This window comes from Lonchura striata, chromosome 22, assembly GCF_050655825.1.
Source record: "Lonchura striata isolate lonStrDom1 chromosome 22, ASM5065582v1, whole genome shotgun sequence".
Taxonomy (NCBI): domain Eukaryota; kingdom Metazoa; phylum Chordata; class Aves; order Passeriformes; family Estrildidae; genus Lonchura; species Lonchura striata.
In genome coordinates, this window is record NC_140724.1 from 2463630 (window position 1) to 2746691 (window position 283062).

Genomic DNA, 283062 nt, shown 5'->3' on the forward strand with positions numbered 1-283062 from the left:
GTTGATTTCTTTCCAGTGGGCAGAGGGGGAGAGGAGAGGGGCAAAGCCATGGGGAGTCCGGTGTGTCAGAGCTGTGTGGGACACAAACCCCGCAGAAACGGGCCAGGGGAAGGCACAAAATGAGATTTGATGCTCAGGAGTGGAGATTCCCTCAGCACAGGGCAGAAACAGCCAGGCTCTGTTTGCATCCTGGGGCCTGCAAGGAATTCTGGCTGTGGAAGGGGAGCAGGCAGAATTCCTGGCCCAGATGTTGCAGTTTTGCATCCATTCTCCTTTTATTTTGGAAATCTACTCCATTTCCACAGGTGTTGAGCAGAGCTCAGGGCTCATCCCTTTTCTTTTGGAAATCCACTCCATTTCCATCCCCCATTTGGAAATCAACTCCATTTCCACAGTGTTGAGCAGAGTTCAGGGCTAATCCCTTTTCGTTTGGAAATCAACTCCATTTCCATTCTCCTATAGGAAATAAATTCCATTTCTATCCACCTTTTGGAAATGAACCCCATTTCCACCCCCTTTTGGAGATGAACTCCATTTCCACAGGTGTTGAGCAGAGCTCAGGGCTAATCCCATTTCTTTTGGAAATCAACTCCATTTCCATCCCCCTTTTGGAAATAAACTTTGTTTCCACTGGGGCCCAGAGCAGAACTCAGGGTTCATCCCATTTTTGGAAATCAACTCCATTTCCACTCCTTTTTGGAAATCCACTCCATTTCCATCCCCCTTTTGGAAATCCACTCCATTTCCATCCCCTTTTGGAAATCAGCTCCATTTCCATGTGGCCCAGAGCAGAGCTGGGGCTACTCCCCATCTGTGCTCGAGCAGCTGCACTGAGCTCGCCCCACCCCAGCCTCCCCAGCCCCAAACCCCGCTTGTTTACCAAGTTTTGGGGGAAAATGACAAAATGTTTTGCAATTCCATCTCCTGAAGAACAGGGCTCAGCCTCTGGTCCTCCCGCAGGCTGCCTTTGTGCTGCCTTCAGGAGGAAACACAAAATTAAAGCAAAAGGAATTTGTAAACAGAATTTGAAGAGAGAAGGAAGGCAAGAAAATCAATATCTGAGCACATCACATCAGAAAATTCCTTATTCCCTCGCCAACGTGCCTTGCCAGGCTCCAGCTCACAACGAGGAGCGGCGCTGCAAAGGCATGGAGCAAATATATGAAAAATACATTTCCTTCAACAGCCTTTTAGGTCGTTTCCCTGTGTCTGGTGCTGCCAAGGAAATAAATAAAAAAAAATAATAAAAACCAAACCCAACAAAAACCCCACGGAGGGGCAGAGCTGGGCAGCTCCACGGGAAAGTTTTCACGTGGCAGAGCATCCTCCCGAGCCTGCCCACGTCAGTGCAGCCACTTCTGCCTCGAGCCCCACTAATTATGGATTTTTGCCTACGCCACGGAGTCTGTGTTTGGTGCTTCAGATAAAAATACCGAGTCCTCAGTTTATAATGCAGCTCTGGCGGGGAAGGAGAGAGCAAAAGTAGAAATAAGGGCAGCAGCTGTGGCTTCAATCAGCGCACTTGGAAATGGAAATAAGCAGAATATTCCACAAAAATAAAATCTCGGGGTGAGGCAGCTTCTTCTGAGCGGGTGGAGTGCAGCTCAAGCTGAAGTTATCTGTCCTTTCAGCGCTGCTGCAGAACAAATAATAATGCAGAATAAATACAGAAATGGAGCTCTGTGCACACCAGGGCACTTCAGGGATTCCAGGAATGGAGGCCTGGTCCACGTTCCACATCTGGAGCCTGCATTTCCTGGAAGCTCCGAGCCACAAGTTTGAGGCAGCTGCACCAAAACCCCTCCAAAAAAAAACAAAACCCAAAAAGGAGATAGTTACTTTGGTTTGGCCTTTCCTGAACACCTTGACCCAGCAGCCACCTCCCAGCTGGAGAACGCCCCTGGGAGGGGCAGAGAGGATCCAGAATCAAAAATCTCCACCCCACAGCAACTTCTGGGCTCCATTTCCCCATCTCAGGGTTGTTCTTGTGCCACCAGGCACTGAGGAGATTCTGGCAATCCCCCTTGACTCGCTGACCTCACGGCACTCCCCAGCTGCAGAGGAAATCTTAGTGGAGAGGAGATGCCAATACCATAATAATAATAATAATAATAATAATAATAATAATAATAATAATAATCTGGAGAGCTGCAGGCTGAAACAGAAATAAAATAAAAGAAAAGCTAAATCCTGGAGGCTCAGCAGGACGCTCCAGCTGAGCTCGCAGAGGCGCTCGGGGTCTGCTCAGAGCCCTGCAGCCAGGTGAGGCTGCTCGATGGATGCCGAGTGGAAATGCAGGTGAATCTGGTGGGAAGGAATGACCAGGTCTGACTCCAGAAGGCTGAATGATTTCTTTGTTATAACTATACTATAATACATTAATATACTATTTAAAGGAGACACTAAAACTACAAACCCACTTTCTCTAACTCCCATATCTAACTCCCAACTCGTGCCCCTCTCTGAGAGCCCAGCCCCAGGTGGGTTGGATTGGATTGGGTTGGATTGGATTGGGTTGGGTTGGGTTGGATTGGATTGGGTTGGATTGGATTGGGTTGGGTTGGGTTGGATTGGATTGGCCATCAGGCTCAAGCAATCCTCACCAGAACCCAACCAAGCACTCACCCCAGGTAAACAATTCTCCACACACATTCCACATGGGAAAACAAGGAGCAGAAACAGAAATTGTTTTCTCTCTCTTCCCTCTGTGCTCCTCTATGGAAAGTCCTGAGAGAGAGCAGGCCGTGCCTGCACAGATGCCCTCGGAGTTCCCCACCTGTGCCGTGCCAGAAATCGGGATTTCCATCACCTGTGTGTCAGAGGAGGGCTGGGGACGCAGATGAAAGGCAGCTGCCTCCTCTGCCTCCTTCTGCTGCTCTGGCAATGAAAACATCCCCGCGGTGCCCCGGAGCCGCTGCTGTGAGCGGCAGCGAGGAGAAAAGAGAATAAACGCACCCGACAATTGATGCTCGAGGCAGGGAGCAGCTGCAAGCGCTCACACCTGGGCGCCAGGTAAATAACTCAGGGCGAGCAGAACATCCCCGGCAGGAACAAATCACGGGAATTCCGTCCGAGCCCGCCCGGCCTCAGGAGCCCTTCTCGATCGGGAGATGAAAGTGTCGGGTTCCTCAGGACACCGGGAATACCCGAAACGGCGGAAATTCAGCTTTTCCCTCCTCTACCCTGGCGTTTGGGACACTCTCCAAGTGCCCCCGCTGTCCCAAACTCACAGATGTGGAGGAGTTCAGGATCCCCTGGTGTTTATAGAGCACATTCCCTCATCCCTGCCTGGCCAGGCTGGGAATAAAAACAGGAATTGGGGATTAATTCTGAACATTCCCTCATCCCTGCCCGGCCAGGCTGGGAATAAAAACAGGAATTGGGGATTAGTTCTGAACATTCCCTCATCCCTGCCCTGCTCTGCCAGGCTGGGAATAAAAACAGGAATTGGGGATTAGTTCTGAACATTCCCTCATCCCTGCCCGGCCAGGCTGGGAATAAAAACAGGAATTGGGATCACTTCTGAACATTCCCTCATCCCTGCCTTGCCAGGCTGGGAATAAAAACAGGAATTGGGGATTAATTCTGAACATTCCTTCATCCCTGCCCTGCCCTGCCAGGCTCGGAATAAAACACAGATTGGATTTTTGGATATTTGGATATTCTGTGCAACTCTTTCTCCATCCCTGCCTCTGGAATTCCCTCCTCAGCCCGGGATCCCCCCAGCCCAGGGGTTCTGTGCACCCACAGCCTCCTCGCGGGACATTCTATCCCAGGTGAGGCCTCTGCACCCGCACAGCTCATGCTGCAGAATTCCAGAATCCTCAATTCCCATCTCACGCTGCAGGATTCCAGAATCCTCAATTCCCATCTCACGCTGCAGGATTCCAGAATCCTCCATTCCCATCTCACGCTGCAGGATTCCAGAATCCTCCATTCCCATCTCACGCTGCAGAATTCCAGAATTCTCCATTCCCATCTCACGCTGCAGAATTCCAGAATCCTCCATTCCCATCTCACGATGCAGGATTCCTGAATCCTCAACTCCCATCTCACGCTGCAGGATTCCAGAATCCTCAATTCCCATCTCACGATGCAGGATTCCTGAATCCTCAACTCCCATCTCACGCTGCAGGATTCCTGAATCCTCAATTCCCATCTCACGATGCAGGATTCCTGAATCCTCAATTCCCATCTCCCGCTGCAGGATTTCCAAACTCACAACACAGAATCTCCAAAATTCACGGCACCAAAGAGCAGCTCTGTCCTTTTCTCCTCCTCTCCTCGCCGCTGGGCATTCCAGGAGGCGTTTCGTGGCTCTGCTCTCTGTTCCCAAATCTCACAAAATAAGGAATGAGTGCCCCGAGCAGCAGGACACAAACTGGATCCCGTCCCCAGAGCAGCCCTGGCACAGGGAATTGCCACAGGATTTCACCAGAACTCCTCTGGTGGCCTTTAGGCAGGGAGCCCAGGCTGCAGCCCCTGGGAGCAGCTCCCTTTGCGTTTTGCAGTCCCCTCAAGTTTTGTGTTCTTTTGTTTCCATATAAATAATTTAAAATATATATAAACCCTTTTATTTCAAAGGATAAACTTCATCCTCCTCCGAGATGAGGAAAAACCTCTTTAAAAACCCTAATGATTTTTCTCTAAACAATTCCCAGCCACTTGCTTTCCAGTGAAGTCCCCATTTGATTCATCACAATCCAGCAGCTCTGATGAGCTGGAAATCTGTCTTATTTTTTAATTCATTAATCTGAGATGAAATACAATGCAATTATTTGCATTTCCCTGTGTTTGCTTGTTCCAAAGAGAGACAGAGAGCACAGGGCAGAGTGGGTCTGATAAAAAGCAAAATGCTGGAGTGGTTGGCTGAGCTCAGGATGGGGAGAATGCCACATCTGAATTTCACCCATTGATTTTAAAAATCAAGTGACCCAGGCTTTTAGAAAGTGTCATCATCTTCATACCTGATTTGCTCTTGGATTTGTGATTTGGAGAAATCAGCCACACTTGAAATTTCACCTGCAGCATTTCCTCCAACTGGGCGAGGAAGAATCCTGACTTCAGCATACATTATTATTATCTATTATTATAATATTATATTATGTTATGTTGTGTTATGTTGTATTATATTATATTATATTATATTATATTATATTATATTATATTATATTATATTATATTATATTATATTATATTATATTATATTATATTAATTATATTATATTATATTATATTCCAGGCCCGCTTTAGGTTTGTCCAGGTAAATCCATGCCTTGGTCCCAGCTCCACGGACACATCCCGGGGGTGTGGATGGTTCGAAGCTGAGGAAGGCCTGGAGGTGGCCAGGAGAGCTCCGGGCTGGGACCAGGTGGACGTGGTGACCCTGGGGCTTTTCCACCCCCGGAGACCCTGGGATGGTGGGGGAGGTCCATGACAAATTCTCACTTTCCTCTGGACGTTGCCCTGCGCGGCCCCGGGAGCCGGGGAAGGCGACAGAGACCATTTAAAGAAATTAAACTGCAAAGTGTTCGCGTGGGTCAGGGACGCTCCCCCTGCCGGGATGGCCCCGGGCTGCTCCCACAGCTCCGCCTCCCTCTGGAAATCCTCGGATTTTCCCCGATGGACGCAGGGCTGGCAGCAGCCAGGGGTGGACAGGGAGAAGCTCCTGTGCTCCTGCAGTGGCCACCTCATGGTGACCTCCCAGGAGCGGCAGGAAAAGGGGCCGTGAACCCTTCCCTCCAACATTCCCATTTAATCTGTAATTAGCCCCAAATTAGAACCCTTCCCTCCAACATTCCCATTTAACCCACAATTAGCCCCAAATTGGAACCCTTCCCTCCAACATTCCCATTTAATCTGTAATTAGCCCCAGATTAGAACCCTTCCCTCCAACATTCCCACTTAATCTGTAATTAGCCCCAAATTAGAACCCTTCCCTCCAACATTCCCACTTAATCTGTAATTAGCCCCAAATTAGAACCCTTCCCTCCAACATTCCCATTTAACCTGCAGTGCCCAGGGCTCGGAATTGCCCCTAATTAATCCCAAATTAGAACCTTTTATTTCATCATTCCCATTTAATCCGCAGTGCCCAGGGCTCAGAATTACCCATAATTGATCCCAAATTAGAACCCTTTCTTTCATCATTCCCATTTAATTCGCAATTAGCCCCAGATTAAAACCCTTCCCTCCAACATTCCCATTTAATCTGCAATTAGTCCCAAATTAGAACCCTTCCCTCCATAATTCCCATTTAATCTGCAATTAGCCCCAAATTAGAACTCTTCCCTCCATCATTCCCATTTAATCTGTAATTAGCCCCAAATTAGAACCCTTCCCTCCAACATTCCCATTTAATCTCCAATTAGTCCCAAATTGGATCCCTTCCCTCCATCATTCCCATTTAACCTGCAGTGCCCAGGGCTCATATTTACCCCTAATTAGTCCCAAATTAGAAACCTTTCTTCCAACATTCCAATTTAATCCACAGTGCCCAGGGCTCGGAATTACCCCCAATTAGTCCCAAATTAGAACCCTTCCCTCCATCATTCCCATTTAATCTGCAATTAGCCCCAAATTAGAACCCTTCCCTCCAACATTCCAATTTAATCCACAGTGCCCAGGGCTCGGAATTACCCCCAGTTAGTCCCAGATTAGAACCCTTTCCTCCACCATTCCCATTTAATCCACAATTAGTCCCAAATTAGAACCCTTTCCTTCCTCATTCCCATTTAATCTGAAATTAATCCCAAATCAGAACCTTTTATTTCATCATTCCCATTTAGCCCGCAGTGCCCGGGGCTCGGAATTACCCCAAATTAATCCCAAATCAGAACCTTTTATTTCATCATTCCCATTTAGCCCGCAGTGCCTGGGGCTCGGAATTACCCCAAATTAATCCCAAATCAGAACCTTTTATTTCATCATTCCCATTTAACCCACACTGCCTGGGGCTCAGAATTACCCCAAATTAATCCCAAATCAGAACCTTTTCTTTCATCATTCCCATTTAGCCCGCAGTGGGGGTCGGAATTACCCCAAATTAATCCCAAATCAGAACCTTTTCTTTCATCATTCCCATTTAACCCGCCGTGCCCGGGGCTCGGAATTACCCCAAATTAATCCCAAATCAGAACCTTTTCTTTCATCATTCCCATTTAACCCGTACTGCCTGGGGCTCAGAATTACCCCAAATTAATCCCAAATCAGAACCTTTTATTTCATCATTCCCATTTAGCCCGCAGTGCCTGGGGCTCAGAATTACCCCTAATTAATCCCAAATCAGAACCTTTTATTTCATCATTCCCATTTAACCCACACTGCCTGGGGCTCAGAATTACCCCAAATTAATCCCAAATCAGAACCTTTTCTTTCATCATTCCCATTTAGCCCGCAGTGGGGGTCGGAATTACCCCAAATTAATCCCAAATCAGAACCTTTTCTTTCATCATTCCCATTTAGCCCGCAGTGGGGGTCGGAATTACCCCAATTAGCCCAAATTGGGGAGGGCGGCAGGGTGCCCCGGTGGGAGGCGAGGAGGGGCTGGGATGTTCCTGCAGCCCCCGAAGGTCGCAGCCGGGACGATCCGAAGCACACCCTCTGTTTGCAGAAGGCCTCAAACCCTTTTTATTGCAGCATGTGTGCGTTTTATACATCCTTACCAAGCTCATGAATTTACATTCCTCAAGGTGCTCACTGGAACAGGCAGTGCCACGTTTGCTTTCATTTCTCCTTCTTTCTCTCTTGGTGTCTGTGTCAACGACCTTGGTAAGAAATCCTGTCAGGGGTGGACACGGATCCTCGGATCAAATTCTCTCCGGCTCGCAGAAGTCGCTGTAAAACCTCCCTGTGAAAAACGCCAATCACTTGTTTGTTAAAATCTTAAAAGTTTATTAGGAATAAAATAGTTATTAAAAATAGTAATAAAATTAGAGTAAAAAAAATTGGACAATGGGGATTAGCACACTGCGAGACAATAAAAAGCAAAGAATGTCTGGATGTTTTTGGGCACTGAGCTGCCAAAACCACTCCTTGTGAATAAAGGAATAACCCTTAAAAGCCACAGCCTGTTGCATATTCATGTATGTCACGCATGGTGCATAAATTCCTTGCAAATTGAGAATTTTTCTGGTTTTTGTCAACTTCTTCCCCTGAATCCTGGTGGTTCCATAAGGCCAGAGAGGAGGTGGAAGGATGTTTGTCTGTTCTGATAAGGAGCTGTGACTCTTTAGGTGTCCTGTCGCTGTTATCTCTGTGCAAAGAGTTTCTTGATTATCTCATCCCTTTCTTGAGCTAGTAAAAAATATCTTACATCACAGTTTCTATTTTAACATTATGTTGTAACCTAAAACTACATTTAACACACCGCTTAAAAAGGATTAATACAGTATTACAAAATAACCCTCTGTAATACATACAGTATCCAATTGAATATTTGCGAGGAGCCGATGACAAAATCCGCGTTTTTCACACTCTCTTTTCTGGCTCCGGGCGGCGGAGGGGAGCGCCGGCCCCGAGCCGGGAACTGAACATCCCCGTCACCCCGGGGCACGGAACAGCGCACAGGGCCTGGCTGGGAGTCAAGGGGAAAGAAAAAGAACCGAAAAAATCAACTTTATTTTCTGACTCCACAGAATATATGCGCAATAGCAAAAAAAAAAATATACTATATAAAAATAGCAAAAAAAATATATATTTGCTATTTAATATATATACTGTATATACAATAGTAAAAGTGACAGTGGATTGGAGGGTAAAACTGTGACTTCTCCAAACTAAAAAAAATCAACTTTATTTTCTGACTCTACAGAATATATACGCAATAGCAAAAATATATAAACTATATAAAAATAGCAAATATATATATATATATATATATATATATATGTGCTATTTAATATCTATACTATATATATAATAGTAAAAATGACAGTGATTGGAGGGTGAAACTCTGACCTGTCCAACCGAAAAAAGCCAACTTTATTTTCTGACTCCACAGAATACATACACAATAGCAAAAATATATAAACTATATAAAAATAGCAAATATATATATATATATATATATATATATATATATATATGTGCTATTTAATATCTATACTATATATATAATAGTAAAAATGACAGTGATTGGAGGGTGAAACTCTGACCTGTCCAACCGAAAAAAGCCAACTTTATTTTCTGACTCCAGAGAATACATACACAATAGCAAAAATATATAAACTATATAAAAATAGCAAATATATATATATATATATATATATATATATATGTGCTATTTAATATCTATACTATATATATAATAGTAAAAATGACAGTGATTGGAGGGTGAAACTCTGACCTGTCCAACCGAAAAAAGCCAACTTTATTTTCTGACTCCACAGAATATATACACAATAGCAAAAATATATAAACTATATAAAAATAGCAAATATATATATATATATATATATTTTCTATTTAATATCTATACTATATATACAATAGCAAAAGTGACAGTGGATTGGAGGGTGAAACTGCCACCTCTCCAAAGTAAAAAAATCAACTTTATTTTCTGACTCCACAGAATATATACCCAATAGCAAAAAATATATATACTATATAAAAATAGCAAATATATATATTTGCTATTTAATATATATACAGTATATATACAATAGCAAAAGTGACCGTGGATTGGAGGGTGAAACTGCCGCCTGTCCAACCTAAAAAATCAACTTTATTTTCTGACTCCACAAAATATACATACAATAGCAAAAATATATATACTATATAAAAATAGTGAATATATATATTTGCTATTTAATGTCTATACTATATATACAATAGCAAAATTGACAGTGGATTGGAGGGTGAAACTGCCACCTCTCCGAAGTAAAAAAATCAAATTTATTTTCTGTCTCCACAGAATATATACACAATAGCAAAAATATATATACTATATAAAAATAGCAAATATATATATACTTGCTATTTAATGTTTATACTATATATACAATAGCAAAGTGACCGTGGATTGGAGGGTGAAACTGTGACCTCTCCAACCTAAAAAAGCCAACTGTATTTTCTGACTGCACTGTATATGCAATAGCCTTTCTTATCTCTTATCTTTCAGTGTAGAAATGTGCATTCTTTCTCCTTAGCTGGGGTGGTTTGCTAAGGCTGCAGTTAATAGATTAAACAGCATATTTAGCAAGCTCAAAGTGGCACATTTCACCTCAATCCAAATGGATTTCTGCCCTGTTAAATTTTCACTCTGTCTCAAATTCTCTCCTCCTGCAAAGAACGCAAAACAATCATTATTTACACGCACAGTGTGAGAAAGCTCAGTTGAAATACATAAATATCAGAAGGCAAAGGAACTTTTAGAAGAACTTTGCAACTCTCAGAAGAGCAGATTTCCTTTGGCTCAGCCCGCGCCCGGGGAGCTCTGGGCTGGATTTTTGGGTGAAAACCACGCGGAATTTCCTCTTCTTTAGGGAAAACGCCCCGAGCTCGGGAGAAGGAGCCCAGCAAATGCAGGTTCTGCTCTGCTTGTCCAGGCCTGAATTGTAAACTTTAAGGAATTTAGAGATTTTAGAGGAGCTAAGATTTTAGTTAGAAATAAGCCTTACTAGAGTTAATTAAAATAATAAAAATAAATGCATAGGCCTTGAGGAAGTTAAGAGTTAGTAGTTAACTAATAATTGATTACTGGTCAGCACAATGTTGAGTTAGCTGGGTTTATAATGAAGAATATAAATTGATAAATAGCTTTTAGGAACATAAGACAATTGTGGGCCTCTGTTCTGAAACCAACTGAAGACAAGGAATGGGAGTTCTACCAAGAGTTCATTTGTCATATTTGCATTGAAAAGGTAGAAAGGTTAGAACGAGGAAGACTTAATTTACTTTGTCATTTTGGGACCCCTCCCATGAAAGGGACACCGACCCATTTCAAAGAACAAACCACACATGCTGAATGGCTTTTGAAATTATTAGCATACGAAGCAGGGAATGGGATGTACCAAAATGATGAATATGTATTTGTATTTTGGGTATTCAACACTTGGATGGATAAAAGGGCTCTGTAATCACCTGGAAGGCTCAGTGTGGATTTGGGAGCGATCCCACACACAATAAACACACACTTTCTAACTTTAAACTGTTAGAGAGGTTTTGTCCCTCACAGTTGGATATTGATACTAGATCAATATCCATATTTTTAATAAATGAGATCTGGCTTTGGGTGTTGGTGTTCCACCAGAAAAACTTACTGCAAACACAGAAACTGCATCAAATCTTGAGAGTCTCTTAAGGATTAACAACAAATCTGCTTTTCCAAGTGGAATCCATCCCCAGCTCCAACTGCTGGCAGGTAAAGGAGGGGAAGTTTTGCCTACAAGAGATTTGAGGTATTTAAAGTTCAACATTTTATGTTTTGGTGTGATATACCTTGACACAGGAAGCAAACATTGCGGAAAACTCACTTTGGACCCTTTTCTCCCATGGTTCTGGTGTTTGTCATCCCAAAAAATCTGAGGAATTAAATGCATTTCATCACACCCAGTTCGCCCTTATAGGAGGCACCAGAGCCCCAGAGGTGTTTTGGGAATTGCAATTCCCAGGCAGGTCAGGGGCGGCTCTGACACTGACATTGGATTTCATCCTGGACAAAAGGCCAGGATTTTCCTGCTCTGCTCCCACCCCACCTCTCCAGGAAGGTTTCAAGGCCAAACATTCCTCAAAATTCCCAGGTGAAGCATCCAGGGCCATCACTGATGCATTTTAAATTAAATTTCTATTTTATAATTTAATTATAATTTTATTTTATAATTATAATTTTATAATTACTAAATAATTTTATTATTTATTTATTATTATTTTATTTAAAATTTAATTTAAAATTTAATTTAATTTCCGAAAGATGTAACACAACAAACCCCAGAGCATGGACTGAAGTGCACACATTTGGGAATTTCAGGGTTGTCCAGGGAGTTTTCCCTTCGGCTTCGAGCCAGGGCCCCCCTTTCTGCCTCGAGTCCCCTTTAATGCCTCCATTCCCCTTCCTGCCCTGTGCCCAGGAAGCTGAAGGAGACAATTCCTTGATCCTGCTGTAAAGAAGATTTGTGGGAAGGGAGGCAGAAGGAGACAGCCCAGGTAGGAATAATTATGAAGCTGTTAAAAGCCCAGATCATGTGATAAAACCATAAGACTAAATTGCTTTGAAATACAGATTTCTTCCTTTCCTCAACACTTAAGGTAAAATAATATTAAATAACTGCTGTCTGGGGTTAGAACTGAAGGTTAAAGGCTGGTAATTACTGATTATTTAAAGGGTGGCTGTAATGAGCTAAGACAAAGAGACTCACATTTCTAAACCGGGACTATATTTTAAGGTGGGAATGTGACTGCCAGGAAATTGCTCCTGGGTTTGGAGCCAAGCTGAGATCTGCAATAAAATTCTCCCAGTCCCAGGAAATGTGCAGGGCTCCAGTTCAGGGCACTGCTGCTTTCAGATCAAAATGCAGATATTTTTTTAGTAGGAAGTTTGTATTTCCCATGCTGGCAGACACCCCCATTTTAATAAATCTGGGGGTTTTGCAGGGTAGGACACAAACCCAATTCTCCCAGCGTGGCGTCAGGGAAATCTGCACTGCAAGTGACACGACCTTGATGGGAAACAAAGAAATTAAAGCCAATCCCATCACTGCGTGCTCCGTTATGTCAGCAAGGCAGAGATCACACCAGGCTTTTCCTGATCCCATCAATTCTCAGGCACACAGAAATTTCCTTTAACCTCTCATTTCAGAGCCAGTCATGACAGGACACAAAGCATTACATTTAGCTTTTAAAAGATACAAAATACATGCAAAAGAACACAACAAAGCAAGAAAAATGCCAAGATTAATCAGGAAAAAAACTTCTCTGAGGAGGTTTCTATCGGGCAACTCGGTGCTTCAAAAATATTAACTTCAGCTTTGCTGAGTAAAAGTAATTATTTTCCCTGAAGTCAGCTGATTCCTGGAGCCTTTTCATCCCTTGTCATCTCCTGTTCTTTGGGATATTTGCAGTGATTGCGTTGTGGAGGTTACAGAACAAAATCCCAATTTAGAAGATGCTTAGTGCTGGAAAAGTTTGGGCACTGGCTGGGGGGCAGCTCCTGCTTTGAAGCGTTTCCCCCGCACCTTCAAAGGCTGGAAAGGGCCCCCCAAAAAGTGGGAAACGATTCCTGAGCCTCACCTGGAGCTCCCTGCCTGCCGGAGCTCACCCTGGGTCAGGGGTGGCTCCCTGTGCTGGAAAAGTCTCTCCTCCAACCCGAGCTCCCAAAGAAAGGCTCAGCAGTCTCTGTTGTTGGTCTCAAGGCAGTTTATTGCAAGTTATCTAAAAGATTTTCTTCTCGAGCTCTGTGGTTTGCTCCCAGCTCAGGCAGAGGCACACACACACCCTGACATCCTCTCTGACTCCTTCTCCTCTTCTTCTTCTTCTTCTTCTTCTTCTTCTTCTTCTTCTTCTTCTTCTTTCTTCTTCTCCTCCTTCTCCTTCTCCTTCTCCTTCTCCTTCTCCTTCTCCTTCTCCTTCTCCTTCTCCTTCTTCCTCTTCTTCCTCTTTTCCTCCTCCTCCTCCTCTCCCCACCCAGGGCTGCTGCTCTCTTTTACATGGTACATTACATGTTACATGGTTACAGTTTTTCCCGATTCCTATTACCCATATTAAATGGTGATTTTCTATCTTTTATATGGTACATTACATGTTACATGTTCACAGTTTTCCCCAATGCCTATTACCTATATTAAATGGTGATTTTCTATCTTTTATATGGTACATTACGTGTTACATGTTCACAGTTTTCCCCAATGCCTATTCCCTATATTAAATGGTGTTTTTCTACTCTAAACCAATCTGTGAGTGCCAACATCACCAAGAACATGGAGGTGAGGAAGGAGAAAGAGGGAGGACAGGGCAGGCCCAAATCCCAAATCCATCTTAAACCCTCTGACCCCCATGTACAAAACCAAAACCCCCTGTACAGCACTCAAAAATTCTTCCCTCTACTTTGTGACCACTTCTACTCTAATATCTAAAATTTGTGACTTCTTGTTCTTCCTGCAAGGTTGGTAAATCGTTCCATGGCTCAAACCCAAAATCACAGCTGTTTGCAGCTGCCTGCCAGGGCCTCAAATGCTTCTGACCTGGGCCTGGAACATCCAAAAATGTCTGAGGGACATTGTGAGTTCCCACACCTCCCTCCTTGGAGAGCTGCACAGCCCCATCCCAGAGGGAATCCTGGGGAGGAAACTCAGGGAATCCCACAGAATCCCGGGGTGAAGGAGGCTGGAACGGATCTTTGGGATCATCGAGCCCAGCCTGTGACCTCACACCTCCTCATCCAGTGCCCAGTCTGGTTTTGAGCCCACCACCATCCTCCTCCCCACCTCGCTGCTCCCCAACAGCAAAGGAGGCACAGCGGGCTCTGCTCAGCGGGAATTTGGGGAGCAGGAGCAGGGAGGGCAGAGCTCTGGGGGTGGGGAGAGGATGGGAGCTGGAATTTTTGATAAGCAGCCTCCCCCGTGCTGCTGATAAGGCCGGGCTCGCCCTCCCCACCCTGGTTTCCCCGGCAGCAGCGAGATGAGCAGCCTTCCCCTGGGTTTGTGCATTCCCAGGTGGGAACCCAAACGTGCCAAAGGAGATTTGGGGCAGGGAGGAGGTCAGGGACCCCTCCTGAGCCCCAGCACCGCAGGGCTGGCCCCAGCTGCCTCAATGGGCAGTGCCCAGCACATCCCTCGTCTCCTGCTGTTTTCTCCAGTCCAGCCTTTCCTCATCCCCAGTCAGCGATCTGCCCATCGGTGAGTCAGGAATGGCCCAGTTTGTTTCCCAAAGCAGCCCTGGGAATGCTGCATCCAGCCCCAGCTCCTGCAGGGAGCGGCGGCCAGCCCTGAGCCAGCCCGGCCCGGACACGGGGGATGTGTGCTCCAAAATCCTGCAGACACGGAGGATGCGTGCTCCAAAATCCTGCAGACATGGAGGATGCGTGCTCCAAAATCCTGCAGACATGGAGGATGAGTGCTCCAAAATCCTGCAGACACGGAGGATGCGTGCTCCAAAATCCAGCAGACACGGAGGATGCGTGCTCCAAAATCCTGCAGACATGGAGGATGAGTGCTCCAAAATCCTGCAGACACGGAGGATGCGTGCTCCAAAATCCAGCAGACACGGAGGATGCGTGCTCCAAAATCCTGCAGACACGGGGGATGCGTGCTCCAAAATCCTGCAAGACAGGGAGGATGCGTGCTCCAAAATCCTGCAGACACGGAGGATGCGTGCTCCAAAATCTGGCAGACACGGAGGATGCGTGCTCCAAAATCCTGCAGACACGGGGGATGCGTGCTCCAAAATCCTGCAGACATGGAGGATGAGTGCTCCTAAATCCTGTGTTCTCCATCACAGAGCCTGGCGTGCCCATCACCGACGGCCAAAAGCAGCGGTGCAAACCGTGCCAGCTCAGTTCTGGCCTCCCATTTCGTTTCAGCTCCAGGTTTTAGGGTTTTTGGGCTCCACCAGCAGAATCCAGGGGTTCCACACACCTTCCCTTCCCGTACAACTTCCAAACCAAGTTCCATCCAGCAACAGCTGATTAATGTCTTGGCAAAACTTCTCTGCCTTCTCCCTCTAGCAGATAAAAGCCATTTATTACCCTGTCCCTCTCCAGGCTGATCCTGCCGAGATGCCAGCCGGGGAATCTCACCCCCGCTGTCCCATATTGTCATTTTAATTAAAGCCACATCCTGGAGATGGCCGTGCTGCCGAAGCCCTGATAGAGATCCCTTATCAGAAAGCAGCCGATTTGTGATGCTATCTGGGCCAGCCCATGATTACCTGCCAGAACAAAGGGGATGTTATTAAACAAACCCCGCTGGGTTCCTGTGGGGGCAGAGGATGAAAACCACACTCGGATCTTTCCTCTCCCTGGGGTCACACCGAGAAAAGGAGGAGCTGCTGCCGCTGCCGCACTGAGGAAAGTTTCACTCTGCTGCAATTTGTTACAGGAGAAACACCAACTTTAATATCAACTTACTCCTGGGAGATGATGGCTCCTGAGGGCTTGCCTGGGTGTTTGCTTTCGCAAACCCAGCTCTGCCTCCCCATCCCAAACCCAGCTCTGCTTCCTCTTCCCAAAACAAACCCAGCTCTGCCTCCCCTTCCCAAACCCAGCTCTAATTCCCATCCCAAACCCAGCTCTGCTTCCCCCAAACCCAGCTCTTCTTCCCTTTCCCAAACCCAGCTCTGCCTCCCCATCCCAAAAAATCCAGCTCTGCCTCCGCATCCCAAACCCAGCTCTGCCTCCCCATCCCAAATCCAGCTCTAATTCCCCTTCCCAAACAAACCCAGCTGTGCCTCCCCATCCCAAATCCAGCTCTACTTCCCCCAAACCCAGCTCTTCTTCCCTTTCCCAAACCCAGCTCTGCCTCCCCATCCCAAACCCAACTCTGCCTCCCCATCCCAAACAAACCCAGCTCTGCCTCCCCATCCCAAACAAACCCAGCTCTGCCTCCCCATCCCAAACAAACCCAGCTCTGCCCCCCCATCCCAAACCCAGCTCTGCCTCCCCCAAACCCAGCTCTGCCTCCCCAGGGAAGGCTCCATCCTCTCCCAGTTTTGTTTAATGATCTCCCATGGAACAGAAGCTGTGGGAGGGAATTTCCAGGGAAAACCACAGCGAGGTTTCCTTGCCTCGATCCCATCCTGGATCCGAGGCTTCTCCCATTTCAGTGTTTTTTCACCAAAAACCCCTTCTATTTCTCGGTAACCAGGCCCTGCTGTGGCTCTGGCCAGCCCGGAGCTGCTGTTCCTGTCCTGCCCCAAAAACCACCTCAGCTCCTGGCACCTCACAGCCACCAACCCTCCCACCCCTGCTCACACCAACATTTATGAGAATTCAGCCCTTCCAAATGAATTTACAATGTTTCAGACCTGTAAAAGTGGTAAAATTCGTAATGAAAAGTGGAATTTTACAAGGAGGAATTGAGACCCCCAAATAAAGTTTCAAACTGCAGCTGTAAGAAAGAAGAGTTTCTGGGCAAATGTCAGAGTCATCAGTAGCTTCTCTAAAATGCATTGTTTTATCTCGAAAAAACAAAAACAAAAACAAAAACAAACCCCAAACAAAACTCCAAAAACATGAAAGAAAAGTCACCAAAGGGAGTTGGCAGCGGATAAAAACATTACTCCAAATAAACTCAAGCACTGTAGCAGGTATATGATGGAAATTCATCAGAATTTAATGTATTAGTCCTTAAAAACCCTTAAAAAAATCCTTATCTTCCTCATCCATGTGTATTTTGACGGGATAACAATCCCAGGTCCGTTTAAGAGGTGCCAGCTGTGTTAGATGTGCTCCCCTCTCATCCCGGGGCAGCAGGAGCTCCTGAGGAACCTCTCCCAGGGATTCGTGTGCTTCCAGCTCCATCTATTGATGGAGAGCAGGGACACGGAGGGGGCCCGAGGGCTCCGTGCCCCGGAGCCGGGGTCCCCAGGGAACCGGGGGCTCGGATTTTGTTTTGCACTGAGAAACTGGGGGTGTGGGTCTGCATTACACTGAGGAATCGGGGTGCTGTGGGTTTGTTTTACACTGAGGAATCGGGGTGCTGTGGGTTTGTTTTACATTCGGGAATTGGGGTGCTGTGGGTTTGTTTTAAATTCGGGAATTGGGGTGCTGTGAGGTTTGTTTTAAATTCGGGAATTGGGGTGCTGTGAGGTTTGTTTTATGCAAAGGAATTGGGGTGCTGTGGGTTTGTTTTACACTGAGGAATCGGGGTGCTGTGGGTTTGTTTTACATTCGGGAATTGGGGTGCTGTGGGTTTGTTTTACACTGAGAAATTGGGGTGCTGTGGGTTTGTTTTACACTGAGAAATTGGGGTACTGTGAGTCTGTTTTAAACAGAGAAATTGGGGTGCTGTGGGTTTGTTTTACACTGAGGAATCGGGGTGCTGTGGGTTTGTTTTAAACAGAGAAATTGGGGTGCTGTGGGTTTGTTTTATACACAGGATTTGGGGTGCTGTGAGGTTTGTTTTACACTGAGAAATTGGGGTGCTGTGGGTTTGTTTTATACACAGGATTTGGGGTGCTGTGAGGTTTGTTTTACACTGAGAAATTGGGGTGCTGTGGGTTTGTTTTATACACAGGATTTGGGATGCTGTGAGGTTTGTTTTACACTGAGAAATTGGGGTGCTGTGGGTTTGTTTTAGCTGAAGAATTGAGGTGCTGTGAAGTTTGTTTTAAACTCAGGAATTGGGGTGCTGTGGGTTTGTTTTACACTGAGGAATTGTGGTGCTGTGGGTTTATTTTAAATTGAGGAACTGGGATGCTGTGAGGTTTTTTATTAGGGAATTGAGGTGCTGTGGGTTTGTTTTACACTCAGGAATTGGGGTGCTGTAGGTTTGTTTTAAACCGAAGAATTGAGGTGCTGTGAGGTTTTTTATTAGGGAATTGAGGTGCTGTGGGTCTGTTTTACACTGAAGAATTGAGGTACTGTGGGTTTATTTTAAACTGAGGAACTGGGGTGCTGTGAGGTTTTTTATTAGGGAATTGAGGTGCTGTGGGTTTGTTTTAAACTGAGGAATTGAGGTTTTGTGGGTTTTTTTTAAACTGAAGAATTGAGATGCTGTCGGTTTGTTTTAGCTGAGGAATTTGAGATGATTTGGTTTTTTTTTTTTTTCAAACTGAAGAATTGAGGTGCTGTGAGTTTATTTTGCATTGAGAAACTGGGGTGCTGTAGGGTTTTTTTCCTTTTTTTTTTTTTTTTTTTTTTTTGAGGGAATTGAGGTGCTGTGCGTTTGTTTTAGCTGAGGGAATTGAGGTGCTGTGGGGTTTGCTGAGGTGCTGTGGGTTTGTTCTCCTTCCACAGGAGTATTTCCCTACAATATTTGCCTCCAAATCCCAAATTCACCAGCCCAGTTGGTTCGTTTTGGCATCCCAGCTCCTGTCAGTATCAGCATTATCTCCCAAGTGATCACGTAGGAGAGAGAATGAAAAATCCCCTTAAGATGAACTCGCAACCCTTGTATTTTCCAGACACTTTGCTTCCAAATCATCTCAAAATATGTGTGATATTGCAAGACAGGGCAGCGGAGTTCGCAGGGATTGGCTCGTGCCTGGGAAGGATTTCCTTTTCCGCAGCTGCAGCGCAGAAAGGTGTGAACGTCCCTGGCTCACACATCCTTTGTTGTTTCCACCCATTTCCTTTGGTTTCTTTTGCCCTCACCCCTAAATCTGCATTGCACAGGCAATACAACAAAGAATATTTCCTAATTTTCACAGCCAATACAACAAAGAATATTTCCTAATTTTCACAGCAAATGCAACAAAGAATATTTCCTAATTTTCTCTCAGGCTGTCCCTGAGTAATATCTAATTTTACTTAACACAAATAAAGAAACCTCTACATTTCGACCATGCTTTTTTTTGGTCAAAAACCTTCAGCCAAAGCTGAACATCTCCCCAAGCTCCCGACACTTCTGCTGCCAAGCTCGAGTTGCTATGGGAAGGAGAGAATTCTGTTCGTGCTCCAAAACAAAACAAGTCACCTTCAGCTTGGGAGATTTGACAAAACACGCGGCTTCCTCTGGCAGATAAACGCAATTCCCACAGGATAATTAGCGTGAGAAACACCAACCACTTGTTTGTTAAATCTTAAAAGTTTATTAATAATAAAAGAGTTATTAAAAATAGTAATAAAATTAGAATAATAAGAATTTGGACAATGAGGATTAGGACACTGCGAGACAATAAAAAGCAAAGAATTTCGGATGTCCGGATGGTTTTGGGCACTGAGCTGCCAAAACCACGCCTTGTGAATAAATGAATAACCTTAAAATCATCAGCCTGTTGCATATTCATATATCTCACACATGGTGCATAAATTCTTTGCAAATTGAGATTTTTTCTTGTTTTTGTCAACTTCTTCCCCTGAATCCTGGTGGTTCCACAAAGACAGAGAGGAGGTGGAAGGATGTTTGTCTGTTCTGATAAGGAGCTGTGACTCTTTAGGTGCCCTGTCGCTGTTATCTCTGTGCAAAGAGTTTCTTGATTATCTCATCCCTTTCTTGAGCTAGTAAAAAATATCTTACATCACAGAGTTTCTATTTTAACATTATGTTGTAACCTAAAACTATATTTAACACACCGCTTAAAAAGGATTAATACAGTATTACAAAATAACCCTCCATCACACGTACAGTATCCAATTTAATATTTGCGAAGAGCCAATCATAAAATATGCATTTTTCACAATTTGACAGGATGCAATTCAAAGTAATTTCTCCTCTTCCCAAAATTCCCAGGGGACCTCAGCAGCTCCCACCATCTGCTCCCGTGGCTGCAGTCGGATCCTGCACCTGGAGCTGGGATTTCCAGGGATACCTGCCAGGGAGAAGTGCCCAAAACACAAAATTCAGGAGTGAGGGGCAGGGAAAGGCAGGGCCTCGGGGTTCTGTGGGCAAGGTGACCCCGAGATCGTAGAAAGTCTTTTCCTCCCAGCACTGCAGCCGAAGTGTCAGCGTTCAGGAGCACACAGAATCACAGAATATCATTATCTGCAGGTGCTTTATTTATTGAGAGCTCTGCGAATCGGGTCCAGACCCAAATCTGACTCCCACACGGCTTTCGAGCTGAACGTATTTTATATTCTATCATTATGTAACATACATATTAATTATTAAACTTACATTGTTCTATTGTATACATTGACCTTATTCAACCAGGAGTTTCTCGTCATATTTCTCAGGCCCCTGACCACAGTTTCTCATTATTATTCTTACGATTAAACAGTAATTATATTTAATTACTAAACAATCATCACATCTAACAATTATATAATTTATCATGTACTGGCTACACAGGTGCAGTTCTAGCAAGGTGCAAGGGTGTCAGAATCTGAGCTATTGATGATTCTGAGATTGTAGAAAGTCTCTGTCTGTCAGCCCCGCTGCCAAAGCAGAAGCCAGAATTGGTCTGTGCTGGTTTCCAGGTTGTTTATTCTGTTGATCTCTCACATGTTCTGCTGCCCTGCCCAGCTCTGTCCTGCAGGGCAGCGTGTGGGGCTCTGCCCTCAGTGGGATGTGACAAACATTCAATACCAGAAACTCCCTGGGCTGCATTTACAAGAACGTGCCAATATCTGTCACCTACGTTGGACAGTGTGTCCCCAGCCTGAACCAACAGAAAAATGCCAACACCACAGTGAGACATGGAGGGCATGAAGAAGGAGAAAAAGGACAAGGCACACCCAATTTCCTCCAGCTTGTCCCCTTTGGATCCCTCATCTAGAATCCTAAAATTTTACTTTTGCACCCGTGCCACACTTATTTATTACTGATATCAAACACTCAGAGCTGGTAATTGATCCTGTAAGATTGAAAACTCTTTTCCATGGACAGAGATCACAGCCAGTGTCTCTGGGGCTCTGTCCAGGGGGGTTCCTGAGCCCTGCCAGGGTCCCAGGGCAGCCAGAGGGAAGCCCTGGACTCCCACAGAAGGTCTTCATCTACTTAGGGTATTTATTTTTATTTTCAGAGCCTACTAAGCTTAATTTTCCCTTTAACCCTAAATCCCCATGATTTAAAAACCCTTTTACTATCACAGGTGTGTCGGTTTTGCTTCTCAAGGCTGTTCATTTTCCCTTAGCCATAACATTCTTCCTCTGACCTGCTGAGCTCTGTCCAGCTCAGAGCATCTGAGGAACAGGAGAAGCCCAGGCCTGGAAGGACGATTCAGCCTTCAGGATTCCAGAGTCCATTCAGCTCCAGCTGAAGGGCAGGACAGAGGACAGCACTAGAATGTCACTGAGGAGAGGGACAGGAAATGACGAGTTCAGAGCTTCGGGAATTTCAGTTTTAGGATCTGTGTCTATATTGGATGCATGATGTAACATATATATATATCTATATATATTGCAAAATCTTCTGTTTGATGCCTCAGCACTCAGGGCTTTGCTCACCCAACGCTGCCTTCAGCACCAGCGCATTTTGTGCCAGAAAAATGTGGTTTGTGTTTTAATTTTCCATGGAGCGCAGATGTGAGTCTGCAAAAGGAATAAACCCAAAGGGGCCAGAGCAGCTCCCCCTGCCCATTTCCCAGTGCCCTCCCCTCCCACTCCCTTTCTCCAAGAAGATTTGATTTCTGATTGTTCCATTTTGCTCTTATGAGAACAAAAGAATTAAAAATTACTCCGAGAATTAGCCCATTATCTCAGGCAATAATTCAATTGAAGTTGCCAACACCAGGCCAGGTACCCCAAGGATCTGCAGTGCTCACAGGAATTTTGGGTCATTCCTGCTGCAGCAAGGAACATTTTCTTTTTCCCTTTTCCACATGAATGCCTGAAACCCCCTTGGGGAATGTTCGACCCTGTCAAAACAAAGGCACGGAGATTTTTAAGAAACAGTTCTATGAACAAGTAGGACAAAATCATGAAGAGTGAGCAGGAGAGAGAGAAATTCTGTTTGAGCTCCAGAAAGGAGCCAGAAAAGCCCTGGATTCAGGAATGTGTGGGCACGGATGCACACCCCTATTTACCTGTGTGCCAGAATTCCCACTCTGCCTCCTGCCCTCCCCACTGCTCTCACTGCTCTGGGATTCCCTGGATGTGCTGATTCTCCCCCCCTCAAAACACCAGGAATGAATAAACACCTCCCAAAACAACCCAAAACAACCCAAAACAACCCAAGCCAGCAGCACAGCATCACCAGGGCACTGTAAAGTGCTTTTTTTGGGCAGAAATAAGAGCTAAAAGCAGAGAGACTTCACCCAGAGCCTGGGAATGTTTCCCTGCCACCACCAAGCTCCGTGAGGCAGCAGAAAATGCTCCTCCGTGAATCTTCCGTGAGGCAGCAGAAAAAGCTCCTCCATGAATCTTCCAGTGGCTCTGGCTGAAATGAAAAGCCGGTTCAGGCACTGCAGGGAGGCAGGGGAGCCTGTTGTGGATATTCTCAGTTCAGTCAGAGAGAAAAAGAGATGCAGACAATCTATTATCTTGCTTTCATTCACATTGTTTATAGATATGTTCTACCACACTGACCTAAGTCCAGTGCACCAATCAGGTGAAATGCTTTTACTTTAAGACCAATGGAATTATGTGGCAGGCATGTTCTTCTCTCTCAGGATTTTTTAATAGAGGAGCGCCCAAGAATGAAAGAGAAAACAATTTCTGTTTCTGCTCCTTGTTTTTCCCATGTGGAATGTGTGTGGAGAATTGTTTCCCTGGGGTGAGTGCTTGGTTGGATTCTGGTGAGGATTGTTTGAGCCTGGTGGCCAATCCAATCCAATCCAATCCAATCCAATCCAATCCAATCCAATCCAATCCAATCCAATCCAACCCAATCCAATCCAACCCAACCCAACCCAATCCAATCCAATCCAATCCAATCCAATCCAATCCAATCCAATCCAATCCAATCCAATCCAATCCAATCCAATCCAATCCAGTCCAACTCAATCCAATCCAATCCAATCCAATCCAATCCAATCCAATCCAATCCAATCCAATCCAATCCAATCCAATCCAGTCCAATCCAATCCAACCCAACCCAACCCAATCCAATCCAATCCAATCCAACCCAATCCAATCCAACCCACCTGGGGCTGGACTCTCAGAGAGGGTCACAAGTTGTGAATTGGTTACATATCGGAGTTAAAAAAAGTAGGCTTGTAGTTTTAGTATCTCCTTTAAACAGTAGATTAATGTATTATAGTATAGTTATAATAAAGAAATCATTCAGCCTTCTGGAGTCAGACATCAGCATTTCTTCCCCCCGGGCTCACCTGCATTTACAATAGAATTAATGTTCACAATGTTCTCTGTAAAAGAGAGAAGTGCTTTTGCATAAACACTCTAAAATTAATACCTTCTAAAACCATGCGAGTCGTTTCACAGTCCCTGGCTCAACAGCATCAGCCTGTGACATTTCTCCTTTTTCCTGCTCCGAGCAGCAGTGCCACGGGAGCTCTGCAGCCACAATTCCAGCTGCGGCGGGCACAGGCGTGAAACGGGAATGCTGCTGCCCAACAGCCTGCAAAGGATTCTCTCCCCAGGCTTTGCCACCTCAGGATTGTAAATAAACCCATCCCGCAGCCTCTAAACGCCCGGAGACATTGATGTGCCATTTGCAGCCAGGCATGGCCAAGGACTCGTTTCTCAGCAGTTTCTTCCACCAAATCCTTCTCAGAAAGCAGAAAACCTGTCTCTTTTTTGGACACTCTGCCCGTTACATGTCACTATTGGACACGAAATGAGCACACAGAAGTTTGGTAAGTTCAAAAAAGAACCAATTTTATTTCTCACCTCACAATATACAGAATTCTAAAAGTGACCATGGATTGGAGGATGGAGTTGCCACCTTTCCAACCACACTGGTCAAACCAACAGCCCATCAATTCTCTCCTCCCACAAAGAAGAATGCAAAACAATCATTATTTACATCAACAGTGCCTGAGAACTCCAGTAGAAATATGTAGATGTCAGAAGGCATAAAAAAATTTAAAGAACTTTAAAACTTTCAAAAGAACTATAAAAGAAAACCTAACACTTTTAAAAATCAGGGCAAAATTACAGAATGCAGAAATCTGGTAGTTAAATTCCTCTTGCCTTGTGCTGCTTTGCCTCTATAACTTTTAAAGCCCTGAAAGAACATAAAGTTAAAATTTTAATGGCATTTCAGCAGAACCTCTTTGAATTTTGTATTAGATCTCAATTTAGCCTCCGGTAAAGCCTTTAGAAAAAAAAAAAAATTCCAATGCTTAAAAATGTAATAATCATACAGGAACCTTCCAAAGCCAGCATCAAATAGAATAAAATATATTTTATTAATGATACAATTCATAAAATTACCAGCCCTGCCACTCTGTGCCCGCAGGAGAGACTTCCTGGGCTGAGTTTTATTGCACATCCAGGAGCTGCTGGGTTTGTTCTGGATGGTTCCACCCTGACTGCTGGGAGTGCTCCGTGGGATCCGAGGGGAATTGGCCATTTCAGGGATGCTTTGTCAGGAAATTCCAGCTGCAAGAGTAATAAAAAAATAAAAGTATTTTAGGAGTGCTTGAGTGGGGTTTTCCTTTTGTAGGGAAAGGTGTGGAACCATCAAAAACTTCACTGGAAATCCCTGAATTCCCAATAAAACCCTGGGAAATCACTCCTTGCTTGGAGAAATGACTGATCAAAACCTGAATTCCCAATAAAACTCTGGGAATTCACTCCTTGCTGAGGAAATGGCTGAGAAGAGCCCTGAATTCCCAATAAAACTGGGAATTCACTCCTGGCTGAAGGAAATGATTGAGCAGACCCCTGAATTCCCAATAAAACCCTAGGAATTCACTCCTTGCTGAGGAAATGGCTGAGAACAGCCCTGAATTCCCAATAAAACTGGGAACTGACTCTTTGCTTGGGGAAATGACTGAGGAGAACCCTAAATTCCCAAAAACACCCTGGGAATGCACTCCTCGCTCAAGGAAATGACTGAGCAGAACCCTGAATTCCCAATAAAACTGGGAATTCACTCCTGGCTGAGGGAAATGGCTGAGCAGAACCCTGAATTCCCAATAAAAAAACCTCCTCAATGGATTCACCTTGGGCAGCACAAGAGCTCAGCCAGGGTCGCACCCAGAATGAACCAAAATGGTCCCAAAATGCACGACCACTCACTTGGTCTCTCACTTTTATCAGTTCTGCCCCATTTTCATATTGGAGTTAATTGTCCAGTTACAGCTTTAGGTTATCAAGTCCCATCCTGCTTGTTTTTCCCTCTTCAATTCACCATTGTTTATACTTTTTGGGCCTGAAATTTGGGCTGGTTGTCCTTGGTGCCCAGCTGGAGAAGGAATTGTTTTGTCTCCCTGCTCTGTGCAGAGAGCTCGCCATCCCATAATACGAAGCCCAGTCGCACACACTAAAGCATCACAGAATGTGAAAAACACCAAAGCTCAAACCTGAGCATCAGAAGGGCTGAGAGCAACACTGATTATTGCTCCTTCCTGCCCTGCAAACCCCACCAGCACAGGCGGGAATTGCGTTTTCCATTCGGAATTCCCGTCAGAGCTGGGACAGGAGCACCAACCTCACCTGAGGGCAGAGGCAGCTCCAGCCTGGCGATTCCGAGGGTTGAGCCCAGCAAAAGCACAGCTGAGCTCTAGAAAAGCACCAACAGAGCTCCAAAAAGCACAAAAGCATCGCCTGCCCCACAGGCTGGAGCATCCCGAGCTCTCCCCACAAGTCTGGAAGAGCCAGAGCTGCAAGGGGAGGGAATTTCTGAGCCGTTCTCACCCTGCAAACCTTCCCAGTGCAAACAAACAGACAAACAACAAATAATTAGGGAAGGAAGAGGCAGATTTGTAAATATTTACACTCTGAATGTCAAACCTGAAAGAGAGGGAGGCTCTTCTCTCCCCCATGGACACTTCCAGGCAGCAATTACACACAACTGCAGTTCACAAGATCCCTTTCGTTGTCTATTTGCTCAGGCATCACGTCCCGGGGTTTGTAAACAGTGCTGCAAACCCGAATTTAAGGAGCTGTAAAGTTGGAGAATAATTTATCAGTGAAAATCTGCCAAAAAAACCAATTAGGAGAATTTGTTCTTCATTTAAAGCATGGCTGCAGCCCGCTCAACAGGAGAGGCTGGAGGGAGTTTCATCCCTGATTTCCAGCGCTCCCACAGGGCTGGGAAGGCTCTGCTGGACCAAAATCAGGATTCACCCAGCAGTTCTTCTGGAGATGCCCTGGTTCCAGTCCCTGCTGGAAGGGCAGAGGGCAGGGCTTGACCTCCAGGCACAAAAATTTGGGCACTTTTGCGTCCCTCGAGCTCCTGATGGACGGATTCGTGGTTCAAAGCTTTGAGCGGCGCTTCCAAGAGCTGCAGGGAGGAGCAGCAGAAATTCTGCATTTCCCTCCGCACAAAGGCAGAAGGGCAGTGGGAGAGCAGGACCAGGGCAGGGCATGGAAATGATTTCAATCCTCCGGCGGAACGCGGCAGCTCCTTCCTGCGGCCACAGCAGAGGGAACGCTGCACAGACCGAGGGGTTTTGTCGTCACGGACGTGACTCCAGCGCTGGAAGAGCTGTTGGAAGCCTGGCAGTAAGTAGGGAGATGGGGATAATAATTAAAATAATACAATTATTAATATTATTATTAATAACAATTATAATAATAGTTGTCATCGTAATCATTGTCATCATCATTAAAATAATAGTAGTAGTAATATATATTAATAGTAATACATAGTAATAATACTAATAGTAATAAAATAGTAATAGTAAAATAATTAGAATAGAATAGAATAGAATAGAATAGAATGGAATGGAATGGAATGGAATGGAATAGAATAGAATAGAATAGAATAGAATAGAATAGAATAGAATAGAATAGAATAGAATAGAATAGTAGTGATACAATAATTATAATAGTAATATGATAATAATACCAATAATACTATAATAATAATAATAATAGTAAAATAACACTATACTATACTATACCAAAATAATAGTGATCCATTAATTATAATAATAGTAATGTGAGAATTATTATTATTATTATTATTATTATTATTATTATTATTATTATTATTATTATTGCAGTAGTAATAGAATAATAATAGTAATGGCAAAACAATAATTTAGTATATTATACTATAATATAATAAAATAATAGTGATCCAATAATAATTATAATAATAGTAGTGATATGATAATAATAATACCAATGGTATTAGAATAATAATAGTAATAGTAAAATTATATAAATGAAAATGATGATGATCATCATCATAATAATAGTAATAATAGTAATAGCACTAGTAATAGCACTAATAGTACTAATAGCACTAATGGCACTAATAGCACTAATAGCACTAATAGTACTAATAGCACTAATAGCACTAATAGTACTAATAGCACTAATAGCACTAATAATACTAATACTAATACTAATACTAATACTAATACTAATACTAACAATAGCAATAGCAATACTAATACTAATACTAATACTAATACTAATACTAATACTAATACTTCATCCGCAGAGTTCCTTCCGTCAGTGCACTCTGTTCTCAGCTGGCTGGCAGCACCTCCTGGGCAGGCCGGCCCCGGGCACTGGGATCTTCCCTTTGCTCAGGTAAAGCTTTTCCCCCTCTGGAGAAGAGACGAGTCCCCGCAGGGAGAGCAGAGAGCCCCTCACATCCAGGGATTTCCCTCCCGGCCAGGGCCACGGGGCGCTCCGACCCAGGAAAACCCCCCCGGCTCCCCAGGCAGGCCAGGGCACGGCTCCAGCGCCGGAATTCCGCAGCTCTGAGCAGCGGCTCCGGGCAGAGCCGGGCACGGCCAGGGGCACCGCCGCAATGGGAATGCTGATGATCATTCCAGCAAACAGATGGGGAGGTCTGAGCCAGAGCAGGGCCACTTGTCAAACATCCGGGACCGCAGGGATGCGGCGCCACTCCGCGTGGAGGAGCGCAGGGAGCCGAGAGGAAATGTTCCTCCTCGTGCAGGTTGTTAAATCACAGAGGCAATTAGTATGAAATTGTCTTGGTTTGAAAAGACAGGAGTCTGTGAAGGAAGGCAAGAGCCTCCTGTGAAATGGAAAAGGTAAACCCCCTCCCTCTGAATTAACACAATTTCAAAATTAAAAGGCTCTCAGGCAAAGATATGGGAATGGGAATAACAGTTCTTTACTAGGACAAAAACTAAAAAAAAAAAAAAAGTAATTATTACAAACAAAACGTAGTGCTGGGGTCAGAGCCCTGCCACCCTGAGCAGTCAGGGTGTTGGGAACAGTCCAGTGAAATGGTGGCTGCTCCTCTGGAGGGGCAGATGGAATGCTGCTGGAGCGGGGATCTGGAGAAGGGTGGAGTTTTCTCTGCAGTCTGGGGATGGAGGAGCTGGGCCTGGTCTTCCTCTGGGGATCCAGCAGGAAGAAGCTGCTCCTCTGGGGATCCAGCCAAGGGCTGCCCTGGTGTCCCAAAAATGCTGATTTTCTGCAGGTAGGAATGCTTGGCTCCTCCCTCTGGGCGGAGCATCTCCCCATGGGCTGATGGAACTTTCCCAGCCATGCAGGGAGTCATTAATGGCCATGGACAGAAGATCTCTCCCCAGGGAGACATTGTTCTTGGGAGAGACAAGGAACCTGCCCCACCTCCAGCAGATGGGAAATGGAATCCATGCTGATCTCACAGACAGGACAGAAATAATGCCGATTGTTCTGGAAGGAAGCGCCATTTGCAAGGAATTACAAGCTCCTCAGCTTGACATCAGTGACCCAGGGGCTCTGCCCTGTGCCCATAATTAATTTAAAAAGGTAAAACTTTAATAGTAATAAAATAGTTATTAAAAACCAGTAATAAAAATTAGAATAATAAGAATTTGGATAATCAGAGTTCGGACCAATAAAGGACAACAAAAATCCAAAAATTACACACGCATTGCTCACTAACAAAGGATTAACTCTTAAAAGCAATAGCCTGTTGCATATTCATATATCTCATACATGATGCAAATATTCCTTTCAATCTAGGAATTTTTCTGTTTATTTTCAGCTTCTCCCCTCATCTTATAAATCACTCTTTTTGGCTCTGGGGTGTTTGGAAGAAGTCTGTATAGTCTGATAAAGAGGTAATAAATTTTGTCTTAAGAATTTTGGGTGTTTTGTTGTTATTTCTATGTGAAGAATTTCTTGGTTATCTTATCCATTCCTTGTGCTGGTCATATAAAGGTATCTTACATCATACAGCTTCTATTTTAATATTATGCTATCGCCTAAAACTTTATTTAATACACTACTTAAAAAAAAGATTAATATAGTTAATTAAGTTACGAAATAACTTTCTAACATAACACATACAGTATTTAATTTAATATTTGCGAAGAGCTAATCATTTAATCTGCATTTTAAATTTAAATTGTTTTAAATAATCCACCACCCCTCCCAAGGAGTGTGACAATATTCACTCCTCCCAGTTCCCACACTGCATTCAGCGCTCACGGGGCGGATTTAACGCCCAGGAAATGTCAATTTGTGCCTCTCTAGCACGGCACTGACAGCTCTGACTGTTTGTGAGCTGGCACGAGGCACCCCGGGCACAATGTGGCTGGAACTGAGTTATTGCTGCTCTTCCCTTTAGAGGAGAGCAAAAGCCATCGGATCGGGATGGATTGAAGCAATTCCATGCTGGGGAATAATTCCGCTCCGGTCTAAGTGCAGGTGTGGAATTTTAAGTGGGAAATTGAGATCTCCCGTAAATTTCCCTCCATACTCAAAGTCTGTCTGGGCAATTAAGACCCTGAATTTACTGTTTGCTGTCCAAGGGCACAGAAATGTTACACCCTGGAGCTGTGGAACACCTTGGAGCTGAAATTAAGTTGAAACCTCCACATAATGTAAAGATAGTTCAGACTGACAGATCTTGGATATCAACTCATGTTCCGAGCCACCCCCCCCCTTTTTTTTTTTTGAGTATTTACCACCATCCCTTTGAAAAGGTGCTAAATTCAGCTGCTTGTAGCAGATCTGGAGAGTTTTGCACTTTCAAGCCCTTTCCCATCCCATATCGATTATCAGAGAGCATTTTCACATTATCATTCTGCCAAGTTTTCATCCAGCGGAATCATAAATCCCTCCATCGATCCCTGGAATGATTAAATCACGAGTCTGGACCCCCAGGCCTGGAGCAGAACTCACAGAGAGCAACAAAGGGCTTTAATTAGGCCTGATTGGGCCTGGAGCCCAATCAAAAACCAGACATGGGCTTTGTTCCTCTTCCCAGCTTCCTCCCATTAAAACCGCTGGTAAACCTGAGGGGGATTCTGGTTGAAGTAACGAAATCAATTTTTTGGGGACCCCTGTGCCTTATCCTGGGGGATGGAGGGGCTGCTCAGGACATTCCAGGGGTGGCTGTGCACAGCAGATCCCCTGATCTCCTCCGTTGTTTCATTATTTCACCCCCTGAGAACCTTGGCAGTAATTTCAGCCTGAGGAGGAGCCCAGAGGTGCCCGGCTTTGCAAAGCCTGGCCCAGCAGCAGCCCTCTGTCTCCGTGAAGGACAGAGCTTTCCTCCCATTCTTCTACTTCCCGAGACACCAAACGAAGTCTCCTTCGCTGCTCAGCTAATCCTTCCTCTGTCTTGGAGAAGAGATATGTTTTTGTCACTTCCTCCTGCTGATAAGACTTGTATCAGAGTTGGGGGGGAGTGAATTGCAATTTTTCAATTTAAAAGCCTGCTGGTATCAGCCGGAGCCTTGGTTAAACAAATCCCTTGTGAGACGAGAGATAAGAGGCAACATTTTTGTGTATTAAATACGAGATGTTTCCCGTGCTATAGGCAGCAAGTAAATGTCTGAAAATTCCTTCTCGTGCTCATTGATAAATACTGGTTAAATAGTGCAATTAATGAGATCCCAGCCAATTAGCTGCGCTCTGCTTTGGCTGCTCTCAGGGCTGGGGGGGAGTTGACAAAGACATCTCCAGCAGGATCCAGCACCTCCCTGCTCTGTAGCGCTCAGCTGTCGGTGCCTGGCAGGTCCTGGACAGATGGACACACACAGAAGCAGTGCAGCTGTTGGGGAAGATGAAACAGGAAAGCCTTATAAACGTGATTGCCTGGCTAAAGATTTTGAGAATATAGAAAATATAAGTGAGATCGGAATGAAAGCAAGCTTTGAGATGCCAAGCCTTGGTTACTGAACGACTGGAAAACAATGGCTGGAGGTGATCCCCTTTTGATGAAACAACACCCTGTGCTCACAGACAGCTCCAAGGGGCAGAGCAGACCCTGCTAGCTTGGCAAAAGGAATCAAAAGAGTAGTTTTTAGGGTTTAAAATGTACCACAGTATGGTAATGTCATGATTCTTATGGGCTGTATAGAAATGCTGTAGGATTTGTATCTTGTACCGGATTGGTTAGTGAAAATTAGAAAATTCAGCACAGAAGATTTATTGTATTGCAACGGGAACTTTGTTCTTTTACTCTTACTCTTGAAGCGATACACAGAATAAATAACTAAACTCCACACCTGGGGTAGCTGTGAAGTGGGTGTGTATTGTCAGCGCCTGGCACAAGTGAGATCGCTCTCCACAAACCTGTGCCCCAGCCTCGGTCTGACCCACACTTTTATTCCCAAATTTGTTTTATGTGCAATATATCACACAGCTCTGCCCGAGGATTTCCATGATTTCCATTTCCATGAGATCCATCCCGGGTCGTTCACGCGGTGATCAGCGCCTGGGGTCCCGAATCTCTCCAGCCATGGCCCATCCCCATCTCCTGCCCAGCCACATCCTTTTACTCGTAAATCGGGTTCCAACACACACCAGGTTTCACCTGCGAGGGTGGGGGGACTCCTAATACAAACGTGTATACTCCAAATATTCAATATCACATCTATCATACTAGAGATGGCGCGAATTCTATCTACTGCACATACCAGTGCTGAGTAAGAACAATTCAGTGTCAGGAGTTGGTGAATCCCTTGATGAAGTTTACAGAACGCTGCATTCACACGGATCTGCCCGAGGATTTCCATGAGATCCATCCCGGGTCGTTCACGCGGTGATCAGCGCCTGGGGTCCCGAATCTCCCCAGCCATGGCCCATCCCCATCTCCTGCCCAGCCACATCCTTTTACTCGTAAATCGGGTTCCAACACACACCAGGTTTCACCTGCAAGGGTGGGGGGACTCCTGATACAAACGAGCACAACCTAACAGGTATCCAATATTACACATTTCATACAAGGAATGGCGTGAATTACGTTTCCTACACGTAACACCTGCCTTGGGGAACGGGATCCCTCTGGTGCCCAGCAGAGCTGGGCTCTCCCACTCGGGGTGAAGCAGTGCAGGATGTCAGGAAAGGGCCGGAGGCATGGAGCAGTGTGGCAGCAGCTCTCTGCCCACAGAGAACATCACACAACTTTCCCAGGCATTAAAAGGCTGTGAGAAGATCAGAGAAAAGGACGAGAAACAATTCTTGCTGCATCTGGTATTGTGCACGTGTGCAATGTGTTCCTGAGACCTGTTTACCAAAGGGTGGTTTCCTAATTAAACAATGGTGATGGTGTTTTAATTAAAGGACCAATCAAGCGCATCTGTATCGTAACTGTCTATAAAAGAACGAGATTTCTTAATGAAGATTATTATTGATCAACCTTCTGCAATACATGGAGTCTATACCAATGATTACCTGGCTGGGGCCATCTACAGCGATAGGGCAGCACAGCCCAGGAGCCTCCTGAGGGCAGCAGGGCAGGATGAGCACATTCCCAAACCATTCCAGGCAGGATGAGCACATTCCCAAACCATTCCAGGCAGGATGAGAACATTCCCAAACCATTCCGGGCAGGATGAAAACATTCCCAAACCATTCCAGGCAGGATGAGCACATTCCACATTATTCCAGGCAGGATGAGCACATTCCCACACCATTCCAGGCAGGATGAGCACATTCCCACATCATTCCAGGCAGGATGAGCACATTCCCAAACCATTCCGGGCAGGATGAGCACATTCCCACACCATTCCAGGCAGGATGAGCACATTCCCACATCATTCCAGGCAGGATGAGAACATTTCCACATCATTCCAGGCAGGATGAGCACATTCCACATCATTCTCCTGGAATTGCACAGCCCAGGAGCCTCCTGAAGGCACAGCCAGTCAGGATGAGCATATCCCCACACATTTCCACATCATTCCAGGCAGGATGAACACATTCCCACACCATTCCCCTGGAATTGCTCATGGACAATTTAATTTTAACCCTCTGGTGAAGGGTCCCTGCACCCAGCCCTGGCCAGGGGCTTTTTTGGGGTCAGCATTAGAGCCCTGCAGCTGGGAGTGGCCCCCAGCCGGCACCTCGGGGCTCTCCCTGATCAATAATCAAACAGCCATCCATTAGTAATCAAAGCCAGCCACTGATCAGTAATCAAACAGCCATTGATCAGTAATCAAAGCCAGCCACTGATCAGTAATCAAACAGCCATTGATCAGTAATCAAAGCCAGCCACTGATCAGTAATCAAAGCCAGCCACTGATCAGTAATCAAAGCCAGCCATTGATCAGTAATCAAACAGCCATTGATCAGTAACCAATTCCCAAAGGGGAATTGGGAGCCCTGAGCTCGCCGCTCCTGGGGTTTGCCTTCTCACAGTCCAGAAATTCCAGGGAAACACGGATTAGGATCCGTCCCCGTGCCCTTTCTAAGTGAGACCCTGACCATTTTCATGGCTGTTATCACTCTGCTCCCGTTCCCTCTCAGCTGAGTGGCAATTCTGGGAATGTTCCCAGCCCAGAGCTGCCCCAGCTCCCCTCCTGTCCCATAAACCTGGAGGAGTTTGTTGTTATTTTTATGGAGTTATTCTGCTGTGCCTGGATTTATTCATTTCAATGACTGCTGGCTTCTTGAAGGGCCGGATTATTTTGTGGAGACTTCCACTTTATGTTCTTTACAAATGAAATCTTTCACAGTTACACGGTGTTATTTTTATTTATATTTTATTCTCTCTTCCTGGCTATTTAAAATAAACTGCTTGCCACAGCCCCAGGAGAAAAATCCTTCAAAGCTAATGACCTTGTTAAAGGTTCACTCATCACAGTAAAATGTCAAACAAGGTACTTTAAGGTAGCAGAACTGGATGGCAAATGTAGCTTTACATTATTATTTAGGGGGAAAAAAGCTCCTGCAAACCCACACCTAGAGGTAGGGCTGTCGATTCCATGCATTTAAATGTCATTCTTGGCCATTCCTTGGCATTTTGTGTCAGGTTGAATATAACAAGGGCTCCACCAACATAAGTTAACAGAGCTGCTTCTGCCACTAAGCATTGCTTTGCCCTGGAAAAAGGCACAAGTGAGGATTTTGCAGGGGAAAAGGGCCGCAGGATTAAGGGTTTAATTTATTTTTGGGTAAGCGCTGCTGTCCCAGGGGAGGCAGCTCAGCCAGCTGCTGCAATTCTGAGCGTTCCCACCTCGCCAGCCAGGAGAAGCAGCCCCACAACCCCGGATCCCAAAACCTTCACCAGGTGCCTGGCAGGAACTGCCTGGTGCTCACTCTCCCTGCAGCTCTGGGAAAAGGGGCTGGAAAAGGGGCTGGAAAAGGGGCTGGAGCCCCCAAACCCTGCCACACCTCCAGGGGTTTTATGCCAATCCTCATAAAGGCTGAATTTTAACCACAAAGAGACTAAAATGGTGGCTCAGCCAAAGGGGGAACACCAAGCAAGGGCTTGGAGGACACACAGAGGGTGAGGCTTGAGGGCACCTTGGCATGGAGGGAAGGACAAAAATCCCTCTTTGGCCTGGCAAAACTCCAAATGTGTGGCTGCCACCATGGTGCCAGCAGGGATTTCTGTGTGAGGCACTCAGAAATTCCATATTTCACATTTCTGTGCTGATGCACCCAGAATTTTCCAGATTTCACACAGGGATTTCTGTGCTGGTGGCACTCAGAAATTTCCAGATTTCAAATTTCTGTGCTGATGCACTTAAAAATTTCCAGATTTCACATTTCTGTGCTGATGCACTCAGAAATTTCCAGATTCCACACAGGGATTTCTGTGGTGATGCACCCAGAAATTTCCAAATTTCGCATTTCCATGGTGATAGCACTCAGAAATTCCCAAATTTCACATTTCCATGGTAATGGCACTCAGAAATTCCCAAATTTCACATTTCCATGGTGATGGCACTCAGAAATTTCCAGATTTCACATTTCTGTGCTGATGCACCCAGAAATTTCCAGATTTCACATTTCTGTGCTGATGCACCCAGAAATTTCCAGATTTCACACCAATTTTCAGTTTCACTCCATGAGTGCAGAGCCTTATTCCCAGCCTCATGCCCAGCCTTTATTCCAAGTTCCCGGTGCTGCCAGAGCTGCTCTCCTGGGGGAGATGAGATTCCAAACCCTTTTCCACCTGAACCCTGCCACAGCACAGAACTGGAGTTGGGCAGTAATTAAATTCCTGGGCATTGCAGGCCAGTGTAATGTGTTAATAAAAAAGTAATTGCACCTCCATTGTTTCTGCAGGTTTGGGTAATTCCGTGGCACTTCCAATCCTCTGAGCTCACTCCCAGCAAGGGCTCTCGTCACCATCTGCTGATATTTAATTAATATATGCTAAATGTCCTGCTATATTATGAAATCTCATTTAGAAGTGTCCTTAGCTCAGTACAGGGCTGCCCATATTGCAGCAGGACGAGCAGGGACCTGGCCTCACGTTTCAATAATTCAGATTAAAAAAGGCTCATTAATGAGAGAGAGGTGTTATCTTCCCCCCTAGAAATGAGCAAAAGGGGAGGACAATTATTCCAGAAATGCAGTGAAATACCTGGAGATTTCCCAGAGGTAAAATTTATCTCGAAATCCTTAAGCAGCACCAGGCCTGGCAGTCCTGGCTGAGGAGAGGCAACGCCAGGAGCCGCAGATTCACTTTGGGGCTGGCAATAAAACAGGGAGAAGCCTCCTGCTCCCAAATCCCCGAAGATTTGCCCTGGGCCATGTAGTAAAAAAATGTGGTGAACCCCGACTCAGGGAAGAAATGATGAGGTCTGGCTCCAGATCAGAAGGCTGAAGGATAGCTTTATTAAAACTGTAATATATTGCATTAATATACTATTTAAAGAGATACTATCCTATTCTACATACTTATTTCTTACTTACCCAAGTAACTCAAACTCGTGACTCTCTGCTGAGAGTCCAGCACAGCTGGATCCGATTGGTCCTGGCTGTGAGATCAGCATGGATTCCATTTGCCCTCTGCTGGAGGTGGGGCAGGTTCCTTGTCTCTCCCAAGAACAATGTCTCCCTGGGGAGAGATCTTCTGTTCATGGCCATTAATGACTCCCTGCATGGCTGGGAAAGTTCCATCAGCCCATGGGGAGATGCTCCGCCCAGAGGGAGGAGCCAAGCATTCCTACCTGCAGAAAATCAGCATTTTTGGGACACCAGGGCAGCCCTTGGCTGGATCCCCAGAGGAGCAGCTTCTTCCTGCTGGATCCCCAGAGGAAGACCAGGCCCAGCTCCTCCATCCCCAGACTCCAGAGAAAACTCCACCCTTCTCCAGATCCCCGCTCCAGCAGCATTCCATCTGCCCCTCCAGAGGAGCAGCCACCATTTCACTGGACTGTTCCCAACACCCTGACTCCTCAGGGTGGCAGGGCTCTGACTCCAGCACTAGTTTTGTTTGTAATAATTACATTTTTTTTTTAAATTTCATTTTTCTCCTAGTAAAGAACTATTATTCCCATTCCCATATCTTTGCCTGAGAGCCTTTTAATTTTGAAATTGTGTTAATTCGGTGGGAGGCAGTTTACCTTTTCCATTTCACAGGAGGCTCTTGCCTTCCTTCACAGACTCCTGTCTTTTCCACCCAAGACAGTCACTGACCCAAATCACCCTTCTGTCGCACTACAACATGAAATGACTCACACACACATGTAAGATGGAAAAGAGGGAGGAAAAGAACCGAGAGAGTTTTATTTTCTGACTCTGCAATATATAGAATTCTGAAAGTGACAGTGGACTGGAGGATGAAATTGCACCTCTCTAACTCCACTAGCTAAACAGTGTCCAGGTGCTCACATCCCCCAGGGATCCCAGGGGTCCCAGGGAGTGCAGAAATGAAAAGATAATTTGCTTTATAATCCCTGGGCAGTGCCTGGGTGCCCCCAGCCCCCAGGGGTCCCAGGGTGCGCAGAAAAGAAAAGATAATTTGTTTTCTGAGGATTTTGGGCAGTGTCCAGGTGCTCCCAGCCCCCAGGAGTCACTGAAAAATGTAGAAATTAGAATATAATTTGTTTTCTGAGCCCTGGGCAGTTCCTGGGTGCCCCCAGGGGTCCCAGGGAGTGCAGAAATGAAAAGATAATTTGCTTTCTAAGGATTTTGGGCAATACCTGGATGCCCACAGCCCCCAGAGGTCCCAGGGAGTGCAGAAATTAAAGGATAATTTGTTTTCTGAGCCCTGGGCAGTGCCTGGGTGCCCCCAGGGGTGCCAGGGGGACCCTGATGGAGCAGGACAAACACCCCAAAACCTCTCTGGGGCTGCAGGAGGCGAATCCCCCCGAGAGGATTCACCTCTCTGCTGTGACACAACCCGCGGGGAGGGAGAAGAGGAACAAAACCACAATTATTTCTAACAAGCTTTCCCAGCCACGTCTGTGGGGACTCCATGCAGATTGAACCCTGCTTGTGTAATTTGTTTATTGCTGTTTTTGGCGAGCGACTTCATTTCTCACAAAGATCTGCTTAAAAGCTGCAGGGGGTGATCTGCTGCTACCACCAAAGGAATTAATTTTATTATCTGTCTCTATGAATAAAAACAAGAACACACAACTGGCTCCTTGTACAACATGAAGACAGAGGGTGTTTCCTAAGCTGCCACAGGAATGTTAAATAAAAGCCACCAAAATCTCCCAAAAGAACAGGATCCTGTCCAGGACATGGCACAGACATCCTCACCCATTTCCACAAAAATCATGGGCTTTGAGGGAACACTTAAAAATAATAACTTGATTTAATTAGCTAATGTGAAGGAAGAGATGAGGATTAGCAGCTGATTAAAATGCTTGCAGAAAACAGTTATGATTAAGTGAATTAATCCTCCAAGAAAGCCAAGGCTGCAGCAGATAAATCCTGCTTTGGAGCCCAGGCTCCTCATGCTCTGAGGAGGCTCCTCAAGAGCCCAGATTTATTCAGAAATCCAGAGGGACCTGACCTGCACTCACACAAAATCACAGCCCGAGCAGAATCCATTCCCCAGCCCTTTATTCCAGTGTTTAAATTCAGAGTGTGGATGTTAAGGAGCTTTTCCAGCTGCAATTGCAGTGCAGGAACTGCCATGAGATATTTCGTGAATTAATCTGATTTCCTGTCTCTCTGAGCACCTGCCCTGCAGCCTGTTCCTCTCTGGCAGCTTCACAGAATTATCAGAAATTAAACATTTCCTCGTGCCCTTTGCCTGGTGCTGCAGGAGCGGAATGTTGCCCTGCACTTCCCTATTCAGTTCAGCAGGATTTCAGCAGGATTTCAGCCTGATTTCAGCCTGATTTCAGCAGGATTACACCCTGATTTCAGCCTGATTTCAGCCTGATTTCAGCAGGATTACACCCTGATTTCAGCCTGATTTTAGCCTGATTTCAGCCTGATTTCAGCCTGATTTCAGCAGGATTACACCCTGATTTCAGCCTGATTTTAGCCTGATTTCAGCAGGATTTCAGCAGGATTACACCCTGATTTCAGCCTGATTTTAGCCTGATTTCAGCAGGATTTCAGCCTGATTTCAGCAGAGGAGGCTCTGCCAGGCTGTTCCTAAGGCAGGGACAACGGCCTCAGCCCTGCCTGTGACTGATTTTGTGATTGATTCTGTGATTTATTCTGTGATTAATTCTGTGATTGATTCTGTGATTGATTCTGTGATTGATTCTGTGACTGATTCTGTGATTGATTCTGTGATTTTCACAGAAATTTGCTCTCAGTGCAGTTTCTGTGGTTCTAGCACCAGCAGGGTAAGATGTTGCCCTGATTCTTAAGATCTCCTAAAGCCTTCTGAGCTTACGTTCTTGTAGATAATTTCTCACCCAACTTTCTGTAAACAACCTATTGTTTTGCGTTCCCTCATAGAGGCAGAGAAATTTGATGTACTGGTGGTTTGTCCAATGTCGTTGGAGAGGTGGCACATTCACCCTCCAATCAATACACTGTCACCTTTGTAAAAGTATAAATGCTGGAGTCAGAAAATAAACTCTCTCTTTTTCACCTTGCAATAGCAGCGGCTCGCGTTGTGCTTTCACGTGTCCTACAGTGACAATGAGGGAATGGCAAAACACCAAAATCCACAGCAGGGAACGACAGCAGAGCTGCTCCTGCGAGCAGCAGGATAAAGGAGTGCCAAAACACCAAAATCCACAGCAGGGAATGGCAGCAGAGCTGCTCCAAGGAATGGCAGCAGGATAAAGGAGTGCCAAAGCACCAAAATCCACAGCAGGGAATGGCAGCAGGATAAAGGAGTGCCAAAGCACCAAAATCCACAGCAGGGAATGGCAGCAGGATAAAGGAGTGCCAAAGCACCAAAATCCACTCCAAGGAATGGCAGCAGGATAAAGGAGTGCCAAAGCACCAAAATCCACTCCAAGGAATGGCAGCAGAGCTGCTCCTGCGAGCAGCAGGATAAAGGAGTGCCAAAGCACCAAAATCCACAGCAGGGAATGACAGCAGAGCTGCTCTTGTGAGCAGCACGATAAAGGAGTGCCAAAGCACCAAAATCCACAGCAGGGAATGGCAGCAGGATAAAGGAGTGCCAAAGCACCAAAATCCACTCCAAGGAATGGCAGCAGAGCTGATAAAGGAGTGCCAAAGCACCAAAATCCACAGCAGGGAATGGCAGCAGAGCTGCTCCTGCGAGCAGCAGGATAAAGGAGTGCCAAAGCACCAAAATCCACTCCAAGGAATGGCAGCAGGATAAAGGAGTGCCAAAGCACCAAAATCCACAGCAGGGAATGGCAGCAGGATAAAGGAGTGCCAAAGCACCAAAATCCACTCCAAGGAATGGCAGCAGGATAAAGGAGTGCCAAAGCACCAAAATCCACAGCAGGGAATGGCAGCAGAGCTGCTCCCGGATCACAGCTGATTTGGGACGTGCAGCATTCCCGCATAAAGCGACGTGGGATGGCGCAGGTGGAGGCACTGAGCTCTGAGGGCTCCAGGAGGTTTGTCCCAGCCCTGCCCCATGTCAGAGCCCAGCAAATCCCTTCCCCTGGAGCGGCAGGCTGCAGGCACGCGGGGACACAAAGGGACACGGCGGGTCCTGCGGCCACCGCTCAGGCTGGCTCTGGAGAGCAGCCACGAGGCTCCTCAAGGCTGCTGAGCACCAGCTCACAAATCAGCAGATGAAAGTGGCCTGGCCTCTGTCACATCACAGCCCCGGGAGGCCAGGGTCTCAGAGCAGATAGCTGAGAAAACGTGGGATCAAAAGGAATGAACCAGCTGAAAGCCAGGGTCTGCTCAAGGCAGGGAGAGCAGTGCTCAGCTGAGAAAATACAGCGATGCCTTGGGTTGTAGCTGTTGTATTTCTCAGATTCTCTGCTGCCTGGTGTGTAACTCTCAATATTGGGTGTTAGGAGGTCTCTCCACAGCGTAGTTGGACAAAACAATCCCCTCACAGCTGGAGAAACAAGGACAACCTCACCCAAAAAGCACAAACGACAGCAAAGGGACAAGCTGAGACTTCATCACCTGGAGCTGTAACTGGACAATTGACCCCAACTGTAGATGAACCAAAACTTATAAAAGTGTAAAAACTCGTGACCAGGACCCATCATGGGTTCAGCCTGGGTGTAGCCCTGGCTCTTGCCCAGCCCAAGGTGTGTCCTTTCTATAAATGCCCGTTTTGTCCATTTAGCTCTGACTGGAGTTACCAATATCGAGGGTGGGACATGCCCTGGCTTCCCTGGCCCTGCTGCTGAGCCAATGGTGGCCACGGTGCTGTTCCACCCCAGAGCCACCCTTGGCCAGCTGGATGTCACAGCTGGGTGCGTGGGGACAGGTCCAGGCCAGCCGGAGCTCCGGAGGTGGTGGGATGGAGCTGCCCTGGCAGGGGGCTCGCTCCAAAGCCGGGGACTCGTAAGACGGGAAAACTGGGCAGGACAAAGGCAGATGGAGCCAATGTGGTTAAAGCTTCGTTCTCCGTTTATTAGAGAGAGGATGGCAGCTTATGTACACTTCAATATCGTTTACAGTTTACAAAGGCACTCTCATTGGCAAGCCAACATCGTTTGTCTTTGTCTCAAGGTGGGCTAAACTCCACACTATAAACCTGCACTAATTCACACCCAGAACACCCAGTGCTTCACACCACGCCTTAATCTAATTTCTAACTGCGCCACAAGCTCTTTTTCTGTCTGCGTCACAGGCTTGGAAGGCCTCACAAGGCCTAGGCTGGGGTGGCTCAAATCTCATTCCAGACATAAACCATGGCCTCTGTCTCTCAGGAATTCTGCAACGCCGCTCCTCAGGGTTTCCTCTGCCGGAGAAGCCTCAAGGCGGTGGTGAAGGAAAGGAGTCGGTTCTGATGGGGGTTCAGTCCAGAGCTTTTATTGTGGCCCGCAGGTTCTGAATGTGGCAGCAGCTCCAAGCAGAACTCAGAACCCAATCCCTGCTCCATCAGAACCCTGAATCCAATCCCTGCTCCATCAGAACTGTGAATCCAATCCCTGCTCCATCAGAACCCTGAATCCAATCCCGACTCCATCAGAACTGTGAATCCAATCCCGGCTCCATCAGAACTCCCAATCCAATCCCAGCTCCATCAGAACTCCCAATCCAATCCCGGCTCCATCAGAACCCTGAATCCAATCCCTGCTCCATTGGAACTGCCAATCCAATCCCGGCTCCATCAGAACTGTGAATCCAATCCCTGCTCCATCAGAACCCTGAATCCAATCCCGGCTCCATCAGAACTGTGAATCCAATCCCGGCTCCATCAGAACTCCCAATCCAATCCCTGCTCCATCAGAACTCCCAGTCCAATCCCTGCTCCATCAGATCCCTGAATCCAATCCCGGCTCCATCAGAACTCCAAATCCAACCCCTGCTCCATCAGAAGTCCAAATCCAATCCCTGCTCCATCAGAAGTCCAAATCCAATCCCTACTCCATCAGAACTGTGAATCCAATCCCTGCTCCATCAGAACTCCCAATCCAACCCCTGCTCCATCAGAGCTCCGAATCCAACCCCTGTTCCATCGGAACTCCCAATCCAACCCCTGCTCCATCAGAACTGTGAATCCAATCCCTGCTCCATCAGAACTGTGAATCCAATCCCTGCTCCATCAGAGCTCCCAATCCAATCCCTGCTCCATCAGAACTCCCAATCCAACCCCTGCTCCATCAGAGCTCCCAGGGCGCGTGGTTCCTTCTCCTGTACCTGGGGGAAGGGGTGGGAGCCACCAGGCAGGTGTGGGAGAGGAGGTCTCAGGGGACAAGGACACCGGGATGTCCCAGTGCCCCCGGGGGTGGAGGGCATCCTTTGAACCTGCCCAACCACGTCTGGAACGCCAGGAGGGACAGCCAGTGCTGGGAAAGGAGTGATGGGCACGCCGGGGAGGGAATCTTCAGGGCAGGAACCCGGGGCTTGGGTAAACCAGGAAATCACTCCTCGACAGCCTCTGTTCCAGACCAGGTGTCTTGGACTGGTATCAGCTGTGGCTTCGGAGCCTGGAGCTGCAGGCAGTGCATCACGGAGCTGCCCAGGGGCTGGCACCGCTCGATCCATCACGCACCTCCCTGCAGAAAGAGTTCTCAAGGAAGACAATTATGGATGGGCACGAGCAGCTGGTAATTGGGGTTAAGGATCGGGCAGGTGATTTGTTACCTCAGCCTCTCTGATTAGAACAGACGGATGGGGAATGCTCTTGCCTGCTGGATTTGTTGGCTCCTTATTTTGGGTTCGGAGTGGGTTTAATCTGGGGTGTGCACACAGACACGAAGGTGGGGCTGCGTTTACCTGGGGAAGATCTTCCCTGACTGAAATCCCCAAGATCTTCCCTGAGTGAAATCCCAGAGTTCTTCCCTGAGTGAAATCCCAGAGTTCTACCCTGAATGAGATCGCAAAGTTCTTCCCTGAGTGAAATCCCAGAATTCTTTCCTGACTGAAATCCCAGAGTTCTTCCCTGAATGAAATCCCAAAGTTCTTCCCTGAATTAAACCCCAAAGTTCTTTTCCAAGGGAAATCCCAGAGTTCATTCCTGGAAATCCCAAAGTTCTTTCCTGAGCAAAATCCCTGAGGTCTTCCCTGACTGAAATCTCAAAGTTCTTTCCTGGAAATTCCAGAATTCTCCCCTGAGTGAAATCCCAGATTTTTCTCCTAACTGAAATCCCATAGTTCTTCCCTGACTGAAATCCCAGTTTTTTCCTGAGTGAAATCCCAGAGCTCTTCCCTGAATTAAATCCCAAAGCTCTTCCCTGAGTGAAATCCCAGAGCTTTTTCCTAAGGGAAATCCCAGAACTCTTCCCTGAGGGAAATCCCTCCTCAGACATTTCCTGTGCTCTTGTTTGGCTGCTGCCTCTCCTCTCGCACGGAGAGCTCGGAACAATTAATCCAGACAAGAGGGATTAATTGGACAAGCTCCGTGTCCTGCCAGCAGCTCGGGAATTGGCGAGCCCTTATCTGCTCAGATCCTGTCTTTGAGCACATGAATCACCCTGCCCTGAGCATCGCTCTGGATAAAGCGGCCGTGGAGAGGCTGCAGAGCACCTCTCCTCTTTATCTATCGGGAGAACGCCTCAAAATGTGAATCCACTTCATTATTTTTCCCCTTCCAGCCCAATTACTGCGTGGCCTCACAGCTGATTTTTCTTCGTAATTCACTTGTTTTTAATTGCTGTGGAGTCCTGAGCTGCAGCAGTCCTGCAGACACAAAATATCTGAGGAGCAGCTGAGCTGTGGCTCTTTCTGCCTCCGTAATTTCCCTCACTTCAGGAGGGGGAAAAAACCCAAACCCAACCAGGGCTGGATGCCAGAGAGAGGAGGAACACCTCGGAACTGCTGGGACAAACCTGAGTGCAGCCAACCCAAGGGGCCAAATCTTCATTTTTGCACCCTGGAAATCTGGCAAGAGGCCAGTTCAACACTCTGGCTGCAGAGCTCCCAGCTTTGGGGGCGTAATCCAGAATATTCCCGAGTATCCAGAGAATTTCTGGTCTTTGTTTAGGAGCCCCTGGTGCAGATTCTGTGGCCACACCCTGCTGGAAAGGCTATTTCAACTTTTCCCTCTGATATCACCAACATGGGAACTTCCCTCCTTTCACCTCCTCACTTCTGTTCATCCCAAATTTTCCTGTCTGAGGTTCAGCACAAAGAGCCCCGCTCTGAGCAGCCCCTCTGAGTGAGGAAATCTCCCCTGGGACACCTGAGCAGCCCAAAATCCCCCCTGGCACACCTGAGCAGCCCAAAATCCCCCCTGGGACACCTGAGCAGCTCAAAATCCCCCCTGGGACACCTGAACAGCCCAAAATCCCCCCTGGGACACCTGAGCAGCTTCTGGGCAGGGAAATTTCCCCTGGAACACCTGAATGGATCCTTTGGGTGAGGAAATCTCACTTTTGACACCTGAAGACCCAAAAATCTCCCCTAGGACACCTGAGCAGCTCAAAATCCCCCCTGGGACACCTGAACAGCCCAAAATCCCCCCTGGGACACCTGAACAGCCCAAAATTGCCCCTGGGACACCTGAACAGCCCAAAATCCCCCTTGGGACACCTGAGCAGCCCAAAATCCCCCCTGGGACACCTGAGCAGCTTCTGGGCAGGGAAATTTCCCCTGGAACACCTGAATGGATCCTTTGGGTAAGGGAAGATTCCCCTGGCACACCTGAGCAGCCCAAAATCCCCCCTGGGACACCTAAAGAGCCCAAAATTGCCCCCGGCACACCTGAGCAGCCCCAAATCCCCCCGGCACACCTGAGGGTTTGTCCTTTGCTGCTGTCACCTGTTAAACCCCAGCTCCCTCTGCTGTGATTTCCTCTATTTATGGCCCTTCCTGCCCGCCAGGGATCAATTCTGGCCTCACAACAAAAAGGCAACAATGGTTTAATAATAAAAAAATAAAATAAAATAGAAAGGAAGAAGGGAGACAGGAGAGATTGATTTTGCCAATGAAGAGAGGCAGAAACAGCAGGCGAGCAAACAAGACAGAATAATATCAATAAAAGAGCCCAGGGTGGCTGTTCCAGCCACAGGCACATCCCCAGCACAGCCAGCTGCGTTTCCTCAATATCCTGGGCTCCCTCTGAGTTCGGCAGCTCATCTCAGGTAAAGGTGGGCACCAAAAACGCTCCGGAGCTTCTCCCACTTGGCAGGAAATGACTGCAGGGAAGGAAGATGGGCCTGCAGGGCCTGGGAGTGTCCAGGTGGAAACCGGAATTCCTTCTGTGTGGCACGCACATTCTTCTCCCTCTCAGGATTTTTTCATAGAGGGGCACAGAGAGAAGAAAGAGAAAACAATTTCTATTTCTGCTCCTTGTTTTTCCCATGTGGAATGTGTTTGGAGAATTGTTTACCTGGAGTGAGTGCTTTGTTGGGTTCTGGTGAGGATTGTTTGAGCCTGATGGCCAATCCAACTGTTATAAATGAAAATTTATAAATTAAATTGAAATTAAAATGAAAAAATAAAATATTTATTTGCAATCCAATTCTATCTAGCCAGCCGCAAGGAAAGAACAGAGCCGAGCCCGGGGTTGGCACCAGGAGTCAGCCTCAGCAGAGGATTTCCTCCATGCCCACACCTCCATCCTGGCACCAGCGGTTTTTACAGGGAAAATTCCACCTGAGGCCAAGATTTCGGCAGTCAGGCTTTTCTTCCATCCAGAGTCCATAGGCTAATGAGATTTTCTTTTTGGTGATGAAGAAGAACAATTCAGTGTCAGGAGCTGGTGAATCCCTTGATGGAGTTTACGGAACGCTGCATTCACACGGATCTGCCCGAGGATTTCCATGAGATCCATCCCGGGTCGTTCACGCGGTGATCAGCGCCTGGGGTCCCGAATCTCTCCAGCCATGGCCCATCCCCATCTCCTGCCCAGCCACATCCTTTTACTCGTAAATCGGGTTCCAACACACACCAGGTTTGGGTCACTCCTAATACAAACGTGTACACTCCAAATATTCAAACTCACATCTATCATACTGGAAATTGTGAGAATCATATCTCCTACACATAACACAACCCACCTGTGGCTGGGCTCTCAGAGAGGGTCATGAGTTGTGAGGAGTTAGATACAGTAGTTAGGAAAAGTAGGTTTGCAGTTTTAGTATCTCCTTTAAATAGTATATTAATGTATTACAGTATAGTTATAATACAGAAATCATTCAGCCTTCTGGAGTCAGATGTTGTCATTTCTTCCCACCGGGCTCTCCTGCATTTCCGATACTTCTGTGCCCTCACGGGCGGGTTTGGGGTTCAGCACAAAGGCACAAGCAGCCCCGGGGCGGAGGGGAAAGGGAAGAGCTCAGAGCAGCTGCAGGACCCCAGCAAGGTTCGGCTCCGAGCTTTCCACCCAAAGCCACAGTTTGTCCTGCATGGTGAGACAGAGTGAAAATTTAACAGGGTCCAAATCCATTTGGATTGAGGTGGAATGTGCCGCTCTGAGCTTGCTGGCACAGGTAAAATATGCTGTTTAGTCTGGTAACTCTGCAGCACCGTAAAACTGCCCCAGCTGAGGAGAAATAATGCGAATTTCCAAGCTGAAGAGATCAGAGATAAGAAAGATTCCTCGGACCTTGAACCAGACAGGGCAGGGTGACCCAGGAGTTCTTTCTGGACTTTCTGACAAAGACTGGGTACAAGCGTAACTAGCTGTAAGCTAACCAGAAATCAGCAGAATGAATATGCATGAACCTATTGTGAATCTCTATGCATATGTAAATTAGTGAGGGGTAATAAAAAAGGATCGGGAACCCTCAGGAGCGTGCCTGTCCTTTGAAGGGGAACGATCCCCACATGTGTCCAGCACTGCAATAAACATACCGTCCCTACAAATCTTTATAGGAATTGTGAGGTTTTGGTTTTTCATCTGGAACACCAGCTCAGAAAAGAAAGGTATTTTTTTCAGTTTCACGATGGAATTTGCAGCCTTTTATTCCCCAAAAGTGAAGGGAATGGAGGGGCAGCAGTTTGTTCGTGGGGTGGAGTTTGGAGCTGTGAGCAGGGACAGCCCCAGACCCTGCCCGTCCTGCTGAGGGGATGGAAATCCCTAAATCCTTTATCTGCACTGCCAGGACCTGCTCCAACTCCAGGGGATTCCCGAGGAACATCCCAGATCGATGAGCTCAAAGGGATCTGTGGGCTTGTCCCACTGCAGCAGATCCCAGTCTGATGTGGGATTAATTCCCTCAGGAATGCTCTGGGTGTTCCCAAACCAGGCTGGGGAAGGGGAGCAGCTTCCCGGGGAGATTTGGGATTAATTCCCCCTGGACATTCCCAAATTGAACAACCCTGGGTAAGATTTGGGATTAATTCCAGCCCAGTATAGGACAGGGGAGCAGTTTCCCAGGGGAGATTTGGGATTAATTCCCTCTGGACATTCCCAAACAAAGCCAAGGAGGAGAAGCAGATTCCCAGGGAAGGTTCGGGATTAACTCCAGGCCAGGATAGGATGGGGAAGCAGCTTCCTGGATGAAATTTGGGATTGATTCCCTTGGACATTCCCAAACTGAACAACCCTGGGTAAAATTTGGGATTCATTCCAAACCAGGATAGGAAGGGGGAGCAGTTTCCCAGGTGAAATTTGGGATTAATTCCCTCTGGACATTCCCAAATTAAACAACCCTCGGTAAGATTTGGGATTAATTCCAAACCAGGCCAGGAGTGGAAGGCAGTTTCCCAGATGAAATTTGGAATTAATTGCCTTGGACATTCCCAAATTGAACAACCCAGTGTAGTATGGGCGAGCAGTTTCTCGGGTGAAATTTGGGATTAATTCCCTCTGGACATTCCCAAACCAGGCCAGGGTGAGGGAGCATCTTCCCAGGTAAAATTCAGGGATTCATTGGACATTCCCAAATTGAACAACCCTGGGTAAAATTTGGGATTAATTCCAAGCCAGGCCAGGAGTGGAAAGCAGTTTCCCAGATGAAATTTGGGATATAATTCCCTGTGGACATTCCCAAATTGAACAACCCAGGATAGGAAGGGGGAACAGTTTCCCAGGTGAAATTTGGGATTAATTCCCTCTGAACATTCCCAAATTAAACAACCCTCGGTAAGATTTGGGATTAATTCCAAGCCAGGCCAGGAGTGGAAAGCAGTTTCCCAGGTGAAATTTAGGGACTAATTCCCTCTGGACATTCCCAAACTGAACAGCCCTGGGTAAAATTTGGGATTCATTCCAACCCAGGATAGGAAGGGGGAGCAGTTTCTCAGGTGAAATTTGGGATTAATTCCCTCTGGACATTCCCAAACCAGGCCAGGGATGGGAAGCAGCTTCCCAGGGGAGGTTTGGGATCCATTTGGGATCCGTTCGGGATCCGTCTGGGATCAGTTTGGGATCTGTTTGGGATCCATTTGGGATCCATTTGGGATCAGTTTGGGGTCCGTCTGGGATCCGTCTGGGATCCGTTTGGGATCAGTTTGGGGTCCGTCTGGGATCCGTCTGGGGTCCGTCTGGGATCCATCTGGGATCCGTTCGGGATCAGTTTGGGGTCCATTTGGGATCCATTTGGGGTCAGTTTGGGGTCCATTTGGGATCAGTTTGGGATCAGTTTGGGATCCGTTTGGGATCAGTTTGGGATCCGTTTGGGATCCATTTGGGATCAGTTTGGGGTCCGTTTGGGATCAGTTTGGGATCCGTTTGGGATCCATTTGGGATCAGTTTGGGGTCCGTTTGGGATCAGTTTGGGATCAGTTTGGGATCAGTTTGGGATCAGTTTGGGGTCCATTTGGGATCAGTTTGGGATCCGTTTGGGATCGGGTGCAGCCCCCAGGGAAACACCACGGGGGAGATCCTCCCCAGCTCTCCCACATCCCGTCCCCAGTGACAGAGCAGAAGGACTCAGAGCCTCTGGAGAAATCCACTTTGTGCAAAGTGAGGCAGAAAAGCTTTAAAAACCCCAATTTTCTATTCAGGGCATGAAGGGCCCCTCAGCCCGGGAGCTGCATTGAATTTCCAGCAGCTCCTGGAGGACGTGGGGGTCACTCCTGGCTCTGGGGGTGAAGGCTGCTCCCAGCTATTGATCTCAGCGCAGCCAGCGGGAATCGGAGCGGCCGAAATTTGATTTTTGGCTGATGGCAACGTGCTGAATCATGGCTTACTGCTGCACCCAGAAGCAGGGGCTGCAGGTGGGGGCAGCTAAATCAAATCACGCTCGGTGCCTGCAGGAGAAATGTCTTTAGAAGACATTGAAGGGTCATCAAAAACCCCTCTGTGGAGAAAGGGCCCCTGAAATGAAATTAAAAAACAGTGGGAGTAGCAGAAAGGGATGAAATCATGGAAATGAAAGCCTAATTTTTAATTAAAGTCTCTAAGAACACTCGTGGAGGTATAAATGCATATGCAAATGATATTATCTCAAGGAGACGTAATTACCTGGTGGAGTGGCAGTTGTTTACATCGCTGAATTTGGGTTATTTTAAGTCTCATTCTGGAAAAGCTCAGCTCTCCCTGCTGTACAGGAGAGTCGGAGGTGTTGGGCACTCTGCAAATCGAGGGCAAAAAGAGAATAATTGTGGCAAAATTTGGCACAGAAAGCGCAGGAGGGCAGGGCTGGCAGAGTGAAAACCCCGCAGCAGCACGGGGGGGAGCAAAGCTTTGCTCTCCCTTTAAAGAGTTAAAAATTCACCCAGGTTTGAAAATGAAAAAGCACAAATCTGATTCTTCATTATTTACTCATTGCTTTTGTTTTCTTCCCAGAGCTGGCTTCGGCTGCATAAATACTTCATGAGAACCTTATTTATATAGTCTCAAATAAAGTGAGGCTTCAAACCCAAAAATATTAACTCTGGGCTCCTCTGGTGCAGTAATTGCTTGCCTGTAAGTATAAAAGTTAGTTTAAAACTATATAAATACATCATAAACCACAATTCGAGTTAAAATGAAAAATTTACATCTTAAAAGTGGGAGACAGGCACGGTAAGAAAAGCAGTAGAGAAATAAAATTTAAAAAGTAACTTTGGCTGCAGATGGGATCAGCTGGGACGGGGCTGGGGGAGGGAAGGTGTGGGGTGTTCCTCTGTGCTAATGAACTTGTGTTAATTGGCTGGTGCCAATTAACCAGGGATGGCCCCAGCTCAGAAATTCCCAAAGCATTTAATGCCAGCAGAGCAAATCCCACGCGGAGCTGGAGATTCCAGGGGAAAGGGAAATCCCTGCAGGCCGGGGGGCACAGCCCAGCGGGGCTCGGCCAGCTCTGGGAGCAGCCCGCACCTTCCAGCGTGGCCCATTTTGAATTTTTTGGGGTTGTTTTTGTCAGAATAGGCAGCTCTGAACATCCCAGGATTGCTGTTCACATCAACATTGCATGGGCACAGCGCCCACTGAACTCTGAGGGGAAAATCCAAATAAAATGGATATTTCTGTTCCAGGATTGCTCCAGCACTGGGAACAGCCTGCACCTTCCAGAAAGAGCCACTTTGTACTTTTGGTTTTAGTTGTTTTTGTCAGAATAGGCAGCTCTGAACACCTCAGGATTGCTGTTCACATCAACATTGCATGGGCACAGCACCCACTGAACTCTGAGGGGGAAAATCCAAATAAAATGGGGATTTCTGTTCCAGGATTGCTCCAGAAATAGTCCTGGAAGACCAGGACCTTCCAGAAAGAGCCATTTTGCATTGTTGGGGTTGTTTTTGTCAGAATAGGCAGCTCTGAACATCCCAGGATTGCTGTTCCCACCAGCAGCACCCACTGAACTCTGAGGGGAAAATCCAAATAAAATCAGGATTTCTGTTCCAGGATTGCTCCAGCACTGGGAGCAGCCCGCACCTTCCAGAAAGAGCCACTTTGTACTTTTGTTTTTAGTTGTTTTTGTCAGAATACACAGCTTCGAACACCGCAGGATTGCTGTTCCCACCAACCAGCAGCACTCACTGAACTCTGAGGGGAAAATCCAAATAAAATCAGGATTTCTGTTCCAGGATTGCTCCAAAACTAGTCCTGGACAACCAGGACCTTCCAGAAAGATCAGTTTTGCATTTTTGTAGGTTGCTTTTACAGAATAGGAAGCTCTGAACACCCCAGAATTGCTGTTCCCACCAACCAGCAGCACCCACTGAACTCTGAGAGGAAAAATCCAAATAAAATGGGGATTTCTGTTCCAGGATTGCTCCAGAAATAGTCCTGGAAGACCAGGACCTTCCAGTGAGAGCCATTTTGCATTTTTGGGGTTGTTTTTGTTAGAATAGGCAGCTCTCAACATCCTGGGATTGCTGTTCCCACCAGCAGCACCCACTGAACTCTGAGGGGAAAATCCAAATTAAATTCTGGCGATTTCTGCCCCAGGGCTCTGCCAGCACTGGGAACAGCCAGGACCTTCCAGCACGGCCCATTTTGAATTTTTTGGGGTTGTTTTTGTCAGGCTGAGCACCCCAGGATTGCTGTTCCCACCAACATTCCAGGGGCACAGAACCCACTGAACTCTGAGCCACCAAATACAATTATAAAAAAAAAAAAAAAAGAAAAAAATCAGAATAAAATGGAGATTTCTGCCCCAGGACACTCTCAGGTGCCCAACAAACTGAGAAGGCGTTTGCCCAGATTGCCAGCCAGTTCTGCAGGATTTCCTCCTCGGTTTGTTCCTTTGGGGACGGAAGCAGCTCTGCTGGGCTCCCCAGCATCTCAGCTCCCACTAATGGAAATTAAAAAGGCAAATGTTTGTTGTTTCGCTGCCTTCCAGGAAAATAAAAAGCAGGAAAAAGGGACTCGTTCTGGGGTGTTTCTCTGGGGAATTCGGGGAAGGAGGCTCGGGTGAATCTGCCAGGATTTATTTCGCTGTTGTGCCTCTTCCTGCAGCTGCGCTGAGGGGAAAACACAGCAAGAATCTCTGAGGGAAAGGAAAGAAAAGGTGATTTTTAAAATATCTGTGGCCCTGAAATAATTTTCCACTCAATATCATGACACTCCTTGGTGTTGGCTCCTGGTTTCCTGCTAAACACAAAAACTGGGCAGGCAATGGAAGGGTGGGAGCACCGTGGTGGTCAGCAGGAATTATTTCACCTCAGCAACTGGGGAAAAGGGGAATTTTTATTTTTAACTGGAAAGGCTGGGGAACAGCCAGGTCTGAAGAGTTTCCCTGCAATGCCCGGGTGGCACCGGGTGGAAAAGCAGAACCATCAGGGGAAGAGCTCCTGGAAGTGCTGGGGGAGCTCTTCAGGTGCTGAAATTCCCAGCAGGAATTTCCATTTTCACCCCGGGATCCTCATCCCTTGGCGGAATTTCTCTCCAGGCTGGATTTCACAGGGCTAAGCACGGCCCTGGGTTTCTCCTCAGACACTTGTGAGATCACACAAGCTCTGGAATCAACTGCAAGCCCTTAATTCAATTATCTCTGCTGCAGCTGCTTTCCTTTAAACATGAACTCGCTGGGAGTCGCGCACTGAGCAGCTGTAAATGATTGAATTCCTGCTTTAATTTGTTTTCTTACCTTTGTAGCTCTCTCCTCCACCCTCCCAACACCTCTTTATATAAAAAAAAAAAAAACAAAAAACAAACCGGAGACACAACAACAACAAGCCCCAAGCAGGTATCAGGCTGTTAATAATTGATGAAGCATTTGTAAACCCTTAGCAATGAACAGGAGAGTGACACATGAATAAAACATGGGCAGAGGCTCAGGCTGACAGCATAAAACACCCGGGCTCGGCTTTAAAGCAGCTTTTGTGCAACAGGAGAACAAAGCCGGGCTTTGGTTTGTGTGGGAGAGGGGAGGGGAAGGTGCTGGGGGGCAGAACTCACCTGGGCAGGTGTCTCAGACCTCCAGCAACAGCCCTGGGATGCTCCTGGAGCTCTATTTAAAAATAAAAATAAAATAAAAAATATCTCTATTATTATTGTTGTTTTGTTCTTGTTAGTACTATTATGATTATTACTATTTATTATTAATATTACTACTACTATTATAAGTTATTATTATTATTATTGTTATTGTTATTATGCTATTATTATTATTGTGATTTAATACTGCTATTTATTATTACTATTCCTGTTCCTGTTATTCCTCCTCCAAGAGTATTTCTTTGTTATTTTCACTGTTATTTCACCCAATTCTTTGCCCACCACAGCAAGTGTGAAAGACAAAACAGATTCATAGTTATGAAGTGCAGAATTCAGTCACTCCTTAATAGGGAGTTAATTAATTAATTCCTTAATAAATCTGGAATTGACACCCCAAATTTCACTGGACCCTCCCCAGTCCCTCTCCCTCCCCCTCCTGCCCTTCCATTTCTGAGCATTCCCAGTCTGGATTTCCAGTATTCCCAATCTGGATTTCCAACACCCAGTCTGGATTTACAGTCCCCCCAATCTGGATTGTCAGTCCCCCCTGTCTGGATTTCCAGTATTCCCAATCTGGATTTCCATCACTCCCAATCGGGATTTCCAGTATTCCCAATCTGGATTTCCATCACGCCCAATCGGGATTTCCAAACCCCCAATCTGGATTTCCAGTATTCCCAATCTGGATTTCCATCACTCCGAATCTGGATTTTCACACCCCCAATCTGGATTTCCATCACTCCCAATCTGGATTTCCATCACTCCCAATCTGGATTTCCAAACCCCCAATCGGGATTTCCAGTATTCCCAGTCTGGATTTCCATCACTCCCAATCTGGATTTCCAAACCCCCAATCTGGATTTCTAGTATTCCCAATCTGGATTTCCAGTATTCCCAGTCTGGATTTCCAAACCCTCAGTCTGGATTTCCAAACCCCCAGTCTGGATTTCCAGTACTCCCAATCTGGATTTCCGGTACTCCCAATCTGGATTTCCAGCATTCCCAGTCTGGATTCCCAAACCCCTCCACTCCCTGCCCTTCCCTGCTGGGTAACCCCAGTTTAGCAGAAACAGCAGCTAGAATAATAATAACAATAAATAGAAAATAATAACAAACAATAAATAATAACTAACAATCCATTCTAATAAACAACTCTGGAATAAATAATAATAAATAGAACAATACATTGTAATTAATAGCCCTGGAATAAATAATAATAAAAAGAACAATATATTTTATTAAATATCTCTGGAGCTGTAATAACAGCTCTGGAAGGGGGATTCCCTCTGCAGGGCCCCAAATGTGACATTTCCTGGGCAGCACTGTCCTGGTGCCTGCTCAGCTGGAAATCCAGACTGGAAATCCAGACTGGAAATCCAGACTGGAAATTCAGACTGGAAATCCAGACTGGAAATCCAGACTGGAAATTCAGACTGGAAATCCAGACTGGAAATCCAGACTGGAAATCCAGACTGCAAATTCAGACTGGAAATCCAGACTGGAGATTCAGACTGGAAATTTAGACTGGAAATTTAGTCTGGAAATCCAGACTGGAAATCCAGACTGGAAATCCAGACTGGAAATCTAGACTGTAAATCCAGACTGGAAATCCAGACTGGAAATCCACACTGGAAATCCAGACTGCAAATTCAGACTGGAAATCCAGACTGGAAATTCAGACTGGAAATTCAGACTGGAAATTCAGACTGGAAATTTAGACTGGAGATTCAGACTGGAAATTTAGACTGGAAATCCTGACTGGAAAATCCAGACTGGAAATTCAGACTGGAAATCCAGACTGGAAATTCAGACTGGAAATTTAGACTGGAAATCCAGACTGGAAATCCAGACTGGAAATCTGGACTGGAAATCCAGACTGGAAATTTGGACTGGAAATCCAGACTGGAAATCCAGACTGGAAATCCAGGCTGAAAATCCAGACTGGAAATCCTGACTGGAAATCCAGACTGGAAATCCAGACTGGAAATCCAGACTGGAAATCCAGGCTGAAAATCCAGACTGGAAATCCAGACTGGAAATTTAGACTGGAAATTCAGACTGGAAATTCAGACTGGAAATCCAGACTGGAAATTCAGACTGGAAATTTGGACTGGAAATCCAGACTGGAAATTTGGACTGGAAATCCAGACTGGAAATTTAGACTGGAAATCCAGACTGGAAATCTAGACTGGAAATCCAGACTGGAAATACAGACTGGAAATCCAGACTGGAAATTCAGACTGGAAATCCAGACTGGAAGTCCAGACTGGAAGTCCAGACTGGAAATCAGGTGGAGATCCCTGCCTCCGCCTCCATCGACATTTCCCGTCTCTTTAATTGCTATTGACTGCAGGAGGCGTTTTTGGCGTGGGCAGGAGGCAAAGTGGTATTGATCCCCGTAAATGAACTTTTCTGCGGCTCCAGTCGATGGGAAGGGATTCCAGAGAGGGACCTGCAGCAGTGCCTCGCCACCCAAACTCCTGTGAGGAAATGTCACATTTCTGCTCTTGAATGCCAAAAACCAGCCAAGCTCAGATGAAAACCAGCCCCGTTTGTTCGTGGTATTGAAGCGGGAGAGCAGGAAATTAGAACAAAAGCAGATTTAACTTTTAATCCCTCACATAAGGAGCTTTTGCCATGTTGGGTTTTTTCACTACTGCGCGCCCCGTTCTGGGGAAAGGATGGCGAGAGAACAAATCAGTAAAATCTTTGATTTTATGCATTTGTGGGGCCCTGGTGCCACGCTCAGCTCCGCCAGGGGCTGAAGGGCTGGGAGGCGCCTGGCACAGCCCAGCCCTGCCTGTGGAATATTCGGGATTCAGGGAATGTTGGTCCCCCTCTCATTTCCTCGGGGTCTGTGGCCCCACGGCCGCCCCCACAACTGCACAAGAACCTCATTAATTGAAGCTTTAATAAATTAAATTAATGCACAGCACTGCATGGATCAAAAGCCAGGAAATAGGGATTTATCCTGTGAGTTTCCTGTGGTAAGCACACTTTAAACAAAATCAGGAATTCTCAAGGCTCCCCAGCTCTCCCTCCCATCCCTCTTTCTTTGGATTTTGGCTTTTTTTCCAACCTCTCAACTCCTATTTCCTCAAATTTGCAGGGAGAAAAAGCAGAGAGGAAAACAGGGCAAACGCCCCTCATTCTCCAACAGGGCATTCAGGCACCTGAGCAAAATTTAAATTACCACAAAGCAAGTCCCTTCCCCAAGGCATCACAGCCACCTTTATGGGCTCCTGTATTTACATTCAGCAACAAATTCCCCTTCCAGAGTCTCTGTGGAGATTTCCTCTTTTTTTTATGGGAACATCAATAGTTTCCACCTCTGCCTGGACTCATTCAGGTGTCAGGAGCTGAGTTTGCACCTGAACTGCATTTGAAAATGCATGAAAATGCACCTGAGCTGCATGTCCTGACGTTTCATTATTGTCCCTTAAATCCCTCGTCCAAAGGAAAAGTGCAACTTCTTTAAAAATGATAAAGATTTTTAAAATATCTGTGGCCCTGCAATAATTTTCCACTCAATATCATGACACTCCTTGGTGTTGGCTCCTGGTTTCCTGCTAAACACAAAAACTGGGCAGGCAATGGAAGGGTGGGAGCACCGTGGTGGTCAGCAGGAATTATTTCACCTCAGCAACTGGGGAAAAGGGGAATTTTTATTTTTAACTGGAAAGGCTGGAGAACAGCCAGGTCTGAAGAGTTTCCCTGATGGAAAAGCAGAACCATCAGGGGAGGAGCTGCTCAGAGCTGCTGGGGGGGAGTTCAGGAATCAAAGCCCAGCATCAGGAGCTGGGGTTTTCTCCCCCCCATCCTCCCTGCACTCACCAAGGGCTGCAGCCTGAAAAGAATTTCCAGTCTGAATTTCCAGCCTTGAGGGCATCATTACCCAAGGCAAATCAAACATTAGCAAGAGCAGCTTGCGGGACTTTTTTATTTGAGTATCGTTAGGGGGAGTGGGAGATGTAACTAAGCTGGCTGATCTCTAACAGGAGGAGAAGCCAGGCTGGGGGAAGGCTCCTCTGAGCGAGTGTCCCAGCGTGGTGTTGAATTCTGGTTTGGGTCTGATGTGGGGTATCTCGGGCTGGGGGCTGTGCACAAATCCCAACGGGACGGGGCTGCTGAGGAACGCGTCTCGAGCTCTTTATTTCCCAGCACCAGTCTCATTCCATAGTTGTGACAATGGGAAGGTGCCAGCAGCTCACATCCCAGGCAGCAGACCAAGAACTTAATGTTACAACTTACTTTATAAACTTTTTGACCAGTCACACAAAGCAAAAGCATATTGACAGTAGTTCTATCCAATCACTATAAGCACACGTACCTTTGGTTAAAACAATGCTCGTTTATTTTGAATACAATACTTGCTTATCAGCCTCAAGATACAATGCACAGAGCTCCGTTATTAAGCTTAGACCTTCCTAATATCTCACCAGATATACTTTGCTGCAACTTAAAGAGTTATTCTATCCAAGCATTAATACACAGACCATTGTTCTATTTGTCCTTTTCTTCTTCTTGTATAATTTTTCTGCTGGTAAGTCTTATAGCTACTGCTTAGCTGTAATCACCATCCTGCTGCCTCTGAGGCCTTTTGCAGCGTGCCCAAAACCCTCTGATTTTATGGAATCCCACATGGGGCTTTGATGATTCCTGGAAGGGCAGAGGGATGAGCAGGCTGGCAAACATGAAATTCCCCCTGCATGGACAGAGATCCTGCGGCTGAGATCTGGGGTGGGGAAACTCCATTCCCCCAAATCCTGCGCTGCAGAGGGGATTTGCTCTTTGGGTTCTCCCGTCTGAGACCTGGGGTGCTCCTGAACGAACCCCAGAGTGTCCCTGGAGGGAGCCAGGGCAGTCTGGCCCTCCCGTCCTGCAGCTCTGGGAGGTTTGGTGCAGCCCCAGACCCCAGCCCGGCCGCCCCAGGGTGGCTTCTGTGAGCAGAACGTCCCTGAGCGTTCCCAGGAATGGTTTTTGCGGGGTTCTGTTGGGATCAGCTGGGACTGATGCTCCCAGCCCGGAGTCTTGGCAGCTTTTCCAGGCCGGCTCTGTGCCGTGTGAAGGGTTTGGGGCTGCAGGAAGGGTTTGGGGGCCCAGGGAAGTCCTTCCCTCTGGCAGCAGATCAGATTTTCCCTGCAAATCACAGCTGCCATTTCCCTCTGCTGAGCCTTACATGGGCAGGGAAAGGCTGGGCTGGATCCACAGCTCCTAAAATCCACGGAAAAATCCATTTAGAAAGGCAAAGTGCCCAGACAGAACAGATCCACACACGGACGCCGCTCTGAACTGCAGAAAGAGCCACCAGAGTTCACATCCCTGAGCTTTTATCTTCTCTGCTTCATCTTTTTTACCAGCCAAGGTCTGGGTGATGTAGGGCAGAGCACAGGGCACAGCTCTGCATCTCCCTCCAGCTTCTAAAGCTGCCACTCATTTATTTCCCAAGGCTCCCGTGGCGCTTCTGGAAAGGGAATTTACAGTCAGGCTGTGCAAACCGAGCCCGGCTGGGCTGGTGAAACCCCCCAGCCTCCCTGAGCCCTCCCTCCCCCTTCCCGGGTTTTTATGGACATTTCTGTACGTGTGGAAGCCCCTTTGGCCAAAACCCAGCCCTGCAGTGAACACAAAATCAAACAAAGGCAGAGCAGGGCTTCACAAACCTTCCCCAACATCCCCAAAACTCTGCCCAGACTTTTCTCCCCCAGGTCAGCAACTCTTTCCTGCCAAACTCTGCAATGTGACTGCGACTGCACAGTAACAATTCCCCCTGATCTGCTGGAATTAGTGCAACATGTTGTACATGCAAATCTGCCTTTCAAAGGTTTACTTTTTCCTTTAATCACCAGCATTAAAAGGACCTGGTGTTTCCCTTTCATCTGGCAGCAAATTAATTATAAAAGCTATATGGTAATATTAATATTGTCTTACTGGAGATCAATGGGTTTATTACCTTTGATTCTAACACTGCTCACTCAGTGAAAAAAACCCTATATTTGTATCTCCCCAAACTTTGGGATGGTAAATTCAGGTAAAGATTTAAATAGAAATGTTTTATCTTTTTAAAATGTTGACTCAGTTTAAAGTTGGAAAAGACAATTGACTTTGGTTCAGTGTTGGGGAAAGAATGTCAGAGAATCCTAAATATCCATTTATGGGATTTTTTTTCCTTGCTTTCAGCACCAAGGGAAGGAGAAGATTCTGAGGAGGGGCCAGAAACGTCTCAGAAACCAACTCAGAATAATTCCTGAGTCTGAATTCTGTGCCCGTTTGGAGCAATATTTGCCATAATTCAAGCTGAGGCTGAACTTAGAGGCTTTGCTTTATTTAGTCCCCTGAATGGACTGAATACAGAGCTTTTTCCACTCCACAGCATCCCAGAATATCCTGAGTTGAAAGGGATGCAGGAGGATCATCCCAGCCTCGGTAATGGCCCCTGCTCCTGGGCTTTGTTGCACTACAAAGCCACTGAAGAGATTTGGAGCCTGCAGCTCCAGACACGACTCCTCTCTCTCTCAATTTGTTCTATCCCAGGTTTCAGACTCCTCTCTCTGTTCTATCCCAGGTTTCAGACTCCTCTCTCTGTTTTATCCCAGGTTTCAGGCTCCTCTCTCTGTTTGTTTTATCCCAGGTTTCAGACTCCTCTCTCTGTTTTATCCCAGGTTTCAGGCTCCTCTCTCTCTGTTTGTTTTATCCCAGGTTTCAGGCTCCTCTCTCTGTTCTATCCCAGGTTTCAGGCTCCTCTCTCTCTGTTTGTTTTATCCCAGGTTTCAGGCTCCTCTCTCTCTGTTTGTTTTATCCCAGGTTTCAGGCTCCTCTCTCTGTGTTCTATCCCAGGTTTCAGACTCCTCTCTCTGTTTGTTTTATCCCAGGTTTCAGACTCCTCTCTCTGTTGTCTCCCAGGTTTCAGGCTCCTCTCTCTGTTCTATCCCAGGTTTCAGGCTCCTCTCTCTGTTCTATCCCAGGTTTCAGGCTCCTCTCTCTGTTCTATCCCAGGTTTCAGGCTCCTCTCTCTGTTGTCTCCCAGGTTTCAGGCTCCTCTCTCTCAGTTTGGTGCATCCCAGTTTTCATGCAAGCTCTGTGGGTTTCCCATTTGGCACTGACACGGAGCGGCCTCGTCTCCATCCACAGCTGAGCCACAAACCCAGGAGTGCCCCTGGAACCGCCCCGGGGTGAGGATCACAGGGAGCAGGGACTCATTTCCCTCCTCAGGAGGAGTCCCTTTATCTGAAATTGGATCCGTGACGCTGGGATTGTCGGGAGAGACTCCTCAGTGTCATTATTGGTCACAAAATGATACACAGAAATGTGGTAAGCTCAAAAGAGAAAAAGACCCCATTTTATTCTAACATCTGGTCCTTATAGAATTCCAGAGGTGACCGTGGATTGGAGGATGGAATTACCACCTCTCCAACCACACTGGTCCAAAGACCAATCAATCAATCAATCAATCAAGCAATCATTTCTCTCCACCCACAAAGAATTATGTACACTATTATATTTATCCATGAAATGGTGTGGGATCTGTGACTCTCAAATATGCAAACATGATCAGAAGGCTGAAGAAGTTTTATGAGAACTTTAAAACTTTCAAAAGAGCTATATAAATAAAACACTTTTTAAAATCAGGGCAGCAAGTGTTCCCCTGAGGATCAGGAGGTCTCAGGACAGGCAGGGGAACATTCCCTGTGCTCTGGGCTCCAGCACTTCTCCGGGATTGAGCCGAGATCCCTTGAGGGTCACTGGAGGACATCTCTGAAGAGATGCTCAGTGGTGCACAGACAGATGACATTTTTGAGTGGGGGAAGGTCTATTAATCTATTATTAATTAATATTCCATATGCTGCCTGGGAGGCAGAGGGGATCTTTTGAAGCCATCTGGCTCCTCACTGCTCTGGAGGAAAGCCATTGTATGTTGTCTGCTCTCAAGTTCTCTCTGGAAAATGGAGATGTGACAGTCTGGGCCAGCTGCCCCGCTGTCCCCCTGGCTGTGGGAGTCCAGGGCTTCCCTCTGGCTGCCCTGGGACCCTGGCAGGGGTCAGGAACCCCCTGGGCAGAGCCCCCAGAGACACTGGCTGTGATCTCTGGCCATGGAAAAGAGTTTTCAATTACCAGCTCTGAGGGTTTGATATCAGTAATAATTAAGTGTGGCATGGGTGCAAAAGTAAAATTTTAGGATTCTAGATGAGGGGTGCAAAGGGGACAAGCTGGAGGAAATTGGGTGTGCCTTGTCCTTTTTCTCCTCCTTCATGCCCTCCATGTCTCACTGTGGTGTTGGCATTTTTCTGTTGGTTCAGGCTGGGGACACACTGTCCAACGTAGGTGACAGATATTGGCACGTTCTTGTAAATGCAGCCCAGGGAGTTTCTGGTATTGAATGTTTGTCACATCCCACTGAGGGCAGAGCCCCACACGCTGCCCTGCAGGACAGAGCTGGGCAGGGCAGCAGAACATGTGAGAGATAAACAGAATAAACAACCTGGAAACCAGCACAGACCAATTCTGGCTTCTGCTTTGGCAGGGGCTGACAGACAGAGACTTTCTACAATCTCAGAATCATCAATAGCTCAGATTCCAACACCGGGTGACCCAAAGCAGCCACAGCCCCCTGAGGATGTGGGGGCTGCACTCAAAGACCCCTTTCAGCCAAAACTGCAGGTTTTTAGGGGATCTCTGCCCCTCTTTTTGTCCTGCCCAGACAAGGGCACTGCAGGGAGGAGCTCATCCCTGAGCGCTGCAGGAAGGGATGCTGGAGTGTGACACCCTGCGCAGGGCTGTGCCAGTGGCAAACAGAGCCAGGATTTGCTCTGGAACACGAACTAACTCAGATGAGTAAATATACATATATATACACATATAGATCCTAATGTAAATAAGAAATAAATCCTTGAGCTAAGGTTATTTATGCTGAAAAGCTGAGATTATGCCCAGAATGAACACAGGGTCAGCAGCTCAAGTGCCTTTTAGCTCAGATGTATTCTGTGGTGAGCAGTGCAGGCTTTGTGAGCCTGGGCCCAACTCTAAATGCTCTCCCAGCTGCTTAAAACCAGTGTTACTCTATCCCACAGGAGAGATACTGGCTGTATTTTAACAGTTTGTGTAATATTGTCTTCAGGCAAGAATGGATTGAGTAAGCTCTCCCCACTCACTACTTCCCTTTTATGTGGGTTTCACACTTAAAACATTTAAAACATTTTATTTTTTTTCATTTTCCTGCTTCTTTTTTTTGTTTGTTTGTTTCTTTTTTGTTTTTACCTGTGTGGCTTTGAAGTGTTTTGATTTTAGTGATGCTTTGACAGAGCCTCAGCGCAGCCGAGGGACCCTTGGGGACCCTTGGGGATGCTCCGAGGGCAGCCTGGGTGTCCCCAGTCACCCAGTGGGGTTGTTCTCCCTGCTGGATGTTCCTCTGGACGTGGAACCCTGTTGCCCTGATTTTTAAAAGTGTTAAATTTTCTTTTATAGTCCTTTTGAAAGTTTTAAAGTTCTCATTAAATTTCTTTAGTCTTATGATAATGTTTACATATTTATACTGGAATTCTCACACACTGTTCCTGTAAATAATGATTGTTTTGCATTCTTCTTTGTGGGAGAATTGATGGGCTGTTGGTTTGCCCAGTGTGGTTGGAGAGGTGGCAACTCCATCCTCCAACCCCCTGTCACTTTTGGAATTCTATATATTGCGAGGTCAGAAATAAAATTGTGTCTTTTTCTCTTTCGAATTTACCAAGCTTCTGTGTGCTCATTTCATGTCCAATAATGACAGAACCCAAAGTGTGGAGTTATTTCCACCTCCTCTCCTGGGCTTTGCCTCCAGAAGCACCACCCAGCTCCCAGCTGGGGGCTCAGGGCAAATCCTTCACCCCAAACTGCCCCTGGGGGGAGGAGGAGGCTGGAGGAGCCATCGGGATTTTTGTGGAAGCAGGAGCTGAGTCCAGGAGTCTGGAATTCCTCCCAGCTCTGCTGCCTGGTTTCCAATTCCAGCTTTGCTCTCAATTTCCAGCACTTCCAGCCCAGGGATTTCACCCCCTGATTCACTTTCTCTCCCTAATTCACTTTCTCCCCCTAATTCACTTTTTCCCCCTAAATCACCAGGCCGGGCTGCAGCAGAATCCCAAACCCAGCACCAGGCAAAGCCACGCTGCTCCCAGTGGGATTTACATAAACTGAGCACTAAAAACCCCTAATATTTAAAGTGTTGTAACAAAGCAGAAAAAAACTCCTCCTTCAAGCTCTGTGACAACCCCATGAATATGCAAATTAGAATGCAAAGACAATTTTCGACTGGCTCCCAGTAAATATTGAGGCTGAGCTGTGGAGCATTAAGTGGCAGATTTAGGTCCAGGTTCATTCCTTTTTTATTTATTTTTTTAAAATACCACACTTAGAGACCAATTTGATTGTAATGCACCAAATCTGTCGAGGATTGCAGCCAGCTGATGGCATTGTTAAATCATACTTATTTTGGCATTTCTTATTGAAAGCAATAGAAGAGCAACCAGTGGTGATAAATTTGTTTGTGGAGAGCAGCGTTGCTTGTCAGAGTTGTACACTGTTGTAACTAGGACAAAATTACACTATAAATTTGCAGGTTTATTGTCCCTTTTTTTCTATTTTTTTTTTTTTTTTTTTTGTTGGTGGTGTTGTTACTGACCTGCTTTTCATATTCTATGTGCAAGGGTGCTCTGGCAAGAGAGAATTGTAAAATCCGGGGTTGCTGTGCAGCAGGGTGGGATCTCACGGGTGCCCTTATTGAATTCACCTTCTTCTGCCCCAAAAATGAGATCTTCCAGAGGAAGAGGTTTATAAATTCACCTTCTTCTGCCCCAAAAATAGGATCTGCCAGGGAAAAAGGGTGATGAATTCACCTTATTCTGCCCCAAAAAATGGGATCTCCCAGGTGCCTTTATTGAATTCACCTTCTGCCCCCAGAAAATGGGATCTTCCAGGGGAAAAGATTAATGAATTCATCTTATTCTGCCCCAAAAAATGGGATCTTCCAGAGGAAAAGATTAATGAATTCACCTTATTCTGCCCCAAAAATGAGATCTTCCAGAGGAAGAGGTTTATAAATTCACCTTCTTCTGCCCCAAAAAACAGGATCTGCCAGGGGAAAAGGGTGATGAATTCACCTTCTTCTGCCCCAGAAAATGGGATCTGCCAGGGAAAATGGTTTATTGAATTCACTTTCTTCTGCCCCAAAAAATGGGATCTTCCAGTGGAAAAGATTAATGAATTCACCTTCTTCTGCCCCAGAAAATGGGATCTGCCAGGGAAAATGGTTTATTGAATTCACTTTCTTCTGCCCCAAAAAATGGGATCTTCCAGGTGCCTTTACTGAATTCACCTTCTGCCCCAGAAAATGGGATCTTCCAGGGGAAAAGGGTAATGAATTCACCTCCTTCTGCCCCAAAAATGGGATCTCCCAGGTGCCTTTATTGAATTCACCTTTTTCTGCCCCAAAACACGGGCCCTCCGGGAGCTCAGGTTCCCAGGGGGGTTTCAGGTGGAGCAATGGAATTCTCAGACTGACCCGAACCTCCCCAGGTCAGCTGGAGCTTCCCGGGAATGGCCAGTGCTGCTTCCCTGGATGTGCAGCCCATGGATCAGCCAGAGCTCGAAAAGCCAAAATTCAGAAGTGCTTTGAGCTGGAACCTCGGAGGATTTGCTGCATACGAGGCAATAAACGACTCCTCCAATTGACTAAATGCCACAGCACAGCAGTTTGTTTTAATTATGCTACAAAGGGAGAGATATTATTGTTCTTATGGCACAACATAACAAGGAAAGGAGAAGAGAAAATTGTGTCCCGCTCTCCTCCCGAGAAGGTTTAACAGCAGCATCTTGTTTATCATGGAGGGCTCAGGACAGCAGGATCCACAAATAAAACATGAGGAGGAACCAGTTCAGAGAGGAGATTTAAAAAAAAAATCAAAACAACAAACCAAACTAGAAAAAAAACATCCTAAAACCCAGAAATGAAATCAAATTCCATTGCCTCTCTCATCCTGAGTGGTGACTGGTTCTGCTTTCATTTGCTGCAAAAGGAAATATTGGAACACCTGGAAGTTTTTAGGGCAGGAAGGTCTTGGATGGGAGATGTGGTGGATGAAGGGAGGGAGTTCCTCCTGCTGCCTCCCAGACCATCCAAAATCTGTGCTGGGACACTCAGGGGATTTAAAAAGTTTTGCCTGTTACCCACAGAACTCACCAGCTTTCAGCTGATGCTGGGAAAGAAAATTGAGGAAGTGGAGAAAGTTCTCAATTCCCAGTTAACGTGGGAATTTCCTCCCTGTGCAGTTTCCCCCTGCATTCCCAGTTTGTCCTTGGTCCCGCTGGGTTTCCTCTGGCATTCCTGGTGCCCAGGGCTCCCTGAGCCTGGCACAGCCCCAGCTGCTCCCTGGACAGTTCTGTGCACAATTTACACTGCCCAGAAATGAGGTGTGGAGAGCAAACCCCCGGGCCAAAGGAAAACGTCCGGAGTGCCGGAGCGTGTCCCAGCAGGTCTCCCTGCCCCTGGCTCACACCCCCGTAAATCCATGGCAATTCCAGCACAAGGAACAGCAGATCTCTTGGGATCTGGGTGTTTGGGTGACCCCAGGAGTGTAAAAGTCCTCATTCCCAGCCCCGCAGCCAAAGGAGGAGTCTGGGTGTGCAGGGTCGGCTTCCCAAGGCTGTTTATTGTCCCTTCTCCAGAACATTCTTTCTCTGCCCTGCTGAGCTCTGGCCAGCAGCTCGGCCATGGCATTCTGTCTGCCCCCAGGGGGTGTTTGCATTTTATACCAAAAACTGCCTGTGCCACGTTTACAGTAACGTGCCAATATCTGTCATTGCTGTTGGGCAGTGTGTCTGTCCTTAAACCAACAGAAAAGTGTCACCAGCACAGCAAGGCAGGGAGGGCAAGGAGGAGGAGAAGAAGGTCAGGACACGCCCAAATCCTCCATTTGAACCCCATTCTACAAACCCCAAAATTCTACTTTTCCACCCTGTGTTAACTCACCTACCACACTGCTCAAACCCTTGTGGTTTGTAATTCCTCACACAGAGTTGGCAGCTTTTTCCACGGGCTAAAATGGAGCCCACAGGTGTTTGTGACTTGGTGCCAAGGTCTGCGAGCCCTGCCAGGGTTGGAGCCAGCCGGGGGGATGTGCTGGGCTTTCCATGTGGCCACTTGGCAGGTTCAGAGAGGAGGGTGGGACCCCCAGCCCGAGCGGAGCAGGGGCTGGATTCGTGTGAGGAGCACAGCTGGGATGTGTGCAATGCCCAGCAAAAGCAGAATCCGAACCTGTTCTTTTTTATTTAATGGTATTTCTGCCCCACCGGGGTTCCTAATCCCCGCTCCTGTCACTGCTCCCTCACCTCCCTCTCCCCTGGGATCTCACCTCCTCATGACGAGCCAGGATAAGCAGCTTTAATTCAGTGTCAGCCTCATCTAGGGAATTAAGCCAGGCCCAGAAAAATCCTATTACTCTTGTGAGGGAAGGTGAATAAATGTGTATCTTGACTGAGCGTGGATTAATCCCGGGATCCACTTAGGGCTGACAGGAGCTGTTGCCTAGCAATGTAATTGAATGTAAGGCTGAGCGTGCTGAAAAAAGGGTCAATTGCTAAATAAGCCCCCAGAACCTCATTTTCAGCCTTTCTTCCCCTTCCCCTCAAGCTTTATGTCTTCCGAACACAAAACCAGTAACTACCAGCAAGGAGATTATGGGATAGAGCAGTGAGAGCTCGTGGCTTGTGCCAGGTCCGGCTCAGCTCTCAGGGTCTGAGGCACGGAAGGAGAATCAGCAGAGGGAGAGGAGAGCTCGCCAAGGTCCACGGATGTGATCCCAGGCAGGGTCAGCCACCAGAACCAGCCCTCGCACCCATTTCCTCTGTCAGACCTGCACCAGCCGGGACCTGGCCCAGGTTACCTGGACAGGCTCCCTAATTCCTGCTTTTTTCCCGAATTTTCACAGTGACACTGCACAAATGGCTTCCCTAATTCCTGGGGTTTTTTCCCCAAAATCCACAGTGTCACTGCACAAATGGCTTCCCTATTTACTTTCTTTTTTTTCCCAAATTCCACAGTGTCACTGCACAAATGGCTTCCCTATTTACTTTTTTTCCCCCCCAAATTCCCACAATGTCACTGCATTAAATGACTTCCCTAATTCCTGGGGTTTTTTTTTTCCCAAATTTTCACAGTGACACCGCACAAATGACTTCCCTAATTCCTGGGTTTTTTTTCCCAAATTCCCACAATGTCACTGCACAAATGGCTTCCCTAATTCCTGGGGTTTTTCCCCCAAATTCCAAAGTGTCACTGCACAAATGGCTTCCCTATTTACTTTTTTTTTTTTTCCCAAATTCCCACAATGTCACTGCACAAATGGCTTCCCTAATTCCTGGGGTTTTTCCCCAAATTCCCACAATGTCCCTGCACAAATGGCTTCCCTAATTCCTGGGGTTTTTCCCCCAAATTCCAAAGTGTCACTGCACAAATGGCTTCCCTATTTACTTTTTTTTTTTTTTCCCAAATTCCCACAATGTCACTGCACAAATGGCTTCCCTAATTCCTGGGGTTTTTCCCCAAATTCCCACAATGTCCCTGCACAAATGGCTCCCCTAATTCCTGGGGTTTTTTTCCCAAATTCCCACAGTGTCACTGCACAAATGGCTTCCCTATTTACTTTTTTTTTTTTTTCCCAAATTCCCACAATGTCACTGCACAAATGGTTTCCCTAATTCCTGGGGTTTTTTTCCCCCAAATTTTCACAGTGACACTGCACAAATGGCTTCCCTAATTCCTGGGGTTTTTCCCCAAATTCCCACAATGTCCCTGCACAAATGGCTTCCCTAATTCCTGGGTTTTTTTTCCCAAATTCCCACAGTGTCACTGCACAAATGGCTTCCCTAATTCCTGGGGTTTTTCCCCAAATTCCCACAATGTCCCTGCACAAATGGCTCCCCTAATTCCTGGGGTTTTTTTCCCAAATTCCCACAGTGTCACTGCACAAATGGCTTCCCTAATTCCTGGGGTTTTTTCCCCAAATTCCAAAGTGTCACTGCACAAATGGCTTCCCTATTTACTTTTTTTTTTTTTCCCAAATTCCCACAATGTCACTGCACAAATGGCTTCCCTAATTCCTGGGGTTTTTTCCCCAAATTCCACAGTGACACTGCACAAATGGCTTCCAGGCTACTGAGTCATTGCCCTTGGGAGGAGCAATAATTCCTTTTTCTGGGGAGAGCAGAGCTGTGCTGCTAAATGTCAAGTGTTCTGCTCGCCAGCTGGAGAGACGAGGCACAGAAATGCTGTTTGGAACCCTCTCCAGTGCTGGGCTGGGCTGGGCTCAGCCTCCACCCTCGGCACGTTCATCACTTCTGGGGGTGGGCTGAGGCCATTTCACAACGTTTTGTGTGGCAAGAGAGGCAGACAGAACCCCTGGGATCCACTGAGGGAGGTTTTTGTGTTTGGGAATGCAGACAGAAACCCTGGGATCCATTGAGGGATGTTTTTGCATTTGGGAATGCAGACAGAACCCCTGGGATCCATTGAAGGTGGTTTTTGTGTTTGGCAATGTCATTTCACAATATTTTGTCTGGCAAAAGTGGCAGATAGAACCCCTGGGATCCACTGAGGGAGGTTTTTGTGCTTGGCAATGTCATTTTACAACATTTTGTGTGGCAAAAGGGCAGACAGCACCCCTGGGATCCACTGAAGGAGGTTTTTGTCTTTGGGAATGCAGACAGAGCTCCTGGGATCCATTGAGGGAGGTTTTTGTCTTTGGGAATGCAGACAGAGCTCCTGGGATCCATTGTGGAGGTGTTCATGTTTGGAAATGTAATTTCACAAAGTTTTGTGTGGCAAAAGTGGCAGACAGAACCCCTGGGATCCACTGAGGGAGGTTTTTGCATTTGGGAATGCAGACACAGCTCCTGGGATCCACTGAGGGAGGTTTTTGTGCTTGAGGTGTTTCCTCCCTCCCTGAGGATTCGCCCCGAACAGGGCAAACACCAGAGTGCAGAGGAAAGGCCTTCAGGCCCTTCCTTCCACGGATATTGGAGAAACAAATCCCTCAGAGCAGGGATTCCTATGGATCCATCCCCTCCTGACCACTGCCAAACAGAACCGTGGTTTGGGATCGTGGGTTGGGGTACGGACAGGAGTGATGTGCCAGAACCATATCCCAAAACTCCCCACATCCCAGAACTTCCCACATCCCAGAACTTCCCATATCCCAAAACTCCCCACATCCCGAAACTCCCCACATCCCAAAACTTCCCACATCCCAAAACTCCCCACATCCCCAAACTCCCCACATCCCAGAACTTCCCATATCCCAAAACTCCCCACATCCCGAAACTCCCCACATCCCAAAACTTCCCACATCCCAAAACTTCCCACATCCCCAAACTCCCCACATCCCCAAACTCCTCACATCCCAGAACTTCCCATATCCCAAAACTCCCCACATCCCCAAACTCCCCACATCCCAAACTCCCCACATCCCAGAACTCCCCACATCCCAAACTCCCCCCTTCAGCAGCTCCGTGGCAGAAAAGGAGGGCAAGGAGTCTGAGTGTCAGGATTTACCACGGAGGGAAATCCCGGCTTTATTCCATCCCGAGGCTTTCATCACCCCCAGCTCCCTCATTCCCTTTTATTTCTCCCTGTTCAGGACTCCTGAGGAGGAGCCCATGGCCCAGGGTCTGACGTTTCTGTCACCACCACATGATCCCTGTGCGGGCATTCCAGAACCTCTCCCCACCCCACTCCTTCTCCCCACACATTCCCGTGGATCTGTATTTACATTTAATGGAAAACAGGTCCAGAAATGGGAAAAAAAAAAAAAAAAAAAAAAACAACACAAATAACCCAGGAAATCTGTCCAAGTAAACACCCAATTAGTAAAAAATAAACCCCCAAGGGCTGCAACAAGAACCATCCTAAAAACGTGGCACCAGCCTGCAGCACTGGGAGGATTTTAGGAAATCTCTCCCTTGTTGTACAAAGGAGAGAGAAAAACACGTTAAAATATGAAGGATTTGATGAGGTTTTTTTCCCCTCTCCTCTGTTGATTGCTGTTGCTTGGAGTTACCTGGGCAGGAAACATCTGCTTTTTCCCCATTAAAGAGCAAAGATTAGCAGGTTTTAGTTAAACCTGGCATTCTGCAGTTATTTACTGGGACTTGAGGAGGGGAAAAAAAAAAAGAAGAAGTTGGAACCTAATTACAGAGCAGATGCTGAGAGTGGTATTTATTCGCCAAAACCACACAGGTCATTCATTAAAATCTCAGTTTTAATTAGCAAACACCTGTTTTGTGTTTGATTTTACACTGATCTGGACTGGCTGCAATTTGCTTTCTTCAGGAGGAGCAGTGCCAGGGTCTGACAGGGCCGGGGAGGGGCAGGGCTGGCCCCAGCTGCCCCGAACCCCCCGGATTTGGGGTTCCACTGAGCCCAGGCCCTCTAGGAATAAAACCTGAGCTTGGCTCAGGTCTAATCCTAACAAAGGTGAGCAGCACTCCGTGCAGGCCTCGCTTAATCTGAGGATTAAACAAGTCAAACAAAATTGATGGAGCCCAGGCAGCATCTTCTTCTGGGGCTTTGCTATCCCAAGTCCTTGGGAAGTGCATTTAACACAACACTGAGCGCTGAAAATGCCTTTTGATGACAATGCTGAGCTGAGCTGTGTTTTTGTGGATGCAAATTAGCCCCGATAATGAATTCCTCTTTGAAATGGATGGATTTGAAGCTCGTGTTCTCTATCACAACCACACGTTGCTCATTGTCCTCAAAGCACTTGATTTTCAAAAACATTCTGGCATCCACACAATCGCTGTTCTGGAATTTTTCAAAGCCCCTGAATCAATACCTGCCTCGTCCTTTAAATAAAGATGAAATAATTCTCTAATTCAGAGAACGATGAGGCAATAAACCAATTACAGTAATTAAAGCATTGCTGTAATAAGGGTCACCCAGACAGGCGAGTGATACAAGTGATACCTGTGATTATAAAATTATTATAATTTCGGGGATGTTTTCTGTTTTCTGCCCTGAATTCTTGCCACTTCCTGTGATTATAAAATTATTATAATTTAGGATATGTTTTCTGTTTTCTGTCCTGAATTCTTTCCATTCCTCACAGCCAGCTGCCCTGCCCAGCTACCACAGAAATCCACTGCAAAAGGGGCAAAAAAAGATTTCCCTGGGGAAGGTGGAGAGATTTGGAAATTAAGGGAGCCACTAACTCAGTGTAACTGTGTCACCCTGAGGAGGTTGAACTCTGGTTAATTAATCTGGTTAATTAATCCAGGCCCCTGCCTGTCCTGCAGGGTGTGAGGAACGCTCAGGGTGGAATCTCTTGGAGGAGATCTGGGGCAGCTCCAGCCCTGCTGCTGCAGGGGATGGGGACACGTCGATGTCTCGGGGCTCTGAGGGTCGAGGTGACCCCAAGATCATAAAAAGGATTTTATTTCCAGCCCCGCAGCCAAAGGAGGAGTCTGGGTGTGCAGGGTCGGCTTCCCAAGGCTGTTTATTTTCCCTTCTCCAGAACATTCTTTCTCTGCCCTGCTGAGCTCTGGCCAGCAGCTCGGCCATGGCATTCTGTCTGCCCCCAGGGGGTGTTTGCATTTTATACCAAAAACTGCCTGTGCCACGTTTACAATAACGTGCCAATATCTGTCATTGCTGTTGGGCAGTGGGTCTGTCCTTCAACCAACAGAAAAGTGTCACCAGCACAGCAAGGCAGGGAGGGCAAGGAGAAGGAGAAGAAGGTCAGGACACGCCCAAATCCTCCATTTGAACCCCATTCTACAAACCCCAAAATTCTACTTTTCCACCCTGTGTTAACTCACCTACCACACTGCTCAAACCCTTGTGGTTTGTAATTCCTCACACAGAGTTGGCAGCTTTTCCCACGGGCTAAAATGGAGCCCACAGGTGTTTGTGACTTGGTGCCAAGGTCTGCGAGCCCTGCCAGGGTTGGAGCCAGCCGGGGCAGCCAGGGGGATGTGCTGGGCTCTGACATGGACACAGAATTTGGGACTCTGGACCCTGGGGTGTCCTAAACATCGCCTTTTCTGATCCTCCTCACGAGGAATGGCTGGGTTTCTAGAGGCAGCCTTTTCTCTCTCACCCCTCGGTGGATGTGTTAACTGGCCACAGACAGATCTGAGGGCGATGGCTCAGAGCCCTCGCTGCTCCTCACTCGGCTCCTGCTGCTCCGTCCCTCTGCCGTGAGCGGAGGCACGAACCTGGAGGCACAAAGTCACAAACCCGGAGGTATTGGAAATGCAGGTGAGCCCGGGGGGAAGGAATGCTGAGTCTGACTCCAGAAGGCTGAAGGATTTCTTTATTATAACTATACTATAATACATTAATATACTATTTAAAGCAGATACTGAACCTGCAAATCTACTTTTCCTAACTACTGTATCTAACTCTTCACAACTCGTGACCCTCTCTGAGAGCCCAGCCCCAGGTGGGTTGGATTGGATTGGATTGGATTGGATTGGATTGGGTTGGATTGGATTGGGTTGGATTGGATTGGATTGGATTGGATTGGATTGGATTGGATTGGATTGGGTTGGGTTGGATTGGATTGGATTGGATTGGATTGGATTGGATTGGATTGGATTGGATTGGATTGGATTGGGTTGGATTGGATTGGATTGGATTGAGTTGGGTTGGATTGGGTTGGATTGGGTTGGGTTGGGTTGGATTGGATTGGATTGGATTGGATTGGATTGGATTGGATTGGATTGGATTGGATTGGATTGGATTGGATTGGATTGGATTGGGTTGGGTTGGATTGGATTGGGTTGGGTTGGATTGGGTTGGATTGGGTTGGGTTGGGTTGGATTGGGTTGGGTTGGGTTGGGTTGGATTGGATTGGATTGGATTGGATTGGGTTGGATTGGATTGGATTGGATTGGATTGGATTGGATTGGATTGGATTGACCACCAGGCTCAAACAATCCTCACCAGAATCCAACCAAGCAACCACCCCAGGTAAACAATTCTCCAAGCACATTCCACATGGGAAAAACAAGGAGCAGAAATAAAAATTGTTTTCTTTTTTTTCCTTCTGTGTTCCTCTATGAAAAAATCCTGAGACAGAGAAGAATGTAGCTGCTCCATGGAGGCACAAAGTCACAAACCCAGAGAGGCTTTTCCCAGCCCTGAGCCCGTGTTTGGCCCGGAAGCCAGGCCTGGAGAAGGAATTCGGAGGTTCAGGAGCAGCCGTGCAGCCCAACCCCCCTGAGCCAGGCTGGGGATGGGATTTAGCAGAGTTTGTCCCCGCAGGATCCTCTGCTGGCTCTCCGCATCCCGACTGCCGAGCTCCACTGCTCCAGGGACTCACTCCGTGGTCAGGAGGAAGAAAGAGCTCAGGGTTACCCGCAGTAATTGGAACTGCACGACCCCAAAGCTTCTCACACAAAAGGCTCAGGCTGCTCCCTGCAAATCCTCCCAGAGCCGCTTCAGAATTCAGAAATTCTGCAGGAACAGCCCCAGCACAGAGCCCTGCCTCGCCTTTCATCCTCACATGCTCCCGTGCCTTCCAAAGGAGATAAAATGGAATTAAAAACTGCCCCGGCAGAACCTCCTCAGGTGAGTATTACCCCGGCAATGCCCTCCTCAACAGCCCTGTCACTTCAAAGCACTCGGGGTCACAGCAATTCCTCCCCCAAGAATCAAACAGCCTCACAAAGGCACGAACTCCTCCAAACCAGCTCTGCTTCTAATCAGCTTTAATATCACAGCAGCAGCAGCAACCTCCCCGCTCAGGCCACAAATGACAGGTTTATTATCCTTTCTTTTGAAACTGAGAAATTGGTTCAGACTTTGGGATGGATTTCAGCCACCACCAAGAGGAAAAAAAAAAAAAAACCCAAACAAATAAATGAGGGGGAAAAAAAAAGCCAAAAAGAAAAAAAAAAAAGGATGATAAGAAGGGAAAGAATAAAGGAAGTGGGTATCTTGTGAGATTTTTAAAGCTTTGTAGAAAATACAGACAGACAGACCAGTCGTGCTGCTGTCATCTTGCTTCCACCAAACTTTGGGCAACTTCAAAAGCAAATTCTGGGGGGTTTTAACCCTCTCCGTTCCTGGTGGATAGATCTGTCCAGCAGGTGATCTCCCTTTGCAAAGGGAGAAATAGATCCTGTGGATCAGGAGTGGTTTATTGCAAAATTCAGGATTATGTTAGATTTATTCCTAAGTATTTAACAATCAATTTGTGTTGAGGTAAGGGGAATTAACAGTGGTGAAAAAACACTTAAAAGACACCTAAAAGCAGTGACAATGTTCCTGAATTAACTTTAAGCCTGACATTAGTCCCACTAAGGACAGCAGGATTATTCCAGGGCTGATTTTCTCAGCTGATGAAGTGTTTAATTGGACTGAACCCACTGGATAAACATCTACACTTGGAGAGCACAAAGGAAGACAAACGAGCAGGGGAAGCAGGCTCCTTTCAGCAGAATTTGGATGTTCAGGAGTGATCCCTCCTCTTCCATAAACAACGGGCAATCGAAGTCATGGCAATTAAAAAATTGGCACTTTGGTGGCGTCAGGGAGGAGCATTCTTGCCCTGAGAGGCAGAAAACTACATTTTGTAGACAAAGGAACCCCTTTCTGTTTTTCCAGGAGTAATTTCAGCCTCCTGACACCCACGAGAAGGGGTGGCTGCCCACGGGAGGGGACTCAGCAGAGGGAAAACCAGAGGGGAGGAAGCAGCAGCTCCTGCCAAAAAGCAAATATTTGCCTGGCGAGGCTCTGCAATAATCTGCTCTTGGATATCACAAAGAACTCCAAAAGCCCGGCGCTGTTTAATCAACGTGTTTGAGCACAAGCAGGGAACATTCCTGCACAAACCTGAGAGAAGCAAGCCGAGTTTATGGACATAACCCTAATTAATTTGGTGTGTTTGGATTGCCGGCGGCCCCGCTGCAGCTGCAGCTGTGCTGTGACAGGAGCCAGCCGTGCCCAGCTCTGGGTGTGCTCCAGTTTGCAAATATTTGAGGCTCCTGCGTGGGCAGGTTGACACAGCAGTGCAATCAATTAAACAAACAAGCTACGAGGGACGATTGACTGGGAGCACGGCCGGCCGTGGGGGAAACGGGAATAAAAATGTGAATTTTGTTCTGTTTTTTCTGCACCGAGGAACCCATGGTTCTGCTCCGCTCCAGAACAGCAAAACCCTGATTTATTCATGGCAAAGCGCAGCACGCATAACAAATGGCGGAGAAATTAAAGGATGTGCTGATTTGGAAATGACTCCGGCTGCCCCGGGAGCTGGTGGGGCCAGCTGGAGAGGAGCTGAGGCGAGGATGAGCCAAAATTCCGTGTGTTCCTGAAGCAGCATCCACAGCACTGAGCGCCAAACATTTTCCACTCCAACTGTCCGCCAGCACGGGGCTGTGCTGGCCGCAGCGCTCGCCGAGCTCCATCCCTGGCGCCGACGGGAGCTCAGGGCTGGACACGGCTCGAGGCCGGGTGTCGGCCCCCGGAGCTCCCCGGGCCGCGATCCCGGAGCTCCCCGGGCTCCGGCTCCTTCGGGAATGAACAGGGACAGCTGGGACAGCGCGGGGAGGGGAGAGGGGGCAGAGGCTCTGCGGGGAGGGATGGAGGGATGGAGGGATGGAGGGATGGAGGGATGGACATCAGTGAGGGATGGACATCACTGAGGGATGGACATCAGTGAGGGATGGATGGACATCACTGAGGGATGGACATCACTGAGGGATGGACATCACTGAGGGATGGATGGACATCACTGAGGGATGGACATCACTGAGGGATGGACATCACTGAGGGATGGATGGACATCACTGAGGGATGGATGGACATCACTGAGGGATGGATGGACATCACTGAGGGATGGACATCACTGAGGGATGGAGGGATGGAGGGATGGACATCAGTGAGGGAGGGTCATCAGTGAGGGATGGACATCAGTGAGGGAGGGATGGACATCAGTGAGGGAGGGATGGACATCACTGAGGGAATATGGGCATCACTGAGGGATGGAGGGATGGAGGGATGGAGGGATGGACATCCCTGAGGGATGGAGGGATGGAGGGATGGAGGGATGGAGGGATGGACATCACTGAGGGATGGATGGACATCAGTGAGGGATGGACATAAATGAGGGATGGATGGACATCACTGAGGGAGGGATGGACATCACTGAGGGATGGACATCAGTGAGGGAGGATGGACATCACTGAGGGATGGACATCAGTGAGGGATGGACATCCCTGAGGGATGGACATCACTGAGGGAGGGATGGACATCCCTGAGGGATGGACATCAGTGAGGGATGGACATCACTGAGGGATGGACATCCCTGAGGGATGGACATCACTGAGGGATGGACATCACTGAGGGATGGATGGCCAGGGTTGGGGAAAGAATGGTCAGGGATGGCTGAAGAATGAAGGGATGGTCAGTTCTGAGGGAAGGATGGACATTTATGAGGGAAGGACGGACATCAGTGAGGGAAGAATGGATATTTGTGAGGCAAGGATGGACATCAGTGAGGGAAGGGGAAAGGATGGCCAAGGATGGGTGAAGAACAAAGGGATGGACATTAAAGAGGAAAAGATGGACATTTCTGAGGGAAGGATGGCCAGGGATGGGGAAAGGATGGAGTCATGGACATCTCTGAGGGAAGGATGGCCACTGCTGAGGGAAGAATGGCCAGGGGTGTGGAAAGGACGGAGTCATGGGCATCTCTGAGGGAAGGATGGCCACTGCTGAGGGAAGGATGGCCACCACAGTGTCCCTGGCTCCAGCCCTGGCTGCTGCAGGAAGCACAAGCCCCTGACAGCCCCGGGGGAGAAGAGCCAACTGTTTGCAGAGCAGAAGCAGCTGGAGCTGCTCTCCCTGGCAGCAGCAGCAGCAGCTGACCTGGCCTGAGAGATGCGAGGAGTTTGAATCACGTGTGTGCAGCCCCGTGGCTGCAGGGTTTGCTGGCTGGATTCCCCCCTGGAACGGCTGCAGGAGGAACCCTGCCAGCAGAAACGGGATATTTCTGTGGGTCTGGGCTCCTGCTCTGCCAGCACGGCCTTTATTCCACCAGAGAAGGGAGAAATCCTCAGAAGAGAACGGAGATCACACTGGTTCTCAGATAAAGCCCTCCAGTGGGAATCCAGGGCTTCCCTCTGGCTGCCCTGGGACCCTGGCAGGGCTCAGGAACCCCCTGGACAGAGCCCCAGAGACACTGGCTGTGATCTCTGTCCATGGAAAAGAGTTTTCAATCTCACAGGATCAATTACCAGCTCTGAGGGTTTGATATAAGCAATAATTAAATGTGGCACAGGTTCAAAAGTAAAATTTTAGGTTTCTAGATGAGGGGTCCAAAGGGGACAAGCTGGAGGAAATTGGGTGTGCCTTGTCCTTTTTCTCCTTCTTCATGCCCTCCATGTCTCACTGTGGTGTTGGCATTTTTCTGTTGGTTCAGGCTGGGGACACACTGTCCAACACAGGTGACAGATATTGGCACGTTCTTGTAAATGCAGCCCAGGGAGTTTCTGGTATTTAATGTTTGTCACATCCCACTGAGGGCAGAGCCCCACACGCTGCCCTGCAGGACAGAGCTGGGCAGGGCAGCAGAACATGTGAGAGATAAACAGAATAAACAACCTGGAAACCAGCACAGACCAATGATGGCTTCTGCTTTGGCAGCAGGGTGACAGACAGAGACTTTCTACAATCTCGGGATCATCAATAGCACAGATTCCAACACCCTCCCATTTTGATAAAAATCCACTCAAGTCATGGAAGAATCCCACAGAACCCAAATTCAGCTGAGCGGGTTCCCAGGGTGGGGCTCAAACCGAGGGAATGCTGCTGTGATGAAACCTCCCGGCTCCCTGGCACAGGGGTTAAATATCCCTGAACCATCCTGGAGAAAGGAGTTTCTCCCTGTGGGAGACTGGGAAAGCCAAGCTTTGCGCTCTGCCATCGCCTCGGCCCTGTCAGGGTTTGGTAAATCAGGGGTGAGAGGCAGATCCCAGATTTCCTTTTGGAGAGGAGCAGATCAGTGCCTGCTCAGCTCCTGCTCTCATCCCTGCAGATCACAGCGGACACTCCCCGGCCGGCTGCAGATTGATGGCTCAGGTCATTCCGGCCCTTCCCCAGGAACACACAAAAATACAATCAAATCCATTTATGGGTAATAATAATAATAATAATAATAATAATAATAACAGTAATGGACAAGGACTTGGGGCCTCGTTACCCACCCAGCCCATGTGGTTTTAACCTGGCCTTTTGGGATTGCTGAGCTTTGCAACGTCCCTTTGGGCTAAAACAGCTGAAAAGTGGGGCCAACACAGACCACTAAAACTCCATTTTCCATTTCCATTCTGGCTAAGAACCACCAGCACTGCGGACAGTACAGACACTCAGCATCATCACTTATAATTTGTGATTTCTTGAGTAATTCCAAAGGGTTGAAGTTGTTTTTAAAGGGTGTTATGAAGTTTATCATATGAAATATCTGTGTATGTGGGGTGGAGAATTTTATGGAGTGAAATTCAGGCCTGTCCCAGGATCCATGGGGTGAAAATGATGCATTTCCACCCCCCAGCAGTCACAACTCCCTATCAGCTTCTGCCTGGAGCCTCACAGGCCGGGAGATGCTGTGTCCTTATGGACATCTGCTCCAGGCAGAGCTTCCCTGGCTGGTTTTCCATGGTTTTTTTGTGGATCTGGTTTCAAAAGTTCCATCCCAGGGATGAAAGTTCCCAGCCTGATGCCAGGAAATCGGATCCTTGGGCACAAAGGCTGTTTGCTCTGGTTCAAGGCCGACTGAAGAGAAGAATTTGGGCATTTCAAAGCTTTTTTTTTTTTTAATTTGACACTTCAGAGGAGCCCAGCAAGCTCCAGGAATTTGGGAAAGCTTGGACTCAGCATCCAGGGCTGCAAGAACAGCCATGTCAGGCTTTCCCTGGCCCTGTGCCAGGCAGGCAGGAAATATTCATCACTCCCATCCTGTTTTGTCACCCTTTTTGTTCCCTGTAGCTGCATTTATGCGAAGTGTGCGGCAGGGATGTTTGTATTTGTATTTACATGACTGTTATTAGAGAAAGAGCTGCCAGTTTGACACTGCATTTATGTGGGAGCCATCTCCCAATTTCTAATGCAGACTTGGCTTTTTTTTTCTTTTTCCCCATTTTCTTTTCATCCTGGCTGAGGATGTGTCCTACTTTCTTGTTTAGAAGATGATATGCTTGCATTATGCATTCTAAATATAGGTTTATATTTTTTCTTTTCTTGTGCAAAGCAGGTTGACGTGGTCGTCAAAAGAAATGAATTCAGAGTTCCTCTCCTGCCCCAGGGGAGCTGTGCTGGGAGAATTTTATTTCAAGGAAGGGCTAAAACACGAAGCTGCTGATGTGTTCCAGGACAATTTGCTGCTTGTTGGATTTTTTTTATTATTATTATTTTTTTACCTGTTTTCATCACAATTTGGGCCTGGCAGGACCTGAGGAGGAGAGGAGGGAGCAGAAAAACTCACATGGAGCAAGGGTCCGCTCAAAATCCCCGTCCCAAAGAGCCACACTCATCAGAACCTCGGTCCAGAGAGATCCAGGCAGGGACTGAGGGGATCCCTGGAGGGATCGAGGGGATCCAGGTGGGAACTGAGGAGATCCCTGGAGAGATTGAGGGGATCCCTGGAGGGATCGAGAGGATCCAGGTGGGGATTGAGGGGATCCAACGAGGGATTGAGGGGATCCCTGGAGGGATCGAGGGGATCCAGGTGGGAACTGAGGAGATCCCTGGAGGGATCGAGAGGATCCCTGGAGGGATCGAGGGGATCCAGGTGGGGATTGAGGGGATCCAACGAGGGATTGAGGGGATCCCTGGAGGGATCGAGGGGATCCAGGTGGGAACTGAGGAGATCCCTGGAGGGATCGAGAGGATCCCTGGAGGGATCGAGGGGATCCAGGTGGGGATTGAGGGGATCCAACGAGGTAATTGAGGGGATCCAACGAGGGATCGAGGGGATCCAGGTGGGAACTGAGGAGATCCCTGGAGAGATTGAGGGGATCCCTGGAGGGATCGAGGGGATCCAGGTGGGGATTGAGGAGATCCCTGGAGAGATTGAGGGGATCCCTGGAGGGATCGAGGGGATCCAGCTGGGGATTGAGGAGATGCAGGCAGGGATTGAGGGGATCCCTGGAGGGATCGAGGGGATCCAGGTGGGGACTGAGGGGATCCAGGGAAGGATTGAGGGGATCCAGGTGGGGACTGAGGGGATCCAGGGAAGGATTGAGGGGATCCAGGGATGGATTGAGGAGATTAAATCAGGGATTGAGGGAATTCAGGCAGGGATTGAGAGGATCCAGGGATGGATTGAGGGGATCCAAGGAGGAATTGAGGGGATCCAGGCAGGGATTGAGGGGATCCAGTCACAAATTGAGGGGATCCAAGAGGGATTGAGGGGATCCGGGCAGGGATTGAGGGGATCCAGGTGGGAATTTAGGGGATGCAGGGAAGGGTTAAGGGGATTCAGGGATGTATTGAGGGGATCCCTGGAGGGATCGAGGGGATCCAGGGATGTATTGAGGGGATCCAGGATTGGATTGAGGGGATCCAAGAGGGATTGAGGTGATTCAGGGATGGATTGAGGGGATCCAAGGAGGAATTGAGGGGATCCAACGAGGGATTGAGGGGATCCAGGTGGGAATTTAAGGGATCCAGGAAAGGATTAAGGGGATTCAGGGTTGGATTGAGGGGATCCCAGTAGGGATTGAGGGGATCCTTCCACCCAGCCCTGTGCCCATCCTGCTCTCCCAAATGTGGGAATTTCACCCCGTTTCAGAATGAAATTTCAGGAATTTCAGGGCTTTCTCTGCCAAGCACCAAGCACACACCTGTGACCCCTCCTGGCTGAGGTTTGAACAAAATTCCTCTTTTTTTTCCAGCACTGATCCAAAAGGGAGCACAGGGAGTCGCTGGCCTGGGTATTTAAGGAGCAGAGCCTGAAGGTGACTGTCAATATCCTGATGAAATTAAATTATTGGTTTATCTGGAAAAAGAGAAGAGGGCAAAGCACCCAAAGACCGCAGAACGAAGGGCCTGCAGCAGGGAGCACCATTAAACATAAACATTTCTTTTTAAAGGAAGGACACTCCAGAACCTCCCAGCCCAGGGAAGAAGCACTGTGGGCACTCTCTGCCTCCAAAATCCAGGAATTTCCCAGCTCCATCACCCTAAACACTGGCAAACCTCAGGGGCAGAGTTAAAGGCAATTAACTAATGGGAAAATCCCATTTCATTTGAGGAGCCTGGCTACTTTTCACTCAAATCTTCGCTTTTTGGGGCTGTTCCTGTTTAAAATTCCAGAGCCAAATCCCTCTGTGGTCCAGCAGCAGAGGATTTACAGCAGGACAGGGAAGCAAACACTCCTTTTTCCTCTCCCCCTGTGATTTCTCCTCCATCAGGTGCAGCTCTGCTCAGCAGCCAGGACGTGGGGATTGTTCCACCCCGTCCTTGTGACATTTCATTAAGCTGCTCGTTTAAAGCTTATCATTAGTGGGACTGGAGCCTTGGTGGAAGAACTTAATTGCATCCTATTTTCCCTGCCTGAAGATGCATTGGAGGAGTCAGTTTGCATTTTGATTTTTTTCCTTTCATTATTTCAAGGTCCTTGTGCTGCACAGAATTTTAAGTTCCTCCATCTGCTCCACTCCCTCCTCACCTGGGGCTGGCAGAACCCCTGCTATTAGAACTGTCAATATTCCTGTTCTTTCCCACTTCCTAAACTCGGCGAGGAATGGAGATCACAGCCACCGGAGTTACCTGGGAAAGGCCTTTGCATTAGTGGAAAAAGGGATAAAAAGCCATAAAAACATACAAAATAGAGAATGTTTCTCTTTGCTGCAAGCAAAACCTGTTGTCCTCTCCTTTAATATGCCCCAAACAAAACCTCCCAGCTGTTCTTTACTGTGAAAAATGACAATCACTCGGTTTTTAAAGTTTTAAAAGTTTAATAATAATAAAATGGTTATAAAAACAATAATACAATTGGAGTAATAAAGTTTAGATTTAGGATAATTACAAGGCAATAGAAAGCAAAGAGTGATGGATGTCCGGATGCTCTTGGACACTAAGTCACGAAAAGCATGAATTGGGAACAAAGGAATAACCTTAAAAACAACAGCCTGTTGCATATTCATATATCTCATAAATGATGCATAAATTCCTTGCAAATTAAGAACTTTACTGGGTTTTGTCAACTTCTTCTCCTTAATCCTGGTGGTTCTACAACGACGGAGAGAAGGTGGAAGAGTGTTTGTTTTTTTTGATAAGGAGCTGTAACTTTTTATGGGCCCTTCGCTGACATCTCTGTGTAAAGTTTCTTGATTATCTCATCTCTTGCTTGAGCTTGTAGCAAATCCTATATCGCAGAGTTTCTATTTTAACATGATGTTGTAACCTAAAACTGCATTTAACGCACTACATAAGAGAATTAATACAGCATAACCTTCTAACATTACACATATAATATTCATTTTAACATTTGCAAAAAGCCAATCATAAAATATACATTTTCACACTCGCCCCACACAGGGGGAAGAAATTCCATCTTGAACCGAACCAAAAACAAAGGTCACAACTTGAGGCAGCACAGCCTGACCTGAGTGTCCCTGGCAGGGTGGGCACAGGAATCGCCCTGTGCTGCCCTGGAGGAGCACCTGCCCCGCTGCATTTCTTTGATCTTGTGAAAAAACACGTATTTTATGATTGGCTTTCTGCAAATATTACAATGAATATTATATGTGCAATGTTAGAAAGTTATGCTGTATTAATTCTCTTACATAGCGTGTTAAATATAGTTTTAGGTTCCAACATAATGTTAAAATAGAGATTATGTATGTGGGGGAAGTTGGTTTTTTTTAGGAATGAGATACTCACTTCGAGGAACACCTAAATCTTCCAAAGGAGAGGAATTTATGGCTTCTTATCAGAAGAAATTAATTTCTTCAGGCCTTGCTCAGACTCAAAGATGCCAGGGGATTAAAGGAAACAGTTGACATACAACAGACAGAGTTTCTTGTTTAGAATAGAATGTATGCATAACCATGAAGGATGTATGAATATGCAACAAGTGTATTATTTTAAAGGTGATTCCTTTGTTCACAAGCCATGCTTTTCCTGACTTAGTGTCCAAGAGCATCTGTACGTCTGTAATTGTTTGCCTTTTATTGTATTGTAATTGTCCTAGCTCTAAACTTTATTACTTTAATTGCATTACTATTTTTATAACCACTTCATTATTATTAAACTTTTAAAAATTTTTAAAAACCGAGTGGTTGGCGTTTTTCACAAGCTGAAATGGAAATCCTCTCTCTGAAGCAGGCGCTGGGGAGGGCTGCGGGAGCTGCTCCTCCGAAGGTGAGCTGGTGCCCCGGGCGAGGTGGGACCACAAAAGCAGAGGGCACAGAGAGTTGTTGAGCTGCTGGAGCTCACAGGCAGCAAGCGCCCTGTGGAAAATGTGTGTTTGATGATTGACTCTTTGCAAATATTGAATTGAATACTGTATGTGTGTCTTGGTTTGAAAAGACAGGAGTCTGTGAAGGACGGCAAGAGCCTCCTGTGAAATGGAAAAGGTAAACCCCCTCCCTCCGAATTACCACAATTTCAAAATTAAAAGGCTCTCAGGCAAAGATATGGGAATGGGAATAACAGTTCTTTACTAGGAGAAAAACTAAATAAAAATAATTTTTAAAATGTAATTAGTACAAACAAAACTAGCAATGAAGTCAGAGCCCTGCCACCCTGAGGAGTCAGGGTGTTGGGAACAGCCCAGTGAAATGGTGGCTGCTCCTCTGGAGGGGCAGATGGAATGCTGCTGGAGCGGGGATCTGGAGAAGGGTGGAGTTTTCTCTGGAGTCTGGGGATGGAGGAGCTGGGCCTGGTCTTCCTCTGGGGATCCAGCAGGAAGAAGCTGCTCCTCTGGGGATCCAGCCAAGGGCTGCCCTGGTGTCCCAAAAATGCTGATTTTCTGCAGGTAGGAATGCTTGGCTCCTCCCTCTGGGCGGAGCATCTCCCCATGGGCTGATGGAACTTTCCCAGCCATGCAGGGAGTCATTAATGGCCATGGACAGAAGATCTCTCCCCAGGGAGACATTGTTCTTGGAGAGACAAGGAACCTGCCCCACCTCCAGCAGATGGGAAATGGAATCCATGCTGATCTCACAGCCAGGACAATGTGTTATGGAGGATTATTTTGTAATATTGTATTAATCCTTTTTAAGTAGTGTATTAAATATAGTTCTGGGTTACAACAAAATGTTAAAATAGAAACTGTGATGTAAGATATTTTTTACTAGCTCAAGAAAGGGATGAGATAATCAAGAAACTCTTTGCACAGAGATAACAGTGACAGGGCACCTAAAGAGTCACAGCTCCTTATCAGAACAGACAAACATCCTTCCACCTCCTCTCTGTCCTTATGCAACCACCAGGATTCAGGGGAAGAAGTTGACAAAAACAAGAAAAATTCTTAATTTGCAAGGAATTTATGCTCCATGTATGAGATATATGAATATGCAACAGGCTGATGATTTTAAGGGTTATTCCTTTGTTCACAAGGCGTGGTTTTGGCAGCTCAGTGCCCAAAAACATCCGGACATCCAAAATTCTTTTCTTTTTATTGTCTCACAGTGTCCTAATCCTCATTGTCCAAATTTTTATTACTCTAATTTTATTACTATTTTTAATACCTATTTTATTCCTAATAAACTTTTAAGATTTAAAAAACAAGTGATTGGAGTTTTTCACAACCCTGAGCCAGGGGAAGCTCAGCAGGATTGCAAACCCAGGGCTGGCGGGGCTGGCTCTGCTCCTGGCACAGGACAGGGACAGCAGAGGTCATCGCGTGGCTGAGCAGCCTCTGGTCCCTTCCCGTGTTAATTGTCCCGTGTTAATTGTCCTATCAGCCCCACTCTTGTGGGAATCCAGGCCTTCTCTCCGGCTGCCCTGGGACCCTGGCAGGGGTCAGGAACCCCCTGGACAGAGCCCCCAGAGACACTGGCTGTGATCTCTGGCCATGGAAAAGAGTTTTCAATCTTAAAGGATGAATTACCAGCTCTGAGTGTTTGATATGAGTAATAATTAAATGTGGCACGGGTGCAGAAGTAAAATTTTAGGATTCTAGATGAGGGGTCCAAAGGGGACAAGCTGGAGGAAACTGGGTGTGCCTTGTCCTTTTTCTCCTCCTTCATGCCCTCCATGTCTCACTGTGGTGTTGGCATTTTTCTGTTGGTTCAGGCTGGGGACACACTGTCCAACGGAGGTGACAGATATTGGCACGTTCTTGTAAATCCAGCCCAGGGAGTTTCTGGTATTTAATGTTTGTCACATCCCACTGAGGGCAGAGCCCCACACGCTGCCCTGCAGGACAGAGCTGGGCAGGGCAGCAGAACATGTGAGAGATAAACAGAATAAACAACCTGGAAACCAGCACAGACCAATTCTGGCTTCTGCTTTGGCAGCGGGGCTGACAGACAGAGACTTTTACAATCTCAGAATCATCAATAGCTCAGATTCTGGGACACTCTGTGCGTACTGTGAGGACAAACTGCCCCAAGCCAGGCTGGAGCTCAGCCCCAACTCATCCAACCATGACCTGACACCAAGAACCCCGAAATATTCCAGTGCCAAACGGGTTTGGTGCTTGTTGCCCTGATTTTTAAAAGTGTTATGTTTTCTTTTATAGTTCTTTGGAAAGTTTCAAAGTTATTTTAAAAGTTTTCTATGCCTTCTGATATTTACATACTTCCAGTGGAGTTCTCACGCACAGTCCATGTAAATAATGATTGTTTTGCATTCTTCTTTTTGGGAGGAGAGAATTGATGGGCTGTTGGTTTGACCAGTGTGGCTGGAGAGGTGGCAACTCCATCCTCCAACCCACTGTCACTTTTAGAATTCTGAATATTACAAGGTCAGAAATAAAATTGTCTCTTTTTCTCTTTTGAACTTACCAAACTTCTGTGTGCTCATTTTGTGTCCTAAACCAGGCTGGAGCTCAACCTCAACGTCCAGCCATAAAGTGACACCAAGAACCTGGAAATATTCCAGTGCCAAACGGGTTTGGTGCCCAGCACGGAGGAGAAGAGAATGAGCAATGAACAATTCCCTGTTCAAAAAGAGAATTGTCTGGCACAGAAATCCCAGATTTCTTGCTTTGTGCAGGTAGCTGGGCAGAATCAAAGCTTCCAAAGGCTCCTCTGTGCTCAGGATCTGGGACTGGGGGATCCCTCTGGATCCCTCTGGAAGGGGAGTGATGCCTTAATTTTCAGCTTTTATATTTTTCAGATTCTGTGCTGCTTTAGTGTGTAACTCTGGGCTTCGTGTTAATTGTTAATGAGTTCTTTTCACAGAGACAGAATTCCTTTTCTAGCTTGTCCAAGGACAAGCTCCAGGCCCAAAAAGTACAAATAATGGTGGGCTGAAGAGAGAAAAACCAGGAGGATGGGACTTCATAACCTACGACTGTAACTGGACAATTAACTCCAATATGCAAATGGACCAAAATTTATAAAAATGACAGACCTTGTCCATTTTGTGACCATTTTGGTTCATCTTGGGTGTAGCCCTGTCTGGGCCTTTTACTGCCCAAGGTGTATCCCTTGAGGAGATCCTTTTAATAAATACCTTTTAATTAATATATTTTCAAATACCTTTTAACAAATATATTTTAAAATACCTTTAAATAAATCCCTTTATTCTTTAACTCTGTCCAGCCTCTGTTCCAGGCCAGCCTTCCCAGGAGCACAGGGAGCTCTGCTCCTCTCTTCAGCACGGCAGGAGTGGAATTTGTTGCTTTGCTGACTCAATTCTGCTCTAAATAAAATTCCGGGGATCTTTGGAAATAACAGAAACAAAATGTTCCTGTGCCTCGCTTCTCCTCTCTCATCCATCCAGGCGTTTCCAACCGCCAGCCCCCAGAGCTGAGCTCCAAAGCTCCTCAGAGCAATTTCAGGGGTTTCATGTTTACCTTGGGCACTCTTTCAACCTTCTGCAGCTTTAATTAATCCTCGCTGATCTGCAGCCAGGGATGAGCCAAGGAGCAGAATTCCTGCCAGGGCTGTGAGCAGAGCAGGGAGTTCACTTTCATTTCACCCCAGCAGCCTCCAGCTTGACCCTTCCAAGAGGTGGAAGCCAAAAACCAGAAAACTCCAAAAGTTTTATGTATCACCCCAAAGGTTTTTGTGTTTCAGCCCAGCCAGTGAGGTTTCCCTCTCCTCTGCACTGATTAAAATTCACTGGAGATTTCCTGGCTTTAAAAACCACGGTGAGAGTGTTGTTATTGGACACGAAATGAGTACACAGAAGCTTGGGAAGTTCAAAAGAGAAAAAAACCCCGTTTTACTCCAACATCTGGTATTTATAGAATTCCGCAGGTGACCGTGGATTGGAGGATGGAATTACCACCTCTCCAACCACCCTGCTCCAAAGACCAATCAATCATTTCTCTCCACCCTCAGAGAAATACGCAAACTATTCTATTTGTTCATTAAATGGTGTGGGAACTCTGACTCTCAATATGTAAACATGATCAGAAGGCTAAAGAAGTTTTAGGAGAACTTTAATTCCAGGTGATTTAAAGTTTCAAAAAGAACTATAAAAGAAAACTTAACACTTCTAAAAACCAGGGAAACAGAGAGGCTGCAGTGAGGTTCCTCCTAAGGCAGCAATAAATAAAAATATTTATTGGGAAGCAAAGAGAGGGCAGCAGCCGAGGGAATTCTCCGTGGACAGGGCTGCCCAAAAGAATTCCTCGTGCGGTGTCACTTGGGCAGCTCTCTGAGGCAAATTAAAAGGGAAGAACTGTAAATTCTTGGAGAGGAGAGAGACTGTGGAATCAGGCTGCTGTTTTTGTCTCTCCCAGTGACTTCGAGCACAACCTGCAGGGTTCTGCTCCTCCTTGGTGTGGGAACTCACAATGTCCCTCAGACATTTTTGGATGTTCCGGGCCCAGGTCAGAAGCATTTGAGGCCCTGGCAGGCAGCTGCAAACAGCTGTGATTTTGGGTTTGAGCCATGGAATGAGTTACCAACCTTGCAGGAAGAACAAGAAGTCACAAAAGTTTAGATATTAGAGCAGAAGTGGTCACAGAGTAGAGGGAAGAATTTCTGAGTGCTGTACAGGGGGTTTTGGTTTTGTACATGGGGGTCAGAGGGTTTAAGATGGATTTGGGATTTGGGCCTGCCCTGTCCTCCCTCTTTCTCCTTCCTCACCTCCATGTTCTTGGTGATGTTGGCACTCACAGATTGGTTTAGAGTAGAAAAGCACCATTTAATATAGGTAATGGGCATTGGGGAAAAACTGTAAACATGTAACATGTAATGTACATATAAAAGATAGAAAATCACCATTTAATATAGGTAATAGGCATTGGGGAAAACTGCAAACATGTAACACGTAATGTACATATAAAAGATAGAAAATCACCATTTAATATAGGTAATAGGCATTGGGGAAAACTGTAAACATGTAACACGTAATGTACATATAAAAGATAGAAAATCACCATTTAATATAGGTAATAGGCATTGGGGAAAAACTGTAAACATGTAACACGTAATGTACATATAAAATATAGAAAATCACCATTTAATATAGGTAATAGGCATTGGGGGAAAACTGTAACCATGTAACACGTAATGTACCATGTAAAAGATAGAAAAGCACCATTTAATATAAATATTAAGTATTAGAGAAAAACTGTAACCATGTAACACGAAATGTATCATATAAAAAATAGCATCAGCCCTGGGTGGGGGGAAGAAAGAAAAAGAAAATAAAAGACAAAGATGTCAAGAGTGTGTGTGCCTCTACCTAAACTGCTAAGCAAACCGCAGCAGCCCAAGAAGACAATCTTTTAAATAACTTACAATAAACAACCATAAAACCAAACAACTAAAAACTACTAAGCCTTTCTTTAAAAACATAAATCAGAATTTTTTTTTTTTTTACCACACAAAAGCACCCCACAACCTAAAGAAGTCTTCAACATCTTGAGATCCAGAGGCTCAGCTCACCAACTGAACCTGCCCAGTTTATCAAAATGGAAATTACTGAGCTCACTCCTGCCATCGTTCGCTCTGTTCTCTCTTCTTTTTTTTTTTATGTGTGTATTTGGATTTCATGGCACAATTTGTAGCAGTGGCCAATGTGTGGGGTGAACAATAGTTCACAGGCAGAAAGATAAGAGGATTAATAGAGCAAAAAATAACAGCATTCACTGTTATCTAAAGGTCAAGGAGAACTATAAATTGCATTCACTCGGGGGAAAGGACAAGCACTTTAAAATAAAAAGGCAAATCCTTAAAATGCAGAGCAAAGTTTCCTTCGGCGAGGGCAATTTCTATAATAATGATGCAAGGTTCATAATTATGTCAGATTATTATGGTCTATTATAGTCCAATTGTGCAATAACTCCAGATTTTCTCTGTTCAGTGGAGCTGGGTCGAGCTTTAATTCCCATTCACATTAATTCCCATTCCTTGGCTGCACTTGTGAACTCAACCCCACCAGGCTGGAGCTGCCTGCTGGGATTTCCTGGGAGCAGGCAGGAAGGATTTCCCTACAGCCTGGATCTGGTGGAGGACATGGATTTCCTCTCCAGTTCCCCAGGAAAAAACCTGCATTTCCACAGTGTCTGAACGCTCCTGGAATAACCCCTTGGGTGTTTCCCATCCAAAAGGGATGAAAATCCCCCAAATCAATCCAGGTGAAACCAGAAGAGTGATCAGACACTCCTGCTCCAGGATGAACGCCAGCTTGCCTCAGATCTTCCTTCCTGTTCGTCTCCTGAGCTCTGGATTGGGTATTCCACATTTTCCTCCCCAGCCCGTGGCTTTGGCTGCTCCCAGGACACCAGGAGAGCCCCAGAGGGCAGCAGGGACCGAGCCCAGGGGCTCCTGAGCACCTCCAGCAGCCCCTTTGGACCTCCCGCCCCGCGGGAATCCTCCCTTCCCCGGTGCTCCAGCTGGGAACGGCCCCCTGGCTATAAAAATGGGGAATAATGAATTCCACACCCCCCTGACAGAGCCATTTCCAGCCCCAGCTCATTTTTGGGTGGATAAAGTGAGGCTGGAAGGAATCCTGACCCTGAATGTGCCAGGAAGTGGATCCCACCCATGAGGAACTCCTGATTATCCCGGAATATCCCTATTTTCCTGTTTCTTATTTTTATTATTTATTCTTATTTTTATTATTTATTTTTTATTATTTTACTATTTATTCTTATTTTTATTATTTATTCTTATTTTTATTATTTATTTTTATTATTTTACTATTTATTCTTATTTTTATTATTTATTCTTATTTTTATTATTTATTTTTATTATTTTACTATTTATTCTTATTTTTATTATTTATTCGTATTTTTATTATTTATTCTTATTTTTATTATTTATTTTTTATTATTTTACTATTTATTCTTATTTTTATTATTTATTCTTATTTTTATTATTTTATTATTTTTTATTATTTTACTATTTATTCTTATTTTTATTATTTATTCTTATTTTTATTATTTATTCTTATTTTTATTATTTATTTTTTATTATTTTACTATTTATTCTTATTTTTATTATTTATTCGTATTTTTATTATTTTATTATTTTTTATTATTTTACTATTTATTCTTATTTTTATTATTTATTCGTATTTTTATTATTTATTCTTATTTTTATTATTTATTTTTTATTATTTTACTATTTATTCTTATTTTTATTATTTATTCGTATTTTTATTATTTATTCTTATTTTTATTATTTATTTTTTATTATTTTACTATTTATTCTTATTTTTATTATTTATTCTTATTTTTATTATTTTACTATTTATTCTTCTTTTTATTATTTATTCTTCTTTTTATTATTTTATTATTTTTAATTATTTTTATTATTCATATTTTCTTATTTCCTTTCTTTCTGCACGGAGCAGAAAGAACCAGCTGGGGCTTTCCCCACTCCCCCAGGCGCCCCCAGGTAACGGGGCAGGAGCAGGGCCAGGGGAGCTCAGGGCTGGGATTTCCCTGGAAGGGAGCAGGAGCTGGGATTTGTCCCCCTCCATCAGGGGCTGATCCATCACATCCCTGCTGGCCCCTGGCCACCTGCCAGCCCAAATAATTCCACTTTTCCAGGCAGGACATCTCCTCCCTCACAGCTTTAATCAGATTATTATCCTCTCATTGTGAGACAGAGTAAAAATGTAACAAGGTAAAAATCTATTTGGATTTAGATAAAATGTGCTGCTTTGAGCTTGCTAGCATAAGTAAAATATGTTGTTTAGCAACTTTGCAACACTAATAAAACTGCCTCAGCTAAAGAGAAAAGATGCAAATTTCCAAACTAAAGAAATAAGAGATAAGAAAGACTCCTTGAACCTTAAGGCAGAGTAACCCAGGAGTTCTTCCTGTATTTTCTAACAAAAACTAAGTACACAAGTGTAACTAGCTGTTACAAAATAAATATGAAAACTTCAAAAAAATAAATCTGCAAAATAAATATGCACAAACCTATTGTGAAATTCTATACATCTATAAATTAGTTAAGAGTAATAAGAAAAGATCGAGAGTCCTCAGGAGCATACCTGGCCTTTAAAGAAGAATAATTCCCCACACGTGTCCAGCACTGTAATAAACATACCGTCCCTGCAAATGTTTATAGGAATTACAGAGTTTTGATTTTTCATCCACGTTTCAGTTGCTCACTCCTTGGCTGAATAAATTCATCCAGAGGTGAGGGAGGCACATCTAGGACAGAAATCCGAGTCCAGCTGGTGCTTCAACTTGCAGGGGAGAACACAGAAACTTTTAAAAGGTTACATTTCCTTCTCTTCTTCTCAGATTTTATCTTTGGCTTTCCAACAGTTGCTCCATGTGCCAACTGGTTTTCCATCAATCAGTGCATGATTTCTGCATTAAATAAATCCCCCTGCAAAGCAGGAGCAGATGCTGCAGCTGATGCCAGGGAGAGAACAGGAGGGAATTCCTGATAAATCACAGACGGAGCTGCTCTGGTCAGCTGCAAAAACCCGGTGAAAAATCCCAGGCTGTGCAAACAGCCCTCAGCAGGTTTGCTGACAGACAACTCTGGCACGGGGAAGGTGGGACACACCCTTCCTGCCAGGTTCCACCAGGAATTACAAAAACTTCTCCTGCCCCACCAGCCCTCACCTCGCCTCAAGCGATGGAAAAGCTCAGACCAGGAATTCCAGAAACTTCTCCTGCCAGACCAGGCTCACCTCACCTCACCTCACCTCACCTCACCTCACCTCACCTCACCTCACCTCACCTCACCTCACCTCACCTCACCTCACCAAGGAATGGAAAAAGCTCAGGTTCCACCAGGAATTCCAGAAACTTCTCCTGCCAGACCAGGCTCACCTCACCTCACCTCACTTCACCTCACCTCACCTTGCCTCAAGGAATGGAAAAAGATCAGGTTCGACTAGGAATTCCAGAAACTTCTCCTGCCACACCAGCCCTCACCTCAAGGGATAAAAATCTCAGGTTCCATCAGGAATTCCAGAAACTTCTCAAGCCAGACCAGCCTTCAACTCAAGGGATGGAATGGGCTCTGGTTCCATGAGAATTCCAGGAAGTTTTATTGCCAGACCAGGCTCATCTCACCCCAAGAGATGGAAAAGCTCCAGTTCCACCAGGAATTACAGAAATTTTTCCTGCCAGACCAGGCTCACCTACCTTGCCTTAAGGAATGGGGAAAGCCCAGGTTCCACCCAGAATTCCAGAAACTTCTCCTGTTAGACCAGCCCTCACCTCAAGGGATGGAAAAGCTCAGACCAGGAATTCCAGAAACATCTCCTGGCACACCAGGCCTCACCTCAAGGGATAAAAATCTCAGGTTCCATCAGAAATTCCAGAAGCTTCTCCTGCCAGACCAGCCCTCAACTCAAGGGTTGGGGAAAGCTCAGGTTCCATGAGAATTCCAGAAAGTTTTATTGCCAGACCAGGCTCATCTCACCCCAAGAGATGGAAAAGCTCCAGTTCCACCAGGAATTCCAGAAACTTCTGCCAGACCAGGCTCACCTTGCCTCAAGGGATGGAAGAAGCTCAGGTTCCATAAGGAATTCCAGAAACTTCTCCTGCTAGACCAGCCTCATCTCATTTCACCTCACCTTGCCTCAAGGGATGGAAAAAACTCATGTTCCACCAGGAATTCCAGAAGCTTCTCCTGCCAGACAAGCCCTCAACTCAAGGGATGGAAAAGCTCAGGTTCCATAAGGAATTCCAGAAACTTCTCCTGCCAGACCAGCCCTCAACTCAAGGGATGGAAAAGCTCAGGTTCCATAAGGAATTCCATAAACTTCTCCTGCCAGACCAGTCTCACCTCACCTCACCTCAAGGGATGGAAAACTCAGTTTCCATGAGAATTCCAGAAACGTCTCCTGCCACACCAGCCCTCACCTTGCCTCAAGGACGGAACAAGCTCTGGTTCCATGCGAATTCCATAAGTTTTTCCTGCCACACCAGGCCCACCTGGCCCTGAGGGATGAACAGCTCCGGTTCCATGGGAATGACCGAGCGGAGGTGGCTGGAGCCGTGCAGAGCCCAAGGCAGTGCCAGCCCCGCTTTGGAGCCGGGATAACGGCCCTGGCAGGAGCCCGGGGCTCCAGCAGAGCCCAGTAACGAGGCAGGAATTCACCGGCCAGGGCCCCTCAGAGCCACAAAACGCGTTTGTGAGGAGCTGCACCGGGCCAAAGGCTGAAGAAATTCAATAAAGTCCCCACTAAATGCATTAGTGCTGCCTGGGTATGATCTTGATAGATCGTGGAAGTTGCCCTGGAGCAATTAGCGCTGGGCCAATTGCTCAGATTCAATTGGAACAAAGCGCCGGCACTCGGTAATTTGGTTTCCTCTAATGAGAGAAAGCATTTCTGAGGAGGATACAGGCAATAAAAGGTGCAAAACACAATTTACAACGCGGGGACAAATGTAAACAGACTTTCAACAAGGCACTCGGGGTCATCCCTGGAGTTCTCTGGTGCAGAGGCCTCCCAAGGAGGGCACGGCGGGTGATGGGAGCCGAGTCCCTGTGGCTCTGTGGGGAATAATGAACTCCTCATTATTGGGGAATAATGAATTCCTGATTACTGGGGAGCAATGGATTCCTCCTTATTGGGGACTAATGAATTCCTGATTACTGGGGAGCAATGGATTCCTCATTATTGGGGAGCAATGGATTCCTCATTATTGGGGAACAATAAATTCCTCATTATTGGGGACTAATGAATTCCTGATTACTGGGGAGCAATGGATTCCTCCTTATTGGGGAATAATGAATTCCTGATTACTGGGGAGCAATGGATTCCTCATTATTGGGGAGCAATGGATTCCTCATTATTGGGGAACAATGAATTCCTCATTACTGGGGAGCAATGAATTCCTGATTATTGGGGAATAATGAATTCCTGATTACTGGGGAACAATTAATTCCTGATTATTGGGGAATAATGAATTCCTGATTATTGGGGAATAATGAATTCCTGATTATTGGGGAACAATTAATTCCTGATTATTGGGGAATAATGAATTCCTCATTATTGGGGAACGATTAATTCCTGATTATTGGGGAGCGATGAATTCCTCATTATTGGGGAACAATGAATTCCTCATTATTTGGGAAAAATTAATTCCTGACACCCCTGCACCATCCTGGCACATCCACTTCCAGCCCCAGCTCATTTTTCTGTAATGAAGTGAAGCTGGAAGGAATTCTGCTGGTGGGAAGGACTTGAGCGTCCCTGGAAGTGGATTCCACGCATGAGGAATTCCTGACCATCCCTCAGTCGCCTTTTTCTGTTCGCATGGAGCACCAAGAACCGGGTGGGGCTTTTCTCCTGCCCCCTGGAACTGCAGCAAGCCCTTCCCAACCTTTTTACCTTCAGGAGATTACAAATCAGGATGAGAACAGCGCTCGGACCGAAGTGAGCGCTGCGAAGGACTCCTGGAGAGCTGGAGCTGGGCAGGAGGCTGTGCAATCCCACCCCGAGCAGTGCCAGGAATTCTCCTCGCAGCAGAGCACTCCAGATGGGCTGGGACAGAGCCAGCCCAGCCAAAACTTCATCTCTGCCACAACAGCAGGGGCAAGAAGGAAAACAATCCCCTCGCTTCAGAGCGAGTTTGCTTTGTCTTTAGTGGGAGAGCCCAGCCTGGGGTGGCTCCAGGGCAGCGGCAGCTCCTGTCCCCACGTCCCCAGCACGAGACCCCGCCGCTGGAGGGTTCTCCAGTGTGCACAACCCCTGGATTTACAGAAGAAACCACAAAGAACTGAATTTAGAGCAGAAAACAGCGAAATCCTCCCTGCTCAGCACCTGAACCTGGCCCAGCGCTCACCTGGCTCCAGCTACAAGCCAGCAATTAGTTCCAGCAAAACTGTGTTTGCTTATAGAATTAATTAGAGATCAAGAAAGTGGGTCACTTTTGATAATTACATGGTTGTGTCCCATCTATCAGCCACTGTTAAATTGTTGTTATATTAATGTAAAGCTCATAATCATGGCTGTTGGAAATTGAATAAATGTTCCTGCCAATTCTCTAATGCAATTAATTTACATAAAAGCCTCTGGAACTAAAATTGAAATGATATACATCTTTCCAAGGGTTTCATTTAAAACAAAGCTAAATAATAGAGAAATTATAGATCTTCTTTCTTTGCTCTTCACATTCTTATGTTTACCAAAGTTAATGGCCAACTAATCGCTGGGATGTGCCTAAACCGGAGCTGCTGTAGCAGGAGCTCATTGCTGTGCCCAGTGATTCATTATTTGTGGCAGGCACATTCTTCTCTTTCAGGATTTTTCATAGAGGAGCACAGAAGAAAGAAAGAGAAAGCAATTTCTGTTTCTGCTCCTTGTTTTTCCCACGTGGAATGTGTGTGGAGAATTGTTTACCTGGGGTGATGCTTGGTTGGATTCTGGTGAGGATTGTTTGAGCCTGATGGCCAATCCAATCCAATCCAATCCAATCCAATCCAATCCAATCCAACCCAACCCAACCCAATCCAATCCAATCCAATCCAATCCAATCCAATCCAATCCAATCCAATCCAATCCATTCCAATCCAATCCAATCCAATCCAAACCAATCCAATCCAGCTGGGGCTGGACTCAGAGAGGGTCATGAGTTTGAGTGAGTTAGATACGGTAGTTAGAAAAGATAGGTTTGTAGTCTTAGTATCTCCTTTAAATAGTACTTTAATGTATTATAGTATAGTTATAATAAAGAAATCATTCAGCCTTCTGGAGTCAGACATCAGCATTTCTTCCCACCAGATTCACCTGCATTTCCAATAATTATTCACCAAGTGAACATTTCTGAGAGCCTCTTCCCAACCCAGGGAGCTTCCAGAGGGAGCTGCAGGAGCCGAGGAAGCTCAGGAAGCTCAGGAAGCTCAGGAAGCTCCGTTCCCTCAGCCCTCACCACGGAAATCACACCCAGCTCTTTACTGGGGAATTTGCACTTGGAGCTCAGGCTGCTGCTCTGGGCAGGTCTGACCCAGCCCTCGCTGCTGGCTCTGCCTGCCCATCTCCAAATCACACAGAGCACACCTGGAGCACACCTGGAGCACACCTGGAGCACACCTGGAGCACCCACACCTGCCTGGAACCCAAGCGGTTCCCACACTGCAGGGCCAGCAGCTCATGGCCCTGAGAGGATGGGAAAAATCCTCCTAAACCAGCACGAACATCAGGAACCCTCCCTGGCCCAAGAGAGAATGGGAAAAATCCTCCTAAACCAGAATGAACATCAGGAACCCTCCCTGGCCCAAGAGAGAATGGGAAAAATCCTCCTAAACCAGAATGAACATCAGGAACCCTCCCTGGCCCAAGAGAGAATGGGAAAAATCCTCCTAAACCATCAGGAGAAAACTGAATTAATTAGGAACCCTCTCCGGCCCATGAGATGAAGGGGAAAATAATCTTAAACCAGCAGGAGAGAACTGGATGAACATCAGGAACCCTCTCTGGCCCATGACAAGATGGGGAAAATCCTCCTAAACCAGGAGAGAGCTGGATGAATATCAGGAATCCTCCCTGACCCACAAGAGGAAAGGGAAAATCCTCCCAAACCAGCAGGAGAGAGCTGGATGAATATCAGGAACCCTCCAGGGCCCATGAAAAGAAGGGGAAAATCCTGCTAAGCTAGGAGATCACTGGATGAATCAGGAACCCTCCCTGGCAGGTGCTGCTCGTGCCACCTTCCCCCTCTCCTGCTGAATTCCTCCCCTTCTGAACCCCAGACTCAGCCCCTTGCAGACTTTAAGGCTCTGGCTGACATTTAAATCTCTTTTTTCATGGCCTGGCACAGTTGTTCAAGGAGAGGAGTTGGCTCAAGAGATAGAGGGCAAATAGATCTGAGCGTAACTTCCCCGAATTTCTCTGGATTTATTGCCCTGATTTATGGGGTCGTGCTCATCCGGAGAAGTTTGTGCTAATGCCATAAAAAGCTTGGAGGGCCAGCAGCTCTAATAAAACAGAAATTAGCCACGGAGCAGGCCAGAGAGGGAGGGAGCAGAGGAGGGAGTCATTAAATCAGTTACACCAAGGTCTGCCTGCGATGTGCTCCCGTCAGTAATGCCAGAAAGTTTTCTCCTGGCTGGAGTGAGGGGAATCCTCCCACCTTGGCACAGAGCCCTGCAGGTGAGGGGGGCACAGGGGGTGCCCTGGGCGCTCAGGGATTTGGTATTTGGGAGAAGAGTGCTGCTGTGGGAACTCAAAATGTCCCTCAGACATTTCTGGAGGTTCCAGGCCCAGGTCAGAAGCATTTGAGACCCTGGCAGGCAGCTGCAAACAGCTGTGATTTTGGGTTTGAGCCATGGAACGATTTACCAACCTTGCAGGGAGAACAAGAAGTCACAAATTTTAGATATTAGAGCAGAAGTGGTCACAAAGTAGAGGGAAGAATTTCTGAGTGCTGTACAGGGGGGGTTTGGTTTTGTACACGGGGGTCAGAGGGTTTAAGATGGATTTGGGATTTGGGCCTGCCCTGTCCTCCCTCTTTCTCCTTCCTCACCTCCCTGTTCTTGGTGATGTTGGCACTCACAGATTGGTTTAGAGTAGAAAAGCACCATTTAATATAGGTAATAGGCATTGGGGAAAAACTGTAAACATGTAACACGTAATGTACATATAAAAGATAGAAAATCACCATTTAATATAGGTAATAGGCATTGGGGAAAACTGTAAACATGTAACATGTAATGTACCATATAAAAGATAGAAAATCACCATTTAATATAGGTAATAGGCATTGGGGAAAACTGTAACCATGTAACACGTAATGTACCATATAAAAGATAGAAAAGCACCATTTAATATAGGTAATAGGCATTGGGGAAAACTGTAAACATGTAACATGTAATGTACATATAAAAGATAGAAAATCACCATTTAATATAGGTAATAGGCACTGGGAAAAACTGTAACCATGTCACACGTAATGTACCATATAAAAGAGAGCAGCAGCCCTGGGTGGGAGAGAAGAAGCAGTCGGGGTCAGAGAGGATGTCAGGGTGTGTGTGTGCCTCTGCCTGAGCTCTGAGCAAACCACAGCAGCCCGAGGAGAAAATCTTTGAGATAACTTGCAATAAACTGCCTTGAGACCAACAACAGAGACTGCTGAGCCTTTCTTTGGGAGCTCGGGTTGGAGGAGAGACTTTTCCAGCACACGGAGCCACCCCTGACCCAGGGTGAGTTCCGGCAGGGCTGCGAGGATTTCATCTCCCCAAAACAAGGCCAGAGCTGGACTGGGCACTGAATTTGGAAAGGCGAAATAAATGTGCAGGACTTTGACTGCAGTCCCTGCCAGCGGTGTCACAAGTTCTACAGGAATGGCAGGAAATTAAATAAAGGAAATTAAATTAAAGACAGGAAATAATGGGCACTTTGGGTTGGGATTTCAGGCTCCTGCCCTTGTTAGAGGTTCTGGAATGAGATTTGGGGTGGCAGCCGTGTCCAGAAACTGCAGGGGCTCCTTGAGAAAACAAATCAAGCCCATCACCAGTCCCTCCTCTGGGCTCCCTGCTCCTTCCCTTGTGGTGCGATTTAAAATTTCACCTGGGGAGAGCTCAAGGAGAGCTCGGTTTAACTGGGGATTGGAGAGAAAAGTGCCTGCGGCTCCAAATTCTCAGCTCATCTGGACCATTTGGGGCTGAACAAATCAAATGAGGAAAGAAATTGTAAACAACCTTAGAGTAACTTAAACATCCTTGACGTTCTGAATCTCAGAATTTGGCCTAAAAGCATTGATGAGAAGTTAATACACACCAATAACTAAAAGAACCCCTAATTTCAATTCTGTTTCAGCTTCCAAGGTGTCAAAAGTAGAATTAGCAATGATTTTAACCTGATATTATTGCTATTGTTTCCCTGCAAACAGCAGAACGTGGCAGGAGAAAGAGCTTGCCATGTTTTATTTTTATACACCCAGAAAAGGAGAGCAGAGCCAATAAACTGAGGGTGTCCTCCACGAGCTCCAATATTGTATAAATCATGAATAATGCATCAGGCAGAAATGAGAAACTGCAACAGCATCAAACCTATATGGAAATAAATAAAACATAACAGCACAAGTGCAATCATGTCGGCCGTGTCGATAAAAATGTGTTTGTGTTTGGGCGAGGAGGAGGAGGAGGGAGAGAACTTCTCTGGTAAATGATTGTAGGAGCAGTAGTAATAATAATAATAATAATAAGAATAATAATAACAATGATATTAAAACAAGCCAAGGCACGGGTAATTAGCAAATGAACATCCAGCTCAGGGAGGCTGCGGGGTGGGAGGAGCCAGGAGTGACAGGAGGTGGAAAAGGGTGGGGAGGGGATTTTGGGAGGCATGGGAATACAGAGTTAGGTCTGGATCTTTGGGAAGGATGGGAATACAGGACTGGGTCTGGATCTTTGGGAAGGATGGGAATACAGGATTGGGTTTGGATCTTTGGGAAGGGTGGGAATACAGGACTGGGTCTGGATCTTTGGGAGGGATGGGAATACAGGACTGGGTCTAGATCTTTGGGAGAGGTGGGAATACGGGGCTGGACCTGGATCTTTGGGAAGGATGGGAATACAGGGCTGGGTGTGGGTTTTTGGGAAGGATGGGAATACAGGAGGGGGTCTGGGATCTTTGGGAGGGATGGGAATACAGGATTGGGTTTGGATTTTTGGGAACAGTGGGAATACAGGACTGGGTCTGGATCTTTGGGAAGGATGGGAATACAGGACTGGACCTGGATCTTTGGGAAGGATTGGATGCACAGCTGGGCAGGGCTGGCTTTGGATCTTTGGGAGGGATGGGAATACAGGATTGGGTCTGGGATCTTTGGGAAGGATGGGAATACAGGGCTGGGTGTGGGTTTTTGGGAAGGATGGGAATACAGGAGGGGGTCTGGATCTTTGGGAAGGGTGGGAATACAGGGATGGGTGTGGGTTTTTGGGAAGGATGGGAATACAGGAGGGGGTCTGGATCTTTGGAACAGATGGGATGCACACCCTGCACACCAGCAGCTCTAATTCCATGCCTGGAATAGCTCTGTCCCAGAAAATCAGAGGGGATTCAGGAACTAGGCAAAATCTCAGTTCTAATCTCAGGCCCCAGGGTTAAATCCCAGCTTTAGCCTCCCCAGAGGTTGTGGGGACACCCAGGGGCTTCCTGCTCCCTTCCTGCCCCCTTCCTGCCCCCTTCCTTCTCCCTTCCTGCCCCTTCCTTCCCCTTTCCTGCTCCCTTCCTGCTCCCTTCCTTCCCCCTTCCTGCCCCCTTCCTGCCCCCTTCCTGTCCCCTTCCTTCTCCCTTCCTGCCCCCTTCCTTCTCCCTTCCTGCTCCCTTCCTGCCCCCTTCCTGCCCCTTCCTGCCCCCTTCCTTCTCCCTTCCTCCCCCTTCCTTCCCCCTTCCTTCCCCCTTCCTGCCCCCTTCCTGCCCCCTTCCTGCCCCTTCCTGCCCCCTTCCTGCCCCCTTCCTGCCCCCTTCCTGCCCCCTTCCTTCTCCCTTCCTTCCCCCTTCCTGCCCCCTTCCTGCCCCCTTCCTGCCCCTTCCTGCCCCTTCCTGCCCCTTTCTGCCCCTTCCTGCCCTTCCTGCCCCTCTGCAGGGCCACGCTGAGCGAGCAGAGTTTAAGGAGGAGGGAGGGGGCTCCTGTTGTGCCTTCCCACTGGGATCTGCTCCATCTCCCGGCTCCAGGAGCTGCTCACACCCTTCATTCCCCTCTCCTGGAGCACAGCTCCACACCAAAAGCAGCTCTGGGAGTTTGGATCATCAGCCAAGCCCAGCAGAGCCAAGGTTTAATGGGATCCAAAGGAAACTTTGCTCAAGGACAAACCCTCCCCTCCCCTCCTGTAATGATCCCTGTGTTTCCAAGGAAATCTCTTCCCCCTAAGATTACCAGCAACATTTAATGCAAATTGGATGCATCCCTCTTTTCTTTAAGACTCAAAATAATCTATGCATATCTTTCTATTACTTCTCAGAGCCATTAGGCGGGATGAGTTCATATTTTTATTCCCTTTGCACGCCGAATGCTTCTCCTTCCTTTGGGGTGGCAGCTTTTATTATTGAAGTCAGCAAAACCTGAGCAGTGCCGTTCCCTGCTGCCTCTGCTCCCTCCCTTCCACCAGCCCTGATTTACGAGCCAAAATCAAGGCTTGGATTGCTCCGAACTGCTCCCATTTTCAAACAAAACCCCAAATAACTGATCAGAATCGCTCGGATTATTGAAGGCACGACAATTAAGGGCTGGGAGCTGTTCCCCAAATCTGCTGTTCCGTTTCCTTTAGAGTTCCAGCTCATCAAAGAGGAGATTTGGCTCCTCGCAAAGCAGTTAAAGGATGGCTTGATAACACTCTTGAAGCAGCACAGAAATGTGATAGCAGCTGAAAAAGCCACCAGGAGCAGCAAGAACTGAATGGTGAAGTTAGATAAAATCTGATCAAAAATAGAACTTGTCTCCTTTTTTGTTGGTGTGTTTTGCGCTGTTTTGTTTTTTTTTATTTTTTTAATGGAGATATTTAATCCTTGGAACACTGTGCCTTTGCTACTTGGGAAATGTGAGCCTGGGTAGTTTATACAGGAGATATCTTCCTATAGGATAAATATCCACAGCATATTCTGAGTTAGAAGAGACCCACAAGGATCACTGAGCCCAACTCTTAAGCAAATGGCCCATAATGAACATGCATATTATAAATATAGTAATCCACAGATCTATCTATTTCAGTAAGTCCTGTCGATTTTTAGTTACTCCTGGCTTTAAACCCCAGGAATTCTGCTCTTGTTTCTCCCAGCACAGCCAAAATAACTCCAGGAATGAGGATTACAAAGGATGGGGAGTTTGCTGTGCTCAAGCCCACAGTGATGGTCAATTTAAAAAAATTAAAGCAGATTTTGCCCTTCCCTGCAGCAGCTCTGGGGGCAGTGAGAGGAGCTGAATTCCCTGTCCCTGCCTGGATGCTGCTCCCAGGGCAGGAGGCTCTGGCCAGCGCAGGCAGTCCCTGTTAAATGTGATTTAGTGCACGCTCTGCCTCCTCACATTTAGTGAAGGGAAACCCTCTGTGAGCTGCTCCCAGGGCTGAGATCCCGGGAATTTCCAGGAAGTTTTAATTTGCAATTTCCAACCTTACTGCAAAAAGTTTGTAAGAAGTTTGCAATTTCTGACCTTACTACAGAGCATTTTTCCCTGAGTGCTCCACAGGCCCAACAGGGGCCTCCACGGAATCATGTGTGTCCTTGGCGGGGAAAAACCCTGGAGAGATGGAAATTGGTGCTCGGATGGGATCCATGGGATGGGATCCATGGGTTGGGATCCATGAGATGGGATCCATGGGATGAGATCAATGAGATGGGATGGGATCCGTGGGATGGGATGGGATGGGATGGGATCCATGGGATGGGATCCATGGGATGGGATCCATGGGATGGGATCCATGGGATGGGATCCATGGGATGGGATGGGATGGGATGGGATGGGATGGCATGGCATGGGATGGGATGGGATGAGGATGGGATGGGATGGGATGGGATGGGATGGGATGGGATGGGATGGGATGGGATGGGATGGGATGGGATGGGATGGGATGGGATGAGGATGGGCAGGGTGGGTTTAATTCTGTGGGGCTGTGATGGGGTAAGATGAGCAAACCCCACACAGTTTCACCCGTCTGGGCTCACTCCTGGACTCCTGGAGGCATTTCTGGGGACTCTGGAGGGCGAAGGACCTGCTTTAGGGGCAGGGAGGAAAGGGTGCATGGTGGGCTGTGGGTTGATCCTCATTCCCTCCCTCTCACCACCTGAGCAGCTCCCAAGGAGCCAGAATCAGTCAGAACCTGCTGCTGAGCACTGCCAGTTCCTTCCTTTCATTCCAGAAGGATCCACAGGTCGGATCTGGGGGAAGCAAACGAAGGTTTGTCCTTCATTCCGGGCGAGCTGCCTGTCCCCCTCAGGTCCAGAGCCCTGCCTCCGTCTGGGCTCCCAGGTGCTGCTGTTTTGCAAATTAACAACGAGAGAATTGATATTTATTTACTGGAGATGCTCTTCCCCGACTCAAGGAGCCAACAGCGGAGTGGAGATGAGCTTGTGAAGTGGTGCATGAAAAGAAATCTAATCTTGGCAAATTAGATAATAGAGAGCACTATTAGCTGTGGTTTAGATATCCTGGTTGATAATCTGCATTAAGAGGGGCTTTTTAGCCTGATCCATCTGCACCAGTTCTTACCAGTGTCCAAACAATCACAATGAGAGAAAATAAATAGCAAGGAAACCCTGATAAGAATTTTATTGATCTCCTTTCACTCTTCTGAAGCCGGCATTGATTCCAGTGTTTGCAGCTCAGGTTCATATCTGAAGCCTCTTTGCCAAGCAGCCTCAAGTTTCTCATAATTTCATTTCAGAGTGGGGGATGTTGTTTGTATCAGAATATCTTATTAGCAATAAAAAGATATTCCCTATAATTGAATAACTTCTCAATTAACTCCTTGGAGAGGCAGCAAAAGCAGCCGATTCCCTCTGATTCACCCTCAGCAGGAGGCTCTGGAATTACCAGCGAGTCAATTAACATCCTTCTAGCCAAACGACAAGCAAGGACATCAAATGCTCGGCACTGAGGTGGGCAAACATGGAAAACGAGCATGGGACTGAAAATGTGGGAGAAACGCTGTGCAGTCACCATTTCCCTGGGAAGCACGGCCACACGAAGAACTGGGATGCAAAGGGAGAAAGCCCAGGGATTAGTCCCTAAAAATACAGCATTCCATAAAAATTCAGCATGGAGTTCAGGCCATCCCTCACAGCAGTGAGGGAGGAACTGGAATTCCTGCTCCCATCCTAGGGATGGGATGGGATCCATGGCATGGGATCCATGGGATGGGATGGGATGGGATGGGATGGGATGGGATGGGATGGGATGGGATGGGATGGGATGGGATGGGATGGGATGGTATCCATGGCATGGGATGGGATCCATGGGATGGGATTCATCGGATGGGATCCATGGGATGGGATGGGATGGAGTCCATAGGATGGGATCCATGGGATGGGATGGGATCCATGGGATGGGATGGGATCCATGGGATGGGATCCATGGGATGACCTTTAGTGTTCCTCCCACTGTGATTCTGGGATTCCCTAGATCAACCCCTGCTCCAAAAAGGGTCAGATCTCCTCAATCCACCCCAGCCAAGCCCCCAGTCCCTGTTTTTCACCAGAGAAGCCCAGCCTGGGGGATCTGCATGGAAATTAAAGCTCTTACGGAGCTCAGGGAAGGAGAACCCCAAGCTGCTCCTGTTTTGTTTGTCCAATCCTGCCGTGACATTCACTTCCAAACGTTGATTATTTGAGGAAATAACGGCTCTGGCATTTAAAAAGTCAACTCCCCTCAGCTGCAGCTCGAGACGTGCTGTGTAATTGGGGGATTCTAATTGCAAATAAGAACCTTTTTCTCCTCAGGAGCCAGGTCTGAGTTTGTCTAAGGTAATGAAGCAGGGGCTGAAGATCAGCCCTGGAACAAATTGCATTAAGGGGAATCAGGCACTTGTCTGTTCGGATTTCCTCCCTCAGAAAAGCTTTGTGTCACCCACGGCTCAGGGGCTCTGCTTGTCCACAGAGCTCCAGCAAGGGGGAAAAAACCCAGTGGAAAAAGCAAAATATGACAGCGAACCCCCATCCATTCACCTCCCCAAACCCACCGGCGCTCCCCCCCGGCTCTGAAGTCCCTGTGGATAAATACCAGGAGAGGTTGTTGCCATGGAACTCCAGCATTGAAATGGATGAGGCAGAGTGACCTTTGCCTCCGGAGATGATGTGCGAGCTATTTATATGCACAGCTGTACAAATTGCCAGAGTTTAATGTTAAATTCCACGGAAAATCGTCTTTGCTGCACTGCTTTTGAGGAAAGGACGGGGTTTAAATATTTAATGGGCTCTCTGGCTGTGCAGGCACATTTGGTGTTACATAAGTGAGAGGCAGAGAGCTCATCCTGGCAAGGTCTGCTTTGATGAGAGTGAATTCCAGAGGATCCTGAGAACGCCGGGGAGGTGCAGCTGGAGCCCTCTGTGTCACCTGCTCCCGGCAGGACAGCCCTCAGCTCCATTCCCTCCGAATTCCCAGGGAATTTACCCAGAACTGCTGATGGAAATGAGGGTTTCAGTTTTAGGGAAAAGCCTGCAGAATTCCCAGTGCTCCCAGTAAAACAATCCTCAGCTCCATTCCCTCCGAATTCCCAGGGAATTTACCCAGAACTGCTGATGGAAATGAGGGTTTCAGTTTTAGGGAAAAGCCTCCAGTATTCCCAGTGCTCCCAGTAAAACAATCCTCAGCTCCGTTCCCTCTGAATTCCCAGGGAATTTATCATCCCCCCAGAAATGGTGATGGAAATGAGGGTTTCAGTTTTAAGGAAAAGCCTCCAGAATTCCCAGTGTGAGACCAGGACAATCCTCAGCTCCATTCCTCCGAATTCCCAGGGAATTTACCCAGAACTGGTGATGGAAATGAGGGTTTCAGTTTTAGGGAAAAGCCTCCAGAATTCCCAGTGCAGGATCAGGACAATCCTCAGCTCCATTCCCTCCAAATTCCCAAGGAATTTACCATCCCCCAGAACTGCTGATGGAAATGAGGGTTTCACTTTTAGGAAAAAACCTCCAGAATTCTCAGTGCAGAATCAGGACAAATCTCAGCTCCATTCCCTCTGAATTCCCAGGGAATTTATCCAGAACTGCTGATGGAAATGAAGGTTTCAGTTTTAGGGAAAAATCTCCAGAATTCCCAGTGTGAGATCAGGACAATCCTCAGCTCCATTCCCTCTGAATTTCCAGGGAATTTATCATCCCCCAGAACTGCTGATGGAAATGAGGGTTTCCATCCAGAATTCCCAGTGCTCCCAGTAGGATAACTCTCAGCACCATTCCCTCTGAATTTCCAGGAGAATTTACCCAGAACTGCTGATGGAAATGAGGGTTTCCATCCAGAATTCCCAGTGCTCCCAGTAGGATAACTCTCAGCACCATTCCCTCTGAATTTCCAGGAGAATTTACCCAGAACTGGTGATGGAAATGAGGGTTTCACTTTTAGGGAAAAGCCTCCAGAGCTCCCAGTGCTCCCAGTTCAAGGAGGAGCTGAAATTCTTCTCTCCTCACCCACATCGTTTTGCATCATCACAACCCAATGACTTTGCTCACAAACCCAACTATTTCAGTGCCCAGGGCCACCACCCCCAATCCACTGGAGATTTGGGCTTTGAAGGGTTTTAAAACCTTCCTAAATAATGCAGCAAATGACCTGAAATCTGATGGTCCTGCAGAGCTCAGCGTGAGGTTGTTTAAACCCCTCAACATCACCCCAAAAGTTCCTTTTCTCCCTCAAAGTCCTGTCAAAACCTTATTTAATCTCCACAATAAAATGACACTTAACCTGAAAATCTGGTTATGGGGTTGTTAGGATGCAAGAAGTGAGCACCAATGTTCATTATTCTTTTGTTTTCATTTCTAAAAGCCCCCTTGTCCTGCAGGAGTTCTGCCTGTAAATGAAAACTCGCTGGCAAAGTTCTGGCTAAAGGATTTGGGCAGCTGGAGTTAAAAGCACAAAGACCTGGGCACATTATGGATCTTTACCTGCTGTTGCAGCCCTCTGTAAGATTTAAAAATAGGTCAGAAATTGTCCATAATTCTTTGTGCAGGCCCTTGGAATTGGACATTAATTTACAGCAGCTGCAGACCTGACCTGAGACAATATTTTTGAATAACGGGGGGAGGTTTTAATGCTTGAATCAACAGGAACCCCTCAAAAACTCCATTATTTACTCCAGGATTAAGAGCTGGTGTAAATAAAGAATATTCAGACAACGGAACACAGCAGAAAGATGGAAATGCAACGCTTCCAGCTGCTGTTAATTTGCATTTCCAGGGGTGCTCCAGATGTGAGAGAAATAATGCAGGACCACAGGCACTGAGCAGATTGTTCTGGAGCAAAGGGAAGACTCCTCACCAGTGCTGAAGGGCAGGAAGTTATTGGAGAGGTTTAAACGTCGCTCTTTCCTCGGGAAATCAGAATTTATATTGGATTTATCTTCCCACGGTTGGGCAGATGGATCTGCCTGGGGAAAGGAGATTTAGTGACCCAGCGGGGCTGAATTTAATGGGCTGGGGAAGGGACTCAGCCTCAGTTGTGGGAGCCCAGCACATCCCCCCGGCTGGCTCCAACCCTGGCAGGGCTCGCAGACCTTGGCACCAAGTCACAAACACCTGTGGGCTCCATTTTAGCCCGTGGAAAAAGCTGCCAACTCTGTGTGAGGAATTACAAACCACAAGGGTTTGAGCAGTGTGGTAGGTGAGTTAACACAGGGTGAAAAAGTAGAATTTTGGGGTTTGTAGAATGGGGTTCAAATGGAGGATTTGGGCGTGTCCTGACCTTCTTCTCCTTCTCCTTGCCCTCCTTGCCTTCCTGTGCTGGTGACACTTTTCTGTTGGTTGAAGGACAGACACACTGCCCAACAGCAATGACAGATATTGGCACGTTATTGTAAACGTGGCACAAGCAGTTTTTGGTATAAAATGCAAACACCCCCTGGGGGCAGACAGAATGCCATGGCCGAGCTGCTGGCCAGAGCTCAGCAGGGCAGAGAAAGAATGTTCTGGAGAAGGGAAAATAAACAGCCTTGGGAAGCCGACCCTGCGCACTCCGACTCCTCCTTTGGCTGCGGGGCTGGAAATGAGGACTTTTACACTCCTGGGGTCACCCAAACACCCAGACCTTGAGACTCAGGAACCTTCGGGATGCAATAAACACCAAGAGCTGGGCATTGCTTTGCTTAGACTCATTCTCTGCCTGCTGCACCTCAGGACGGGGCAAACAGGAAATATTTGGGAGAACTGAGGGTTATGAGCAATAAACCCAAATTTCCAAAGCCAGGGGGATGAATCCTGCTGGCTCTGAGCCCCAGATCCCCTCAATCCCCACCGAGCCTCCTACAGGGCAGGAAGAATTTATTGTATTCTTTAATTTTTTTTTTCTATTTTTTTTTATTATTTTTTCTGTATTTTTTTCAATATATTTTCTGTAATTTTTTTTCTGTATGTTTTCAGTATATTTTCTGTATTTTTTTCTGTATATTTTCTGTATTTTTTCTGCATGTTTTCAGTATATTTTCTGTAATTTTTTTCTGCATGTTTTCAGTATATTTTCTGTAAATTTTTTCTGTATGTTTTCAGTATATTTTCTGTCATTTTTTCTGCATGTTTTCAGTATATTTTCTGTATTTTTTTTCTGTATTTTTTCTGTATATTTTCCGCAATTTTTTTCTGGAGTTTTTTCTGTTTGTTTTTTTTTTTTTTGTAATTTTGCATTTGGACACTTACAAGCACAGCCAGTCACTAAAGGAATTTTCCCAACTTTTTAAGCACATCAATTTGCCCTGAATGGCTGAGCAGTAAATCCTGGATTCCTGTGGGTGCCCACGAGGGTTTTTCAGTGGAGTGCTTGAGCTTTCACCTCATTTTAGCAATTTTGATCCCTCAAAAAACAGCACAAACCTTCATCCCGTGTCTTCAGAGGTTTTTGCCTCTGCTGTAAGCATTTAGTGCTGGCAGGAGTTGGGGAATTGGGGTGGAAAACGCAGATCCTGGGCAGGAGCTCATTGTTATTCCTGTGTTTTTCTGCATTTACCAAGGGCCCTCATTTCCCTCTCAGTGATGCTGCTTTGAGCACATTGGATTTGACTCCTCACTTCCACCTGCCAGAGATCAAACCTTCAACAGCTCCCAAAAAAACCTTCAAGTGGTTCCCAAAAGCCAAACAAAACCAGCCCAGGAAATGGGAAACAACGTGAAAATGAGAGCTCCAGAGATGGAACGTAACAACAGGGAAAAAAAAAACAAAACAAAAAAAAAGGAAATGTGATTTCCACCCTTTTTCTGGCTGTGTTCCTTGTGGAAATGAGGGGAAATAAATGGAGTCCAGTTTGTTCCAGCAAATAAACCCCGAGGGGCTGCAGAGGGGAAATGCAGGCTCTGGGCAGCTCAATTTGCAGTAATTAACCCAAAACAAGAGGTTTGTGGACATTTAATCTATGGGGGAGGAAAAAAAAATGTTCTGTCAGCATTGATCCCCTTTTGTGAGGGAAAGGAAAAGGAATAAAAATAAAACGGGTTTGATGGAATCAACGGTGAGTTTCAAGCACCAAGAAATCAGGCGGTTCCCTCAGGCGAGGGGACATCCCTGGGGTTCTTCCCAAGGGAAAAAAGCTCATTTGGGGAGAGCTGTGGGGTTTGTGCAGAGTTTGGGGTGCTCTTTGCCCAGGAAATGGGAGGTGCCAGGTGGGATATCCGTGGTGGGGCTGGGAGGGGAGAGTTTCACGGAAGTAACGATTTTGCGGATCTTTATCCCAAAACCCCAAACCCAAGGAAGGTTCAATGGGGAGGATTTCATGCCGAGCTCTCCAGTTATTCCCATCCTTCTCTGGGATCCTGCAGCACCTCGGTCTTGCCCCCTCCAAGCCCGGGCAGTGGGAGCAAAAACCAATTCCTTTATGAAAATCATGAAAATTAATGAAAATTAATGAATTTTGACTGGCCATGAGCCCCTGCCTCAGAAAAACCCCACAGAAATCCCACCAGCACTGGTGTCCTTCAGGAAATCCCCCGTGTTCCCTAACAAAGACCAGTCCAGGTTCAATCCATCGTATTTTTGGGGTTCTTTTCCCCTGTAGGTTCCGCACATTGGGAAAAGCCAGAATTTATTTATTTAAATATTATTTAAATTTGCTTTTTCCATCCGAGCTCCTCCTTTGATCCTTCCTGGCTCCTGCCCAGCTCGCAGCAGATGTTGCAATTTGCACCTGGTGGGTTGGTGTTGGAAAAGCCGCATTTCTGCTTTTCCTCCGATAAACAGAAGGAAATCTGTCTTTAGCGCCTTTGATGAATTCCACGGACTTTTCCCACCTATTAACTCCTCCAGCTGGGTGCTGCCACGAGCAGGAATCCAGCAGGGACATGCAAGAGGTCACTGTCAGCCCCAAACTGAACAACCCAAACTGTCAGCCCCAAACTCACAATCCCAAACTCCTAACCCCAAACTGCCAACCCCAAACTGCCAGCCCCAAACTACCAACCTCAAACTGCCAGCCCCAAATTACCAACCCCAAACTGCCAGCCCCAAATTGAACAACCCCAAACTCACAACACCAAACTGCCAGCCCCAAATTACCAACCTCAAACTGCCAGCCCCGAATTACCAACCCCAAACTCACAACCCCAAACTGCCAACCCCAAATGGGTGAACCCAAAATGCCAGCCCCAAACTGAACAACCCCAAACTGCCAGCCCCAAACTCACAATCCCAAACTGACCACCCCAAACTGCCAAGGACAAATAGCCAACCCCAAATTCCCAACCCCAAACTACCAACCCCAAATTGCCAACCCCAAACTCACAATCCCAAACTGCCAACCCTAAATGGGTGAACCCAAACTGCCAGCCCCAAACTGCCAACCCCAAACTTGGAATGCCAAACTGACCACCCCAAATTACCAACCCCAAACTTCCAATCCCAAACTGCCAAGCCCAAACTACCAACCCCAAATTGCCAACCCCAAACTCACAATACCAAACTGACCACCCCAAATTGCCAACCCCAAACCTCCAATCCCACACTGCCAACCCCAAATGGGTGAACCCAAACTCCCAATGTCAAATGGCCAATCCCAAACTGCCAACCCCAAATGGAAAACCCCAAACTGTCAGCCCCAAACTGCCAATGACAAATGGCCAACCCCAGATTCCCAACCCCAAACTACCAACCCCAAAGTGCCAATGCCAAACTGGCCACTCCAAACTGGCCTCCCTAAACTCCCAGCCCCAAAATTGCATCCCCAAACTCCAAACCCCAAACTGCCAATCTCAAATGGAAAACCCCAAACTGCCAATGACAAATGGCCAACCCCAAATTCCCAGCCCCAAACTACCAACCACAAACTGCCAGCCCCAAACTCACAATCCAAAACTGCCAACCCCAAATTGCCAATACCAAACTTGCAATACCAAACTGACCACCCCGAATGGCAAACCCCAAACTCACAACCCCAAAGTGCCAATGCCAAACTGGCCACTCCAAACTGGCCTCCCTAAACTCTCAGCCTCAAAATTGCAATCCCAATCTCACAACCCCAAACTGCCAACCCCAAAATGCCAGCCCCAAACTCCCAACCCCAAATGGAAAACCCCAAATGGAAAACCCCAAATGGAAGACCCCAGACTCACAATCCCAAACTCCCAACCCCAAATTGGCAACCCCAAACTGACCTCCCCAAACTGCCAACCCCAAACTGAACATCCCAAACTGCTAACCTGAAATGGCAAACCCCAAACTGCCAACCCCAGACTCACAACACCAAACTGCCAACCCCAAATGGCAAACCCCAAACTGCCAATGACAAATGACCAACCCCAACTGGGAAACCCCAAAATGCCAGCCCCAAACTCTCAATGCCAAATGGAAAACCCCAAATGGAAGACCCCAGATTCACAATCCCAAACTCCCAACCCCAAACTCCCAACCCCAAATGGCAAACCCCAAACTGCCAATTCCAAATGGCAAACCCCAAATGGCAAACCCCAAACTGCCAACCCCAAATGGCAAACCCCAAACTGCCAATGCCAAATGACAAACCCCAAACTGCCAACCCCAAATGGCAAACCCCAAACTCCCAACCCCAAATGGCAAACCCCAAACTCCCAACCCCAAATGACAAACCCCAAACTGGCCACCCCAAATGGCAAACCGCAAACTGGCCACCCCAAATGGCAAACCCCAAACTGCCAATGCCAAATGGCAAACCCCAAACTGGCCACCCCAAATGGCAAACCCCAAACTGCCAGCCCCAAATGACCAACCCCAAACTGCCAATGCCAAATGACCAACCCCAAACTGCCAATGCCAAATGGCAAACCCCAAACTGGCCACCCCAAATGGCAAACCCCAAACTGCCAGCCCCAAATGACCAACCCCAAACTGCCAATGCCAAATGACCAACCCCAAACTGCCAATGCCAAATGGCAAACCCCAAACTGGCCACCCCAAATGGCAAACCCCAAACTGCCAGCCCCAAATGACAAACCCCAAACTGCCAATGCCAAATGACCAACCCCAAACTGCCAATGCCAAATGGCAAACCACAAACTGCCAGCCCCAAACTGGCCATGAGGAGCTGCTGCCATCAGCTGCACAAACACCTCCTCTCAGACAATTCCCCACATTCCCAAAACTCTTCAGCACCAAAAGTTCCTTTCCTACCCCAAATTTCCTCAACAATGATAAAAACATCTCCAGACAAAGCTCAGGGAGGCAGCAAGAACAGAAGGAATGTGAGCAGTTCAGTTGTAAGTTAGAAATGAAAACAGATTTGATCCGACTTGAAACTTCTGGAAAAGTCCAAAATGTGCATTTCCTTGTTTGTTCAGCCTGGGTTTTGTTGTTTGTTGGGGTTTTTTAAGTACAGAACTGCAGGGGATGCAATCAGAGCCTGCATCGCTCGCATCTGGCTCATTTCTTACCCCACCCAGCCTTGCCAGATGAAAATGTTCCTTCACCTCCGAGAGCAATGAGAAATTGAAGTGGCAGCAAAAGAAAGTGGAGCTGGGAAGTGCAAAGGAGTCCAGCAGGGAGGGAAAAAAAAGAAAGAAAAAATAAAAAAAAAAAACAAGACAAGAATGCGGTGATCACACGACCTGTTTTCATTCACTGCTTTCCAATTAAAGTGATTTTTCTTAGAAGAAAACCTTATCTCTGGAACACATTCATTTCTTCTCAGCCTTCTGTGAAGGCAAATTGAAAACTCACGGGGTAAAATTTGACTTCATGGTAAAATTACAACCAATTTTTCCCTCACAACAATAACAACACAGCCACTTGCCAGCTTTCAAATCAATTTTCCCTTCTCTTTTACTGAGATAAGTGGCAAAGTTTCCACAATTTGAGATGTTTTTTCCCCCCATAAAGATTTCTACTTAACCCTGACCATGATCACACAATTCCTGCTCCTCCTCCATGAAATCACTGCTAATTATCAGTGCAGGGATGAACTCGGTGCTGCCTAAAAGCTCATTTAGCACAAAACCCTGCCAGGTGAATTTCTCCTCGCTGGGAGCCAGTCCAGCCTCACCATCACCATTTCACAGCACAACGAAATGAGTTAAAACCCCCAAAAAACTGCATTTCCAGGGCTCTTTTTCCTTCTCCCAGCCAGGCACCTCCCCTTCCCGCTGCTCTCAGGCTGTTCCCAGGAAAAGACTGTTTTCCCTGGAATTATTGTGAATTATTCTGCCAGAGCAGGCAGAACCAGCAGCGATTTTCAGATCAATTTACAGGACATCCCACTTACTTCATGTCGCTGTTCCACTCCGCTGCATTCATTACTTAAAACGTGTCCTTAAAATTGAGTTTTCATCTCCTGCTCCCCGTGGTTCTGGAGTGCAAAATCTCCTCCTCAGCCCTGGAGCTGCTCATTTCCACCCCATTCCTCACTCCCACAAAGAACTTTTCCAAGCTGAAGGGTCTAAAGCCATTCTTCTTTGCAGAGGTGATTTATAAATTGGTTTTCTTTTTTTTTTAGGTGTTAACAGGACCTTTAAACCCAGAGCATTTCTGGATTTCCCAGCCGTGATTGCAGCCACATGGGGAAGTTGGATGAGTTAAATCCATTTTCTTTTAAATTCTGGTCTATTTTCTCAGATTTTAGCCCAGCTTTTCCAGCCCTTCCACAGCATTTGTGCTGCTCAGCCACTGGAGGGGTAAAATCCCAGCTGGTGACCTCTGAAAGAAGAGGAAATCTGGAAAAAACAAAGCTTTTTTCTACACGCACTTCCCAGCAATGTAAACATCTCTGAGGGAAAAGGAGTCACTCCCAGTTTCTCTGTAAGTGGGGGGAAATTAAAGCTTGATTTGCACACACTGAAGCAGAAATAAATCTGTGTTTTCCCAGGACAGGAGCTGTTAAAAATGGGAATAAACCCCTGAAGAGATGGAGAATTCTCCATCTCCCGATGCCTTTGGTGCAGATACTGGGAACTGACACCGTGCCAGCTGTGGGGGCTCGGGAGGAGCAGCAAATACAGGAAAAACCCAAAGTTCTACTGAGGAGAGCCGATGTTAAAGCATCCCCTACACCACGACCGAGGCTCCAAACTCAGTTTCTTTCAGACCATAGAACTGAGAGATAGCTAAAGAAGAGGGGAAAATGAGAATATGGTTGGGTTTGTGCTGCCCTGATTTTTAGAAGTGTTATGTTTTCTTTTTTAGTTCTTTTTAAAATTTTAAAGTTCTTGTAAAACTTCTTTAACTTTCTGATGATGTTCAGATATTTCTACTGGAGTTGTCACACACTGTCCATGTAAATATGATTGTTTTGCATTCTTCTTTGTGGGAGGAGAGAATTGATGGGCTGTTGGTTTGACCAGTGTGGTTGGAGAGGTGGCAACTCCATCCTCCAATCCACTTTTGGAATTCTATATATTGCGAGGTCAGAAATAAAATTGTCTCTTTTTCTCTTTTGAACTTACCAAACTTCTGTGTGCTCATTTTGTGTCCAATAGCGACAGGTTTGTGCTGCTGGTGAAACAGAGATTTTTGGAATTCACTTGAGTTAACAAAATGAATTAACCAATTATATTCTAGCTGGTAGAGTTATTTGTTGAATTTTAACCTTTTACTTAAGAAACCTCTGCCATGGTACAAAAGGACATAGGAAAATGCAAATTTCTGAAGCTTCTCACATAAAGAACGATACCAGAGGAGACCAAGGATGCAAAGAACCCAGATAAAGAAGCTTCCCTGTCCCCAAGCCTACCCAGACTGACAGACGCACACAGATAAACACTGAAGGACCAAAAACTCAGAGAGGAAAAGTTCAGAAGTTCAGCCATGAGGAAGACCAAAATCTTCAGCCTCAAAGACCACCAGAGACCCCCGTATGACCATCAGGACAAACCAGGCGTGCCCAGAAGGGCGTGGACCTGTTTAGCATGAGAGGCGAGGCCAGGCGGGGCCAGGGCTGGATACGCATGGCAGAGCTGTGTGATTTATTGCACATAAAACAAATTTGGGAATAAAAGTGTGGGTCAGACCGAGGCTGGGGCACAGGTTTGTGGAGAGCGATCTCACTTGTGCCGGGCGCTGACAATACACACCCACTTCACAGCTACCCCAGGTGTGGAGTTTAGTTATTTATTATATATAAATAACTAAATATTGTAGTTATTATTTAGCTATTTATTCCGTGTATGGCTTCACTGGTGCAGTTCATACAGGGGTTCAGTGATAAATAACAAGGAAAAAACCTTGCACAGCCCCAGAATTACAAAGATTTCAGCAAGTCTGAGAGACTTCAGAGCAACCTGAACGTGCCAAATCAACCCCAAAAACGCTCCTTGGAGCATCCCAGCCGCTGACCCCACAGCTCGTTGATCTCCTGGAAGTTCTTTACGGGGCACCAATGGGCCCCTGGTGTTTGCAGAGCTGAGCGGAGAATTCGTCTGCAAAGCTCCCAGAGCAAACATTGACCTGGCAGGGAGGGGCTGCAGGAGGATTTATTTATCCATCCCCGAGCCTCCTCCTGCTGAGCTCCCAAGGATGAAGAAACATTTCCAGGGAGGCAGCGTGTGCAAAAGGCAGCAGCTGGAAAATTCAGGTTTGTCTCTAATTGCCTGTCAGACTGGGAGAACTTCCTGCTGACCCTGGGGCTGCTGCTCCACCTGGAGACATCTGGGGGGGGTTTTTTTGGAATTTTTGGAAGCTGTGCCCTCCATGGGGAGCCGGAGCCATCTGGGGGTTTTTATTTCTGGGAATTTTTGGAAGCTGTGCCCTCCACAGGGAGCCCGTGTCCAGCTGGATGCAGCTCTGGGCAGCCCAGCCCAGCTCAGATTTCTGATCAAAATCCCCCAGGGCGATTTCAGCTTGGAGCTTGGATGTAACTCCACCTTCACACCCCCCTCCAGCACTTGGTGGTGTCAGAAAATATCCATGGCAAGGCTGCATTTACTAAAAAAAGATGAACGTACCAAGATCCTTCATTTTTTCAAACTTTTTCAACTTTTTATCAGCTTTTTTCAACCTTTTCCCTACCAAATTCCTTTTTTGCAACCTTTCAAAGGGTTTAGGATGGGTGCACTCAGCCTGTGTCACACTGGGAGCAATCTGCGTGTGAAGCATGCACACCTGCACGCTTTATTTAATTAATAAATAATTAAACCTTCACGTTTAATTTAATTATTTTATTTAATTAATAGGTATTTAAATAAAAATAATAATTCTAAAATTAAATATTTAATTAAATATTTTTTATAAATAACTAAATATTTGATTAGGAATTAACCTGCACGTTTATTTAATCGTTTTCAATCAAATGGCTCCTTAATTTCTTTGTTTTATTTTTGTTCTTTATTTATTTCCGTGCTGTATTTCCCTTTCAGGCGCAGCACGTGGCTCTCAAAGCCCCAGCAACATTCCGCTTGCTGTCAGGATGATTAACAAGAGGAATTTGAAAAGAAAACAGGAGGTAGTTAAGACCTGCTCTTGGAATATGATTTACGGAGGTGTTTTATGACAGAGCCACGCGTTTGAGGCACGCGCTCAGAAACCGAGAGGAGGGCGGAGCAGGTTGGGGTTTGCTTCAAGATTCTTTTGTTTTGCAGAGTTGGTTAAAAGTCAGCGAGAAATGAGGAGAATTGGATCTCTTCAAGATGAGGGACACCAGGGGAGGCCCAAATCCCAGATATTCCACATCAGCCCATTCCTGGTGGAGCAGCAAATCATGGAGGGGCAACACAGAAATAATTCTCAGCATTCAGGGGTGATACTGCAAATAAATCACAGCATTCAGGGGTGATGCTGCAAATAATTCACAGCATTGAGTATGACTGAAAGACAGCAAATAATTCACAGCGTGGAAGGGTAAAACAGAGATAATTCTCGGTATTCAGGGGTAAAACAGAAATAATTCACGGTATTGAGGGGTAAAACAGAGATAATTCACAGGGGACCCCACAAAGCAGCAGCTGCAGAACCCAGCCAGCCTCCAGCTCCAGACCATCCAAAAAGCACCTGTGGCACCCTGCCTTGCCTCCTCTGCTGCGAAATGTGCTTTTATCCACGCGGCCTTGGCTTCCAGAGCCAGATTCCCGCAGGGATGCTGAGGGCGCTGGGGCAGCCAAGCTGCCAGGTGTGCACGGGAGAAGGATGGACAAGGAACAAGGGTCTGAGCCTTCGCCTGGCTGCGATGGCCCTGCCCGCTCCCAGGAGGAGCAGCAGCCCAAACCAGGACAAAAGCAGGGCTGAGGGGTGGGCAGAACAAAGCAGAGCAATCTCTCTTTGGTCAGTAAACAAACCTGCAGAGAATGGGCTTGCTGTCTGTTGACAACGTTCTGGCAGTTCATTAATCCCAGCAAAATCTCTCCAAAGCCACTGATGCATGGATTCCATTTTCAAATTTCTCATTAGTTCCTCTTTATGGATTAAATGCTGATGTTCACGAGTGAATGCACACAGCTTCAGCTGATGGATGTAATTGGGTTGTAATGGATTTTAGCTGCTGTTCCTCCTGATCTGGCCAATTTGAAATGCAGTATCAATGTATTCTGCCCATCTCTCTGTAGGGAATGAGAAATTGAAACCTACAAGATGAGATTTATCAACTTCCATAAAGTTCTCTCCAACCATCATAAAACTGTTAAACTCCTCATTATCATTCCAGCACAGCGATTTCCCCAACTCTGCTCGGGCAGTCAAAATATTAAAGTGCATTAGAAATAAGTAGAGTTGATCCCTCAATATTCTGCATGTCCTCAACATTGATTTAGGTGCTGTAAATATCCCCAACCCTGGGTGACACGAGCACAGCAAAAAAAAAAGCTCAACAGCAGGAGCACAAAGGGCTGTGACAGGATTTAAAGGTTGCAGAACTTCCCTCCAATTTTTAATACTCTGAGTCTCAATAGATAAATGGGTGAGTGATTTGCTCTCTCTGTGGGGCCAGGGTGTAAAATGCAGCTTTGAACATTTTCCCCCTGCGGCTTTTCTGGGCTGAAGGCAGCCCTGGGCCAGCAGGGGATGGGGAATGCTGAGGGAATTCCCAAGGGAATGCAGAACACGCTCTGGGAATGGCAGGATTTTTACAAACCCAAGGAAATGTGGGAGCCCAGCACATCCCCCTGGCTGCCCCGGCTGGCTCCAACCCTGGCAGGGCTCGCAGACCTTGGCACCAAGTCACAAACACCTGTGGGCTCCATTTTAGCCCGTGGGAAAAGCTGCCAACTCTGTGTGAGGAATTACAAACCACAAGGGTTTGAGCAGTGTGGTAGGTGAGTTAACACAGGGTGGAAAAGTAGAATTTTGGGGTTTGTAGGATGGGGTTCAAATGGAGGATTTGGGCGTGTCCTGACCTTCTTCTCCTTCTCCTTGCCCTCCATGCCTTGCTGTGCTGGTGACACTTTTCTGTTGGTTGAAGGACAGACACACTGCCCAACAGCAATGACAGATATTGGCACGTTATTGTAAACGTGGCACAGGCAGTTTTTGGTATAAAATGCAAACACCGCCCTGGGGGCAGACAGAATGCCATGGCCGAGCTGCTGGCCAGAGCTCAGCAGGGCAGAGAAAGAATGTTCTGGAGAAGGGAAAATAAACAGCCTTGGGAAGCCGACCCTGCGCACTCCGACTCCTCCTTTGGCTGCGGGGCTGGAAATGAGGACTTTTACACTCCTGGGGTCACCCAAACACCCCGACCCCGAGAAGGGAATTCCTGTTTGGAGTTGGGGCTGTGAGGAAGCCACAGGGGCACCCAAAGCTGCTGAGAGAATTTGGGAAATGATGCCATGGGTTCTCCTCCCTGAGAAACCCCGTGGGGCTGAAGAACACCTTATTGTGATTTCTCTGTAGCTGTGGGGGCGAAATTCCTTAAGCCAGGTTCTGATTCCACCTGGAGACTAGCTCAGCTGGGAGAACCCCCAGGGAAGTCCACAGCCCCGCCGTGGGGCTGAAAATCCCATTCCTGCACGAAGCCCTGAGCTCTGCACTCCCAGCAGCATTTGCTGGTCCTTAAAACCAACATTAGAGCAAAACCTGGGGGCAGGAGCAAGCACAGACCCGAACCCAACCAAAGTGACCCCTTCTTAGTGACTTTTTAGTGGTTCCAGGTGCTCACACGAGGCAGCCCAGCCCTTCCCAGCTCTTCCCCATCCCTGCTGGCACCACCAGATCCTCCCTGCATGTTCCCCCTTCCACATTCCGGGCCAAACCCGGTGCAGGCTGCCAGTGAAAACCGAATTATTGCCTGCAGTGGTGCTGGCTTTGACCTGCTCTGTCCATCAGCAGCCACAGAATCCCAGACTAATTAGAACGGCCCCGGAAAACAGATGAGAAATTTCTCAGCTTTACTGCTGTTGTTATTAGAGTGCTCATTTCCATCCTGTGAGGTGTTTAAAGACTGGAATAGCAGCGAAATGGGACGTTTTGGAATAAACACTGCTCACCCTGCCAGCCGCACTCATCTGCCCCCTCCTAAAGCTCTTAAAACCAACTTCCAGCTGATTAAAATGTTAATGAGACTCTCTGCAACCCCCTCAGAAGCGTGGTCTAACCCAAAGCTCAGCACTAAAGCAGAGCTTTACCTGCCTGATCCATGGGAACAGCCTGAAGGGAAATATTCTCCCAAAATCTGGCTTTGCTCAACAGATTTTGGTAAAATAAACTACTCAAAACCAACTAATAATGGAACAGTCAGAAGCTACATCAGAAATGAGCTCTGAGCCCCTCAGCCAGTATTCCCAGTAATTCCCATAACCATAAAAAATTCCGTTACTGGGCTGGTTAAGCCTTGAAGGGAACTCCTCAGTGTGTTTCAGCATCTCCCTCCCTTTCCTGGCTGCTTCTCATTTATTGTTGCTGATTCTCCTCCAAAAGCTCCTGCAAACCTTTAATGAAATGATCTCAGCCCTTCCATGGGTGATCCATAAATCCTCATTTGTTTCCTTGACGAGCCTTCGATCTGGGTTTGCTAATTGCAGAAATTATCAAAATTAGCAGAGCTACACGGAGTGGCTAAGGCAGGGTTTGGCTAAGCCTGGCTCAGTTTGAGCCACGGCACCGTTTGTGTGGTGGGTGGAAATTCCCTCAGAGGTCACCAGTGCCTGGAAATCAGCACAGGAATGTTCCTGGCTCTCGGGTCTGGGCTTTTGGGTGACCCCAGGAGTGTAAAAGTCCTCATTTCCAGCCCCGCAGCCAAAGGAGGAGTCGGAGTGCGCAGGGTCGGCTTCCCAAGGCTGTTCATTTTCCCTTCTCCAGAACATTCTTTCTCTGCCCTGCTGAGCTCTGGCCAGCAGCTCGGCCATGGCATTCTGTCTGCCCCCAGGGGGTGTTTGCATTTTATACCAAAAACTGCCTGTGCCACGTTTACAATAACGTGCCAATATCTGTCATTTCTGTTGGGCAGTGTGTCTGTCCTTAAACCAACAGAAAAGTGTCACCAGCACAGCAAGGCAGGGAGAGCAAGGAGAAGGAGAAGAAGGTCAGGACACGCCCAAATCCTCCATTTGAACCCCATTCTACAAACCCCAAAATTCTACTTTTCCACCCTGTGTTAACTCACCTACCACACTGCTCAAACCCTTGTGGTTTGTAATTCCTCACACAGAGTTGGCAGCTTTTTCCACGGGCTAAAATGGAGCCCACAGGTGTTTGTGACTTGGTGCCAAGGTCTGCGAGCCCTGCCAGGGTTGGAGCCAGCCGGGGCAGCCAGGGGGATGTGCTGGGCTCCCACACCTGGCATGGGGACACAAGGGAGAAATTGGGACTCACGAGGGCTCCCCCAGCCTGGGGACATCGAGATGCTTTGTCTGCAGCACTTTTTAACCAGGATCTCCAACCCCTTTGTGTCCCTGTCTGACACACACAAATCTTAATTTTCCTGCCTCAGATTTGCCAAAACACTTCCATCAAATTGTTTTTGTGAGTGGAGAGAGCTCAGAAACCCTGTCACACTGTGACGCGAAATAACTCACACAAGCAGGCCAGATGCAAAAGGAAAGAAAAAGAAACCAAAAAAGCTGACTTTATTTTCTGACTCCACTATATATACAATAGCAAAAGTGACAGTGGGTTGGAGGATGGAGTTGCCACCTCTCCAACCACACTGGTCAAACCAACAGCCCATCAATTCTCTCCTCCCACAAAGACAAATGCAAAACAATCATTATTTACAGGAACAGTGCCTGAGAACTCCAGTAGAAATATGTAAATATCAGAATGCTGAAGAAACTTTTAGAAGAACTTCAAAACTCTCGAAAGAACGGAGCAACAAAACCCCAAATCCAAATCCCAGAAACTCCAAATCCCAGAACCCCCAAATCCAAATCCCGGAAACTCCAAATCCCAGAAACTCAAATCCCAGAAACCCCAAATTCAAATCTCAGACACCCCAAATCCAAATCCCAGAAACTCCAAATCCCAGAAACCCCAAATCCAAATCCCGGAAACCCCAAATCCAAATCCCAGAAACTCCAAATCCCAGAAACCCCAAATTCCAGAAACCCCAAATCCAAATCCCAGAAACCCCAAATCCGATGGATTCCGTGCTTGTTCTTCCCCTCAGTTCAGGAACATTTTGGAGCAGGAGCAGCACAATCCCTGGCACTGTTTTTAATTCCTCACAAGGCACAGCCCAAACGAGGTCTGGGGGCACTTTGGCGGAGAGGAATGAGAAAAGGAATTTCAGGCCAAGTTCAGAGGAGGAAACGGCTCCCACTGAAGTGTTCAACTGCTGGCACCTTGAAAGAGCAGAGAGCAAGGGACTGAGAAGAGGGGAAGGAGGAGAGGGGTGAGAGGTGGCAACTCCTGCGCTGACAGAGCAGAGCTGAGCTCAGAATTAGCAGGATTAACTGTAAAAAGAGAAGCTTCCTCCCTTTTCCCTTCCTCTTTTTTCTTTTTAATTAAATTATCTCGCAGCCTGCCATTGCTCCACGCACCGTGTGTTCATCAGCAGCGTGCTTCCACTGCTCATATCTTGATTTATCAGCCCTTCCCCTCATTTCCATTTTCGGGATTAATGCACAGAGTCCAGCAGAGCCTGGGAGAGGAGGCAGCATCAACAGCCCCACATGGAACACGCACAAATATCTGTGTTCAGCTCCTGTGCCTGCTCCCAGGCACATTTCCAGGTGTCTGAAGGCTCCTCTGGGCAGTGGTTTAGTGCTGGGAGTAACCCAGCGCTGTGGCTGTTTCTCCAGAGCTGCAAATGCACAGCCCAGCAGTTAATTTTTAAAATTTTAAAATTCCCATCAGGTCCTCGACACAGGTGCAGAAATAACTCCTCATTCCAAGGAGAGAGCTCCCAGAGCAGAACTGATGCTCCCCCAAACTCCACGTGAGTTTAAATGTCAGGGGCAGGGTTTGATCAGCCTGGGGGAGGAGGGGATTTTCCCTTTCTCAGGTTCGAGGTGAAGCACACCTGGGCTGGCGTGACCACACCAGAACCTCCCACCACCAGAGCATTTCCAGCCCTCCAGAGGGAAATTCGGGCACTCCAACATCTCTCCCCACTTCAGAGATGTTTGATGTCTCTGTTTAGGTACAGGTTTGGCTGCAAACTCGGTTTTGCTGCAGCAGAAATCTCCCCTTGGCAGGCCCAGCCCCAGCTGGACTCTGCTCTCCAAACCCCGTGAGAGGAATTGTCACTACTCCACACAAAACCCCGGTAAGTTCAAAAAAAGACCCCGTTTTATTCCAACATCTGGTATTTATAGAATTCCAATGGTGACCGTGGATTGGAGGATGGAATTACCACCTCTCCAACCACACTGGTCCAAAGATCAATCAATCAATTAATCAATCAATCAATCAATCATTTCTCTCCACCCACAGAGAAATATGTAAACTATTCTATTTATACATGAAATTGTGTGGGAACTCTGACTCTCAAATATGTAAACATGATCAGAAGGCTGAAGAAGTTTCATGAGAACTTTAAAACTTTCAGAAGAACTATAAAAGAAAACTTAACACTTTAAAAAATCAGGGCGACAAGGAATGAGGGAGATTTGTCTTTACAAACAAGCTGTGGGTCTGCTGAGAAACAGAGCTGGGTGCTGAGAGATGAAGGGAACACTGGGAGGAACCGTAAATTCCAGAGGAATTCCACTGAGCAACACAAGGAAAAGACAAAGACATTGGAAGGGGCTCTGGATTAGGGGATTTGGGAGCTCTGTACCCCTCAAGTACCTCAGCCAGTGGGGAATGAGAGAGAGAAATTGGGACAAAAAGGAGGCTGAAACCCCTAAAAATCTGACAGACCCCATGGGAAATGCCCCACGGCCTCTCCCTTGATTCCCGTGAAGTCCCAGGACTCCTCTGTCTCCTTTTTGGGCTCAAACCTCTGGGGTTTGGGGATGAATTTTCCTCATCCCCTCTGGCTGTGCTGCTGGGGTTATTTTGTAGTGTTCCTGCTGCTGATCCCACAAATCTCATCCCACTCGACCCTCTCTGCCCCACAGCTCCATTTCCTGCTGAAGGAGCCCCTCATTCCACACCCAAACCCAGAATTTCAGTTCCTTTTCCTGCTGAACCCAGCTAGGAGCCCCTTGTTCCTCACCCAAAACCAGATTTTCAGTTCCTTTTCCTGCTGAACCCAGCTAGGAGCCCCTCATTCTATGCCCAAAACCAGAATTTCAGTTCTTTTTCCTACAGAACCTGGGAAGGAGCCCCTTTTGTTTGCCCAAAACCAACACTTCAGTGCCTTTTCCTGCTGATCCTGGGAAGGACCCCCTCATTCCTCACCCAAAACCCAAATTTCAGTGCTGAGGGGATAAATCCTCCCCAGATCTGCTGGTGCAGCCCAAACCCCGCTGGAAATGTCCCCAAGGTCACCTCACCCATGGGGGCTGAGACCCTCCAGCTCCAGGCCAGGACAGAGGGGAAGGGAAAAGAAAAAGGAGAAAAGCACAGGAATTGGGATGGCTGGTAATTTGTTTTGTTCTCACATCCATTCCCCAGGAATGAAAATACGGCAGGATCAGGAGTGCCAAACGCTGAAAAGTTGTGAAAGACGGGCTAATTATAGGCAGCGTTTAACAGATGGGAAAGATGAGCCCAAGACAGGCCACCAGGAGAAACAGGGCTCTGTGACAAGCAGGGGAAACTTGGACCGGTGCTTTTTGTCAATCTTCCTCCTCGTTTGCTTTTACAGGCACCATTAATTCATGTTTTCGGGTTTTTTCCTACAAGCAGGAGTGATTTATTCCGCTAAAAACAGCGGAAGGACGGCGAGCAAGAGAAGTCTGAAGTATCTCAAATCCCTGGGCAGGGAGCTTCAAGCCTGAAGGAAATTCACCTTCCAAAGCACTGACAAGGAGTGAAAAAACCAGCTGGAGCTTTTCTCAAACGAGTCATTTCCCAACAAGTGTCTGAGGTTGTTTTCTGTACAAAACTCCCGTCCAAAATTCCCAACCTCTGCTCAGCTTTGCTTGTTATTTTGGACAACTCTCAAAGGACACCTCTCCAGCATCTGGGCTACAATAATTGCTCTGAGAACAGGCCTCAAACCCTCTTTTTCCAAATAAATACCTCGGCATGAGCACCCAGGGTGCCTCCTTTATCCAAAAACATCCTTAATCCAGCTGCCACGAGCTGAGAAACCCCTTCCCCTCCCCTCCAATCTCAGGCTTTTCCAACCCAATCTGAATTTCAGGCTTTTAAAACCCCGTTTGAGCTGCCAGCCCCGGAGATGGAGCAGGAGCAGACACCCAGCCCATCACCCAGCGCTCCCTCGAGGCCCAAAAATAAAGAAACTGCAGAATTTAAGGCTAATTGCTTCCAAAATCCAGCCCCTGCTCCCTCTGGGGAGGAATTCACTCCAGTAAGTGCTGCTGGTTAGGATGATGGAAAAGAGTCCCCAGGCGCTTTTGTCACCCGGCTGTGGCTGTTCCATAAAAATTCACCTCGCTGGCAGCCTCTTGTCCTCTCAGGCTTCACCATGACCCATTTTTGGCTTTTTTCACACCAAATCCCCTCACAACCCCTTCCCTCCTCCACTCGACGCGCTCCCAGCTCCAGAGCGGACGCAGGGCTGAAAAATCAACGCTATTTTGAGGGGGAAAAAAGGGTTTAAAACCCCCTGTTTATTTGTCAGTGATGAGGCTCCCGGCTGCAGAGCCCGTCAGCAGCAATGCCCCGTGAAACATCGCTGACGTTTTCCTGTCAAAGCTGCACGCTGTGTGGGATCCACGGTAATTAAAGCTCTGCTTGCAGCCCAAACCCGCAGCTCGTGGCACAGAATTCCAGACAAGGCCAAGTCCAGCAAACCTGGGCCCTTTTCAGCTAAAAATCAGCCCCATCAACAACAACAACAACAAAAAAATAATAAAAAAATTTAAAAGAATAAAAATCGATGTTTCCTCAGAGCAGAGAACAGCTTGAAACCAGGCAGACGCATTGCAAGGAACAAAAAAAAAATAAATGTTTGACCCCCCCTGAAAATGTATTTACACAGATGTGGGTTTTTGCAGCCTCTCTCTCAGCACTGATTGATTCTCCAGCCTCCTGCCCCGCTGCTGTTAATTTGGCAGCCCGGCTCTCCTTGCCTGGGAAATTGTGTCTGACCACGTTGCTCGTGCTGGTTTCAGGCTGCTGAACCCCAAAATTCCCAGCTCAGCTCTCCCTGCGCTCTGGCTGGGGTTTAGTGCAGCCCACGAGGAGGGAGACGGGCGTTTTAAGCAGAAACCCGGTGTTTTAAGGCTTCTGTTTGCACACATTAATTGGGATTAGCCTCACATTTATCCTCCTCGTGGCTCAAAGCCCTTTGTCAAGGAACACTTGTCAAATTCTTCTGGAAAAACAGCTAAATTGGGAATTGAACTACTTGCAATTTCTACCCAAAAAAAAAAAAAAGAAAAAAAAAAAAGCTTACATTTGGAAGCTTTCTGAGGAAATAATAATATTTTCCCTCCTCTACCACTCTCCATTGTAGGGAATGAAACTTCTGAAGGGCAGAAGAAGCAGAAAGCCAAAGCTGACAGTGGTTGTACAGTAGTTTTCTCAGTATCCAAATTTTATCCAGATTAAAATGCAGGGAATCCGATCCACAGGGAATTTCTAATGAATTTAAACAACTCCAATGTGCTTTCATAATAAACTAGGGGAAAAAAAAATCATTCTGTATTTTCCTTCAGCCCTAAAACCACCGCAACGCTTTTCTTTTCCAGGCTCCAGCCAAGCAGGGAAGAGGAAATGTGGATTTTTGGGTTCTGCTTGTGTTGGAGCAGATGATGCTGAACCCCAGGGACATTTTGCACACCTGAGGGATGGAAAATGAGGGATTGGGAAATGAGGGATTGGGATGGGAAATGAGGGATTGGGATGGGAAATGAGGGATGGGAAATGAAGGATTGGGAAATGAGGTATTGGGATGGAAAATGAAATGAGGGATGGGAAATGAGGGATTGGGAAATGAGGGATTGGGATTAGAAATGAGAGATTGGGAAATGAGGGATTGGGATGGGAAATGACAGACTGGGAAATGAGGGATTGGGAAATGAGGGATTGGGATGGGAAATGACAGACTGGGAAATGAGGGATTGGGAAATGAGGGATTGGGATGGGAAATGAAGGACTGGAAAATGAGGGATTGGGAAATGAGGGATGGGAAATGAATGATGAGGAATCTGATCAGGACTGACCTGGCTCAGCTGGCGAGCACAGACACCTCCATGGGCTCTTTTTTCAGACTTTCTGATTTTTGTGATACCTGCCTGCCAGGCACAGCCCCTGAGCCGCCCCTCTCCCCTCTCGGGTCTGGGTGTTTGGGTGACCCCAGGAGTGTAAAAGTCCTCATTTCCAGCCCCGCAGCCAAAGGAGGAGTCTGGGTGTGCAGGGTCGGCTTCCCAAGGCTGTTTATTTTCCCTTCTCCAGAACATTCTTTCTCTGCCCTGCTGAGCTCTGGCCAGCAGCTCGGCCATGGCATTCTGTCTTCCCTCAGGGGGTGTTTGCATTTTATACCAAAAACTGCCTGTGCCACGTTTACAATAACGTGCCAATATCTGTCATTTCTGTTGGGCAGTGTGTCTGTCCTTAAACCAACAGAAAAGTGTCACCAGCACAGCAAGGCATGGAGGGCAAGGAGAAGGAGAAGAAGGTCAGGACACGCCCAAATCCTCCATTTGAACCCCATCCTACAAACCCCAAAATTCTACTTTTCCACCCTGTGTTAACTCAACTCCCACACTGCTCAAACCCTTGTGGTCTGTAATTCCTCACACAGAGTTGGCAGCTTTTTCCACGGGCTAAAATGGAGCCCACAGGTGTTTGTGACTTGGTGCCAAGGTCTGCGAGCCCTGCCAGGGTTGGAGCCAGCCGGGGCAGCCGGGGGGATGTGCTCGCTCCCAGCCCTCTCTGCTGCTCTCACATCGACTTTCAGTGGCCAAATGAGCTCCCACCCCGCCTGTGTCTACAGTTTGTTTGCGTCTCAATTCTGCATTTTATTACATTTCTATCCCCAGGCTCTGGCATAATCCTTATTATTTACTTTCCACTTTCCTCCTCAAACCCAGACTTATTTTTCCCTTCATAAGTTGCTTTCTTTTTTTTTTAATATATATTTATATTTTTTATAAATTAAATTTTTCAATTCATTCTCAACGCTTGAAAAAGATTGGCCCTGAATATAAAATAACTGGCTCTAAATTATGCACAAATCCACAAACATCTTAACTAGGATGCAAACAGCTTGGGGAGAGAAACCTCAGCCTGGGGTCACAATTCTGGAAGGACAAATTCGAATTATCCAAATCCAGAGTGGCTCCAGGCAGGATCTGCAGCTGGAAATCAGCTGGAGCCAACAGAGACCCCACAAAGGGAGACAAAAACCTCCCCTAAAATATCTCTGAAGGGTCAGAGATTAAAGCCATACTTAAATCTGCACCTTGAAAAGGGTTTGTATCTCTGAGCACCTGGGGGACAACAAAGGGTTAACAGTGAAATAGTTTTTTTTTAAAAAAAGAGAAATAATAAAGGGGAGAAATCATTAAAAAGGGGGGAATTAAATAATAAAAAGGGGGGATATTAAATGGGGGAAATATTAAATGGGGGAAATACTAAATAATAGGAAAAATAAAGAAAAGGGGGGAGAAATATTAAAAAAGGAGGGGAGATTTTTTTTTTTCAAAGGGAGAAATATTTGAAAAAGGAGAATTTTTTTTTATTTTAAAGGGGAGAGCAGAGGCAGGAGGAGCTGTGGGCCCATCTGATCACAGGGACAGCCATTCATCACCTCAATGAGGTGCTCCGGGGATGGATTACTCAGGAAAAGAGAATTTACCGGCAAAAGGGGGGGAAAGGCAGGAAAGGAGAGTGGAACATCCACGGGACCTGCAGGGCCACCCACAAAACCAGCTCCATTCCCCTGAGCTCTGCACCCCGAATTCACCGCGGGGATCCCCCTGACCACTCAGCAGCGTGGGACCTGCAGCTGAAGCACTTCACAACTTCGAGATTAAAATACATTCAGCGGTGTGATTTTTAATTCCTTATTTTTAATCCCTTATTTCCCTATTCCTGATTTTTAATTCTTTATTTTTAATCCCTTATTCCCCTATTCCTGATTTTTAATCCCTTATTTTTAATCCCTTATTTCCTTATTCCTGATTTTTAATTCTTTATTTTTAATCCCTTATTTCCCTATTCCTGATTTTTAATTCCTTATTTTTAATCCCTTATTTCCCTTTTCCTGATTTTTAATCCCTTATTTTTAATTCCTTCTTTTTAATCCCTTATTTCCCTACTCCTGATTTTCAATCCCTTATTTTTAATCCCTTATTTCCCTACTCCTGATTTTTAATCCCTTACTTTTAATCCCTTATTTTTAATCCCTTATTTCCCTACTCCTGATTTTCAATCCCTTATTTTTAATCCCTTATTTCCCTACTCCTGATTTTTAATCCCTTACTTTTAATCCCTTCTTTTTAATCCCTTATTTCCCGACTCCTGATTTTCAATCCCTTATATTTAATCCCTTATTTCCCTATTCCTGATTTTTAATCCCTTATTTTTAATCCCTTATTTTTAATCCCTTATTCCCCTATTCCTGATTTTTAATCCCTTATTTTTAATCCCTTATTCCCCTACTCCTGATTTTCAATCCCTTCTTTTTAATCCCTTATTTCCCTCCTCCTGATTTTCAATCCCTTACTTTTAGTCCCTTATTTCCCCATTCCTGATTTTCCATTCCTTTAATTCCGCATCGATTCGCCCCTTGTCTTTTTGGAGCCGGTTTCATTCCCTGCAGCGGGCCGCAGCTGGCTGGAGGGCTGGGAGGGACGGGGGCCTGTTCCCCGCTGTTCCCCAGTAAATCCAGCGCGCGGAGGAGCCCAGCGCCTTGCGCGGGCAGAGGCGACAGCGCGCCGCAGTAGAAATCATTTGGAGGCAGTAATGTAAACCCCACACAACAATGGCAGCGAGACATAAATCATTCATGTTGCCTGCTTGCTTTGCGTTGGCTTTTCGGTGGGGTTTTTTTGGTTTGGTTGATTTTTTTGGGGTTTTTTGGTTGTTGTTGTTGTTGTTGTGATGGTGGTTTTGTTGTTGTTGTTGTTGTTGGGGTTTTTTGGGTTTTTTTTTCATCTGAAGGAGTCTCCAGGCTCTTCACAGTCTCTGGCAGGAATCGATTCCTGGAGGGCTCACACCCAGAGCCAGCCAGGCAGAACTGCGGGGACCCGGCGCCGGGCTGGAATTTGGGATTTATCCCTGCATTTCTGCAGGAGGCTCCAGCACTGAGACCCCTCGGGCTCTTCCTGCCCTCACCTGGGGCAGGCGAGGTGGCCAAGGCAGTGGCCAAGGGAGCAGAGGCAGCTCCGAGGTGTTGGCAGGAGAACCTGGCACCACTGGGACACTCCTGGCACCACTGGGGACATCAAATCCAACCCTGGTCTGTCCTGGCACCACTGGGGACATCAAATCCCAGCCTGGTCAGTTCTGGCACCACCGAGACATTACTGGCACTACTGGGGACATCCAGTCCCAGCCTGGTCTGTCCTGGCACCACTGGGACATTTCTGGCACCACTGGGGACATCCAGTCCCTCCCAGTCTGTTCCTGGCACCACTGGGGACATTCCTGTCACCACTGGGGACACTCGTGGCACTACTGGGGACATCCAGTCCCCCCCGGTCTATCCTGACAGCCCAGGGACATCCAGTCCCACCTTTGTCTGTCTTGACACCACTGGGGACATCCAGTCCCTCCCAGTCTGTCCTGACACCACTGGGGACATCAGTGGTACTACTGGAGACATCAGTCACAGTCTGGCCTGTCCTGGCACCATTGGGGACATTCCTGGCACCACTGGGACACTCCTGGCACTACTGGAGACATCAAATCCAACCCTGGTCTGTCCTGGCAGCACTGGGGACATCCAGTTACTCCCTGGTCTGTCCTTGCACCACTGGGACACTCCTGGCACCACTGGGGATGTCCAGTCCCTCCCAGTCTGTTTCTGGCACCACTGGGGACATTCCTGGCACCACTGGGGACACTCCTGGCACTACACGGGACATCCAATCCCTCCCAGTCTGTCCTGGCACTACTGGGACCCTCCTGGCACTACTGGGGACATCCAGTCCCACCTTTGTCTGTCCTGACACCACTGGGGACATCCAGTCCCTCCCAGTCTGTCCTGGCACCACTGGGGACATCAGTGGTACTACTGGGGACATCAGTCCCAGTCTGGCCTGTCCTGGCACCACTGGGGACATTCCTGGCACCACTGGGACACTCCTGGCACTACTGGAGACATCAAATCCAACCCTGGTCTGTCCTGGCAGCACTGGGGGCATCCAGTCCCAGCTTGGCTTGTCCTTGCACCACTGGGGATATTCCTGGCACCACTGGGGACATCCAGTCCCACCATGTCTGCCCTGGCACTACTGAGGACATCCAGTCCCTCCCAGTCTGTCCTGACCCCACTGGAACACTCCTGGCCCTCCTGGGGACATCCAGTCCCAGCCTGGTCTGTCCTGACACCACTGGGACACTCCTGGCCCCCCTGGGGACATCAATGGCACCACTGGGGACATCCAGTCCCACCTTGGTTTTCCTGACACCACTGGGGACATCCAGTCTCCCCATGTCTGTCCTGGCCCCCCTGGGGACATCAGTGGTACCACAGGGGACATCCAGTTACTCCCTGGTCTGTCCTGGCCCCACTGGGGACATCCAGTCCCTCCCAGTCTGTCCTGGCACCACTGGGACACTCCTGGATCCACTGGGGACATCCAATCCCCCCATGTCTGTCCTGGCCCCACTGGGGACATCCAGTCCCCCCTGTGCTGCCCATCCCTCTGGGATTTGAGGGGGATTTGGTTTTTTCCAGCCCCTGCCATAAACCAGCTCCTGCTCCCCCTTCCCCCACGCTCCCTCCACGCCTGCAGAGGCAATAATTTCATTAAGTGATTAAGTGCTTTTATTCCTCTGACTCACAGCTCGTAAGAGACTCGAGCATGAATTTCAATTAGTGCTTTCTATTAGTGATCCTTACAGGGAAAAGGGAAAACATTCCTGAGCAGGGTGGGAAGGGGCAGCTAAACCACCCCTGCCTGCAACTCAACTTCTCCAGGGGTTGGAAGTTCTCAGAATAAAACAAAAATATACAAATTTTCAAAAATTAAACTCAGCCAATTTTATTTTTGTGTGTGTGAACCCCATGGTTTTCCATGGAGTCCTGTACAACAGTTGGGAAATTCAGTCTCACTTGCTTTTGCTCACAATTGCAAGAGGGAGCAGCTGAGGGGAGAGTTGGAGCTTTTATTATGGAGTTTTTTAATTATTTTATTATGGAGTTTTTTCTTACGGAGATGCTGCGAGGGAAGAACCAGAAGAGATCCTTCAGGAGCAGCAGGTTTCCTTCAGAGCCCCTCAAGTCTTTTCTTGCTCTGCACCAAACCCTCTCCCACAAGAGGCAAAAATTCCCATTTCAACAGCTGCCCCTGGACTGCCAGGAGAAACTTTTAATGCATTTCACCTCAGCCTGATGAATCCCTGCCCTCACCATCGCTGCCAGGGAGCTCTGGGAGTGCCCAGGAGGGATTTTCCTCAGCGTTTTTCCTCTCCATCAAACTCTGGAGAAGGTTAAAGAGGAGGGGCAGAGCTGGGAGCCATTTGTGCTCCTGCTGCCTCCTTCCCTCCCGGCCGAGGCCTTGGGGATGCAGCTGCAATAAATCAGCACCGTCTCTTTCATTCTCTAAAATGCCTCTAAAATGTCCAATTTCTGCAAGGAGCCCTCCCTGAGTGGTTTCTTACAGCTCACGCTGCTCCACCGGCACAAAGAAATCAACCCTCAGTCCCCCAGCCAGGACCTCAGAGAGGAAATATTCCAGTGACACCCCTCAAATCCTGGCTCCGGGGGACAAAACACGGGGGAGTTGTAAGAAATTTGAGTCCAGAGTTAAATAAAAACCAGTTAAATAAAAACCAGCCAGAGAGAAGGGATGCTGGAGCAAAAAAATGACTTGAAAAAAGAACATTTTTGCCAGGGGAGAGCCAGAAGGAGACCCCAGCGAGCTCCAGTTTGGGTTTAATTTGCCGATTCCTCTCTGCCAGGAGGGTTTTCCCTCCCCCTGCCCAAGCGTGGCCTGGAATATTCCCCAAAATCACTCCTCAGTGTCCAGGGGGTTATTGGAGGTAAATGCCAAGCAGAGCAGGGTGAGGAGGATGTGCCCTTCTGCATCTTCATCCTGAGCTCACAAACGCAGTAATTAGCAGGGGAATTAGCCTGGGTAATTACTGCCCGGTGCTCAGGCCCCTCTCTGGCCACAGCTCCTTCCAGGGGCTGTGAAAAACCCCAGGAATGGGGATAAATCCTCGAGTCTGCTCCAGCCCAAGCAGAAAAATCAAGTGCAGGAATCCAGTTTTCACGGAAGCAGCGAAGTGTGGGGCATCAGAATCCTGACAGCACCAACCAGCAACAAACCTCTGCCCCACAACCTCCCCAAAAATCATCCCCAGCCCCAGCTGGGAGACGCCCAGCGCAGCTTTTTGGTGGTTCCACAGCACATTTCTGTCCCAGTGCTGCTGGTGACAGCGTGGACACCCTTCCCATCCGAGACCAGCCCCAAATCCTCCCCATCCACCGCTAAATAATTGCTGGAGGGAGGCAATTTCAGCCTGTCCTGCCAGCAGCACTGAAGGAGCCCAGCTGAGCAGGAGCAGCAGGAGGAAAAATCCCATTTCCCACCAGGAATGTCAGGGAGCAGGCCTGGCTGTCAGCTGCAGCCTGCTCTGCTGCCTCAGGGTTTAACTTTTCATTTTTCACCTTCTGTGCTGCTTTAGTGTGTGGGACTGGGCTTTAGATGAAGGGATGGTGAGCTCTGTTCTGTGAGCAGGGAGACAAAACAGTTCCTGCTCCAGCTGGGACCCAGGACAAACGATCCAAACCTCAGCCCAAGAGCACAAAGAACGTGGAACGAAGAGAGAAAAACAAGCAGGATGGGACTTGACAACCTAAAGCTGGAATTGAACAATTAACTTCAACATGCAAATAGAGCAGAAATTACAAAAGTCAGAGATCCTGTGGGCGCTCGTGCATTTTGGGACCATTTTGGTTCTTTTGGGTGCAGCCCTGGCTGGGCTCTGGTGCTGCCCAAGGCGGATCCATGGAGAAGATCCTTTGAATCAATCCCTGATTTATTATTTAACTCTGTCCATTGAGGAGATCCTTTTAATCAATCCCTGCTTTATTCTGTAACTCTGCCCATTGAGGAGATCCTTTTAATCAATCCCTGCTTTATTCTTTAATTTCCCATGGACTAGATCCTTTTAATCAATCCCTGATTTATTCTTTACCTTCCCATGGACTAGATCCTTTTAATCAATCCCTGATTTATTCTTTAACTTCCCATTGAGGAGATCCTTTTAATAAATCCCTGCTTTATTCTTTAACTTCCCATGGAGGAGATCCTTTTAATCAATCCCTGCTTTATTCTTTAGCTCTTCCCATTGAGGAGATCCTTTTAGTCAATCCCTGCTTTATTCTTTAGCTCTTCCCACTGAGGAGATCCTTTTAATAAATCCCTGCTTTATTCTTTAATTTCCCATGGACTAGATCCTTTTAATCAATCCCTGATTTATTCTTTAACTTCCCATTGAGGAGATCCTTTTAATCAATCCCTGCTTTATTCTTTAGCTCTTCCCATTGAGGAGATCCTTTTAATCAATCCCTGCTTTATTCTTTAACTTCCCATGGAGGAGATCCTTTTAATGAATCCCTGATTTATTCTTTAACTTCCCATGGAGGAGATCCTTTCAATCAATCCCTGATTTATTTCCTAGCTCTGTTCTAGCTCAGCCTTCCCAGGGCAGCAGTTGCAGCAGCAATAACTCGGGGCAGGAGCTCTGGGTGAGCAGGTCGTGCACCTGCAGCTCTTCATCCTGCACTTGTGCTGCACATTAAATTAAATTACTTTCCCTCCCTGCAGAACAGCTGGGATTTACTTTTTCTTCTTTTTTTTTTTTTTTTTTTTCCTTGACATCTTCCAGCCCAGCCTGCAGGAAAACTCCTTCTCCCTGATTTTCCAGCCCTCTCATTCCTCACTCCAGGCACGGCTGAAGTGCTGCTGCTGCTCGGGGAGCCCCTCCCTGACAGCTCCTGCTTTGCTGCCCTAAAAGAACATCTTGTCCTGCTGCATCTCCATCACCACCCAGAGCAGTGAGGGAGGAATTTTTGGATGAGTTTTCCAGTTTGAGGGATGAATTTTTGATGCTCTGAGGTCCTGCCACACACAGATCCTTATTTTGTCTTTTTTTTTTCCCCGGCTTTTTCCTCATGCTGATCTCCAGGTTCAGCTCAGCTTTCTGTCCCAAACTCCCCAGCTGAAAACAAGAATGAACAATTGCCAAAAAACCCGAGGAATTGGCACAGCCCAGCCAGAGAGAGCTGGAAACCCCCAAAACTCCGAGCAGGTCAGCATTTATAAATCATTCAGAATCACCAACAGTCCAGCAGGCAGCAATTAGGGCTTGATACTGGGTGGGGATAAAGATATAAAATGAAATGCATAAAACTGACTGAAATTTATATTTAATTATATTATAATTAAATTATAATAATATATATTCCACTGAGTGAAATTTTATATTTATAAAAATATAAAACGGAGTGAAAGCTTCTTATTTTTCATTCTGCTAAATAAAAACCTCCCTGCTAAATAAAAACCTGCTTCTCTCTGGAGCTGCGGCTGAAGAGGTTTTTTTTTTCCAGTGATCTCAGGAAATATAGAAGTAAAGAGGCCCAGTCCTGCATTGCAATGGACAATTTAAGGAAAATAAATTGTGATTTCACTGCTGCTGAAGAGGAGGGGGCAGAGCAGCAGGAGCCTCCCTGACTGCCAGGAAAAACTCAAAATGCAAATAAAGCCCAAGGAAGGGAGCAGGGCCTGGCAGGGCCCATTAGGGCAGCTTCCAGAAGCTTCTCCTTTTTGGAGCTGGGAATAAATCAAAGCTGCAGTGAAAGGAAAGAATTAATTTGGTGGCGGCCTCAAAGACAATTTAAGAGCTGTTTAGAGGCAGAATAAAGAGGTTTTCAGTGGGCACCAGAGGCTGGAGGGTGTCAGACCTGTGGGGATGCTCTGTTCAAAGCACTGAGGCTGCTTCCATCAGAAAGGTTCATTGGCCTGGCTTTAAAAATGTCTTTTTGGAGGAGAAAAAAACAGCAAAAGGAAACTTGAAGCAGTTTTGTCCCACTTTAACACACAAAAGGCTTTTAGAATAAAAATAAATTACCATTATAGAATTCACTCCAGGAGCATTTCAGATTCGTCTGAGCTTTGGGAATGATCAGGATCTGAGCTTTGAGAGTGACCAGGATCTGAGTTTTGGAGTGATCAGGATCTGAGCTTTGGAGTGATCAGGATCTGAGTTTTGGAGTGACCAGATCTGAACTTTGGAGTGACCAGGATCTGAGCTTTGAGAGTGATCAGATCTGAGTTTTGGAGTGATCAGGATCTGAGCTTTGGGAGCGATCAGGATCTGAGCTTTGGAGTGATCAGATCTGAACTTTGGAGTGATCAGGATCTGAGCTTTGGAGTGATCAGATCTGAACTTTGGAGTGATCAGGATCTGAGCTTTGGAGTGATCAGATCTGAGTTTTGGGAGTGATCAGGATCTGAGCTTTGGAGTGATCAGATCTGAGTTTTGGGAGTGATCAGGATCTGAGCTTTGGAGTGACCAGGATCTGAGCTTTGGAGTGATCAGGATCTGAGCTTTGGAGTGATCAGGATCTGAGCTTTGGGAGTGATCAGGATCCGAATTTTGGGAGTGATCAGGATCCGAGTTTTGGGAGTGATCAGGATCTGAGTTTTGGGAATGATCGGGATCTGAGCTTTGGAGTGATCAGATCTGAACTTTGGAGTGATCAGGATCTGCATTTTGGAGTGATCAGATCTGAATTTTGGGAGTGATCAGATCTGAATTTTGGGAGTGATCAGGATCCGAGTTTTGGGAATGATCGGGATCTGAGCTTTGGGAGTGATCAGGATCTGAGCTTTGGGAGTGATCAGGATCTGAGTTTTGGGAGCGATCAGGATCTGAGCTTTGGAGTGATCAGATCTGAGTTTTGGAGTGATCAGGATCTGCATTTTGGAGTGATCAGGATCTGAGCTTTGGAGTGATCAGGATCTGAGTTTGGGAGTGATCAGGATCTGAGTTTTGGAGTGATCAGGATCTGAGTTTTGGGAATGATCGGGATCTGAGTTTTGGGAGAATCGGGATCTGAGTTTGGGAGTGATCAGGATCTGAGCTTTGGAGTGATCAGATTTGAGTTTGGAGTGATCAGGATCTGAGCTTTGGAGTGATCAGGATCTGAGCTTTGGAGTGATCAGGATCTGAGCTTTGGAGTGACCGGGATCTGAGCTTTGGAGTGATCAGATCTGAACTTTGGAGTGATCAGATCTGAGTTTTGGGAGTGATCAGGATCTGAGCTTTGGAGTGATCAGATCTGAGCTTTGGAGTGATCAGATCTGAGTTTTGGAGTGATCAGGATCTGAGCTTTGGAGTGATCAGATTTGAGTTTGGAGTGATCAGGATCTGAGCTTTGGAGTGATCAGGATCTGAGCTTTGGAGTGATCAGATCTGAGCTTTGGAGTGATCAGGATCTGAGCTTTGGAGTGATCAGATTTGAGTTTGGAGTGATCAGGATCTGCATTTTGGAGTGATCAGGATCTGAGTTTGGGAGTGATCAGGATCTGAGTTTTGGGAGTGATCAGATCTGAGTTTTGGAGTGATCAGGATCTGCATTTTGGAGTGATCAGATCTGAGTTTTGGGATGCTGCACCTGGAGCTCTTTCATCCCCAGAGCTCCCTGGAGAACAAACCGGGAGTTTATTAATCAAAAATAAACCAGGAGTGAACAGGTTGTGTGGCTGGGGCAGAGCAGAGCGCTGCAGTGGCGCTTGGCTGGTTCCAGAACATTCCCTGGCACCTCCTTTAGTCTGAGCAGCGACATCACACACAACCCCTGATTTAAAATCCCCTCAAATCCTCCTAATTATCATTAACGAGCAGGTCCTGAGCCCCTAAGGGGCACCAAGAGGTGCCAGGCACAGAGTACAGTGGATTTTTGATCTCTTGACAGACAGGAATTGATTTCTGTTTAGTCCAGAGTTATTTTACACCTCTCTGGATGCATTAAAAAAAAAAAAAAAAAACTTAAATTGACTGTAAACAATTTTTCCCTCAGATTGATGCAGCGGGGTGGAACCAAAAGGAGAATTCAGAATTCAGGATTTCCTCAGCAGAGTGTGGGACTGGGGCTCCCAAACCCCTTCCTCAAAGACCCCAGACTGTTGGAGCTCACTTTAGGTTGTGGGTGGCTCTGTCTGGTGGAATTTTATTTTTTTTAACATGTGCTTTTAAAAAAAAAAAGCTTAGAAGTTTTTTGTTGTTTGTTTTTAAGGCAGTTTTTTGTAAGTTATTTAAAAGATTGTCTTTTTTGGCTGCTGCGGTTTGCTCAGCAGCTTAGGCAAAGCTTAAGCTTTGATTTTTTTTTTACTCTTGTTTTCTTTTTTTCTTTCCCTGCCCAGGGCTGCTTTTATTTTTTATATGGTATATTACATGTTAAATGTTTATGGTTTTTTTCTAATGCTTATCACTTATATTAAATGGTACTTTTTTATTCTAAACTAATCTGTGATTAGTTTAGAATATTACTAAGAATATGGAGGTAAAGGAAGAAGAAAAAAGGAGGATAGGACAGGTCTAAATCCCTCTATCTTAAAATTTCTGACTCCTATGTACAAAACTAAAACTCCCCTGTACAGGATTTAAAATCCCCCTGTACAGCACTTAGAAATTCTTCCTTTTATTTTGTGACTACTTTTATTATAATATCTAAACTTCTGTGATTTCTTGTTTTTCTTGTGAGACTGGTAAATTATTCTATGGTTCAAATTTAAAATCACAGCTGTTTCCAGCTGCCTGCCAGGGTCTCAAATGCTTCTGACTTGGACTTGGAACCTCTAAAAATGTCTGAGGGACATTTTGAGTTCCAACAGCAGACCTTGGGATTCTCCAGCTATTTCTTGACAGAAAAAGCGGAAAATTTCCAGAGGAATTGTTCATCATCCCCTTGTTCAGAGCCAGGGCGGATCCTGTCTGGGGCAGAAATTCCCTTTATTTATTCCCAACATTCCTGGGTGCTGCGGAGCTCTGGGGGATTTCCCTGTGGGAGCAGGGGGCTGGATCCACCTGTGGCGATTGCAAAATGTGGTTCGGTGTGGAGGGCAGCTTTGGGCTAATCAAATGTGTTTTGGTGTTATCAAGGGTAGCTTTGGTCTTATCAAATGTGTTTTGGTGTTATCAAATGTGCTTTGGTGTTATAAAGGGCAGGATTGGTGTTATCAAATCTGGTTTGGTGTGAAGGGCAGGTTTGGCATTATCAAATGTGTTTTGGTGTTATCAAGGGCAGGATTGGTGTTATCAAATCTGTTTTGGTGTTATCAAAGACAGCTTTGGTGTTATCAAATGTGTTTTGGTGTTATAAAGGACAGGTTTGGTGTTATCAAATCTGGTTTGTTGTTACCAAATCTGGTTTAGTGTGAAGGGTAGGTTTGGTGTTATCAAATGTGTTTTGGTATTATAAAGGGTAGGATTGGTGTTATCAAATGTGTTTTGGTGCTATCAAAGGCAGCTTTGGTGTTATCAAATCTTGTTTGGTGTGAAGGGCAGTATTGGTGTTATCAAATCTGGTGTGAAGGACAGGTTTGGCATTATGAAATGTGTTTTGGTGTTATCAAATGTGTTTTGGTGTCATAAAGGGCAGGATTGGTGTTACCCAATGTGTTTTGGTGTTATCAAGGGCAGGTTTGGTGTTACCAAACTGCTTTGGTGTTATCAAATCTGTTTTGGTGTTATAAAGGCCAGGATTGGTGTTACCAAATGTGTTTTGGTGTTATCAAGTGTGTTTTGGTGTTATAAAATCTGTTTTGGTGTTATCAAATGTGTTTTGGTGTTACCAAATGTGTTTTGGTGTTACCAAATGTGTTTTGGTGTTATCAAATGTGCTTTAGTGTTACCAAATGTGTTTTGGTGTTATCAAGTGTGTTTTGGTGTTATCAAATCTGTTTTGGTGTTCCAAAGGGCAGGAGTGGTGCTATCAAGTGTGTTTTGTGTGAAGGGCACATTTACAGCCTCACAAGGTGACATTTTGATGCCCCGAGATGGATCCAGGACCAGGAGCTCCTGAGGTTAGTGATGTTTAAAAATCCCGGTTTTCCAGAGGGGTGAGGGTGCCAGGAGTGGTTCATTCCCACACGGACAGCAGCTGCCCAAAGGGTTCCAGGGATTATTCCCGAGTGGGAGCTCTGCAGGATCCAGATCCAGCTTCCAGCACCTCTCCTGGAGCATCCCCATCCCTGGATTTTTCCTCCTCCTACCCAGATACCCGCCTGTTGCCCCAATTTCTAAAATTGTTTTCTTTTATAGCTCTTTTGAAAGTTTTAAAGTTCTCATAAAACTTCTTTAACTTTCTGATAATGTTTACATATTTCTACTGGAGTTCTCAGGCACTGTTGATGTAAATAATGATTGTTTTGCATTCTTCTTGTGGGAGGAGAGAATTGATGGGCTGTTGGTTTGACCAGTGTGGTTGGAGAGGTGGCAACTCCATCCTCCAACCCACTGTCACTTTTGGAATTCTATATATTACAATATATTATGATTGTTTTATTACAATTTATTATTGTATCACAATATATGCTGTAATACAATATATATTACAATATATTGTATTGTATATATATTACAATATATAAATTACTATATATATAGTATTCTTACAATACATTATTATTGTGTACAGTATATTATTATTACAACATTATTCTAATATTCTAAATTAGAATTCTATATATTACAAAAAATAAAGTTTGCTCTTTTTCTCTCTTAAACTCACCAAGATTCTGTGTGCTCATTTCATGTCCAATAGCAACCCCCACCCCTGGCGCTAACCCTGGGGAGGGAGCAGCACAAACTGACCCAGCAATCTTTTAATTTTTTTGGTTTTGCTGTTGACACAGCTCTAGCCCTCAGTGATGGAGAGCACAAAATTGGCTGTAATGACAGCATCAGCAGAGCTCTCTGGGTAATTAGCAGAGCTCCCCGGGTAATTAGCAGAACTGACACTCCCGCAGACCCCAGGAGCTCATTCCCCTTTTGTGGTTTACCCAAGCCCCGGGTTCCTGCCCTGAAGATTCCCTCCCCGGCGTGCCCATCACTCCTTTCCCAGCACTGGCTGTCCCTCCTGGCGTTCCAGACGTGGTTGGGCAGGTTCAAAGGATGCCCTCCACCCCCGGGGGCACTGGGACATCCCGGTGTCCTTGTCCCCTGAGACCTCCTCTCCCACACCTGCCTGGTGGCTCCCACCCCTTCCCCCAGGTACAGGAGAGGGAACCACGCGCCCTGGGAGCTCTGATGGAGCAGGGGTTGGATTGGGAGTTCTGATGGAGCAGGGGTTGGATTGGGAGTTCTGATGGAGCCGGGATTGGATTCGGGGTTCTGATGGAGCAGGGGTTGGATTGGGAGTTCTGATGGAGCAGGGATTGGATTGGGAGTTCTGATGGAGCCGGGATTGGATTGGGAGTTCAGATGGAGCAGGGGTTGGATTGGGAGTTCTGATGGAGCAGGGATTGGATTGGGAGCTCTGATAGAGGAGCCGGGATTGGAGTTCCGATGGAGCAGGGGTTGGATTCGGAGCTCTGATGGAGCAGGGGCTGGATTCGTGGTTCTGATGGAGCAGGGATTGGATTCGCGGTTCTGATGGAGCAGGGGTTGGATTCAGGGTTCTGATGGAGCAGGGGTTGGATCGGGAGTTCTGATGGAGCAGGGATTGGATTCACAGTTGTGATGGAGCAGGAATTGGATTCACAGTTCTGATGGAGCCAGGATTGGATTCAGGGTTCTGATCGAGCCGGGATTGGATTCGGAATTCTGATGGAGCCAGGATTGGATTGGGAGTTCTGATGGAGCAGGGATTGGATTCAGCGTTCTGATGGAGCAGGGATTGGATTCAGGGATCTGATGGAGCAGGGATTGGATTCACAGTTCTGATGGAGCAGGGATTGGATTCACAGTTCTGATGGAGCCGGGATTGGATTCAGGGTTCTGATGGAGTCGGGATTGGATTGGGAGTTCTGATGGAGCAGGGATTGGATTCACAGTTCTGATGGAGCAGGGATTGGATTCAGGGTTCTGATGGAGCCGGGATTGGATTCTGAGTTCTGCTTGGAGCTTCTGCCACATTCAGAACCTGCGGGCCACAATAAAAGCTCTGGACTGAACCCCCATCAGAACCGACTCCTTTCCTTCACCACCGCCTTGAGGCTTCTCCGGCAGAGGAAACCCTGAGGAGCGGCGTTGCAGAATTCCTGAGAGACAGAGGCCATGGTTTATGTCTGGAATGAGATTTGAGCCACCCCAGCCTAGGCCTTGTGAGGCCTTCCAAGCCTGTGACGCTGACAGAAAAAGAGCTTGTGGCGCAGTTAGAAATTAGATTAAGGTGTGGTGTGAAGCACTGGGTGTTCTGGGTGTGAATTAGTGCAGGTTTATAGTGCGGAGTTTAGCCCACCTTGAGACAAAGACAAACGATGTTGGCTTGCCAATGAGAGTGCCTTTGTAAACTGTAAACGATATTGAAGTGTGTTGGAACTCAAAATGTCCCTCAGACATTTTTGGAGGTTCCAGGCCCTGGTCAGAAGCATTTGAGACCCTGGCAGGCAGCTGCAAACAGCTGTGATTTTGGGTTTGAGCCATGGAATGAGTTACCAACCTTGCAGGAAGAACAAGAAGTCACAAAAGTTTAGATATTAGAGCAGAAGTGGTCACAAAGTAGAGGGAAGAATTTCTGAGTGCTGTACAGGGGGTTTTGGTTTTGTACATGGGGGTCAGAAGTTTTAAGATAGAGAGATTTTAGCCAGTCCTGTCCTTCCTCTTTCTTCTTCCTTACCTCCATATTCTTAATGATGTTAGCACTCACAAATTAGTTTAAAGTAAAAAAGCACCATTTAATATAAGTAGTAAATATTAGAGAAAAACTGTAACCATGTCACACGTAATGTCCCATATAAAAGACAGCAGCAGCCCTGGGTGGGGAGAGAAGAAGCAGTTGGGGTCAGAGAGGATGTCAGGGTGTGTGTGTGCCTCTGCCTGAGCTGTGAGCAAACCACAGCAGCTCAAGGAGAAAATATTTTAGAAAACTTGCAATAAACAACCATAAAACCGAACAACAAAAGACTACTAAGCCTTTCTTTAAAAACATGAGTTAGAAGAAAAGTTTTTTCACCATACAGAACCCCTAAACCAAGCTTGAGTTCCATCAGAAGTGTACATAAGCTGCCATCCTCTCTCTAATAAACGGAGAACGAAGCTTTAACCACATTGGCTCCATCTGCCTTTGTCCTGCCCAGTTTTCCCGTCTTACGAGTCCCCGGCTTTGGAGCGAGCCCCCTGCCAGGGCAGCTCCATCCCACCACCTCCGGAGCTCCGGCTGGCCTGGACCTGTCCCCACGCGCCCAGCTGTGACATCCAGCTGGCCAAGGGTGGCTCTGGGGCGATGTTGCCCTGATTCTTAGGATTTCCTAAAGCCTTCAGTGTTTATATTCTTGTAGAGAATTTCTCACCCGACTTTCTGTAAACAACCTATTGTTTTGCGTTCCCTCATAGAGTCAGAGAAATTTGATGTACTGGTGGTTTGTCCAATGTCGTTGGAGAGGTGGCACCTTCACTCTCCAATCCACTGTCACCTTTGGAAAAGTACAAATGCTGGAGTCAGAAAATAAACTCTCTCTTTTTCACCTTGCAATAGCAGCGGCTCGTGTCGTGTTTTCACGTGTCCGACAGCGACAGGGTGGAACGCCACCGTGGCCACCATTGGGTTCAGCAGCAGGGCCAGAGAAGCCCAGGCACGTCCCACCCTCGATGTTGGTGATCCCGATATTCCCCCAGCTCCCAGTGGATTAACCTGCTGCTCCTGCCCTTTCCCCAGAGGAATCCTGCCAGGATCAGCAGGGCCGCCCCACGGCTTCGTTCTGGGCAGCCCAGCAATCAGTAAATTGAATAAATCCATTTATTTGCTGCTCAGGGAGAGTTTTTGTTGTCTTTAATACCCTGAACAGCACAAACCTTCAGCGCCCCACATTCCCAGAAGCTGAGGAAAAGCTTTGCTCCACTGGGATTCAGGGTGAGGGCTGAGGTTGGAGTAGAATGAACAAATCTGCAGCCTTGGAGCTGCTTTGGAACAAAACCAACACTGCTGAGCCACAGTGCTGTTACCAAAATGAAAAGAAAAATTAAAAAAAAAAAATTAAAAATAAATAAAACCCTAAAATTTTAAAGAAAAAAAATTGAAAAATCAAATAAATAGAAATTAAAACAAAAAAATAAAATAAAAAATAAATTAAAAATGAAAATGAAGTACATAAAATAAAATTAAAGAGATAAAAAATAAAATAAATAGAAATAAAAATAAAAATTAAATAAAAATTAAATAAATATAAAATTTAAAAATATAAAATGAAAGAGATAAAAATAAAAAATATGTAAAAAAATAGATTAAAATAAAAATATTGCCATTTAACCAGGAGAACACATCACCTGCTTTTCTTCCTGAGAGCTTCAGGACAAACTTTCACTTTGAAATGAACTGCGACTCAGCAGACAGGAAGGCACACAAATAAAACCCATAAAGAGCAGCTCCATTCAGGGCTTCCCTTCCTTTTGGGGCTCTCGCTGCAGATTTCCCTTCCCATCAGAGCAGCAGCGATAAAAGCCCTTCCCAGCAAACTCTGCTGCAGCTTTTATTGCTTTGAATCACCTTTTCACTGGCTGAAGTGGCAAAACTCAAATCATCAAACACCTTTTCCCCCTTTCAAGCGCTGCCACGGGCTCTGGGTCAATTAGGGCGAGCAAAACGAGCAGAAAAAGCCAGGTGGGAATCAAAGCGGCAGAGGCCAGGCTGGGGCCGTAGCAAAGCAGGAGATGAACAGATGGGAGGGCATTGGTGGCCTGAGCAGCCTGCTCATCCGAGAGCTCTCCCGCAGCTCGCACGGAGGAGGCCGCGGGAAAAACGCGTCAAAAACGCGCGCTTTGCGGCTGGCTTTGCGCAAAAATTAAAATTAACATTATATCTGTAGTGTTAGAAAGTTATGCTGCATTGATTCTCTTAAGTAGTGTGTTAAATATAGTTTTTGGTACTAACATAATGTTAAAAGAGAAAGTTCCAATATGGTTTTAGGTTCTAACATAATGCCAAAATAGAAACTTTACTTAAAGTTTTAGGTTGTAACATAATGTTAAAATAGAAACTTTAAGTATAGTTTTAGGTTGTAACATAATGCCAAAATAGAAACTTTAAGTATAGTTTTAGGTTGTAACATAATGTTAAAACAGAAACTTCAAATATTGTTTTAGGTTGTAACATAATGTTAAAACAGAAACTTCAAATATATTTTTAGGTTGTAACATAATGTTAAAATAGAAACTTTAAGTATAGTTTTAGGTTGTAACATAATGCCAAAATAGAAACTTTACTCAAAGTTTTAGGTTGTAACATAATGTTAAAACAGAAACTTCAAATATAGTTTTAGGTTGTAACATAATGTTAAAATAGAAACTTTAAGTATAGTTTTAGGTTGTAACGTAATGTTAAAACAGAAATCTGGGCTGTAAGATGTTGTCATGCACTAAATGGTTGTTTAGCTGTTGTTTTGCACCGGGCGATTGGAATTTGCACCGGGCAGTTTTTACCTGGCACTGTGGAGTTTGTGTCACTTTGGTCGATCCCACACATCTTTCCCCGCCTCCTGCCACGCCCCAGGTGTGAGGGGCTCTCCCTGAGCTGGGGAAGATGGAATGGGAAAACCTTGTAAACATGATTGCCTGGCACAGGATTTGGGAATGTGGGCGAGACTGAGATGAGAAGAGCTTTGAGTTGTCGGACCTTGGTTGCTGAGCAACGTGAGAACAGTGGTGTAGCCACTGGAAAGCAACCCCCCTTTTGACCTACAGACAGAGCCAAGGGCCAAATGGAATGTTCTGTCTCATCCCTCAAAAATGTAAAGTTTATCCCACACCTGTAACCCTCCCCTGAAGCATCAGGTATGTGTAACCCCATTGGCCCAAGTCTGAAGTTCCAGGATAAGGTGTGCCCGGGGGACCAGAGGCCACCTTGGAACCTTCTCCTGGCATCTCTCCCAACCTCTCTCTCTATTTCTCCCTGCTCTACTCCTTGGGGCCTGCCCCGAGCTGTGGCTGGCAGCTCCAAGCAGGGCCCCACACCCTCGCCGTTTGCAATAAACTGTTCTCCTGGTTTGGAAAGACAGGAGTCTGTGAAGGAAGGCAAGAGCCTCCTGTGAAATGGAAAAGGTAAACCCCCTCCCTCCGAATTAACACAAATTTAAAAAAGGCTCTCAGGCAAAGATATGGGAATGGGAATGACAGTTCTTTACTAGGAGAAAAACTAAATAAAAAAAATGTAATTAGAACGAACAAAACGTAGTGATGGGGTCAGAGCCCTGCCACCCTGAGCAGTCAGGGTGTTGGGAACAGTCCAGTGAAATGGTGGCTGCTCCTCTGGAGGGGCAGATGGAATGCTGCTGGGATCTGGAGAAGGGTGGAGTTTTCTCTGGAGTCTGGGGATGGAGGAGCTGGGCCTGGTCTTCCTCTGGGGATCCAGCAGGAAGAAGCTGCTCCTCTGGGGATCCAGCCAAGGGCTGCCCTGGTGTCCCAAAAATGCTGATTTTCTGCAGGTGGGAATGCTTGGCTCCTCCCTCTGGGCGGAGCATCTCCCCATGGGCTGATGGAACTTTCCCAGCCATGCAGGGAGTCATTAATGGCCATGGACAGAAGATCTCTCCCCAGGGAGACATTGTTCTTGGGAGAGACAAGGAACCTGCCCCACCTCCAGCAGATGGGAAATGGAATCCATGCTGGTCTCACAGCCAGGACAGCTGTATATCCTAACACCTGACTCCAGAGATCTCTCGTCTTTGTCCGTCCCGACCGTCCAGGAGTTCAGCGCTCCTCACACCCCCTCCTGCTCTCCTCACCTGTGTCCCATTGGATGTGGCTCCCCAGTTCCACCCCACCCCTTTTTCCTTGAACTCAGAACCCACCAGGACGAGACCTTCGCCCTCCTCTTCTCTTTTTCCCTCCTGGACGCCACCAAACCCCTCAGCCTCTGTTACCCCCAAGGCGTCGCCTGGGTCTGAGCTGGCTCCTGATTATAAACAGGATTTAGTCCCGAGGAGAAGAGCCTTTCGTCTTTTATCTCTGTCCATGTAGGATTCCCAGAAATTCCAAAGGGAATTTCTACAGCTGGCACCCATTGTGGGGCTCAAGAATTTCTGCAGTAAGATATTTTTTACTAGCTCAAGAAAGGGATGAGATAATCAAGAAACTCTTTGCACAGAGATAACAGCAACAGGACACCTAAAGAGTCACAGCTCCTTATCAGAACAGACAAACATCCTTCCACCTCCTCTCTGTCTTCGTGGAACCACCAGGATTCAGGGGAAGAAGTTGACAAAAACAAGAAAAATTCTTAATTTGCAAGGAATTTATGCACCATGTATGAGATATATGAATATGCAACAGGCTGATGATTTTAAGGGTTATTCCTTTGTTCACAAGGCATGGTTTTGGCAGCTCAGTGCCCAAAACCATCCGGACATCCAAAATTCTTTGCTTTTTATTGTCTTGCAGTGTGCTAATCCTCATTGTCCAAATTTTTATTGCTTTAATTGTATTACTATTTTTTATAACTATTTCATTACTAATAAACTTTTAAAATTTAAAAAAAAAAATGATTGGCATTTTTCACAGGCTGCAAATGTCAGGGCACGGAAATGAGCTCCACGATCCTCCCTGTTCCAGGAACTCCTCCTGGCCTGCTTGGCACAGCAGGATTTCAGCTCAGACAGGAGGAGCGCAAATCCCTGAGCTCCAGCTTTGGGAAAATCCCATTCTTGTGCTTCCCAGAGGAATTTTATTGCCCCCTCACCTTCTGCAAAGCTCCACTGCTGACAGGGGTGGAAACTGAGGCAGCAGGGCTCTGGAATGGTGGCAGGGATGGATTATTCCTCCCCGGCCAGGAGGAAATCCAGAGTTTGGAGCCAGAGCTGTCCCCCAGAGCTCCAGGACGGAACAAACCCTGACGCCACAGAGCTCATTCCTCATTTCCATTTCAAACACCCAGATATTGGTGCTTCCAAGCAGGACACAGCTTTTAAAACGTTATTTTTGTCACCATTTTTCCAGTCATCAAACCCCTCTCAGCTTTTCTCCCCACCCAAAATCTTCTTCAAGTTTCATTTCCATCCAGATATTGGCATTTCCAAGCACGACACAGCTTTTACCCTCATTATTTTCATTACTATTTACCATTTTTCCAACCACCAAACCCTCTCACCCCTTCTCCCACCCAAAATCTCATTCATGTTTCATTTCCATTCCAAACATCCAGGTACTGGTTCTTCCAAGCAAAAGGCAGCTTTTAAACTCATTATTTTTGTTACTCTTTACCATTTTTCCAGTAGAGACCATCACCAAACCCCTCTGACCCCTTCTCCCCACCCAAAATCTCATTCAAGTTTCATTTCCATCCAAATATTGGCGCTTCCAAGCAGGACCCAGCTTTTAAACTCATCATTTTCATCACCATTTACCATTTTTCCAACCACCAAACCCCTCTCACCCCTTCTCCCCACCCAAAATCTCTTTGAAGTTTCATTTCCCTCCCAAACATCCAGGTATTGGCACCTCCAAGCAGGACCCAGCTTTTAAAACGTTATTTTTGTCACCATTTTTCCAATCACCAAACCCCTCTCACCCCTTCTCCCCACCCAAAATCTCATTCAAGTTTCATTTCCATCCAGATATTGGCATTTCCAAGCACAACCCAGCTTTTACCCTCATTATTTTCATTACTATTTACCATTTTTCCAACCACCAAACCCTCTCACCCCTTCTCCCCACCCAAAATCTGATTCAAGTCTCATTTCCATTCCAAACATCCAGGTACTGGTTCTTCCAAGCAAAAGGCAGCTTTTAAACTCATTATTTTTGTTACTCTTTACCATTTTTCCAGCAGAGACCATCACCAAACCCCTCTGACCCCTTCTCCCCACCCAAAATCTCATTCAAGTTTCATTTCCATCCAAATATTGGCGCTTCCAAGCAGGACCCAGCTTTTAAACTCATCATTTTCATCACCATTTACCATTTTTCCAACCACCAAACCCCTCTCACCCCTTCTCCCCACCCAAAATCTGCTTCAAGTTTCATTTCCATCCAGATATTGGCATTTCCAACACAACCCAGCTTTTACCCTCATTATTTTCATCACCATTTACCATTTTTCCAGCCACCAAACCCACCCTCCCTGCTACGAAACCCCCTCAGGGGGCTCCTACCCGTCCCTGCTGTTTTGGGGTGTTCCCTGCTCCCCCAGCTCCCTCCACCTTCACTCCCCCGGCGCTGAATCCCAAATATTTGCAGCTCAGGGAGGGCAATTTTGTTCAGCAGCCGCTCAGTGCCCAATCTTGAGCCTGTCTCTGAATTTTAATTTTTTAAATTGCCCTCTGCTGCTTCTGATGGACACCTCAGCAGCAAAACGTTCCCAGATTTGGTTCACTTTGGGCTGAGCAGAGAGGGCACAGAAACCACCAAAAAAACCAAAAAATAAACCACACAAAAAACAAACCCTGAGGCTTTAAAAAGTGTCATTTTCTTGCCCTTCTGACCCCTGTAATGCATCATTTTATCTCGCTGGCTGTTTTCCTGCCGCCGTAACCTGTTGTGCAGCTGGCGGAGGAGAATATTGCTTTATTGTGACATTTGAGATGAGAGCTCCGTGCTGCTAGCAGCTTCCCAAAACGGCTCCTTCACCCTGCCGGCTCTGATGTGCGCCAGCGAGGAGGAGGAAGGGCTGGGGAGGACAAAAAAACCCCAAAATGGGTGCTGGGATGCTAATTTACCAAATGAGCTGCTCCATTAGGGCAGCAGGGAGGGAGAATTGCCTCCCCAGCCTAAGTGGCACTTTGCAGGGGGATGGCTTTGTGCTGAAATTACAGCTGGAGCAAACAGCTCCCGGTCCGTGTGCGAGCTGGAATTGTGCAGCCAGCAGAGTGTGTTCAGGCCAAAAAAAAAAAATAAAAAACCACCCCGAAGTCAACGGATTGCTAAATTGCCACAAGATTTAAGGACAAAAATAGCAGCAAAACAGGAAAATTGAAGCCTGAACGGGCATTAAACACCAGGGCCCAGCACTCAGGGGAAGCTCTTTGGCTCCTGAACCCCTCCAGGAATCGTTGCCTGGGATAAAGTTGTCCAGATGTTTCTGATTTTCGTGGTTTGTGTTTTGCCTGAAGCCCTGAAGCTCCCCAATGTTTTGGAGAAGTGTGGTCAGAAATGTCCAGGCTGTGGTGGGAAGGAGTTTGGTGGCTGCTGGAGGTGTTAGTGGAGCAAGAAAACTTCTTTATTTGAGTCAAAAACGAATCCCTGACTTCCTCTGCTTCCAACAGGTTTGTGTCAGGAGGGGAAAAAAAATGGAAAATGAAAGACAAGGTGCACTGGAAGAACATTTCCCTCCCATCTCACTAAAAATATTGATTAAACAAAGCAAAGCCTGCGGAAGGTGGTGGAAAACAAGGCCAAAGAAGCTAAACATTGATAAACTTAATTAAATTTCTAATGAAAAGGGAGGCAGCCTGTGGTGATTACTCTGTGTAACTGAGACTAATACACCAATTAGGATAATTCATCCCCTGGTGCCCTAAACAGAGCTCTGAGTGTGATCCATAGCTCTTCTCGCGTGTCAGAGCCCATTGCTGGCCCCGGGGTGGCCGGGGGAAGCTGCAGAGACTTTTCCACAGGAGCACATCCCGTTCCACCAGCTCCAGGAACTTGCTTCCCTTCCTTCACCTCCCACACTCAATGGAAGCAGTGCAAGATTTTATTAATTAGTGAGCCCAGCACTTGGAAAACATTTTCTGTACTGGAAAAAAGGCGCAACGGATGGAGAAATTCCTGTTTTTTTGGGGGGAGTGAAGCCCCCTGCAGCAGGTGAAGCTCAGACCGTTTGTTGGTGTTTTTGGGCCTGGAAACTCGAGCAAGACATCAAGGTCAGGCAGAGCAAAACTGAATTAATGACAGAAAATTCCTGGGATGCTGAGATGCTCTGGTTCCAGCTTTATTTATAAAATGTCTCTGGGGAGCAGCTCCTGGGCTGGTTTGAAGGAGCAGAACTGCAGGGGCAGTTTGAGTTGGGGATCCTCACAGTGCAGATCCACCCCCTTTGGTGACTCCCCGGAAATTTCGGGACATTTTCCTGGAGCCTTTGCCATCTCTGCACACAGATAAATCCAGCTCAGCTGCTGGGGAGCTCAGGGATACCCCAGAAACAAACCCTGGGCCGAGGAGAAGGAAAAACCAATTTATTTGGCAACTTTGCCTGTCAATCTGCAGACTCAGCCCAGCCTAGGTGCAGTGGCTGTTCCAAACAAACAATCTCGGGCAATTAGCAACACTTAATTTGGAAAATTAGCTAATAGAATCGATGATGTCTTTTAATTTGCCAGGCGGTATTTTACAGGGATTCATTTTCTGCCTCTCCACCTTTCAAATGATCCCCAGGTGCTGCTGGGAATGTTTATTCTGAAATTATCAGCGCTGAAGGTGCCCCCCTGCAGCCCCCCAGGGAATGGCAGAGACCCCTGGGGGGGCACGAGGGGCAGGAATGGTCCTGGCCCAAAAAAGGGGCTCCAGCTTTTCCCTGTGCCACCAAAACTTGGGGCGTGTCGGCTTTTCCAGGCTGGCTGTGAAGCTGCTCTCTGCAACACCAGTCTGGTGTTGGATTTTCTCCATTTCCCTGAGGATTTCCTTGAGGATTTTTGCCATTTCTTCGAGGATTTTCTCCATTTCCTCGAGGTTTTTCCCCGTTTCCTTGAGGATTTTTTCTGTTTCCTTGAGGATTTTCTCCATTTACTCAAGGATCTTCTCCGTTTCCTCAAGGATCTTCTCCATTTCCTCAATGATCTTCCCCCTTCCCTGAGGATTTTCTCCATTTCCTTGAGGATCTTTTCAATTTCTTGGAGGATTTTTTCCTCAAGAATCTTTTCCATATCCTTGAAAATCTTTTCCATTTCCTGATGATTTTCTCCATTTCCTCAAGGATTTTCTCCATTTCTTTGAGGATCTTCTACATTTCCTCAAGGATCTCTTCTGTTTCCTCAAGAACCTTCTCCATTTCTTTGAGGATCTTCTACATTCCCCTAAGGTTCTTTCCCATTTCCTGAGAATTTTCTCCATTTCCCTGAGAATTTTCTCCATTTCCTCAAGGACCTTCTCCATTTCCTCAAGGACATTCTGCATTTCCTGAGGATCCTCTGCATTTCCTTGACAATCTTTTCAATTTCCTGATGATTTCCTCCATTTCCCTGAGGATTTTCTCCATTTCCTGAGGATTTTCTCCATTTCCTTGAGGATCTTTTCCATTTCCTCAAGAATTTTCTCCATTTCCTCAAGGATCTTCTCCATTCCTTCAAGGATCTTTTCTGTTTCCTCAAGGACCTTTCAATTTCTTTGAGAATCTTCTACATTTCCTGAAGGATCTTTCCCATTTCCTGATGATTTTCTCCATTTCCTCAAGGATCTTCTCCATTTCCTCAAGGATCTTTTCTGTTTCCCCAAGGACCTTCTCCATTTCTTTGAGGATCTTCTCCCTTTCCTGGGGATTTTCTCCATTTCCTTGAGGATCTTTTCCATTTCTTGGAGGATTTTTTCCTCAAGGATCTTTTCCATTTCCTCAAGGATCTTTTCTGTTTCCTCAAGGACGTTCTCCATTTCCTCAAGGACATTCTGCATTTCCTGAGGATCCTCTCTGTTTCCTTGAGGATTTTTCAATTTCCTGATTATTTTCTCCATTTCCTGAGGCTTTTCTCCATTTCCTGAGGCTTTTCTTCATTTCCTGAGGATCTTCTTCATTTCCTGAGGATCTTCTCAATTTTCTCGAGGATTCTCTCCATTTCCTCAAGGATTTTCTCCATTTCTTGAGGATTTTCTCCATTTCCTGATGGTTTTCTCCATTTCCTGAGGATCTTCTCCCTTTTTCCTCTTTAAGCCCAGCCCACCACAAGCCCAAACCTGCTCCACCTTTCCCATCTCCTCGTCCTACCAGGCCCAGCCCAGCTCACACCTCCCCAGGACTTTCCTGTAAATTAAACCAAGCAAAATTCAATTTTCAGCGGGGAAACTTCACTTTTTAGCAGAAACTGGAACTCCTGAAACCGCCCTGGTTCAGCAGCTGCTCCAGAGGTCCCAGCCCAGCTCGGAGCCACCTCCCAAGCTGAAGTCATGAGCCCAGATTTGACTGCTTTCATAATTTTAAGTCAATTTACAGATCTTCTAAACAGAGATGGGAATTAGCAAGCAAAGCCCAGAGAATTAAAAGAATAAATAAATAAATTCTCTGTGGGGATTGGGTAGGACTCCATCTGAAGCAACGCAGCTTCTGTTTTTATGATGACATCCTTAAGGTCAGAGCAGCAACGGGGAGGGGGAGGAATTAGAAGGTATTTCCTCTGAAGACACTATTTTACAACACTTCTCGCGTGTAGCTCGTTAATTTTCACAGCAGAGTTGCCTTTGCAACGTGAATTAAAGAAACAGATGAAAAAAGCCCGGTGCCTCTAACTGTACCAAGGGCCCTGTGCACACTCCTGTGCCTTTGATGAGAAACATTAAACATTTTTAATTTAGCACATCAATTTGAAAATCTAATTTTTTTTAATGCTTTGTAGCAGCAGACGCTTTTCACGGGGCTGTCACGACCACAGAAGAATTATGAGAAACTTGAACCGCGAAAAGTAAATTAGAAAAATCTCATTTCGGTTACTCTAAAAAAGAGGGGAAATTAGATTTTGATTAAAATCACTCACACATACAATTTTAGGTAAACTAATTTAGCAAGACTGACTATATAATTTTTTTTTTTTGCCTGCCTCTGCGTCCTTTAACAGCGGCTGAATGGCCTTGGAATGGCCAAGGAGAGGAAGCTCCTGGTGTTCTCCTTGACCACTGCCTGGCAGGTCATGGAAAATGGATTTAGTTAAGGAACAGTGAACAGGAACAGTGTTTATTTATTATTAAAAGATGTTTGCATCGTCCCCGGATGTTTAAGGAACAGTCAGCGGCAGCCCGCTGCTCGCTGAGGGTCCTTGGAGCTTTCCTGATCCCCAGCCCCAGGAATGTCCCACCCAATCCCGGGAATGTCACCCCCAATCCCAGAAATGTCACCCCAACCTTGGGAATGTCACCCCCAACCCCGGGAATGTCACCCCAACCTTGGGAATATCACCCCAACCTTGGGAATATCACCCCAATCCCAGGAATGTTACCCCAAATCCCAGAAATGTCACCCCAACCCCGGGAATGCCACCCCAACCTTGGGAATATCACCCCAATCCCAGGAATGTCACCCCAATCCCAGGAATGTCACCCCAGCCCAGGGGATGTTACTCCCAACCCCAGGAATGTCACCGCAACCTTGGGAATATCACCCCAACCCCAGGGATGTAACCCCCAATCCTGGGAATGTCATCCCCAATCCTGGGAATGTCACCCCAACCTTGGGAATGCCACCCCAACCTTGGGAATATCACCCCAACCCCAGAAATGTTACCCCAACCTCAGGAATGTCACCCCCAACCTTGGGAATGTCACCCCCAACCCCGGGAATGTCACCCCCAATCCCAGGAACGTCACCCCAACCCCAGGAATGTCACCCCAGCCTTGGGAATATCACCCCAACCTTGGAAATGTCACCCCAACCCCGGGGATGTCACCCCCAATTGCAGGAACTTCACCCCAACCCCAGGAATGTCACCCCAACCTTGGGAATATCACCCCAACCCCAGGAATGTCACCCCAGCCCCGGGGATGTCACCCCCAGCACGGTATGGCCAAGGCACACACGCCGGTGTCAGGCTTAGCTGCCGGAGCTCAGCATTGAATTTTCCTACCCAAAATACCCAATTTTTCGGAGTTTGGGACGGCAGCTATAGCATACTGTTATGTTAGTAAAATAATCAAACTATTCGTTTGAACAGTGAATATTGAATGCATAAAGTCCTTCCCCGTCTCCCTCGCATGGTGTCCTTTCATCCCGTGACACTCCCCTGCTCCTCCTCGGTGTCCTTGTCCCTCCCGAACCCCGCGGTCCGTCCCTTCAGCACCAAAAGAAATCCTGAAATAAACCAGAAAAAAATTTAAAAAAAGAGAAAATGAGCTCCGTCAGCGAATTCTCGTGGGCGTCACAGCACGAGCTGATGATTTAAAAACCAAAGCAGCTTCTGCTTTTGGAGGAGGAGATACAGAGTGGGGTTTTTTTCACTTTTCATGGTTTTTTCCAAGTCCTTTTAAACTTTTATGTTTTATATTTTTTTACACCAGACCCCCTGCAAAGGGAGTTTGGGACCTTGGGGCTCCTCGGTGACCTCAGGAGGGTCTGGAGGGTCTGTCCTGCCCGTGGGATTTGGGATCACACCTGGCCAAGGTGGGGAGCTGGGAATGTCACCCCAACCCTGGGACTGTCACCCCAACCCCAGGAATGTCACCCCAACCTCGAGAATGTCACCCTCATCCCCAGGAATGTCACCTCAACCTCGAGAATGTCACCCTCATCCCCAGGAATATCACCTCAAATCTCAAGAATGTCACCCCCAATCCCAGGAATGTCCCCCCGAATCACGGGAATGTCCCCCCAAATCACGGGAATGTCCCCCCAAATCACGGGAATGTCACCCCCAGCCCCAGAAATGTCACACCCAGCCCTGGGAATGTCATCCCAACCTTGATAATGTCACCTCCAACCCCAGGATTGTCACCCTCAGCCCGAGGAATGTCACCCCGAACCCCGGGGATGTCACCCCCAGTCCTGGGAATGTCCTGCCGAATCCCAGGGATGTCACCCCCAAACCCAGGAATCTCACCCCAACCCCAGGGATGTCACCCCCAACCTTGAGAATGTCACCCTTAGCCCCAGGAATGTCACCTCAAATCTCGTGAATGTCACCCCCAATCCTAGGAATGTCACCCCAGTCCTGGGAATGTCACCCCCAACCCCAGGGATGTCCCCCCCAAATCCCGGGGATGTCACCCCCAACTCTGGGAATGTCCCTCCAATCCCCAGGAATGTCACCCCCAGTTCTGGGAATGTCCCTCCAAGCGCAGAGGATGTCACCCCCAACCCCGGGGATGTCACTCCCAACCCCGGGGATGTCACCCTCAATCCCAGGAATCTCACCCCAGTCCCGGGGATGTCACCCCAGCCCCGGGGGTGTCACCCCAGCCCCGGGGGTGTCACCCCAGTCCCAGGAATGTCACCCCCAACCCCGGGGATGTCACCCCCAACCCCGGGGATGTCACCCCCAACCCCGGGGATATCACCCTCAATCCCAGGAATCTCACCCCAACCCCGGGGATGTCACCCCAACCCCGGGGATGTCACCTCAGCCCCGGGGATGTCACCCCAGCCCCGGGGATGTCACCCCAATCCCAGGGATGTCACCCCAGCCCCGGGGATGTCACCCCAGCCCCGGGGGTGTCACCCCAGCCCCCGGATGTCACCCCAGCCCCGGGGATGCCACCCCCGGCGCGGTACGGCCAAGGCGCGCACGCCGGTGCCGGGTTTCGCGGCCGGAGCTCAGCAAAGCCCGGCTTTGTCCGGCCCAACGCGTTGAATTTTCCTGCCCAAAAACCCCGAATTTGCGGAGTTTGGGACGGCGGCGCAGCGCCGCCCAGCGGCTGCGGCGGGAGGCGCTGCCCGGGCCCGGGGAAAGATTTGATTTAAAAATTGATTTTAAAAATGTGTGATCCTGCCCTCGGCTCTGGGATCCTGCCCGCAGAGCTTTGGGATCAGCAACCACGGCTGCGGGATCCTGCCCGCAGAGCTTTGGGATCCTGCCCTCGGCTCTGGGATCCTGGAGCAGCTGTGGGATCCTGCCCTCAGCTCTGGGATCAGCAACCTTAGCTCTGGGATCCTGCCCTCGACTCTGGGATCCTGCCCTCGACTCTGGGATCCTGCCCTCGGCTCCGGGATCCTGCTCTCGGTGCTGGGATCCTGCTCTCAGCCCTGGGATCCTGCCCTCGGCTGTGGGATCCTGCCTGGACCTCTGCAATCCTGTCTGGACATCTGGGATCCTGCCCTCGGCTCCGGGATCCTGCCCTCAGCTCTTGGATCCTGCCCTCGGCTCTGGGATCCTTCTCTCAGCTCCGGGATCCTGCCCTCAGCTCTGGGATCCTGCTCGCAGCTCTGGGATCCTGTTCTCAGCTCTGGGATCCTTCTCGGCTCTGGGATCCTGCTCTCAGCTCTGGGATCCTGCTCTCAGCTCTGGGATCCTGCTCTCAGCTCTTGGATCCTGCCCTTGGCTCCGGGATCCTGCCCTCAGCTCTTGGATCCTTCTCTCAGCTCTGGGATCCTGCCCTCGGTGTTGGGATCCTGCTCTCGGTGCTGGGATCCTGCTCTCAGCTCTTGCATCCTGCTCTCGGCTCTGGGATCCTTCTCAGCTCTTGGATCCTGCCCTTGGCTCTGGGATCCTTCTCAGCTCTGGGATCCTGCTCTCGGCTCTGGGATCCTGCTCTCAGCTCTGGGATCAGCACCCACAGCAGATTTTCCTGCCTCCAATCCCACTCTGCACTAAACTCCTGCTGATGTTGTGTGCCTTAATGAGAAAAACGAGCTCTGCGAGCGGCAGGCTGAGAGTTCTGCCTCTGGAAGGGAAGGTTGGAACCTTTCCTGTGTCTGGCTGCCCCAGAGGGGCACAAACATGGGACACGTGAGGGTTGTGCTGATCAGAGCTGCTGCTCTGAGCTCCTGCTCCTGTGTCCAGGAATTCTGCCCCAGGAATTGGATGGACATGGATCCACATGGATCATCCAGGCTGGTTCTGCTCCTGTGCCCGGGAATTCTGCCCCAGGAGCTGGATGGACACAGATCCACGTGGCTCATCCAGGGCTGTTTGTGCTCCTGTGTCCAGGAATTCTGTCCCAGGAGCTGGATGAACCCAGATCCATGTGGCTCACCCAGGGCTGGATGGGCACAGATCCTCATGGCTCATTCAGGGCTGGTTCTGTTCCTGTGTCCAGAAATTCTACACCAGCAGCTGGATGAACACAGATCCATGTGGTTCATCCAGGGTTGGTTCTGTTCCTGTGCCTGGGAATTCTGCTCCAGGGTCTGGATGAACACAGATCCATGTGGTTCATGTAGGGCTGGATGGACACAGATCCACATGGCTCATCCAGGGCAGATTCTGTTTGTGTGTCCAGGAATTCTGCTCCAGGGTCTGGATGAACCCAGATCCTCGTGGTTCATCCAGGGTTGGTTCTGCTCCTGTGTCCAGGAATTCTGCTCCAGGGTCTGCATGAACCCAGATCCACGTGGCTCATCCAGGGTTGGTTCTGCTCCTGTGCTCAGGGATGATTTGTGTCCGTGTGGATTTATCCCGCACAGTTCTCATGCTGGGTTAAGGATCTAATCCCTGCAGAACTCCCCGTGTACATGGGAGTGTTTGCACAAACACCAGTGAATTTTACAAACTCCAGCAGAAGTAATTGGACACATTTATTACTGTCAGTGCACTCAGGGAGGGAGATTCCTGCCCACACCAATTTTTCCCCCTAAGAAACACAACAAAACTCCAAATAAATGAAGGGAAACGCTGCTGCCTTTATTGGGGGAAGGTGGAATCCAAACCTTGTTAGTCCTTGCTCCTCCACGCGGGCTGGAAGCTCACTAATCACCCCGAGCCCAGCCACGGGAGCGTTGCTAACAAGCTCCAGACTGACAGCAGGACTTGGCAGGGCTGCTGCTCCTCTGGGCTCAAAGCCTTCAGACCTTTGGGGTCATTATCCCCTGACCCCGGGAGAAACCCTCCCCACAAACCACGGCCGCGGCTGCCCGGCCCTCGGTGCTAATTGCACATTTGGGTGTGAGGAGCAGCGGGGCTGGGTGGACCCTGGTGGTTCTCGCGTGTCTGTGCTGCTCTTTTTTCCCAGAACAGGACAGGTTGTGTCCAGGGTGGTGCTCAGCCCCTGGGTGCCACCCCAAAATCTCCCCTGGGCTCCAGGCCCGGCCCAATCCCTGCTGGATCCCCGTGGGTGTTTGTGTTTGAGTGCAATAAACCCCAGCACAGCCTTGGGGGTCTGTGCTCGACGCCCACAGGATCTGCAGAGATCAGCAGCTCCCAAAACTCCTCCGGGTCACACCCAGCCCTGGGAGCTGCTCCCTTCGCGTCCAGGACATTCCAGTCCTCCAGCACCACCATCCTTGATTCCATCACTGCTCCTCTCCGGTGTCCTCTGTCCTTTCTTCTCCCAGACTGGCTGACACCATTCCATCCCTGCTCCTCCATCCTTCCTCCTCCCAGACTGGCTCTGACACCATTCCATCCCTTCTCCTCCATCCTTCCTCCTCCCAGACTGGCTCTGACACCATTCCATCCCTTCTCCTCCATCCTTCCTCCTCCCAGACTGGCTCTGACACCATTCCATCCCTTCTCCTCCATCCTTCCTCCTCCCAGACTGGCTCTGACACCATTCCATCCCTGCTCCTCCATCCTTCCTTCTCCCAGCCTGGCTCTAGATTCCATCCCTGCTCCTCTGTCCTTCCTTCTCCCAGACTGGCTCTGGATTCCATCCCTGCTCCTCCATCCTTCCTTCCTCCCAGACTGGCTCTGGATTCCATCCCTGCTCCTCCATCCTTCCTTCCTCCCAGACTGGCTGACACCATTCCATCCCTGCTCCTCCATCCTTCCTTCCTCCCAGACTGGCTCTGGATTCCATCCCTGCTCCTCCATCCTTCCTTCCTCCCAGACTGGCTCTGGATTCCATCCCTGCTCCTCTGTCCTTCCTCCTCTCAGCCTGGCTCTGGATTCCATCCCTGCTCCTCCATCCTTCCTTCTCCCAGACTGGCTCTAGATTCCATCCCTGCTCCTCTGTCCTTCCTCCTCCCAGCCTGGCTCTGGATTCCATCCCTGCTCCTCTGTCCTTCCTTCTCCCAGACTGGCTCTGACACCATTCCATCCCTGCTCCTCCATCCTTCCTCCTCCCAGCCTGGCTCTGGATTCCATCCCTGCTCCTCTGTCCTTCCTCCTCTCAGCCTGGCTCTGGATTCCATCCCTGCTCCTCTGTCCTTCCTTCTCCCAGACTGTCTCTGACACCATTCCATCCCTTCTCCTCCATCCTTCTTTCTCCCAGACTGGCTCTAGATTCCATCCCTGCTCCTCCATCCTTCCTTCTCCCAGCCTGGCTCTGGATTCCATCCCTTCTCTGTCCTTCCTTCTCCCAGCCTGGCTCTGGATTCCATCCCTTCTCTGTCCTTCCTTCTCCCAGCCTGGCTCTGGATTCCATCCCTTCTCCTCTGTCCTTCCTTCTCCCAGCCTGGCTCTGGACTCCATCCGTGCTCCTCCGTCCTTCCTCCTCCCAGCCTGGCTCTGACCTGATTCCACCCTCATCTCCCCAGAATCTTTTCCTCAGCTCCCGCCCGAGCTGCTGCAGCTCGTGGCCGTTTCCAGCCGGGCTCTCCCAAAGCCTCTTCCCTGCAGAGGCTCCTGAGCTGCCCTGAAGCTCCCACAGGTGTTTCCCTCCTGCCCACAAAACGGAATGGAGCTGCTGAGGTGGGATTTGGGATGTTCACTCCTCGGAGGCAGTGCAGGAGCCCTGGGGTGTCCCCCAGGCTCAGCTCCCAGGGTGGAAAGGACAGAGCCGCGTTTGTGCCGGCTCAGCTCCTGCTGCGCCTCCCCGGAATGCTGAGCATGGAGCTGATCCCACAGAAACCTAGCTGATCCCACAGAAAAACCTGCCTGAACCCACAAAAACCTGTCTGATCCCAGAACAACCTGTCTGATCACAGAAAAACCTGCCTGAGCCCACAGAAACCTGGCTGAGCCCACAAAAACCTGGCTGATCCCACAAAACGTGGCTGATCCCACAGAAGCCTGGCTTATCCCACAGAAACCTGGCTTATCCCACAAAAACATGGCTGATCCCACAAAAACCTGGCTGAGCCCACAGAAACCTGGCTGATCCCACAAAACTTGGCTGAGCCCACAGAAACCTGGCTGATCCCAGAAAAACCTAGCTGATCCCACAGAAACCTGGCTTATCCCACAAAAACATGGCTGATCCCACAGAAACCTGGCTGATCCCACAGAAACCTGGCTGATCCTACAGAAACCTGTCTGATCCCACAGAAACCTGCCTGGTCTCTGCTGCAACCTCCCCCAGAGCCCTGCAGAGGCCTTGGAACCCTGGTGGTGCCTTGGGAAGGCTGAGCTAGAACAGAGGCTGGACAGAGCTAAAGAATAAAGCAGGGATTGATTAAAAGGATCTCCTCCATGTGAATTTAAAGAATAAAGCAGGGATTGATTAAAAGGATCTCCTCCATGGGCAGAGTTACAGAATAAAGCAGGGATTGATTAAAAGGATCTCCTCAATGGACAGAATTAAATAATAAATCAGGGATTTATTAAAAGGATCTCCTCAATGGACAGAATTGAATAATAAATCAGGGATTTATTAAAAGGATCTCCTCATGGATCCACCTTGGGCAGCACCAGAGCCCAGCCAGGGCTGCACCCAAAATGAACCAAAATGGTCCCAAAATGCACGAGCGCCCACAGGATCTCTGACTTTTATCACTTCTGCTCCATTTGCATGTTGAAGTTAATTGTTCAATTCCAACTTTACAGCCCATGCAGACCCATCCTGCTTGTTTTTCTCTCCTCATTCCACATTGTTTGTGCTCTTAGACCTGAGATTTGGTCATTGTCCTTGGTCCCAGCTAGAGAAGGAATTGTTTTTTCTACCCTATCTATTGTTTTGTTCTGTCTAGGAATTTTTTTCTCCGTGAGGAGAGCTTTCCAACTCTTCATGTGAAGCTCAGAGCACACACTAGAGCAGCTCAGAATGTGAAAAATATAAAAGTTAAAACTTAAGGCATCACCAGGCAGTCACCCAGTGATGAAGGGATCGAGGGACGCTGCAGGTGAGAGCAAAACTTGGGGCAGGGTCAGAGCAAGGAATAAATCCCTGTGGAATCCAGCGTGGACACATCCTGATCCCTGAGCAAGGAATAAATCCCTGTGAAAATCCACCATGGACACAGCCTGATCCCAGAGCAAGGAATAAATCCCTGTGAAAATCCACCATGGACACAGCCTGATCCCAGAGCACGGAATAAATCCCTGTGAAAATCCACCGTGGACACAGCCTGATCCCAGAGCACGGAATAAATCTCTGTGGAAATTCACCGTGGACACAGCCTGATCCCAGAAATCTGAGTAAATCCCTGTGGAATCCAGCGTGGACACATCCTGATCCCAGAGCAAGGAATAAATCCCTGTGAAAATCCAGCGTGGACACAGCCTGATCCCAGAGCAAGGAATAAATCCCTGTGGAAATCCAGTGTGGAAACAGCCTGATCTCAAAGCACAGAGTAAATCCCTGTGGAAACCACTATGGACACATCCTGATCCCAGAGCACAGAATAAATCCCTGTGAAATGGACATGTTGTCTTGATTTTTAGGATTTTTTAAAGCCTTCTGAGTTTATATTCTTGTAGAGAATTTTTTACACAGCTTTTTGTAAACAATCTATTGTTTTGCATTCCTCTATAGAGGCAGAGAAATTTGATGTACTGGTAGTTTGTCCAGTGTTATTGGAGAGGTGGCACCTTCACCCTCCAATCCACTGCCACCTTTTAAAAGTATAAATGCTGGAGTCAGAAAATAAACTTCCTTTTTTTTACCTTGCAATAGCAGCGGCTCATGTCCTGCTTTCACGTGTCCTATAACAACATGGACACGGTCTGATCCCAGAGCATGGACTAAATCCCTGTGGAAATCCACCATGGACATAACCTGATCCCAGAACACTGAGTAATCCCTGTGGAAATCCACCATGGACACGGTCTGATCCCAGAGCACTGAGTAATCCCTGTGGAAATCTGGTGTGGACATAACCTGATCCCAGAGCACTGAGTAATCCCTGTGAAAATCCAGTGTGGACACAGACTGATCCCAGAGCATGGAATAAATCCCTCTGGAAGCCACCATGGACATAGCCTGATCCCAGAGCACAGAATAAATCCTTGTGGAAATCCACCATGGACATGGTCTGATCCCAGAGCACTGAGTAATCCCTGTGGAAATCCACCGTGGACATATGAACACCATGATCCCAGGGCACGGAAGAAATCCCTGTGAAAACCAGCATGGACACAGCCTGATCCCAGAGCATGAAATAAATCCCTGTGAAAACCAGCATGGACACAGCCTGATCCCACAATATGGAATAAATCCCTGTGGAAATCCAGCGTGGACACAGCCTGATCCCACAATATGGAATAAATCCCTGTGGAAATCCAGCATGGACACAACCTGATCCCAGAGCACTGAGTAATCCCTGTGGAAATCCAGCGTGGACACAGCCTGATCCCACAATATGGAATAAATCCCTGTGGAAATCCAGCGTGGACACAGCCTGATCCCACAATATGGAATAAATCCCTGTGGAAATCCAGCGTGGACACAGCCTGATCCCACAATATGGAATAAATCCCTGTGGAAATCCAGCGTGGACACAGCCTGATCCCACAATATGGAATAAATCCCTGTGGAAATCCAGCGTGGACACAGCCTGATCCCACAATATGGAATAAATCCCTGTGGAAATCCAGCATGGACACAGCCCGACCCCACCAGGTGCCCTGGAGTCCCTGGGGAAGATTCCCTGGGGAAGATTCCCAGGGGAATCCCGTGTCCTGCCCTCGGGGACATGTCCAGGTGCTCTTCTGGGCCGGGCCCTTCCCGAGCCCTCCAATCCCAGCGTTAAAGCCAATTCTTGGCTGGGTGATCAATAAAGGGCAGCTCGGTGCCCAGGACACACCTTGGGAGCTCCTGCTGGGGAGGGGAAGGAGGGAGAAACCACTTCCAGACATTTTGAGGAAAAGAGGAAGGAATTTAAGCGGAATAAAAACTTTAGGACAGCCCTGACAGTTCTGCTCCCACTCAGAACTGAGAGGGTGGCTCAGAGCAGAGCGAGAAGCACACCCAGGTGCAGGAGCCATCCCAGGGACACTTCAGGGAACATCCTGGAATTATCCAGGGAATTATCCTAGGGAATATCTAAGAATTAGCTGGAATTTCACAGGGATGCGCGAACAACCTTGGCGAAACGGCGTGAGCAAAAGGGGACAGGAAAAAAAAAATCCCAGTGCTTCAGAGCGTCTGATGCTATTTTGTCTTGTGGCGTTGGTTTCCTGCACGGTGCCAGCAGTTTCTGTCAGCTCTGCTGCACGCTGCCAAGTCTATTATTCGGCCTGATTCCTGCTCTCAACATTTTTAGCAGCAGCGGATCTTTAATCACGGGGAAATTGTTTTCGGGGGCGGTTGTTTTATTTTCTGCATGCCCAGCAGCAGAGCTGAAGGTCCTGTCCGAAGTGGTTTAGTCTCCATCTGTTGCCCTGATTTTTAAAAGCGTTAAGTTTTCTTTTATAGCTCTTTTGAAAGTTTTAAAGTCTCATAAAACTTCTTTAGCCTTCTGATCATGTTTACATATTTCTACTGGAGTTCTCACGCACTGTTCATGTAAATAATTGTTTTGCATTCTTCTTTGTGGGAAGAGAGGATTGATGGGCTGTTGGTTTGACCAGTGTGGTTGGAGAAGTGACAATTTCATCCTCCAACCCACTGTCACTTTTGGAATTCTGTGTGTTGTGAGATCAGAAATAAAACTGGCTCTTTTTCTCTCTTGAACTCACCAAACTTTGTGTGCTCATTTCGTGCATCCATCCACACCTCTGCCCCTGCAGCCACAGGGGACAAGGAGGGAGGGACGGGACAAACTCCGAGGCCGTTTAGGAGAAGGATGATTAATTTAGCCGGAATTTCATTCCCTGCCCTCTGCTCCATCCACCTTCTTTCCCTGGAATGATGAATCCCATCCATGACCAGGCAGAGCAGAGCCCCCTCCGCTGCCAAAAAGTTTGGAAATTCAGCGTTTATGTGATGGCAGGAGCAAATCCCAGCCACAGCCAAGATTTTGTGGCGCTCACGCGCATGGTTTCTGGGGGCTGCAGAGCCCCTCACCTCCCCCTGATAGTAAAAGGGTTTTAAAATCGTGGGGATTTAGGGTTAAAAGGAAAATTAAGCTTAGCAAGCCCTGGAAAAATAAACACCCTAAGCACATGGAGAACTTGAACTTGCTAGAACTGCACCTGTACATGATAAATTATATAATTGTTAGATGGGATGATTGTTTAGTAATTAAATATAATTACTGTTTAATCATAAGAATAATCATGAGAAACTGTGGTCAGGGGCCTGAGAAAGATAATGAGAAACTCGTATCAATGTATAAAATAAAACAATATAGTTTAATAATTAATATATAGTTATATAGTGATAGAATATAAAATACGTTCAGCTCGAGAGCCGTGTCGGAGTCAGATTTGGGTCTGGATCTGATTCACAGAGTTCTCAATAAAAACACCTGCATGGAATCACATATTGTGATTCTGTGTGCTCCTAAACAACGTAAATTTAATAGTTAATATGTAAATTATATAAGGATAGAATATCAAATATTCTTTCTGAAAATAAAAATTTTCAGCTCGAAAGCCGTGTTGGAGTGTCAGATTTGGGTCTGTGCCCCCGATTCCCAGAGTTCTCAATAAAAGCACCTCCATGGAATCACATCCCGGGATTCTGTGTGCTCCTGGACGCCGACACCCCGAGGGATGCAGAGCCAGGCTGGGCTTCCATCCTTTCCTTTCCCAGATCCCGCAACCAGAGTCAGATTCGGGGTTTGAGAACCGCAGCCGAGTGAGACGTTGACCTTGAATTTGTTCCTCCCCGCCGCGAGGTGAATCTTACCTGGAAAACGCCAATTTTGGAGCACAAAGCTCCCGTGAATTTCGTGAATTTCGTGAATTTTGCTGCTGTGTCGGTGTGCGTGTGATAAACACGTTTAACAATGGAGCTCCGGGATCAGAGGCTTCAGAGGAGCTCAGAAAATCTCCCGATGATCATCTGGTTCAATTTGGGAATGTGAAATTGAACTTTCCGGGAGCGCCAGCCCATCTGCAGGGCTCCCATTGATCATTATTGGTGTGAAGGCAGCACCTGTTGGAATTCAAACCAGGCATTTTTCACCCTCACACCTCAAACCCAGGCCCGGCTGCAGAGCCAAACCCCAGCAAAAAGGAGATTTTTCTGCACAGAGCACCCACAGCCAGGTCCGGCCTGGTAGGAACAAAGTTCTAAGTCGCTTCTTTTGCTCTCAAAACCCCCCATTTTCTCCTGATGGAATTAAAGCTGCTTTAAATGGCTTTAAAGTGGCAGAGGGCATGGATAAGATGGGATTTTGGGAAGGAATTCCTCCCTGTGAGGGTGGTGGGATGGAATTCCCAGGGAATCCGTGGCTGCTCCATCGCTGGCAGGGTTGGAACAGCCTGGGGTGGTGGGAGGTGTCCCACGGGATGGGATTTGGGGCAGATCCACAGCCTGGAAGTGCCCCCTGCTCTCCCTGAGCCCCCGGCAGTGGATCCAGCTCCTCCCAGGTAATTAAAGGGATAATTATCCCCCGTCCAGAACATTTCCCTTACTTATATATAGCCTGTGGAATGTTAAAGTTGATTAAACACAGATGCTGCTGGTGGAGAGCTCCTCCAGTCTCAGGTGGAGCGAGGAAGGAGCAAAGGGAGGAGAAGTTTAATGGAATATTCTGCAAATGCAGCTGAGAAAAAAGCTGATCCTGACAGACCCAGAGGGGCAAATGCTATTCCAGATTATTTCCCGGTGTTTTCCTGCACAGGGAGTTTGCTAAGCAAGGTCTGAGGGGTGTGTATAGGTATTTATAGATAAATAAAATAAATCCCACATTCTGTGCACAACCACCAGCTCAAAGCTGTGGCAGTTCAGGCCTGAAGGAGGAGGAAAGTTTGCAGGAGACAAAGAAACTCAGTCCCCACGGCTCTCAGAGACTTTTATTTCACCAGCGTGAAAACGAAGCCAAAGCAAAGCAATTTCCTCCTTTCCCAAACCGCCCAAGGTCCCCACAAATAAGGACCTGATGGATCCTGAAAGCATCGGAGGTGAAAGGGATGGAAATCACCTTTTCTTTCAGCGGGTAATTGCCTGCACTCCGGCCGGGAGGAACTGTGCCTTTTCTAATTTGCAGCGCTCGCAGTCTGGAATGCTTTGAAATGTCACTTTTGGAAAACGTCGCTTTTGGAAAACGTCGCTTTTGGAAAACGTCGCTTTTGGAAAACGTCGCTTTTGGAAAACGTTGCTTTTTTCCCTCGCTGTTCCCCGGCCCGGCAGAAGCGCTGAGGTGGGATTTTCTGTGCCCATAAACAGGATGTGTTTTATTGCCCTGGCAGCAGCTCCGAGGGCTGCACAAAGGAGCAGAGTGGGACAGAGACGGGGAGAGAGGTCGCGCAGATTGGATTTTGGGTTTTGGATTTTGGGTTTTGGATTTTGGACATGGGAATCGGGGCTGGAGAGGGGGACAAAAGCTGTGTAGATTGGATTTTGGATTTTGGATTTTGGGTTTTGGATTTTGGATTTTGGACACAGGAATCGGGGCTGGAGAGGACAGAGGCCGCACAGATTGGATTTTGGATTTTGGACACAGGAATCTAAACTGGAGAGGAGGACAAAGGCTGCGCAGATTGATTTTGGATTTTGGATTTTGGACACAGGAATCGAGGCTGGAGAGGGGGACAGAGGCCGCACAGATTGGATTTTGGATTTTGGATTTTGGATTTTGGATGTGGCAGGGGAAGGAAGAATGGGAGCGTTGGTGTGGAATGAGGTCTCCAAGCACCTGAGAAGGTGCAGAGAGGGTGATTTTAGACAGCTGAGCATGAGCAAAGAGCTGTCCTCTCTGGGAATTGATCCCTTTCCTCCTTTTCCTCCCCGGAGCAGCCAGGAGCCCGCTCCTGCCTCGGGGACACGTCTTGGGGTGCGTTTTGTGAGCTGGAGCTGCTGTGGGGGGAGTTTGCAGTCCCTCCTCTCTGACCCCACAGTTTCTGCCCCTTCTGGGCTGGGATTCCTTAAAATCCACCTGAAGGCACCTGGCAGTGAGGTGAGGGCCAGGGATGCAGCTGGGAATAACGGGAATTCCTGGCTCTCACTGCCAGGGATGCAGCTGGGAATAATGGGAATTCCTGGCTCTCTGTGCCAGGGATGCAGCTGGGAATAACTGGAATTCCTGGTTCTGACCTCCAGAAATGCAGCTGGGAATAACGGGAATTCCCGGCTCTCACTGCCAGGGATATAGCTGGGAAAAACAGCAATTCCAGCTCTCTGTGCCAGGGATGCAGCTGGGAATAACGGGAATTCCTGGTTCTGACCTCCAGAAATGCAGCTGGGAATAACGGGAATTCCCTGCTCTCTCTGCCAGGAATTCCTTCTCCACAAGGATTCCCTCCTGCAGGACCTGCCCTTGCCGGGAAAAGCACGGAGCAGTTTTCTCCAAAGATGTTCAAATGCAGCGTGAAATTCAGAATCACGGAATTCCAGCTGGGTTGGCTCGGAAGGACCTTAAATCCCACCCAGTGCCACCCAAGGACACCTCCCGCTGTCCCAGGCTGCTCCAGCCCGGCCTTGGGCGCTTCTGGGGATCCTGGGCAGCCCCAGCTCCTCTGGGAATTCCAGCCCAGCCTCTCCCACCCTCACAGGGAGGAATTCCTTCCCAATCCAGCCAGCCACCCTCCCATCCAGCCCTGCCCTCTGTTACTTTAAAGTCTGCCAGGTCACCTTGTCCCTGCTCTGTCACCCTGTCCCTGCTTTGCCACTGTGCCCATGCTGGGTCCCTCTGTCCCTTTTTTGGGTTATTCTGTCCCTGCTTTGTCACCCTGTCCCGCTTTGGGTCACCCTGTCCCTGTTGGGTCACCCTGTCCCTGCTTTGTCACCCTGTCCCTGCTGGGTCACTGTCTGTGCTGGGTCCCTCTGTCCCCTTTTGGGTCACTCTGTCCCTACTTTGTCACCCTTTCCTGCCTTGCCGTTCTGTCCCTGCTTTGTCACTCTGTCCTCTGCCAGGTCACCCTGTCCCTGTTGGTCACTCTGTCCCCTTTTGGGTCATCCTGTCCCTGCTTTGTCACCCTGTCCCTGCTGGGTCACTGTCTGTGCCGGGTCCCTCTGTCCCCTTTTGGGTCCCTCTGTCCCCACTTTGTCACCCTGTCCCTTCTTTGTCATCCTGTCCCCTTTTGGGTCACCCTGTCCCTGGTTTGTCATTCTGTCTCTGCTGGGTGACACTGTCCCTGCTCAGTAAACCTGTTGCTGCTTTGTCACCCTGTCCCTGCTTTGTCACCCTGTCCCCTCTCAGGCCACCCTGGCCCTGTTGGGTCACCCTGTCCCCACTTTGTCACTCTTTCCCTGATTTGTCACCCTGTCCCGTTTTGGGTCACCCTGTCCCTGCTTTGTCACCCTGTCCCTGCCGGGTCACCCTGTCCCCTCTCAGGTCACCCTGTCCCTGCTGGGTCACCCTGTCCCTGCTGGGTCACCCTGTCCCCTCTCAGGTCACCCTGTCCCCTTTCAGGTCACCCTGTCCCTGCTGGGTCACCTTGTCCCTTTTGGGTCACCCTGTCCCCTCTCAGGTCACCCTGTCCCTGCCGGGTCACCCTGTCCCTTTTGGGTCACCCTGTCCCTGTTGGTCACTCTGTCCCCTCTCAGGTCACCCTGTCCCCTCTCAGGTCACCCTGTCCCTGCCGGGTCACCCTGTCCCTTTTGGGTCACCCTGTCCCTGTTGGTCACTCTGTCCCCTCTCAGGTCACCCTGTCCCCTCTCAGGTCACCCTGTCCCTGCTGGGTCACCCTGTCCCCTCTCAGGTCACCCTGTTCCCTTTCAGGTCACCCTGTCCCTGACAGGTCACCCTGCCCCTGCTGGGTCACCCTGTCCCCTGTCAGGTCACCCTGTCCCTGCCGGGTCACCCTGTCCCTTTTGGGTCAACCTGTCCCTGCCAGGTCACCCTGTCCCTGCTGGGTCACCTTGTCCCTTTTGGGTCACCCTGTCCCCTCTCAGGTCACCCTGTCCCCTCTCAGGTCACCCTGTCCCTTTTGGGTCACCCTGTCCCCTCTCAGGTCACCCTGTCCCCTCTCAGGTCACCCTGTCCCTGCTTTGTCACTCTGTCCCCTTTCAGGTCACCCTGTCCCTTTTGGGTCACCCTGTCCCTGCTGGGTCACCCTGTCCCTGCCATCCGGCCGTGCGGGTGATAAAAACCCCAAATTCTCCTCTCCGGTTCCGAGCTGGGGTCACGCTGCCCCGGCCGAGCGTCACCCGCGTTTGCTGTCACAGGAGCGGTGACGGAGCCTCCTTCCGCCAGCCTTGTCTCCTCTCCCGGCACCGCTCCTGCTCCCAAAAACATTCCTGCTGTGCCGAGAACGGGACAGGACGGGCAAGGGCATCGCCAGGACGGGGAGCACGGGCTGCGAGGAACGGCAGGGAAATCCGGGAAAATGGAGATCCGGGAAAATGGAGATCCAGGAAAATGGAGATCCAGGAAAATGGAGATCCGGGAAAATGGAGATCCGGGAAAATGGAGATCTGGGAAAATGGAGATCCGGGAAAATGGAGATCCGGGAAAATGGAAAATTGTGAAAATGGAGATTCGGGAAAATGGAAATATGGGAAAATGGAGATATGGGAAAATGGAGATCCGGGAAAATGGAAATCCGGGAAAATGGAGATATGGGAAAATGGAGATCCGGGAAAATGGAAATCCGGGAAAATGGAGATATGGGAAAATGGAGATCCGGGAAAATGGAAATACGGGAAAATGGAGATATGGGAAAATGGAGATCCAGGAAAATGGAAATACGGGAAAATGGAGATCCAGGAAAATGGAGAACCAGGAAAATGGAGATCCGGGAAAATGGAGATCCGGGAAAATGGAAATACGGGAAAATGGAGATCCAGGAAAATGGAGATATGGGAAAATGGAGATCCGGGAAAATGGAAATCCGGGAAAATGGAGATCCGGGAAAATGGAAATTCTATCCCATGGGGAGGGGGTGGAGGTGATGGAACCCATCCCTGCCACTCTGGGCAGGCTGAGAGGAGCAGTTCCAAGGGAAGGGAAGGGAAGGGAAGGGAAGGGAAGGGAAGGGAAGGGAAGGGAAGGGAAGGGAAGGGAAGGGAAGGGAAGGGAAGGGAAGGGAAGGGAAGGGAAGGGAAGGGAAGGGAAGGGAAGGGAAGGGAAGGGAAGGGAAGGGAAGGGAAGGGAAGGGAAGGGAAGGGAAGGGAAGGGAAGGGAAGGGAAGGGAAGGGAAGGGAAGGGAAGGGAAGGGAAGGGAAGGGAAGGGAAGGGAAGGGAAGGGAAGGGAAGGGAAGGGAAGGGAAGGGAAGGGAAGGGAAGGGAAGGGAAGGGAAGGGAAGGGAAGGGAAGGGAAGGGAAGGGAAGGGAAGGGAAGGGAAGGGAAGGGAAGGGAAGGGAAGGGAAGGGAAGGGAAGGGAAGGGAAGGGAAGGGAAGGGAAGGGAAGGGAAGGGAAGGGAAGGGAAGGGAAGGGAAGGGAAGGGAAGGGAAGGGAAGGGAAGGGAAGGGAAGGGAAGGGAAGGGAAGGGAAGGGAAGGGAAGGGAAGGGAAGGGAAGCCCTTCTGCTTGAGCTGAAGGCAGAACAGGAACAGACAGCTCTTCCCTTCCCTAAACAAACCCATCTGCAACATTTCCAGTTCGAATCCAAATAATCTCTGGGCTTTGGGATCCAGCAGCAAACCAGCTCAGGGTCCATAATCCCAGCGCCTGATGTTTGGGGGTGTTGGGATTTGGAGCTAATTAATTCAGCCACCTGCAATTTTTTGCTCAGATGTGCTGTCTGCCTGTTCCTTGGATGTATCATATGGTTTGGAAAGCTGCAGACGGAGCTGGCCTGAATCCCAATCTCTCTGTGCAGCTTTCTCTTTTCTCCAAAACATTTCCCTTATTTTTGTTTATCCAAGCTTTTTCCTGCTCCTTCTCCTTTTCTCCCATCTCCCTCCTGCTGCTCTCTCCCTCTTCTGGGTCCTTGCTCAGAAAAAAGCCCAGCAATAACAAAAAAAGCGTGACATTCGTGAGTGGCTCAGCTTTTCCGGGATGGAATGGTCTTTTCCCTCCAGGGCTGGCCGCAGGATGATGCTCCCAGCGCTGCTCCCGTGCCCCTGGCTGGTTTTATCTCAGCACAAAAGCTCCAGTGTTCCTGTCGGAGCAAGGCTCCAGGTGATAAATATTGCAGGATTTAGAAAGCCCAGGAGCCCTGTCCTGATTTGGAAAGGATGGGAGGGAAAGGATGGGAGAAGAATGAAAAGAAAATTAGTTTGGGGTTTGGAGAAATTAACTGGAAAAGGTTAATCCATTCTTTTTAAGACTGAGGGGAAACTTGGCTTGGGCTGCGTGGGCTGGAATGCCCTTGTTCCCTCTGCTCCTTGTTCCCTGTGGGAATAAACCCTTCCAGCAGCTAAAGCTGGAATGGGATTTCCCACAACTGCAGAGCCTGGAGCTGTCCTTTCCCAGAGCTGTCCCTGGCCATCCCTGGGGGCAGGAGAACCCCAGTCTGTGGATTTTCCATGAAATCCATCATTCCCCTGTTCCAAACCTTGGGGCAGGAAAACCCAATCCCATGGATATTCCATTAAATCCATGATTTCCCTGGTCTCTGTGCTGTGATGAGATCCCAGAGCAGTCCGTGGCCATCCCTGGGGGTAGGAGAACTCAAATCTGTGGATATTCCATGAAATCCATCATTTCCCTGTTCCAAACCCTGGGGCAAGAGAACCCAAATCTGTGGATTTTCCATTAAATCCATCATTCCCGTTTCCATCCCTAGACCAGGAGAACCCAATCCTGGGAATTTTCCACGAATCCAATGCCATGGATTTTCCATTAACTCTAAACTGTGGATCTTCCATGAAATCCATCATTCCCCTGTTGCCATCCCTGGGGCAGGAGAACCCACCCACGTATATTCCAGATATTCCATTAACCCAATCCTGTAGATTTTCCATTAAATCCATCATTCCCCTGTTCCCACCACTGGGGCAGGAGAACACAAATCTGTGGGTTTTCTGTGAACCCAATCCTATGGATTCTCCATGAACCCAATCCTGTGAGTTTTCCATTAACCCAATCCTGTGGATATTCCATGAAATCCATCATTCTCTTGTTCTCATCACTGGGGCAAGAGAACCCAATCCTATGGATTTTCCATGAACCCAGTCCTGTGGGTTTTCCATGAAATCCATCATTCCCCTGCTGCCATCCCTGGAGCAGGAGCTGCTCCGAGGAGCTCAGGGCTCATCCCAGGAGCTGTGGGAGCTCTGCCATGCACGGGCTCTGTCTGGAGCAGCTCGTTCAGGAGGCTGCACTTAATTAAAACCACAAAACGGAGCAATTAGCCGGGGCTGGGAACTTCCTGCAGCCCCAGCTGAGCGGAACAGCAGCTTCCCAATCTCCCCGTTTATCTGCTTGTGGATCCACAGCTATCAGCTCCAATAATCCTCCCGAATTTGATGGGTTCATTTGGAAACCACCCAGACAACAATGGGGTCGTTTCACTTTTCATTTCATTTGTTTCGCCTCCCCTTCCCGTCAGCGCTGCCGCGGATCCGTGCTCTGGTCTCAGAGGATGCAGGCTGGGCACCGAAGCTGGCAAAAAGGGCAGGGGGAGGATTTATGGCACTTTTCAGGTGAGTCCCAGCTGCTCATTCCGGTCAGCTGAGGGAAAACACGCAGCAGAGTTTGGGGCTGGGAACAGCAGCTGAGGCACGGAGCCTTTGGAAGGCTGAAAATGGATTTGGGTTTTTTTCTTTCAAAAAAGAAAAAAGCTTCCTGTCAGCTCTCAGCTGCAGGCAGGGGCAGTGCGGGCGTTTCACTGCAGTCACAGCTCAGAGCAGGAGTGGGAGCTGGCAGGGCTGGCACCAGGCTGGCCCCTGTGTGTCCTTGTCAGGGTGGCACCAGGCTGTCCCTATTTTGTGTCCCTGGCAGGGCTGGCACCAGGCTGTCCATTTTCTGTCCCTGGCCAGGGTGGCACCAGGCTGTCCCTGCTCTGTGTCCCTGTCCTTGTCAGGGTGGCACCATCCTGTCCCTATTTATGTCCCTGTCCCTGACAGGGCTGGCACCAGGCTGTCCATTTTCTGTGTCCCTGTCCCTGGCCAGGGTGGCACCAGCCTGTCCCTGCTCTGTGTCCCTGACAGGGCTGGCACCAAGCTGTCCCTGCAGCAATCTCTGGGCTGGGAGTTCACCTCTTCCTTGATTCCTTCATTCCTTCATTCCTTCATCCCTTCATCCCTTCATCCCTTCATCCCTTCATCCCTTCATCCCTTCATTCCTTGATTCCTTCATTCTTTTATTCCTTCATTCCTTCATTCCTTCATTCCTTCATTCCTTCATTCCTTCATCCCTTCATCCCTTCATTCCTTGATTCCTTCATCCTTTCATCCCTTCATTCCTTCATCCCTTCATCCCTTCATTCCTTCATTCCTTCATTCTTTTATTCCTTCATTCCTTCACCCCTTCATCCCTTCATCCCTTCATCCCTTCATCCCTTCATCCCTTCATTCCTTCATTTCTTCACTCCTTCCTTCCTTCATTCCTTCCTGCAGGTTTTTGGGAATGGGGTGGATTTTGGAGCTGCTGTGCCTCGGAAGGCCCGGCTTGCAGCCCGGAGTTACAGCCCAGGGCAGGATGGAGCGAGGAGCCCATCCCAGTTTTCCCCCAGGCTTCCACACCAAGCCCTTCTGCATCCCCACGGCTCCAGGAACAGCTCAGCTCCACCAAACCTCTCCTCCCAGCTCCTGGGGACCCACAAATCTGCTGCCACCTGGTCTGGAGCGAGCCCAGCGAAGCCCTGCCAGGCTGCTGGGCTGAAACCACCTGGATCTGGAAGTCGTTTGTGGCTTTGGCTCTGGAGCTTCCTGTTGGTGGTGATGCCTCAGGATTTCAGCTCCTCTGTTTCCCACCCATTTATTTATAATCCTGCAGTTCTTTGGTGCATCGCTCCAAACTCCACACTCAGCGTCAGCTGCTGCTTCCCCATTTGGGGCAGACACAACAATTCCTGTCCAGGCTGGGAGCCAAGGACGCCTCACTGCCTCGGGGCCCAGAGATGGGAACAAAAGTGAGCTGGGGGCAGGGCCAGCTTGCTGGGACCCCAACAGTGTGAAAGTTCTTTTCCCAGCCCGCGCAGCCAATGAAGGAGCCTGGAATGCGTCTGGTTGCGTTTTCGAGGTTGTTTATTTCCCCTTCTCTAGAACATTCTTTCTCTGACCTGCAGAGGTCCATCCAAAAAGGAAGCCATGGCCATCTGCCATGAGCCCTGGGTGGTTCCTACATTATATACTCAAAACTATGTATCATATGTTTATAATTGTTTGCCAATACTGATCACCTAGAAAAGTGTCACACCAAGACATGGAGGGCAAGGAGAAGGAGAAGAAGGTCAGGACACGCCCAGATTCCTCCATCTTGTCCCCTTGAATCCCATTCTACAAACCCCAAAATTCTACTTTTCCACCCTGTGTTAACTCACCTACCACACTGCTCAAACCCTTGTGGTTTGTAATTCCTCACACAGAGTTGGCAGCTTTTTCCACGGGCTAAAATGGAGCCCACAGGTGTTTGTGACTTGGTGCCAAGGTCTGCGAGCCCTGCCAGGGTTGGAGCCAGCCGGGGCAGCCAGGGGGATGTGCTGGGCTCCAGCAAGTTGGGGGCAGAAAACTTGGGTTCAATAACTTCATGACCTGAAGCTGTAATTGGGAGATGAACCCCAATATGCAAATGGACCAAGCATAGAAAAGTATAAAAACCTCTCACCCTCATCCATTTTGGGTGTAGCTCCTGGGGGCTTTGTCTGCCCTAAATGTTCCTGAAGGCCCTTCAATGAATAGAAATGCTTTTTATTCCCTTAATTTGGTCTGGCCTGTGTTTTTAGGTAGCTCAAAAAGGCATCAGTGTTTTTTATTAGGATTTATTCCAAGATCCTCCCTGTACCACTGGTGTATCCTGGGTGTAAAGTAGGCGATGAGAGAGACGGGGACTCGGTGTGATGGTCAAAAATCCAATTTTAACATGGAGTACAACTGCTTATATACTTACTCTAGGAAGACTAGTAATATTTTACTGCAATGATTGGGTTAATCATCACATAAACAAACTTACGCATTTTAAACATCTCTGGCTTGCAGAAGTCTGGTGTAATTTTCTTTTTTCTAGTAAACCAGTCTGATTGAATCTTCTTTTATTCCTCAAAGTTTGTTCTTGCTAAGGCATTAAATCTCTTATGCTAACCAGGTCCAAAGCCCATCATCTGTCTTGTGTCCCAATATCCCAATATCTCAACAATTATGGATTTTTTGGTACGTGGGGACTCCCTCAGCAATATTTCCCGGGATGTCAGCGGCTTCTCAGTGAAATATCTGACACCTCCCCTGCTGTAAATCAGCGTGGTGGATTCACACCAGCCCGTGAGCCGGCCTTTTTTCATTATTACGGCCCAAAATTAATCCCCGTGGAGGAAAAGGAGGAGTTTGGGATGCTGCGATGGTTTGCTGCAAGTGTCTATCCAGGCCAGACAACTTCCAGAAACTCACGGAAAGGAAAACATTAGGCTGAGGCGAGGATGAGTAATTGAGGCTGGGGATGGGAAGGTGTAATTACAATTAGCGGCACAAGAGCGTTAATCACGGCAATAATTACACGTCAGCGCTTTCCAAAAGGAAGGAGAACAGTGATGAAGTGCCCATGTGGGAGACAAAAACCCACCAGGGGAGGGGCAGGAGGGGAGCAGAGGCAAATCCTGGATATTTCCCTTTGCTTCCAAGCTTTCCCAGGAGAGCAGAGCTGCGGGTCAGCCCTGAGCTCTGTCCGGGTGGGTGCAGCCCATTTTACCAGCAGGAAATCAGGATTTGGGTTCCCAGCACTTGGATTTCTCAGCTTTGTTATGAAATGGAGATTCTTTGAGCTCACTTGAGTTAACAAAATGAAGTAAGCATTTATATTCTAGCTTGTAGAGTTATGTGTTGAATTTTAACCTTTTACTTAAGAAACCTCTGCCATGGTACAAAAGGACATAGGAAAATGCAAATTTCTGAAGCTTCTCACATAAAGAACGATACCAGAGGAGACCAAGGATGCAAAGAACCGAGACAAAGGGGTTCCTCTGTCCCCAAGCCTACCCAGACTGACAGACGCACACAGATAAGCACTGAAGGACCAAAAGCGCAGAGAGGAAAAGTTCAAAGTTCAGCCATGAGGAAGACCAAAATCTTCAGCCTCAAAGACCACCAGAGACCCCCGTATGACCATCAGGACAAACCAGGCGTGCCCAGAAGGGCGTGGACCTGTTTAGCATGAGAGGCGAGGCCAGGCGGGGCCAGGGCTGGATACGCATGGCAGAGCTGGGTGATATATTGCACATAAAACACATTTGGGAATAAAAGTGTGGGTCAGACCGAGGCTGGGGCACAGGTTTGTGGAGAGCGATCTCACTTGTGCCGGGCGCTGACAATACACACCCACTTCACAACTGTGAGAACCCCGGGCTTGGTCTGGGGTCTCGTGTGGTGGAAAAGTCTCTCCTCCAACCCGAGCTTCCAAAGAAAAACTCCGCAGGGTCTTGTTGTTCGGTCTGGCATTTTATTGCGAGTTATCTAAAAGATTTTCTCCTGGGGCTGCTGTGGTTTGCTCACAGCTCAGGCAGAGGCACACACACACCCTGACATCCTCTCTGACCCCGACTGCTTCTTCTCCCCCCACCCAGGGCTGCTGCTGTCTTTTATATGATATATTATGTATTACATGTTTACAGTAACCTACTACCTATGTTAAAAAGTGCTTTTCTACTCTAAACCAATCTGTGAGTACCAACATCACCAAGAACATGGAGGTGAGGAAGAAGAAGGAGGAAGAACAGGATCAGCCCACTTTCCTCCATCTTAGAACCTCTGACCCCCATGTACAAAGTGAAAACCCCCTGGACAGGTGCTAAAACCCCCCTGTACAATACTAAAAAAATTTCCCCTCTGTTTTGTAACTACTTTTACTATCCCATCTAACCCTTTGTGACTGCTTGTCCCACCTCCAAAGTTGGTAAATCATTCCATGGTTCAAACCCAAAATCCCAGCTGTTTCCAGCTGCCTGCCAGGGTCTCAAATGCTTCTGACCTGGGCCCGGAACCTCCAAAAATGTCTGAGGGACATTTTGAGTTCCAACACACAACTACCCCAGGTGTGGATTTAGTCATTTATTCCGCGTTTCTCCTCAGTTAGGCTGGGCCGCCTCTTTCTTTGCAGCTGAAGCCGCCTCCCCTTAGCCACCCGAGGCTGGTTTGTCCCCCGAGCAAGGCAGCCGCCGGGTTTGGGGAGGTTTGTGCCGCGCACGCCGCAGTCCCGCGGGCGCCAGGGGCTCGCTGGGGGCTGGCCCTCGGTGCTTTTTGCTCTTACAGGAAATTTCAGCTCCAGCCGGGGCTGGCTGCAGCACCCAGAGCACGGCCCGGTGCCAGGGATGGGACCCAGACCCAGCGGGGACCCTGAGTAACCCCTGAGATACCCCTGAGTTACCCCTGAGTTATTGCTGAGTTATCCCCAACTCATCCCTGAGTTACCCCTGAGTTACCCTTGAGTTATCCCTGAGTTATCCCTGACTTACCCATGAGTTATCCTTGAGTTACCCCTGAGTTACTCCTGAGTTACCCCTGGGTTACCCCTGAGTTATCCCTCAGTTATCCCCAAGTTACCCCTGAGTTACCCCTGAGTTATCCCTCAGTTATCCCCAAGTTACCCCTGAGTTACCCCTGAGTGATCCCTGAGTTACCCCTGAGTTACCCCTGAGTTACCCCCAAGTTACCCCTGAGTTACCCCTGAGTTATCCCTCAGTTATCCCCAAGTTACCCCTGAGTTACCCCTGAGTGATCCCTGAGTTACCCCCGAGTTACCCCTGAGTTACCCCCAAGTTACCCCTGAGTTACTCCTGAGTTACCCCCAAGTTACCCCTGAGTTACCCCTGGGTTACCCCTGAGTTACCCTCGAGTTACCCCGAGTTACCCCTGAGTTACCCCTGAGTTACCCCCGAGTTCCCCCTGAGTTACCCCTGAGTTACCCCCGAGTTACCCCTGAGTTACCCCCAAGTTACCCCTGAGTTACTCCTGAGTTACCCCTGGGTTACCCCTGAGTTACCCCTGGGTTACCCCTGAGTTACCCCCGAGTTACCCCTGAGTTACCCCTGAGTTACCCCCAAGTTACCCCTGAGTTACTCCTGAGTTATCCCTGAGTTACTCCTGAGTTACCCATGAGTTACCCCTGAGTTACCCCTGAGTTACCCTGAGTGATCCCTGAGTTATCCCTGACTTACCCATGAGTTATCCTTGAGCTATCCCTGAGTTACCCGTGAGTTACCCATGAGTTACCCATGAGTTACCCCAAGTGATCCCTGAGTTACCCCGAGTGATCCCTGAGTTACCCCTGAGTTACCCCCGAGTTACCCCGAGTTACCCCTGAGTTACCCCTGAGTTACCCCCGAGTTACCCCGAGTTACCCCTGAGTTACCCCCGAGTTACCCCGAGTTACCCCGAGTGATCCCTGAGTTACCCCTGAGTTACCCCCGAGTTACCCTGAGTTACCCCTGAGTTACCCCTGAGTTATCCCTGAGTTACCCCTGAGTTACCCTGAGTTATCCCTGAGTTACCCCTGAGTTACCCCCGAGTTACCCGAGTTACTCCTGAGTTACCCCGGGTCAGCCCAGGCTCTCTCGGGTTCCAGGGCAGGCGGGGTGCTGGAATTGCTCTTGAGTGAAACGCGCCGGCCTGACCGGCCTGGAGGAGCCGAGCCTTCGGTTCAGGGTCGCTCTGCAGAGCTGCAATTCCGTTCTGCAGAGCCGCTGCTGCAAAAGTGATGGCATTTTAATGCCCTTTTTTTATTATTATGATTTATTTTTATTTTGTCCTGCTGCAGTCACAGCTCCGGCTGCCCCTGACAGCGGCTTCACCTCGGCAGTCACCTGTGAACAATGGAATAAGTTCGCCGAGTGTAAATCCTCGTCTTTAAACTCATTAAAGTGTGCGCAGCCTCTCCACGAGCCATTTGACAAACTCTCCTGAGCAGCAAAGTCGTGTTTATTGTGATTATTATTACTGTTATTATTTTTCTCTCGGCTCCATCTGCAATACAAACACCATTACGTTTTAATTATCTGTTTGAAGAAGTGATTTCAGCGTGAATCCCGCAGGAACCTCCCGGCATAACAATGGGAATGTCCCTGGAGGGGAGAGGGAGGCACCCAAATGCGGCAGGGCTGGAGGTCGGGGCCGTGCATCCCACAGGAGCGGGGCTGGAAGCTGAGGGATGCCCCTCCAGGAGGGATTTTCCAGGTTTATCCGCAGCTGGGGGAAGGAAGGGGCTGGCAGACGTGGTTTTTGTGCTTTTGGTGGAGGAAGATGGAGGTGATTTATGTAAGATCAGAGCAGCCTCCAGTGGCTGCATCCGTGAACTTTTCCAGCTGTGCTTCCAACTGATCCCATGGATCCCGCCCGTTCCATCCCACTGATTCCCACCCATTCCATCCCAGTGATCCAATCGCACCAATCCCATGGATCCCATCCCACTGATCCCATCCCATGGCTCCCATTCCATCACACTGATCCCATTCCACGGATCCCATCCCATCAATCCCACTGATCCCATCCCACTGATCCCATCCCACTGATCCCATCCATTCCATCCCACTCATCCCATCCCATCAATCCCATAGATCCCATCCATTCCACCCCATGGATCCCATCCCACTGATCCCATCCCACTGATCCCATCCCATCCCACTGATCCCATCCCATCCCATGGATCCCATCCCATGGATCCCATCCCATCAATCCCACTGATCCCATCCATTCCATCCCATCCCATCCCATCCCATGGATCCCATCCCATCCCATCCCATCCCATCCCATCCCATCCCATCCCATCCCATCCCATCCCATCCCATCCCATGGCTCCCATCCCATCCCCAGATCCCTGCTCAGACCCGCTGCTCCCAAATCCTCTGGCAAGAGAAAAGTATTCTAAAAGTTTTATTCTAATTTTTATTGCTCTTTCTTTTAATGACTATTAATCATTTTTTCTTTATACCCTTTTTAAATGTTAAACCTACTTTGCCTTTCTCCTAATCCTACCTCACAACAAGTACACTAATAATTAACCAACACTGAAACCCACCCCGCTCATTAACACACCACCCAAAAACCCCCAAAATTAACAAAACCTCAAATTAACAAGCCAAAACCACCACACAGAATTAATATTTCTACCCAATTTCAAGCTGAAATGTCATTATTGAGGAGCGCTCCTGCCTTTGCTGGGGACTTTGGCTGCCTCACAAAGCAATCCTGGCTTTATTGCTGGAACAAAAGAAAAACAACCGCTAATCCCGGGCCTAAATTATTTATTGCTGGAACAAAAGAAAACAACTGCTAATCCTGGGCCTAAATTATTTATTGCTGGAACAAAAGAAAAACAACCGCTAATCCTGGGCCTAAATTATTTATTGCTGGAACAAAAGAAAAACAACCGCTAATCCCGGGCCTAAATTATTTATTGCTGGAACAAAAGAAAACAACTGCTAATCCTGGGCCTAAATTATTTATTGCTGGAACAAAAGAAAACAACTGCTAATCCCGGGCCTAAATTATTTATTGCTGGAACAAAGGAAAACAACTGCTAATCCTGGGCCTAAATTATTTATTGCTGGAACAAAAGAAAAACAACTGCTAATCCTGGGCCTAAATTATTTATTGCTGGAACAAAAGAAAACAACTGCTAATCTGGGCCTAAATTATTTATTGCTGGAACAAAAGAAAAACAACTGCTAATCCTGGGCCTAAATTATTTATTGCTGGAACAAAAGAAAAACAACCGCTAATCCTGGGCCTAAATTATTTATTGCTGGAACAAAAGAAAACAACTGCTAATCTGGGCCTAAATGACTTTATTGCTGGAACAAAACCAGAATAACCGATAATCCCGGGCCTAAATCGCTTTATTGCTGGAACAAACTCAGAACAACTCCTAATCCCAGGCCTAAATTATTTATTGCTGGAACAAAGGAAAAACAACCACTAATCCTGGGCCTAAATTATTTCATTGCTGGAACAAACCCAGAACAACTGCTAATTTGGGGTTTACATTTCTTTATTGCTGGAACAAAACCAGAATAATCACTAATCCTGGGCCTAAATTATTTATTGCTGGAACAAAGGAAAACAACTGCTAATCCTGGGCCTAAATTACGTTATTGCTGGAACAAAACAAGAACAACCACTAATCCCGGGCCTAAAATATTTTATTGCTGGAGCAAAGCCAGAACAACCGCTAATCCCGGGTTTAAATTACTTATTGGTGGAACAAAACAAGAACAACCATTTAACCCTGGCCTAAATGACTTTACTGCTGGAACAAAACCAGAACAACCGCTAATCCCTGGCCTAAATGGTTCATTGATGGAACAAAACCAGAACAACCGCTAATCCTGGGACTAAATGATTTTATTGCTGGAACAAATGCAGAACAACCGCTAATTTGGGGTTTAAATTTCTTTATTGCTGGAATAAAACCAGAATAACCGCTAATCCCGGTCCTAAATCGCTTTATTGATGGAACAAACTCAGAACAACCGCTAAACCTGGGCCTAAATTATTTATTGGTGGAACAAACCAGAGTAACTGCTAACCCCAGGCCTAAATTACTTTATTGCTGGAACAAAACCAGAACAACCACTAATCCTGGGCCTAAAAGATTTTATTGCTGGAACAAAACCAGAACAACCGCTAATCCTGGGCCTAAATTACTTATTGGTGGAACAAACCAGAGTAACTGCTAATCCCAGGCCTAAATGGTTTTATTGATGGAACAAAGCCAGAAGAACCGCTAATCCCAGTTTTAAATGACTGTATTGCTGGAACAGAGCCAGAAGAACCGCTAATTCTGGGACTAAATTATTTTATTGCTGGAACAAAACCAGAATAACTGCTAATCCCAGGCCTAAATGGTTTTATTGATGGAACAAAACCAGAACAACCGCTAATCCTGGGCCTAAATTATTTATTGGTGGAACAAACCAGAGTAACTGCTAATCCCAGGCCTAAATGGTTTTATTGATGGAACAAAGCCAGAACAACCGCTAATCCTGGGCCTAAAAGATTTTATTGCTGGAACAAAATCAGAGTAACCACTAATCCTGGGCCTAAATGACCAGGGAGCTCCCTGCAGGAGCTGCCAAATTATTTATCCACCTCCTTTTCTTCCGTGTAGCTTTTTGTTGGGTTTTTTTGTTTTGTTTTTTCTAGTTTGACTTTGGGGTGGTTTTTTTGTTGTTGTTGTTTTCTTGTTGTTGTTTTTTTTCGTTTATTTGTCTGTTTTTTTTTTTGTTTGGGTTTTTTTGCTGTTTTTGGGGGGGTTTTTTGTGGGTTTCTTTAATTCAGATATTTTTGTGGTTTTTTGTGGGTATTTTGGCAGGCTTTTTTGTGTTTCTTTTATTTAATACCCCTTTTTTGGGGTTTCTTTTGTGGGTTTTTTGTGGTTTTTTAATTCAGATTTAATCTTTTTTTGTGGGTTTTTTGTGGTTCTTTTTGTTTGTTTGTTTTTTAATTAAGATTAAACCCTTTTTTTTTCGGGATGCGCTGGGGAATCTCGGGATGGGGAATCTCGGGATGAGTGGGGGAATCCCAAGATGTGTGGGGGAATCTTGGGATGAGTGAGGGAATTTTGGGATGCGTGGGGAATCTTGGGATGCATGGGGGAATTTTGGGATGAGTGGGGGAATCTCGGGATGAGTGAAGGAATCTCAGGATGCATGGGGGAATCTCAGGATAAGTGGGGGAAGTTTGGGATGCATGAGGGAATTTCGGGATGTGTGGGGGAATCTCGGGATGTATGGGGGAATTTTGGGATGTGTGACGGAATTTTGGGACACATGGGGGAATCTCGGGATGTGTGAGGGAATCTCAGGATGAGTGGGGGAATTTTGGGATGAGTGGGGGAATCTCGGGATGTGTGAGGGAATTTTGGGACGCTTGGGGGAATCTCGGGATGTGTGGGGGAATCTCAGGATACGTGGGGGAATCTCGGGATGCATGGGGAATCTTGGGATGAGTGGGGGAATTTTGGGATGTGTGGTCCCACCTGGAACAGCTCATTCCCATTCTTCCTCGTGTTTTTCCCGCCACACTCCCACTTTCTGATCCGAGTCAAACTTTTTTCCAGGAAGGCAGCCTGGAAAATGTTGAACTGGAACATTGCAGCACTTGTGAAATCAATGGCGGCGTTTAGGAGCTGTCAAAACAACGGAAATAATCCCGCTTCAATTGTGAGGTCCCTCCTTTTTTTTTTTTATTTATTATTTTTATTTCATTTTTTTAAATTTTAATTTTTTAAAAATTTTTATTTAATTTTTTAAAATTATTTTTTATTTTTCCCCCTTCTGGAAAAAAAAACAAAACATTCCCTAACTTTAACAGGAATTTGTAAATTGTCTCAATTTGGAATGGGACGAGGTGAACTTAAAGGTCCTTCCCAAGCCAAGCCATTCCCTGCTTTGATATTCCCACATAATTCCAAGGTTTATTTTCTTTGTGCGTGGAGAAAACCTCACCGAGCTCAGGATGGACAAAAAGGGGAGGGGGATGAGGTCAGCAGGGAAAAAAATAGAGAAAAACATCGCCTGGGAAGGAAAAATATAAAAATTACCCCAAATTTTTTTTTTTTAATTGCCTGGAAGGAAATATTTAAAAAATACCCAAAAATAAAATACAAAAAAATCCTATTGGGAAGGAAAAATTTAAAAAAATACCTAAAATAATACAAAAAAACCCCATAGCCTGGGAAGGAAAAATAAAAAAAAATACAAAAAACCTCATTACCTATGAAGGAAAAATTAAAAAAAAATACCCAAAATAATACAAAAAACATAGCTTGGGAATTAAAAATAGAAAAAATATCTCAAAAAATACAAAAAAACCCTGTTTTGCCTGGGAAAGATTAAAAAAAAAATAACCAAAACAAAGAATTGCCTGGGAAGGAAAAAATAATAATAAAAAAAAATTACCAAAAAACCCCATTGGCTGGGAATTAAAAATAGAAAAATAATAATAAAAAAAAAGTCACTGGGGAAGGAAAAAATAGAAAAAATACCCAAAAAATTACCAAAAAAACCTCACTGCCAGGGAAGGAAAAATACAAAAAAATACCCCAAAAAATACCCAAAAAAATACGAAACGCCATAGCCTGGGAAGGAAAAATACAAAAATCACCCCAATTTTTTTTTTTAAATAGCCTGGGAAGCAAGAATACAAAAAATACCAAAAAATTACTAAAAAACCCTCATTACCTGGGAAGAAAAAATAGAAGAACAAAACAAAACAAAACAAAAAATACACAAAGCCATAGACTGGGTAGAAAAAAATACCCAAAAAAATACAAAATAACATTGCCTGGGAAGCAAAAAATAGCCAAAAAAAATACAAAATAACATTGCCTGGGAAGTAAAAATACCCAAAAATACAAAATAACATTGTCTGGGAAGTAAAAATACCCCAAAAAATGCAAAATAAAATTGCCTGGGTAGAAAAAATACCCCAAAAAATACAAAATAACATTGCCTGGGAAGAAAAAAATACCAAAAATACCTGAGAATAACAAAAAAACCCCAAAAATCATGTCCCGCAGACGGCCGGGAGGGAAGCCCCAAACTCAGCGGCTTTTCCTCCCCGGGATGCGCAGGAGGCAGCGCGGAGGTCTGGGGACCCTGAGGCTGTCGTTGTGACTGTCGTTGTGATTGTCGCTGTGATTGTGGATGTGACTGTCGCTGTGACTGTCGCTGTGATTGTTGTTGTGATTGTCGCTGTGGCTGTCGCTGTAGTTGTCGCTGTGGCTGTCGCTGTGATTGTCGCTGTGATTGTCGCTGTGACTGTTGCTGTGATTGTCGTTGTCGCTGTGGCTGTCGCTGTGGCTGTCCCTGTGGCTGTCGCTGTGAGTGTCGCTGTGGCTGTCGCTGTGATTGTCGCTGTGATTGTCGCTGTGATTGTCGCTGTGGCTGTGATTGTCGCTGTTATTGTCGTTGTTGCTGTGGCTGTCGCTGTGATTGTCGCTGTGACTGTCGCTGTGGCTGTCGCTGTGACTGTCGCTGTTATTGTCGCTGTGATTGTCGCTGTGGCTGTCGCTGTGATTGTTGCTGTGATTGTCGCTGTTATTGTCGTTGTCGCTGTGATTGTCGCTGTGATTGTCGCTGTGGCTGTTGCTGTGATTGTCGCTGTGACTGTCGCTGTGATTGTCGCTGTGACTGTCGCTGTGATTGTCGCTGTTATTGTCGTTGTCGCTGTGATTGTCGCTGTGACTGTTGCTGTGATTGTCGTTGTCGCTGTGATTGTCGCTGTGGCTGTCGATGTGATTGTCGTTGTCGCTGTGGCTGTGGCTGTGGCTGTCGCTGTGGCTGTCGTTGTGATTGTCGCTGTGATTGTCGCTGTGATTGTCGCTGTGATTGTCGTTGTCGCTGTGTCTGTCGCTGTGGCTGTCGCTGTGGCTGTCGCTGTGGCTGTCTCTGTGATTGTCGCTGTCGCTGTTATTGTCACTGTCGCTGTCGCTGCCGCTGTCGCTGTCGCTGTGTCTGTCGCTGTGACTGTCGCTGTGACTGTCGCTGTGGCTGTCGCTGTGATTGTCGCTGTCGCTGTGTCTGTCGCTGTGACTGTCGCTGTGACTGTCGCTGTGGCTGTCTCTGTGATTGTCGCTGTCGCTGTGGCTGTCTCTGTGGCTGTCGCTGTGATTGTCGCTGTCGCTGTGATTGTCGTTGTCGCTGTGGCTGTCGCTGTGGCTGTCTCTGTGGCTGTCGCTGTGGCTGTCGCTGTGGCTGTCGCTGTGATTGTCGCTGTGGCTGTCGCTGTGGCTGTCGCTGTGATTGTCGCTGTGATTGTCGCTGTGATTGTCGTTGTCGCTGTGGCTGTCGCTGTGACTGTCGCTGTCGCTGTGACTGTCGCTGTCGCTGTGACTGTCGCTGTCGCTGCCGCTGCCGCGCGGGGCTCCGCTGTCCCCGCCGCGCCCCGGCCGCACACCAAAGCCGTGCCCGGCCGTGCCGAGCCTTAAAATAGCAGCTCCGGCATCAGCCCTCCCCCGGCGGCGAGACATGGCCGACCGGAGCTGATCCCCGCCGCCGCTCCGACCCGCGCCCAGGTACGCCCGGGGCTCCCCGAATCCCCCCGCGGGGCCCGGCGGGTCCCCGGGGTGGGCCCGGGGCGGGGGGCTCGGCACGGATCCCTCCTGCTTCCCATGGGATCATCCCTGCACCCCGCGGGATCATCCCTGCACCCCGCGGGTGATCCCTGCACCCCGCGGGATCATCCCTGCGTCCTGCACCTCTCCCTGCGCCCCACCGGATCCCTCCTGCACCCCGCGGGTGATCCCTGCACCCCGCGGGTGATCCCTGCACCCCGCGGGTGATCCCTGCATCCCATGGGATCATCCCTGCACCCCACGGGTGATCCCTGCACCCCGCGGGTGATTCCTGCACCCCGCGGGATCATCCCTGCGTCCTACACCTCTCCCTGCGCCCCACCGGATCCCTCCTGCACCCCGCGGGTGATCCCTGCACCCCGCGGGTGATCCCTGCATCCCATGGGATCATCCCTACACCCCGCGGGTGATCCCTGCGTCCTGCACCTCTCCCTGCGCCCCACCGGATCCCTCCTGCACCCCGCGGGATCATCCCTGCACCCCGCGGGAGATTCCTGCGTCCCATGGGATCATCCCTGCGTCCTGCACCTCTCCCTGCACCCCACCGGATCCCTCCTGCACCCCACGGGTGATTCCTGCATCCCATGGGATCATCCCTGCACCCCACCGGATCCCTCCTGCACCCCGCGGGAGATTCCTGCACCCCGCGGGTGATCCCTGCGTCCTGCACCTCTCCCTGCACCCCACCGGATCCCTCCTGCACCCCACAGGGCCACCCTCCCCACCATCCCACAGAATCATTCCTGCACCCCACGGGCTATATTCCTGCACCCCACAGGACCATTCCCCCCCACCATCCCACAGAATCACTCCTGCACCCCACGGGATCATCCCAGTGTACCACGGGATCATCCCTGCGTCCTGCACCTCTCCCTGCACCCCACGGGATCCTTCCTGCACCCCACGGGATCATTCCTGCACCCCACGGGATCATTCCTGCACCCCACGGAACCATTCCTGCATCTCTCACCCCCCTGTGCCCCACAGGACCACCCCCCCATCCCCCAGGACCATTCCCACATCCCCCAGGTCCATTCCCCATCCCAGGGCCCATTCCCCATCCCAGGTCCATTCCCACATCCCCCAGGTCCATCTCCCCATCCCCCAGGGTCCATTCCCACATCCCCCAGGTCCATTCCCACATCCCCCAGGTCCATTCCCCATCCCAGGGTCCATTCCCACATCCCCCAGGTCCATTCCCCATCCCAGGGTCCATTCCCACATCCCCCAAGTCCATCTCCCCATCCCCCAGGTCCATTCCCACATCCCCCAGGTCCATTCCCACATCCCAGGGTCCATCCCCCATCCCAGGGTCCATTCCCACATCCCCCAGGTCCATTCCCCATCCCAGGGTCCATTCCCACATCCCCCAGGTCCATTCCCACATCCCAGGGTCCATTCCCCATCCCAGGGTCCATTCCCACATCCCCCAGGTCCATTCCCCATGCCAGCAGGGCCCAGCGCCGGGCAGCAGCGGGCGAGCCCCGGCTCTGCCCCCGGCCCGGGGCCAGCCCTGCCCGGGGAGAGCTCCGGGGGCTGTTCCCAGCTCCGCTGCGGGGCAGAGCCTCTCCCCGAACCTCGGGGGGCTGCGGCCCGGCCCGGGAGCCCGGGCGGGGTGGGGATGGCTGTTTTTCCAGCCAGCTGCGGCTGGAATTGCGCCGTTCCAGCCCTCCCCACGATCCAGCCGCGGATTCCGGCGCTGCCCGGGGCTGGGGACGCGCGGCCGCGCTGCCACCAAGGTCACACAAGGTTCCCGGAGCCCGGCCCTGCCCGGAGCCTGCCCCAGCCCCAATTCCCAGCCTGGAGGAGCCCAGGGAGCAGGGAGGATGTGGGAGACACCTGGGCAGGGCTGGCAGCACCCGGGGTGCCAGGCAGAGGCCGAGCAGCCCCCCTGGCACGGGGAAGGGACATGGGGACATCCCGGGGGCTCCCTCCGAGCTCCCCCCTGCCCTTGCCCCGTTTTCCTCGGCGTTGCCGAGACGTGGCTGGAGGCTCTGGGGGCTCCCTGCTCCTGCTCGGCTGGCTGGAGCCGCGGGAATGTCACGGAGGAGGGACCCGGGAGGTTCAGGGAATGGACCGAGGAGGTCCCGGGAATGTCACGGAGGAGGGACCGAGAATGTCACGGAGAAGGGACCGAGCGGGTCCCGGGAATGTCACGGAGGAGGGACCAAGGAGGTCCCGGGAATGTCACGGTGGAAGGATCTCGGAGGTCCCGGGAATGTCACGGAGGAGGGACAGAGGAGGTCCCGGGAATGTCACGGTGGAAGGATCTAGGAGGTCCCGGGAATGTCACAGAGGAGGGACAGAGGAGGTCCCGGGGACGTCATGGAGCAGGGACCGAGGAGGTCCCGGGAATGTCACGGAGGAGGTCTCGGGAATGTCACGGTGGAAGGATCTAGGAGGTCCCGGGAATGTCACAGAGGAGGGACAGAGGAGGTCCCGGGGACGTCATGGAGCAGGGACCGAGGAGGTCCCGGGAATGTCACGGAGGAGGTCTCGGGAATGTCACGGTGGAAGGATCTAGGAGGTCTCGGGAATGTCACGGTGGAAGGATCTAGGAGGTCTCGGGAATGTCACGGAGGAGGGACCGGGGATGTCACCGCTGCGCTTCCCCAGCCCAGCCGGGCAGCGCTGCGAGAGCAGGGGAGGCTGCAGGGCAGCAGCGGCGGGGCGAGAAGGGGAAATTCTCCTCCTCAGGGACGGGCAGCAGCGAAGGGAGCACAAAAAGGCCGCTGTGACCACGTCTGGCAGCGGGAACTGCCCGGGCAGATGTGTGACAGCAGCCATGCCCTGGAGGAGCTGCTGGGTAAAAGGAGCTTGCTCATGCCTGGAGTTAACTCTTCCCAGCCCAAAGCAGCCCCGGGTGCTCCCGAGCAGCTGCAGGACCGTGCCCACGGAGGGTTAATCCTGCCCGCCCTCCCTGCCAGGCTGCCTGGTGCCACATGGAATCCTCCACCTGTCTGGGGCTTTTCCTGCCCGCTCCTGGTGCCGTGCCCGGGCCTGGCCGCCTTTCCTCGGCTCCCAGCGCGGGTTGGCAGCGCCAGCCCCGAGCTGGCACCGTCCCCTGGCAGCAGAGCAGGGACGGGCTCCTGGGCAGGGCATCTCCTGCCAAGGTGGCCTCAGCCCAAAGCCGTGGGGCTGGAGCCACGCTGGGCCTGGGGAGGCTCGGGGCGCCGGCAGCTGGAAGTTCTCCCCAGCAGCTTTCCTTCTTGGAAGTGTGAGAAGTGCTACTCGTTTCCAAAATGTTTAAAAGGTTTGCTAAAACCTTATAAAAAATACAGCAGGAGACTGAATAGAGAAAATATTAGGATTTTCCCCACCATGTGCTCAGCCACACAATAGAGGTTTTGCCTTTTAACCCTTTGGCTCCTCCCAAAGTTCTGTCCAGGGGTGGAGATCACTTCCTGACACCTTGATTGGAGGTCAGCTGTTGCCACGGTAATGAGCCAACCCTCCCAAATGTCCCAAACCCAGGCCACCCCATAATAACAACGCAAGGAGGGTAAAACATAACCATAAATCTGTAAAACTCCTAACGCACACCCACAATATCTGCCCTCTAATTGTGAGAGCCGGCCTGGCATTGCTCCTCTGTCACACAAGGGATGTTGGCAATGCTCTGGGTGGGCGACCTGGCCTCAGCAGGGTGGCACGGGGACGGAGCACCACGGAATCCCAAAATCCCTGAGGCTGGAAAAGCCCTCCAGGCTCATCGAGTCCAAGTTGTGCCCACCTTGTCCCCAGCCCCGAGCGCTGAGTGCCACCTCCAGTTGTTGCTTGGTGACTCCACCACCTCCCTGGCAGTTCCGAGGCCTGAGCACCCTTTCCATGGGGAAATTCCTGCTGCTGTCCTCCCTGAGCCTCCCCTGCCCTACCTGAGGCCGTTCCTGGGAACAAATCCCGAATCCCAAATCCCACCAGCTGTCCCCTCCTGTCAGGGAGTTGTGCAGAGCCACAGGGTCCCTCCTTGTCGCTGTTGGACACAAAATGAGCACACAGAAGCTTGGTGAGTTCAAGACATAAAAAGAGACAATTTTATTTCTGACCTCGCAATATATAGAATTCCAAAAGTGACAGTAGGTTGGAGGATGGAATTGCCACCTCTCCAACCACACTGGTCAAACCAACAGCCCATCAATTCTCTCCTCCCACAAAGAAGAATGCAAAACAATCATTATTTACAGGAACAGTGCCTGAGAACTCCAGTAGAAATATGGAAGCAGATCAGTGTCAAAGACCACCCTAGGTTGGGGTGGCTCCATGTGGTGGAGAAGTCTCTCCTCCAACCCGATTTTGGTTTTTGCTGCTTGCCCAGCATTTTCTTCCTAAGGACATGTCATACCGCCCTTGCTGGAAGTAGGTCAAGTAGCCCCTGGGCGAGGAGCCGATTCTCCTGACAGCCTCTGCTCTGCTCCCCGACAGGACCGTGGGTGGCAGCGGAGCCGAGGTGACCCCAGGCCCCCCAGGCATGCCTTGTGGGGCTGGGCAGCGCCCATGGCTTTCCTCTCCAGGCTCTACAGGCCCAGCAGCAGGTCCCCGAGCCGCGCCCCGCGGGACGAGCGCGGCAGCCACCCCATCCTCAGCGTCTTCGAGCTGGAGCGCCTGCTGTACACGGGCAAGACCGCCTGCAACCACGCCGACGAGGTGTGGCCGGGCCTCTACCTGGGAGACCAGTAAGTGCGGCCAGCGGCACGGAGACACGGCCGAAATCTAACAGGGTAGAAATCGGCTTGAATTTAGGTGAAACGCGCCGCTTTGAGCTTGCTGATATAAGTAAAAACACGCTGTTTGGTCTGGTAACTGCAGTACTCAGCTGAGAAGAAGAGAAAGCAAACTTCCACACTAAAAAATAAGAGATAAGAAAGACTCCTCGAAACTTAAAACAGGGCAGAGTGACCCAGGAGTTCTTTCTTTACTTTCTGACAAAAACTGTGTACAAGTGTAACTAACTGTAAGTGTAACACAAAATCAGCAGAATGAATATGCATGAACCTATTGTGAAATTCTATGCATATAGAAATTAGTAAAGGTAATAAAAAACGATCAGGAGTTCTCAGGGGTGCACATGTCCATTGAAGGGCAATGAGTCCCCACATACGTCCAGTGCTGTGGATAAACATATTGTTCCCTACAAATCTTTATTAGAATTGTAGGGTTTGATTTTTCATCCGCGTTTCAGCACGGACCGGGGGCTGGCGTGGTGGACACAGAGACAGGATAAAGCAGCCATTTTCACTCTTGTTTTATTGTAGCACACATTTTCACTCTCATTTTATTGTAGCACGCATTTTTACATTTTATTGTAGCATGCATTTTCACATTTTATTGCAGCATGCATTTTCACTCTTGTTTTATTGTAGCATTTTTATACATTCTTACAAAGCTCAGAAGTTTACTCGTTGGTCACGAGAGACAAAGTGCTCACTGGAATAGGCAGCTGCAGGTTTCTCTTATTTCTCCTTGTTTCTTTCTTGGTTTCTGCCTCAACGACCTTTGTAGGAAATTCTTTCAGGGGTAAACGTGGATCCTCTGATCCAACTTCTCTCTGGCTCGCAGAAGTCGCTGTAAAACCTCTTCCACAGGGGGCAGCTCCAGGAAATGGGGAGAAATGGGGAGATCTGGGATGGGGAGATGGGCACCTTGTCACTCTGCAGCTCCTGAAGGGCGGCTGGACTCTGGTGGGGTTGGTCTCTTCCTCCAGGCAGCACCGGCAGAACCAGAGGTCACAGCCTTAAGATGCACCAAAGGAAAATACAGGTTGGATATCAGGAAAAAGATTTTACTGAAAGAGTGATAAAGTTCTGGAATGGTCTGCCCGGGGAGGTGGTGGGGTCACCATCCCTGGAGGTGTTTAAAAACAGACTGGATGTGGCACTGGGTGCCAGGGTTGAGTTGAGTTTCTGGGCTTGGTTTAGTGATTCAGGGATTCAGGGATTCCATGATTCTGTAATTCAGGGATTCTGTGATTCTGCGATTGAGTGATTCTGTAATTCAGGGATTCTGTCATTCAGAGATTTGGGGATTCTGTGATTCTGTAATTCAGTGATTTTGTGATTCTGTGATTCTGTAATTCAGTGATTTTGTGATTCTGTGATTCAGGGATTTGAGATTCTGTGATTCGGGGATTTGGGGGTTCTGTGATTCAGGGATTTTGTGATTCAGGGATTCTCTAACTCAGTAATTCAGTGATTCTGTGATTCTGTAATTCAGTGATCCTGTAAATTCAGTGATTCTGTGATTCAGGGATTCAGTGATTCTATGATTCAGGGATTTGGGGTTTATGTGATTCAGTTATTCTGTGATTCAGGGATTTTTTGATTCAGGGATTCTGTGATCCTGTGAATTTTTCAATTCTGTGATTCAGGGATTCAGGGATTCTGTGATTCTGTAATTCAGTGATTTGAAGATTAAGGGATTCCGTGATTCTTTGGGGAAGGTGAGGCAGAGCAGGATGGGGTGAGGAGCGTGGGGATGGGAGAGGAAGGAGCTGAGCAAGGAGGTCCCAGATCTGCCCGGCCGGGGTGGGCACAGGTAGGCTGTCCACGAGCTGTGAGATCACCATAAAACCCAAAAATCCCAAAAATCTGCCAGGTTTTTACATCCAGCTCTGTCAGCCAGAAATGTTTATCCAGAACAGCCTTTCTACTCTTCTGGGACACTTTTAGTGCTCTGAGGTGTCCCCTCTGCTGTGCCTGCAGGGATTTAGGTGGGACAAAGGAGGAAGGAGGCAGCAGAGCTGTGCAGGGAGGGTGTCCACAGAGCCAGGGCCATGATATCATCATAAAACCCAAGAATCTCAAAAATCTGCCAGGTTTTACATCCAGCTCTCTCAGCCAAAATCATTTATCCAGGACAGCCTTTCCAGCATGGTGTGACAATTTTAGTGCTCTGAGGTGTCCCCTCTGCTGTGGCTGCAGGGATTTAGGTGGGACAAAGGAGGAAGGAGGCAGCAGAGCTGTGCAGGGAGGGTGTCCACAGAGCCAGGGCCGTGAGATCACCATAAAACCCAAGAATGTCAAAAATCTGCCAGGTTTTTACATCCAGCTCTGTGAACCAGCAATGTTTATCCAGGACAGCCTTTCCAGCGTGGTGTGACAGTTTTAGTGCTCTGAGGTGTCCCCTCTGCTGTGGCTGCAGGGATTTAGGTGGGACAAAGGAGGAAGGAGCTGACAGAGCTGTGTAGGGAGGGTGTCCACAGAGCCAGGGCCGTGAGATCACCATAAACCCAAGAATCTCAAAAATCCGCCAGGCTTTTACATCCAGCTCTGTGAACCAGCAATGTTTATCCAGGACAGCCTTTCCAGCGTGGTGTGACAGTTTTAGTGCTCTGAGGTGTCCCCTCTGCTGTCCTGCAGGGACATGGCGTCCAACCGCCGGGAGCTGCTGCAGCTGCGCATCACCCACGTGCTGAACGCCTCGCACTGCCGCTGGCGCGGCGGCGCCGACTACTACGAGGGCACGGGCATCCGCTACCTGGGCATCGAGGCCCACGACTCCCCCTCCTTCGACATGAGCCCCTACTTCTACCCCGCCGCTGACTTCATCCACCAGGCCCTCAACGAAGGTCCCCGGGCAAGGGTCTGGGAGGAGAGGGAGAGGGGATGGGGGCAGCTGGGGTGGTGGTCCGGTGGTGGGTGTTGTTAAGGGTCTTGGGAAACAAAGGTGTTTCCAGGCTGGGGTGGTGTCCCCTCATGGGATTGCCTCCATGGATGGGATTGCCCCTGGATGGGATAATGTCAGTGGTGTCCCCTCGTGGGATGACCTCAGTGGGGTCCCCTCGTGGGATGACCTCAGTGGGGTCCCCTCATGGGATGACCCCAATGCTGTCCCCTCATGGGATGATCCCAATGGTGTCTCCTCATGGGATCACCCCAGCGGTGTCCCCTGCATGGGATGATCCCAATGGTGTCTCCTCATGGCATAATTCCAATGGTGTCTCCTCATGCAATCACCCCAGTGGTGTCCCCTGCATGAGATGATCCCAGTGGTGTCCCCTCATGGGATCACCCCAATGGTGTCTCCTCATGGGATTACCCCAATGGTGTCTCCTCACGGGATTACCCCAATGGTGTCTCCTCACGGGATAATCCCAATGGCATCTCCTTGTGGGATAATCCCACTGATGACTCCTCATGGGATCACACTGATGGTGCCCCCTGCATGGGGTAATTACAATGGAGTCCCCTCATGGGAGGATCCCAATGGTGTCTCCTCATGGGATGACACCAGTGGTGTCCCCTCATGGGATAATTCCAATGGAGTCCCCTCATGGGATAATCCCAATGGTGTGTCCTTGTGGGATCACCCCAGTGCTGTCCCTCATGGAATGATCCCAATGGTGTCTCCTCATGGGATCACCCCAGTGGTGTCCCCTCATTGGATAATTCCAATGGAGTCCCCTCATGGGATCACCCCAATGCTGTCCCCCCATGGGATGATCCCAATGGTGTCTCCTCATGGGATGATCCCAATGGTGTCTCCTCATGGGATCAGCCCAGTGGTGTCCCCTCATGGGCTGACCCCAGTGCTATCCCCTCATGGGATGATCCCAATGCTGTCCCCTTATAGAATCACCCCAATGGTGTCCCCTCATGGGATCATCCTAATGACATCTTCTTCATGGGATAATCCCAATGATGTCTCCTCATGGGATCACCTGAATGGTGTCTCCTTATGTGATAATCCCACTGGTGTCTCCTCACGGGATAATCCCAATGGCATCTCCTTGTGGGATAATACCATTGATCACTCCTCATGGGATCACCCCAGTGGTGTCCCCTCATGGGATAATTCCAATGGAGTCCCCTCATGGGATAATTCCAATGGAGTCCCCTCATGGGATGATCCCAATGGTGTCTCCTCATTGGATCACCCCAATGGAGTCCCCTCATGGGATGATCCCAATGGAGTCCCCTCATTGGATCACCCCAATGGTGTGTCCTTGTGGGATGATCCCAGTGCTGTCCCCCAATGGGATGATCCCAGTGCTGTCCCCCCATGGGCTGACCCCAGTTCTGTCCCCCCATGGGCTGACCCCAGTGCTGTCCCCCCATGGGATGATCCCAATGGTGTCCCCTCATGGGCTGACCCCAGTGCTGTCCCCCCATGGGATGATCCCAGTCTTGTCCCCCCATGGGATCACCCCAGTGCTGTCCCCCCATGGGATGACCCCAGTTCTGTCCCCCCATGGGATGACCCCAGTGCTGTCCCCTCATGGGCTGACCCCAGTGCTGTCCCCTCATGGGATCACCCCAGTGCTGTCCCCCCATGGGATGATCCCAGTGCTGTCCCCCCATGGGATCACCCCAGTGCTGTCCCCCCATGGGATGACCCCAGTGCTGTCCCCCCATGGGATGATCCCAGTGCTGTCCCCTCATGGGATCACCCCAGTGCTGTCCCCTCATGGGCTGACCCCAGTGCTGTCCCCCCATGGGATGACCCCAGTGCTGTCCCCCCATGGGCTGACCCCAGTGCTGTCCCCTCATGGGCTGATCCCAATGGTGTCCCCCATGGGATGATCCCAGTGCTGTCCCCCCATGGGATGATCCCAATGGTGTCCCCCATGGGATGATCCCAGTGCTGTCCCCCCATGGGATGATCCCAATGGTGTCCCCCCATGGGATCACCCCAGTGCTGTCCCCCGCATGGCATCAGCTCCTCCCCGGAGGGACCAGGCTGCCTGAGGGCCCCGTCCCCTCAGCTCACGGCCCCAGCCGGTGTCCCGAGCTGCTGCTGGCCTGCACTGTCCATTTTGGGCTACCAGGACACACTGGCACCCTTTGCCACAAGGGTGACCTCGGTTCCTCACAGCCCTCACCCCCTGCCGGCTGCAGCCCACCCACCCCGGTGCTCCAGGGCACAGCCGGGTGCTCAGTCGGTTTTTGGGCTGAAAACGTGGGATTTTCCTGGCTGTGCTGTGACGCAGCCGCCGTGTCCCCCCAGGGAGGATCCTCGTGCACTGTGCCGTCGGGGTCAGCAGGTCGGCCACCCTGGTCCTCGCCTACCTCATGATCCGCCACCACATGCCCCTGGTGGAAGCCATAAAGACGGTCAAGGACCACCGCGGGATCATCCCCAACCGCGGCTTCCTGCGCCAGCTGGTGGCCCTGGACAACGCCCTGCGGCTCAAGAGGAGCTCCTGAGGGGCCGGCGCCCCGTGGGCTCTGCCCGCGGCTCACCCGCAGCCCCCCAGCTCAGGGGGTCCAGCCCAGACCCTGCACCTGCAGTTCTCCACCCAGAACTGGCCATGGCCTCCTTCCCAGCCCGCTCGCTCCCCGGCACCCCCGCAGGACTCGGCCCCGCCTCGCCGGCTGCTCCACGCCGTGCCGGAGCCTCCAAGGCTCTGTTGTCCCCGCTGGCACCTGTGTCCCTCGCTGCCAGGACAGTGCTGTGTGTCCCGTGTCGTGCGTGCCGTGTGTCCGTGCTGATGTCAGGTGTGGTGTGTGGGCCCAGGCCAGCTCCTGCCGCGGTGTTCGGGTGTTCCCCGCGCCTCGTGCCGCCCTGTGGAAATAAAGGCAGCGCTAAGGAAGAGCCTGGACGTGCCTCGTGTGCCCGGAGACAGCCCAGGCTGGCACCTGGCATGGATTGGGGACAGGGTATCACCTCAGTGCTGGGGCAAGAGGGACCCGAGTGCCCCAAAACCTCAGTCCAGGGATCAAACCGGAGATCCTGCCGAAACCTGAGCCCCTGCTCAGAGCCCAAACCTGAGATCCCAACCAAACCGGAGATCCCACCCAAACCTGAGCCCCTACTCAGTGCCCAAACTGGAGATCCCACCCAAATCTGAGATCCTGCTCAGAGCCCAAACCTGAGATCCCAACCAAACCGGAGATCCCACCCAAACCTGAGCCCCTATTCAGTGCCCAAACCTGAGATCCCACCCAACCCTGAGCCCCTGCTCAGTGCCCAAACCTGAGATCCCAACCAAACCGGAGATCCCACCCAAACCTGAGCCCCTACTCAGTGCCCAAACCTGAGCCCCTACTCAGTGCCCAAACCTGAGCTCCTGCTCAGTGCCCAAACCTGAGATCCTGCTTAGGGCCTGGCCTGGAGTTCCCCACTCCGGACTAAGGGGGGCTTCTGGTGGGGAGCAGAGCAGGGCTGGCAGTGCCTGTGTCACCCAGCAGGGCTGGCAGCCCCTGTGTCACCCATCAGGGCTGACAATCCCTGTGTCACCCATCAGGGCTGGCAGCCCGTGTCACCCATCAGGGCTGGCAGTGCCTGTGTCACCCATCAGGGCTGGCTGTTCCTGTGTCACCCATCAGGGCTGGCAGCCCGTGTCACCCATCAGGGCTGGCAGTGCCTGTGTCACCCAGCAGGGCTGGCAGCCCGTGTGTCACCCATCAGGGCTGGCTGTTCCTGTGTCACCCATCAGGGCTGGCAGCCCCTGTGTCACCCATCAGGGCTGGCTGTTCCTGTGTCACCCATCAGGGCTGGCAGCCCGTGTCACCCATCAGGGCTGGCAGCCCCTGTGTCACCCATCAGGGCTGGCAGCCCCTGTGTCACCCATCAGGGCTGGCAGTGCCTGTGTCACCCATCAGGGCTGGCTGTTCCTGTGTCCCCCATCAGGGCTGGCAGTGCCTGTGTCACCCATCAGGGCTGGCTGTTCCTGTGTCACCCATCAGGGCTGGCAGCCCGTGTCACCCATCAGGGCTGGCAGTCCCTGTGTCACCCATCAGGGCTGGCTGTTCCTGTGTCCCCCATCAGGGCTGGCAGTCCCTGTGTCACCCATCAGGGCTGGCAGCCCCTGTGTCCCCCAGCTGGGCTGGCAGTGCCTGTGTCACCCATCAGGGCTGGCATTCCCTGTGTCCCCCAGCTGGGCTGGCAGTGCCTGTGTCACCCATCAGGGCTGGCATTCCCTGTGTCACCCAGCTGGGCTGGCAGTCCCTGTGTCACCCATCAGGGCTGGCAGCCCGTGTGTCACCCATCAGGGCTGGCAGTCCCTGTGTCACCCAGCCCTGCTGGCAGTCCCTGTGTCACCCAGCTGAGCCCAGAAGGGTGCCCAGGCCTGGAAGGGTGACCTGGTGGCCCGGGTGGCCCCGGCCCTGCCGGCTGCAGCCCCCATTGTCCTCCCCCTCCCGTTATAGCTCCATGCTTCCCGAGCTTCCGGAGAGCGCCCGGAGCAGCGCTGGGATCCTCAAAAAGGGGGAACAAGGACCTGGGGCTGTGCTGGGATCCTGGAAAAGCGGGGAGAAAAACCTGGGGCTGTGCTGGGATCCTGGAAAAGGGGGGAGAAAAACCTGGGGCTGTGCTGGGATCCTGGAAAAGCGGGGAGAAAAACCTGGAGCCATGCTGGGATCCTGGAAAAGCGGGGAGAAAAACCTGGGGCTGTGCTGGGATCCTGGAAAAGGGGGGAGAAAAACCTGGGGCTGTGCTGGGATCCTGGAAAAGGGGGGAGAAAAACCTGGGGCTGTGCTGGGATCCTGGAAAAGGGGGGAGAAAAACCTGGGGCTGTGCTGGGATCATGGAAAAGAGGGGAGAAAAACCTGGGGCTGTGCTGGGATCCTGGAAAAGGGGGGAGAAAAACCTGGGGCTGTGCTGGGATCCTGGAAAAGGGGGGAGAAAAACCTGGGGCTGTGCTGGGATCATGGAAAAGAGGGGAGAAAAACCTGGGGCTGTGCTGGGATCCTGGAAAAGGGGGGAGAAAAACCTGGGGCTCTGCTGGGATCCTGGAAAAGTGGGGGGACAAGGACCTGGGGCCATGATGGGATCAGAGAAAAGGTGGGGACAGAGACCTGGGATCATGGAAAAGGGGGGACAGGGTCCTGGGGCTGCTCTGGGGTCCTGGAAATGGGGGGAGAAATACCTGGGGCTGTGCTGGGATCATGGAAAAGAGGGGGGCAGAGACCTGGGATCTTGGAAAAGGGGGGACAGGGACCTGGGGTGTGCTGGGATCCTGGAAAAGGGGGGAGAAAAACCTGGGGCTGTGCTGGGATCATGGAAAAGGGGGGAGAAAAACCTGGGGCTCTGCTGGGATCCTGGAAAAGGGGGGAGAAAAACCTGGAGCCATGCTGGGATCCTGGAAAAGGGGGGAGAAAAACCTGGGGATGTGCTGGGATCCTGGAAAAGGGGGGAGAAAAACCTGGGGATGTGCTGGAATCCTGGAAAAGCGGGGAGAAAAACCTGGGGCTCTGCTGGGATCATGGAAAAGGGGGGACAAGGACCTGGGGCTGTTCTGGGATCCTGGAAATGGGGGGGACAAGGACCTGGGGCCATGATGGGATCAGAGAAAAGGTGGGGACAGAGACCTGGGATCATGGAAAAGGGGGGACAGGGACCTGGGGTGTGCTTGGATCCTGGAAAAGGGGGGACAGGGACCTGGGGTGTGCTGGGATCCTGGAAAAGGGGGGACAGGGACCTGGGGTGTGCTGGGATCTTGGAAAAGCGGGGAGAGGGACCTGGGGCCGTGCAAGGACAGCTCCGTGCCTCGGGGCACACCAGAACCGGTGCCAGCACCCCACTGTCACCACTGAGCTGGCTGGTGTCCCCAGGCCTGGGCTGGGTGTCACAGTCCCAGCCTGGTTTGGGTTGGAGGGACTTTAAAACTCATCCCATCGCAGCCCTGCCATGGCAGGGACACCTCCCAGCACCCCAGGGAGCTCCGTGGACACTCGCAGGGATCCAAGGGCAGCCGCAGCCCTCTGGGAATTCCATCCCAGGGAGAGGAAAACCCCTTCAACAAGGAAATTTTTCGGCATATCTAACTGACATTGTCCCAGACCTGCCACCGAGCCCCCCGAGGAGCCCCAGAGGGCTGCTGCGTGCCCGAGGCCGGGCTGGGTGCCACCCGGGCCAGCTGATGCCCTGGCGGTGGGGCAGGGTCCCGCCGGGGGTGCGGCGGGCCGGGGCCGGCCCCGGGGGCTGCGGGGCCGGGCCGGGGTTTTCGGGCACGGCCGTGGCCCGAAGGAGCAGCCGCGGGCAGGGGGAGTCCCCTCCCTGCGGCCCGGGAAGGGGGGCTTTGGCTGCGGGCGGAGCGGGGCACCCCCCGCACATGCCCAGGTGTCTCCGGCCATCCCCCGGGCATCTCCGGGCATCGCCAGGCACCTTCGGACATCCCCCGGGCATCCCCCGGGCATCTCCGAACATCCCCTGGGCATGCCCCGAGCATCTCCGGGCATCTCCCGGGCATCTCCAGGAATCCCCAGACATCTCCGGCCATCCCCCGGCAATCTCCGGGCACCTCCGGCCATCCCCCCGGCATGCCCCGGGCATCTCCGGGCATCTCCCGGACATCCCCTCCGGGCATCCCCTCCGAGCATCTCTGGGAATCCCCCGGGCACCTCCGGCCATCCCCCGGGCATCTCCGGGCATCCCTCGGGCATCCCCCGGGCATCTCCGGGCATCTCCCGGACATCCCCTCCGGGCATCCCCTCCGAGCATCCCCCGGGCATCTCCGAACATCCCCTGGGCATGCCCCGAGCATCTCCGGGCATCCCCGGGCACCCCCGGCTGCCCGGTGCGGTCCCTCCCCGCTCCTCCCTCGGCTGCTCGGGGTCCCTGGGCGCATCGGTTGTGTCCCGGTTCTGCCCCGGTTCTGCCCCCGCTGTGCCCCGGTTCTGCCCCCGTTGTGCCCCCGGTTGTGCCCCCGCTGTGCCCCGGTTCTGCCCCCGTTGTGCCCCCGCTGTGCCCCGGTTGTGCCCCCGTTGTGCCCCGGTTGTGCCCCGGTTCTGCCCCCGCTGTGCCCTGGTTCTGCCCCCGGTTGTGCCCCCGCTGTGTCCCGGTTGTGCCCCTGCTGTGTCCCGGTTCTGCCCCCGCTGTGCCCTGGTTCTGCCCCCGTTGTGCCCCCGGTTATGTCCCGGTTGTGCCCCTGCTGTGCCCCGGTTCTGTCCCGGTTCTGCCCCCGCTGTGCCCCGGTTCTGCCCCCGTTGTGCCCCCGGTTGTGCCCCCGTTGTGCCCCGGTTGTGCCCTGGTTATCCCGGTTGTGCCCCTGCTGTGTCCCGGTTCTGCCCCGGTTCTGCCCCCGGTTCTGCCCCCGTTGTGCCCCCGGTTGTGCCCCCGCTGTGCCCCGGTTCTGCCCCCGTTGTGCCCCCGCTGTGCCCCGGTTCTGCCCCCGCTGTGCCCTGGTTCTGCCCCCGTTGTGCCCCCGGTTGTGCCCCTGCTGTGTCCCGGTTCTGTCCCGGTTCTGCCCCCGCTGTGCCCCCGGAGCGGCGTATCCTGCCCGTTTCTCCGGGAGAAAGCTCCCGGGACACGGAACCGGCCTCGCTTTGGCTGCACCAAAACCAAAAACCCGACCTCAAACCTTTGGTGCGCCCGCCAAATTTGGGCAAAATCATTTTTGGGAGCCTGGGGCCGCGCGGGCCGGGAGGAGCTCTCGGAACGAGCGGCTGAGCTGAGGGGGCTCGGGGCAAAGAAAACCGGGATATTTTAGTGCCCGGGAATTCCCAGCCCTGCCCCAGCAACAGAGGCCGGGCTGCTCGAATTTCTGGAAGGGTTTGGAGCCTTTGGAGCTAAATTTAAAACAGGCAGCGGCTTCCTGTGCCCTGACACGTCCCTGGTGGCGTGGGGGACACGGAGCCGCCGCTCCCCCAGGCAGGGAAGTGCCCCAGAGCAGCTCCAGCCTGGGCTGTGCTCAGGAATCCTCCGAAATTGGAGAGATTTTGCCTTCCAGGCTCAGGAATCCTCTGAAATCTGAGAGATTTTGGCTTCCAGACTCAAGAATCCTCCAAAATAAGAGAGATTTTGGCTTCCAGGCTCAGGAATCCTCTGAAATCTGAGAGATTTTGGCTCCCAGGCTCAAGAATTCTCTGAAATCTGAAAGATTTTGGCTTCCAGGCTCAAGAATTCTCCAAAATCAGAGAGATTTTTGCTTCCAGGCTAAAGAATTCTCTGAAACCTGAGAGATTTTGGCTTCCTGAGGCTCGAGAATCCTCTAAATCTGAGGGATTTTGGCACCTGACTTGTGCACTTTGGCTTCCAGCCCCACTGAACAGGAACTGGGGAGAGGGAGAAGCTCTGCAGAAATGGGGGGAGCTTGTGTGGGTCCTGAGTGGGAATAAATCCCAAAGTGGGGTCTGAGGGGCCAAACTGGGCTTTACTGGGGCTCGAGGGGGGCTTGGCTGTGGGGGAGGAGGAGGAGGAGCAGGAGCAGCAGGAGGAGGAGGAGGAGGAGGAGGAGGAGGAGGAGGAGGAGCAGGAGCAGGAGCAGGAACAGGAGCAGGAGGAGCAGGAGGAGCAGGAGCAGGAGGAGCAGGAGGAGGAGGAGGAGCAGGAGGAGGAGGAGCAGGAGGAGCAGGAGGAGCAGGAGCAGGAGCAGGAGGAGGAGCAGGAGCAGGAGCAGGAACAGGAGGAGCAGGAGGAGCAGGAGCAGGAGGAGGAGCAGGAGGAGGAGCAGGAGGAGGAGCAGGAGGAGGAAGAGCAGGAGGAGGAGCAGGAGGAGGAGCAGGAGGAGGAGCAGGAGCAGGAGGAGGAGCAGGAGGAGGAGGAGCAGGAGCAGCAGGTGGAGCAGGAGCAGGTGGAGCAGGAGGAGCAGGAGGAGCAGGAGCAGGAGCAGGAGGAGGAGCAGGAGCAGGAGGAGCAAACCACAGCCCTAACGGGTCCATTTGTACCTGGGCTCCTTCTCCTTCCACGAGGAGCTCTGGGAGTTCACACAAAAAAACCGCTTATTTTTGGCAAAAGCTGAATCTGCTCCCGTGAGCATCCTTGGAGCAGGAGCCCAGAAGCCCCTGTGTGCCTGCAGCCCTTTCCCAGATGTCTCCAGATCCCTCTTTTCCCCCTTTTCCATGAAATAACAGCTCCAGCCCCCAGGGGCTCTGCTTCTGGAGCCACAGCGGGAGCCTGGAGCGGGCGCGGGGCTCGTTTGGCCGGGGCAGCCCGCAGGTGCGGATTGCCCCGGGGTTGAAATCCGGCCCCTCCTTCTCTCCGCGGGTGGTTCCGAGAGGCGATGCCCGCAGGCTGAACGTGCGCGGGGTGAGCGCGCTGGGAGAACCGGGATAAGCCTCGGGACACATTCCCTGTGCTCAGGGATGCTGGGAGAACCGGGATAACCCTCGGGACACGATCCCTGTGCTCAGGGATGCTGGGATAAACCGGGATAACCCTCGGGAGACATTCCCTGTGCCCAGGGATGCTGCGAGAACCGGGATAACCCTCGGGAGACATTCCCTGTGCTCAGGGATGCTGGGCTGAACCGGGATAACCCTCGGGAGACATTCCCTGTGCCCAGGGATGCTGGGATAAACCGGGATAACCCTCGGGAGACATTCCCTGTCCTCAGGGATACTGGGATTAACCAGGATAAGCCTCAGGATGTGTTCCCAGTGCTCAGGGATGCTGGGAGAACCGGGATAACCCTCGGGAGACATTCCCTGTGCCCAGGGATGCTGGGAGAACCGGGATAACCCTCGGGATGTGCTCCCTGTGCTCAGGGATGCTGGGAGAACCGGGATAACCCTCGGGAGACATTCCCTGCGCTCAGGGATGCTGGGATAAACCGGGATAAACCTCGGGAGACATTCCCTGTGCTCAGGGATGCTGGGAGAACCGGGATAACCCTCAGGAGACATTCCCTGCGCTCAGGGATGCTGGGAGAACCGGGATAACCCTCGGGAGACATTCCCTGCGCTCAGGGATGCTGGGATTAACCAGGATAAGCCTCAGGATGTGTTCCCAGTGCTCAGGGATGCAGGGATAAACCGGGATAACCCTCGGGAGACATTCCCTGTGCCCAGGGATGCTGGGAGAACCGGGATAACCCTCGGGAGACATTCCCTGCGCTCAGGGATGCTGGGAGAACCGGGATAAGCTTCGGGAGACATTCCCTGTCCTCAGGGATGCTGGGATAAACCGGGATAAACCTCGGGAGACATTCCCTGTGCTCAGGGATACTGGGATTAACCAGGATAAGCCTCAGGATGTGTTCCCAGTGCTCAGGAATACTGGGATAAACCGGGATAACCTTTGGGACGTGTTCCCTGTGCTCGGGGATGCTGGGTGGGATAAACAGGGATAACCCTCGGGACACGATCCCTGTGCTCAGGGATGCTGGGATGAACCGGGATAACCCTCGGGACACGATCCCTGTGCTCAGGGATGCTGGGATGAACCGGGATAACCCTCGGGACACGATCCCTGTGCTCAGGGATGCTGGGCTGAACCGGGATAACCCTCGGGACACGATCCCTGTGCTCAGGGATGCTGGGCTGAACCGGGATAACCCTCGGGACACGATCCCTGTGCTCAGGGATGCTGTGATGAACCGGGATAACCCTTGGGAAACATCCCAGTGCTCAGGGACAGGCTGGGGATGGAGCTGGGCTGAACCGGGATAACCCTCGGGACACGTTCCCTGTGCTCAGGGACAGGCTGGGGATGGAGCTGGGCTAAACCGGGATAACCCTCGGGACACGTTCCCTGTGCTCAGGGACAGGCTGGGGATGGAGCTGGGCTGAACCGGGATAACCCCCGGCACACGGGACAGGCCGGGGCCGGTTCTGGGGCTGTGCGGGCCCGGATCGGGAGGGAATCCCCTCCCCGCGGGTGGTTTGGGGACCGGGCTGAGCTCCCGGCTGGAAACTCCCGGGATTTCCCGAGCCAGGCTCACGGCTATTCCGTATCCCGGGATTTCCCAAGCCAGGCTCACAGCTGTGACGTATCCCGGGATTTCCCAAGCTGTGCCTATCCCAGGATCTCCCGAGCCATGCCCGGGATTTCCCGGGATCTCCCGATCACAATTATGACATCACAGCTATTCAGTATCCCGGGATCTCCTGAGCCAGGCTCCCAGCTATTCAGTATCCCGGGATTTCCCAATCACAGCTATGATGTACCCCGGGATTTCCCGAGGCAGGCTATCCTGGGATTTCCCGCTCCCAGCTATTCCCTATCCCGGGATTTCCCGCTCGCAGCTATTCTGTATCCCAGGATTTCCCAATCACAGCTATGACCTATCCTGGGATTTCCCGGCTCCCAGCTATTCCGCATCCCGGGACTATGACCTACCCCGGGATTCCGTATCCCGGAATCTCCCGAGCCAGGCTCACAGCTATTCCATACCCCAGGATTTCCAAATCACAGCTATGACATACCCCACGATTTCCTATTCCATATCCCGGGATTCTGTATCCCGGGATTTCTCACTCACAGCTATGACCTATCCCGGGATTTCCCGAGCCAGGCTCACAGCTATTCCATATCCCCGGATCTCCTGAGCCAGGCTCCCAGCTATTCCGTATCCTGGGATGTATCCCGGGATTTCCCGCTCCCAGCTATTCCGTATCCCGGGATCTCCCGAGCCAGGCTCCCAGCGGTGACCTACCCCCAGATTCCCAAGCCAGGCTCCCAGCTATTCAGTATCCCGGGATTTCCCATATCCTGGGATTTCCTGCTCACAGCTATGACCTATCCCGGGATCTCCCGAGCCAGGCTCCCAGCGGTGACCTATCCCCAGATTCCCAAGCCAGGCTGCCAGCTATTCAGTATCCCGGGATTTCCCGTATCCCGGGATTTCCTGCTCACAGCTATGACCTATCCCGGGATCTCCCGAGCCAGGCTCACAGCTATTCCTTATCCCAGGATCTCCCGTATCACGGGATTTCCCGCTTATTCTGTATCCCAGGATCTCCCGCTCACAGCTATTCCTCATCCCAGGATTTCCCGATCTCAGCTATGACCTATCCCGGGATTTCCCACTATTCCCGTATCCCGGGATTTCCCACTCCCAGCTATTCCTTATCCCAAGATCTCCCATATCCCGGGATTCTTTGCTCCTAGCTGTTCCTTATCCCGGGATCTCCCGTATCTCGGGATTTCCTGCTCACAGCTATGACCTATCCCGGGATCTCCCGAGCCAGGCTCACAGCTATTCCTTATCCCAAAATCTCCCGTATCCCGGGATCTCCCGCTCCCAGCTATTCCTTATCCCGGGATTCCTTGCTCACAGCTGTTCCTTATCCCGGGATCTCCCGCTCCCAGCTGTTCCTTATCCCGGGATCTCCCGTATCCCGGGATCTCCTGCTCCCAGCTATTCCTTATCCGGGATCTCCCGCTCCCAGCTGTTCCTTATCCCGGGATCTCCCGTATCCCGGGATTTCCTGCTCACAGCTATGACCTATCCCGGGATCTCCCGAACCAGGCTCACAGCTATTCCTTATCCCAAAATCTCCCGTATCCCGGGACCTCCCGCTCCCAGCTGTTCCTTATCCCGGGATCTCCCGCTCCCAGCTATTCGTTATCCCGGGATTCCTTGCTCCCAGCTGTTCCTTATCCCGGGATCTCCCGTATCTCGGGATTTCCCGCTCCCAGCTATTCCTTATCCCGGGATTCCTTGCTCCCAGCTGTTCCTTATCCCGGGATCTCCCGTATCCCGGGATTTCCTGCTCACAGCTATGACCTATCCCGGGATCTCCCGAGCCAGGCTCACAGCTATTCCTTATCCCAAAATCTCCCGTATCCCGGGATCTCCCGCTCCCAGCTGTTCCTTATCCCGGGATCTCCCGTATCCCGGGATTTCCCGCTCCCAGCCGTGACGCGTCTCTGTTCTTGGCACCGGGCCAATAAAAAGTGACGTCGCAGTGACGTCAGGACCCCCCGGCGGTCAGACGGGACTGTGCCATGTCGTAACGCAGGGCGCACACGTCACGCAGCCGCGTGCCGCTCCCATTCATCATGTCCATGAACCGGAAGGATCGCGGCGGCCCTCGCCCCGCCCGGCCCTACCGCCGCGCCGCTGCTCTGCAGCTCACGGCGACCCCACCCCGCTGCGCCCCCCCCGCTGTTTGCGTTATCCCCTCCGAGCCGTTCCTCCCGTCCCTCCCGTTCCCGTTTTCTCCGCCGTGCACGGCCGCACGGCCGCCCTGCCGCGCTCTGCCGCCGTGAATTAGCCATGCTAATTTATGCGCGCGAGGCCACGCCCCTCCGCCATCGGCTTTACGGCAGCAGGGGGCGGTTTGCGACAGTTCGCGCGCGCGGTGCGGGTGGCGGCGGCGCCGCGGTGGCGGGAGCGGGGCTGTGAGGGGATGTGTGAGGGACCCGGGGCTGTGAGGGGATCCCGGGGCTGTGAGGGACCCGGGGATGTGTGAGGGGATGTGTGAGGGGATCCTGGGGTCTGTGAGGGACCCCGGGAGTCTGTGAGGGGATCCCGGGGCTGTGAGGGGATGTGTGAGGGACCCGGCGCTGTGTGAGGGGATCCTGGGGTCTGTGAGGGGATGTGTGAGGGACCCGGGGGTCTGTGAGGGACCCCGGGAGTCTGTGAGGGGATGTGTGAGGGACCCGGGGGTTTGTGAGGGGATCCTGGGGTCTGTGAGGGACCCCGGGGGTCTGTGAGGGGACCCCGGGAGTCTGTCAGGGATCCCTGAGCTGTCCCGGGTATCCTGAGCTGTCCCGGGTCCCGCCGCTCCGCCGGGCGCCGCTGTCCCCAGCGCTGTGCCCGCCGCGGGGTTCCGGGGCGGGCCGGTCCCGCCGGGGCTCGTGTGAGGCCATGGACGGCGGCGGGAGCCCGGAGCGGGGCCCCGGGGCGCTGCGGGACCTGACCGCGCTGCTGCAGGCTGCGGGCCCCGGGGCGCTGCGGGAGCTGAGCGCGCTGCGGGAGCCGGTGGAGCCCGGGGAGCTGCGGGACCTGACCGCGCTGCGGGAGCCGGCGGAGCCCGGGGCGCTGCGGGAGCCGGTGGAGCCCGGGGCGCTGCGGGACCTGACCGCGCTGCTGCAGGCTGCGGGCCCCGGGGCGCTGCCGGAGCTGACCGCGCTGCTGCAGGCGGCGGAGCCCGGGGAGCTGCGCTCGGCGGGGCCCGCGGCGCTGGCCGGGCTGGCGGCGGCGCTGCGCGGCTTCGCAGCTCCGCCGCGCCGGGAGCAGGACGGGGCTGAGCCGCCCGGCCGGCAGCGGGACGGGGCCGGGCCGCCCGGCCGGCAGCGGGACGGGGACGGGGCCGGGCCGCCCGGCCGGCAGCGGGACGGGGCCGGGCCCGGCCGGCAGCGGGACGGGGACGGGCCGCCCGGCCGGCACACGCCGCCGGCCGCCGCGGCGGAGCGGGCGGAGCGCGCTGGCGCCGCGTTGCTGCTGCTCCTGCGGAAGCTGGAGGGTGCCCGGCAGCCCGTGCCGCTCCCGGTGCTGGCACACGCGTTCATCTTTGCCGTCACGCACAAAGACGAGAGGCCCTGGACCTCGGCGAGGAGCCGGGCGGTGGCTCAGGAGCTGCTGGAGCGGCTGGTGCGAGCTGCGGGCTGCGGGTCCGTGGAGGAATTCCTGCGGGGAAAGGAGGGGGATGAGGAAGGAAGATTTGGAGCGGTGATGGGGCTCCTGAAGCAGGAGTTAACCAAGTGAGTGGGGAGGGGAGCGTGGCGGTTTTGGAGGGTCTCTGTAGGAAATACTGGGGAAATTCTGAGGCTCAAGAGATGATAAGTACAAAATCAGGAGCTTTACAAAGGGAAGGTGTTGGGGGGTGATTGTCAGGGTTTGCTGCCAGCCGAGAGCCTCAGGTGGAGGGGAAATGAGCACTGTGTGTTCCTGAGCTGTGCCTGTCTTTGCAGAGACACCTGGAAGTGTAACCCTGCCTCCAAAGACGTGTTCTCCTGGGCGCTGCTCCGCGTCAGCCGGCCCTGGCTGTGCCCGCACCTGGAGCGGGTCCTGCCGCCCGCGCTGCTCCTCTCCGACGACTTCCAGGAGGAGAACAAAGTGCTGGGGGTGCGCTGTCTGCACCACATCGTCCTCAACGTGGTGAGCGAGCGAGCGAGGGCGCGGGGCCCTCTGCGGGTGTTGTGTGAAGGGAGGGGCGGTCACAGAACGTCCCGCAGGGACCCGAGCCCAGCCCTGGCCCTGCACAGACACCCCAACAATCTCATCCATGGAATTCATCAATCTCATCCCCATCAATCTCATTTCCTGGAGCTCCGGCAGCCTCCGGGCCGTGCCCATTCCCTGGGCAGCCTGGGCAGTGCCCAGCACCCTCCTGGGGAAAGAACCTTTCCCTAAAATCCAGCCTGACCCTGCCCTGGCACAGCTCCAGCCATTCCCTAGTGTAGGTCAGGTTCCTAACTTCTCTATCTGGTGCATGGCAGGGTTTAACCTACAGTTCCTGCAGTCCCTCACACTCCCCAGGCTTTGGGAAGGTCGTGCCAGGATTTAACCTGCAGTCCCTCACACTCCCCAGGCTTTGGGAAGGTCGTGCCAGGATTTAACCTGCAGTCCCTCACACTCCCCAGGCTTTGGGAAGGTCGTGGCAGGATTTAACCTCCAGTTCCTCACACTCCCCAGGCTTTGGGAAGGTCGTGGCAGGATTTATCCTCTAGTTCCTCACACTCCCCAGGCTTTGGGAAAGGCATGGCAAGGTTTATTAACTGCAGTTCCTGCAGTTCCTCACACTCCCCAGGCTTTGGGAAAGGCATGGCAAGGTTTATTAACTGCATTTCCTGCAGTTCCTCACACTCCCCAGGCTTTGGGAAGGTCGTGGCAGGGCTTAACCTCCAGTTCCTCACACTCCCCAGGCTTTGGAGAGGTTGTGGCAGGGTTTAACCTCCAGTTCCTCACACTCCCCAGGCTTTAGGCCTCTGTGCTGCCCAGGAGTAACCTCCTGCTCTGTGTTGTTGCAGCCAGGAGCGGATCTGTGCCAGTTCAACAGGGCCCAGGTGGTGTTCCACGCCCTCTACAACCACCTCTACTCACGGGAGGCCCCTCTCCTCCAGGTAGGACGGCTGCTCTGGGCTTTGGGGTGCCGTGGGGTTGGCAGGGGCAGCCCCTCAGCTTAGGGCAGGAGGCTGAGCCTGCTCCTGTCACAGCCCAGCTGGGCTGCCAGCAGCCTGGGCACAAAGCAGCTGGGCAGATTCCAGGGAGATCCCACCGAGGGAAGAGCTCTTGCCTCCTGCCCCATCCCAGGGGGGCAGGGAACAGCTTTGAAGCACTCAGCTCAGCCGTGGGTGCCCACAGGCTTGGGATTCGTTGTGTTTTTGGAGAGAACACGAGCTCAGTTTCCCCACGTCCCCAAACCAGGCGGTGCTGCTGTGCCTGCTGGACCTGCTGCCCGTCCTGGAGCGATGCCAGCGGCGCCAGGGCCACGGCAGAGCCACGTCCCCCTGGGACCAGGTGCTGCAGCTGCTGCTGACCCACATGGAGGCTGAGCACCGGCTGGCGCTGCGCAGGGTCTACGCAGGGACCCTGCCTGCCTTTGTCACCGGGTGAGACACGGGACAGGGGCACCTGGGGCCGTACCCACCTTCCCGAGGGGCTGGGAGCTGCACCTGGGGCTGTACCCACCTTCCCGAGGGGCTGGGAGCTGCACCTGGGGCCGTACCCACCTTCCCGAGGGGCTGGGAGCTGCACCTGGGGCCGTACCCACCTTCCCGAGGGGCTGGGAGCTGCACCTGGGGCCGTACCCACCTTCCTGAGGGGCTGGAAGCTACAGCTGGGGCTGTACCCACCTTCCCGAGGGGCTGGGAGCTGCACCTAAAACCGTACCCACCTTCCCGAGGGGCTGGGAGCTGCAGCTGGGGCCGTACCCACCTTCCTGAGGGGGTGACAGCACAGGGATGAGCCCTGGGCTTGGTATCCAAGGGTATGCCCCCTCCTCAGGGTGTGTTTTGGAATCCCAGGAATCTATCTTCCCCGCTCAGGATGCGTTTTTGGGATCCCAGGGATCTATCCTCTCCCTCAGGGTGTGTTTTTGGGACCCCAGGGATCTATCCTCTCCCTCAGGGTGTGTTTTTGGGACCCCAGGGATCTATCCTCCCTCCTCAGGTGTGTTTTTGAGATCCCAGAGATCTATCCTCTCCCCTCAGGGTGTGTTTTTGGGGTCCAAGGCATCTACCCTCCCTGCTCAGTGTGTGTTTTTGGGATCCATGGGATCTATCCTCTGCCTCACAGTGTGTTTTTGGAATTGCAGGGATCTCTACTCCCCCACAGGGCGTCTTTTTGGGATCCCAGGGATCTATCCTCCCCTCTCAGCATGTGTTTTTGGGATCCCAGCGATCTCTGCTCCTCCTCAGAGTGTGTTTTTGGGATCCCAGGGATCTATCCTCCCCGCTCAGGATGTGTTTTTGGGATCCCAGGGATCTATCCTCTCCCTCAGGGTGTGTTTTTGGGACCCCAGGGATCTATCCTCCCTCCTCAGCTGTGTTTTTGAGATCCCAGAGATCTCTGCTCCCCCTCAGGGTGTGTTTTTGGGGTCCAAGGTATCTACCCTCCCCGCTCAGTGTGTGTTTTTGGGATCCATGGGATCTATCCTCTGCCTCACAGTGTGTTTTTGGAATTGTAGGGATCTTTACTCCCCCACAGGGCGTGTTTTTGGGATCCCAGGGATCTATCCTCCCCTCTCAGCATGTGTTTTTGGGATCCCAGCGATCTCTGCTCCTCCTCAGAGTGTGTTTTTGGGATCCCAGGGATCTATCCTCCCTCCTCAGGGTGTGTTTTTGGGATCCCAGGGATCTATCCTCCCTCCTCAGGGTGTGTTTTTGGGATCCCAGGGATCTATCCTCCCTCCTCAGGGTGTGTTTTTGGGACCCCAGGGATCTATCCTCCCTCCTCAGGATGCATTTTTGGGATCCATGGTATCTATCCTCTCCCTCAGCATGTGTTTTTGAGATCCTAGGGATCTCTGCTCCCCCTCAGTGTGTTTTGGGGACCCCAGGGATCTATCCTCCCTCCTCAGGGTGTGTTTTTGGGATCCCAGGGATCTATCGTCCTCCTCAGCATGTATTTTTGGGATCCCACGGATCTATCCTCCCTCCTCAGGGTGTTTTTGGGATCCCAGGGATCTATCCTCCCCACTCAGGATGTGTTTTTGCCGCCAGACTCGGCATCCTCATCGTGAGGCACCTCAAGAGGCTGGAGAGAGTCATCCTGGGCTACCTGGAGGTCTCTGATGGCCCCGAGGAAGAGGCCCGGCTGGGAATCCTGCAGACTCTGCAGTGCACCATAGAGCACGCCTGGCCCAGGTACCTCTGGGGGGACTGCACACAGAAAAGCTGTCCTGGAAACCCCTCCTGACGTGAACGTTTCATTCCCAGCCTGAACGTTTCCACTTTATGACACAGAGTTACTTTTCCTTGAGGAAAAGCCCTGAAATCTTAAGGGAAAATCTGTCCCAGGAATACTCGCTGGCATTACTGAAAAACCTTTAAGCTGGGTCCTCATTTTGACCCGACTTGTGCTTGTTCCAAAAGCATGAATGAAACCAGCGTGGAGTGAAGGCTGTGCTGTGGCCTGGGCTGTGCAGTGCCAGCACTCCCAGCACCCTGCCGAGGCTCCTGCCTGTGCTGGCAGCAATCCTGCCCCACGGCAGCCCCAGGCCGTGCTGTCCCCGCTGGAGAAGGTTTGGGATGAGCTGTTTCCCTTGCAGGATGCCCTGCAGGCTCCCCGTGCTCCTCAAGGCCCTGCTGAGGCTGCTCTGGGACGTTCACACGGAGCGGGGCCCGACCCCCGAGCCCGTCAGGGCTGCCCTGCTGCACGGGGCCACCCAGTGCCTCATCCTGCTGGACCACTGCTGCCAGGGCCGGGTCAAGGTGAGTCTGGGCTCCCAGGTGAACTCAGTCTGGGCTCCCTGCTGCTGCCAGGGCCGGGTCAAGGTGAGTCTGGGCTCCCAGGTGAACTCAGTCTGGGCTCCCTGCTGCTGCCAGGGCCAAGTCAAGGTGAGTCTGGGCTCCCAGGTGAACTCAGTCTGGGCTCCCTGCTGCTGCCAGGGCCGGGTCAAGGTGAGTCTAGGCTCCCAGGTGAAGGAGAGTCAGGGTTCCCTGCTTCTGCCAGGGCTGCCAGGGTCAGGTGAAGTTCAGTCTGGGCTCTCTGCTGCTGCCAGGGCCAAGTCAAGGTGAGTCTGGGCTCCCTGCTGCTACCACAGCCGGGTGAAGGCAACTCAGGGTTCCCTGCTACTGCCAGGGCCGGGTCAAGGTGAGTCTGGGCTCCCAGGTGAACTCAGTCTGGGCTCCCTGCTGCTGTCAGGGCTCTGCTGCTGCCAGAGCTCCCTGCTGGCTTTCAGGGCCAGGTGAAGGCAACTCAGGGTTTCCTGCTGCTCCCATGGCCAGGACAAGGCGAGTCAGAGCTCCTGCTGCTGCCAGGGCTCTCTGCTGGCTGCCAGGCCCAGGTGAAGGTGAGTCTGGGCTCTCTGCTGGCTGCCAGGCCCAGGTAAAGGTGTGTCTGGGCTCTCTGCTGGCTGCCAGGCCCAGGTGAAGGTGAGTCTGGGCTCCCTGCTGGCTGCCAGACCCAGGTAAAGGTGAGTCTGGGCTCTCTGCTGGCTGCCAGGCCCAGGTGAAGGTGAGTCTGGGCTCCCTGCTGGCTGCCAGACCCAGGTAAAGGTGTGTCTGGGCTCTCTGCTGGCTGCCAGGCCCAGGTGAAGGTGAGTCTGGGCTCCCTGCTGGCTGCCAGACCCAGGTAAAGGTGAGTCTGGGCTCCCTGCTGGCTGCCAGACCCAGGTAAAGGTGAGTCTGGGCTCCCTGCTGGCTGCCAGACCCAGGTGAAGGTGAGTCTGGGCTCCCTGCTGGCTGTCAGGGCCAGGTCAAGGTGAGTCTGGGCTCTCTGCTGGCTGCCAGGGCCAGGTGAAGGTCAGTCAGGGCTCCCTCCCCTCTCAGTCCAGCAGAGGTTGGGTTCCCCCCTCCCCAGATCAATAATGGATTGGTAAGTGACTCGGTAGCTGTCGATGGGATCGGCCTGTGCCCCGCTCCCCCAGAGGGCTGGGCAGGGCGGGTGGCACCATCCCGCAGTGCCAGGGCACTGGGAATGCTGCTCTGCTCCCTGCAGGTGCTGCTGGCAGGGCTGCACAGCAGCTGCGAGGAGAACCGGCTGCGGGAGTGCCTCAGGAAGGTGCAGGAGAGCACCTGAGCTGCCTGACAGCGTCACCCCCCTTTTGTACAATAAAACTGTATTTATTTCAGAGTTCTGTCGTTCTTGTCCCACCTACACCTCCCCCAGACACATCTGAGGTTTCTCCAGCCTTACAGGGAGCAGCAGAGCCCCCCAGGCCAGGGCCCTTCCTGGAGCAGAGGAGGTGGGAGATGTTCTGAGCTGGGCTTCACCCCCTTGTACACTCACTGCAACTACCTGGGCTGGGGCAGACCCTGCTGTTGTTGCAGAAAACATGTGGAGTGTCCAACCAGGAGTTCTGGGGGTCCTGTGGGGGTGGGAGGCGGGTGGCAGAGGCTGCAGTCAGACGTGGTGACAGCTGGAGCTCTGTCAGTCAGCACCAAGTGGGAGCAGAGGGCTCAGGCTGCTTTTGTCTTGGTGCTTGGCTCTGTTTCCTCCTCGTACTCTATCTCGATGTAAGGACGTTTTCTCCTGGCTGGGCCCTTCAGGGGCGTTTTCCCTTTAGATTTGGAGTGGGAGGCTTTCTTCTCTACTTCTTCCTCCTCTTCCTGCTCCTCTTCACTGCTTGTCTCCAACTTATCCATGTCCTGAGGAGGAATTGAGTGAGCAGAGTGACATCAGATTGTGCACCTAAACCTCCTCTTTCCCCAAAGGATCCCACTCCACAGTCCCTGCCTCCAGAGGAGCTGGGCTGGGCTCCCACTGCACCATTCTCTTCCAGAGCTGGTTTTGCTGCCTCTTCCCCATGCCCAGAGGCACCCAAGGGTGGAGGTGCCCGTGCAGCTCCGCCTCAGTGTGTGCCTCGTGCTTCACCCACCTCAAAGTCGCTGAGCTCGCTGTCCTCTGCTTCCACAAACTCCCTTTTATCCACGTCCTGCAAGGAACACAGGCAGGGACTGAGCACAGCAGTGTCGTGGAAGAGCCACCAAGGCCACCACGAGGTTTTCCTGAGCTGTCCTGAGCTCTTCTCAGCCTAGCTCAGCACCAGGGCAGCGCTGGAAGCTTTACCTCATCATCATCATCTTCCTCCTCCCTCTCTGCATCCGACTCGCTCTCGCTCTCTGCGTCTTGCTGCTGCAGGGCTTTGTCAAAGGCGTGGATGGGGAAGTTGTAAATGTCTCCATACTGAAAGGAAAATTGGGATTTTCCATAAGCCTCAGGAGGACACTGCCAGCCTGCACGGGGCAGCACCAGCCTGAGGTGAGGATCAGCCCTTCCCAACTCGGAGCCCACGCTCCTGCACAGAGCAGGGGGGAGCCCTCGTGTTTTGGGGAGCCCTCGTGTTTGGGGCTCCTTGTGCACAGAAGGGGAATCTTTGTGTTTTGGGGCTCCCTGTGCACAGAACCTGAAGGCAGCCCTCGTGTTTTGGGGCTCCCTATATTTTGTGGAGCCCTTGTGTTTTGGGGAATCCTCATGTTTTGGGGCTCCCTGTGCACAGACGGGCAGCTCTTGTGTTTTGGGGCTGCCTGTGTTTTGGGGAGCCCTTGTGTTTTGGGACTCCGTGTTTTGGGGAGCCCTCGTGATTTAGAGCTCTCTGTGCACAGGGCAGCTCCTGTGTTTTGGCGAGTCCTTGTGTTTTGAGGCTCCCTGTGCACAGAACCTGAAGGCAGCCCTCGTGTTTTGGGGCTCCCTGTATTTTATGGAGCCCTTGTGTTTTGGGGGATCTTCATGTTTTGGGGCTCCCTGTGCACAGACGGGCAGCTCTTGTGTTTTGGGGCTGCCTGTGTTTTGGGGCTCCCTGTATTTTGGGACTCCCTGTGTTTTGGGACTCCCTGTGTTTTGGGGCTGTGTTTTGGGACTCCCTGTGTTTTGGGGCTGTGTCTTGGGGCTCCCTGTGTTTGGGGCCCTGTGTTTTGGGGCTCCCTGTGTTTTGGGACTCCCCGTGTTTGGGACTCTGTGTTTTGGGACTCCCTGTGTTTTGGGGCTCTGTGTTTTGGGGCTCCCTGTGTTTTGGGACTCCCTGTGTTTTGGGGCTCTGTGTTTTGGGACTCCCTGTGTTTTGGGGCTCCCTGTGTTTTGGGGCTGTGTCTTGGGGCTCCCTGTGTTTGGGGCCCTGTGTTTTGGGGCTCCCTGTGTTTTGGGGCTCTGTGTTTTGGGGCTCCCTGTGTTTTGGGGCTCTATGTTTTGGGGCTCCCTGTGTTTGGGGCTCTGTGTTTTGGGACTCCCTGTGTTTGGGGCTCTGTGTTTTGGGGCTCCCTGTGTTTGGGGCTCCCTGTGTTTGGGACTCCCTGTGTTTTGAGACTCCTGTGTTTTGGGGCTCCCTGTGTTTGGGGCTCTGTGTTTTGGGGCTCCCTGTGTTTTGGGGCTCTGTGTTTTGGGGCTCCCTGTGTTTGGGGCTCTGTGTTTTGGGGCTCCCTGTGTTTTGGGGCTCTGTGTTTTGGGGCTCTGTGTTTTGGGGCTGTGTCTTGGGGCTCACTATGTTTGGGACTCTGTGTTTTGGGGCTCCCTGTGTTTGGGGCTCTGTGTTTTGGGGCTCCCTGTGTTTTGGGGCTCTGTGTTCTGGGGCTCCCTGTGTTTTGGGACTCCCTGTGTTTGGGGCTCTGTGTTTTGGGGCTCCCTGTGTTTTGGGGCTCTGTGTTTTGGGGCTCCCTGTGTTTGGGGCTCTGTGTTTTGGGGCTCCCTGTGTTTGGGGCTCTGTGTTTTGGGGCTCCCTGTGTTTTGGGGAGCAATGCACCCCACTCCCCCGAGGCAGCAGCGCAGGGCAGCCCGCGCTGCGAGCTGCGTGTGCCGCTCACCGTGTCCTGCTTCAGGCGCTCCAGCAGCTCCTTCTCGATGGCGTTGTCCAGCTGGGCAGCGACCAGAGCTTTCTCCTAGGGAGCACAGGGCAGCGGGGTGAGGCCCAGGGCAGGGGGACAGCAGCGGTGGCACCAGGGGACACGGGGCACTCCTTACCTCCCGCCTGTTCTCGCGCCTCTCGATCTTCCTGCGCAGCGGGACGAGCTTCCTCCTGCAGGGAACAGGCACTGGCAATGTCACAGCCCCTGGCAGGCAGCAGCAGCCAGGGCTGTGACATTCCCACACGTCTGCAACGTCCTCAGGTGCCTCAGGATGAGAGAGAGCTAAAGGTGGTAGAGAGCGTCCAAAGGATGGGGAAGGGTCTGCAGGGCCCACGGAGGAGCAGCTCCTCCCAAGGGACAGCTCTGATCTCTGCTCTCGGTGACAGGGAGTGGCTGGAGCTGTGGCAGGGCAGCGTCAGGCTGGATTTTAGGGGAAGTTTCTCCCCCCAGAGGGTGCTGGGCAGTGTCCCCAGGGAATGGGCACGGCTCTGCCGGAGCTCCCAGATGGACACCGCTCCCAGGGATCACAGGTGGGGCTGTTGGGGTGTCTGTGCAGGGCCAGGAGCTGGGACCAGAGGTCCCCGTGGGTCCTCTCAGTGCATCTGCACGCTGCATTCCTGCAGCTCATCCCCGTCAGATCCATCTGAACCCCTCAGGAAAACAGGGACCAGGTCCATGTCCCGGCAGCGCCAGCGGCTCAGGAGAGGGGCAGTGGCTCCAGAAGCCACCAGTGGTCACTGCCCTGGTCACTGCCCTGTCCCTTACTGTCTCTTGAGGGTCAGCTTGCGGATGCGGATCAGGTACTGCGTGATCTTGGTGAACCTCTGCTTGCACTTGTGCCGGATGAAGCGCGGCCAGTAGATGAGGTTCTCGTCGATCTCCTCCAGAGCCTTCTCGTAGTTCTTGCTCAGCAGCACCTTCAGGGGCAGGGGAAGGGCTGGGTGACACGGCAGGACAAAAAGGGGACGTTTGGGAGTGGCTGCAGAGTCACGGAATCATGAAGGAAAAGCCCTCCAGGGTGGATCCCCACCTTGTCCCCAGCCCCGAGCACCGAGTGCCACCTCCAGGATGGGGATTCCAAACCTCCCTGGGCACTTCCATGCTTGAGCAGCCTTTCCATAGAGAGATTCCTGCCCCTGTCCCTGCCCTGGAACAGCCTCCCTGCCCTCCCTGGGGACACCACAGCTGTGTCCCTGCCGTGTCCCCGAGCTCACCCGCTCCCAGAGGCGCCGGGGAAACGCCGCCCGCTCGATGGTCTTCATGTAGAGGTAACAGCGACCTGGAACAGGGAACAACCCCTGAGCCCTGCCCAGAGCCAGGCTGCCCTTACCCACCCACCCCAGAACCAGCCAGGCTGGAAGAGACTCCCACACCAAACCCAACCTCTGCTCCCCGGAGTGCCACATCCAGGCATCGCCACGGCACCTCCGGGGATGGGGACCCCAAACCCCCCGGGCCCTTTGCAAGGCCTGATCACCTCTCCAGGCAGGAATCCCTGCTCCCACCTTTCTCCTCACGGACTGTGGCGTACTGGCTGTTGGCCAGCGGGCAGGAGGAGCGATTGCACAGCCCTGTCAGGTTGTACTCGTTCCGGCAGAAATTCTGAGTTTTGGTGCTGCAAAAAACGGGCAGGGAATTCATCAGGGCAGGGCAGGAAGAGCCCACAGCTCACCCCATCCCCTGTGAGTCTCACATGTGGCCCTGGTGGCACAGAGGGGACACCTTAGGGGGTACCCGTGAATTAGAAATTTATTAAAAATAATAAATTTCTTATTAAAGAAATACAGATACTGATCTAGTACCAATATTCAACTGTGACGGACAAAAACTCTCTAACAGTTTAAAGTTAGAAAGTGTGTGTTTATTGTGTGTGGGATCGCTCCCAAATCCACACTGAGCCTTCCAGGTGATTACAGAGCCCTTTTATCCATCCAAGTGTTGAATACCCAAAATACAAATACATATTCATCATTTTGGTACATCCCATTCCCTGCTTCGTATGCTAATAATTTCAAAAGCCATTCAGCACGTGTGGTTTGTTCTTTGAAATGGGTCGGTGTCCCTTTCATGGGAGGGGTCCCAAAATGACAAAGTAAATTAAGTCTTCCTCGTTCTAACCTTTCTACCTTTTCAATGCAAATATGACAAATGAACTCTTGGTAGAACTCCCATTCCTTGTCTTCAGTTGGTTTCAGAACAGAGGAGGCCCACAATTGTCTTATGTTCCTAAAAGCTATTTTATCAATTTCTATTTTTTATTATAAATGCAGCTAAATAAACATTGTGCTAACAAGCAATCAATTATCAGTTAACTACTAACTCTTAACTTCAAGGCCTACTCATTTATTTTAATTAACTCTAGTTAGGCTTATCTCTAACTAAAATCTTAGCTCCTCTAAAATCTCTAAATTCCTTAAAATTTATGTTTCACCCATTCCCTGCTTGGTCCCCCGAAGCCCCCGAGACTCACGTCATCTTGTAGGAGCAGAACTGCCTGTTGCCCAGCATGCTCCAGACAACCTGCGGGGACAAACAGCGGTGACACAGCAGGACACACCGAGACAGTCACGGCTCCGTGACACGGCTCCGTGACAGAGCTCCGTGTCTGTGACACGGCTCCGAGACACGGCTCTGAGACAGCACTACGTGACACGGCTCCGTGACAGAGCTCCGAGACACGGCTCCGAGACACGGCTCCGTGACACGGCTCCGAGACACGGCTCCGTGACAGAGCTCCGTGACACGGCTCCGTGACACGGCTCCGAGACACGGCTCCAAGACACGCTGCGTGACACGGCTCCGTGACACGGCTCCGTGACACGGCTCCGTGACACGGCTCCGAGACACGGCTCAGTGACAGAGCTCCGTGACACGGCTCCGTGACACGGCTCCGAGACACGGCTCACCACTGCTCACCTGCACGGCCCCCCAGGGAGGCTCTGATGGGGCGCACCCCGCACACATCAGGGTTCCTTCGGTGTCCCCCCAGCACACACCCGGATTTCCCCCGGTGTCCTCCGGGGGTTTCCCCGGTGTCCCCATCAGGGACACCCCGCACACATCGGGGTTTGCTCAGTGTCCCCGGGGGGGGTTTCCCTGATGTCCCCCGGGGCTTTCCCCGATGTCCCCCGGGGGTTTCCTCGGTGTCCCCTGGGGGTGTCCCCGCTGTTCCCCGGGGGTTTCCCCGGTGTCCCCAGCAGGGACACCCCGCACACATGGGGTTTGCTCGGTGTCCCCCGGGGGTCTCCCCCCTGTCCCCCGGGGCTTTCTCCGCTGTCCCAGGGGGGTCTCCCCGCTGTCCCCCGGGGGTCTCCCCCCTGTCCCCCGGGGCTTTCTCCGCTGTCCCCCGGGCTGTCCCCGCTGTCCCCCGGGCTGTCCCCACTGTCCCCCGGGGCTTTCCCCGCTGTCCCCCGGGGCTTTCCCCGCTGTCCCAGGGGGGTCTCCCCGCTGTCCCCCGGGCTGTCCCCGCTGTCCCCAGCAGGGACACGCGGCACAGCCCAGGTGCCGCCGCCAAGTCCGCACGTCCCCGTTCACCCGCCCGCTCCCCCCGCAGCCACGGCCGCGCTGCGGACACGCGCACAGCGGAGCCCGGCCACGTGCGACGGGCCCGAAGAACGGTGGGACTCACATCGTCCGAATGCATGGTGGCGGTGCCGGAGGGGACAGTGGGGACAGCGGCGGGGTGGCGGTGCCGGAGCGGACAGCGGCGGGGTGGCGGTGCCGGAGCGGACAGAGGCGGCGGTGGCGGTGCCGGAGCGGACAGAGGCGGGGTGGCGGTGGCGGTGCTGGCAGGGCCGGCCGCGCGGTCTAGGGCGCCGCCATGACAGGAAGGGGCGGGAAGCGCCAAGTCTCGCGAGAGCGGCCCTGAGGGCGGGAAAAGGGCGGGGAAAGGGCGGGAAAAGGGCGGGGGAAAGGGCGGGGAAAAGGCGGGAAGGAGGGCGGGGAAAAGGGCGGGGAAAAAGGTGGGGAAAAAAGCGGGGAAAAAAGCGGGAAGGAGGGCGGGGGAAAGGGCGGGAAAAGGGTGGGAAAATGGCGGGAAGGAGGGCGGGGAAAAGGGCAGGAAAAGGGTGGGGAAAAGACCGGGAAAAAGGCAGGAAGGAGGGAGGGAAGGAGGGCGGGAAAAGGGAGGAAAAAAGGTACGGGAAAGGGCGGGAAGGAGGAAGGGGAAAAGAGCAGGAAAAGAGCGGGAAGGAGGGCGGGAAGAAAGGCAGGGAAGGAAGGCAGGAAAAGGGCGGGAAGAAGGGTGGGGAAAAGACCGGGAAAAAGCGGGAACGAGGGCGGGAAAAGGGCGGGGACAAGGGTGGGGAAAAGACCGGGAAAAAGGCGGGAAGAGGGCGGGCCGCTCCCCCTCAGGGCGGAGCCGACACAACCCCTCCTGAATCGACCCCGAGGGCCCCCGGGGGTTCGGGGCGGGTTAAATCCCCGCTCTGGAATCGTGCGAGAAAATGCGGATTCTCTGCCAGGATCTCCCCTCTGAGCTTCCGAGACCCCCCGCCCTGTTGGCAGCACCTGACACAGCCACATGAAACACACCGATCTAACTGCTTTTGGTGAGTCTGTTATAGGTGAAAATTTGTCCAGCTGAAGTAAAATGAAAAAATAAAATATTTATTTGCAATCCAATTCTATCTAGCCAGCCACAAGGAAAGAACAGAGCCGAGCCCGGGGTCGGCACCAGGAGTCAGCCTCAGCAGAGGATTTCCTCCATGCCCACACCTCCATCCTGGCACCAGCGGTTTTTACAGGGAAAATTCCACCTGAGGCCAAGATTTCGGCAGTCAGGCTTTTCTTCCATCCAGAGTCCGTAGCTTAATGAGATTTTCTTTTTGGTGATGAAGAAGAACAATTCAGTGTCAGGAGCTGGTGAATCCCTTGATGGAGTTTACGGAACGCTGCATTCACACGGATCTGCCCGAGGATTTCCATGAGATCCATCCCGGGTCGCTCACGCGGTGATCAGCGCCTGGGGTCCCGAATCTCCCCAGCCATGGCCCATCCCCATCTCCTGCCCAGCCACATCCTTTTACTCGTAAATCGGGTTCCAACACACACCAGGTTTGGGTCACTCCTGATACAAACGTGTACACTCCAACAAATATTCAATATCACACATATCATACTGGAAATGGCACGAGTTCTATCTCCTACACATACCAAGTCTAACCCTAATTCCCACCCTGGTTTCTTTAGAGCTCTTGAAAAGAATAAATCGATTTGATGTATGTTGGGAAGGACACGCGAGCAGCTCCGAGTAGCACAGACGTAGCACAAAGCATCAGACTGCACCACGGCACAAATGAGGGGTTTTTAGTGTCCCCAGAGGAGCGGTGACATTGCAGTGACATCTTTACTGCCAGCTGATTCCGAGTCCCACAGCAGCTTCACCGAATGGACGAAGCCTCCAAATCCCGGCGGTTGGAGATTCAGGGGTCTGGGGACAGCTAAGCCGGCTGTGGCTGCACTCATGTCCATATTGTGTGACCATAATTATAATTCCAAAGCAGGGCACACATTCCCTAGCTATTCCACATTTTCTGCCTCCATGAGGGGCAATTCCCGCTGGGCTTCCTCCGTGCTGTAGCTTTTGGGTTTCATGGCGCACTCCAGGATGGCCTGGGTGAAGCAGAGCAGAAATCATAATTCAGTAATTTAATGATTCATTTGAACAGTTAACAGGAGCCTTATCACATTGGGAAATGTCAGAATCTGTGCTATTGATGATTCTGAGATTGTAGAAAGTCTTTGTGCCCCGCTGCCAAAGCAGAAGCCATAATTGGTCTGTGCTGGTTTCCAGGTTGTTTATTCTGTTGATCTCTCACATGTTCTGCTGCCCTGCCCAGCTCTGTCCTGCAGGGCAGCGTGTGGGGCTCTGCCCTCAGTGGGATGTGACAAACATTCAATACCAGAAACTCCCTGGGCTGCATTTACAAGAACGTGCCAATATCTGTCACCTACGTTGGACAGTGTGTCCCCAGCCTGAACCAACAGAAAAATGCCAACACCACAGTGAGACATGGAGGGCATGAAGAAGGAGAAAAAGGACAAGGCACACCCAATTTCCTCCACCTTGTCCCCTTTGGACCCCTTATCTAGAATCCTAAAATTTTACTTTTGCACCCACTTTTGCCACACTTAATTATTGCTTATATCAAACCCTCAGAGCTGGTAATTGATCCTGTAAGATTGAAAACTCTTTTCCATGGACAGAGATCACAGCCAGTGTCTCTGGGGCTCTGTCCAGGGGGTTCCTGAGCCCTGCTAGGGTCCCAGGGCAGCCAGAGGGAAGCCCTGGGTTCCCACAGGAAAAAGCCACAGCAGACCCTTCCTCAGGGAATTCAAGCTATGAGTGCAGGGAAGGACCTTCTAAACTTTCCTACTTTTATCTGAGCATTTATTTTTAATTTAATCTGAGGGAATTCCTGGGGTATGGAATTCCAGGAAAGCATCCCTGACTGACCATCCTCTGCTGACCAGCCGGCAGAGCGGGGCGTGGGCCACCTCCAGCACCCCAAGACCACCATCAGCCAGGGGAAGCCCAGGGCTCGCACCATCATGTACATGGAGGGACCTATAAATTCCAGCACCAAAAAAGTGACAAAACGCCAGGGAGCTACACCCTGAGTAGCTCCACTGCGAGTAAAATTCTCCTACCGACAGTGTGAAAAATGCATATTTTATGATTGGCTTCTCGCAAATGTTACCTTGAATCAAGAGGCACAATTACATCTCCGAACTGCTTCTTGGAGAGGCGAAAAAGAAGGACTGGGTAGTGTTCAAAGAACCACACCATCCTAGGTTAGAATACTGGGGTGTATTCCCTTACCACCTGGAGCTGCAGTCCCTTTCTTTCCTTATCTCGTGACTCAGAGATGAGTCCCTCCAGGAGGAGCTGTTCTTTCAGCCACACGGCTGGGAAGATCACAGCGTTCTCTTGTGAGAGGCTCCGCCCAGAGGGAGGAGCCAAACGATGCCATCAAGGATATCATGGGTTCTGCAGACAGCAAGGAGATCCCCTCTTCCAAGGGGAACAGCTGAGACCTTCTCTATGCTGTATCGCGGGCCGGGGGCTGTGCACAAATCCCAACGGGACGGGGCTGCTGAGGAACGCGTCTCGAGCTCTTTATTTCCCAGCACCAGTCTCATTCCATGGTTGTGACAATGGGAAGGTGCCAGCAGCTCACATCCCAGGCAGCAGACCAAGAACTTAATGTTACAACTTACTTTATAAACTTTTTGACCAGTCACACAAAGCAAAAGCATATTGACAGTAGTTCTATCCAATCACTATAAGCACACGTACCTTTGGTTAGAACAATGCTCGTTTATTTTGAACACAATACTTGCTTATCAGCCTCAAGATACAATGCACAGAGCTCCATTATTAAGCTTAGACCTTCCTAATATCTCACCAGATAAACTTTTCTGCAACTTAGGGAGTAATTCTACCCACACATTAATACACAAACCATTGTTCTATTTGTCCTTTTCTACTTCTTGTATAATTTTTCTGCTGACAAATCTTACAGCTACTGCTTAGCTCTAATCACCATCCTGCTGCCTCTGAGGCCTTTTGCAGCGTGCCCAAAACCCTCTGATTTTATGGAATCCCACACACTGGACCTCCAGAGGGAAACTCCATCAGTCTGCAGGAGCACCGCTTGGACAGAACCACATCTGCCACCACGGCCCCAGCCAGCGAGTGTCAGGTTGTGTCTCTGACTCTGTCTGTGGTTCTTCTTTTGTGCTATTGTATGTATTTAGTTCTTTATTCCATTTTCCTAATAAATTGTATTTCTGACTTAGAGCCTCTCACTGGTTTTGCTTTTCAAACCAAGACACACACATAAGGGATTCCAACAAGGAATATTTCTGGTATTTGTGAAAGACACCCGTGCACTTGTCGTGGATGTGACAGTATGATACAAAACAGCCAAATCATGGCTGGAGACAGCCCCTGCAGAGAAAGTGAACAAGTACAAACACCTGGAAATGGAGGTAAGAAACCTCACCAACACAAGGGACATTATCTTTATGGGCTTTCCCCCAGGAGCGCGGGAGAAATGGCACCAAGGGAACTTGGAACTTTTTAACAGTCTTGGCCTCTCCAAATCTATGCAAGTAAAAATTGCAGAGACTCTTTCCACGGCAGCGCTGCTGTCATCTGTGGACATCGTACATACGTGTCTTGGTATGAAAAGACAGGAGTCTGTGAAGGAAGGCAAGAGCCTCCTGCGAAATGGAAAAGGTAAACCCCCTCCCTCTGAATTAACACAATTTTAAAAAAGGCTCTCAGGCAAAGATATTGGAACGGGAATAACAGTTCTTTACTAGGAGAAAAACTAAATAAAAATAATTTTTAAAATGTAATTAGTACAAACACAACTAGTGCTGGAGTCAGAGCCCTGCCACCCTGAGGAGTCAGGGTGTTGGGAACAGCCCAGTGAAATGGTGGCTGCTCCTCTGGAGGGGCAGATGGAATGCTGCTGGAGCGGGGATCTGGAGAAGGGTGGAGTTTTCTCTGGAGTCTGGGGATGGAGGAGCTGGGCCTGGTCTTCCTCTGGGGATCCAGCAGGAAGAAGCTGCTCCTCTGGGGATCCAGCCAAGGGCTGCCCTGGTGTCCCAAAAATGCTGATTTTCTGCAGGTAGGAATGCTTGGCTCCTCCCTCTGGGCGGAGCATCTCCCCATGGGCTGATGGAACTTTCCCAGCCATGCAGGGAGTCATTAATGGCCATGAACAGAAGATCTCTCCCCAGGGAGACATTGTTCTTGGGAGAGACAAGGAACCTGCCCCACCTCCAGCAGATGGGAAATGGAATCCATGCTGATCTCACAGCCAGGACAACATGTTTGCCACTAGGGCCAGAAAATTATGTTGACCAGGATAAATGAGTTTTGTTTCTTTCTTTTTGTACTCTGCTTTTGTGGGTTTTTTTGTTATGTTATTTTTGTATTGTTATATAATTTTTTTTTTTTACTATCTTGTATTTTTTAAAATAAATAAATTAGATGATAGCCAGGGACATAGGATAGCCACAAGCCAGTTAGGTATCTGATAGTGAGTAGGGACAGATTCCTATTATTTCATAACATGTCAATTTAAAACAGAATTGGACCAAATTTCCTTTTCCTTTTCCTTTCCCTTTTTCTCCTTTTCCTTTTCCTTTTCCTTTTCCTTTTCCTTTTCCTTTTCCTTTTCCTTTTCCTTTTCCTTTTCCTTTTCCTTTTCCTTTCCTCCTTTTCTCTTTTCCTTTTCCTTTTCCTTTTCCTTTTCCTTTTCCTTTTCCTTTTCCTTTTCCTTTTCCTTTTCCTTTTCCTTTTCCTTTTCCTTTTCCTTTCCTCCTTTTCTCCTTTCCTTTTCCTTTTCCTTTTCTCCTTTTCCTTTTCTCCTTTTCTCCTTTTCTCCTTTTTCCTTTTTCCTTTTCCTTTTCTCCTTTTCCTTTTCCTTTTCCTTTTCCTTTTCCTTTTCCTTTTCCTTTTCCTTTTCCTTTTCCTTTTCCTTTTCCTTTTCCTTTTCCTTTTCCTTTTCCCTTTCAGAACCCGGGACAGCTCCGGCCCCGCCCCCCTCCGCCTGTGGGCATGTCCCGTGCGTGATGGCGTGTCCCGTGCGTGATGGGCGTGTCCCGTGCGTGATGGGCGTGTCCCGTGCGTGATGGGCGTGTCCCGTGCGTGATGGCGTGTCCCGTGCGTGATGGCGTGTCCCGTGCGTGATGGCGTGTCCCGTGCGTGATGGCGTGACCCGTGCGTCACTGGGCGTGTCCCGTGCGTGATGGGCGTGACCCGTGCGTGATGGGCGTGTCCCGTGCGTGGTGGGCGTGTCCCGCCGCGCTATAAGCGCGCCTGCGCGGCCGCCCCTCAGAGCGGTGCAAATGGCGGCGGTGCGGGCGCTGCGCGGGGCCGTGAACGGCGCCGGGCCCGGCGGGCCCCGCGAGCAGGCGGCGGCGCTGACCCGCGACTTCCTGTCCCAGCCGCGCCTCAGTGAGTGCGGGGGGCCCGGGGGCTGCGGGGGCTGCGGGGTCCGCCCGCCTCGGGGGCCGCGGGCCCGGCCAGGCCGCAGCGCCCGCCCCCTCAGAGCAGCTCGGGCTGTAATTCATTAACGCCGTGATTAGCCCGCGAAGCGCAGCCTGCTGCGGGAGCTGGAGGCGGTGGGGGTGGGATGGAGTCTGTGCTTTAAGGCTGGATTGAGAAATGGGGTGGGAAAGGGGAAGTGCCGGCCGTGGTCACATCCCGAGAGGGCAGCGCGGCTGACGGGGTTTTTCGGGCTGCAGTGCCATCAAACGGCTTTCCCCGGGCCCTGAACGGCACCGGGCCCTGCCCTGCAGCTCCCGGGGCACGGATCCCTTGGGACTCATCTCCGGATCCCTTGGGAATCTCCGGATCCCTTGGGACTCTCAGGATCCCTTGGGAATCTCCGGATCCCTTGGGACTCTCCGGATCCCTTGGGAATCTCCGGATCCCTTGGGACTCTCAGGATCCCTTGGGAATCTCCGGATCCCTTGGGACTCTCAGGATCCCTTGGGAATCTCCGGATCCTTCGGAAGCCGAGCCCAGCCCTGCGCTCCAGCCCTTCACTCGGGAGCCGAGGCTGCTGGCAGGGCTGGAGCCAGGCTGACTGCAGCGTTTTCCATGGAGATGCTGGATTTTCCCTGAACGGGCGCTGAGGAATGTTCCGGGTTGCGTTGGGTTTGCCGAGGAAGTGCCGAGCGGCCGATCGGGGAAGGAGCTCATGGGACAGTCACGGGGTGCAATGCCTCACTCAGGGTCATGCCTAACCCCGGACAGCTTTTCCAATGGAATGTCTCACTCAGGGACAGCTTTTCCACACAAAATGTCTCACTCAGGGACAGCTTTTCCACGTGAAATGCCTCACTCAGGATCAGCTTTTCCATTCCCTATATCCTGCCTCCATTCCTGGCTCCCATTACCCCATTCCCAATATCCCAATCCCATCCCCTGTTTCCCATTCCTGATTCCCATTGCCCCATTCCCTGTTCCCTATATCCTGGCCACATTCCTGGTTCCCATTCCCTATGTCCTTTTCCTGGTTCCCAGTCCCATTCCTGATTATCCTATTCCCTATATCCCATTCCCATTCCAGATTATCCTGGCCCTGTTCCCTATGTACCATTCCCTATATCCAGGTTCCCAATCCCATTCCTGATTATCCCAGCCCCATTCCCTAGATCCCATTCCCTGTTACTAATCCCAATACATTCCCCGTTACCTATCTCATTCCCTATATCCCATTCCTATTCCAGATTATCCCATTCCCTATTGCCATCCCCAATGCCATTCCCTTTCCCCATTCCCAATCTCTTTCCCTGTTGCTGTTCCCACTCCCAGTCCCATTCCCTGTTGCTGTTCCTGTTCCCTGTTGCTCTTCCCAATCCCATTTCCTGTTGCTCTTCCCATTCCCAGTTCCCGTTCCCTGTTGTTCTTCCCAATCCCATTCCTAGTTGCCGTTCCCCATACCAAGTCCTGTTCCCAATCCCATTTCCTGTTGCTGTTTCCATTCCCAGTTCCCAATCTCATTCCCTGTTGCTGTTTCCAGTTCCCAGATCCCATTCCCAGTTCCTGTCATGGAGAGGGAAACACTGGGATCACCTCCAGGGAGCAAGAAAATGCTCCAAGAATTCCTCTTATGGAGAATAAACACTGGGATCATCACATCAGTGTCACCCCCAGGAGCAGGGAAATGCTCCATAAATTCCTGTCATGGAGAGGGAAAAATTTGGATCATGTCAATGTTACCTCTGGGAGCAGGAGAGATGCTCCAAGAATTCCTCTCATGGGGAATAAACACTGGGATCACCTCCAGGAGCAGGGAAAATGCACCAGGAATTCCTCTCATGGGGAATAAACAGTGGGATCACCTCCAGGTAGCAGGAAAAATGCTGGACACCCAATGCTGTCCCTAATCCTTCCTGTGGAGTTCCTAATAAACAGAAATCAGGCCCAAATCTGAGCCTGGGGGTAGGGAAGGGGTGGAATGGGAAATGGAATGGAAAATGGGATATTCCTGAGGAAGTGCCTGACTCCTGCCTTGTGTTTTTTGCAGCCTACAAAACCGTGTCGGGTGTGAACGGGCCCCTGGTTATCCTGGACCAGGTTAAGGTAAATTCTCACCTGTCCATGGAGATTTTGGAGAGAGAGTTGCCAGGAAAAGCTGGGGAAGTTCAAATCCAGACTGCTGGGAAATTGCCCAGAGCCGTTCTGATAACATTTCTGACTGCTGGGATGAACGGGAGCGTGGAAATTCCTCTAAGGCTGGAGGAAAGGGGCAGTTCTTGGGGAAGGAAAGGAAGCAGAGCTTGAGTTTTACCAAACCCCTGGAATGCTGGTGAAATTCCAGGCTGAAGAGGAGCTGCTTGCTTTGTTCTTGACCTTTCTGTTTCCACATCAGTGCTCTGGAAAAGGAAGCTGTGGGCACTCCTGGCTTCTTTTCAGGCTGCTCTTAAGGTCAGAACTGCTGCAGGTTTTTCTTCTTATCAGAGGCTGCACCGGGGCTTTCTGCCACTGTTTGGAGTTTTTAGAACTGATTCTGGCAGCTCCAACCGTGCAAATATTGTTTATTCCCATAAAAAACGCCTTTAACCTGGGAGATTTAATATCCTGCGTTCTGATGATGAAATTATTCTCAAAAACCGAGTTGTTTCCAGGCTGGGAGCTGGAGATTGTTGTTTTCTGGCTGGAGTTTGATGCCTTCCCTCCTGCCCCAGTTCCCCAGGTACGCCGAGATCGTGCACCTGACCCTGCCCGACGGCACCAGGAGGAGTGGGCAGGTGCTGGAAGTCAGTGGCTCCAAAGCTGTGGTGCAGGTAGGAGCTGGAGGCTCTTTTTCCATCACTGGCTAGTCAGGATGAGCCAAAAACCTGTCTGGAGATCAGTTCTTTTCCAATGAAAACAACAAATCACCTGCTTCCTCCCAGTGCAGGTGGCATCAACAATTTTAGGACATTTCTGACAGTGCATAGTGACATTTTTATTTCCACGCCCCCTTTGGATTTATTTCCAACCCCTCACCTTCGATTTATTTCCACCCCCACTTTGGAATTATTTGCACCCCCACTTTGGAATTATTTGCACCCCCACTTTGGATTTATTTCCACCCCCCCTTTGGATTTATTTCCACCCCCCTTTGGAATTATTTCCACCCCCACTTTGGATTTATTTCCACCCCCCTTTGGATTTATTTCCACCCCCCCTTTGGATTTATTTCCACCCCCCCCCCCCTTTGGATTTATTTCCATCCCCCCTTTGGATTTATTTCCACCCCCCCCCTTTGGATTTATTTCCACCCCCACTTTGGATTTATTTCCATCCCCCCTTTGGATTTATTTCCATCCCCCCTTTGGATTTATTTCCACCACCCTTTGGATTTATTTCCACCCCCACTTTGGATTTATTTCCATCCCCCCTTTGGATTTATTTCCATCCCCCCTTTGGATTTATTTCCACCACCCTTTGGATTTATTTCCACCCCCACTTTGGATTTATTTCCACCCCCCACTTTGGATTTATTTCCATCCCCCACTTTGGATTTATTTCCACCCCACTTTGGAATTATTTCCACCCCACTGGATTCCTTTGCTGCTGGATTCAAGGAATCCCCTGGAATTTGCAGTGCTGGATCCCAGACCAGCCCTGTGCTGGGTGGCTGCTGGTATTTCTCCCAGAAAGCTGCTTCTCGTTCACTTTATTGCACCTGGAGAACTTTGCAGGGGGAAAACACTTGGGATCAAGGGAGTTGCACCAGGTTTGGTGGTTGTTGCTGATGAATTAATGATTTTTGGTAAAGCAGGGTTTTGTGGTGTTTTCAGCTCTTGAAGCCCTTCCAGAGCAGCTCCTGCTTTGTGCCCCAGGGGCTGCAGGTGAAGCAGCACTCTGGCTTTACTTTGTGAAGCACAAAACTCCTGTCCCGTGGTTTATTTTTATTTTTCCTGCTGCATTTGCAGGTATTTGAAGGCACTTCAGGGATTGATGCCAAGAAAACCTCCTGTGAGTTCACCGGGGACATCCTGCGGACCCCGGTCTCGGAGGACATGCTGGGTGAGGATTTACCTGGGCACCTGAGCAGTGAACAGATTTGTTTGTTTAAAATGAACTGCTTTCCACAATAATTCTCATTTTTATTGTTGTTTTCTATAGGCAGAGTGTTCAATGGGTCAGGAAAACCCATCGACAGAGGCCCCATTGTCTTGGCTGAGGATTTCTTGGACATCATGGGTTTGTTCTTAATCCTTTTCTGAGGGGGGGGTAAAGCCAAACCTGGTGTGTTCCAGCTTTTTGAATTTATATATTTGGTTTAGAACACAAGATCTTACTTGGGAGGAGCTTCATCTCAATTTTGAGTATGTGTATGGCATCCAATTCTAATTAATAAAATGACCTAAGGGAGCAGAAAATTTTCTGCAGTGTTTGGAAGATGCTCCTTGTTATTTGTAAACTTAATTCTGCAACACCTAAAGGTGAAGTGCTGGTAACCTGGCAGGGTTTTAGGTCATTCTGACCACTGGCAGGAACATTTAACACCAATCTTGGGCTCTGAAAGGCTCAGGTGTGACCAGGAGCACCAGAGCTCTGTTGGTGGCACACTGGGGGTTGCACCCATTGCTCAGGGTGTTTGATAAAGCTCCCAGCACATCCAGGCAATGACTTTGTGTTCTCTCCCAAATTCCCACAGGCCAGCCCATCAACCCCCAGTGTCGGATCTATCCAGAGGAGATGATCCAGACTGGGATTTCTGCCATAGATGGCATGAACAGTATTGCCAGGGGGCAGAAAATCCCCATTTTCTCAGCTGCTGGGCTGCCCCACAACGAGGTGAGGCCTCAGAGCTGCTCTAAACCCGCTGGGAGCCAGAAGTAAATTTAATTCTGGGTGTGGAACAGCATCAGGTGCAAACCCTGGACTATTTCTTGCCTAGATTGCAGCTCAGATCTGTCGCCAGGCTGGCTTGGTGAAGAAATCCAAAGATGTGATGGATTACAGCGAGGAGAACTTTGCCATCGTCTTTGCTGCCATGGGGGTGAGCCCACAGTGCTGGGGGAAGGTGGGGCTGGAGGAATCGGTGAGATTCTGAGAGTCTGAGCAGCTTCTGTGTGTGTGGAATTAAAAAATGGGTGAGAATCCCAGAGGCTGGGATCTGCCTCTGCAACAGCCTGCCCAGAGAAGCTGTAGCTGCTCCATCCCTGCGAGTGTCCAAGGCTGGATGAGGCTTGGAGCATCCTGGGATAGTGGGAGGTGTCCCTGCCCATGGCACTGGAGGTTTTTGGGGTCCCTTCCCACCCAAACCATTCCATGAATCTAACAAAGCGTGGCTGATCGGGATCAAGTATCTCAGACTTGTTCTCCAGCCTGGAATTCCAGAAATTGCTCACTCTGGGAGCGTAGAGGAACCTGATGGATGGAGGTCTTTGCTGTGGGTTATTAATGAGTCATCAGCCCTTAATTGGCTGGGAAATGTGCCAAGCCAAACGCAGAACTGTGCTGTAGGTGAACATGGAAACCGCTCGGTTCTTCAAGTCAGACTTCGAGGAGAACGGCTCCATGGACAACGTGTGCCTGTTCCTGAACCTGGCCAACGACCCCACGTGAGTGGCCGCCCCCTGAGGGGGACAGCCAGCCCGGGCGGAGGGAGCCTGGCGTGGGGCTTGGTGCAGGTCAGCTTGGGGAGGGGTTCTGAGGCTGCAGCGCTGCAAGTGAAGCGATGCAGGAGGAGCTGCGGGTGCAGTGCAGTGCAGGAGGAGCTGCGGGTGCAGTGCAGTGCAGGAGGAGCTGCGGGTGCAGTGCTGGAGGAGCTGCGGGTGCAGTGCAGGAGGAGCTGCGGGTGCAGTGCAGGAGGAGCTCTGGGTGCAGTGCAGGAGGAGCTGCGGGTGCAGTGCAGGAGGAGCTGCGGGTGCAGTGCTGGAGGAGCTCCAGGTGCAGTGCTGGAGGAGCTGCGGGTGCAGTGCAGGAGGAGCTGCGGGTGCAGTGCAGTGCTGGAGGAGCTGCGGGTGCAGTGCTGGAGGAGCTCTGGGTGCAGTGCTGGAGGAGCTCTGGGTGCAGTGCTGGAGGAGCTGCGGGTGCAGTGCTGTGGAGGAGCTGCGGGTGCAGTGCTGGAGGAGCTGCGGGTGCAGTGCTGGAGGAGCTCTGGGTGCAGTGCAGGAGAAGCTCTGGGTGCAGTGCAGGAGGAGCTGCGGGTGCAGTGCTGTGGAGGAGCTGCGGGTGCAGTGCTGGAGGAGCTGCGGGTGCAGTGCTGGAGGAGCTGCGGGTGCAGTGCTGTGGAGGAGCTGCGGGTGCAGTGCTGGAGGAGCTGCGGGTGCAGTGCTGGAGGAGCTGCGGGTGCAGTGCTGGAGGAGCTGCGGGTGCAGTGCAGGAGAAGCTCTGGGTGCAGTGCTGGAGGAGCTGCGGGTGCAGTGCTGGAGGAGCTGCGGGTGCAGTGCAGGAGGAGCTGCGGGTGCAGTGCTGGTGGTGGAGCTGCGGGTGCAGTGCTGGTGCTGCAGCTAAAATGCTGCTTGAGGTGCAATGCTGGAGCTGCAGCTGCAATGCTGGTGTTGCAGCTAAAATGCTGCTCCAGGTGCGGTGCTGGAGCTGCAGCTGCAATGCTGGTGCTGCAGCTAAAATGCTGCTCGAGGTGCAGTGCTGGAGCTGTAGGTGCAGTGCTGGAGCAGCTCTGGGTGCAGTGCTGGTGCTGCAGCTAAAATGCTGCTCCAGGTGCAGTGCTGGAGCTGCAGCTGCAATGGTGGTGCTGCAGCTAAAATGCTGCTCCAGGTGCAGTGCTGGAGCTGCAGCTGCAATGCTGGTGGTGGTGGAGCTGCAGGTGCAATGCTGGAGGAGCTCTGGGTGCAGTGCTGGTGCTGCAGCTAAAATGCTGCTCCAGGTGCAGTGCTGGAGCTGCAGCTGCAATGCTGGTGCTGCAGCTGAAGTGCTGCTCCAGATGCAGCGCCGGGGCTGCAGCTGCAATGCTGGGGCTGCAGGTGGTGCCTGGCAGCCCCGTTGGCTCCCAGGTGTCCGTGGCAGGTGACAGCAGGGTTGTGTTGCAGCATCGAGCGCATCATCACGCCCCGCCTGGCCCTGACCACGGCCGAGTTCCTGGCCTACCAGTGTGAGAAGCACGTGCTGGTCATCCTGACAGACATGAGCTCCTACGCCGAGGCTCTCCGAGAGGTGGGTGCTCGTTAAGGTGTTAATTAACGTGCTTGTTGGCAGAAAGGCGTGCTGTGAAGTGAGGAGCCAAGCTGCTGCTCCAGCTGTTGGGATTAACATTCACTGGGATGGTTGGGAGGAGGATTGTAGCTGATCCTTGGTTGGCTGGGTTTTATTTCACTGGTGGCAGTTCCACCATGGGAGTGTCCAAGGCCAGGTTGGACAGAGCTTGGAGCAGCCTGGGACAGTGGGAGGTGTTCCTGCTGTGGCGGGGGTGGTGCTGGATGATATTTCAGGTTTTTTCCAGCCCAAACCATGCCATAATTCCGTGAATCAGCAGTTTGATACCCTAGTTCTGGGTTTGCCTTGTCCTGTCACACATGGCTGTGCTGACAAACACCTCAGGGGTGCAAGTGCCCAGTGCAGGCAGCAGCTCCCTGGGCTGGCTCTGACTCCTTGGGGATGTTTTTGTGGCTGCCCCAGGTGTCAGCAGCTCGGGAGGAGGTGCCTGGGCGCCGTGGCTTCCCTGGCTACATGTACACTGACCTGGCCACCATCTACGAGCGCGCCGGGCGCGTGGAGGGCAGGAACGGCTCCATCACCCAGATCCCCATCCTCACCATGCCCAACGACGGTGAGTCACGGCCAGGGAAACTTCCCAGAGCTGCCCCGGGGGCACACAGCAGCACAGCAGTCCTGTGGCCTTCAGGTTCCCTTCCTAGTCTGGGTTTTGGCTGCCTTCTTTTAAAAATGCTTGGCCCTTTGAGGGCTCAAGCTTGGTGCTCGTCGCTCAAATCCAAGAGCATTTGGGATTTGTGGAGGGAATAATTGCTGAAGTCACCTGGCAACAAAAAGCTGCAGCTCATTGCTGAAGTGGATATAAAAGGGCTGAAAATGTTAAAAACTCTTTTTTTCACAGATATTACTCATCCCATCCCTGACTTGACTGGATACATCACTGAGGGACAGATCTACGTGGACAGGCAGCTGCACAACAGGCAGGTGTGTGCCTCAATGCTCACAGGGTGCTTGGGTTATTGTAATTCCTTAAGGATTCCTGTTAATTCTGGGTGTTTTCCCCCAGATTTACCCCCCCATCAACGTCCTGCCCTCCCTGTCCCGGCTGATGAAGTCGGCCATCGGCGAGGGCATGACCAGGAAGGACCACGCAGACGTGTCCAACCAGCTGGTGGGTACCAAACCCCTCCAGCACACCCGTGGCTGCCCGGCTGGGATCCACAGCATCCCTGAGGCTGCTTTAATGCCTCCACGAGTGTTCAGTGAGAGGGTTTGAGTTTGAAGAGGAGCTGGGGATGATCAGAGGAGGGAACAGCTGAGCTGGGGGTGCTCACCTGGAGAGGAGAAGGATCCAGGGAGAGCTCAGAGCCTGAAGGGGCTCCAGGAGAGCTGGAGAAGGGCTGGGGACAAGGCAGGGAGGGGCAGGTCACAGGGAACGGCTCCCACTGCCAGAGGGCAGGGTTAGGTGGCATTTTGGGAAGGAATTCCTGGCTGTGAGGGCGAGGAGGGGCTGGCAATTCCCAGAGGAGCTGTGGCTGCCCCTGGATCCCCGCAGTGCCCAGGGCCAGGCTGGGACGAGCTGGGACAAGCTGGGGCAGTGGGAGGTGTCCCTGCCGTGGCAGGGGTGGCATGAGGGGATGTCTGAGGGCCCTGCCAGGCTCCCTGAGCCCTGCTCCCCCCTCAGTACGCCTGCTACGCCATCGGCAAGGACGTGCAGGCCATGAAGGCCGTGGTGGGCGAGGAGGCCCTGACCTCGGACGATCTGCTGTACCTGGAGTTCCTGCAGAAGTTTGAGAAGAACTTCATCGCTCAGGGTAAGGATGGCAGCAGCCGCCAGCGGGGCAGGGCTGGTGCCAGGCCGTGCCCTGCCCCGCCAGCCCCGCGCTGTCCCTCCCCGCAGGGCCCTACGAGAACCGCACGGTGTTCGAGACCCTGGACATCGGCTGGCAGCTGCTGCGGATCTTCCCCAAGGAGATGCTCAAGAGGATCCCCCAGAGCACGCTGGCCGAGTTCTACCCTCGGGATGCCAAGCACTAGCCCGGCTCCCTGCGCCCCTGCTCCGTGGTTTGGTTTCCTTCTCCATGTGTTGGTGTTTCCCTGTCGCCCTCCCAGCTCCAAGCCAGCAGCAGGTGACGCTTTGTGGCAGTGTTCCCACTGGGAGCAGCTTGGAAAATATCCCTTCTCCCACAGCTTGCATCTCCAGGAGGATGCTCTGAAAATGTGCAATAGCCACCACGAGGTTTGGGGTTTGAAATTAGCTTTTTGTGGAGGTTCTCAAGGCTGAGCCTGAGCAGAAATTGCAAACCTTTGCTTTGAAACCATGGGTTAGAAAACGTGAAAGAGGAAATGTGACTTGCAGGATGACATCCCTTGGTTAAAAATGCAGGTTTTTAACCAGGGCTGCACATTCTGAAAGGGTTGTGTGAAATGAGGATGTGGAGGTGACACCAGGGACTTCCCCACCAGCAAAGGTGGAGAAGTCCTTGTCCTTTCAGAGGACCAAGGCCAGTGAGGTGCTACCTGAAAGCAGCAGGATAAAGCTTAATTACTGAATTACAGCTTGTAAATTGAAGTTTGCAGAGTAAATTTCCTCCTTCGCCCTTTTCTGGTTGGATTCTGGAGATGCCAGACAGAGCCAGCAGCTCAGTCTGGGCTCAGCAGACTCCTGGCGGTTCAAGGCTTTGTGCTGCTGCTGCTGCGAGGTGAAAACCAACCTCAGACCTGGCCCAGGTGTGCTGGCGTGAGCTCAGCTGTTGAACCTGGCCTGTGCACACAAGGCAGCAGGAGTTAACGAAAAAGGCAGCTTTTAAGGTGAGAAAGGATATTTCAAACCTGCTCCAGGCGTGCTGGGCCCGTGCCCTGGCTGGAGCTGTTGTGGTTTGCACTCCAGGCATGGATTTGCCTCAGCCCCGAGCTCAGCATTCCCAAACTCTGCAATCCTGGCTGGGCGATTCCGTGTTGTTCCTTTTCCAACGGGTTCAGCCGAGGCTCCGGGCCCGCTGCTGCTGCTGCTGCTGGCACAATTCCACGCTTTTCCCAGGCTTTCCTGTAGTCTGAGCTCTGCTCTGGCTCAGCAGAGCATGTTGCACCTCCCTGCACCGTCTGGGAAGGTGCTAACATGACTGGAATGTGCTAATTCCAGCTTTCCCAATGTCTCCATGTGCAGTTCTCTGCTTTGTTCCGTGTTCTCTGTGGCTGCAGCAGCGACTTTATTCCAGTGCATTCCACCCAAAGCTGTGTCCAGTCTCTTTTCCCCGAGGTCAGGCTGCGAGGGCGGAAGCGTTGGCATGAAAACACTTTAATGTAGAGAATCTCTAAATAAATTAAATATGGAAGGTGTTGAACCAAGGGGAGCTTCGGTGATTCTGGGGTGAAAAACCACTTGGGCTGTTCAGCAGAGTCCTCCTGTCCCCAGGGAATGGGAATGGAGCAGCTTCAGGGAGGATTAAAGGTCACTGGAGCAACCCCCACTGTCCTTGGAGCTGGTGACTGAGGAGGAGGAGGGTCTGACCTTCAGCCTCAGTCACGGGGAAAGGCTTTGCAGGAATGTGCAGGGAATGTGATCCCTCTGCTGGGGGAGGCCTGGAAACCTTAAACTCCTGGAAAATGAGCTTTAGGCCCCGCTTTGGCTGTGATTTTGGGTATGGTCAGCACTGGGGGGGGTCAGCCAGTGACCCCAGACCCCTCCTCAGCCCTGGGCAGGGTCCGGGGTTAGGACAGAGCCTGTCCCAGCTGGGGACAGCCTGAGCCTGGCACAGGGCCTGGAAAACCAGGAATGGGCAAGCCAGGAGTGACCAAATCAAATCTGGGAATGAACAAACCAAACCCGGGAATGGCAAACCGAGGAGTGAACTAAACCAGGAATGACCAAATCAAACCCAGGAATGAACAAACCAAACCCGGGAATGGCAAACCCAGGAGTGAACTAAACCAGGAATGACCAAATCAAACCCGGGAATGACCAAATCAAACCCAGGACTGACCAAACCGGGAATGACCAAACCAAACCCAGGAATGAACAAACCAGGAATGACCAAATCAAACCCGGGAATGAACAAACCAAACCCCGGAATGGCAAACCCAGGAGTGAACTAAACCAGGAATGACCAAATCAAACCCAGGAATGAACAAACCAAACCTGGGAATGGCAAACCCAGGAGTAAACGAAACCAGGAATGACCAAATCAAACCCAGGAGTGGCCAAACCAAATCTGGGAATGACCAAACCCAGGAGTGACCAAACCAAACCCAGGGATGAACAAGCCAAACTCCAGGAATGAACAAACCAAACCCAGGAATGGCAAACCTGGGTGTGAACAAACCAAACCCGGGGATGAACAAACCAGGAACGACCAAATCAAACCCAGGAATGAACAAACCAAACCCGGGAATGGCAAACCCAGGAGTGAACTAAAACAGGAATGAACAAACCAAACCCAGAAATGGCCAAATGTGGGAATGGGCAAACACAGGAATGACCAAATCAAACCCAGGGGTGACCAAACCAGGAATGAACAAACGCAGGAATGACCTGGGCAAATCCAGGAATGACCAAGTCAAACCTGGAAATGATCAAAACTGGGAATGAACAAACCAAACCCAGGAATGAACAAATCAAATGCAGGAATGGAAAACATGGGAATGAACAAACCTGGGAATGGGCAAAACCCAGAAGGAACAAACCTGGGAATGGGCAAACCAAACCCAGGAATGACCAAATCAAACCCAGGAATGACCAAACCAGGAATAAACAAAAGCAGGAATGGCCAAGTCAAACCTGGTAATGAGCAAATCAAACCCAGGAATGCACAAACCTGGGAATGGACAAAAGTAGGAATGCCCAAAACAAACCCAGGAATGCTCAAACCCAAACCTGGGAATAGGCACACCAAGCCTGGGAATGGGCAAACCAAACCCGGGAATGGGCACACCAAACCCGGGCATGGGCACACCAAACCCGGCAATGGGCACACCAAACCCGGGAATGGGCACACCAAACCTGGGAATGGGCACACCAAACCTGGGAATGCTCAAACCCAGGAATGGGCACACCAAACCCGGGAATGGGCACACCAAACCTGGGAATGGGCACACCAAACCTGGGAATGGGCACACCAAACCCGGGAATGGGCACAGCCAGCCGTGGTTCCCCTCCCCGCAGCCCCGGGGCTCAGCGCATCGTTCCCCCCGAGCCGCTCGGCGCTGCGGGGCGAACAAAGGCGTTGGGTCTGTCCGTCTGTCCGTCCGTCCCTGCGGCGCCGCCGCAGCTCCTGGCACGGCCGGGGCCAGGGGACAGCGGGTACCGGCTCAAAGGGCCGCGCTGCTCTCCCAGCTGCCGCTGCCGGGCGCTTGCAGGCCGGCTGCTTTTTAAATTCAGATTTTTGATCCCATAATGAGTAACGAGCAGCGCCCGGGGGCTGGCAGCCGGTGCCGGCCGCGGGCACACGCCAGCTGTCCCCTCGCTGCGAGGGGACGGGACAGTGCCCCTGCCCCGGGGCTCCGGGCCCGCGGCAGATGCGAGGCAGGGCCAGCGCCGGGCTGGTGGCCAGGGCGCCCGGGGCTCTTTTGCACATCAAAAGCGGCTTTTGGCTTTTTACTCACCAAACCCGGCGCGGCGAGCGCGAGTGGCTCCGTCCGATTCCCCGTCCGCGCCGCGGAGGAGGGGTTGGGGTTGGGTTCGGGTTTGGGGGGATTGGGATTGGGTTTGGGTTTGGGATTGGGATTGGGTTCGGGTTTGGGGGGATTGGGTTTGGGATTGGGTTTGGGATTGGGGGGATTGGGTTTGGGATTGGGATTGGGATTGGGTTCGGGTTTGGGATTGGGTTCGGGTTTGGGGGGATTGGGATTGGGTTTGGGTTTGGGATTGGGTTTGGGATTGGGGGGATTGGGTTTGGGATTGGGGTTGGGATTGGGTTCAGGTTCGGGTTTGGGATTGGGTTCGGGTTTGGGGGGATTGGGATTGGGTTTGGGATTGGGATTGGGATTGGTTCAGGGGGATTGGGATTGGGTTTGGGATTGGGATTGGGTTCGGGTTTGCGGGGATTGGGATTGGGTTTGGGATTGGGTTCGGATTTGGGGGGATTGGGATTGGGTTTGGGTTTAGGATTGGGATTGGGTTTGGGTTTGGGATTGGGTTCGGATTTGGGGGGACTGGGATTGGGTTTGGGTTTAGGATTGGGATTGGGTTTCGGTTTGGGATTGGGTTCGGGTTTGCGGGGATTGGGATTGGGTTTGGGATTGGGTTCAGGTTTTGGATTGGGTTCGGGGGAATTGGGATTGGGACTGGGCTTGGGTTTGGGTCTGGGTTTCGGTTTGGATTCGGGTCTGGGCTTGGCATTGGGATTGGGTTCGGGGGGACTGGGATTGGGTTTGGGTTCGGGTTCGTGTTTGGGTTCGGGCTCGGGGGGATTTGGGTCTGGGATTGGGTTCGGGTCTGGGTTCAGGTTTGCGGGGATTGGGATTGGGTTGGGGATTTGGTTTGGGATTGGGTTTGGGTTTGGGTTCGTGTCTGGGTTTGGGATTTGGTTTGGGTTTGGGCTCGGGGGGGTTGGATTGGGTTTGGGTTTGGGATTGGGATTGGGACTGGGTTTGGGTTCGGGTCTGGGTTCCGGTTTGCGGGGATTGGGGTTGGGTTTGGGTTCGGGGGAATTGGGATTGGGTTCGGGTTCGTGTCTGGGTTTGGGATTGGGTTTGGGTTTGCGCTCGGGGGGATTTGGATTGGGTTTGGGATTGGGTTCGGGTCTGGCCTTGGGTTCGGGTTTGGGTTCGGGTTTAGGGCTGGCTCTGCCCCGCGCACAGCCAGACACGCGTGCGGTGCCACCGGGGCGTTTAAATGAGATGCAAATGAGCATTTCTCTCCGGGGCTCATTTGCATGCGCTCATTAGCCCAACGATCGCGCAGCTCCCGCGGCAGCTGCAGCGGCGCTGGAGCCGAGCAGGGCCCCCGGCCCGGGGGGTGCTCCGGCTGGGCTCCTCCTCCCTTTTGCCCCCCAAAAACCAGCCCGGCCGCCTCAGCCCCCGGTCCTGCCGAGCCTGGCCTGAGGGAGCTCTGCCTGTCACCAGAGAATGATTTTCCCCTGGGATCATCCGGCCTTGCTGCTCCTTCCTGCTCTGCCTCCTGCAGAGGAGAGTCCCAGCCTGTCCTGGGGCTGTCCCAGGAATAATTCACACCCTGGGGCTGTCCCAGGAATAATTCACACCCTGGGGCTGTCCCAGGAATAATTCACACCCTGGGGCTGTCCCAGGAATAATTCACACCCTGGAGCTGTCCCAGGAATAATTCACACCCTGGGGCTGTCCCAGGACAGGAGTAGTTCACACCCTGGGGTCCTGGGGCTGTCCCAGGAATAATTCACACCCTGGAGCTGTCCCGAGAGCAGCTCACACCTTGGAGCTCTCCCAGGAGCAGCTCACATCCCGGTGCTCTCCCAGGGCAGGAATAATTCGCATCCTGGAGCTGTCCCAGGAATAATTCACATCCTGGGGTTCTCCCAGGAGCTGTTCGCACCCTGGGGATCTCCCAGGAATAATTCACACCCTGGAGCTCTCCCGGGACAAGAGCAGCTCACACCTTGGAGCTCTCCCAGGAGCAGCTCACATCCCGGTGCTCTCCCGGGACAAGAGCAGCTCACATCCCGGTGCTCTCCCGGGACAAGAGCAGCTCACATCCTGGAGCTCTCCCAGGAATAATTCACATCCCAGTGCTCTCCCAGGACAGGAATAATTCACACCTTGGAGCTCTCCCGGGAGCTGTTCGCACCCTGGGGATCTCCCAGGAATAATTCACATCCCGGTGCTCTCCCAGGACAGGAGCAGCTCACACGCTGGGGATCTCCCAGGAATAATTCACATCCTGGAACTCTCTCAGGACGCACCTCGGAGCTCTCCCGGGAGCTGTTCACACCTCGGGGCTCTCCCAGGACAGGAATAATTCACACCTCGGAGCTCTCCCGGGAGCTGTTCACACCCCGGGGCTCTCCCCTGCCCGGTTTGTGCCCAGCTCAGCCGCAGTCTCAGGAGGGCTTTGCTGGAAAAGAGGCAGCACCATCCCCTGCTTTTTGGGAGAAGCAGCCCAGGGCCCTCAGGGCTTCAATTTTGGCTCTCCAGGGATAAGGTTTCGCTTTTCCTGGGCATTCCTAAGAATTCCTGGGGGTGTTTGTGCCCTCAGGGATGCTGCAGGACCCTGCTGGTGCTGCTGGGCTGGGCTGTGACCTCTGAGGGACAGAGATGTTCCCTGGAAGTTCTCCGGGGCACAGCTGGGAGCTCAGGGCTCTCCTCGCTGCTCCCTTGGCCTGGATTCCCGGGAAGGAAGGGCTGGGAAAGGCTGGGAAAGGCTGGGAAGGGCTGGGAAAGGCTGGGAAGGGCTGGGAAGGGCTGGGAAGGGCTGGGAAAGGCTGGGAAAGGCTGGGAAGGGCTGGGAAGGGCTGGGAAAGGCTGGGAAGGGCAGGGAAGGGCAGGGAAGGGCAGGGAAAGGCTGGGAAAGGCTGGGAAGGGCTGGGAAGGGCTGGGAAGGGCAGGGAAGGGCAGGGAAAGGCTGGGAAGGGCTGGGAAAGGCTGGGAAAGGCAGGGAAGGGCTGGGAAGGGCAGGGAAATGCTGGGAAAGGCTGGGAAAGGCTGGGAAGGGCTGGGAAAGGCTGGGAAAGGCTGGGAAGGGCTGGGAAGGGCTGGGAAGGGCTGGGAAAGGCTGGGAAAGGCTGGGCTGCACCCCTGGCCGAGCTGTGACAGGAGGGACCCTCAGGGCACAGAGCCCTCCCGGGGATTTCCTGTCCCTTGCCTCCCCAGCAGTTTCAAAATAAACTAAAAACTAAATAAACTCTAAAAATCAATTTCCCTCGCTCCTGGGGCAGCGGGAGCACAGCCAAATTTCCCTGGGAAGCTGCCAGGTGCATTTTTGGGGTGCCCAGATCCTGCCCCTGCTGCGTGGGTGCAGCCAGATGGGGCACAATGAGCAGAATTTCCTGAAATTTGAGAGTTTTCCCCATTTTCTACTCCCCAACCTCCCCCACGCTGGTTTTTCTTGTGGAGTTGATTCCGTTTGGAGCAAAAGAACTAAAATAGTCAAAATAGAACCTCGGGTTTGTTCCAGCAGCTTCAGCTCTCCCTCAGGGATGCTGGGATGGGCCCAGGGTGAAAACCAGATCTGGGGGTGGATTATCCCACCCTCCCTGGGCTCCCCGAGCCCAATCCCTGCTGCTCCGTGCTCGGGTTGGCCCAGCTGCAGAGCAGAGATAACTCCGGGCTGGAAAAAGCAGGGCCAGGTGCAAGGACGTCCCCAGAGGGGACCCTGCTGGGCTGAGATAAATTACACAGAATCACAAAATCCCAGAATAATGAGGTTGGAAGAGACCTCTAAGATCATCAAGCCCAACCCATGCCCTGACACCTCAACTAGACCAGAGCACCACGTGCCATGTCCAGTCTGTGGGAGTCCAGGAATTCCCTCTGGCTGCCCTGGGACCCTGGCAGGGCTCAGGAACCCCCTGGACAGAGCCCCAGAGACACTGGCTGTGATCTCTGTCCATGGAAAAGAGTTTTCAATCCTACAGGATCAATTACCAGCTCTGAGGGTTTGATATAAGCAATAATTAAGTGTGGCACGGGTGCAAAAGTAAAATTTTAGGGTTCTAGATCCAAAGGGGACAAGCTGGAGGAAATTGGGTGTGCCTTGTCCTTTTTCTCCTTCTTCATGCCCTCCATGTCTCACTGTGGTGTTGGCATTTTTCTGTTGGTTCAGGCTGGGGACACACTGTCCAACGGAGGTGACAGATATTGGCACGTTCTTGTAAATGCAGCCCAGGGAGTTTCTGGTATTGAATGTTTGTCACATCCCACTGAGGGCAGAGCCCCACACGCTGCCCTGCAGGACAGAGCTGGGCAGGGCAGCAGAACATGTGAGAGATCAACAGAATAAACAACCTGGAAACCAGCACAGACCAATTATGGCTTCTGCTTTGGCAGGGGGCTGACAGACAGAGACTTTTACAATCTCAGAATCATCAATATCACATATTCCAACACAGTCTTTTTTTAAACATATCCAGAGATGGTGATTCCACCAGCTCCCTAGGAAGACAATTCCAGTATTTCATTATTCTTTCAGTGAAAAATTTTTTTTCCTAATATCTAATCTAATTCTGGTGGCTCAGGCACGGAAAATGCCCAGAACGCCGCCAAGAACCTGCAGAGAGATGCTGGGGAAGTTTTAAAAAATTTATTTATAAATAAAAACATAAAATTAACCAGTAGTTTACATCAGTCACCAGAAAGAACATCAAAAAAGAAACAAAAACCAAAAAAAAAAAAGAAAACCTGCAGAAAAATAATTCTCTGTCCAGGCCGGGGCCTGGAGCGACACACCTGGAATGCGACGGGCACACAGAGCGCGGTTGTGCAAAGGCAGCACGGCGAGGCCTCTGGTCACGGCACAGAGCTGGGGGACACGGCCCGCGGGGACAGGCGGGACAGGGACGGTGCCACCGAGGGGACAGGCGGGACAGGGACGGTGACACCGAGGGGACAGGGACAGTGACACTGAGGGGACAGGCTGGGACAGGGACGGTGACACCGAGGGGACAGGGACGGGACAGGGACGGTGCCACCGAGGGGACAGGGACGGTGCCACCGAGGGGACAGGGACAGTGACACCGAGGGGACAGGGACGGTGCCACCGAGGGGACAGGGACGGTGCCACCGAGGGGACAGGGACAGTGACACCGAGGGGACAGGGACGGTGCCACCGAGGGGACAGGGCTGGGACAGGGACGGTGCCACCGAGGGGACAGGGACGGTGCCACCGAGGGGACAGGGACGGGACAGGGACGGGACAGGGACGGTGCCACCGCGGGGACAGGGATGGTGCCACCGCAGGGACACTGTCGGGACAGGGACGGTGCCACCGAGGGACATGGCTGGGACAGGGATGGTGCCACCGAGGGGACACAGCTGGGACAGGGACGGTGCCACCGAGGGGACAGGGACGGTGCCACCGAGGGGACAGGGACGGGACAGGGACGGTGCCACCGAGGGGACAGGGACGGGACAGGGACGGTGACACCGAGGGGACAGGCTGGGACAGGGACGGTGCCACCGAGGGACATGGCTGGGACAGGGATGGTGCCACTGCAGGGACAGGGATGGTGCCACCGAGGGGACAGGGACGGTGCCACCGAGGGGACACTGTCGGGACAGGGACGGTGCCACCGGGCCAGCGGGAACAGGGCGCTGCCGGGCCGGGATCTGCTGCCCTCGGTCCGGCGGGCGCAGAGCCCGGCCGGGCTGTGCTCACTGAGGGACGCACAAAATCCCAAATCCCGGCCCTGATCCTTCAGCTTCCAAAAATATCCTTCGGCGGGGCTGGGCAGGGACCGGGCACGGACCGGGCACGGGCTGGGCAGGGACCGGGCACAGACCGGGCAGGGGCTGGGCAGGGACCGGGCACAGACCGGGCAGGGAACGGGCAGGGATTGGGCAGAGAATGGGCAGGGAACGGGCAGGGATTGGGCAGAGAATGGGCAGGGACCGGGCACGGACCGGGCAGGGGCTGGGCAGGGAACGGGCAGAGAATGGGCAGGGATTGGGCAGGGAATGGGCAGGGACCGGGCACGGACCGGGCAGGGAACGGGCAGAGAATGGGCAGGGATTGGGCAGGGAATGGGCAGGGACCGGGCACGGACCGGGCGGGGATTGGGCAGAGAATGGGCAGGGAATGGGCACAGACCGGGCAGGGAACGGGCAGAGAATGGGCAAGGAATTGGCAGAGACCAGGCAGGGACTGGGCAGGGACTGGGCAGACTGGCCCTGACTGGCCCGGGGGGCACCCGCAGGAGCCCGAGGTTGGCTTTTCCAGCGGGTTGGGGGTGAGCATCGCTTGTGCCAGCACCAGGATGGGCTGGGCAGTGCCAGGACAGGCTGGGCAGTGCCAGATCCGACTGGGCAGTGCCAGGACGGGCTGAGCAGTGCCAGACCTGGCTGGGCAGTGCCAGATCCAACTGGGGAGTGCCAGGCCCGGCTGGGCAGTGCCAGACCTGGCTGGGCAGTGCCAGGACAGGCTGGGCAGTGCCAGATCCGGCTGGGCAGTGCCAGACCCAACTGGGCAGTGCCAGACCCGGCTGGGCAGTGCCAGGACAGGCTGAGCAGTGCCAGACTCAGCTGGGCAGTGCCAGACCCAACTGGGCAGTGCCAGACCCAGCTGGGCAGTGCCAGATCCGGCTGGGCAGTGCCAGACCCAGCTGGGCAGTGCCAGATCCAACTGGGCAGTGCCAGACCTGGCTGGGCAGTGCCAGACCTGGCTGGGCAGTGCCAGATCCAACTGGGCAGTGCCAGACCCAGCTGGGCAGTGCCAGGCCCAGCCGGGCAGTGCCAGGCCCAGCTGGGAGCGCTGTGGCAGAGGTTTGGGGTGCTCAGGGCCGGGTGCAGAAGGCACAGACTGGTTCCCGTGTGTCGCTTTCCAGGCTGGAGTGGCGCGAGGGACGCGGAATTTTGCACAGCTCAGAGCCCGGGGCCAAATTGGCGGCGTTGGGATTGTGCAAGACCCCCCAGGAGCCCTGGAATGGGGCAGTGGGTAAATAATTGCAGCAAAAATATCATTGCACTGGCACAACGGGGTCTCGGCTGGAGCCCCCACCCCACAAACTGGGTCCTGCGGTTCCCTCCCCACGCAGGGGGACACGAGGGTCACCAGCAGCGCCACTCCTCATCTGTGGAGCCACTCGCTGGCGGCAGGAGGAACTTTTAAGAGCTGGGGTAGAAATTAAGGTGGAAGTGGTTGGTTTGGGGTGTTTAACCAGCTCCCCTCGGCCGGATCCCATGGGATCGGGGCGCGGGAGGAGATAAGGCAGCCGGGGGTCCCGGGAGGGACAGCCCTAGCGAGTGCAGGGGGCTGTGGGGTGAGCACGAACCCCATTCCTTGGTCAGAGCATGGCTGGCACATTCCTGTGAACTCTGGGGCGCAGCTGCTGCAGGGCCGGAGCCCGTGGGGGTGCCGGGAGGGCTGTGGGTGCTGTGGGTGCGGTGCAGGGGGCTGTGCTCGGACTGAACGAGGATTTTGGGGTGATTGCAGGGGGATTTGGGGAGGTTGGGCTGTACCGGGGGGTGTGAGCAGGTGGGGACCTTCCTGAGGCCCTCACGGGCTGGCAGGGTGGATGTGGCAGTGGCAGAGGTGGCTCCGTGCTCGCGCGGCGCCCTGGCATCGGCGCCGACGGAGGGTGAGGAGGAGCAGGAGCTTCCTCCAGGGAGCTGGGACTGATTCCTGCCATGGGCAGCGGGCAGGACGGAGCTGGGCCATCCTGGCAGCTGGGCACACATTAGGGCTGAATCCTGCCACTGTCAGCGGGCAGGACGGTGCTGGGCCATCCCAGGAGCTGTGCCATCCCAGGATCTCTGCCATCCCAGGAGCTCTGCCATCCCAGGAACTGGGCACACACTTGGACTGATTCCTGCCACCATCAGCCGGCAGGATGGTGCTGGGCCATCACAGGAGCTGTGCCATCCTTGTAACTCTGCCATCCCAGGAGCTGGGCACACACTGGGGCTGATTCCTGACACCATCAGCAGGCAGGACAGTGCCCAGGAGCTGGGCCATCCCAAGAGCTGGGCCATCCCAGGAGCTGTGCCATCCCAGGATCTCTGCCATCCCAGGATCTCTGCCATCCCAAGAGCTGGGCCACCCCAGGAGCTGTGCCATCCCAGGATCTCTGCCATCCCAGGATCTCTGCCATCCCAGGAGCTGGGCCATCCTGGCAGCTGGGCACACATTGGGATTGATTCCTGCCACCATCAGCGGGCAGGATGGTGCTGGGCCACCCCAGGAGCTGTGCCACCCCCAAGCAGGGCCAGGCCGTGTTGCCCAAGCCTGGCGCAGAGCACCCCTGGGCGCTGGGCACGGATGGCAGAGCATTCCCCGGAGCGCTGATCCCTGCCCTCCTCGGGGCGGTGCCGGGGCGGGGGAGCTGCGGGCACGTCACCATGGGCACGAGTGGCTTTGTCACCTCTGGGACACGACGGAGGGACGGGGGGACACGGCTGGGCGGCACGGCGGGGCCGAGCGCCTCGGGAGGGGACAGCGGCTCAGATCTCGGTGGCGATGATGTCCTCGTAGGGGACGTCGGCGCCGGGGATCTCCAGCTCGATGGGCTCCTTGCCGTCCTCGCCCGCCGCCAGCTGCTGCAGCATCTTCTCCAGGCTCTGGTTCCTCTTGTACATGTGCAGGTAGCTCTGCTGCAGCTGCTTCTGGTAGTGGATCACCTTCTCCTTCTCCTCCTTCCACGTCTGCCGCTCGTGCTGGAAGCTGCAGCTCATCTGCTCGTTGCTGTCGCGTTCGGCCTTCAGCTCGGCCCGCAGCCGCTCCAGCTGCCCCTGCAGGGCCTGGGCATCGTCCCCGCCCGGCCGCGGCGCCTCGCTGAGCTGCTCGCGGAGCACGGCCAGCTCGGAGCGCAGCTCCAGGATCTCCTGCTCCAGCAGGTTCACCTTCTCCCGCAGCAGCTCCGACTCGTTCTTCTTGCGCTGCAGCTCGTTCTCGCACACCTCCAGCTCCATGGCCTTGGTGCGCAGCGACACCTCCAGCTCCTGCGTCTTCATCTCCAGCCCCTCCATCTTCAGCCTCACCTCCTTCAGCTGCGCCTTCAGGCTCAGGATCTCCGTGGTCTTGGTGGTCAGCTCGGTCTGCGACTCCTTCAGCTGCTGCTTCAGCAGCGAGATCTCCCCGGATTTCTGGCACACCTGGCGGGGGTGAACACCTGGGTTAGGGCGGGGAAAGCCCAGGGCACCCCGTGGGAGCTGGGCACAGCTGGAGTGCAGCACGTGGAGACCCCGAATTTAACCTTTTTACCACTATTTTTTATAATTATACTTTAATTACAATTACTATTTATAATTAATATGGCATTAAATAATAGTACATATTATTATTCATTATTAATATTAATTTATAATTCATACACCTCTTACTGTTATAATTTCCAGCACATTGATGGTGTTTGCTGGGCAATACTAAACTTTGGAATTCCCAGCACATCGATGGTGTTTTCTCGGCAATACCAAGGAGTGAGTAAATTAACCTTAAGCAGAGAGTGGAAGGTTTTAGAGCTCCCTAAAAAAATCCATGGCAAGCGTAAGGAATTCCTATTTCCTTGTGCCCAGGCAGCTTTACAGCTGGAGGCCGGGAATGCCGAGTTATTTCATTGCCCCAGGGGTTTGTGCTGTGCTGGCTCCCTCGGCGAGGGGAAGGTTCAGGGGGGCAGCGAGAGCCTCAGCCCCGCTGCCCCGGGGACAGCGCGGGGCTCTGCTGGCCGTTCCCATCCATTCCCCACGGCCTGGGATGCTCCAGGAACGGGATGGGAAGGGCCGGGGGGGTTCGGAGCTCTCCCCCTCCACGCCCCCCCTGCCCCCTTTTGCCCCTCACCTCCCACTGCGTCTCCTCCAGCGCCGGGGCGAAGCTGGTCTTCTCCTTCTCGTAGGACCTCAGCTTGGTCTCCAGCAGGTTCTGCTCCTTCATGAGCTTCTCCAGCTCCTCCCGCAGCTGCTGCTTCTCCTGCTGCAGCTGGAACACCTGCAGGTGCAGCACCTGCTGCGTCCGCTGCGTCTTCTGCGAGGTTTGCTTGAGCTTGCTGTTGCATTTCTGCTTCAGCCCCTCCAGCTCCTCCTTGCAGCGCCGCTGCTTCTCCTCGTAGGCCTGGCAGGAGCTGATTTCCTTCTCCTCGAAGCTCGACTGCAGCTCCTGCAGCTCGCCCTCCCTTTCCAGCAGCTTCTGCTCCAGCTCCTGGATGGTGGATTCATCCGTGGCGATGGGCGAGCGCAGGCAGGCGCTTTTCTCGGCGGCGGGGCGGTGCTGGGGGGCCTTGCCGGGGTTCAGGATCTTGTTGCCGCCGTCGGAGAAGGACATGGCCTTGAGGCTCATCATGTTGCTGTCCTGGATGACGGCGCACTGCAGGATGTTGTGGGCAGAGCCCCCGAAGCGGCTGATGGGGCCCATGGGGGTGACCAGGGGCTCCAGCTGGTAGCTGCTGCTGGTGCTGTGCGTGGGCAGGCTGGACATGGAGTTGCGGCCGGAGTCGGACAGGCCCCCCGAGCAGGGCAGCGGCCGCAGCTCCTGCTCCTTGCCCTTCTCCGGGGGGTGCAGCTGCTGGCCCAGGGGCCCCCCGCTCTCGGGCTTCGAGTGCAGGATGGCCCCGGGGCGCGGCAGCACCGGCTTGAAGGCCGTGGGACGAGGCAGCGGCTTCTCCCCGCCCTGCCGGGGAGAGCAGAGCCCGTCAGCACCGGGCCAGCCCCACGCGTGTCCTCCCGCCCCTTCTGCCCCCCGTGGGACAGCCCCGAGGGCTCGGGGGGGATGCTCGGGGTGGGGAGCAATTAAGGGATGCGAATCCCTCGGGCCGTGCTGCCGGTCCGAGCTCCCAGAAGCTGAGGGGGCACAGTGCCCCCGGCTGCCCCTGCTCGCCCTGAGCTTCCACGGACCGCGCCCAGCACAACCATGTCCTTCGCAACCATGCCCTTCCCCATTCCCCGCCACCCCTGCGCCTCTGATCAGACAAGCCTGGTGCCCTCCTTCGTGCCCCGACGGGCTTGGTGGAGAGCCGAGGAGCCCTCCCTGTCCAGAGCTAGATAAACCCCTGACCCTTCCTGTTTGCTGTATTTCCCCCTCTCTTCCCCCCGGACCTCATGGAATAAAGAAACAAGACACCCGCATCAGGGTGAGAGCCCCTTTTGAGTCTCTGCCCGTCTCCTGATGTTCCTCCCCTCAAAGCCTCGTATCTCTGGGCTAGCCTGATCATTTAGGGGCTGGGAGGGATAGCAGCATCCCCCGCGGTGGCACCTGCGGACGCTCTGGGGACAGAAGGGCTCCGCTGGGACATCCCCCCGCTCCCAGGGCCGCTTTTCCCCACTCACCACCTCCAGCTGGCCGGGGAAAGGCATCAGCTTCTGCGGCGTGGGCGCGCCGAAGTCCAGCGCGCTGGTCCCGGCGGGCGCGCCCCGCTCGCCGCCGCCCAGGGCGGTGTAGTCCGGCCGCTGCGAGCCGTGCGACTTCTGGCTGACCTTGATGTAGAAGAAATCCTCATTCTTGCTGCTCTTGGAGCCGGACTTGTGGCCGGAGTCCTGCGAGAAGCCGAAGCGGAGCAGCCCGTCCGAGTAGCGGTTGAGCTTTTTCAGGTGCGAGGACTTGCGGAGCTTGTACTGGGAGGCGCGGCAGTGCTTGCTGTGGAAGCCGTGGCCGGAGATGAGGCTGCTGACGCTGCCCATGCTGCTCCCGGCGCCCACCGATCATAGCAGAGCCCGCGGGGCGGCCGGGAGCGCCGAGCCTGGGGACACGGGGACGGCGTCAGCCGGGAGAAGCCACCGGGGCACGGTGGCAGAGCCGCCCGGTTTGGGGGCGTGAGGTGGGAACCGAGGGCAGCGACCGGGGGGACCTCGGCCCCGCGCCCAGCTCTGTGTGGCAGGGACGGGAGCCACGGAGCGGAGCCGGGGGCACGTCCCATCCCCACATTGCCACGGGACCAGCTGGGGCAGGCAAAGTTCTCTCCCTCTCAGGAATTTCATAGAGGAGCACAGAGAAATGAAACAGAAAACAATTTCTGTTTCTGCTCCTTGGTTTTCCCATGTGGAATGTGTTTGGAGGATTGTTTACCTGGGGTGATGCTTGGTTGGATTCTGGTGAGGATTGTTTGAGCCTGGTGGCCAATCCAATCCAATCCAATCCAATCCAATCCAATCCAATCCAACCCAATCCAACCCAATCCAATCCAATCCAACCCAACCCAACCCAACCCAATCCAACCCAACCCAACCCAACCCAATCCAACCCAACCCAATCCAACCCAATCCAACCCAACCCAATCCAATCCAATCCAATCCAACCCAACCCAACCCAACCCAATCCAATCCAACCCAATCCAATCCAACCCAATCCAATCCAACCCAACCCAACCCAATCCAATCCAATCCAATCCAATCCAATCCAACCCAATCCAATCCAATTGAATCCATAAATCCAATCCAATCCAATCCAATCCAATCCAACCCAACCCAATCCAACCCAATCCAACCCAATTCAATCCATAAATCCAATCCAACCCAACCCAATCCAATCCAATCCAATCCAATCCAATCCAACCCAATCCAATCCAATCCAACCCAATTGAATCCATAAATCCAATCCAATCCAACCCAATCCAATCCAATCCAATCCAATCCAATCCAACCCAACCCAATCCAACCCAATCCAACCCAATTCAATCCATAAATCCAATCCAACCCAACCCAATCCAATCCAATCCAATCCAATCCAACCCAATCCAATCCAATCCAACCCAATTGAATCCATAAATCCAATCCAATCCAATCCAATCCAATCCAACCCAATCCAATCCAATCCAATCCAATCCAACACAATCCAACCCAACCCAACCCAACCCAATCCAATCCAATCCAATCCAACCCACCTGGGGCTGGACTGCCCAGAGAGGGTCACAAGTTGTGCTGGAGTTAGAGTCAGAGAAAGTAGTATGTAGTTTTAGTATCCTATTTAGTATCCTATTAGTATATTAATGTATTTTAGCGTAGTTATAATAAAGAAATAATTCATCCTTCTGAATTGACTCAGACACGGTCATTTCTTCCCATTGGGTTCACCTGCATTTACAACGCAGCTGGGCACCAGGGAAAGGTTCTTCCCCTGCCCACGAGGGTGGTTGGGCACTGGCCAGGCTCCGGCTGGGAGTCTGTGCTTGGGAGATGCTGGATAATGCCAGAAAATGGCTTTAAATGGCTTTAATTTATTATTAATTAAAATGGTTTTTATTAAATATTTAATTAATTAAAAATGGCTTTTTCTCCATCCTGGATAAAGCCAGGAATGTTCTCTAAAAATGCCCGCAGGAGGAAAAGGGGTTTGTGGCGATTTTTAGGTGCCTGGCAGGTGGATTCCCAACCAGCCCCAGCATCTCCTGCCCGTTCCTGGACAGATCCCGGCTCCACAGCCTCTCCCGGATCCCTCTCCGCTCCCCAGCGCTCCTCTCACCCTGCCTGGAAAGGGGCTCCGCGAGCTTAATTAGCGTTAATGGCCCTCGAGGGGACGAGAGCCGAGTGCTGCCATCAGAGGCACGCGGGGCTCTCCGCTCATCCGCTTTGTTGTGAGGGCGAAAACAGAAATAAAATGAAACCCCGGCTCCTGGTGGCCTCTGCGACTCTCGGCTCTAATGGGTCCACCTCGATAATTAGCCGGGAGGAGGGCGAAGGAAGGTAAATAAAATGGTCGGGGTCCTGTTGGCACTGGAGGAGGGAGGGGAGGTTTCTGCTCCGTGCTGTGTTTGGAGCAGCTCAGCTCCCGCTGGGTGCTCCAGCCCTCTCCAGGGCTCCCCAGGCCGAGCTCCCGCGGTCCAAGCAGGAATTTGGGGGTTAAACTGGGGGTGGGAGAGGGTCGGGGGGTGGAGGGGGTGGGAGAGGGTCGGGGGGTGGAGGGGGTGGGAGAGGGTCGGGGGGTGGAAGGGGTGCACGAACGCGGTGCCAGGGCCTCGTCCCTGCCCCATCCTCAGTCCCAGAGCCCGGCCTCTGTTTCCCCACCCTTCTGTTCCCCCACTCCTCTTTTCCCACTCCTCCTTTCCCCTCCTCTCTTTTCCCATTCTCCTTTTCCCACTCCTCTTTAACCATTCCTTTTTTCCCCGTTCTCTCTCTTCCCACTCCTCTCTTTTCCCTCTCCTGCTTTTCCACTCCTATTTTCCCCATCTCTCTCTTTCCACTCCTCTTTAACCATTCCTTTCCCCCCCCTTATCTCCCACCCCTCTTTTCCCCCTCCTCTCTTTTCCCACTCCTGCTTTTCCACTCCTATTTTCCCCCCTTCTCTCGCTTCCCACTCCTCTTTAACCATTCCTTTCCCCCCCCCTTATCTCCCCCCCTCTTTTCCCATTCCTCTCTTTTCCCCCTCCTCTCTTTTCCCACTCCTGTTTTTCCACTCCTATTTTCCCCATCTCTCTCTTCCCACTCCTCTCTTTTCCCACTCTTCCCACTCCTCTTTAACCATTCATTTCCCCCCCTTATCTTTCCCTCCATCTCTCTTTTCCCATTCCTCTCTTTTCTCATTTCTCTCTTTTCCCCTCCTCTCTTTTTCCATTCCTGTTTTTCCACTCCTATTTTCCCCTCTCTCTCTTCCCACTCTTCTTTAACCATTCCTTATTTTTCCCCCCTTATCTTTTCCCCCTCCTCTCTTTTCCCATTCTCTCTCTTCCCACTCCTCTCTTTTCCCACTCTTCCCACTCTTCTTTAACCATTCCTTATTTTTCCCCCTTACCTTTCCCCCCTCCTCTCTTTTCCCATTCCTCTCTTTTGCTCCACCTCTCTTTTCCCACTCCTCTCCTTTCCCACTCCTCTATTTCCCTCTTCTCTTTCCCCCCTTCTCCCATCCCTGCCTGCTCCCAGTCCCTCCCTTTATTTCTTTTCCTCTCGCCGTGCCCCGAGGACCGGGACGGACGAGGCAGCCCAGGGAGCAGAGTCCCCTCCTAATCCCCAAATCCATTTTTGGGACATCAGGGAAGCGAGAAAAGCCGGAGCGGCTGCCGGGACTCCGCTGATCCGGCGCAAGTTTGGGAAGACGAGGGGAGGGATCGCTGCGGGGGCCGCGATAATTGTGCCCACAACTGTCCCCACAACTGTCCTCACAAATGTCCCCAAATTGTCCCCACAACTGTCCCCACAACTGTCCCCACAACTGTCCCCAAATTGTCCCCACAACTGTCCCCACAATTGCCCCACAACTGTCCCCACAACTGTCCCCACAACTGTCCCCACAAGTGTTCCCACAACTGTCCCCAAATTGTCCCCACAACTGTCCCCACAACTGTCCCCAAATTGTCCCCACAACTGTCCACACAACTGTCCCCACAACTGTCCCCAAATTGTCCTCACAACTGTCCCCACAACTGTCCCCAAATTGTCCCCACAACTGTCCACACAACTGTCCCCACAACTGTCCCCAAATTGTCCCCACAACTGTCCCCACAACTGTCCCCAAATTGTCCCCACAACTGTCCACACAACTGTCCCCACAACTGTCCCCAAATTGTCCTCACAACTGTCCCCACAACTGTCCCCACAATTGCCCCACAACTGTCCCCAAATTGTCCCCACAATTGTCCCCACAACTGTCCCCACAACTGTCCCCACAACTGTCCCCACAACTGTCCCCAAATTGTCCTCACAATTGTCCCCACAACTGTCCCCACGACTGTGCCCACAACTGTCCCCACAACTGTCCCCAAATTGTCCCCACAACTGTCCACACAACTGTCCTCACAACTGTCCCCACAACTGTCCCCAAATTGTCCCCACAACTGTCCCCACAACTGTCCCCACAAGTGTTCCCACAACTGTCCCCAAATTGTCCCCACAACTGTCCCCACAACTGTCCCCACAACTGTCCCCAAATTGTCCCCACAACTGTCCCCACAACTGTCCCCAAATTGTCCTCACAACTGTCCCCACAACTGTCCCCACAATTGCCCCACAACTGTCCCCAAATTGTCCCCACAATTGTCCCCACAACTGTCCCCACAACTGTCCCCACAACTGTCCCCACAACTGTCCCCAAATTGTCCTCACAATTGTCCCCACAACTGTCCCCACGACTGTGCCCACAACTGTCCCCACAACTGTCCCCAAATTGTCCCCACAACTGTCCACACAACTGTCCTCACAACTGTCCCCACAACTGTCCCCAAATTGTCCCCACAACTGTCCCCACAACTGTCCCCACAAGTGTTCCCACAACTGTCCCCAAATTGTCCCCACAACTGTCCCCACAACTGTCCCCACAACTGTCCCCAAATTGTCCCCACAATTGCCCCACAATTGCCCCACACGTGGCAGTGCCTGTGGGGGTGGAAGGTGCTGTGACAATGCCACAGGTGCCACCTGCGACCGCAGCGTCCCCGAGCAGCTCAGCCCAGCCCAGCCCAGCCCAGCTCAGCCCAGCCCAGCTCAGCCCAGTTCAGCTCAGCCCAGCTCAGTTTTCAATCTCACAGGATGAATTACCAGCTCTGAGGGTTTGATATCAGTAATATTTAAGTGTGCAAAAGTGAAATTTTAGGATTCTAGATTTGGGGTCCAAAGGGGACAAGATGGAGGAAATTGGGTGTCTCTGATCTCTGTCCATGGAAAAGAATTTTCAACCTTACAAGATGAATTACCAGCTCTGAGGGTTTGGTATCAGTAATAATTGGTGTGGTACGGGTGCAAAAGTAAAATTTTAGGATTCTGGATGAGGGGTGCAAAGGGGACAAGCTGAGGAAATTGGGTGTGCCTTGTCCTTTTTCTCCTTCTTCATGCCCTCCATGTCTCACTGTGGTGTTGGCATTTTTCTGTTGGTTCAGGCTGGGGACACACTGTCCAACGGAGGTGACAGATATTGGCACGTTCTTGTAAATCCAGCCCAGGGAGTTTCTGGTATTGAATGTTTGTCACATCCCACTGAGGGCAGAGCCCCACACGCTGCCCTGCAGGACAGAGCTGGGCAGGGCAGCAGAACATGTGAGAGATCAACAGAATAAACAACCTGGAAACCAGCACAGACCAATTATGGCTTCTGCTTTGGCAGGGGGCTGACAGACAGAGACTTTTACAATCTCAGAATCATCAATACCACAGATTCCGACATTTGGGCACGTTTTTCTTCTTTTTCCGTCTAAAAAATGAGCGCTCTGGGAGCTGTGAGGGAGTTGGGACTCTCGGGAAGCAGAGGAAGGCTCTGGGTGATGGCAGAGGAGCCCAGAAAGGGTCAGAGCTGTCCCCGTCCGTGTTCGGCGCCTTCCGTGGTGCCGTGCAGGGAAACTGAGGCACGGCAGGGAGCCGGGGGGGTTCGCTGAGCCCCAAACCCCAGCAGGGCGAACATTGCCACGGGAGAACTGAGGGGAGACGCCGGGGTTGGGGATTCAGGGGGTGGGAGGTGGGAGCCGGGATCGCGGGAAGTGCAAAAAATAAAAGGAAAAACAGGAAATGGTCACGAGAGTGCAAAAAGTGAAACTGGGGGGGTGCACAGCTGGGAGTGCACAGCTGGAGAGGAGGAGCACAGCTGGAGAGGGGGAGCACAGCTGGAGAGGGGAGAACAGCTGGAGAGGGAGCACAGCTGGAGAGGAGCACAGCTGGAGAGGAGCACAGCTGGAGAGGAGCACAGCTGGAGAGGGAGCACAGCTGGAGAGGGAGCACAGGTGGAGAGGAGCACAGCTGGAGAGGGGAGCACAGCTGGAGAGGAGCACAGCTGGAGGGGAGGAGCACAGCTGGAGAGGAGCACAGCTGGAGGGGGGAGCACAGCTGGAGAGGAGCACAGCTGGAGAGGGGAGAACAGCTGGAGAGGAGAACAGCTGGAGAGGGGGAGAACAGCTGGAGAGGGAGCACAGCTGGAGAGGGGAGAACAGCTGGAGAGGGAGCACAGCTGGAGAAGGGAGAACAGCTGGAGAGAGGAGAACAGCTGGAGAGGGGGGGCACAGATGGAGAGGAGCACAGCTGGAGAGGGGAGAACAGCTGGAGAGGAGGAGCACAGCTGGAGAGGAGCACAGCTGGAGAGGAGCACAGCTGGAGAGGAGCACAGCTGGAGAGGAGGAGCACAGCTGGAGAGGAGCACAGCTGGAGAGGGAGCACAGCTGGAGAGGGAGCACAGCTGGAGAGGAGCACAGGTGGAGAGGGAGCACAGCTGGAGAGGAGCACAGCTGCAGAGGAGGAGCACAGCTGGAGAGGAGCACAGCTGGAGAGGGAGCACAGCTGGAGAGGAGGAGCACAGCTGGAGAGGAGCACAGCTGGAGAGGAGCACAGCTGGAGAGGAGGAGCACAGCTGGAGAGGGAGCACAGCTGGAGAGGAGGAGCACAGCTGGAGAGGAGCACAGCTGGAGCGCACCGCGTGCCTGAGGGCTGTGCACGGCCGGAGGTCCCCAGGCCGCAGGAGGAGAAGCAAAGGCCCTGGAGGTCGAGTCCGGGCTGGGAGCTGGGAGCCCCCGGCAGTGAGGGGAGCCCGGAGCCGCGGGGCGGTCCCGGTGTCCTCGGCGGGCCCCGCGCTGTCCCCGCCCAGCCCCGGAGGTGATTACCCCGATCAATTAGCGAGCCCCGAGCGGCCGGGAAGGAGCGCGCCCCTGTCGCTCCGCGCCTGCCCTGAGCCCCTCACGTCCCTTTTGTCGGCACCGCCGCGGTGGCAGCAGCGCGACCCCCGTGTCCCCTCCCCGAGCCGGTCCGTGACCCTGCCAGGGGCTCCCAGCTCCCCCCGGATCACGGAATCCGGACCGGTCACGGTGGGGCTCACCCGGAACAGTGCCCGGGGGTGTGGGGTGCTGGGGGGCAGAGCAGGTCACGGAGCAGGTCCGTGACCCTGCCAGGGGCTCCCAGCTGCCCCCGGATCACGGAATCCCGGACCGGTCACGGTGGGGCTCACCCGGAGCCGCGCCCGGGGGTGTGGGGTGCTGGGGGGCAGAGCAGGTCCGTGACCCTGCCAGGGGCTCCCAGCTCCCTCTGGATCACGGAATCCCGGACCGGTCACGGTGGGGCTCACCCAGAGGAGCACCCGGGGGTGTGGGGTGCTGGGGGGCAGAGCAGGTCCGTGACCCTGCCAGGGGCTCCCAACTCCCTCTGGATTAGGGAATCCCGGACCGGTCACGGTGGGGCTCACCCAGAGGAGCACCCGGGGGTGTGGGGTGCTGGGGGGCAGAGCAGGTCACGGAGCCGGTCCGTGATCCTGCCAGGGGCTCCCAGCTGCCCCCGGATCACGGAATCCCGGACCGGTCACGGTGGGGCTCACCCGGAGCAGCGCCCGGGGGCACACTGAGTGCCCGGGGGGTGCTGGGGGGCAGAGCAGGTTACGGAGCAGGTCCGTGACCCTGCCAGGGGCTCCCAGCTGCCCCCGGATCACGGAATCCGGACCGGTCACGGTGGGGCTCACCCGGAACCGCGCCCGGGGGCACACTGAGTGCCCGGGGGGTGCTGGGGGGCAGATCCCGAGCAGCAGCGCGGGCTGAGCCCCGCGATATGGGGGGGGACACGTGGATTCACCCACTCGGGCTTGTGCGGAGCGAGGGGGGATAAAATGAATGGCATCTCATCAGCGCAGTCGTGCTACCCCGCACGTGGGAGCGCCGCGCTGCCCTGCCTCCTTCCCCCCGGAGCTCAGCCCGATCTCCCTCGATCTCTTCTCGCTCAGCCTTTGGAGCTTCTCCCCGTGCCCCCCGCGCCTTCCCCCGGCAGGAGCCGCGGTTTCCCCGCGGTGCTGCCCCGCTCCCCGCCGATCCTGTTCTCCTCCCCTCCGCGATGCCAGCGCTTCCTCCTTCCCCGCCAGCTCCCGGCCCCCGCGTTTCCCCTCCCGGATCGTTTTCTTATTCATCCTCGCCGCGCAGATGCTCCCACACGTTTGGGGGTTTGTTGGGAGATGCAGGGGAGCGCGGAGCAGCTGCCGAGAGCCCCGGGGCTCCGCCTGAGCCTCGCTCCCTCCCCCGAGCGCTGCCAGGCGCCGTGCCCGTGTCCCACCCGGCCTTGGGGACACCGGGAACGTGGCCCTGGAGGGGCAGCCTGGGCATTTCCACGGCCAGAAGTGCTGCCCGGAGCATCTGAGCTGGGCTTTAGTGAAGGGAGCGGCTCAGCGCAGAGCTTGGAGCGGCACCAGACCCCGGCTGAGCCTGCAGCACCCCCAAACGCTGCTGAGCCCCCCTGGGCTGGGGACGCTGAGTGAGAGCATCTGCCCGGCTCAGCTCCGGCTCCTGCTGCTCTCCCTGCGCCCAGCTGGGGCTGGGCTCCCCAAAACCTGCTCCTTTTACTCCCCAAACCCTGCTCTTAGTCCTCCAAACCCTGCTCCTTTTACTCTCCAAACCCTGCTCCTTTTACTCCCCAAACCCTGCTCTTAGTCCTCCAAACCCTGCTCCTTTTACTCTCCAAACCCTGCTCTTAGTCCTCCAAACCCTGCTCCTTTTACTCTCCAAACCCTGCTCCTTTTACTCTCCAAACCCTGCTCTTTTAGCCCTCCAAACCCTGCTCCTTTTACTCTCCAAACCCTGCTCCTTTTACTCCCCAAACCCTGATGGTTTTACTCCCCAAACCCTGCTCTTTTAGCCCTCCAAACCCTGCTGGTTTTACTCTCCAAACCCTGCTGGTCTTACTCCCTAAACTGATTTTTACTCTCCAAACCCTGATCTTTGCTCTTCACTCTCCAAACCCTGCTCCTTTTGCTCCCCAAAATGATTTTTACTCTCCAAACCCTGCTGGGTTTACTCACCAAACTGAGTTTTACTCTCCAAATCCTACTGGATTTACTCTCCAAACCCTGCTGGTTTTGCTCCCCAAACTAATTTTTACTCTCCAAACCCTTCTGGTTCTACTCCCCAAACTGAATTTTACTCTCCAAACCCTGCTGGTTTCACTCTCCAAACCCTGCTGGATTTAATCCCCAAACTGATTTTTACTCTTCAAACCCTGCTGGTTTTACTCTCCAAACCCTGCTGGTTTTACTCTCCAAACCCTGCTGGTTTTACTCCCCAAACTGATTTTTTACTCTCCAAACCCTGCTGGTTTTGCTCCTGAGACTGATTTTTACTCTCCAAACCCTGCTGGATTTATTCTTCAAACCCTGCTGGTTTTACTCTCCAGACCCTGCTGGTTTTACTCTTCAAATCCTGCTGATTTTCCTCCCCAAACTGACTTTTCCTCGCCAAACCCTGCCGGTTTTCCTCCCCAAACCCTGCCGGTTTTGCTCCCCAAACTGATTTTTCCTCCCCAAACCCTGCCGGTTTTCCTCCCCAAACTGATTTTTGCCCCCCAAACCCTGTCGGTTTTCCTCCCCAAACTGATTTTTCCTCCCCAAACTGATTTTTGCTCCCCAAACCCTGCCGGTTTTGCTCCCCAGAGTGATTTTTGCCCCCCAAACCCTGCTGATTTTCCTCCCCAAACTGATTTTTCCTCCCCAAACCCTGCCGGTTTTCCTCCCCAGAGTGATTTTTGCCCCCCAAACGCTGCCGGTTTTCCTCCCCAAACTGATTTTTCCTCCCCAAACCCTGCCGGTTTTGCTCCCCAGAGTGATTTTTGCCCCCAAACCCTGCCGGTTTTCCTTCCCAGAGTGATTTTTGCCCCCAAACCCTGCCGGTTTTCCTTCCCAGAGTGATTTTTGCCCCCCAAACCCTGCCGGTTTTCCTCCCCAGAGTGATTTTTCCTCCCCAAACCCTGCCGGTTTTCCTCCCCAAACCCTGCCGGTTTTCCTCCCCAGAGTGATTTTTCCTCCCCAAACCCTGCCGGTTTTCCTCCCCAAACTGACTTTTCCTCCCCAAACCGTGCCAGTTTTGCTCCCCAGAGTGATTTTTGCCCCAAACCCTGCCGGTTTTCCTCCCCAAACGCTGCCGGTTTTGCTCCCCAGAGTGATTTTTGCCCCCAAACCCTGCCGGTTTTGCTCCCCAGTGATTTTTGCCCCCCAAACCCTGCCGGTTTTCCTCCCCAGAGTGATTTTTCCTCCCCAAACGCTGCCGGTTTTGCTCCCCAGTGATTTTTGCCCCAAACCCTGCCGGTTTTCCTCCCCAGAGTGATTTTTCCTCCCCAAACGCTGCCGGTTTTCCTTCCCAGAGTGATTTTTGCCCCAAACCCTGCCGGTTTTCCTCCCCAAACGCTGCCGGTTTTGCTCCCCAGAGTGATTTTTGCCCCCAAACCCCTCTCTCTTCTCTCCCCGAGCTCCCTCCCGGCCGAGCCCCGGGCCGTGCCCGAGTCCCGCCCGGCGCTGCCGGGGCTGAGCCCGGCCCGGCTCGGCCCGGCTCGGCCCGGCCGCGCTCCTTCGAGCCTCGGGGCCCGCGACAAGGTTTTCATTCGGTGCCACCGTTGTCGCCGCTGCCCCGGCGACATCCCGCGCTGCGCTTGGTCGCGGGCCGGCACAAAGCGCTGCCCGCCCCGATTTGCCTTTGGAGGGCTTGGGACACGCGTGGGGAAGGAGCCGGCGTCGTGGTCTGCCCGCGAGCGGGGCGCGGGTGGAGGTGCGAGTGCTCAAAAGTTAAAGAAAAAAAAGAAAAAAAAACAACCAAAAGCACAAAACAAAACAAACAAACAAACAAACAAACAAAAAACAAACAAAAAAAAAAAAAAAAAAAAACAAAAAAAAACAAAACAAAAAAAAAAAAAAAAAAAAACAAAAAAAAAAAGAAAAAAAAAAACAAAAACAAAACAAACAAAAAAAACTAAACAAAAGAAAAAAAGGCAAAAAAAAAGGCAAAAAAGGGAAAAAAAAGAGAAAAAAGAAGTAAAAAAAAAGGGGGGGGAAAGGGGAAAAAGGGGGAGAATGAAAAAAAAAAGGCAAAAAAAAGGCAAAAAAGGGAAAAAATAAGGAGGAAAAAATAAAAAAAAAGGGGGGAAAGGCGGAAAAAAACGGAAAAAAGGGGGGAAATAGGCAAAAAAAAGGGGGGAAGGGGGAAAAGGAAACAAAGGAGGAAAATATGAAAAAAAAAGGCAAAAAGAAGGGAAAAAAAGTCAAAAAGAAGGGGGGAAAAAAGAAAAAAAGTCAAATAGAAAGGGGGAGAAGGGGCAATAAAAGGGGGAAATGCAAAAAAAAAAAAGGGGGGGGGGGAAATGAAAAATGCAACAGGAAACAAAAAGCGGGGGAAGAAAAGGAAAAAAAAAAAAAAGCAATTTGCATCGCACCAGTTCCTGCGGCGGGACGGTGGCTCAGGCCGAGGCCACTTAGGAAGGCAAAAATCACCGCGGAACTCCGCGGCCGCGCAGGGGGCGCGGAGCCGGGGCGGGGCGGGGGGCACGGGGGGCTCCGCGGCCAGCGGCGGCTCCGGGGGTCCGCCCCAGGCTGTCCCAGAAATGATCAAACCTCCCTTCAGGCAGCAGCTGCCTTGCTGCTGCCGCGGGGGGATAAACGGGATATTCCAGCCCAGCAGGACAAGTCCTGGCTGTGAGGAAGAGGAGGAAGAAGAGGAAGGTGTGGCTGGGGAAAGGGGCAGGTGAAGATCCAGGCAGCGCCAGAATCCCCTGGGATGGAGCCGCCGGGATCCTGCAGGGAGTCAGAGCCCTCGGGAAAGCCGGGCTGAGGAGAGGCCTGGGCTGGGAGCGGCTGGAAAAGGTTCTGCCCCAAAAGGGCCGCGGGCACTGCCCAGGGGATGGGCACGGCCCCGAGGCGGCGCCGGGATGGGATTGTCGGGGTGTCAGTGCAGGGCTGGACTCTGATCCCGTGGGATCGGGGTGACTCTGATCCCTGTGGGATCGGGGTGACTCTGATCCCTGTGGGATCGGGGTTGGGATCAGGGCTGGACTCTGATCCTGTGGGATCAGGGTTGGGCAGGGATCAGGGTGACTCTGATCCTGTGGGATCAGGGCTGGACTCTGATCCCGTGGGATCGAGGCTGGGATCAGGGTGACTCTGATCCTGTGGGATCAGGGCTGGACTCTGATCCCGTGGGATCGGGGCTGGGATCAGGGTGACTCTGATCCTGTGGGATCGGGGCTGGGGACATTGATCCCTGTGGGATCGGGGCTGGGGACTCTGATCCCTGTGGGATCAGGGTGACTCTGATCCCTGTGGGATCGGGGTTGGGGACTCTGATCCCTGTGGGATCGGGGTTGGGATCAGGGCTGGGGACTCTGATCCCGTGGGATCAGGGTGACTCTGATCCCTGTGGGATCGGGGCTGGGATCAGGGCTGGACTCTGATCCCGTGGGATCGGGGCTGGGATCAGGGTGACTCTGATCCCTGTGGGATCGGGGTTGGGATCAGGGCTGGACTCTGATCCCATGGGATCGGGGCTGGGATCAGGGCTGGACTCTGATCCTGTGGGGTCGGGGCTGGGATCAGGGCTGGGGACTCTGATCCCTGTGGGATCGGGGTTGGGACCAGGGTGACTCTGATCCTTGTGGGATCGGGGTTGGGATCAGGGCTGGGGACTGTGATCCTGTGGGATCGGGGCTGGGATCAGGGCTGGACTCTGATCCTGTGGGATCAGGGTGACTGATCCTGTGGGATCGGGGCTGGGATCAGGGCTGGACTCTGATCCTGCGGGATCGGGGTTGGGATCAGGGTTGGGGACTCTGACCCCTGTGGGATCGGGGCTGGGGACTCTGATCCCTGTGGGATCACGGCTGGGATCAGGGCTGGACTCTGATCCCTGTGGGATTCTGATCCCTGTGGGATCGGGGCTGGGATCAGGGCTGGGACTCTGATCCCTGTGGGATTCTGACCCCTGTGGGATCAGGGCTGGACTCTGATCCTGTGGGATCAGGGCTGGACTCTGATCCCTGTGGGATTCTGATCCCTGTGGGATCAGGGTTGGGGCTCTGATCCCCGTGGGCCCCTCCCAGCTCAGGACGTTCGGTGATCCCGAAAGAACCGGGTTGCCAGCAGATGGTGAGCGACGAGGAACTGAACATTCCCACCTCCCGCCTGCCAGCCTGGAACCGCGTCCCCAAAAGTCATTTTGGGAATCTGCCTCTCCCAGGCTGGCCCTGGAGCTGCCCCTGAGCGAGGAGGGATTTCTGGAGGCCAAACCCCCCGGCTGTCCCCTCGGAGGTGCAGTTTGGGAGCTGCAGGGCCCAGAAAATCGGGGAGCTGGGCTGGACACGGCCCCGGCCCCGGCTCCAGCTGCCCCGCGGGGTGGGTGCTCCCTCCTGGGTGCAGAACAGCCTGGCAACACCCCAGGAGCTTGGAGACCCCTGCTCTACCCCCCTGCGGGGTCTCCAGCTCTTCTCCATCCTCCCAACACCAACATTTGTGTGAACAACGCTCAGCCCTGCCTGTGACAGCAGAACCCCAATTCCTCCTCCCGTTTTTTGGGGGGTTAAATCCACTCCGAGCCCCCCAGCTGGCTCCACCAGAGCCTCGCGGTGCCACCCAGCGCTGCCCAGCTCGGTCCCCGCTGCTTCGGGGGCTCAGTGATTCACAGAGCACCCACACGAGCCGCGTCAGTCATGCTCGGCTACAAAGGGAACGCGTGTGAGACACCGTTAAATATTCCTGGGGCGGAGAGAAAGATCCTTTCAGCTCCCGTAATTCCTCCCAGCATCTGGCTTTTCGCGCTAATGAGCGACTGAGACGGCAATTAGAGCCCTGCTAATTGGCAAGGCAGAAACGCCCGCTGCCTGCTCTGCTTTGGGGACACCTGAAGGGTGACAGCGGCGCCGAGTCCAGCCCGGGGGATTCGCCCCCTCCCGTGCCAGGCGCCCTCGAGCCGTGGCCAGCAGCCACAGCGCCAAATTTGGGACAATTTGGCCTCCCGGGGATGCTGTGGGGGACAGGGGCTCCTGTCCCCAGAGGGGACACCTCGCCTGAGGTGCCATCCCTGCAGGTGTGGGGCGGCCCCTCCTGCCCGCCCCCCCGCGCGGGGTTGGGGGGATATTTTGGGGTATTTTGGGATACTTTGGGAGCCGTCTGGGGCTGGCAGGTGGTGCCGGGGCGGTGGCAGCTGAGCCCGGCTTTCTCTCGGGAGCCGCCAGGCCCTGCTCGCGCTTCCCTTCCCGAGCCTGCCCCGCGCAATCTGCGCGCTGGGAGCCGACATTCCCGGCAGCATTCCCGGCCCCATCCCGGCTCCATCCCGGCTCCATCCCGGCTCCATCCCCGGCTCCATCCCCGGCTCCATCCCGGCTCCATCCCGGCTCCATCCCCGGCTCCATCCCGGCTCCATCCCGGTTCCATCGCGACCCCATCCCTGGTCCATCCCCGGCTCCATCCCCGGCTCCATTCCCGGCTCCATCCCCGGCTCCATCCCCGGCTCCATCCCGGTTCCATCCCGGCCCCATCCCGGCTCCATCCCCGGCTCCATTCCCGGCTCCATCCCCGGCTCCATCCCGGCTCCATTTCCTGGCTCCATCCCGGCTCCATCCCTTCTCCATTCCCCGGCTCCATTCCCCTTCTCCATCCCGGCTCCATCCCGGTTCCATCGCGGCCCCATCCCTGGTCCATCCCCGGTTCCATTCCCGGCTCCATCCCGGCTCCATCCCCGGCTCCATCCCCGGCTCCATCCCGGTTCCATCCCGGCCCCATTCCGGCTCCATTTCCTGGCTCCATCCCGGTTCCATCCCGGCCCCATCCCTGGTCCATCCCCGGTTCCATCCCGGCTCCATCCCTTCTCCATCCCTTCTCCATCCCCGGCTCCATCCCTTCTCCATCCCTTCTCCATCCCTTCTCCATCCCTGCTCCATCCCCGGCCCCATCCCTGCCCCATCCCGGCTCCATCCCGGGAGGCTCGGGATGGATCCCTGAATGGATCCCTGAATCCCTGCCCGCCGGGGCTGGGGTCCCGCAGCCTCCCGCGGGTTCTGCCTGCTGGGAAGGCTTTGTCTGCACGCCTAAAAATAGCAGGAACTCGGTGTAACTCAACGCGAGCCCGAAATATTTCTCCTCCCGGCTTTCCGCTTCCACGGGCTGCTCACGCGGCTCCAGCCCTGAATTATCTCAATTATGGATAAAAGCGGGGTGAGGGACACCAAACCCATCTCCCTCAGCGTGCAACGAGCTGCTGGCACCGAGGGCTCCTTCCACGAGGCACCGAGCTCCCCAAAACCTGCCGGAAACACCTGGGCCGAGGCTCTTTGTGCCGCACAACTCCCCCGGGCACAGGAGGGGAGCAGCATCCTCTCCATGTACAGGCAAAATTTAGCAGCGGTGCTCAGGCTGCCATGGAGACCGGGCTGTGTTTGCAATCTCCGCGCCTTTTATTGTCTCTCCCCCCCTCTGCCGAGCGGCTGAAAAGCAGCCAGGAGCGGCAGGGCTGGCATTGCCTCGCTGGCATCGCCCCCCTGGCACTGCCCCCCTGCTCCTGGTGGCCGCAGCGGCCAGCCCACCACCCCTGGGTGCCCCCTCTGCTCCTTCAGCGCCTCAGGGCTACTTGGGGCACCTCCTGGCCTCTCTGGGGAGCAGAAAGCAAATTTGGGCTCAGATGGGCACCGGGAGGGGCACGGGGCCACCCTCTGCTGTCCCCTCCTCCCTGCGCCCTGGGGACGGCCAGGAAGGGGGACAAGGGTTGGAATTGGGCTGGTTTGGGGTTTTTTCCTTCAGCCAAGGGCTGGACACTGCCTGAGAAACAGGAGGGGCAGTCACTGAAACCCCCAAATCTGTGCCCCAGCCTGAGGAGACTGTGAGAGGCAGAGGGAAAACCTCTCCCAGGCAGGGCCTAAAGACCCTCCTCAAACGAAACCCGTGCCAGGTCCAGGCTGGGCTTTGCTGTGATTCCTCCTGTGCTGCCCTTCCCCATCTGTGGCACCACTTACACCCGGCTCGTCTAAATTTGGGGATTTTTGTCCCCAGCCTGGCACTCAGAGCTGAGGAAAGGCAACTTGTGCTCCTTGAGGAGCAGCCAAGCTGGGTCCTGGCTGTGAGGAGCATCTGCTGCCGCTGTCTCCTCATCCCCAGCTCCTCTCCTCTTCCCAGAGTGTCACATCCCATCCCAATGCTCCAATGCAGCAGCAGAAGTGGGGAAAAAAAAAAAAGGCAAATTCAGCTCTCACTTCCCATTTTCCTCTTCCTCTCCTTTCCAGACTTGGCCCGTGGTGAAATCCACCCCTTTAATGCCTGGCTGCCAAATAGAGCAGCTCTCCCAACAGGGAAATGTGCATCAAAGTTGCAGGGAATATTTAATTAACCTTTAAAGGAGCTCTTCCCTACGTGGCTCACGGAGATGTCACCGAGTTGTTCCGAAAATCGGGAGGAGCAGGAGGAGACGGCTGCTGGAAAAAGGGGCAGGTAAAGATCCCGATGTTCCTGGATCCCGAGCTGGAACCCCTGATCCTGCCTTGGGCAAGGGGCCAAATGCACAGCCCTGCATGCAGGAGAGCTCCAAGGGGACACCTCGGGATGGCAGCCGGGATTTTTGGGAGGTTTTCCCTTCCCAGGATCTCCCAGCTCTGTCCTCTCCCTCTCCCAGGCCTCGGAGGATCCTCTCTCCTCCCAAAGGCAGAGCTCGGGGATGAAGCTCTCTCAAAAATGATAAAAACTCCTTTCAGGCAGGAGCTGCCTTGGCCGAGGCCTGCTGCTGCCATGGGGGGAAAACGGGAATATTTCAGCCCAGCAGGACGAGTCCTGGCTGTGAGGAAGAGGAGGGAGAGGAGGAAGAGGAGGAAGGTCTGGCTGGGAACGCTGCACGTTTGCCGCTGCAGCAACCCCAGCGCTGCTCCTTCCGCAGGGTTTGGCTCCTCAAATCCAGGGAACTCAGAGCTTCCCACAAAAATCCCGGGAACTGCTCGGCCCTGCTGCTCGCACGGGCTTCTCCCAGCCCAGGGAGCGGCACAAAAGCCCGGCTTGCGGCAAGGAAAGCCTCGGTGGATGAGCCACGTGCCGGATCTTTGTGCATTCCCTGCTATTTTTAACTAATCCCGAATGGAAACCCTGCTCGGGGCTCCTGCCTTGCTCCTTCCCTGCTGCTCTGCAGCTCCTGGAAAAATCCCCCCAAGGGCAGCTGGCCAGCGTGGAACACCGAATAAATCAGGCAGGGGGTGGATTTGGGGCCTCCCAGGAGAGAGGGATATTTATAAAGACGCCAGGCAGTGGTCAGGGGGGGCCAGGAAAAATCCCTTCCAGATTTCCTGCGGGGGCTGAGCTTTCCCTGAGCCCTGCAGGATGAAGGTGCCACACGGAGCCATGCGGGGCCAGAGCCGTGTCTGTGCCAGGCTGGGCTGCTCCGGGAGCAGCTTCAGGAGCGGTTTCGCAGCAGGTTTCGCAGCAGGTTTCGCAGCAGCTCCCGGAATAGCTGCAGTGCTACTACGGTTTCACACTTGGCCACGCAGCGCAGGCACCCAGCTCTGCCGGCGGCCCCGGGTGACTCGGTGTCCCGGGAAGGGACCCTGGAGCTCGGCTCTGGCTCTCAGGGATTTTTGGGGATGCTCCCAAGGATCAGATTCCCGCCCCAGCCCCGGCCGGGCCCTGCTGCTGTGCACTGCCCATCTCTACGTGCCGAGGATGCCTCACCTGAGCCTCACCTGAGCCTCACCTGAGCCTCACCTGAGCCTCACCTGAGCATGACCGGACCTGCCCGCTGCGGGCAGAGCCTTTCCCAGAGAGCGGAGAGAGGGATTTGGGGCCGAGGAGAGAGCGCGGGCTGCAGGAGGAGGGGCGGCCCCTGGGGCGGATCCCTGGACAGATCCTGGGACAGATCCCTGGGACAGCCCCTGGGACAGATCCCTGGGACAGCCCCTGGGGCAGATCCCTGGGACAGATCCCTGGGGCAGCCCATGGGGCAGATCCCTGGGACAGATCCCTGGGACAGATGCCCGAGGCAGATCCCTGGGACAGATCCCTGGGGCAGATCCCTGGGGCAGATCCCTGGGGTAGATCCTGGGGCAGATCCCTGGGGCGGCCCCTGGGGCGGATCCCTGGGCAGATCCTGGGACAGATCCCTGGGGCAGATCCCTGGGACAGATCCCTGGGGCAGATCCGTGGGGCAGATCCCTGGGGCAGATCCCTGGGACAGCCCCTGGGGCAGATCCCTGGGGCAGATCCCTGGGACAGATCCCTGGGGCAGACCCTGGGGCAGATCCCTGGGGCAGATCCCTGGGGTAGATCCCTGGGGTAGATCCTGGGGCAGATCTCTGGGGCAGATCCCTGGGGCAGACCCTGGGGCAGATCCCTGGGGTAGATCCTGGGGCAGATCCCTGGGGCAGCCCCTGGGGTGGATCCCTGAGATGGATCCCTGGGGCAGATCCCTGGGGCAGATCCCTGGACAGATCCCTGGGACGGATCCCTGGGCAGATCCCTGGGGCAGATCCCTGGACAGATCCCTGGGGCAGATCCCTGGACAGATCCCTGGGACGGATCCCTGGGCAGATCCCTGAGGAAGATCCCTGGGGCAGATCCCTGGGGCAGATCCCTGTCCCCTCCAGAGCGGAGCATCTCCCGCTGCCCCTCCTGCCCTGGGCACGGGAGCGCAGCCCTGGCAGTGCCCGCGGCCGGAGGGTTCTGCCGGGGCTGTTCCGCGGGGTGCGGGGCTGCTCTGCAGGGTGCGGGGCTGCTCCGCGGGGTGCGGGGCTGTTCCTCGGGGTGCGGGGCTGCTCCGCGGGGTGCGGGGCTGCTCCGCGGGGTGCGGGGCTGTTCCTCGGGGTGCGGGGCTGCTCCGCGGGGTGCGGGGCTGTTCCTCGGGGTGCGGGGCTGTTCCTCGGGGTGCGGGGCTGTTCTGCGGGGTGCGGGGCTGCTCCGCGGGGTGCGGGGCTGCTCTGCAGGGTGCGGGGCTGCTCCGCAGGGTGCGGGGCTGCTCCGTGGGGTGCGGGGCTGTTCTGCGGGGTGCGGGGCTGCTCCGCGGGGTGCGGGGCTGTTCCTCGGGGTGCGGGGCTGCTCCGCGGGGTGCGGGGCTGTTCCTCGGGGTGCGGGGCTGTTCTGCGGGGTGCGGGGCTGCTCCGCGGGGTGCGGGGCTGCTCCGCGGGGTGCGGGGCTGCTCTGCAGCTCTCGTTCTGCTGCCGGAGCTCGCCTGCCTTCGCCTCCCCCCTCGGCAGCGCTGCCTGCCAGGAGCGGTGACTAACGGGTGGGAGGGACGGAGCGGCTCCGGGCCGATCCCGCAGCCCCGCCGGGCCTGGGGGGCTCGGCCGGGCTCAGCCGGGGGCTCCGGGGGTCCCGCAGCGAGGGCCGGGAGCATCCCCGGAGCCGCGGTTCTGTGCGCTTTTTTGGCGCTTTTGCAGCTGCCATTAATTGCCCCCAACGCCGATTGCGAGGATCTCGCACTTCCAGCTCTTTGTGCCGCTCATTAATGACCCTGGTAATTAATGGCCTGGGCGGAGCGGCGCTGCAGCCGCGGGAAAAACGGGCTGGGGGCGCGGGGGTGAGCTGGACACACGGAAGGGACAGTGTGACACTGGAAAAGCCTGGCTGGGGACAGTGTGACACTGGAAAAGCCTGGCTGGGGACAGTGTGACACTGGAAGAGCCTGGCTGGGGGCACGGGGACACACACAGGGCACAGTGTGACACTGGAAGAGCCTGGCTGGGCACAGTGTGACACTGGAAAAGCCTGGCTGGGGGCACGGGGACACACACAGGGCACAGTGTGACACTGGAAGAGCCTGACTGGGGGCACGGGGACACACTCAGGGCACAGTGTGACACTGGAAAAGCCTGGCTGGGGACAGTGTGACACTGGAACAGCCTGGCTGGGGACACGGGGACACTGGAACAGCCTGGCTGGGGCCACAGAGCTGAGCTGGACACACGCAGGGGACAGGGTGTGACACTGTGCGAGGCTGGGCTGGACAGGAATCCCTGGCGGAGCTTCCCAGGGAAGGTAAATCGGTGTCCGGTTGATGGTGGGGGAGTTTTTTTCCCCACTCGTTTTCCCCTCGCTGCAGCCTCCGGCGCAGGGCAGGAGCTCTGGGGAGGATTTTTGTTTCTCCTGTGGAAACGCACGGGCCTGTTCCCAAAAATGAGGCCAGCGCTGGTCCCTCCTGGCTCCCCGAGGCGCATGGACCCCACTGTGAGCACAGGACAGAGACAGAAACCCCTCAGGCCAAGGGGGTGCCCACGGGGGGCTGGTGGCACCAGGGGACAGCAGGACACCGAGCCCTGCTCCCCGGGTGACAGGGATGCACAGGAGGGACGCAGCCGGGACCGAGGGATGGGAGCACATCCCTGGGGTAGGGGGGGATCAGCACTGGGGGTCCCGCAGCACCTCGGGTCCTCCTGTGGGTGTGGGACCCTCCTGCCAGGCGCGGGGGGGACCTGCCCCGTGGGAGGGACCCCTGAAGCAGGAGGGGGAGCCCAGGACCCTCGGGGGATGTCACGGCGCAAACAGAGCTCAGGTGGCTCAGCAAGGACGGGAATGTCGCGTGCCAGGACGGGAATGTCGCGAGCCAGGACGGGAATGTCGCTGCCAGGACCCGTCCCCGTGCTCGGCCCCGCCGTGCAGCACCGGATCTGCCCCCGAGCACTCGGTGTCACCGGCGGAGCGCTGACAGCCCGGCGCTGCCTCTGCCCGTGGCAGCTCTCCAGCGCCGCTTTTCCAGGCGAGATTAATCCCCGGTTTTCCAGGAGCTGCGCGGCCTCCGGGCAGCTCCGAGCTCCCTCGCACGCCTTCCCCGGGCTGCAGAAGCCGGCCCGGAGCGGGGCCAGCCCCTCGTGGCCCCGGGGAAAGCCGGAGCCCTTGCAGAGGCGGCGGGCCGGGGCTGCCGCATCCCTCCCGGTGCGGTCGGCGTTTCCCCCCCGCGCTCCTTCCTCCCCTCCCACGCACCCGGCGCTGCCCGCGCAGCTCCAGCGGCGCAGAATTCCTGCAGGAGCAGGCAGCCCCTCGCCGGGATGGCTCCGAGCTGATGACAACAAACCAAAGGCATCCGCTCCTTCCCTTCCTTCCCCTCCCGGCCGGGCAGCGCGGGGCTCTGTAACCCGAGGCAGCCCGCACCGAGGTGCTGAACAGGCAGAATTTTCTCGCTGCCGTGTGAAAAGAAGTTTTCCAGACTTCAGAGGGAAGCGAAAAGCCAGAGCCGAGCCCCCGGGGGAGCCGCGGGCGGCTCCGAGCGGCCAGAGGGATGGGAGCCGGCAAAGGGGGCGAGTCCAGCCGCTCTGCCGGGGCGATCCCGACCCTTTGTGAGCGGCCCGAGCCCGGTCCCCGAGCCCCGAGCCCGGTCCCCGCGGTGCCGGGCCGGGGGAGGGCCGGTGAGGGGCACCCCCGGGGCCGCTGTGCCCGGCGGGGGGGTCACCCCGAAACCATCGCACTGTGGGGAGCCCCGACCGAGCGTCTCAGCCCCTCCGGGTCCCCTGGGTGTCCCGTCAGTGTCCCCGCAGCTCCCCGGGCAGCGTCCCCCGGCGCCTCCAGCGCTTCCCCCGCGCGTCCCCGCCGTGGCCCTGCCCGGAGCCCCCCGGGCACGGCCCCCCGCTGTCCCCCCGTGCCCACCTCGGGTGGCCGCTGGCTCCTCGGCGCGGCGCGGGGCTCCGCGGGGCTCCGGGAGCCGGCCCGGCCGCAGCATCCCCGGCGCGGCGGCGGAGGAGGAGCCTGGACCCCGCGCACCGGGCCCGCCCCGGCGCAGCCCCCGGCTTTGTGCGCCGGCCCCCGGCCCCTCCTCCGCGCCCCCCGCCCCTCCTCCGCGCCCCGGGCCGCGGCTGGGCCGGGAGCGCGGATTTCTGCTCGGATGCGGAGGGAGAGGGGCCCGCGGGCGGGTCCGGGCTCCGGCGGCGCCGGGGAAGCGCTGCGGGAATGGAGCCGAGGCCCGGGGGAGCCGCCGGGAGCCGGGAAAGGTCCGGGCTGAAGTTCCTGTTCTGCCTGATTCGCAGCGAGGACTTTGAGCAGAGGCTCCAAAATCCCGGGCTGGGCTGTGCTCACGCCACAGCCGCTCCCGGTGGCACCACCGGGGACACGATCCCCGGGCCTCCGACCCGCGGCAACCCGCTCGGGGGGCTGGAGCTGCTGCTCCAAGGGGGACCTGGCCCCTCCTGGGCTCGCTGGAGGGCGAGGGACGCTCTAAAGGAAAACCCCGAAGGTCTCTGCTCAATCCCTTGGGGCTGGGCCCCGATTTCTGTCGCCCAAGCGGGTTGTGCCGCAGGTGAGGTCTGTCCCGTTCCTGGTTTTCCAGGCTCCGTGTCCTTCCCGTTGCTCGCTGGCAGCCTGGAGCGGGGCTGGAGGTGCAGCGACATCGCCACGTCCCTTCCGTCCCTGCCCACCGGCCCTGGGTGGGGGTGTTCGCCTCCTCCCCCTCACCTGGGGAGCCGCTCCCTGCCCGGACTTTTCCTGCCCGGAATTTTCCTACCCGGACTTTTCCTGCCCGGAGTTTTCCGCCTGCCCCGGGGCCGGGGCGCTGACGCAGCGCTCAGGAATCCGCCGGGCAGCTGGCGGCACATCTGGGCTTGTCCCGGGCACATCTGGGCTCGTCCCGGGCACGGAGCGGCCCGGTCCGGTATGCGGGGAGGGAGGGTCACCTGAGCCGGAACAGGGTCCCCATTCCAGCCCAGGATTCCCCATTCCAGCCCAGGGTCCCCATTCCAGCCCAGGACCCCCATTCCAGCCCAGGATCCCCATTCCAGCCCAGCATTCCCATTCCAGCCCAGCATTCCCCATTCCAGACCAGGATCCCCCATTCCAGACCAGGATTCCCCATTCCAGCCCAGGATCCCCATTCCAGCCCAGGATCCCTGATTCCATCTCAGGATTCCCCATTCCAGCCCAGGATCCCCATTCCAGCCCAGGACCCCCATTCCAGCCCAGCATTCCCATTCCAGCCCAGGGTCCCCATTCCAGCCCAGGACCCCCATTCCAGCCCAGGATCCCCATTCCAGCCCAGGATCCCCATTCCAGCCCAGGATCCCCCATTCCAGCCCAGGATCCCTTATTCCATCCCAGGGTTCCCATTCCAGCCCAGGATCCCCATTCCAGCCCAGGGTCCCCATTCCAGCCCAGGATCCCTTATTCCATCCCAGGGTTCCCATTCCAGCCCAGGACCCCCATTCCAGCCCAGGATTCCCCATTCCAGCCCAGGATCCCCATTCCAGCCCAGGATCCCCATTCCAGCCCAGGATCCCTGATTCCATCTCAGGATTCCCCATTCCAGCCCAGGGTCCCCATTCCAGCCCAGGATCCCCATTCCAGCCCAGGATCCCCATTCCAGCCCAGCATTCCCATTCCAGCCCAGCATTCCCATTCCAGCCCAGGATCCCCCATTCCAGGCCAGGGTTCCCATTCCATCCCAGCATCCCTGTTCAGTCTCACACTGGGCTGGTGGGTGCCCAAGAAATTGGGATGGTGTTCTGTGGGATTGGGATCCGTGCGTCCCATGGAGTTGGGATGTCCCATGGGATTGGGATCATTGTGTCCCATGGGATTGGCATGGTGTCCCTTGGAGTTGGGATGGTGTCCCATGGGACTGGGGTCATTATGTCCCATGGGATTGGCATGGTGTCCATGGGGTTGCCATGGTGTCCCACTGGATTGAGATCATGGTGTCCTGTGTGGATTGGGATCATGGTGTCCCATGGGTTGGGATAGTGTCCATGAGGTTGGGATTGTGTCCCATGGGATTGGGATTATTTTGTCCCATAGGGTTGGGATGGTCTCCATGGCGCTGGGGTGGTCTCCATGGGGTTGGGATGGTCTCCATGGAGTTGGGATGGTGTCCATGAGGCTGGGATGGTGTCCATGGGGTTGGGATAGTGTCCATAGGGTTGGCATGGTGTCCCATGGGATTGAGATCATCATGTCCCATGAGGTTGGGATGGTGTCCATGGGGTTGGGATGGTGTCCATGGGACTGCGATCATGGTGTCCATGGGATTGGGATGGTGTCCATGGGGTTGGGATGGTGTCCATGGGGCTGGGATCATGTTGTCCATGGGGTTGGGATGGTGTCCATGGGGTTGGGATGGTGTCCCATGGGATTGAGATCATCATGTCCCATGAGGTTGGGATGGTCTCCATGGGGTTGGGATGGTGTCCATGGGACTGGAATCATGGTGTCCATGGGATTGGGATGGTGTCCATGGGGTTGGGATGGTGTTTATGGGGCTGGGATCATAGTGTCCATGGGGCTGGGATGGTGTCCATGGGACTGCGATCATGGTGTCCATGGGGTTGGGATCATGGTGTCCATGGGACTGGGATGGTGTCCATGGGTTGGGATCATGGTGTCCATAGGGTTGGGATGGTGTCCATGGGTTGGGATCATGGTGTCCATAGGGTTGGGATGGTGTTTATGGGGCTGGGATCATGGTGTCCATGGGGTTGGGATGGTGTCCATGGGCCTGGGATCATGGTGTCCATGGGGTTGGGATGGTGTCCATGGGGCTGGGATCATGGTGTCCATGGGGTTGGAATCATGGTGTCCATGGGATTGGGATGGTGTCCATGGGCCTGGGATCATGGTGTCCATGGGGCTGGGATCATGGTGTCCATGGGTTGGGATGGTGTTTATGGGGATGGATCTCCAGCCTCTGGCACACCCCGAGGAGCTCAGCTCTGGGATTTGGGCGCTCTCCCAGTGGGAGCCGGGCCAGCGCCCCAGGACCGGGCGGGAGGCACGACCCCAATCCCGGTCCTTCCCTCCCGGGGTTTGACAGGAGCGGGAGCAGTCCTGCGGGGCTGGGATTGCTGGGATTTCTGGGATTTCTGGGATTTCTGGGATTTCTGGGATTTTTGGGATTTCTGGGATTTCTGGGATTTCTGGGATTTACGGCGCTGCCGCTCGGCAGGCCGGATCCTCCCCCTGCCTTTTTCGGACGCCGTTTCCTGGCAGCTCCCGCCGTGTCTCCGCTGGGCTGAGCAGCGCTCCCACAGCCCCGCGGCTGGAATCGGAGATTTTGGGAACGCCAAAGTGAAGGGAGGAAGGGGAAGGGGAGAGGGAGGGGGAGAGAGAGAAGGAGGAGGAGGAGGAGGAGGAGAAGGAGAGAAAGAAGGAGGAGGAGGAAGAGAAGGAGAAGTGGGAGAAGAGAGAGAGGGAGGAGGAGATGAAGGAGGAAGAGGAGGAGGGAGGGAGGAGGAGAGGAGAGAGAAGAGCCAGTGAGGAGGAGGAAATGAAGGAGGAGGAAGACAAGGAGGAGAAGAAGCAAGAGGAGTGGGAGGAGGAGGAGAAGGAAGAGGAGGGAGAGGGAGAAATAGAAGTAGGAACAGAAGGAGGAGGGGACGAGAGGAAGGAGAAAGCGAGTTCCCGTGAGCACAGAGAGGGTTCAGCAGGGGCAAGGGCCCAGGGGCACGGTGCTGATTCATCTCCAGCCAGCTCCGTGTTCCTATAGCAAACCACAAGCAGGAGGGATCCGCTCCAGCCGGGCCGGCGGCAGCTCCCAGGAATCCTCCGGCCTGGGAGCGCAGCATTCCACCACCGTGGGGGGGTCGGGGGAAGAGCCCCGCGGTGTCCCCTGGCTGTCCCTTGGCTGTCCCCGAGGACGTGCTCGGCTCCTCCTGGGCTGGAACTCACCCTGCCTGGATCCTCTGGGCTGGAATCTGCCCTGTCTGGCTGCCCCATCCATCCATCCATCCATCCATCCATCCATCCATCCATCCCATCCCATCCCAATCCCATCCCATCCCATGGATCCCATCCCATGGATCCCATCCCACTGATCCCATCCCATGGATCCCACGGATCCCATCCCACTGATCCCATCCCATGGATCCCACGGATCCCATCCCAAGGATGCCAATCCCATCCCATGGATCCCATCCCATGGATCCCATCCCATGGATCCCATCCCATGGATCCCATCCCATCGATCCCATCCCATGGATCCCATCCCATGGATCCCATCCCATCCCACTGATCCCATCCCATGGATTCCATCCCATCCCATCCCATGGATCCCATCCCAAGGATCCCAATCCCATCCCATGGATCCTATCCCATGGATCCCATCCCAAGGATCCCAATCCCATCCCATGGATCCCATGGATCCCATGGATCCCACCCCAGTCGTGTGGAGCTCGCTCCGGTGCCGTGCCCTCCCCTGCAGCCGCCCCTGCCGCCGCCGTGCTGCTTCACCTGCCGAGTCAGCCGGGAGCGTTCCCAGGGCAGGGGAGCCCTGGAGAGGAGCTGGGAAGGATCCCGGGGGAGGTTTGGGTTCTTGAGAAGCGTGGGGTGAAGGCCAGGTCCTGAAATGCCTCCCCAGATCCACCTGGATTTCCCCATGGTGGGACCTGACCTGTTGTGAAAATCCCCCCGCAAACATTCCACGTTTTAACTGCTTCAAAATTCCTCCAGCAAAACCCATCCACAATAAATAAATAAAATAAAATAATAAATAAATAAATAAATAAATAATTTTTTTAAAAAATCACAAAAATCTGCTTTTTGTCCTTTGGCTGCAGATGGAGGGTGAACCACGGGTGATTTGTTTCCCTGCAGGGAATTCCGGCAGGGAAAAGTTCCGGGCGTGGCTCAGGTGGGGAGCGAGTCCCTCCCTCTTCCCTCCCACCCCTCCTTCCTCCATCCCTCTGGGCGCAGCCCTAAGTGGATTTGCATGGCTACATGGAATAAAATCCCTTATATTTCACTATAAAGGAAAAGCAGAAATTACAAAGACAGGATTCCCCCCTCCCACCCCCGCTCCATTTTTTTTTTCTTTTTTTCTTACTCCCAGGTTATTTACAAATCCGTTGAAATTGTGAAATTGGATAGAAGTCGGTTCACACTCGTTTGCTGCTCGGGGAGGGAATTACAAGATAATCAGATCAGTGATAAAAGCGAGAAGTAGGTGTGTATTTAATGACTTTTTCCCCCACAGAGCCATGAGGGGAGATGGGAGGAGTGAGGCAGAGGCTGGAAAAGGAAACAAAACCTCCAAAGGCTCCACGGGGCTGGAGGGCTCCGATGGCACCCGGGGGTGGCAGGGAAATAAATTGTTCCTTGATTTTTCCACCTGGATTTTCAACAGATCCGGGCACGGGATGTGGGGTGGGAAGGGCTGGGGGACGGGGAAGGGACGTCCCTGGGGCTGGGCAGGGGGGACACACGGGGCTGGCACAGCTCTCCTGGTTTGGAGGATGGGTTTGCTTCCCAAAACCGCGGGGACGGGAATTTCCCTTCCAAGGGGGGAGAAAGTGGCTGTGAGGCTACCCCAAACCTGATCCCAAAGGGTGATCCCAAAACCTGATCCCAAAGGGTGAGCCCAAAGGGTGATCCTAAAAACTGATCCAAAGGGTGAGCCCAAAGGGTGATCCCAAAGGGTGATCCCAAAAACTGATCCCAAAGGGTGATCCCAAAAACTGATCCCAAAGGGTGAGCCCAAAGGGTGATCCCAAAAACTGATCCAAAGGGTGAATCCAAAGGCTGATCCCAAAACCTGAGCCCAAAGGCTGATCCCAAAACCTGATCCCAAATGCTGATCCCAAAGTGCCAGAGCAAGGATTTGGGATTTCAGCACTGGGATGTTTTCTTTGGGATTGCTGAGGGCTCTGCTTTAGGACTCAGCTTTGGGCTCAGCTTTCATCCCAACCCAGGTGTCACAGCTGGGAATACTGGTGGATGAGAAATCCAATATCCCAAACTCTCATCCCAACCCAGGTGTCACAGCTGGGAATATTGGTGGATGAGAAATCCCATATCCCAAACTCTCATCCCAACCCAGGTGTCACAGCTGGGAATACTGGTGGATGAGATATCCAATATCCCAAACTCTCATCCCAACCCAGGTGTCACAGCTGGGAATACTGGTGGATGAGAAATCCCATATCCCAAACTCTCATCCCAACCCAGGTGTCACAGCTGGGAATACTGGTGGATGAGATATCCCAAACTCTCATCCCAACCCAGGTGTCACAGCTGGGAATACTGGTGGATGAGAAATCCCATATCCCAAACTCTCATCCCAACCCAGGTGTCACAGCTGGGAATACTGGTGGATGAGATATCCAATATCCCAAACTCTCATCCCAAAACAGGTGTCACATTTGGGTCAGAAATGGGAATATCGTGGGTGAGATATCCCGACCCCAGTGTCACCCCAGTCCAGGGACTCTGGAGCAGAAGTTTTCTCTCCTTTTCAGAAGAAAAGTTTCCTCTCCTCTTCCTTCTCAGCCTTTTCCTCCTCCTCCCCTCCTCTCGTTACTCACCACTTGTGCAATTCTTGTCTCCATTCTGCCTGCCTGGCTCTGCCTGCCCGGATTCACCCCAGGGCGGCTCAGGCCTCTCTCCTGCTGCTTTCCAGGGATAAAACCAGCAGGAAAAGGGCCTGGATTTCCCCTCAGGCATTCCATGTTTCTGCTCCATCGGCCTCCAGATCCAAATCCTCCTCAATAATTCAGCGGAGCTGCTGCACTCCGGGAATAAATAATTCATGGCGGAGCTGGAGGAGGGAGATGCGCTCACCGCACCCTGGGCTGCCGCTGGGTGAGTTTGGAGGCCCTTCCCACCCCATTCCAGGATTCCCAGCTCTCTCCATGCCAGATGAAATCCTTGTTCCACTGGAGGAGAGCTCGGAAAATGAGGATTGACCCCAGCTCCGACACAAGATGCTGGAATTGGGTTGAAATCATCCTGATTTGGGGGCTGGAGCAGGAACATCCTGAGTTTGGGGGGGCTGGGACCTTTGGGGTCTGCTCATTTCCCTCACCCAGCTGTGAAAAACCCTTTTGGCTGCGCTGCTGCAAATTCCAAGCCCTTAAAGTGACTTAAATCACGCCTAAGGAGGAGCAGTAATTCCGGGATTTATTGAGCCCGGCGCTGCGTAAACACGGATTTGAGCCGGTCTCACTAAATCACAGCCAAAGCCTGAGCAGATTTTCCTCTCTGCTGGTTCTCCAGAGCCCTTTAAGCTGGTTTCAACTTGATTTAAGCCCAGCCTGGGCCGGAGGAGGCAGGAGAGCTGAAATTCCCATCTCGGGGAAAGCTGGGATGCTCCAGAATTTCCCATCCCAGCCCAGTCCCAGCGCTCACCTGGAACTTTATTAAATAAAACCAAACTCCGCTGCAGAGCGCGCCTCGCCCGCCAGAGGCTGCTGGTGCCGTTTGGAACCGTCCTGAATTCCAGCCTCATCCTCTCCCGAATTCCAGCCTCATCCTCTCCTGAATTCCAGCCCCATCCTCTCCTGAATTCCAGCCTCATCCTCTCCTGAATTCCAGCCCCATCCTCTCTCGAATTCCAGCCCCATCCTCTCCCGAATTCCAGCCCCATCCTCTCCCGAATTCCAGCCTCATCCTCTCCTGAATTCCAGCCCCATCCTCTCCTGAATTCCAGCCTCATCCTCTCCTGAATTCCAGCCCCATCCTCTCTCGAATTCCAGCCCCATCCTCTCCCGAATTCCAGCCCCATCCTCTCCCGAATTCCAGCCTCATCCTCTCCTGAATTCCAGCCCCATCCTCTCCTGAATTCCAGCCCCATCCTCTCCTGAATTCCAGCCTCATCCTCTCCTGAATTCCAGCCCCATCCTCTCCTGAATTCCAGCCCCATCCTCTCCTGAATTCCAGCCCCATCCTCTCATGAATTCCAGGTTCCCCTGATCCCTTTCCAGGATTTCCCCAGTCCCTGTCCAGGACCCCCAAATCCCTTTCCAGGACCCCCAAATCCCTTTCCAGGTTCCCCCAATCCCTTTCCAGGACCCCCGATCCCTTTCCAGGATCTCCCCGATCCCTTTCCAGGATTCCTTTGATCCCTTTCCAGGTTCCCCCAATCCCTTTCCAGGACCCCCAATCCCTTTCCAGGACCCCCAAATCCCTTTCCAGGACCCCCGATCCCTTTCCAGGCCAGTTTTGGAGCAGTGACCTCGGCGATGTCCCTGCGGTCCCTTCCCAGCCTCAGGGTCCCCAGACCTGTCCTGCTCCTGCCCAGGACCCCTCGGCTCCTCCCGTGGGGATTTTGTGCCTCCGTGACCCCTCACCCTTTTTGGGAGCAAACCTGGAGGGGTTTGGTGGCCACGGCACAAATTTGGGATTTTGTGCCTTTACCACTGCCTGGGTGAGACCCCAGTTTGGGATTTTGTACCTCTGTGAGCCCTTGGGAGCAAACCTGGAGGGCTTTGGTGGCCACGGCACAAATTTGGGATTTTGTGCCTTTACCACTGCCTGAGCGAGACCCCAGTTTGGGATTTTGTGACTCCGTGACCCCTTGGGAGCAAACCTGGAGGGGTTTGGTGGCCATGACATAAATTTGGGATTTTGTGCCTTTACCACTGCCTGGGTGAGGCCCCAGTTTGGGATTTTGTGATTCTGTGACCCCTTGTCCTCTTTTGGGAGCAAACCTGGAGGGCTTTGGTGGCCATGGCACAAATTT

At 51.4% G+C, this 283062-nt stretch overlaps 6 protein-coding genes, 2 long non-coding RNA genes and 1 other non-coding gene across 11 annotated transcripts; 5 read left to right on the forward strand and 4 right to left on the reverse strand.

The window, feature by feature from the left end:
* Positions 1–27581: 27581 nt before the first annotated feature.
* On the reverse strand, positions 27582–117700 carry LOC146765586 (uncharacterized). Of its 2 annotated transcripts, XR_014949844.1 has the most exons (4): positions 114381–117700; positions 53457–53508; positions 50094–50202; positions 27582–31580 (listed from the first exon to the last, which is right to left on the reverse strand). XR_014949844.1 is itself a non-coding variant. In XM_085559152.1 (3 exons), exon 3 carries the CDS (start codon positions 40666–40668, stop codon positions 39718–39720), a length of 951 nt encoding a protein of 316 aa, XP_085415278.1. In that variant the 5' UTR covers positions 40669–50202; positions 53457–53508; positions 114381–117700; the 3' UTR covers positions 37853–39717. The 2 variants fall into 2 exon arrangements, 1 of the variants encoding a protein (XP_085415278.1); XM_085559152.1 differs by lacking the exon at positions 27582–31580 and having other exon boundaries at positions 37853–50202.
* On the forward strand, positions 116321–129034 carry LOC146765587 (uncharacterized). The gene is made up of 3 exons (XR_014949845.1): positions 116321–116684; positions 117466–117551; positions 117688–129034. It is a non-coding gene; the product is annotated as an uncharacterized LOC146765587 (long non-coding RNA).
* A 58716-nt stretch (positions 129035–187750) lies between these two features.
* On the forward strand, positions 187751–198397 carry DUSP26 (dual specificity phosphatase 26). The gene is made up of 4 exons (XM_077789259.2): positions 187751–187809; positions 192292–192542; positions 195225–195433; positions 197812–198397. The coding sequence occupies exons 2-4, from the start codon at positions 192364–192366 to the stop codon at positions 198009–198011; spliced, it is 588 nt and encodes a 195-aa protein (XP_077645385.1). The 5' UTR covers positions 187751–187809; positions 192292–192363; the 3' UTR covers positions 198012–198397.
* A 10000-nt stretch (positions 198398–208397) lies between these two features.
* Positions 208398–208491, reverse strand: LOC144247744 (small nucleolar RNA U13). The gene has a single exon (XR_013341298.1). It is a non-coding gene; the product is annotated as a small nucleolar RNA U13 (small nucleolar RNA).
* A 656-nt stretch (positions 208492–209147) lies between these two features.
* Positions 209148–215653, forward strand: TTI2 (TELO2 interacting protein 2). The gene is made up of 8 exons (XM_085559154.1): positions 209148–209684; positions 209808–210117; positions 210328–210514; positions 211387–211479; positions 211784–211968; positions 213580–213723; positions 214128–214290; positions 215519–215653. Exons 1-8 carry the CDS (start codon positions 209282–209284, stop codon positions 215597–215599), a joined length of 1566 nt encoding a protein of 521 aa, XP_085415280.1. The 5' UTR covers positions 209148–209281; the 3' UTR covers positions 215600–215653.
* Positions 215623–222210, reverse strand: MAK16 (MAK16 homolog). 2 transcript variants are annotated; one of them, XM_077789258.2, is made up of 10 exons: positions 221987–222210; positions 220829–220878; positions 219864–219973; positions 219573–219637; positions 219124–219275; positions 218474–218528; positions 218317–218391; positions 216590–216706; positions 216399–216455; positions 215623–216168 (listed from the first exon to the last, which is right to left on the reverse strand). In XM_077789258.2, exons 1-10 carry the CDS (start codon positions 221999–222001, stop codon positions 215980–215982), a joined length of 885 nt encoding a protein of 294 aa, XP_077645384.1. In that variant the 5' UTR covers positions 222002–222210; the 3' UTR covers positions 215623–215979. The 2 variants fall into 2 exon arrangements, with proteins under 2 accessions (XP_077645384.1, XP_085415279.1); XM_085559153.1 differs by having other exon boundaries at positions 220829–220929; positions 221916–222210.
* Positions 222211–222735: 525 nt separating this feature from the next.
* Positions 222736–226156, forward strand: LOC146765588 (uncharacterized). The gene is made up of 2 exons (XR_014949846.1): positions 222736–222908; positions 222992–226156. It is a non-coding gene; the product is annotated as an uncharacterized LOC146765588 (long non-coding RNA).
* Positions 226157–228213: 2057 nt separating this feature from the next.
* Positions 228214–238849, forward strand: ATP6V1B2 (ATPase H+ transporting V1 subunit B2). Its single transcript, XM_021543064.4, has 14 exons — positions 228214–228334; positions 230415–230470; positions 231076–231174; positions 232312–232405; positions 232505–232582; positions 233040–233179; positions 233283–233384; positions 233852–233949; positions 235381–235504; positions 235967–236117; positions 236403–236485; positions 236568–236672; positions 237186–237315; positions 237402–238849. The coding sequence occupies exons 1-14, from the start codon at positions 228226–228228 to the stop codon at positions 237536–237538; spliced, it is 1506 nt and encodes a 501-aa protein (XP_021398739.1). The 5' UTR covers positions 228214–228225; the 3' UTR covers positions 237539–238849.
* A 10576-nt stretch (positions 238850–249425) lies between these two features.
* Positions 249426–274402, reverse strand: LZTS1 (leucine zipper tumor suppressor 1). Its single transcript, XM_021543065.4, has 4 exons — positions 274275–274402; positions 252380–252789; positions 250899–251723; positions 249426–250216 (listed from the first exon to the last, which is right to left on the reverse strand). The coding sequence occupies exons 2-4, from the start codon at positions 252728–252730 to the stop codon at positions 249566–249568; spliced, it is 1827 nt and encodes a 608-aa protein (XP_021398740.2). The 5' UTR covers positions 252731–252789; positions 274275–274402; the 3' UTR covers positions 249426–249565.
* Between the last annotated feature and the right edge of the window lie 8660 nt (positions 274403–283062).

Excerpts from the sequence above, each read along its gene's own strand:
- LOC146765586 (XM_085559152.1), bottom strand. The coding sequence starts at position 40,668 with ATGCGGGAATGCTGCACGTCCCAAATCAGCTGTGATCCGGGAGCAGCT.
- DUSP26 (XM_077789259.2), top strand. The coding sequence starts at position 192,364 with ATGGCTTTCCTCTCCAGGCTCTACAGGCCCAGCAGCAGGTCCCCGAGC. Across the intron at positions 192,543-195,224 it reads GGCCTCTACCTGGGAGACCA|GGACATGGCGTCCAACCGCC; the intron begins GTAAGTGCGGCC and ends GCTGTCCTGCAG. Across the intron at positions 195,434-197,811 it reads CCACCAGGCCCTCAACGAAG|GGAGGATCCTCGTGCACTGT; the intron begins GTCCCCGGGCAA and ends GTGTCCCCCCAG.
- TTI2 (XM_085559154.1), top strand. The coding sequence starts at position 209,282 with ATGGACGGCGGCGGGAGCCCGGAGCGGGGCCCCGGGGCGCTGCGGGAC. Across the intron at positions 209,685-209,807 it reads GCCGCCCGGCCGGCAGCGGG|CGCCGGCCGCCGCGGCGGAG; the intron begins ACGGGGCCGGGC and ends GCCGGCACACGC. Across the intron at positions 213,724-214,127 it reads ATAGAGCACGCCTGGCCCAG|GATGCCCTGCAGGCTCCCCG; the intron begins GTACCTCTGGGG and ends TTTCCCTTGCAG.
- MAK16 (XM_077789258.2), bottom strand. Across the intron at positions 219,974-220,828 it reads TTCTGCTCCTACAAGATGAC|CACCAAAACTCAGAATTTCT; the intron begins GTGAGTCTCGGG and ends CGTTTTTTGCAG. Across the intron at positions 216,707-218,316 it reads AGCGCCTGAAGCAGGACACG|TATGGAGACATTTACAACTT; the intron begins GTGAGCGGCACA and ends TTTTCCTTTCAG.
- ATP6V1B2 (XM_021543064.4), top strand. The coding sequence starts at position 228,226 with ATGGCGGCGGTGCGGGCGCTGCGCGGGGCCGTGAACGGCGCCGGGCCC. Across the intron at positions 230,471-231,075 it reads TTATCCTGGACCAGGTTAAG|TTCCCCAGGTACGCCGAGAT; the intron begins GTAAATTCTCAC and ends CTCCTGCCCCAG. Across the intron at positions 236,118-236,402 it reads CCTCACCATGCCCAACGACG|ATATTACTCATCCCATCCCT; the intron begins GTGAGTCACGGC and ends TTTTTTTCACAG.
- LZTS1 (XM_021543065.4), bottom strand. The coding sequence starts at position 252,730 with ATGGGCAGCGTCAGCAGCCTCATCTCCGGCCACGGCTTCCACAGCAAG. Across the intron at positions 251,724-252,379 it reads TCCCCGGCCAGCTGGAGGTG|GGCGGGGAGAAGCCGCTGCC; the intron begins GTGAGTGGGGAA and ends TCTCCCCGGCAG. Across the intron at positions 250,217-250,898 it reads TGGAGGAGACGCAGTGGGAG|GTGTGCCAGAAATCCGGGGA; the intron begins GTGAGGGGCAAA and ends CACCCCCGCCAG.